The 288,358-nt window shown below is 43.3% G+C and overlaps 3 protein-coding genes and 1 long non-coding RNA gene across 25 annotated transcripts; 3 read left to right on the top strand and 1 right to left on the bottom strand.

Moving 5' to 3' along the window:
* The first annotated feature begins 18,006 nt into the window (after positions 1–18,006).
* On the top strand, positions 18,007–130,750 carry MARK3 (microtubule affinity regulating kinase 3). 16 transcript variants are annotated; one of them, XM_048855361.2, is made up of 20 exons: positions 18,008–18,720; positions 32,904–32,942; positions 42,059–42,250; positions 53,513–53,566; positions 59,775–59,823; positions 63,285–63,350; positions 71,637–71,707; positions 82,422–82,478; positions 83,370–83,606; positions 83,701–83,820; positions 85,187–85,286; positions 85,544–85,656; positions 90,958–91,111; positions 100,401–100,618; positions 108,230–108,333; positions 114,638–114,802; positions 115,562–115,819; positions 119,846–119,872; positions 126,590–126,634; positions 129,789–130,750. In XM_048855361.2, exons 1-20 carry the CDS (start codon positions 18,670–18,672, stop codon positions 130,132–130,134), a joined length of 2,466 nt encoding a protein of 821 aa, XP_048711318.1. In that variant the 5' UTR covers positions 18,008–18,669; the 3' UTR covers positions 130,135–130,750. The 16 variants fall into 16 exon arrangements, with proteins under 16 accessions (XP_048711317.1, XP_048711322.1, XP_048711319.1 ...); XM_048855360.2 differs by lacking the exons at positions 32,904–32,942; positions 42,059–42,250 and adding an exon at positions 46,595–46,828 and having other exon boundaries at positions 18,007–18,720; XM_048855363.2 differs by lacking the exon at positions 119,846–119,872.
* Positions 130,751–173,016: 42,266 nt separating this feature from the next.
* CKB (creatine kinase B) lies at positions 173,017–184,531 on the bottom strand. 3 transcript variants are annotated; one of them, XM_048855393.1, is made up of 8 exons: positions 184,382–184,531; positions 182,576–182,791; positions 181,280–181,434; positions 179,853–179,985; positions 178,792–178,963; positions 176,790–176,913; positions 175,675–175,864; positions 173,017–173,387 (listed from the first exon to the last, which is right to left on the bottom strand). In XM_048855393.1, the coding sequence occupies exons 2-8, from the start codon at positions 182,766–182,768 to the stop codon at positions 173,209–173,211; spliced, it is 1,146 nt and encodes a 381-aa protein (XP_048711350.1). In that variant the 5' UTR covers positions 182,769–182,791; positions 184,382–184,531; the 3' UTR covers positions 173,017–173,208. The 3 variants fall into 3 exon arrangements, with proteins under 3 accessions (XP_048711350.1, XP_048711351.1, XP_074985993.1); XM_048855394.2 differs by lacking the exon at positions 182,576–182,791 and adding an exon at positions 181,940–182,127 and having other exon boundaries at positions 184,382–184,516; XM_075129892.1 differs by lacking the exon at positions 182,576–182,791 and having other exon boundaries at positions 184,382–184,404.
* Positions 183,106–190,032, top strand: LOC125639010 (uncharacterized). 2 transcript variants are annotated; one of them, XR_007357349.2, is made up of 4 exons: positions 183,106–183,731; positions 186,212–186,312; positions 186,759–186,854; positions 189,471–190,032. It is a non-coding gene; the product is annotated as an uncharacterized LOC125639010 (long non-coding RNA). The 2 variants fall into 2 exon arrangements; XR_007357348.2 differs by lacking the exon at positions 186,212–186,312 and having other exon boundaries at positions 183,118–183,731.
* A 3,019-nt stretch (positions 190,033–193,051) lies between these two features.
* On the top strand, positions 193,052–228,989 carry TRMT61A (tRNA methyltransferase 61A). Of its 4 annotated transcripts, none has more exons than XM_075129894.1 (4): positions 193,052–193,072; positions 196,121–196,485; positions 217,563–217,829; positions 228,420–228,989. In XM_075129894.1, exons 2-4 carry the CDS (start codon positions 196,155–196,157, stop codon positions 228,746–228,748), a joined length of 927 nt encoding a protein of 308 aa, XP_074985995.1. In that variant the 5' UTR covers positions 193,052–193,072; positions 196,121–196,154; the 3' UTR covers positions 228,749–228,989. The 4 variants fall into 4 exon arrangements, with proteins under 4 accessions (XP_074985995.1, XP_048711361.1, XP_074985994.1 ...); XM_048855404.2 differs by lacking the exon at positions 193,052–193,072 and adding an exon at positions 193,638–193,788; XM_075129893.1 differs by lacking the exon at positions 193,052–193,072 and adding an exon at positions 193,682–193,784.
* The last annotated feature ends 59,369 nt before the right edge of the window (positions 228,990–288,358 follow it).

The raw sequence follows: 288,358 nt of genomic DNA on the forward strand, positions 1-288,358 counted from the left end.
TCAGTGTTCACCCACTGGATCTTGTTATGCCTTTTGTCCACTAGAAGAAAGTGCCTCCTCCTTTTCCCCATGTAGGTAGTCACCGAAGTCATCTCATACATAGACTGACAGCCCTAAGTATAAGGAGTTGTAAGATGTGTATTCTCTGAATGCTCTCCATATTTTGACTATCCTATCTGAGATCCCCATCCTACAGTGAGATGACAGAACTCATTAGGCAGGATTTGAATGAGGCCGGGGGAGTGGCTTGGCAAACAGGTTTGGTTCCAAGCATACGGAGCAGCATGGAAAGAGGCACAGAGGTGTTTATGGGAAAAGAAACTGACAGTGGATCTAGACTGGTCCCGCTGATGGAGTGAGGATGGCAGAGAGGAACATGGAAAGAGACCATCAGAGATGTAGGCCAGAGCTGTGTGACGTAGGGCTTTGAAGGAAATTCCATCTCCCAGTTTGCTGTGATGGTGTCAGACTCAATGTGTGAGCACCAAAAACTTGCATTAAAATCTATGTCCTGGGGGGAGATATCCCCAGATCCCGCAGGATTTCCGGGGATGTTCTTTCATCCTAGACGCTGACAAGATTTTACATGGATCGTATCTGCTTTATTTTGCCCTGCTTCTGCCAGGCTGTCTCTCTTGTCAGGATTCCTGTACTCTGACAGTCCTTTCAGCTGAACTGTACTATAAACAATTATATAAGAATCTTACCTTTTGTGACTCACACACCTTGTTATAACATGCTGTTCCCTGCACTCATTGTGTAACCTAATGCAGAAAGTATGCAGAATAATTGCAGTTATAGGGATTTACACTAGATTCTCAGCTAGTGGTTTGCACATGCACTCCTCCCCCAGGGAATGGGAACAGGTCAGGCACTCCCTTTCTTGATGGCTAAATGGGAAAGAGGAACCTGGAACTTTTTTCTATTAACCTTGGGTAAGGCTGTGGAAATTCCTGAGAATCACAGTGTTGCCAGCACCCCAGTGCCGAGAGGCTGAACAACAGCTTGAGTGGTTCGTTACCCGGTGTGCTACACCCAATAATCACAATGGGGTGGAGAAGCAGAAAAGTTTATTTGAAGCTTCAAATAGGTACAGGGAGATTTGAATCTCAAATCCTGTACCCAGAGCAAGAAGTTACACAGGCTTTTATACATCCTTTTTTCCAGCATACTTATCCAATAGCAAGCTGCCCCAAGTATCTATATAGCCAGCCAATCCAGTTCCTAGCTAGTTCCCTGGTTCTCTGTATCATTTGTTAAACTATACATAAAGCTGCTTTATTCAGCATTGTTCTTCCATATCTGCCCTGTGTGGCCTTGCTTAGTTTCAGGCAGTCTGACTCTGCAGCATATTGTTGCATATCCTCAGCATAACTGCTGTGTGTGCTTCCAGGCGGGGGGGCCAAGGACACTTGGGCCTAGTACGCAGAGCTGCTGCGAGTGCCTCCACGTGGGAGAGGGGGCCAAGGACACCTGGGCCTAGTGCGAGGGGGCTTCATCGACACTCGTGGTCTTCCATCCCCTCGAGTTACCTAGTGGCCGTGCCCCAGTGTCCCCAACAATAGCACTAGAAGAATTATAAACATCTTCCCTTGCGTTTTTTCACTCTTTTTCAGTTATTGAAATTGAAGGCCCTGTTGAGTGGGGGAAAAAGTCTGTCACTTTATCAGGTGATCTCCCGATGACATGTGAGTGTGGTTTTCCTCTCATTTACACCAACGTAAATCTGGAGTAACTCTAATGAGGTCAATGGAGTCACATCAGTGTATAACCAATGTGAAAGGAGACTCCAGCCCTCTATATTCTGTAAGAACATGAATGTGTCAAGCTGTGAAATCTTTATCTGAATTAAAACTTAACACTGCAGAACCAGAAGGTGGGCTAAGTTACTGTAGGTGTTGACTTTTGGATGAGAATCAAGTATTGGCAAGTCTTCCGGAAATGTCTGCTCTTCACCAACTTCATTCATTCATACAGGGTAGCTAAGACCCCAGTCCTGCAAAGTGCTGGTTGCTCTCGGTTCCCATGGAAGCTGAGGGCATACAGTACTTCTCAAGGAGGCAGTCAGCACCTTTCAGAGTCAAGGTCTATGTGAGTGAACATCCAGACCCAGATCCTTAACTAGAGCACATCAGTGCAGCTGCACTGAAGTCAGTGAAGATGGGCAGATTATTTCCTGATGCCTTGTAAATGCTTGATTCCTATCCAAAACTCCACACCTATCTCAGCCTATCTTCTGGTATTGAAATATTCCGTTATGACTTTCACAAAGAATTCCAGCCTGGCTCATTAATTTAACTAAAATATGAAGTCAATGGAGCTATCCCTATTTACATCAGCTAAGGATCTGGTTCCCAGTGTTTAGTTGCTTTCACAACAAAGCAATAACATGCTGGTCCTGATTCTCCACTCCACCAGTTTGAGACTGGCGTAATTCCAGAGGTACGCTAGTGGAACAGAATGAGGCCTAATATTTATAGGAAAAAATTAGTCACAAAACATAAAAAGAAAAGGAGTACTTGTGGCACCTTAGAGACTAACCAATTTATTTGAGCATGAGCTTTCGTGAGCTACAGCTCACTTCATCGGATGCATACCGTGGAAACTGCAGCAGACTTTATATACACACAGAGAATATGAAACAATACCTCCTCCCACCCCACTGTCCTGCTGGTAATAGCTTATCTAAAGTGATCATCAAGTTGGGCCATTTCCAGCACAAATCCAGATTTTCTCACCCTCCACCCCCCCACACACAAATTCACTCTCCTGCTGGTGATAGCCCGTCCAAAGTGACAACTCTCTACACAATGTGCATGATAATCAAGTTGGGCCATTTCCTGCACAAATCCAGGTTCTCTCACCCCCTCACCCCCCTCCCAAAAACCACACACACAAACTCACTATCCTGCTGGTAATAGCTCATCCAAAGTGACCACTCTCCCTACAATGTGCATGATAATCAAGGTGGGCCATTTCCAGCACAAATCCAGGTTTTCTCACCCCCCCACCCCCATACACACACAAACTCACTCTCATACTGTCTTGCTCCCTGAGTCCCAAGCCAGTGACCAATGCTTCTCACATGTACCATATCCAATATTTTAATTTAACAATAATTAAAATTTTTCAAATGAGAAAAAGCAGAAAAAAGATGCTTAATACAATTTGTTACAAAGTCACTAAACCACTTCAAACCTGAGCAGTATGTAAGTCTGATGTAATACATCGTTGTTTTTTTTAAAATGGGGGGGGGGGGGGGGGGATTTAATGGAATTTCAGAGCCAGAAGCTCAGCTGGTATAAATCAGCTGAAATTGATTTCAATGGCGCAATGGGCCAATTTACACCAGCGGCAGACCTGGCCCTCAGGAATGGTTTACATCAAAGACCAATGCTGGTGGCATGCAAATGAGGCAAAGAGGTTTATGGATTTTCCCAGAATAATAATACAAAATAAAAGCAGCATTTTAGTAAGTACAAAATCACTGCCATAATGATTCATTTTGAATGAACACACTCTAGTTTTAGCAACCACTATCTCAGAGCATATGGACACGATATGTCTTCCATAAAGAATGGATGAGTGTAGGCAGTGCAGATAGCGCTGCCTATCATTAAGATTGCCTGACCCTTCCCATTATAAGACCCTGTTTTCAGTTGTTTATAACTTTGCCAAATTTTAACCATTTGGGCTGAATGCCTCAGGCTGAAGGTTTTTGGAAAATTTTAGCCACAAGAGTTCTGCTGTTTTCAAGAAGGCTCAGAAATAATACATTCTTTTGCCCATTAAAATGAAATTCTGATTGGCTTTCTTTAAGAAGCTCTCAAACCCCCATGCATTGAAGCAGGGACTTGAAATCTGGCAAAGGGTGGCCTTTCTGTCAGGGCTGGGCTATTTGCCCTGTGAATATCCCCCCAAATATGGCCATGTCTTAAGCTTTGAATAATTGCAGTTTGCACATGCTCAGTAGACACTTGCTAAAGTCTAAGAGTTAAAATCTCTAAAGGTTCTCAGTGTGCTCCAGGGTCATCATTTGCTATGGGTCAAGGGGGAGAAGAGGGGCAGTTGTTCTCCCCCCAGGTCTTGATTTGACCCCTCCAGACTTTGGATGAAGCAATGGGAAAGCAATAATTGCCTAGTTTTTCTTATTTGTGATGCTATTTGGGACAGAGAATGTTCTACGTGCTCTTATAAACCTCCTCCCCAAAATTTTTCTGAAATGACCCCTCTGGTGTACTCCAGCCTCTCAGCGCCTAGTGCTGACCAGACTGAATACACACCATCCCCACAGAGCAACTGAGCATGCTCCAGCCCAGGGTCACAGAAGCTTAAAAGGACTTTCCCTAAATGACTGCTCCCAGGTGGGGTGGGTCTAGGGCTCCAGAACTGAGAGCAGGGAGCCTGTCTCTCCTCCTCTCAATGACACTCATGCAGAATGGAGGGGAAAGCTATCTGATTCAAATGCAAAGGGGACACAAGGTGGACCAGGGGAGAGAGAGAAGTAGATTGGGACAAGGAGTTCAGTGAGACTGGTGTAGAGAAACTGAATGGGACTGGCTAGGCAAGTAGAAAGAACTGGGAGCCATGGGGGAGACAGGAACGTGAGGCTGGAACTGGTTGAGCAAGTGTAACATTGACAGAGCCTGGTTGTCAGGGGGCAGGATTGAACCGGGGATCTCTGGAGCTTAGTGCATGAGCCTCTACTGCATGAGCTAAAAACCAATTGGCTGTTAGCTAAGGTTGTAGCGTTGACTCAATCTCTCTCTCTAAGAGGTCTCGGTGCCACTAGCTGGGACAGAACACCACCCCCAGGAGGTGTGTGGGCTACACAAGGAGACTGGGATTGAGAGCTGGGATGGGGGGATGATACATATTGTACGAGGAGCTGGGAAGTAGACCGAGTAGGAGCAAGTGGCCGGGGGAGAATAAGGGCAGGTTGGAGGGGAGACAGATCTGACAAAGAGCTGGAGGGAGTGGGGAGAACTTGGACTGACTGGGCAAAGAGACTAGGACAAGGAGCCAGGGAGGGGATGCAAGGGAGACTGAGATTGGATGAGGGGCCCAGCATGGGAGATCAGGCTCGACAAGAAGTTTGGAGGGGGAACTGAGACGGGTTGGGCAAGGAGACTGGTATTGGATATGGGAAGGGAAGAGACTGGGAATGAGAAGACTGGGAACTCCGTTAACTCAAGAGAAAAGGTCAGTTCAGTGGATTTAAAGGGTCCAATGCAGCTGATGACCAGTGGGGTGGGGTCAATCTGATGCGACATGATGGAATTTGCTTGTTCTGTAAAACCGAGCAAGTTACAAACACACAAACTTAAAACAACATGACTTAAGATTTTCAAGTCAAGCACTCAGAAGTTAGAAAATGCAAAAATTAAAGTTGTCTGTGCAACCATCCATTCGGGCTCCTTGTCCATCTGCTGTAATAGTCTTACATGATCCTGTATGATTTTTTTCACCCCTGCACAGAACATATGGTGCTCACTTAGTGACAGCAATTCAATATTTTGTTTTGTCCTTATTGTTCAGTGTGTGGCCCCAAGCCCCATTTATTGCGTACTATTCAAACCCCGCTCTGAAGATAGAATTATGAATTTCCTCATGGGATTTTCTATGGCATTCATCTATATCCGATTGCTTCCCAACCACCAATGAATCTATTTACTCAACTCCCCTATGAGATGAGGGGGTATTATCCTCATTTGAAATACGGGGAACTGATGCACAGAGAGATTAAGGTCAAAAGTGTCCACTAATTTTGAATGCCCACCAGTGAAAAGTTTGGTTTAAGTGACTTGACATGCAGCACATAGGAACTCTGTGACAGAGGCAGAGATAGAACCAGATTCTGTGGGGCAGCATTCAACTGTCTTAACCACGAGACCATCCTTTCTCCTGCTGCAGTCACCTGCTCCAGTACTACAAATAGTACACACCTTCAGGTTCTGCAGTGATTAAGGCAGGGGTCCTACAGACAAGTTTCCTTCCCTACACAGCCCTGAGTTGTCAGGTCCATCCTGTACATGGAATAAGGCAAGGATCCAGTGGAAAAAATATGTGACCATATAATTAAAGACTATCATAATGCATATACACAATGAAGCTGAATTAAGGTTGCACAGGCAATCTTAATTCTGACATTGCCTCACTTTTGAGTGCTTGAATTTGCAACCTTAATAATCTTCAAGTTCTGTTGTATTTAATATAAATTACTGTCTTATATGCATTTTGTTGTGCCTTGCAAACCCAGAGCTATTCTTCTATACGTCATTTTCCATTTTTCCTTGTATTGATAGATACATATCTTTTGCCAGTAAGCATAATTTTATTGCTGTACATTATTCACTTACATAAAACGTTAAAAAGAAATACACTAAACCACAGCAGACGAAGCACAATAAAATGCAATAGTTTAGAAAACATTAGTCTTTTTTCCAGATGTTAAAGACTGTGATGAATTCTGCTCTTGGTTTACACACATACAACTCCTGTGGATTTCATAGGAAGTGGAATGTATAATATTATCAGTTCCTGGGAGCTCGTTAGGAGAAAGGCACTTAGACTAGTTAAGGAGGCTATCTTATTTTCTATTTAGATTCTCAGGTATGCCGTCACAGTAGCTGAGCACCCATGATCTCTATTGATTCCACATGTGCTGTACAAACAGGGCTGGATTAATGCAGGGGCTTTAGGGACTGCAGCCCGGGGCCTCAGGCTAAGGAAGGCCCCACAGGCCCCTGCTTCTTTTCATCTGGCCCGTGGCAAGTCTCCGCACCGTGGGTCAGACACTGGTCCCCAAACCTCACCTCCCTGCCCCCACTGGGGCTGGAGCCACAAGCACCAGCTTGCCAGTGTGTCCCTGTGGCTCCTAGGCAAGGAGCATTCAGGGAATCTCTGTGTGCTGCCCCCAGCTCCCATTGGCCGGGTACCATGGCCAATGGGAGCTGCAGGGGCAGCATGCACTGCACAGAGCGGCCTGGCCCCTCTGCCTAAGGGTTGGACATGCCGGCTACCTCAGGGAGCAGAGCAGCACGGAGCCAGGGCAGGCAGGAATCCTGCTTTCGTCCTACTGAGCCGCTGACCAGGAGCCGCTCGAAGTAAGCACCTCCCGGCCGGAGCCTGCACCCCACACCTCCTCCTGTACCCTAATCCCCCTAACCCAGCCCGGAGCCCCCTCTGGCACCTAACCGCCCTGTCCCAGCCCTGAGCCCCCCTCCTGCACCCAAACTCCCACCCAGAGCCCACACCTCCTGCTGCACCCCAACCCCCTGTCCCATCCCTGGCCCCACCCCAGAGCCCACCCCCCCAGCTGGAGCTGCACCCCCTCCCACACCCCTGCTCCAAACCCCCAGGGGCCCCACAAAATCTAATCGCCCTGGGCCCACAGGAGAGTTAATCCGGCCCTGCGTACAAGTAGTCATATAGGAGAGACTAAAACTTCCAGAGACCTGTCCTAGCATGCATTGGGCTTTCAGTGTAAAACTCTTCAGTTATTCTGAAGCCCTGGTCAGGAAGAACTCAGTGCTATGAAAACAAAGTGTATCAAATATCAAAACCACCTGGATCTGAATTTTGTTCTTTCTGCTATCCTTAAAATTAGCATTTTAAAGTTTTAACTTAATATTAAGTTTTAACTTAAATTAAGTTTTAACTTAATATCACTATTTTCTTCTTAAAAAGCACTTTAAAGAAGTTCGTTTTGTAATATTTTAGGCTTAGAAATTGGGCATCTAACTCCCCTAGGCTTCTTTGGTCACTTCAGCCTTAAATTATTATATTGGAAAGTTTGGACTATGGTGCCTGCCACTTCCCTTCATAGATTCATAGATATTAAGGTCAGAAGGGACCGTTATGATCATCTAGTCCGACCTCCTGCACAATGCAGGCCACAGAATTTCACCCACCCACTCCTGCGAAAAACCTCTCAGCTATGTCTGAGCTATTGAAGTCCTCAAATCGTGGTTTAAAGACTTCAAGGAGCAGAGAATCCGCCAGCAAGTGACCCGTGCCCCATGCTCCAGAGGAGGGCGAAAAACTTCCAGGGCCTCTTCCAATCTGCCCTGGAGGAAAATTCCTTCCCCACCCCAAATATGGCGATCAGCTAAACCCTGAGCATATGAGCAAGATTCACCAGCCAGATACCCAGGAAAGAATTTTCTGAAGTAACTCAGATCCCACCCCATCTAATATCTAACATCTTCAGGCTTTCTTCATGCCCCAGGTAGCATCAGCCAGCCTATTAGCCTTTTGCGAATGAGTGCATTTCTGCCCCCTGCCAGAATACCTTGGAATCCTTTCTGCCTTACACTGAGATCAGAGTTCATTTTCCTTCTGTTTGAAGATGGCTTATAGGGGGTACGTCTGCACTGCAGCTGAGAGCAAGTCTCCCAACTCGGGGAGACAGACTCAGGATAGCAGGGCTCAAGCTGGTGCACTAAAAATAGCCATATGGAAATTCCAGCTCAGGCAGAAGCTCGAGCTCCTAGGCTTCAGAGCTTCACCTTCAGCCTGAGCTGGAAAGGCCACATGGCTATTTTTAGCGTGCTACTGCCATAGGCAGCAGGTATAATAAGCCAGAGGAGGCTATGGCTCCCCTGACGCAGCCGCTTCCAACCCGCCACTGGATGCCTGGGCCGTGGTGGCCCCACCTACGCTCTGCCTCTTCCCATCCCTGTTCTGCCCCTTCCCCAAGACCCCCACTGTCCGCCACTGCCTGGCTGAGTCACCTCCTCTCCTCCACTCCACCCCCCTCTCCATAGGTCCCTGCAACTCGCTGCATCCCTGTGGGCGGTGGGGGGCTTCACGGGGAAGAGGGTGGAGGGAGAAGGGATGCTGGGAGCAGCGGGCAGTGGGGGCCTCGAGGGGGAGGAGAAGGAGGAAAGTGACAAGTGGTGGCAGCGGGGAAGGGAGGCCTGGGGCAGAGCAGGGGTGCTGTGGGCAGAAGAGGCGGGACAGGGAGCTAGCCTCCCCCAGGGGAAGCTTTATCCGCTGCTCATGGCCAGTGCTAGTCTGTCTACCCAGGCTGGGAGGCTTGCTCCCAGCTTCAGTGTAGACATATCCTAGGTGTAAACCTAGTAAACTAAATTGCAAAATTATCTTAAGACAATTTTCATTAGAAAATTAAAACCTCCCAAAGTTTAGCAGTATAGAATCATATCTGGTTTAAGACCTAAGTAATGCTTCACTAGTTTGGGTAACATCTTGTAATTACTATGGTTTTAAGCAAGAGGAAAATTCTTACATTCTTAGTGTTTGTATGTTTTTCCAGCATCCACTTCTTTCCCTGTGTTTTATTCCTGAGGTTCATGTGTTTTTCCAAGCTGTCACATCTTCCTTTGTGTCTCGTGTCTTTTTCTTGCTCCCCTTTTCCACTCCAGTTAGCGTCTCAAAGTCTGTCTGACCCATGCTGTTTCACTGAAGTTGTCCTTTTTCCCTGTAACTTAGCATCACAAGGTCCATCTCTAATGGAAAAATGATCCATTGCTGATATTCCTATCCCTCTCCCTATGTGGTGTTGAAATCAGTCTAACTGCTAGTATTGATAGAATAAAACTGCTGTCACCTAGAGCTAGTCAAAAAACAGAAATAAATGTTTGCAAAAAAGTCATTTTCATTCTGCTGGTTTCAAAAAGGAACAATTTTTTGTTCAAAATTTTTCATGAAAATGTTTTATAAAAAAACACAAGCTTGATCCTCCCCATCTCCTTTCCTTCTTTTAATCTCTTTTTGCCTTTCTTCCCCTTTCCCTCCCCTTATTCCTTTTTTCATATTGGCACTAAAAAAGGTGGTGGGAGAGGAGGAAAAATGGGTGAGGGAAATGTATAAACATTTTCACAAAATGCAAAACTCAAAAATGAAAAAAACAGACTACATTTTCCACAAAATGTTGTTTAAATAATGGAAAATTTTGAAAAACCTCAAAGCCCCAAAACTATTTAATAAAAAATAAAGTGGTCTTTTTTTTTTTGACAAAAAAGATTTATGCTCAGAAAGTTTTCAGCCACTTCCATTTTCAATACCACAGTGGAAAATGGAGAGAGACCTGGTAGAACATGAAGTCTATCCCATTTTTTGTAATGGTGCTGAAAGGTTGTTTTTTTGTTTTTTGTTTGTTTGTTTGTTTGATTTGCACTGATACCATATTCAATTCCAGCCAAAGAAAACCCCATTGGTGGTAATCATGGTTCTAATAAATATTTCCATCTCTACCTATGTGATCCTATAGTCTAAAGGGCAAATCTTGCCAGAGAATCCTCATCCTTCACACTAAGGCTATCAAAAAGCAAAGAGGTCTGGAAAAAGCTAGTACTTTTCCAATGATGAAGTGGGACACTGCTCAGAGAGGGCAAGGGAAAAATAACAGAAAATGGGGAAAGAGCAATAGCCAAGGGAAGAAAAGTAATTTGTGTTAATTTCCTGTATTTATACTGATACATTTGCTATTATTTTTAAAACTTTACATAATTGTATGTAATATATAAAAAATAAATGAGAAACATACAAAGAGAAATTCCAAGATATATCAAAAATGAATAACTCCTGTGTGCACCAGATCTCAGGCCAAATTCTGCCCCAGGAGGATACATGTAATTCACATGGACTTCATCCTAGAAGGGAAGATTTTTATTAATTTAATTAATTAATTTATTAAACTGCATGAAGCACTTGATGATCCTGGCAGGTTGCACAAAGCTGGTCTGTCTAATAATAAAAATAACGAGGAGTCTGGTGGCACCTTAAGGACGAACAGATATATTTGGTCATAAGCTTTCGTGGATAAAAAACCCACTTCTTCAGATGCATGGACAAGATGCATCTGAAGAAGTAGGTTTTTTACCCATATGTTAGTCTTTAAGGTGCCACCGGACTCCTCATTGTTTTTGTAAATACAGACTAAAACGGCTACCTTTCTGATGTCTAATAATGGCTCATGCTGGTCGCAGACCCAATCCTGTGAGTTTTGCCATCACGTTCCATGAAAGCAAACTTGGGCTTCATGTCAAGTGGCAGCTAGTATCCTTATTCATTCTTTTTCACTCTTCATTGACTTGATTATTCTGGGACTAAGTTATAACCTTCTCTCAAAAATTATTAGTTTTAGGCATGTCACTCATTTTAAGGACCAGATCCTGCCCTGGTTTACATCTTGGGGAACCCCTGTCAGTTTCATTAGGGTTGCACAGGATGTAAGTTAGGGCAGGATCAGGTCCTATATCAGCAACTTCAGTTGACTATGCAGATAAATTCTATTATTAACCTAGTTTTGCATGTGTATAATTCATGTTTGCTTGAAATGATTGATGGTCCTTTCATTTGAAGATTTCTTTGATAATGTCAACAATTTCTTGTAATATAATTCACTTTTGTTTCTACATATCTTGAAAAGATTATTTTACTTGGATAATAAAACATGTCTTTCTATATAAAATGCGGCTTATGTGTGTATGTGTCATGGATCGAGAATTCTACCCAGGATTATTATGATGAATGTTAGAAACTATTCATATGATTTTGGTGGGATGAAACTGTTGTCCTTCCACCAAGTATTTTCATGTGAGTGTCTGATTTCTTTCCACCACCACTCCCATTTCCTATAATTAAAAACGTGTTACAACAACATACCTACAGTTTGAAATCTGTAGTGAAAACTGAAAAGAACCCAACTGTTTGTATATTCCCGGCTGCACCCAACATAGACTAAGTGGAATAGCAGACAGAAGGAGGCTTAGAACTGGAATAGCAGAGGTGTTGTAGGTCAAGATTTAAGTACTTTGGTAAAGCTATGTTGGGAAACTTGCACACCATCTGCCTGCACTCAAGTCAGTCCTGTAAGTTCCTTGCTTTTATCTGCACTATATTTATTCATATTTTTGAGAAGGAGAAATGTATTTGACGCAGCATATTACAGCAAAGGCACCCAGAATACACAAACAAATTAAATCCTTATTCCGACGTTTTTGCAGAAGGTTGTTTATATGTAGGACGTACCTTAAGCACAACATATAATTGTAAGGTTAATTCATTTACCTAAACAAATTTTACTTCACTAGAATTTGTAGTGTGCCTGTTTGTGTCAGTATGGAACTGAGGCCAGGCTGGGGACTTTGGAACAGAGTGTTTTTGGGAGCACATGGAACATCGTGGATGAGCCAGGGAGTAGGATGGGTTTGGTCAGTCGGATTGCCAGCTGCATGGATCCCCTGGCCACTAATCCTTCAGGGGGGAATGGGATGGCATATAGCTAATACTATAACCAGCTGCAGTAGCAGCCATTGACCAGACAGTCCGGTGTTCTACTTCAAGCCTCTAGGCCAGGGGAACAAGTCTATCTTCCAAACCTCTGTGTGGGTCCTTCACATAAAACCCATTTGCTGTTTACGAAGGTGTTGTGAATTTCCCCCTGCTGTGTGTCTAGCACCTGGAAGGACTATACATTTAAGTGTTCTTATTTAACCCACATCAGTGCTACCAACTGTAGGTAATATGCACCACAAAAGCCCAGATTTTATCTCATTGTTATAAAACAATTTCTTCCCTACTATGTTCAGGCACATCAATTATTAACTTGCACTTGAAAACATTACATGTACTAGAGTCATCTATTCTCTTCCCATCATTGTGAATGGAGCCTTTGATTCAATATTAACCACACAGGAAACACAGTGTAGGTGGAACAGTTACATGCGTGACTCAGAAGGCAAAGCATCTGAAAGGATTTATGTTTAAGATGTAACTCCATCGGGGACATATGATATGCATAGAATATGAAAGGAAGCTCGTTATAAAACAACTCTGTTTTAAACATATTTGACTTAATTCATTGCTAGTGTCCCTTCACTGACTTCAGTGTAGTTACACAAGAAAAATTTTGGCCAGTTGTTCTTTTGTATTTGTATGACCCATGAGAGTTCACTGATTTATAGAAGCTAAAATTAAGGCATTCTAAAACTTTATTTTTAGCTTTCTAAACCCTGACCTTGTACCTAACATGTAATCACACTGTTTTAACCATAGTTTCCTCAATTCAGTGATTCTGGCCCAAATCTTGCCCACCTAGCTGCTCCATGCATGCTCATGGCCCAAATGGCAGTGTAACTGGTGTGATTCTGCCATGTGTAGGAGATGGCAGAATACAGAGATACCATGTAGGAAGTTCACTCCCATTTTGGTCCATAAACATTGCTCCAAAGGCACTCGGTCTTCTGTAGCATAAGGAGTGGAGTTTGGAAGTTAGGCATAGACAGATCAGGAAAAGGTGCAGAAGTGTTGTCGATGGATCTGCAGTTATGCACCTCATAGCCAGTTCTCTTCTGTCCTTTCCCATTTGCAGGCAGGGGGGAAAGCAGTGGAGATGGAGCAGCTTTGCAACCATTCTGAGGAGATTCTATCTATTCTATGTTTCAAAAAAGAACTAGATAAATTCATGGAGGATAGGTCCATCAATGACTATGAGCCAGGATGGGCAGGGATGTTGTCCCTAGCCTCTGTTTGCCAGAGGTTAGGAATGAGCAATAGGGAATGGTTCACTTGATGATTACCTGTTCTGTTCGTTCCCTCTGGGGCACATGGCATTGGCCACTGTCGGCAGACGGGATCCTGGATTAGATGGACCTTTGGTCTGACCCAGTACGGCCGTTCTTATGTTCTTCCACCTCCAATGTCTCCCCTGTGGAAAGGTCATTTACATAGGCTTTGCACAGGGTCCAAGATTTGGGCAGTTCCTAATTATAAGTCGACATGATATATTGATTCAGCTTCTAGTTGTAGGCAGTGATCAGCTACTTGTCTATCAATAGCCTCATCGTGCACCATTTTTAAAAAAAATATATTTTCCCCTTTATATTATAGGACACCCCTAGGGTTTTGTATTCTTTAAAAGTTATTTGCTATTTTAAACACAAATACAAAGAGTGACAGAACAATCCAATAGATGTTCCATTGCACAACATTGCTAACAGGAAAAGTAGTATTAGGAAACTATTTCATATATTTTTTGTCTTTTAATGCTATTTAGTATCTGTGCACAGAACTGTCAATGACCTTGATGCTGCAAACACTTAGGCCTGTGAGTAACTACTTTCACCTGCTGATAGTTACTCACAGACCTAAGTGTTTTCAGGATCAGGGACACTGATGTTAGTGGGAGTCCCATGAGTGCAGTCTGAGACCATTAATCAGATTAATGAGCAAACCTGTCTATTTTGTTCCTTTTCTTGACTTCATCATAAGTCAATTACAGTTTTTAGAAACACCACGTAAGGAACATATTCTATTAGCAGCTGAGAAAGAAAAGGGTGAAGAATAGCTTTGGGGCTAACGCACAGGACTGAGTGTCAGAAGACCTGTATACTTTCTCTAGCTCTGCTTTAGACTTCCTTTGTAACCTTGGTAAGCCAGGCAGAGGCAAATCCCTCCTCCTTCTGCACAGGATCCTGCCTGCTACAAGAGAAAATTGTATGTGTGTGTCAGCATGTGGGGAAGCAACACATTTAGACAGCCTAAACTAGGTATGCATAGCCCTGTGTGGCACAGGTCCATGAGGACTTTCTGTGCAACTATACAGATCCACTGGCCATTGCCCCACAGATGTGGGCAGGAGGCAGGTGTTGTGGAGATTACTCTAGCTCTAAGGATAACAATGTGACACTCCTCTGCTTGGGCAGTGTTAGGACAGGATCTCTAAAAATAGGAACAATAATACCTATCCCCACAGGGGGTAGTGATTAAGTTCCCCAGATGCATTTTGGCATAGAATGGCAAGGTATTATTCTCATGGGATCAAATCCTCAGCAGTGCTGCGAAAGAAAAATGGACGGTACTGAACACTTGTAGTAGTGACTTTTCTTTATGTTCTTTAATTCAAAATTAATTCTGCATCCAAGATAAGGAATATGAATATTCTTAAAACTGGTTATGCAAAATAAGTACTGACTGTCTGCAGTGTGTTTTTGTAACCCACACACCTTCTGGGTGTGGTGTTCTGTCCCATTCAGTGGCACTGAGACCACTAAGACAGAGAGAATTAAATATGTCTGCTCTACACCCTTAGCTAACAGCCAGTTGGCTTTTAGCTCATGGGGTGGAGGCTTATGCACTAAGCGTCAGATACCCCAGGTTCGATCCCGCCCGCCAATGACCAGGGTCTGTTGGCATTAGATTTTGATAACACAAATTCTCACCCCTTCCTACACACAGGAGCCAGCCATAATGTTAACACTAAAGCTCACCCATAATATTGTAGATCTCAATCTTACACAAGGTCCACAAGTGCAGCCACTTACTCCCATATGAAGTCCCACTGGACCTGTCACAGAGTTCTCTACTCACCCCTGGGGTGCCTTCTTGTTGCTGCATCTAGGGAACAGCTCCACCGAGTCTGAAAGCCCCTTCTGTCTTTCACTTACTTTGCAGCCCCTCTTATGATCCAGGAATTGCAGTGCTCCCTCTTTGTGGCTTGGGCCTCAGACCAAGTCACTATCATTTTCCCCTTTCGGGGAATCAAAGTCACTGAACTGGTTGACCAGGTATCATTCCTGCCAGGCCTCCAGTTCGAAGCTATGCCACTTCCCCAGTGACTAATAGGGGAACTGAGGCCCACCCTGTACACTGGATTCCATCTTAGCAACCCTCAAATTAGTGTTCAAGGTCTGCACTATTTCAAACCTTACAGCTGTTTTCCTGATCCTTTTCCTACCACATCCTACCACATCCTATCAGGCTTTCACTCCACCACCCTTCTTGGTAAACCCTTCCTCGGGACCTGGACCTGAAGCTTCTACCTTCCCCCTGGGTTTCTTCCTTTCTCTGTCTAAACCCAGAGAAAGACTACAGGCATGCACAATGCCACCTTTTTCTTCTTCAGTTCTGTGGTGTAGCAGACTCACTTCCTGAGTCTATGACAACATGCACTGTACTGCATATCTTGTTCATGACTTACAGTCTCACACCTTTCCCAGTATTCTTAAAGAATTGCAAAAGAGTAGGTTTTTTTAAAATTGGGCCTAGGGTTTCCAACACTCCAGGATTGTCCTGGAGTCTTCAGGAATTAAAGATTAATCTTTAATTAAAGATTGTTATATGATAATACCTCCAGGAATATTGCCAACCAAAACTGGCAGTCCTAATTGGGCCCCATTTTCCACCTCTTGCTGCTGTAAACTTTCTGACTTTATACCAGCCCTGCCTACTCCTGTCCAGGTGGGCTCCATGTCAGTGCTTTCCTGTCAAACATAAACTCTCCCTCAGTACGGCCTATCTCGTAACTTAGCCTCTCCTGAGCCACACTGACTCTTCCCAGGCTAGTGTGAGGTGAACACCCCACCACAGGGCCATACTTACACAGCCCCTTTTTAGGGCTGGAGCCTTAAATATACCGTACCACAAAGGGAAATGAAAACTTCTGGATTGAGTATAAGGGCCCTATCTTGCAGTCTCTTGTGATTTTGCTTTCAGCAAATAAACTTCAGGATTGAAAACCCAGGGGCGTAACCCCTCACTTTGTTAATGCACAGCTGAATCAGTTCCAAAGTTTTCATTTCTAGACCAGAGATTTCCCAACATTTCATACTGTGGACCACATTTTTATAAAGAAATTGTCTCTGGCCTTCACCCCATCCATTCCCAATAGCATCATTCTGTTATTCTTGCTAACATAGACACCTCCCAATCGGAAGTGCATGGACCACCTCCTTGCTGCTTCACAATCACATGCATTACCTTCCCCTACATCCTTCATGATGCACCATCTCCCCTTCCATTCACAAGCATGCAGGCCCCCTTCCTTCCCAGTCACTCTCACATGAACTACTTCCCAGCATTTCCGCGATCCTGTAACATTCTAGTGGCAACTACAGCAATTGTTTACAAAAATTAATATTAGGAAAGTATTTAATGTGTTTTAGTTTCAAATGCGTTAGCAGCAGGAAACAGGAAGGTGGAGTGAGCACTCTGAGATCGGCAAGCTCGCAAAGGCCACACTGAGAAACCCTGCAACACCCAATTGTTTTCAAAGGGAGTCAGTGTTAGACTGACCCTTATAACAAAATGGTATTGTATGTACAGGTTTCAGAGTAGCAGCCGTGTTAGTCTGTATTCGCAAAAAGAAAAGGAGGACTTGTGGCACCTTAGAGACTAACCAAATATGCTCAAATCAATTGGTTAGTCTCTAAGGTGCCACAAGTACTCCTTTTCTTTTTATTGTATTTACAGTAACTGCCCCTACATGGCAGCATTGCTACTGGGCCACAGAGTGACTTGGGCCATTACCACGGAATACGCCACGCCGGCGGAAGTGGAGCAGGGCCATGGCAATGGCGCTATTGCCATGCAAGGCCAACCAGGGCAGTGCCCTGTGCGATGCAAGACGGAGCTGGGTAGTGCCACTCGGGCTGAGGCTGTGCGTGCCAGAGCAGAGTGTCACCACATGAGGTGGAGCAGATCCGTGCCGCTGGTGCCAACGCCACATGAGCTGCAACAGGGCGGTGCCACCGGTACCAATGCCACCCGAAGCAGAGCAGGGTGGCGTCAAGGCCACGCGAGGTGACTAGCGCGCTGCCACTAGGGCCAATGCCACAGAGGCCGAGCAGGGCAGTGCTGCCAAGGCCACGGAGGTGGCGCAGGGCGGTGCTGTTGGTGCCGCTGCCACGCGAGGTGGAGCAGGGTGGTGCGAATGCCCCGTGAGGCGAGGAGGGCGGTGCTGCTGGTGCACGCCAGGAGCCCAACACCTGGGCTGCGTGGCTGCTGGGGTGGGTGCGCCTGTGGCTGAGGGGCTAGGCTGGGTGGGTGAGCTCAGCAGCCCCAAGCCTGGACTGACACACAGGGAAGCTGACTGGGTGCCACCCGCCCCCCGGGGCGCTCAGTCCCTGCGGAGGCCTCTCCCCTCCTGCGCCCCGCCAGGGCCAAGCCGCCTAGCAACAAGCAGCCGGCGCCGGCCGCCCAGCCCAGCGCCAGGGCAGGGGGCGGGCTCTTCCGGTTCAAGTCGGAGCGGAGGAAGCCGGGCGGCCATCTTGGATCCTCCATCCCGGAGCGGGCGGCGCTGAGCCGTGGAGTGGGGGCGGGGGCTGCAGGCTGCCGGAGCCGGCCCGCGGGGCTCCTGACACCCGGCTCGGAAGGCGCAGGGGAGCCCGGGCGAGCCGGGCGGCGGAGCGGGTGGGGGAGGCCCGGCATGCTAGCGGAGGCCCGGTGAAGCGGGGCTGGGGGGAGAAGGGAGGGGGAAGCGCTTCGGAGCGGGCCTGCCTGGCTGCCAGTGCTCGGAGCTGGCTGCGGAGCGGCGGCTTGTTTTCCTGGCCGGGCTCTGCAGCGCCCCGCTGCCTTCTCCGGGCCGCTCCCTCGCCCCCCTCAGCCCGCTGCGCTCTGCAAGGATCCCCCCGCCCTCCCCCTCTCTGCGCGCTGGGCTCCTAAGCTGGCTGTAGGATGAGCCCGGAGGACTCCCCGGGGGAGACGCTGCTCCATCGCCAGGCTGGAATATAGCTCGGAAGTGGGGTGGCGGCGGTGGAAATAAGCAGCCCCCCCACCCCTTCCCTTTGATGGTGGCCCTTCGTAACCGCTGTCTCGCAGCAGAGTGACAAGCATTCTTGGGGGGGGGGTCGGCTTTTGTTGGGGGAGGGGGTGTTTTGTTTTGCTGTCGCAAGCAGCCAGTGGCTCCGGCACAAGCGAATTAAAATGTCCACTAGAACTCCCTTGCCTACGGTGAATGAACGCGACACCGAGAATGTAAGTAACCCGGGCCGCCGGCTGGGCTTTCTGGGGCGGGGGCGAGTGGGCGCTGGGGTGGCCGGACCTGCCCGTCACCCAGGGAACGGGTGGGCTGATGTGCCTTGGGGGCTGTGTCGCTTGTGTGGCTGAATGTGACTGCTCTACACAAAGGACGGCCTGCGTAGAGAGGGGTGGTTGTATTGTGTCCAGACACACAAATGTCTCAGAAGAAAAACTGCTAGAGAGAAATGTGCATTTGTTTCAGCAGTTGTTGGCCCTCTCTGTGCCAATATAAACCCATAGTTGTAATTTGAATGAAAGACCCTGTACAGAATCAAACTGTGTAATTTAAAATCCCCAAAGTGGAGCCTGGCATTGTGGGTATATATTATGTTCCTACTGTTGTGACACTGGTTCAAGGCACTGTCCTGGCAGCTGGATGCTGTTAAACAGCTGATGAAGTGAGCTGTAGCTCATGAAAGCTTATGCTCAAATGAATTTGTTAGTCTCTTTTTCTTTTTGCGGATACAGACTAACACGGCTGCTACTCTGAAACCTGTTAAACAGATGTTTCACAGGTGTGTGAAGAGTATTGTTAGTGTGAGTGCTGTCATTGAGGTCCAATGCCTGCTTATTAAATTACTTAAATTACGGTTTAACTTAGTGTTTTTCAAGAGCTTGGTTTACTAGTGGTGGTTAAAAAAAAAAAAAAAAAAAAGGACAAACCCTGTAATGTTTTAATGATGTATCTTATATGGTGCAAATTCAGTACTGTCTCGTATATTAGTGATGCAGAATTTGAGAAAAATAATCCATCTGATCTGATGTTTGTAAGCTGAAGTGTAAAATAATCGCTAAAACAAGCCAATAAAGCACTAGTAAACAGGGTGCAGAGAACAGTCCTGTACTGGCAGGGGAGGACTCAATGACCTAGATAATAAGTCTTTCCATCTCTAATTTGTATGATTATTAATGACTAGAATAATAGCTTTATTGTCACTTGTTCAGATGATATTGGAAGGTCCCCTTTTCTGAATTAGCAGCAAAGTCAGAAAGTCCTTCCTCTGTTAAAAGGTAGTATTTGGCAGTGAACGCTAAACATATTCTAAATAAAACTGCATGTTTTTAATGAGCTCAATCAAACAGTAATATAGTTAGCATTTTATCTGAAATATTTTTAATATGTAAATAAATTGTATGTAGAAACTTAATATAATCAAAAATCAAACTCAGTGAGACAAACCCTCTCTAAGTAGGAACCTTATTTGCTTAAAGTTGAGACCAAACTTATTTGACCTCAGAATAATCATTCTAAAAGGAAAAATTATTAGGAAAAAAACTGGTCTTTTTGTGTGAGAAGGTATGCAGATGAGTTGTAGTTTATACTGCTCTGAAGCACAAATTAGCAAAATCAGTGAGCATTATTCATATTTCTTAATTTATGAATATAACCCAGTGTCCTTTAGAAACTATATGCTGGGTCTAAGTGAAAGTGATTGGGGAGAGAGATACCTGTTTTGGACTGAAATAAGGAAAAAGAAGATTTAGGCTGAATATTAAGAAAAACTGCTAGATTTGTTAGAGAGCAAGTAGTCTTCTAAGGGAATTGGTGGAAGCCCTATTGCTTGAGACATTTTAAAACAAGACCAGACAAAGCATTAGAAAACATGCTGCATAAAAGAATCACTGCATTGGCAGGATTTGGATTTTATTGACATAATACTCATTTCTCACTTCTATGATCTTTATTTGTTTTAGCCTTTGGTACAACCTGCCGGCTAAGTGCTGTATTGAGCAAAAAGTCAACTAAGCATATTTTGTTGCAGAATCTCAGTGGGCTTCAGCCCAAGGGCCAAAGCTGCCGTGTGGAAGAAAAGCATTAAAAATGAAAATTGTAGTGGCCTCTTGTATTCAGCTGAACTTCCAAATGGCTAAAACAGATTCCCTTGTGATGTTTTGCCCAGTCATCGTACTCCTAGCTGCATTGGATCAAAGTTTTTAAATTCCATTTTGGCCTCATCTTGATCAACCAGTCAACAGTGGCATTTTGGGCTGTATAAGTAGGGGCATTGCCAGCAGATCGAGGGACGTGGTCCTTCCCCTCTATTCGACATTGGTGAGGCTTCATCTGGAGTACTGTGTCCAGTTTTGGGCCCCACACTACAAGAAGGATGTGGAAAAATTGGAAAGAGTCCAGTGGAGGGCAACAAAAATGATTAGGGGACTGGAACACATGAGTTATGAGGAGAGACTGAGGGAACTGGGATTGTTTAGTCTGCGGAAGAGAAGAATGACGGGGGGGGGGGGATCTGATAGCTGCTTTCAGCTACCTGAAAGAGGGTTCCAAAGAGGATGGATCTAGACTGTTCTCAGTGGTAGCAGATGACAGAACAAGGAGTAATGGTGTCAAGTTGCAGTGGGGGAGGTTTAGGTTGGATATTAGGAAAAACTTTTTCACTAGGAGGGTGGTGAAGCACTGGAATGGGTTACCTAGGGAGGTGGTGGAATCTTCTTCCTTTTGAAGTTTTTAAGGTCAGGCTTGACAAAGCCCTGGCTGGGATGATTTAGTTGGGGATTGGTCCTGCTTTGAGCAGGGGGTTGGACTAGATGACCTCGTGAGGTCCCTTCCAACCCTGATATTCTATGATTCTATGAAACCACTTTAGAAATTGTTTAAAACTGGTTCTATAATTTGGTTTAAATCCTAGTTTAATACGTTGGAAACATGTTATTTGACATTGGGGCTAGAGATGAAGTTTTTTTCCACACAGGGTATTTCATTCTGGTTTCAAAATACAGAACAAACTCCTCAGTAATTTTCTTAATTAATGTACAGTGCTTGTCACCTTTGCTTACAGATATGTCACTTTATACTCTGATCAAAGCAGATTTGCAAGTTAAGCAAAACTGAGCTGGGTGACCACTCAGGAATACCTGTAATTAGTAGTATTGTGATTCAGTAGGCTAATTCTTCCTTTTTAGTCACACTGAACCAAAACCCAAGTATATAGTACTGTACTGCTTGAGGTGCTGCCTTTCAGATGTCGTGACCATCAATGATAAAAACATTTGCTCTGTGATCTTTAATGTAAAGTGTTGTTCTGGCCAAATTTAAACTCTGATATTTACATTCTTTCTGCCTAAATTACCTCTAAATTCAGTGGGATACAAAATTAATTTTATTCCTATTTTAATTCTAAAATACAGTATCATTCACTCCTAGTCTAACTGTTCTTCCACCTCCAAGATGGTTGTATTTTATTAGAAGGTAAAATGAAGCCTTAACTACCTAGATGAGGCTTAATTAGTTAATGTTCCTAAAGAACTTTGATCTTTAGATGAAAGGTGCTTAGAAATGCAGAGTATCCAGGGAGCCTTTTGGCCATGGTCATGGGACTCCTTAATGTCTTCTGTATACTAGGAAAATTACCTAGTGCTGATAAAGGGTGCAGTTTAACCAGTGTTAAGTCTGGTTTAACTGGACATATAGGCAAGGCCTCCTCATCAGTGCTTAATTTTTTTTTATTTTTTAATAAAAGGCAATGTATAGCTCTCTTTGTTACTGAAAGATCCTTCAAAACGTAAACCATTAGAGTGGAAAGTTTGTGTCAGTCGTTTTCCCTTAAGGCCATTGGTTATTCATTGGTTATTCAAGAAGGGCTGGCCATTGAGGTTCAAGAATCTGTGACCAGGAGTCCCTTATATTTCTCAGGAAAAGGATCAGGGGTGACTCATATATAGGGGAGCTATCTGACTTCCACTGATAACACGAGGACTGCTGCAGGCTGGCTGACTGCCTGAAAATGAGCTCTGAGCTACCATTGTAGCTTCTGGCCACAAGGGTGGAGCAGCTCATCTTAGGAACCTGCTAAGCTGAAGGCTGTTGGCCAAACCTACTAAGTCTCCTGGTATTTCAGGGAGACTCCCATATACCACCAAAAATTCCCAACTCCTGATTTAATAACGTCGCCCACATAAAGATCCATTTATGTCAAATTAATAAATTCAGTTATATTACCCAGAATCGTATGCATCAGCTACATATGCGCATCAGCCTCTCTTTCTCCCTCAGTCAGTGAGAGACTGATGCACATGTGTGACTGACTCACAAGATTCTGGGTAATGTAGTTCAGGGTCTGTAAAGTGCTATTTAAAGTAAGAGTGTGAAACAAGGCATCTCGCGGTCCGCCAGGGGCTTACCCTGAGCAATCCGTGAACCAAGTTTGGGAACCCCTGCTCTAGAGAACAGAGAATGGGGAAAATAAATGGACAGAATGAGAGGAAGGTTTCTTCTTGAAGAGAGAAGATGAGGAAACTGTAGCTAGAAATGAGAGGAAATATAAATGGTATGGAAATCCTTAGAATCAATGAGATTTTAAAAAACATGAAGAAATGGAAGGGGTGAGATTTTATTTATACTTCTATTTTATTGTATTTCCATTACATAAACTGTATATCTGTAAAGGGGTGAGGTGACTATTTTGAGCATTTATTAATTTTGCTAACTACCCTGAATTCTAAAGTTTAAATAATTGGAGAAAAATAACTACAATTTGCCCTTTAGTAATCTTCATGACCACAGCGAATGTGGTGGATTACCCATTTAAAAAATGTTGAGATGTTGGCAGCTATTACTCCTGAGGGCATTCTGCATCAAAAAAATAAAAATTCTGCAAGTTTTATTTGTCAGTAAATAAATGCAGAGGCTCCACATGGCAGTGTGGCGCATAGGCCACTGGCTGCATGAAAGTGGGAGATCACCCTGCAGTTCCCCCACTCCCACACTGTGGACACGGACTCAGCAGTGAGGCTGCACCTGACTCTGACACAGTGCAAGGCCTGGGTCTGCCCCAGAAACACCTTGGGGCCCTGCCCCTCTGCGCCAGGCACACCAGATGTGGGCAGGCAGGCTCAACCAGCAGGATGCAGATGTGAAGGGGCTCAGTGTGGGGGGGTCCAGGTGTGGCGTGAGAGGGTTCTCTGTTGGACAGTCTGGGTGCAGGCAGCTCAGTGTGGGATCTGGATACACAGAGGCTCGTTGGGGGGTTCCAGGTGCAGGGGCAATGGGACTCTGCAGGGGCTTTCAGATGAAGGTGGTTGGGGCTCAGTATAGCGGTGTGGGGGTCTCAGCAGGGGAGTGTGGGTGTTGGGGGAGTGGGGTGGGAGTCTGCGTGCAGCTAGTTGGGGGTAAGTGATGTGGGGGCTCAGGGTGGTATGGTTCATCAAGGTGGGGGTTTGAGTGCAGGAAGCTCAGTGCGGGGGTGGTCTTAGGTTCAGGGATGGGAGTCTGGAGGCAGGGGGTCTGGGTGAGGGGGGCTCCAATGCAGGAGTTGAGGTTCAGTGGGGTGGGGTTCGGGTATGGAGTGCTAGGGGGTTCTGCGTGTACGGGGTGAGGCTTGGCAGGAGTGTCTGGGTATGGAAGGTCTGGATGCACGGGGGTTGGGAGGATGGGGGAGCAGCTCCCCATACAGTGACCCCTCCCCCCCTGCCCCTGCAGCTGAGGAGTGATGGGGGCAGGAAGCAGGGGAGGATGCTGAGCTTCCTGCAGTTGGGGGAGGTTTCTTGGGGTTGGCCTGACACAGCCGCACCCACTCCTTGCAGGGGAAGAGGAAGTCCCGTCTCTGACGGGTTCGGTTACAGAGACCCCCTTGGGAATGTCACCTGATGTGCTGGAATTACCTTTGAGCCCATTTTCCACTGTCAGCTTCAGACTCCAGAACCCTGCCTTGTTGAGCCAGACACGCTAGTCTGCTGCAACACAGACCCAGGTCTGGTCCACACACCCAAAGCTGCAGACTTCAACCAAAAACTGCTCAGCAAGTTATCTATTTCCAGCACCCAGACACCCAGTTCCCAATGGGATTCAAACCCCAAATAATTTCGTTTTACTCTGTATAAAGCTTATATAGGGTAAACACATAAACCATTCGCCCTTTATAACACTGATAAGAATGGCCCTTCTGGGTCAGACCAAAGGTCCATCTAGCCCAGTATCCTGTCCTCTGACAGTGGCCAGTGCCAGGTGCCCCAGAGGGAATGAACAGAACAGGTAATCATCAAGTGATCCATCCCTTGTTGCTCATTCCAGCTTCTGGCAAACAGAAGCTAGGGACACCATTCCTGCCCATCCTGGCTGATAGCCATTGATGGACCTATCCTCCATGAATTTATCTAGTTCTTTTTTTAACCCTGTTATGGTCTTGGCCTTCACAACATCCTCTGGCAAGGAGTTTCACAGGTTGACTGTGTGTTGTGTGAAGAAATACTTCCTTTTGTTTGTTTTAAACCTGCTGCCTATTAATTTCAGTTAGTGACCCCTAGTTCTTGTGTTATGAGAAGTAGTAAACAACACTTCCTTATGTACTTTCTCTACACCAGTCATGATTTTATAGACTTCAATCATATCTCCCCTAGCTGTCTCTTTCAAGCTGAAAAGTCCCAGTCTTATTGATCTCTCCTCATACGGAAGCCGGTCCATACCCCTAATAATTTTTGTTGCCCTTTTCTGAATCTTTTCCAATTCCAGTATATCTTTTTTGAGATGGGACGACCACATCTGCACACAGTATTCAAGATGTATTTCTTGAGTGGTAACAGCTAATTTAGATCCCATGATTTATATGTATAGTTGGGATTATGCTTTCCAATGTGCATTACTCTACATTTGTCAGCATTAAATTTCATCTACCATTTTGTTGCCCAGTCACCCAGTTTTGAGAGATGATCTATATATAGAGAGAGATGCACAGATGTTTGCTCCTCCAGGTATTAATCACTTACTTTGGGTTAAATAACAAAAGTGATTTTATTAAGTATAAAAAGTAGGATTTAAGTGGTTTCAAGTAATAACAGACAGACTAAAGTAAGTTACCAAGCAAAATAAAACAAAACAGGCATGTCTAAGCCTAATACATTAAGAAACTGAACACAGGTAAATCTCACCCTCAGAGATATTCCAATTTCACAAACTAGACTCCTTCCTAGTTTGGGCCCAATCCTTTCCCCGGTACAGTTCTTGTTAGTTCCAGCTCAGGTGGTAACAGGGTTTTTTCTCATGACTGCAGCCCCCTTTGTTCTGTTTCACCCCCTTTTATAGCTTTGGCACAAGGTGGGAATCTTTTATCTCTCTGGGCCCCCACCCCTCCTTCTAAATGGAAAAGCGCCAGATTTAAGATGGATTCCAGTACCAGGTGATATGGTCACATGTCCTGTGAGACCCCCCTCAAGCCTCCTTTCTTCCCGCCTGACTCTCAGGAACACTGGAAGGCTTACAAGTAAACAGAGCCATTTACAACCAATTGTCCTGGTCAATGGGAGCCATCAAGATTCTAAACCACCATTAATGGCCCCCACTTTGCATAATTACAATAGCACTTAAGAGTAATACTTCATATTTCTAGCTTCAGATACAAGAATGATACATTCGTACAAATAAGATGAGCACGTTCAGTAGATTATAAGCTTTTGCATAAAGCGTATTCCAGTTACATTATATTCACACTCATTAGCATATTTCCATAAAACATATGGAGTGCAACGTCACACCGTCCTCTCCTGCCGCCAGCCCAGCCAGGAGTAGCAGCTGATCCCGGCTCAGGGTAGGAGCCACTGGCTGGGGTGTCCCCAGCGCCATAGTGATTTACCTCTCCGCTGGCTGCTCCAGATGCCTGAAACAATGTACCTGCACTGCTAGGGAGTGGTGTTTGATTGCTCTTGCAGCTTCCCTGTCAGAAAGTCATTTTTCTGCGGGGAAGCAAAGAAATCTGTGGGGGACATGAATTCTGTGCATGCACAGTGACACAGAATTTCTCCAAGAGTAAACTATGCTTGCACAAACCAAACCACAAGTAGGTGGATTCCACTTCTGCAAAAGGAGGTTCCTGGTAGCTCTGAAGTCCAATCACTCCCTTTTTATTTCAAATGAGTGAGTGAAGTTTGGTGTGGGCCCAAAAATTAATCTTACTAACCCTCCCAAAATCCTAAATCTGGCTCTGAAAGTATTATATTATTATTTAAAGTACATTAATTTATGCAAATTAGGGTGTTTGCAGACAATCTGGAAGATTAGATTTGATTTATGCAATGTTTACCAGAAATGTCCTATTATAAATAGAAGTATGTAACCGGAAGGCTATCTCTGGCAACATGAAATTAGGGTCAGAAAAATTCTGTGCACCTATTACCAAAAGAGGTTTTTTTTAGACTCCTCCTCCCTCCCCCCCCCCGAGGGATAGCTCTCCTTGAACGTTTTCATAAGATATTTTAAACATTGAGATAACTGAGAAGAGAAGGTTCAGAGGTGACTTGATTACTGTCTGTAAGTACCTATATATGGAACAAATATTTGATAATGGGTTCTTCAGTCTAATGGAGAAAGGTATGACACCATGCGATGGCTGGAAGTTGAAGCTAGACAAATTCAGATTAGAAATAAAGCATAAATTTTTAACAGTGAGTTTAACCGTTGGAACAATTTACTGAGGATCGTGGTAGCTATTCCATACTAGCAATTTTTAAATGATGATTGGATGTTTTTCTAAAAGATATGCTCTGGGAACTATTTTTGTGGCAGTTCTATGGCCTGTGTTATATAGGAGGTCAGACTAAATTATCATAATGGTCTCTTCTGGTCTTGGAACCTGTGAATTGCTATAAATTAAATTGCCACCTTCACTTAGAAGAAATTAAATATTAATAATATTATATAGTTACATGGGAAACTAATAATATAGTTACATGGGAAACGCCACATGACATGTTTTGTGCTTATCACAAATTTAAATTAAGAGTGTGAAATATACTCCTTTGGATTTTTTAGTAATTGGGATACCTTTAAATACAGCATTGTACTTCTGGACTACATCTAATATATTTGACTATTCTTGTAGTGTACTAAGAGTTAATAGTTTGACATGTTAAAGTTAGGCATGTGACATGCCAATTTGAACTACCCTGAATCATCTAATCCAATGGTTCTCGAACTTTTTTTTTTGCGGACCACTTGAAAATTGCTGAGGGCCTTGGCGGACCACTTAATTATATTTCCAAATGTTGTTTGTACCGTTAGCTAACTATTGTAAAGCACTTTGGATAAAAGCGCTATATTAAAAAAACCCTTAATATTTTTTTGTTCTGCAAATAAAAGCACACAACTCATATTTTAATATCAGTAGTCTTACCTTTCTAATGTGATGGATGTGCCCTCTCTCCCCTGCCGTGACAGCCCCTGAGCTGGGGCTGGGAAGGAGGAGGGTCTCTCCCTCTCTCCCATGCTGTGGCAGCCCCTGAGTTGAGGCTGGGAAGGAGTCGGGGGGGTCTCTCCCTGGCAGCCGCAGCCCTGGAGCTGGGGAAAGTCACCTCTTTCTCTGGACACTGCGGCCCTACACGTCCCAAATTCCCCCCCCTTTTCATCCCACTGCCCCCTCCCACCTACCCCCTATTCCCCCAAAGGACACCACCTCACCTTACATGTGTGTCTTCTCCAGGGTCCAGGCACCTAATTAGTGAAGCCATGCCTGTGCAGCTCCACTAATTTGGTGGGTGGCCCTTCATTGTCTCTTGTGCGGCTGTCCAGGCGCGCACCTTAGAGGGATCTATCTGCGGACCACCTGAATGGAGCTTGTGGACCACTGGTGGTCCACAGACCACAGTTTGAGAATCTCTGATGTAATCTGTATCTCCCAAGTTAATTGAGTGTTGTGGCACGGCTAAAATACCTTTTTTGGGATGAGTTTCACAAAATACATTTTTGCATTTTGATTAAGTGGTTTCCATTCTTTCTGTTTTACACCACATTCACAAACAACTAAAAGAAAACTGTACCCCTCTAGCTTGACCCAGAAATCTTGCAAAGAAACCAAACAACTTCTCGTTGACTAAAAATCAAGAGTGGTGCAAGCATAGATAATTCTGGCTAAGATTGGAGGTAAATGTCCCTCTCCATCCCCTGTTTCTCACAATAGCATATGTTTTCGCTACTTCCTCTCATGCTTGGTCAAATACCACATCGTTCTGGGACTGTGCTGGCACAAAAATGGGAGGACTAAGGGCTTGTCTACACTTAAAGCACTGCAGCAGCCGTAGCTGCGCTGTTGTAGCACTTAGTGAAGACGCCACCTACGCCGATGGAAGGGTTTTTCCTGTGCGTATAGATACTCCATCGCCGAGAGTTGGTAGCTAAGTCGACAGGAGAAGCCCTCCTGTCAGTATAGCACTGTCTAGGCCAGGGGTTAGGTCAGTATAACTACATCGTTCAGGGGTGTGGATTTTCCACACCCCTGAGCAGCATACATGTACCGACATAAGTTGCTGGTGTAGACCAAGCCTAATCAAGCTTCTTTTGAGGATGGGAGAATGATACCTTGTTCTGTCTAGAGTGGAGAATGTCCTCCACTTAAATATATAGAAGTTGAACTGCAATGGAGATATACTTAATAGACTATATATGCATGTAGGGGTTGATTTTGAGGGGTGCTGAGCACCCTTAGTTTCATTTAAATCAATCTCTTGAGGTCCAATTTAATAAGTATATTTATGGGTCAAAGCATGTGTCTTCTAAAATGGCATCTTGTTGTGCCATTGTATATCTAAGCTTTTATATCAGATTTATTCCTGCAGGATTAAAAGTCTAAACAAGGTTTTTCTAACTGCAAGCTTGACCTGGTGTCTGGGTCCTTTTCGTTTCATACATATTTACTAACAATGATGATTCTGGAACCAACTTAGTTGGCAATTTTATTGATGATGCAGAGTAGAATGTGGCTTGCTCCTCTTCAGCTATTACTCTCCAGTGCTGATGTTAGTAAATATTCATTTTGGTCAGTAAATAAAGCAAATATTACTTGGAAAATGATAAATTTCAAATCCAGATATGTGAATATCAAGTGCCTTAAACTTTATTTTCTAAACGCTTCCACACTTGGGTATATTTTGTATTAAACAGGATTCCTATATTGGGTTTTGTAACCTGTGATTAGCACTAGACAACAAAATACACTTTTATTTTCATATAGTATATGGAGTATGGCTCTCACTGATCATTTGCTGTGTCTGTTGGAACTGAGAAAAACCAGCGATGTGACTACACCGGAAGGGGTCTCCGAGGCGGAGTAGCAGCAGTACCCTTAGTAGCCTATTGCCCTACAAGAGCAATTTGTCTTTTGTCTATGGTTATTGAGCCTTAACTAGCAAATTATTCCCAGTTCTGGATCTTTGGTGTTATGATCACCAGCTTTGTCACTGAGCTTCTGTCAACAGAACTCTTTTTGTCCAACACAGTTATTAGTATTTCTCATGCAGAGCTAACACAAAACATTTGAGGGATGGAAATTTCTTTGCCACATATGGCAGGGCATCACACATCCTGTTGTTGGCCAGTCAGTGTTGTTAGCCCTCGCATGTCTATTGAATGCAGTGTTTTGGGGCTCTGTCACATTTGCTGAGACTAAGTGGGTGTGTCCCCAATTCAATTATTTTCCTCCTAGGGGAATTAGGGGTATGTGTCATAATGTCTAGGTTATTTGTACTAAAGATTAATTTCTCGATCTTTTTTTTTTTTAAACTGATTGTTGTTTGGCAAGTGTGACCTTGTTTAACTGGCCAGTCAATTTCATTGAATGTCATACTAGTTGGACAAATGGCAGAAGGTTATCTGTCTGAGGCCGTAACACTGTATTTTCACAATAAATTGTTTCTTTTTGAGAGCAAGACTCTGACTTGGAACCATCCAAACCATCTCACTAAATGCTTATGGTTTAGTGATAGAAGGTTCCTTTATCCACTTCTTTAGTCAAATTCTGCCTTAACTTTTATATGCTCTATTTGATCACATTGACCATAATGGTGTGATGGCACATGTAGAAACTATTACTCCTGGGGGAATTCTGCGCCACTGCGCATGTGGAGAATTTATGTCCCCCACATATTTCTTTGCTTCCATGCAGAAAAATGACTTTCTGACGAGGAAGCAAAGGGAAATGACGAGCGGTCATGTGACCTTCCCCAGAAGTATGTTTCTGGTGCCCAGGGCAGCCAGTAGAGAGGTTAATCACTGTGGGGCAGGAGGCTGGACTGGGGAAGACCCTGCTGGTGGTTCCTCCCTGCGCCAGGCTCAACTGCTAGTCCTGGCTGGGCTGGGGCGCACAGGACTTCCTCTTCCCCTGCATGGCATCCAGGGTCAGGTCAGACACACCCCCACATTTCTCCTCCAGCTTCAGGAAGCTCTGCAAACTCCTCCCCTCCTTCCCCTCCCCCCCCCCCCCCCGCTTCCTGCACCCATTGCTCCTCAGCTGCAGGAGGAGGGATCCCTGTACAGGGAGCTGCTCCCCCGTCTGCCCAGCCCCTGAGCATCCAGACCCCCTCATACCTAGACCTTCCCACTGAGCCTCATCCCCCCCTTCACTCAGAACCTCCCCCCCAATGAGCCCCCCTCCCTCTGCACCATCCTGACGAGCCACCCACACCCGGATCTGCACCCCACCGAGCCCCAACCAGCTGCATCTGGATCCCAACTCCACTGAGCCCCATTCCCCCAGCAGCTGGACCCTACAGTGAGCTCCCCACGCCCAGACCCCACCATGCTGAGCCACAACCACCTTCACCTAGACCTTCCTTCAGAGTCCCATTACCATTGCATCCAGAACCCCCCAACAAGACCCTATGCATCCAGATCCCCCCCTGGATCCTCCACTGAGCTGCCCGTGCCTAGATTGCCCCACACAGAACCCTGTCAACCCACATCTCTATCCCCCCACACTAAGCCCCTCCACACTTGGATCCTGCCTTGCTGAGCCTGCCTACCCACATGGAGGGGCGGGGCCCTGGGGTGTTTCTGGGGCAGGCCCAGTCCTTGCGCTGTGTCAGGATTGGGTGCAGCCTCACCACTGACTCCATGTCCCAGGGAGGAACTGCACAGTGATATTCCACCTCTGTACAGTCAGTGGCATGTGCTCCCCAATGCCATGCTGGAGCCTCTACATTTGACAAATAAAATTTGCAGAATTTTAAAATGTGTGCAGAATTTTTATTTGGCACAGAATGCCCTCAGGAGTAAAACTATGTACTTCTGCTAATGCTCTAGGGGACAGATTCTGTCCCAAGTCCTTACTTGTGTTGAATAGTACGATGCATAGTCCCATAAATGTCAATTGGATTATGTGTGAAGTAAGGTACTACTACTCAGTGTGAATGAGGGGAGTGAACCTGGTGTTAAATACCTTATGGTGCTCTAATATTTCCAGTAACTTGATAATGTGACTTATTAAATGGTAATGGGAAATTAAATTAAATTCTACTTCACCTGTATTAGAAGTAACACTAGGTTACTATGAAACTGAATTTCAGACATCCAATATGTTATGTTTGCATTCTGTGTCCGGGCATGGACAATGAAAAAACTTGTCAGTTTCTTGGTTTTACTTAATTTCTCAAATATTTGCATGATGTTTGAATTATAAACACTGCAGGGAATGCGATTTTTAACGTTTTTCCATTGAAATTTTAAAAAGCACACATGGTGCAGCTAGTTAAATTGACAGGATTCTTATTGGCTCCATTACTTTCCAGAGGGTTCTATATAGCAGCCATAAACATTGATAAGTCAGGTCACTTTACTTCACTGTAGCACAAAGCTATGGGTGACTGCAGAGGCAATGGAGATGTCTACAGACGTTGGAAGACAGCACTATATATTGGCTTATGTTTGCTTGCTATGTGGAAGGCTGTCATCATAACCACATGAGCTAGAGACTTCAATTTTTTAAAAGACGGTTTTCGTTCTACAGAAATTGATATAATTGACCTCCCTCTCAACAAAGCTTCATAGAAAGCCTGAGTGAGCACGTACATGTTTTTTTCAAACCCTGTGTGTAGTCTGTTTAATACTTTATGCCCACTGGAAGAATTTATAATAAAATTCCATTTACCCCAGGTTTTCCCAGCTCTGTTAGCAATTTCCTAGAGTACTATATTTAACTCTGAAATCTTACTAATTAATGAATCTAATCATCCTCTCTGTCTTGAGTGTTCCTGATGCACCCATCGGGGTGTCTAAGCTCTGAATATTTAGATGTAATGTAGAGCTAACATTGTCCAAAGGAATGTCAACTGTGTGCTCCTCCATGCTTCATTTGCTTTTTCCTTTTTTCCTTCTTCTCTTTTATCTTTTTTCTCTTCATGCTTATCATTATCTGGCCTTGAGAAAGGATGTCGTCTCTTCACTGGGGGAAGGCTTTTGCGAAAAGGTGGGTTTTGCATTGTGTTCTGAAAGCTTAGGCTCAATCAGATCTCGTGCAGTAAGGTGTTTCACAACTGTGAGGTCCTGTGCACCTCCTCCTTAAATGTCTTCCTGAAGTCAGAATCCCTATGGAGTAAAGCTGTCTTTCTGGGTTGGAAATGGAGAGGTGGCTTCTAAGATAGCCACCTCTGTGCAAGAGCACCTTAAAGATTAAGACTTTGGATTAGGGTACGGCATGTATCAAGACATGGAAAAAGTGATAGTTTTGTGATAAGGGCGCTGAACTGGAATTCAGGAAATACATTTTAATACTGGCTGTGCTACAGACTTCCTGTGTGTTCTCTGGTTAGTCAGTCTCTCTCTGCCTCAGTTTGCTATCTGTAGGACAATGCAGTTGTTCCTTAACTGACCATGATGTGAGGATAAAGTCATTTTGTGACACTCTGCTGTGGTAAGTGTCGTAGAAGAGCCTTACATTTTTTTAAACTGTTTCCACATATTTAACCCACCAGTCACTTAAAAAAAGGTTAATTGCTAATAAAACCCTAGATGGGGTTAAAATATTAATGTTTTATTTGTGACTTTAAAAGTTATTAAATGGCCCCAGTCTGCCCTTTGCTTCCTGTTAGAAGGCTGGGGCTGTTACAGAAGCCCTTACTAGATGAAAACCAGTGGGCAGAACTGCATGTATTAGGTTGGGACTCTGCCTGTGAAAAAAACAAAAGCTTCTCTAAGGATAAGCTGTGTGGGAGGGAACTGAGAATCTGCTTGTGCTGATGGGTTAACAATGTGTTGAAGCAGTTGGTCAGGAAAGCAGCTTTTGAGCTATGCTGCTTGCCAGGGGAAGTGGGTAACTCCATTAGCAGGATAGGAGATACTATACTACTTCTCTTGCTTCTCAGCTTCCCCAAGCTTTCCTGAACAAGTATGACTTTCTGGATCAGTTACTCTCTGTACCACACCTCTGCTCCTTTGGGAATGTTTTGGATAGGTGGTAGGAGATTTCTTGTCTTTTTTTCGACATGTGGAGGAGACCCAGTGTAACAGAAGGAACTTTGCCTGTCACCTTGTGCTGCCCTGATGACTTCTGCTACATGCATTGACAGAAGAGTACATGAAAACCTCCTCTTCAACCAGGGTGTGGAGGCTTGGGCTATTAAAAAAAATAATAATCATACACTCAAATTTAATACAAAAAGTGTATTTTCATAGGAACTCATACTGAGTAGCCATAAACGTTGACTTTTTTTAAAAAGGTGATTTGATGATAGAAGTAGTAAGAATTATAACTTAAAGGGTGGCTTTTGTCACCATCACAATTAATGAGGCTTCATCTACTCTCAATATGCTGCTGCATCATCCCTCTTTAAAAAAAATTTGCATCCTAATTTAGCAAGTTCATCGAAGTTGCTGTGTGGAAAATTGCCCTAGTTGAGAAAATGAAAGCTAGTGTAAATCCGATACTTCAGGAAGATGGAATAGAGGAATAATTACCCTTTCATATGAGAGGGGGACTTATTTAATTGTTTAGCATTTTACAGCTCTGAAAGGATGCATAGGAACAGAATTCTTTGGTAATTGATATCCCTACCTTTTGCATTTTACCTGTACAGTGTCAGGCCCTCTGCTCTACCATCAGTTTCACAAGTAGAAGCGGATCTCATGCTGGAATTTATAGAAAAAGTTATAGTTGTAATTTTCTACTTGTGGGGGAATTCTGCACCATTATGTCTGTGCAGAATTCATGTTCCCCACAGATTTCTTTTCTTCCCTGCAGAAAAATGACTTTTTCACAGGGAAGTCGCAAGAGTGATCACCTGCCCCTCCCCACCAGCATGGGCATGTTGTTTCAGGTGCCCAGAGCAGCCGGCAGAGAGGTCAATCACTGAGGGGTGATGGAGCTGAGGACTCTCCAGCTAGTGGATCCTACCCTGCACCGGCTCAGCTGCTAGTTCTGTCTGGGCTAGAGGCAGGAGACGAAAGAAATTGCTCTTCCCCTGCAAGGAGTGGCTGGGTCTGGGTTAGACCCACCTCCAGAAACCTCCTCCAGCTGCAGGAAACTCTGTACCCTTCCCGCTTCTTGCCCCCATCGCTCTTCAGCCACGGGGGGGGGGGGGGGCGAGGAGGAGGAGCAGGGAAGCAGTCACTGTATGGGGAGCTGCTCCTCCATCTTCCCAACCCGTGTGCACCCGGATCCCCCACACACAGACTCCCTACACCAAGCCTCATCCCTTGCACCCAGAATCCTTCCACCAAGTCACCCGCACCGAACCTTTGCCCCACTGATCCTCACCCCCTGCACTCCGAGGGGCCCCCCCATACCACTCTCTCCCACTGAGCCCTAACCCCTCTGCATCCAGACCTTTGCGCCCAGACCATCCCCCACTGAGGCCCTTGCACTTGAACCCCCACGGTGATGAGCCCTACCCTCCCTGCACCTGGACCCGCAACCCACTGAGCCTCAACCAGCTGTACCCAGACCCCCACTCCATCAAGCCCCACTCCCCAATACCACTGAGCCCCCACATCCAGACACCCCTGCTGAGCCACATACCCCCCAGACACTTTTTCTGAGACATAGCCACCTTAATCTGGACCCTTCTGTCCCTTCACCTGGAACCCCACAATGAACCCCTGTGCATCCTGATCCCCCCTGCGTCTGGTACCCACTGAGCCACCTGCACTCAGATTGCCCCACACAGAACCTACTCACCCCACCCTGGATCCCCCTCCACACTTGGATCCTGCTGGGCTGAGCCTGCCTGCCCACACCTGGTGTGCCTGGCGCAGGGGGGCAGGGCACTCGGGTGTTTATGGAGCAAGCCTGGCCCTTGCGCTGTGTCAGGATCGGGTGCAGCCTAACTGCTGAGTCAGTGTCCTGGGAGCAGGGAGGCTACAGGGTGGTCTCCCACTTCTGTGCAGCCGGTGGCCTGTGTTCCCCGCTGCCATGCTGGAGCCTCCACATTTATTTACTGACCAATAAAAATTGTAGAATTTTAAAATATTGTGTGCAGAATTTTTATTTTTTTTGGTGCAGAATTCCCTCAGGAGTAAGTTTTCTAACTCAGGAATCCCTTGCATCTCACCCAGGGGAATTCCATATTAGGCCTGATCTTGGCGGCGAGAGAGAAGAATTAATCACTTGCACTTAAGCAACCACTAATTTTAGTTCTGTGATTGATTTGATTGCCTTTTTTATGTGCAAACAGAATAATTCCAAGCCACTAATGTGAATATACCTGGTGCTGCAAATGGGTCAGTTTCACAAAGCTGAAAACAGTTAAGCCAAATCAGTTGGGGGGAGAGAATATAAATAGAAAATTGAGAATGGTATATTGGGCACTGTATAAGAACATTTTACTAGATGTCCAGAAAGTACCATTGAGAGAGGATTCACAGGTTAAAAAAACACAGCTTGTCTTAGGAGGGGAAGTGAAAGCAGGTATAAAAAAGGGGAAATTGATACATCGAGAGAGATATCTAAACGGGGAGAGTGAAAGCAGTGAATATAAGCTAGGAATTGTAGAAAATTGATAAGGGAAGCAAAAGGACGTCTGTGACCTGCAGAATTAAGGACAAAAAAGAGTTTCTTAAATATATTAGGAGCAAAAGGAAGCCTAACAATCGTTTTGGTTCGTTACTAGATGGAAATGGTAGAATTCTCAGTAATAATGCAGAAAAGGTAGAAGTGTTCTATAAGTATTTCTGTTCTGTATTTGAGAAAAAACCAGATGATGTATTCATGTCATATGATGTTAAACACTTTTCTATGCCAACAATAACATCCTTCTTAATTATATAGCAGCCACTTTTAAAATCAGCCGCTCTAGACAACTTGCATCCAAGAGTTTTGAAAGTGTTGGCTGATGAGTTTAGTGGACCATTACTGTTGGTTTTCAGTAAGTCTTGGAACACTGGCTTTCTTTCTGTCCTCTGAAACAACCCAGCTAATTATAGGCCTGAATTGGTCCCAGATAAAATGATGGACTGTCTCAGATAGGACTCAATTAATGAAGAATTGAAGGACAGTAACATGTAATGCCTGTCAGCAGAGGGTTATGAAAAATAGAACTTGTCAAACTAGATTTTTTTAAAATGAGATTACAGGTTGGCTGATGTGATATAGTTAGATATCTGTATAAGGCATTTGACTTGGAACTTCATGACATGATTAGGAAACTGGAAGGATTCAAAATCAGCATTGCATACATTAAATAGATTAAAAACTTCTCTAATGACAGGTCTCAAAATGTAAATTTAAAGAGGGAATCAGTATTGAGCACATGTTTATAATGGCACCCCATAAGTATCAGTTTTTTGGCCCTACATTATTTAATGTTTTTATCAATGAGCTGAAAGAAGATGTAAAATCATTACCAATAAAGTTTGTAGATATTGCAAAGATTGGGAGACTGGTAAATAACGAAGAGAAAAGGTCACTGATACGGAGCAATCTAGGGTGCTTGGTAAACTAGGCTCAGGCTAACAATATGCGTTTTAATACGGCCAAAAGTAAGATCCGTCACCTTGGCCTGCATTTTTTGTCCTTTACTTACAGGATGGGCAATGCCGTTCTCCAGAAACAGTGACTCTATAAAAGATGCGGGGCGACTTTGTGGCTAATTAGCAGACCATAAACTGCTCCCAATGTGATGCGATGGCCGAAAGGGCTAATGCAGTTCTTGCATGTGTATATATAGGGTTATCGAATAGGAGTATTGAGGTTATATTACCTCTATATTTGGCACTGGTGGAATATTGTGTCCAGTTCTGGTGTTCACAATGAAGAAGGATGTTGATAAATTGGAGAGGATTCAGAGAAGAGCCACAAGAATGATTAAAAGATTGAAAAGCATATCTTATGGTGAAAGACTCAAGGAATTCAATCTGTTTAGCCTATAAAAAGAGAAAAGTAAGGGATGACTTGATCAGTACTTACAAGGGGACCAGAAATCTGGTAATAGAGAGCTCCTAAACCTAACAGACAAAGGTATAACAAGATCCAAGAGCTGGAAGTTGAGGTTAGACAAATTGAGACTAGAAATAAGACACAGATTTTTAATAGTGAACGCAATTAACCATTGGAACATCTTACCATGGGTTGTGATGGATTCTCCATCACTTGAGATTTTTAATCAAGATTGGATGTTTTTCTAAGATATGCTCTAGTTCAACCACTGGTTTTGGACTTGAAGTATGAGTTAATTCAGAGAAGGGTTATGGCATGTGTTATGTAGATCAGACTAGATGATCACAGTGATCCCTTCTGTCCTTAAAAATCAGTGAAGCATTTTTCGTTGCAACTGACACTTGAGCATTTGTAACCTTGTCATACCTGCAGTCCATTTGTGATCTTGTGCACATAGCTGAGCTTGGAGCGAAATAGAATTCTGCTGGCGTGATTCTTCCAGATCAGTGAGGATTGCTGGGGCACTGGTTTTAGGCTGTCCCCAGCTAGAAGAGTAGTAGAAGCTGCAAGCAGAGTGAGGAATTGAAGGAAGAGGTGACTGGGATCCACTTTGGAGGTTGAGATGGGCAGCACCAACAGTGAAATGACAGCGGAATGGACATGAGCTAGGTGGCAAGAAATACTTGCGGTTGGGGACAGTGTTTAGATACCCAAGTGTGAAAGGTGTGTATGGTGAACGTCCTGGGGGTTGGGGTGGACAGTATGGAGGATACAGAAAAATATTGGGTAAGTGGAGAGTAGGAAAAACAGGATGGATACAAATTGATTTTTTTTAAAGGATTTTTTAATTTAAATACATTTTAATTTAAAAAATAAACTTATTAAATCTGAAATTATGGCAACCCGTGTTAAAGCCTAAATTGTCTACAATCAATCATTAAAATAAAATGTAAAAAAAATATCCAAGCAGTATATATTTGCCAAAATTTTAAACACAGTCAGACCCCTGAACTGGTGGAAGTTAGTGGTTAAGCATCTGGATCCAGAGTGTGTTCAAGTGCTAAACCAGCTTTTGATAGCAGTAGCCTATTTTGTAGGTGCAAAGAGAATATTTTCTTCTTCTCAGTTTATTCTACTAGTTCAGTTCAAGGACTAGTCTATCAAAGTTGAGAAACCAATTGGGAGTCAAAAAAGCAGAAAAACTTTGTTTTCTTCTTTGAATCCGTAAATCAAAACGAGGCATAAGAAGATGAAATCTGTTAGTTCTAAAATTCTGAAGAACATTGTGACCCAGAAACAGTTCAATTGACTACAGATAATCAATCTTAAATGAGAAATGTTTTGATAAACTTTTTTCTTATGTATTCAACATATTAAAGGTAGTTTTATTTAACTGATAATTCTGAAATGCTGTTTTTGTGCATGTTTCTTTGAATTCCAATTTCCATTCAAATGCTGCTCAACACAAATAATGTGTAATATATATTACACATTTGTGTGTATATATATGTATATGCATCATTTATATTTTCTAACTATTCAAATATTAAGACTGAATGTATGTTAATTTATATCATTAAATTAAATAAATATATATAGATATAGTATACCCTTTTGGTTAGCCAAAAGTAGTACTGAATTTATTGTAAAGACTATGTTTAGTTACAAATCAACATGTTTTAATGGTAACCTGGCTTTAGGAAAATAACTAAAAAAAGTACAAATGCAAAATAATATTAAAATTGATGATTTAAGTCAAAGTTTCCTGCTTGCTGATTTAAATAATTATTAAACTCAGTGATTAAAATAAATCCATCCTCAGGAAAAGGAATGAAGGGAGAACAAAAACAAGGAAGCCATAATAAGGCTTTGTTTTATAGAGTTTCCTTTAAATCATATATGAAAAAGAGATGGGAGGAGAAGCATGGAAAGAGGTTTCACCTCCTCACAAAATACCTGTTATTGACTTGATATACCAAATTATTTCAGACAACACAAGGGGACCCATATTATTTTATGCATCCAAGTGAGACCATATGGTGGGAAAGAGGAGAGAATTGGCACCAAAACCCAGATTCTCTTCCACCCTACCCTGCTGTGGTAGATGCTCCCAGCAAAAGCTCACTGGTTTCAGTCTTGTCTGAGAAATGTAATTCAGGTGTTCGTCTAAAATTGGCAACTGTGCAAGAGGACGGAGGCAGTCAATTCCCATGGCACTAAATGGAACAGACTGATTACTCAAATGCATTGAATCCTCCTTTCCCATATAGACTTCTTGGATACATGTTAACACTAGTACTACTTCAGAATGAGCAGTTGATCCAAAGGCCTTGAAACAAATAACACCATGATAGGATTTGACAATTAAACTCTGGCTATTAGGGGTTATTTTCTAGGATACTTGAAGTTCTCTTTCTAAAGTTTGTGGCTATACAAAAATATATTTCTGTTGGCATTGCAGCATTTCTGTTATAGCAAAGTTTTTGTTAGCAGAAAATAGCTTGAAGGTTTTACATTCAGCTAACAGTTAACAAATGATATATACTGTTGGCTCCTTGCCATGAGAAAGTGCTACAGTACAAGTGAGTTCAGGATACAAATAATCAGAAAGTTGACAAAAGGGTTAAAAAAAAATTCAACAGAAATAGTTTTCCTTTTCCTTTTTTTTTTTTTTTTTTCAAACTAGGTCTTGTTTGGGAGCATTTTAAAAAACACTTTGAGGAGGCAGCAAACTCAGCCTGTGGAACAATTTCTTTAGAGCAACCCCATCCTTCCTTATGTGACCCAGGGTGTCTAGGGTAGCCCCCATTGAAAATGCAAGGTCAGAGCAGGCTGCAAAAAGGAGAGCAGATTCTTGCAAATTGGAGATGAGCACTGTTAGATTCACCAACCGGTCACAAACTATTCTCCTGGTCCCCCACACTAGTTATCAAGAAGCTGAAAAAAGAAATCACACAACCCCCTTTACTGCATTCCAGTTCTCTAGTTCCCGATCAACACCTAGGTCCAGTAAAGTGAGAAGTTATTTACAACTCTGCTCACCATTACAAAAGGTTCTTCTAAACACCAAAGGGCCAGCCACGTTACCAGGTCAATATTAGTTTGGATCTTACCCAAAATACCACACTGCCAGCCAATCCTTTAGTATCTAAAACTAAAGGTTTATTAGAATAGAAAAGAACAAGGAGAGATTTGTTAACTTGTCAAAGCAGTCAGATACATACATGAAACTTCAGGGTCCATATATCAGATTCTTAACAGTATTGGTGAGTTTGCTGGCTTGAAAATCCCTCTGGAACACATCCAAAGCTTGGATCATTCAGTCTTTGTTCAGAGCTTCAGTTTGTATGTAATGAAGTTACTCCAGAGGTGAGGCACAGGATTGAAGACAAAATTGAGAAGATGCAGCTGCCTTTTATATCCTTTGCCATGTGGCTTGTACTTCCTTTGTCCCAAACAAACTCTCAGCACATGGGCACTTGCAGTTCCCTGTACAGACTTGTCCTTACTGTCCGGGTGACTCATAGGTGTAATCTCTGCCTTCTCTCAATGAGTTAATTGTATGGCTGATTGCCTTTGATAGGCCATCAAGCAGGCTAGATAGTGCTGATGCCAATCTGTCTGGGGCGTGTCACCCAGAAACACAGCACACATTTGAAGTACAAATATACTATACATATTTATAGCTTACAATACAAAGATGATACATACATATAAATGTGATTATTATATTTAGCAAATTAAACTTTTACACTGATATCTTACATGGCATATCTGGTAAGGTTAATTACATTGGCAGGATATTATTGATACCAATATTATAAGTGTCTCATGTATTCCATACAGCATCAGACCATATGTCAAAATCCTAAAAAGTACTGAGCCTTTGTACCTAATACTTTATTCAGTGGATTTTGTGGGAATTCAGCACCTTTTAGAATTGAACCCTTAAACAGCGGTGTGGAATCAATACTGAAGTTGATCAGAGCTGCCTCTAACTGCTGCCATATAGGCCCATAAGGAAGGAGAGAGTGTGTGGATCAGATATACTAGTGACACCCAAAATGTGTAATTGTAGATTGCTGTAAAACAGAAATTTCTCCAGTTCAGGTTAATTACTCAGTGATATGTAATGCTTCAGAACTTCGTTTTTGTAATTGATGTACTTATTTTATTTAACACTTTATCTTACACATTTATTATCTTTATCACAGCACACCTCTCATGGAGAAGGACGTCAAGAAGTTTCCTCACGAACTGGGCGCTCTGGAGCTCGCTGTAGAAATTCTATAGCTTCCTGTGCAGATGAGCAACCTCATATTGGAAATTACAGACTTCTTAAAACTATTGGAAAGGGGAATTTTGCAAAAGTAAAGTTGGCTAGGCACATCCTTACTGGCAGAGAGGTAAAATGCTTTTGTTAACTCTGTAAAGCATGCTCTATTGCACTGGTTCTGAAAGTGCTCTTTAAATAGCGTTATGTGGAGTCCAAGAATAACATGGCATTTTTCTTTAGAGAGAAATGGATAAACCCCCAAAACTTCTATGCATTTGCTGGAAAGTAAAATGTTGAAAACAAAAATATAGAAAACTAAATTCTTGGCTTTTAGTGATGTATACAAAATGCTGTTTATTAAAAAGGGCCTGTTTTATACTGGATCTTTAAGAAATGTTTGTTAGCAAGTTGTTGTCTTTGGCAATTCTTCAAGGTTGAGGGTGATTTCTTTCACAACTTCTATTTTTATTGAGGAGTCTGATTGTTGCCACAGGCTCGTTGGCAGATGTTGCAGGTGGTGTTGGCCATGATTGCTGGGTGACGGTTGTCTGGCATTTTTCTGTGACCAGGGCAAGGCAATTCTCCTCAAGTGGACATTCCTTCTCTGACAGGTCTTCACCAGTTATCCCTCTCCCGGGCTACTGCCTCGCAGCGTGTGGCGTCAAAGCCACATCTCTTGATGTTTATCTTGAGGGTGTCTTTAAAGTGTTTCTTTTGACCTCCCCGTTTCCTTTCCCCTTTGGTGAGTTGGGTGTAGAGCAATTGTTTTGGTAAGTGTATTTCAGTCATGCACCCACAGTGCCCGCTCCGCCTCAGCTGGTGCTGGATGATCCGGGCCTCAGCACTGAAGATGTCGGCCTCTGTGAGGACACTGGTGTTAGTGCGGCGATCCTCCCACTTTATGTTGAGGATCTTCTGAAGAAAGTGCTGGTGCTGGCATTCCAGGTTTTTCAGGTGTTTTCTCTAGGATGTGGGGCGGCTCTACCAATGTTGCTGCCCCAAGCAGTCGCCGCTGAATTGCCGCCGCTCCCAGAAGAGCGGCAAAGCTGCCGCCGAATTGTCGCCGCAGGACGTGGACTGCCGCCTGATTCCAAATGCCGCCCCAAGCACCTGCTTGCGAAGCTGGTGCTTGGAGCCGGCCCTGTATAGGACACCCAAGTCTCACAGCAGTAGAGGAGAGTTGGGATTACCACTACTTTGCAACCTAAAAGTCGAGGGTGTGTTCTGAAGTATCTGTTAAGTAAATGAATAATATTGAAATTTGCTAGGAGAATTCCTTTGCATATGCAAACAGAGGCAGAATATATAGCACTTATAAGCTCTTTGAAGCAGGGAGCCTTTGTGTGTTTGCACAGTGTCTTGCACAATTGAGCCCTGACCCATAACTAGTTTCCTAGGTGCTACTGCAATACAGTTAATAAGTTGTAATTTACATCTGACAGTTCCTTTCTGTGGAAATAAATTATATTCCTACTAGTAAACAGTTAATTTGCTATAGAAGGTGTTTCTTGTTGCTGTACCTTCGTTATCAGTAGCTAGTTTCAATCTACTGCAAGGTAAAGACTTTTCCTTTTCAGCACTTCTTGTTGACTTAAATTGATGGGTTTGGAATGAACTTGGGCATTGTGAGGTTGAAGTGACCCTATTGGCCAAGATCTACAAGGAAAACTAAGTTGCTGAACGCAGTAGTATTGGGGATTTAGTAGGTGGCGTTTCCATACCTGAGTCAATACAGAACCAATGGTACTGGAGGCAGTGGAGGTGTGTCATCTCTAGAATGGGCCATGGTTGACCCATCCACCACCTATCTCCAGAATAATGCTGGTGTCCTGACTTCTAATTTGGGTAATTACATTCTGACTACTTAAATTCACTTTGCATTAATAATATTCATTATTTTGTGTCCTAAGCTGTTGTGTAATATTGCAATTTTCTGTTAAATATGGTTTAGAGAATGTGAATGCCATGGACTCCAGAGGTGGGATGTAGCATGTGACAAAGACCCAAAAAAGAGGATACCTTTTTCCCTTTGGTGTAAATCTTTTGTTTAACCTCAGTTTCATGATGTTACATTTCTGAAGAAAATAACTTTCAACAGTAAAAGTGACCATCATATTTGTGTGGAATTTACGTAATTTGGAGACTAAAATAAATGGCATCTCTCAAAATGAGGGACACTTAAGAGGTATGCTCTTGTAAGAGTAGCGTATAAAGTACTTTGAACTATTTCTGGAGGAAAGACAACATATAAATATGGCAGGTTTCAGAGTAGCAGCCGTGTTAGTCTGTATTCGCAAAAAGAAAAGGAGTACTAGTGGCACTGTAGAGACTAACCAGTTTATTTGAGCATAAGCTTTCGTGAGCTACAGCTCACTTCATCAGATGCATTCAGTGGAAAATACAGTGAGGAGATTTATATACACACAGAACATGAAAAAATGGGTGTTATCAAGGAGAGTACTGTTATCTACTGTAAGGAGAGTGATCACTTAAGATGAGCTATTACCAGCAGGAGAGCGGCAGGGGGTGGAGAAAACCTTTTGTAGTTATAATCAGGGTGGGCCATTTCCAGCAGTTAACGGGAACGTCTGAGGAGCAGTGGGGGGTGGGGGAAATAAACATGGGGAAATAGTTTTACTTTGTGTAATGACCCATCCACTCCCAGTCTCTATTCAAGCCTAAGTTAATTGTATCCAGTTTGCAAATTAATTCCAATTCAGCAGTCTCTCGTTGGAGTCTGGTTTTGAAGTCTTTTTGTTCTAATATTGCGACCTTTAGGTCTGAAATCGAGTGACCAGAGAGATTGAAGTTTATGAATGGTTTATGACTGTTGTAATTCTTGACATCTGATTTGTGTCCATTTATTCTTTTGTGTAGAGACTGTCCAGGTTGACCAATGTACATGGCAGAGGGGCATTGCTGGCATACGATGGCATATATCTCATTGGTAGATGTGCAGGTGAACAAGCCTCTGATAGTGTGGCTGATGTGATTAGGCCCTGTGATGGTGTCCCCTGAATAGATATGTGGACACAATTGGCAACGGGCTTTGTTGCAAGGATAGGTTCCTGGGTTAGTGGTTCTGGTGTGTGGTTGCTGGTGAGTATTTGCTTCAGGTTGGGGGGCTGTCTGTAGGGAAGGACTGGCCTGTCTCCCAAGATTTGTGAGAGTGATGGGTCGTCCTTCAGGGTAGGTTGTAGATTCTTGATGATGCGTTGGAGCGTTTTTAGTTGGGGGCTGAAGGTGATGGCTAGTGGCGGGGTTCTGTTATTGTGTGTGTATAAATCTCCTCATTATATTTTCCACTGAATGCATCCGATGAAGTGAGCTGTAGCTCATGAAAGCTCATGCTCAAATAAATTGGTTAGTCTCTAAGGTACCACCAGTACTCCTTTTCTTTTTGCATATAAATATGAGAATTCATCATCCTACTGCATGTATAATCATCGGTCTGAATGTCCTCCCCAAAGGTATTGCTCAGAGGTTTTTTTGAGAGATATTACAGCTATTTTTGTGGTCATGTACCACTGTTTTGGTCAGTGATGTTTCTGAACTTCAAGAATAATCAGCATTATGTGCTGTTGGTTGTGCTGTGCCCTCTTGCTGTCAGTGAGATATGCACTGAGAGAAATCCTGATTCCTAGTATGAGGGGTAAAAATTTTACTTTAAAAGCTAATTTACTTTTGAGTCAACTCTTCCATAGAGTTTTAACATTGTGTGTAAAGTTTTATTGCCACAGTGAAAATACCTCTGTATACTTGAGTTCTGTATTTTAAAAAGCCCCCAACTACCTCATAATGACTCAAGAACTAAAAGGGAAAAAACTACTCATTCATGAAACAAGTACATGCTGAAGTTAGTTACTAAAATGCTATAGAGACTTTTCAACTATTTCTATATTTTTTTCTAACTGTTCAAGTACAACAGACCATAATAAACCATATTCTAAAGAGCTCAAAGTAAAACTGAGGATAAACATATTTTCAAAAGCGTCTAAGGGACTTGGATGATGTCAGCTTCCAAGTACCATTTTTAGAAGTGACTTAGGCACTTGTCATTTAAATGACATATGTGCTTTTGAAAATGTTAACACCAGCAGGTCCCAGAGTGTGAATTCATCCCATCTTGATCAGCATCCAGTCAAGGAAAGAATCAGAATTATAATGGTATCTGTCATCTGCTGTGAAGTGGAACAAAAGATGCCCAGGCCTGTACTTCATTCTCTCCTAATTGCAAAGAAAACTGCTAGGATCAGAAGTTTCAAATTGGAATACCTCAATAGTTTAGCAGAAAAGTCAAAATTAAAATATACTTGAACCTGCTTGGGCACCAAACGTAGGCAGTATTCCTATTTAAAGCAAGCTCTCCTTACTCCCATCTGACAATTCAACAGGAGAAATTTGTTTTATTTTGGAATGACCATGTTCTCAGTGTAGGTATTTGCCCTTTGCTTTGTTTTGGTTCTGTTCCCAGAGTATTTATGAAGATGCTCCTTGTTGTAGCAGCCATCAGGGAGGAAAGGATCCATTTCTATCTCCTCCTAGACAACCATTTGATCAGGGTACAATCCAAAGACATAGCAGAAGAAAACTCTCCATGAGCATTCCAGACTCTGGAGAAGCATGGCTTTGTCTTCAGTCAGGAAAAGAGCCAATTGACTCCTCCATGGAAGATTCAACATTTGGGACTAAAATTGTGACGGTACAGGTAAGTATTTGTGTCTCAAGAGAGAGAGGGAAAACTAAGAACACTAGTTTGAGTGGTTAGCAGTTTCAGAGGAGCGTCACTATCCATTTGTTATGTTGTTTCTGGAAATGATGGGGTCATGTATGTGTTCCCTTCAGTGGACCCAGGCTCACATGAGACTTCTTCAGAACTTTTTTCTATACCAAGTTTTATCTTGTCCAGTATCAAATGTCCAACACCTAGGAGTAGCACTGAACTCACTCCACTAGTACCTGTGGGGCAGCAGATTTACAGAAAATAGTCGTCATGCCTGAGGGCCAGCCTAGAAGGTTGCAATACCCATTCAGGAAACTAGAACAATCCTATGATCGTGGGTTTCAAAAGAGAGAGGAGGCCCATTGTAGATGTCTGGAGCTTAAGGTGGTACAGTATAGCGCTGCTTCCCACCATGAATAATGGTTGTTTGTTAGTATAATGGAGAAATGTCTGCCACAACTTGCTTACTTGTAAGGCCTCTGTCTTCAGAGGGAGGCACAACAGCAGCCTCTCCTGAGTAGAAAGAACCTGGGAAGTTTAAATGTCACTGAAGACTGGAGCAGCAGGAGGAAGATAGACCAAACAAGGTGGAGGGTTTTTCTGCAGATTTCCACAAACCTGACAAGAACATTTGGCTCTCCAATGGCAGTCCTGGTTTGCCTCCCTTCAGTTTCAAGGTTCTCAAATTTTTGCCCATCAGAAGGACCCAAGGGTCATAGCAACGATGTCCTGTCTTAGTCCCGGCACCAGAGTTCTTATATGCTTTTTCCATTGCTTCCTTCTTTTATTGAGGATTAGTCATTAGATCAAGAGGGAGAAAACAATAGTAATCTTAGTGGCACCCCTTGGCCAAAGAGGCAATGTTGTCCCAACCGAGTCATTTCAGCAAAGAGGTCTCCCTCGTTTCGGGTACACTGGAGGGATCTTTTATCTCAAGGCTTAGTGTTTGCGTGGTGGTTCCTGAGAAAGAAAAAGAGGATATTTGGAAAAGTTCATCTCCACTCTGGAAACCTCACCGTGATTCCTTTCTGACATATGAGAGAGCATGACTGATATTCAAAAGTAATGGTATAAGATCTACAACACTCCTTCAACATTGACCACGATGTTTGGAATTCTTGCAAGTCGGCTTTGTATCATGGGTATCAAGAGTCTCCATTCTGAAGGGCTGGCTGATGTTTTGTCAACCATACTTAGTATAACAGGTAAGACGAGGGTTTTATCTCTTCCCCAGGATGTCAGCTGTATGTAGGAGTGGCAGAATTTGGTTTTTATCGTTTTTTGTAATTTTGATCGATCATATTGATTTTTATCTTTGTGTTTATTTTTAACTTTTTTAATTTTCACAGGTGCGGGAAATTAGGGGGTGTAGGATTAGGGTGGTGGTGGTGACAGTAGAGTTTCAAAGGGCTTTCAGCTCAGCCAAAGGACCCGAGATAACCCCTGGGTGCAAGGTCTGGGGGAGGTTGAAGTCCTGGCCCAGCAGAGCAGAGATCCCCAATCAGGGCCACAAGGAGGAGGAGGAGCCCCCAGCTGCAGGGACCGCCACCCCACTGCTGAATGGCTCCTGCCCAGGGATGGGCCCTCTGCTCTTGGTTGTGAGTGAGTGAGTGTCTGTGACAATGGAGCTACAGAGGGCGCTCTATGCAGCTACTGGGCTGGTTTCACTGGATCCCTGCATACACTAGGTGTATGGGAGGCTGCACTTGCTGACTTTTAGTGTTGGATTTTTTTGTTGATTTGTGTGTCCAGTGAAATTGATGTTTACTGATGACTGGCAAGCCAAATCCTGCCAGTTTACTGGTATCAGAGAGCTTTCTTTGGTGGCAGTAGTGCCATGTGTATAGAGGTGAGAGGTGGACTTAGTTTACAGGACCCAAATCCGTTGAGTCTTTATAGGTAGAATCAAGTATCTTTAAATGCCACCCAGAAACTAATTGGAACCTAGTTCATGTCAGAGAACAAATTTGATCTGCTTCCTGCAGGAAGCACCACTTAATCAGACATCTGCATTCTATGCCATTTCCAGGTGGTCTTGAGGGGCCAGCACCATGTACAACATGTTAAAGTAATCCAATCTACAGATGGATCACTGTGCCTCCAGTCTGTATCCAAAAGAGGTCTCAAGGTGTAAATAACCTTTTTATCTAGACAAGTGTAATTTGACTGATGTGATATGAAGATAAAAATATGTCTTGATCCCATGCAAGGTAATGAATCAAAGGAAAGAGACTTATTACTCAGTGTGTTTGTAGGTTTTTTTTTCTAAAAGGGATGTTTCAAGATTTCATAATAGAATTTAACCCCAGAAAATGGTAGTGAAACTGAACTTTGTTTTTTCACAGCATACTCTGTAGTGGAATGTACTACCCAATCCCCTCCAACGTTAAAATGCTTTTTTGTAGTCTACTGGTGACAGCTCACCACTGTCTTACATATAGAAAGAGGCTCAGAACAAACTTGAATCTGAACTCTCTTGAACTGTGGGAATATTGAGATGCTGATCTGGTTCTGAACTTCAGAGTTCAGGCCTATGTCTGTATATAATGGCTTCTCTGATAGTGAAGGTGGTTCTTTAAGTGCTGGTCTCTGTTTATTCCACTATGGATACTCATGTGCTTCGTGTACCTGAGGCATGAAAATTATTGCTAGCCGTGTCCTTTGGACCCTCGGCCTCATGCTCTGAACTTAGGATATAAGGGCCAGTGTGGACCGAGCACTTCTCCAGTTCCTTCCTGTGATCTAAGAGCGAACACTTCAGTGTCCACAGAATTTGCTGCGTCCTTCAGCATTTTGTAAATAGTTTTATTTTACAATAGATAGCTAGAATAGATTTGGGCTTGGAATGTCTGTGACAGGATGCTCTACCCACTGCAGATATAGCATCTCCTGCTGGCCCTTCTGGGAAATAGCCCACCAGGTTGACATCTCTCCCCACAGTTGCAAGCTGTCCCTCCTCCTCTGTCTTTGTCTGCAGCCCCTCTTTCACTCCAGGAGCTGCTGCGGCCTCTTCGTGACTCACCCCTCCGGCTAGGTCACTGTCGTGGTTCCCCTTCCAATTGGGGGCTGGAAAGGAAAGGAAATCTCGCAGACAGGCTCAGGCAGTTTTCCTATACACTACTCCACTGGTGCTACTTCCACAGTGACTGGTTGGGGAACCTGGGTTCACCCTCTACTCTGGGTTCCTGCTCTGGGACCCTCTAGTCAGCAGTCAAGGTATGTTCCACCCATACCTTGCTGCATTCCTCTGAGCCCTGTCCTAACCTTCTGACTCTTCCTCCCTTCTCTGGGTTTGTCAGTTTCACTGCTCTGTCCTCCCATGGAGCAACTGCAGCCTATGTGTGTCTGCAGTCTCCAAACACTCCTCCCTCTTCCAAGGGAGTGACTACAGCTATACCCTTTATACATGAATTTAAGGAGTACTGTTATTGCCTCTCTTCCTTATTCAGCCTTCCTGTTAAACTTTAATGGTTGTGAACTTAGACCAGTTTGATCTAGCCTTACCCACATAAACCCATGTTGTACATCTACCCTCTCATATTCACACCATTTACTTTCAGTTGGTTAATTTATTCATGGTAACCTGCATTTGTGCATTTCTCTCTTTGATAACTCAGATATTTAAACATGTAAAAGCATAAAGGTGGGCACTTCTGCTGTTGGACAATAATCTCCCTTTGAGAACTGTAAAAGGTGTAAAAATTGGCATGGTAGAAAAGGATGTGTTGTTGGAATCCAGAATCTTTTTCACAATGTTGAAGTCTTAAGTGTATTTAAATAAACAAGAAATTCTTTGCCAGAAGCAGGAAGCCTGTGAAGAAGTCAGTGGGTTAAGGGGAGCAATTAGGAAAATAAGGACATTGCTGGAAAGCTAAGTGACTCATTGATCTTTGCTGCAGAGGATATTGGCGAGATACCTGCCTTGGAACTGCTCTTTTCTGGCAGTAAAGATGAGGTACTATCCAAGACTAAGGTGTCAGAAGAAGAGATGTTGGAACAAATTGATGATTTTTAAATTAGTAAGTCTCCAGGCTCAGATGGTACACATTCAAGAGTTCTGAAGAAGCCTAAGTATGAAGTGGCTGAGCCGCGAACAGAAATATGCAGTGTTTTACTGAAATGGCTGCTTTTCCAGAGAGTTTGAGGGTAGCAAATGTTTTACCTATGATTACCTATGACCATGGGTCAGGACACCCATGGTCTTGAGAAGTGATCTGTGGAATTAGACCAGTGAGCTGTACATCTGTTCCTGGCAAACTGGTTAAAATAGTAATTAAAAATAGAATAGTGAACACTTGGAAGATCATCGTATCTAAATCTAACCATTACTGCTTCTGCAAAGGAAAACAGTCACACTAATCTATTACAGTTCTTCAAATGTGTCAGTAAAGTAGTGGATAAAGGAGATTAAGTTGACAATTTTAGACTGTCAAAAGGCATTTGAGAGGGTCCCTCACAAGAGATTAAGTAGTCATGTGGAGAGAGGCAAAGTATTGTTATGGATCAAAAATTGATGAGGTGACAGGAAACAGAATAGCATCCAATGGCCAGTTTTCATGGCAAAACAGTGGGGTACCTCATGGTTCTGTACTAGGATCAATGTTGTATATATTAAATTATTTGGAAAGGTAGTGAGCCTTGAAGTAGCAAAATTTGCAGCTTACACAATCTTATTTGGTTAGTAAAGACCAGAGAGGACTGGTGAAGAATGAGGAACATGATGGCAAATAAAGTTGTGTTGATAAGTAGAAAATAATGAAGACTGTAGGAAAAATGTACGCTATTCATACACAGGGCCGTACCAAATTCATGGTCCATTTTGGTCTATTTCATGGCCACAGGATTTTAAAAAGAATAAATTTAATTATTTCAGGTATTTTAAATCTGAAATTTCAGTGTTGTAATTGTAGCGATCCTGACCTAAAAATGGAGGGGGTGGGGGGCGGTGTGTGTTGTGGTACTGCATTCAGTGCTGGGCAGCTGGAGAGCAGCAGCTGCTGGCTGGGAGCTCAGCTCTGAAGGCGGAGATGCTGCCAGCAGTAGCGCAGTAAGGATGGCATGGTATGGTATTGCCACCCTTACTTCTGCGCTGCTCCCTGCAGAGCTGGGCCCTCAAGTCAGCAGCTGCCACTCTCTGGCTGCCTAGCTGTGAAGGCAGCAGCGCAGAAGTAAGGGTGGCATGGCATGGTATTGTAACCCTTACTTCTGCACCGCTGCTGCTGGGGCGCTGCCTTCAGAGCTGGGTGCCCGGCGCACAGCCATCCAGCTCTGAAGGCAGTGCAGAAGTAAGGGTGGCAATACTGCGACCCCCTAAAATAACGTTGTGACTCCCCCATAACTCCTTTTTGGGTCAGGACGCCCAATTTGAGAAATGCTGGTCTCGCCCGTGAAATCTGTATAATATAGGGTAAAAGCACACAAAGGACCAGATTTCACGGGGGAAGACTAGATTTCATGGTCCGTGATGCATTTTTCATGGCACTGAATTTGGTAAGACCTATTCATACACCTTACAAGGTCCTAAATTTAACTTGGAGAAGGGACCTGGTATCATTGTAGGCAGGTCAATGAAACATCTGCCTGTTGTGGGTTTCATACACCTTTCTCTGGAGCATCTAGTACTAGCCATCATTGGAGAACAGGATACGAGACTAGATGGACTTTGGGTCTGATCTGATAATTTCTATAAATGGGCTCTTTTTAGTCATAAGAAGTTGTCTAACTTATTTTGTAGCTCAGTTGAAACACAGTGTCTCCCCTTCCTTACTTCCCTGCATGCTCTTGATTTAGAGATCCTTTCATGACTTCCGATGAAGTGAGCAGTAGCTCACGAAAGCTTATGCTCAAATAGATTGGTTAGTCTCCAAGGTGCCACAAGTCCTCCTTTTCTTTTTGCGAATACAGACTAACACGGCTGCTACTCTGAAACCTGTCATGTCTTATAGTGCGTGGCAGCCTTGGCACTGAATTTTCGTTTGATCGGTTTCTTGAACTCTTACATTTCAGTTTTTAAGAATTAATTGGTTCAAAATTTTTGTGCAATGTTTACAGAGAAGATGGAAACCTGATAAAAGAATGAATGTTGGTGCGGTGTAGTTCATTTCTTTGTTATATATAAGATGCCATTTCTCTTCTTACCAAGAAGGGAATAACATTAATAGAATGCTAACGCTGAGCACATACTTCTTCAGTGAATGGCCAAAGGTCAATTTAACTGCTGTGAAATTTGTGTAGCAGTACCTGTAATTTGCTATGAAACTTTGCTTTTAAAACATTTTCACAGTTTGCCAGTCTATAGGTATCATTTTATAAGATTATAATCTAGAGGAAAATTATTTCCCTGCAATACAGTATTTAATATTTAAATTGCATTGCAATACATCTTACTTCCTACCATTTGAACTTTCCTCTGCTGTAATACCATTAAGTGCTGTTTTTTGTCTGATTTGTCCAATATGTCCAACAGAACTGAAGCCTACTTTTATTTTCTTCAGGAGTCATTTTGTTCCAAATACGTTTATTCAGAGTGTTTTATTAATAAAACTATATCTGTGAAATCTTCTTGATCTGATTTCATGCCTTGCATTTCTAAGACTAAACAACTGTAACCATGTTACAGACTAATCACATCTAAACTGGAAATACTGATCATAAACTTTTTTCTTCTAGGTTGCAATAAAAATAATTGACAAAACACAATTGAACCCAACTAGTCTTCAAAAGGTAGGCTTCTTTGTTTAACTGTTCTTATCTTTCAACTGTACTACAACTTGTTTCCCTTTACCTCTTCCTTCTCTGACTCCTGAATTCACATGTTGTGGTCCCTGAAGCAACACCTACCTCACATTTCATATAAATACACAACTGAGCTACTGCACCTTAATGCTAACTTTCCTTGTAAAAGGCCTGTTTTGGACAGTTTTGCAGTCTTGCAAGATGAGCACATCCTTCGAATAAAGAATACATACAAAGCTACAAACAGAGAAAATTACATGTCTTTTGCCAGTCTTACTTTGTTACACAAATGACCTGAACTCTTAAGTAAATTGAAAAAGAGTTCATCTGGCTTCCTTTTTTTTTTTCCTTCCACGTGTGTCCAATTCAGTAAAAATGGCATCCACGAGCATCTGTTTTATCTCAGTCACTTCAATAGTCACTTTGTTAAATTTACAACTACAAAGTTTCAGTCTCTGGGCTAAAAGTCAAACGGTGTCTATGCCTCATACATAATCACCAGCAAAAAAGATTCTGCTAATTGAAATGTAATTCTTTTGATGAGTGGGGGTGGAGGAGAGAAACCATCTCACTTTCTGCCATAGTCATATTGGCTCATCTATGCTAGCAAGAATAAGTGATAAATACTATTTTTGTCACTAAGTGCACAGATACGACCTAGAGTTGTACACCGGGGGAACACCTGTTAGGCACTTTCCTGACTAAAACACTGATAACCAAAGGCTTTTATGTATGTACTTTAATAAAAATATATGGATTTATCCTATTTTGGTAAGATATAATACCAGGAATTTGTTTTATTTGAAATCAAGCTAAATACACTAGATAACAGATATTTATTCAGATTTATACAAATGGTTAAAAGACCATATGCATAGGTGCTTTTATCTAAATTAATGGCACAAAAGCAAATGGGGAAAACACAAGCTTTTGGGGACTGGATGGCTCAGTTAATTAAGAGATGGAGTTTTTCATTTGGCTCAGGTAAACTATGACTGTAAGTTATCATCTGATGGCTCTTTAGCTTCTCTGAAAATAGTTTCATTCAATTTTAAGTAAAAGGTACACCCATCACAAAAGCAACCACCACAGTCCACTTTTTTGGGGGCTTCAGCAGAAGTGCAGAAAAATGCAAAAATGTATAAATATACATTAAAACATTTGTGATGCAATTTGTAATTATATGTTTGTTGGCTTTATTCATATTTTGTATTTAGTTTTGAGTTTTACACTGAAGTTTTAAAATATTGTTATGAAAGTGTATGTCACTTTAAATAAGAGAAGTTACTACATTGTTGGAAATCTACACATGAAAGTCAAATGATTTGTTAGTTACTCGGAGCACCTTGGAAGAAGAATTGGGGGAGAGATGGAAAGACAAACGGAGATAGTGGCAGGTAATCAGGAATGTTCAGAGCAGCTTTTTTGTGAGTGGTGAAGGGGCAGCCAGAAAAAAGGGAGAGGCATGGAGCAGCTGAGGAGAAACAATATCCATATCTTAGTGTATTTCAAAGATCTCTACTATCTGGAACTTGTACCACTACGCGGAAAGCAAACACCTTGCAGGTCACAGGATTTAACAAACCAGCAAAACCCAAGGTTAGAAATATGTACTCATTGATCCCTTTCCAGTTTTCAACCTGTTCCATCTCAATTTCAAACCATTGTTATGGCTTGATGGTTCTCATTTTCATTTTATTTTTTTATATTTACACTTCAGTTGTGTAGCTGGTTTTAGTAGTTTGGGTTAGGATTAGATTTTCGGAAATTATTGCCACCTATTTCCTTAGTATCCGAAGATCAAATGACTTGTTATTTCTTAAAAGAGAGTCTGGCAGAATAGTGTCAAAATATTGGGATGTAGATGAGATTAACATTAAAGAGATGAAGTTGCTAACCTGTTGGTTTTGGTGAAGATCTCATGTTTTAAGAGAGTGATGTGATTGAATGATTTACTCTTCCGTGATCAAGCAAAGACGATAATTTATTTCTTGCAATAACTTTTCAAAAACTTGGGGCACAAGTGTAATTGTGGAAAATACACATGCCCAACGTAAGTAGAATTTGTGCATACAGAGAACCAGTTAGACATGTACCTAATCATCCACACATGCATGCAGCTGCATGTTTAAAGGGTGATGTTTCAAAAGTTTGCTGCATGTTGTTTGAAGTTAATCTTTCAGCATCAGGGTTGTGTAGCAGAGTTTATAGCCGGCTGTGAATCAGCAACAAAGATGTGCAGTGCAGTTTGCAAAGGTGGAAGCTGTCTCAGCCTAGGAACCTTAGAAGCATAGATAAAATATTTGGTGGTGATAAGAATGGTACATAGTAGCTAAGCACTGACACTCCAGCTGTATATGAGTCATCTTTAGGTGGCAGAGCCAGTGATGGTGATGCTGGCGCCTTCCAGTCTACTAGTTTCCTCTCTCTATCCATCTCTCATCCCAAATGTTTGGGTTTTTTTGTATGGACACTTGAGATTGATTTGTGTAAAGACAACTTATTTTCTAGAACCTAATTACTATGATAATACCTCTGCATATTTTAAATTTATTTGAATACTGTACTTCCCTGTTCTTGTAGCGTTTTCCCTGCTAGTATTGTTAGATTAATCAAATTTTTCTAAAAGCCCTCTCTTGCCCCCCAAAATATAACATGTAATTTTTTGAAAATGAGTTTCTATATTACAGAAATTCACTTTATTTTAGCTAAGATACTGTGTATCTTGTGTACATTATTAATGCAATGATTTATGATTTATAACTAGGTACTGTACTGAAAATTCCTTCCTAGTGAGGAACTTGACATAAATAAAATTGCTAAGTCATTCTGGAAAAATACATTAATCAGTTTTCATTTTGTGTGTTTCAACTGTCTTAGAAGGAAAAATAATTACCATACTATGGTGCAAATCACTTGTTAATTTCTTTTTTTAAGTTAAGTATCCAAATATATGATGGCTGAAGAACAGTGTGTAGTTATTTGGCAGTTTACAGGCACTTTCCTTTAAGGACTTCAAAGCATTTTACAAACAGTTAATTTAAACATACGGTGTCCTTTCTGTGACACAGTTTTATCTAAGGTACCTACCTCAAGGATAAGTGTCCGGGTCTAGAAATGTCCTGCCTGTTTATTGTAACCACTTGTCTTATGCTTAGATTGTGAGTTCTTTGGGACAGTGATAGAATTTAAGTTTTTGTACAGTGCTTAGCACAGCATGGTTCTGGTCCCTGATCGGGGCTCCTAAGCACTGCCAGAATTCAAATAACAAGCGTCTCTCACAATGAATCAGTTCATGGTTACAGATAGAAACAAAACTCCAGCCCCCTTTTCTGATCACTAGCCAACACTTCAGTTTGCATGCATCACTTCCTATATCTGTCCGAATATAGGTTTAAAACTTAATTTAACTTTAGGAAAGTGCACAAAAGCTTTCTCCTCCTGAACTATTTCTCTTTGTGTCAAGGCTGTAAGGGTGTGCTTTTAGGCTAGCTGAATTACTGATTGTAATCTTAATTTTCTTTGTTGCCGCTTTTGTTACCTCTTGGTTTCTCAGTAAGGGTCACATGGGTTTTTAGTAATTTTTCACTGAAACTTAAAATACCTAATGCTAGCACCATTTTATTCTGCTATGTAAATAAGCTCTGAAAAATAGACAGGCTTAGTAAAAGTAGTGTGATTCTCAGTGTCTTGTTTTCCAGGTTATTGTGGGGGCCTAGGGGCACTCTGGGGCATGGTAGAGAGTCTGTATACACTTTTCTTGCCCGATGACTACTTCTGCTCAATCCCTCCAGTAACAATTTTGCTTAGTTCTTCCCCTATATCCAAGCCTGCACACTCCTTAAATTAGCAAAGGTGAACACGTGGATTTGTTTGTTAATCAAATGTGGTAACACACCTAGTTCTCTCATATTTTAGCATAGTTGCTGTTGTGCCTGCCGCTCTTATTTCTTTCTCCTCCTCTGTCTACTTCATCCGTGGTGAAACACCGCTGTTATGGACCATTAGGATTATTCATGGTCAAAGATGTTTGTGCCATTCAACAGGAATGGTGCAAAGGATTTTCTTTTCCTCCATTTTGTTGGCTCTTATTTTTGTTTCTAACACCCCAACCTTTTTTTAATGTAAATTATTTTAATGTCCATTGAGTCATAGCTGCAGCTGCTACTCCCTGCAGATTACAGGACACATTTAAATAGGGAAGATACTAATTTTTTAGAATGTGCGGATAGATCTTGTTGAAGGAAACTTTCAGTAGCACTATGATGTTCTTATTTTCATCAATTCTTGTTATCTCTGACTTAATCTGCAGGATCCTCTAGGCACGGAACGGTCACTCATTTTTGTCCATTTTGTAATGTAGTGTGTTTTCGACTTAGATCTTTCTTTATTAAGTATACCATAGCCTTTTAATTCACTAGTGAAGCTGTAAAGCTACTGTTGGATTTAAAAAAAAACCCACTTGATTGCTCCCTTTCTTGTCAAGCCAGAGCAGCTTTCACAAAATAATCAAGACTTGAGAATGCCAACCATCTGGAGTCTTGGGATGATGTGAGGGGATGTGAACGGTTTACAGTTGATTACAACTTACTGCGCTGCCTAAAAAGATGATTTCTTGTGTTCCCTTCTCTCAAGCCTCCTGAGAATGGACATTTGCAAAATAAAAGGGAATGTATATACAATAGCATTTGTATTTCAGTGTTCTCATGGTGATGTCTATCTTATATTTAGGTTGTCAGTTAGAAGAAATGAGTGTTTATGGCATTCATAATTCAAGTTTTTGAAGGCAGTACTACATATTAAAATAACATGACCTACATGTCAGTTTTTCAGTGTAACAGAAAATAAGTGCATAAAGTGCAGAAAGAGGAGAAGGGTTAACTTTGTCTTTTTTAATTTAAGAAAACTATACATCAATAATCCAAGACTTTGCCTTAGTGTAATTTGTCATCTTGGCTAATATCAGAAAATTGGGGACTGATTATCTTATTTTGATATTTAAAAAAAAAAACCCTAGCCTAACACTTGTGTGTGTATATATATAGTGTGTCAAATTTGACCATGATATAACTTCTAAAAATATTTTATAAGAAGGGCCACATGGCTTCCCATTTCCCATATAGGCAACAAAGTTCCCACTTGTGGAATTTCCGTTTAATAGTCCCATCATGGGGAGGCATGGTTTGTATGCCTCTCTCCTCTCCCCACAATGGAACTGGCAGGCAGTTGACCCCTCCTAACCCTGCATACCCCTCTGAAGTCTAATTAAGCAAGGTCCTCTCCACTCATGAAAGTATAAGAGACAATAAAGGACATTTTATGTAATCAGTAAGACTCTAGAGGTGAGGCATTGCCTGAGATTCATGACCAAATAATCCCCTACTTGTCATAGTGGAAAGGAAATGCGATGGATTTTGTTTGCTGTCATTCATTTTGGTAAGTAAATGTAGTGTTCATGAAAGATATTGGATTGACATCCCAGAGGCCAAAGTTGGCTCTCTAGCCACAGAACAAATACAGCATAGGCTGTGACAAAGCAAACATCATCATCATGAATCCCTGCAACTGTGCCTCAATTCTTACTTGGAGGGACCTTCCTCTGGGACCAAGAGGGAGATTCTCTCTCACCTACTACCTGATTAGTGCTTGCTTGTTGGCAGTATCTGTAAAAATTATTGTGCTTTTTGTGATGTAAATAGTTAATGTTGACCAGTAACTTATTTGTGACTATCAGATAGTGACTGCTAAGCCATTCGAGAGCTATCTTAAAATAAAATCCTTTAATACACCATGGTATTGCCAGTATTTGGAATATGAAATGCTGCAGTAAGTATGACCTTCATAAGTAATAAATGTAACCTTTTAATGAAACTTATTAAAGTGAACTGGATCAGAACCAATAATCTTGAGATTAAAGCCTCAGTTTATCTCTTGAAGTATCCAGTGTCCCTTTAGAAGAACTTTTTTTAAAGCTGGCATTTTACTCCTCTTGTCTGAAAAAAGATTATTCTGTCCATTTGAAAGTGAAATATGTAGTATTCCTGTGTTTCTCACATTTACTCTACCATTTATTAGGATTAGGTATGGAACTCTAAACATTAGATATAGAACAAAATAATCAGCTTCTTAGAAAGAAATGAATGGTAATTGTTTTGTCACTAGTTTATTTGATTTCCTATTATCTTTTTTATTTCAGCTTTTCAGAGAAGTAAGAATAATGAAGATTTTAAATCATCCAAATATAGGTATTTCATGTTTTCCTAACATGTTGGTTCTGTGTAACTAGCTTTTTAGAAGACTGCTTGTTTTCGGAGTGATTGCACATGTCCATTTTGCTTTTGGTGTGTGAGAGCTCCAGTGCACAGTTGTCAGAGTTTTTTCCCTTAGTGGTACCTGGTGGGGCAGCATGAGCACCCTCTGTTGCCTCTCATACCGCAGGCAGGTATAAAGAGCTGTACCTCCCCAGGGTACAGAACAAGCTGGCAGACGACCTCAGCAGGTCGTTTCACAGCCAGGAGTTGTCTGTTCACCCGGACATCACAATTTCAACCTTCCAGAGGTGGGGCTTTCCGCAGATAGACCTATTCACCACGCAACACAACAGGAAGTGCCAGCAGGTCTGCTCCTTCCAAAATCACAGCCCAGGCTCCAGCGTGGACTTGTTCCTCCTCCATTGGGGAGGTTCTCTCCTATACACCTTTCAGACCATACCATTCGTTCACAAGGTTCTGCTCAAGATCCGGAGAGAATAAGCTCAGGTCATATTGATAGCACCAGCCTGGCCCCATCAGCACTGGTACACATCTCTCCTAGACATGTCTGTGGAATCCTCAATCACCCTGGCGCTCATCCTGGACCTTCTGACACAAGATCACAGTCATCTTCAACATCCAAATCACAAGTCGCTTCACCTCACGGTGTGGAAACTCCATGGTTGAACCTAATGGAGCTTCCCTGTTCAGACCAGGTTAGAGAGGTCCTCCTTGGCAGCAGAAAACCCTCTGAGAGCCACATACTTGCTTTCCTCCCAAAGGTTGTGTCACAGTTTCAAATCAACCAGGACATCTTTCTCCTGGTATTCTACCCTAAGCCTCATTCCAGCAGCAGGGAGCAGAGGCTTCGCTCTCTGGATGTCTGCAGGGCACTAGCCTTTTACATCGAGAGAATGAAACCATTGAGAAAATCAGTCTAGTTATTCATGTCAGTGGCGGACAGAATGAAAGGTCAGCCTGTGTTGTCACAATGTATCTCGTCATGGATAGTGTCCTGTATTCATAAGTGCTACAACCTGGCAGGTGTTCCTGCACCTCCAATCACTGAGCTCTTCACCAGGCGCAGGCTTCTTCAACAGCATTCCTGGCTCAGGTTCCCACTCAGGAAATCTGCAGGGTGGTGACATGCTCCTCCATCCGTACTTTCGCCATGCACTGTGCGATTACCCAGCAGGCCAGAGACGATGCGGCGTTCGGACGAGTAGTGCTCCAATAAGTGGAAGACTCCAACCCTGCCACCTAAACTTGGGCTTATGAGTCACCTGATTGGAATGGACATGAACAAGCACTCGAAGAAGAAAAAACAGTTACCTTCTCGTAACTGTTGTTCTTCGAGATGTGGTGTTCATGTCCATTCCAATACCCACCCTCATTCCACTCTGTCGGAGTAGCCAACAAGAAGGAACTGAGGGGGTGGCGGGTCGTCAGGGCTCTATATTGAGCACCATGAAGGCGTGACTCCAGGGGGTGTCCCAACCAACCAGAGGGAGGCTGCTTTGGGAAAGAGTCTTCTGGCTACTGTGCATGTGTGCGTGTGCGCACACCTGATCGGAATGGACATGAACAACACATCTCGAAGAACAACAGTTACAAGAAGGTTTCAGAGTAACAGCCATGTTAGTCTGTATTCGCAAAAAGAAAAGGAGTACTTGTGGCACCTTAGAGACTAACCAATTTATTTGAGCATAAGCTTTCGTGAGCTACAGCTCGCTTCATCGGATGCATACTGGCACTCCCAGTATGCATCCGATGAAGCGAGCTGTAGCTCACGAAAGCTTATGCTCAAATAAATTGGTTAGTCTCTAAGGTGCCACAAGTACTCGTTTTCTAGTTACAAGAAGGTGAGTAACTGTTTGTTTGTTTTTTTTTCTTACAAATCTTTTCCCTAAAGCCTCATGATAACAAACATAAGGAGAGATTGCATCCTCGGGATGCTAGAAGAGCTTTAGCATTTTATTCGGATCAGACGAAATCTTTCAGATCTTGGTCTCAGTTGTTTGTTGCATTTGTGGACAGAATGAAGGGCAGTCCTGTGTCCACACAAAGGATTTCATCATGGGATACCCATTTGTGTTTGCTAACGTGAAGCCGCCAGAGAGATTGTTGAGTCATTTGACTTAGTCGCAAGCAATCTCAGCAGTATTTCTTGCTAACATGCCCATATTAGACATTTGGAAAGAGGCAACGTGGACATCATGTCACATGATTGCCTCTCACTACACTATCGGCAATCTAAAGACAATGCTAAATTTGGATGAATGGTCCTTTGATTCGTGTTGAAATAGTTTCCGAACACACCTCCAGTTGGGACTGCTTGTGAGTCATCTACAGTGGAATGGACGGGTGCAAAATCACTCCAGGAAAAAAGTTACTAATCTTTCTGTAACTGTTTTTCTTCAAGATGTGTTGCATGTGTCCATTTCCATGACCCATCCTCCTTCCCCTCTCTATCAGAGTCTTTCTAGAGTAAGGAACTGAGGAGGGGGGGTCGGGGCAGCTTGGCCTTTTATACCTGCATGCAAGGTACTTGAGGGCACTCATGCCACCTTGATGGGAACTGTTAAGGGAAAAACTCCCCAACTGTGCACTGGAGGATGCACATGGCTACAGTGGAACGGACGTGCAATATATCTCAAGGAACAACAGTTATGGAAAGATTAGTTACAGGTTTTTTTGTTGGTTTGTTTTAAGTTAAAGCAGTGGTATACAAGTCTAATGAAGGTTCTGCATCATGGAGCCCACTTAAAGTGGTGATAGGGAGATAAGTGTTTTAACATAAGGGCATTTCATTGGCTGCATAGACTTGCCTTGCCACGCTGATGCACCACTATATCTGAGAAGTGGTTTTTAAAGAGGAGAAAAAAGAATACTTATTGCCTGGGACCCCATGAATACTGTGATTATGCAGTCACACAAAGGACTGAAAATTGCTGCATAATTGTGCTCCAGAAGCCAAGCTTTCACTTAAATAAAATTTAAAAAAACCTACTCCCATGGGAGAGGAGAAAGCACTCAGAATGTAAAATTAATTTAAAGTGATACAGTATTGTCTTCAGATTCTGTAGACAATAGTTGAGGCAACAACGTACCCTGTATATAATGTATACAAATTACTGTTACCCAGTACTTTGTTTTTTGGGAGCTATGCTTAAATTAATTGATTTTTTTTTCACTTGACCCTAAACTGAGGGTGTTTCAAGCCAGAATTGTACATTCATAAAAGTTTGACCCAGACTGCAAACTACTAATAAAGCATTTCAGTTTTTCCATTTAGAAGCATGAAATGGAAATAATTGCTTTTGAGAAAAGTTGTTTTGATATTGTCAAGCAGCAGTAGTCTACTTTGAGAGAATCTTCCACAAAGACTAACAGAAAACTAGACTCCTATAATTGGTTGTAATCTTTTAGTAAATAACTGCTCTTTTTTCCTCTAGTGAAGTTATTTGAAGTAATTGAAACTGAAAAAACTCTCTACTTAATCATGGAGTATGCAAGTGGGGGTAAGTATTTTCCTTTTATGTGATACAAATGTAAAGAAATTGCCAAATGGTATTAAAGTTTTCTTTTGTAATACTCCTTAAAACAAGAAACATTGATTTCATGATAGTGCAACATTTCAGGTGAAATGTTAATTTTTTGGGAGGCATTTTCTTAAAGCTGTGCAATTTTTTAAGTAAGCCAAGCTTTATTGAAATCCAGAGGGAATTTTTTTCATAATTTTCATTGATCAGTCAGTCCATCATAGTGGTAATAGCAAAATAAGGATATTCACAATAGGCAGGAATTGGTATGACAGTTGGTTTCATTGATGTGGTATTTGGTAAAGTTAATTATATATTCAGATGTAGTATTGTATGAAGTAATAGCATATAACATTCAGGTGGAAAAGTGTAGCAAATCTATTTGCCCTTGCATTTTAAATAACCAGTACTTCAACATTGCACTTCTTGTTTTTGAATGTTGGTGACATATGGACTATCCTGATTAAAGTGGCCCTTTTAAATTAAAGTAAGATCCGCAGTTACCAAAATCTTCTGGACTCTTCATTCTGACAGCCACATGGGCCTCTTCACCTTGAATGGTCCCTTGAAAAATTTAACTACTTGTGCTAAACAATCTGTTCCACCTTGTATTTAGCTGTGACGCTGAATACGTTTCCCAAACCTGAAGAGCTGTGAAAGCTCAAAAAATTGTCTCTCACCAACAGAAGTTGGTCCAATAAGATATTATCTCACCCACCTTGTCTCTGTAACCCCCTCTTTAAGTTCCTCCACTGACTCCCCCTTTTGAATAATTAATTCTGAATTTTTGAGCAAATGTGAACATTTTCTCAGTGTTTTCCGCTGTTTGTAACTATAGCTAGAATCAAGGCATTTACTCTTCTGGATAGCTAAAAATGGTTAAACTTCAAAATCAGCTGGTGGGAATCGCACAAATATTTGAGGCATATCTTCAGTTTTGCTGGGGAGACATAGAGGTTTGTCCTCTGAAACAGAAGAGCAGAGTTTCACCATTGGGTCCCACTGCATATGTGCAGCATATCTGGGATATCGTGATGTGGTTGCTAATATAAACTGTTTCAGAGTAACAGCCGTGTTAGTCTGTATTCGCAAAAAGAAAAGGAGTACTTGTGGCACCTTAGAGACTAACCAATTTATTTGAGCATAAGCTTTCGTGAGCTACAGCTCACTTTATCGGATGCATACTGTGGAAACTGCAGAAGACATTATATACACAGAGACCATGAAACAATACCTCCTCCCACCCCACTCTCCTGCTGGTAATAGCTTATCCAAAGTGACCACTCTCCCTACAATGTGCATGATAATCAAGGTGGGCCATTTCCAGCACAAATCCAAGTTTAACCAGAATGTCTGAGGGGGAGGGGGCTTAGGAAAAAACAAGGAGAAATAGGCTACCTTGCATAATGACTTAGCCACTCCCAGTCTCTATTCAAGCCTAAATTAATAGTCTCCAATTTGCAAATGAATTCCAATTCAGCAGTTTCTTGCTGGAGTCTGGATTTGAAGTTTTTTTGTTGTAAGATAGCGACCTTCATGTCTGTAATTGCGTGACCAGAGAGATTGAAGTGTTCTCCGACTGGTTTATGAATGTTATAATTCTTGACATCTGATTTGAGTCCATTTATTCTTTTGTGTAGAGACTGTCAAGGTGGACCAATGTACATGGCAGAGGGGCATTGCTGGCACATGATGGCATATGTCACATTGGTGGATGTGCGGGTGAACGAGCCTCTGATAGTGTGGCTGATGTTATTAGGCCCTGTGATGGTGTCCCCTGAATAGATATGTGGGCACAGTTGGCAACGGGCTTTGTTGCAAGGATAGGTTCCTGGGTTAGTGGTTCTGTTGTGTGGTATGTGGTTGTTGGTGAGTATTTGCTTCCGGTTGGGGGGCTGTCTATAGGCAAGGACTGGCCTGTCTCCCAAGATTTGTGAGAGTGTTGGGTCATCCTTCAGGATAGGTTGTAGATCCTTAATAATGCGTTGGAGGGGTTTTAGTTGGGGGCTGAAGGTGACGGCTAGTGGCGTTCTGTTATTTTCTTTATTAGGCCTGTCCTGTAGTAGGTGACTTCTGGGAACTCTTCTGGCTCTATCAATCTGTTTCTTCACTTCCGCAGGTGGGTATTGTAGTTGTAAGAATGCTTGATAGAGATCTTGTAGGCGTTTGTCTCTGTCTGAGGGGTTGGAGCAAATGCGGTTGTATCGCAGAGCTTGGCTGTCGATGATGGATCGTGTGGTGTGGTCAGGGTGAAAGCTGGAGGCATGTAGGTAGGAATAGCGGTCAGTAGGTTTCCGGTATAGGGTGGTATTTATGTGACCATTGTTTATTAGCACTGTAGTGTCCAGGAAGTGGATCTCTTGAGTGGACTGGACCAGCTGAGGTTGATGGTGGGATGGAAATTGTTGAAATCATGGTGGAATTCCTCAAGGGCTTCTTTTCCATGGGTCCAGATGATGAAGATGTCATCAATGTAGCGCAAGTAGAGTAGGGGTGTTAGGGGACGAGCTGAGGAAGCGTTGTTCTAAATCAGCCATAAAAATGTTGGCATACTGTGGGGCCATGCGGGTACCCATAGCAGTGCCGCTGATCTGAAGGTATACATTGTCCCCAAATGTAAAATAGTTATGGGTAAGGACAAAGTCACAAAGTTCAACCACCAGGTTAGCCGTGACATTATCGGGGATAGTGTTCTTGACGGCTTGTAGTCCATCTTTGTGTGGAATGTTGGTGTAGAGGGCTTCTACATCCATAGTGGCCAGGATGGTGTTATCAGGAAGATCACCGATGGATTGTAGTTTCCTCAGGAAGTCAGTGGTGTCTCGAAGGTAGCTGGGAGTGCTGGTAGCATAGGGCCTGAGGAGGGAGTCTACATAGCCAGACAATCCTGCTGTCAGGGTGCCAATGCCTGAGATGATGGGGCGCCCAGGATTTCCAGGTTTATGGTTCTTGGGTAGTAGATAGAATATCCCAGGTCGGGGTTCCAGGGGTGTGTCTGTGCGGATTTGATCTTGTGCTTTTTCAGGAAGTTTCTTGAGCAAATGCTGTAGTTGCTTTTGGTAACTCTCAGTGGGATCATAGGGTAATAGCTTGTAGAAAGTGGTGCTGGAGAGCTGCCGAGCAGCCTCTTGTTCATATTCCGACCTATTCATGATGACAACAGCACCTCCTTTGTCAGCCTTTTTGACTATGATGTCAGAGTTGTTTCTGAGGCTGTGGATGGCATTGTGTTCTCCATGGCTGAGGTTATGATGCTGCTTTTCCACAATTTCAGCCCATGCACGTCGGCGGAAGCACTCTATGTAGAAGTCCAGTCTGCTGTTTCGACCTTCAGGAGGAGTCCACCTAGAATCCTTCTTTTTGTAATGTTGGTAGGGAGGCCTCTGTGGATTAGTATGTTGTTCAGAGGTATTTTGGAAATATTCCTTGAGTCGAAGACATCGGAAATGGTCACATAAACACCACCCTATACCGGAAACCTACTGACCGCTATTCCTACCTACATGCCTCCAGCTTTCACCCTGACCACACCACACGATCCATCGTCTACAGCCAAGCTCTGCAATACAACCGCATTTGCTCCAACCCCTCAGACAGAGACAAACACCTACAAGATCTCTATCAAGCATTCTTACAACTACAATACCCACCTGCGGAAGTGAAGAAACAGATTGATAGAGCCAGAAGAGTTCCCAGAAGTCACCTACTACAGGACAGGCCTAATAAAGAAAATAACAGAACGCCACTAGCCGTCACCTTCAGCCCCCAACTAAAACCCCTCCAACGCATTATTAAGGATCTACAACCTATCCTGAAGGATGACCCAACACTCTCACAAATCTTGGGAGACAGGCCAGTCCTTGCCTACAGACAGCCCCCCAACCGGAAGCAAATACTCACCAACAACCACATACCACACAACAGAACCACTAACCCAGGAACCTATCCTTGCAACAAAGCCCGTTGCCAACTGTGCCCACATATCTATTCAGGGGACACCATCACAGGGCCTAATAACATCAGCCATACTATCAGAGGCTCGTTCACCCGCACATCCACCAATGTGACATATGCCATCATGTGCCAGCAATGCCCCTCTGCCATGTACATTGGTCCACCTTGACAGTCTCTACACAAAAGAATAAATGGACTCAAATCAGATGTCAAGAATTATAACATTCATAAACCAGTCGGAGAACACTTCAATCTCTCTGGTCACGCAATTACAGACATGAAGGTCGCTATCTTACAACAAAAAAACTTCAAATCCAGACTCCAGCAAGAAACTGCTGAATTGGAATTCATTTGCAAATTGGAGACTATTAATTTAGGCTTGAATAGAGACTGGGAGTGGCTAAGTCATTATGCAAGGTAGCCTATTTCTCCTTGTTTTTTCCTAAGCCCCCTCCCCCTCAGACATTCTGGTTAAACTTGGATTTGTGCTGGAAATGGCCCACCTTGATTATCATGCACATTGTAGGGAGAGTGGTCACTTTGGATGAGCTATTACCAGCAGGAGAGTGAGTTTGTGTGTGGCGGGGGGTTGGGGGTGGGGGGTGAGAGAACCTGGATTTGTGCTGGAAATGGCCCACCTTGATTATCATACACATTGTAAGGAGAGGTTTCAGAGTAACAGCCGTGTTAGTCTGTATTCGCAAAAAGAAAAGGAGTACTTGTGGCACCTTAGAGACTAACCAATTTATTTGAGCATAAGCTTTCGTGAGCTACAGCTCACTTCATCGGATGCTCACAAAAGCTTATGCTCAAATAAATTGGTTAGTCTCTAAGGTGCCACAAGTACTCCTTTTCTTTTTGCGAATATAAACTGTGTTCTAGCTCTTATATTTGAATTCCTAGGCTCCATAGGTGCATAACTAGTTTTCTAGTTGTCTAACTGGGACTAATGGTAGGGAAGGGCATAAGAACGGCCAAACTGGGTCAGACCAATGGTCCATCTAACCCAGTATCCTGTCTTCTGATAGTAGACAGTGCCAGATACTTCATAGGGAGTGAACTTCTAAGTGACCTTCCTTAGAAGTTTTTAAGGTCAGGCTTGACAAAGCCCTGGCTGGGATGATTTAATTGGGGATTGGTCCTGCTTTTGAGCAGGGGGTTGGACTAGATGACCTCCTGAGGTCCCTTCCAACCCTGATATTCTATGATTCTATGAACAGAACAGGATAGTTTATCAAGTGACCTATTCTCAAGTCCCAGCTTCTATCAGTCAGAAGTTTAGAGATTCCCAGAGCATGGAGTTGCATCCCTGACTATCTTGGTTAATGGCCATTGATGGACCTATCCTCCATAAACTTATCTGCTTCTTTTTTTAACCCAGTTACATTTTTGGGTTTTGCAACATCCCTGGCCCTGAGTTCCACAGGTTGACTGCGCGTTGTGTGAGGAAGCACTTCCTTATGTTTGTTAAACCTGCTGTCTGTTAATTTAATTGGATGATCCCTAGTTCATGTGTTATCTGAAGGGGGTAAATAACCCCTTCCTTATTCACTTTCTCCACCTCATTCATGATTTTATGGACTTCTATCATATCTCCCCTCAGTCTAAGCTGAACAGTTCATCTTTTTAATCTTTCATCATATGGAAGCTGTTCCATACCACTAATCATTTTTGTTGCCCTATTTGGTACTTTTTCCAATACCAAAATATATATATTTTTTTGAGATGGGACACACTGTATGCAGTATCTATCCCTTTCGTAATGGTTCCTAACGTTGTTAGCTTTTTTGACCTCTGCACATTGAGCATGCTAGTGTGTGTGCACCTCTCCCTTCTTCGATAGTTTTTGACTTAAAAGTAAGGTCATACTGCCATCTAGTGACTGGCTTGCAGAGGATAGAAGGCCTAAAACTACTACAGATAACTGAGGGCATGTCTACGCTACAAACTTAAGTCGATCTATGTTAGCTCAACTTATACCTACCCTTGTAATTACTGCTGTGGTTCGTGTCTGCACTAACTTCCTTCTGTTGGTGGTGCGCATCCTCAAAAGGAGTACTTCCACTGACTTAAGAGGCGCAGTGTGGAGGACTGAGAGGATGGGCTCTCAGCTCCGCATGCAGCTTTCCCCTCTGTCCCCCCTAGGCTCTTGGCTACCTGCTCCCTGCCAGGATTCCAGCTGCGCCCTCAGGCTCTTGGCTACCCGACTACTGGGCTCCCAGTGGGGAGCCAGGAGCCCAGGCAGTAGTGCTACTGAGAGCAGAGAGCCGGGGGCAGCTGGGCTCTAGCTGGAGCCCTCCATCTGCCCTGGGGTGACAGCCCAAGCTGTAAGTCCGGCTTTCTTGTCAATTTCACAGTTCCAACAGGGAGCTGTGAAATTGACAAGAATGACAGCTAACAGCGGATGTAAGTAACCTGCAGTGTCTACACGGACACTGCGTTGCCCTAACTACACCAGTGTAAGTCCTACACCTCTCATGGAGGTGGAATTATTATGTCAGTGTATTAGGACACTTACATCCATAGGAGCAAGGCTGTAGCGTAGACACACTGACATAATTAGGTCAATGTAAGCTGCCTTACATCAGCCTAATTCTGTAGTGTAGACCAGGCCTGAGACGCTCCTTTTAGCTGAAATGAGAGACCTGTGTGTTTGGCACAGAAGCCATTAGTACTATTATATACTTATGGAATATGCTACATGAAAGTATAATAGCAGATGACTGTGCCCCAATATGGATTCCATTCCGAAAATTCCCCTTTATCTACATTTTAGTCATCTGTCTCAACTTAAGTTAAATATTCAGTAACTCCCTCGGTTATTTGAACTACTGTTTTTCTCTGCTTTTTATATTCCTGAAACACTTCCGATAAACAGGGTTGGAATTTTTCTTTGTCTGATCCCCTGCATTTCTATGAATTTTTATTTACTAATTCTTTAAAAAGAAATAGCTGTAAGATATATTTCAGGGAGTTGTTATCACTGACTGTTGTATTTTAACTGCTACTCTGGAAATCAAAAAAAATCTGTTCAGAAGATGCAAACTTATCAAACCATTCACGCAAACTCCTTTTGTCAGATGTTGTGTTCTTTATTGTAGTGTCTGTTGTGCATTCTGTACTTAAATCAGTTTGAGTTGATTCCAGGTTGTGACTTTTTCAAAATTAAAAGTACTTTTAATTATATATTTTTCCTTTTTTGAAGTCATAATGTGAAAAATGTTCTCTAACTTATCTGAGAGTATATAAATATTAAAATAGTGATTTGATCTTTGAACTCCTAAAATCTTAGATTATTTAAATGAAATGATTTATTTGTACTTAAAGACCTAATTATGTATGTGGAAGCATTACCTCTTCCATATCTAATGCTTACAGTTTTTCAGTAGAAAAACATTTAAGTCACACTGTGACAAACAAGGCGATATTTCACTGGATAGATGGCAACATTTAAAAACTAGTCAAGGAGGCTAGTTATAAAATGCCAGACATGAATTGACTGTTTAAAAATGCAGCCCTTTTCAATTTTTCTTCAGTACTATGTCCTTCAAATGTCCCTTGACATGTTGCATTGTTTCTTTCACATTTTGGAAGTCTTCCAAGGACCTGTTATGCCAGGATGCTTTTCTTCAATGTCTTATATATGATGATTAAATTCTGGCTTCCTTCATCACATCAGTCTGGATGGTTTTTATAATAAAGACCCCATTTTATTTCAACCACAGGTTGAAACAGGGATTTGCATCATTGTAATATAATTTTTGTACACTTAGATTAACTATATTATAACATTCTGAGGCTACAACCATATTTACAAGATCCTTTAAACATTTTTGTACTGTAGATGAGGCTTATGACAGTCTATCTCTGTGATACAGCAGATATTTTTCTAATGGAAATCTGAAAGGAATTCAGGACTTTTTTTTTTGTAAAGAAAAGCATGCTGCTCATTTTCTACCATAAATGATAGAAAACAAATATTTTGCCTACATTCGGTCACCCAGCTAGTTCTTTTTAAAGTTTTTCTTTTCTCAGTGAAATTATGACATCATAGTAAATCACTCTTCTGGGCTCTTGCTATGAACCTTTTGCAAAAATGAAAAGTTAGTCCCTGTTATGATTGTTTATTCATGTGAAAAATCATTCTAACTGAAATCTCAAATTTAGCTCAAATTTCTGACATTTATGTAGCTCATACAATATATGTTACTCTTACATTTACGAAACTAACCCTAGATTTTGAAATTAACTAGCTAGTATTTTAAAATATTCAACAGTTCTCATTTAATCTTTGATATGTTTCAATTGCAGGTGAAGTATTTGACTATCTTGTTGCACATGGAAGAATGAAGGAAAAGGAAGCAAGAGCTAAATTTAGACAGGTATGTATGATAGACTAACAGCTCTTAAATCCTCAACTTTAGCATTAAAAAACAGTTGACAGTGAGCTTTCCCATGGGTGCTTTCAAGCACGCTCTGTTGCTGACTTTTTGTTGCATTAAATAACAGCAAAACTAGTAGATTCCTGTAAAAAGTGAATCTAGAGTGCTAAATTATATATGACAATTAAGGACAGGGATGTCAGCAGTACAGCATGTGATGTTTAGTCCAGTTCATGTGCCAGAAAACATGACATAAATGACATCATAAACAATAATGAATATGGATAATAAACTGAAAACTTATTTGCAAATGTACTGTTATTCCCCAGTCTTTATTTTCCTTACCAGCTTTTGTTGATGATCTATTCCATGGCATACCATCTGTGGACAGTGATCTAAGAAGAAAGATCAGGAGTTAACTTCATTTTAAAAATCTGATAGCACAGAGGGAACAAGCACAGCTGTTGAAGAAAATCATATAATTTTACATACAATCTAATGTTTCAATTATGTTAAGGACATTTTGCATGAAGTAAATCTCGTAACATAAATGGACACCTTTATGCTTGTCTGTTCTGTCTTGAATAGAATAGTGTGTCCACCATTAGTTATTTGGGAAATAGTGGAAAAGTAGGAATAACTCGCTTATTCCCTGTATCTAATATTTGAATGTGTGTAATATGTTTCTGTGGAAATGTACTGTGCAGAGAAGTTTAACTGATACAAACAGTAACCTCACTAAAGTAAATGTGACAGTCGCAATAAACACTAATAGGAAAAAAGGGCAGTATTATTTAGGACAGCTTCCATTATAAGGAGGCAAAAATAAAATCAATAAAAGAAAGCACTATTTCTCTTTTCATTTGAATCCTCCCTAAGTCTTGCAGTATCCTCCTTAATCTTTTGCAAGTCCAGCTGGCAGACATCACATCCCAGAAGATATTCTTTGAGTAGTGTGCAGATTGACAGGCGTTAAGAGCCATTTCTGCCACTCATTCACAAAACCCTGGCGTGTATTGTTTTTGTTTAACAGGCTGTATTCCAGGTTCCTATGCTTAAATTCAGGAAGACAGAAAAATCTCCCCTTCAAATTCAGAGTTTTTGTGTGTGTTGCGTTTGCCCTCTGTCCCTTACAGTCTCAATGATATTAGCTTCTGGAGTTGTCATTCCCATCTCAGATATTGGGCTGTACCATTTTTTTAAATCCGAAAGGTTATCCTTCAAATGCAAACCCAGTAATTTAAATAAAGTTTTTCTAAGATTCAAAAGGATCAGGGAATTTTCTACCCACTGGCATGCCTAATACTAATTTTCAGCGGTCAAATCTGCTTCACCAGTATGTTCACTCTTCCCCATGGCTATTGTTCTTAATCAGGAGATTTTTTTTTTCAAATGTTCTGTCACAGTACTTACATGTTTTATTACTTCATCTACAATGTTGTGTACAGTTGATCCTTCAATCCCAGTTATTTTATTCAAGTCCACTGACTTCTCTGAAAGGGAATTTGAACCAAGCCACTCTTTCCCCAAAGAGTTTATAAAACAGAGGTCACTGAATTCCAGTTCTAGAAACCTGTCTCATAGTATTTAAAAAAAACCTGAAGGTATACAGCAACTTTTAGAATGTTCTACTAATCATATAGTCCTTTTGAGTGAGCATTTTCCATCATGGCACTGTCATTTGGGGGCACAGGATAATAAGAGCAATATTTTGGTACATGCTCAACTTCCTTGCTGTCATCCAGGTTTTTCTTCTACTTTGAAAAAGTGTGGCCATGGCTGATTATGCTGCAGTAAATAGCTTATGTATTATGCATAGAACGCATGTTTAACAGGTGAAGTATGAAAGTGTGCAAATGCCAAAAATATAACCATGCTCTGCTGCTCTCCATTTTAAGCTGCTTTTGTGCCTCAGAGAGCAAATATTTGCACTTTAAAGATGTTTTGGATTCTTCATACAATTTACTTCCCCTTGCCCTACCCTCAGGCCTCTGGGTTGATAGTCTGCTCTGATCATCCTTCCTCAGCAGAAAAATTCTCCAATGTGTGAGATGTATGAATAAAAATTAATGAAAAAACAAGGAACCCAAGTTTGTGCCTTTTGGGAAACGAGCAAATTAGGTAATTGATGCCCCCAGACTACTCCTCGCCTGCATTAGTTTGTTAGAAAGTAGCTTTCGTTAATCTTTCTGCCTCTTCTCTGAGAAACTCTAGAAGCAGGGCTGTTTGTTAATCTTCTTCTTTGAGTGCTTGTTCATGTCAATTCCAGTTAGGAGTGTGCGCGCCACGTACACAGTCGTCGGAAACTTTTCCCTTAGCTCCCATCGGGTCAGCTGTGAAGCCCCCTGGAGTAGCACCTTCATGGTGGTGGATATAGGACTCTGCCGACTCTGCACCTCCTCAGTTCCTTCTTACCACCAGTGACGGTCATTGGATCTGCGATCTCTTGCCTAGCAAGCGCTTCCCTTAGCATTCTTTACATAGCGAGGTTAGTTTAGTTTAGTTGTAGTTATTGTTAGTACATAGTGTGTATATATAGTAAGGTTTGGGAGCAGGGTTTCCCCAATCCCAACGCCCCCAACTCTTGGGCACCGGGGCATGCCGCAAGCCCAAAGCTTTAAACCCTGCAGAACCTGCAGTAAGCCTATGCCAATGTGTGGCCTCCATGACTCGTTTCTGAAGCATCTGGGGGAGGCACACAAGGCAGAAAGGTGCAAGATATGCAGGGCTTTGCGCCCCAGGACAAAAAAGGAGCGAGATTTCCAACTTAGGCAATTGCTCATGGAATCCGCTCTTCGTCCTCAGTCTGCTGTGGACCACCAGGACCCAGCACTGAGCGCGTCCGTACGGAGCATCAGTACGTGACAGAATGCCAAGGAAGGACTCTAGTCTGAGACCCTCGTAACTGGCACTCTTCGGCACCACATGCTGAGGAGACAACCCAGCATCCCTCGCATTCACCGGTGCCGTACAAGCGGCATAGAAAAGCCGACAGGGGGCGGTCCCCAGTGCTGAAAGCAGCTGGACCCGCAGGTGCTGCACCGGTGCATCCCTTGAAGGAGCATCCGGCACCCAAGCAGCAAGAGTTGGCACCGTTGACTTCAGTTCGCCTGAGGTAAATGTCTAGTCCGGAGTCCAGCAACTCCTCAGATGGGCAGCGCCAGGTGGAGGAGTTGGAGCTACCCTCCACCCTGGACATTTTTGCAGCTGCCAGAGATTTAATTGCCATGACGGCTCCTCAGCCCCCGGTGGTCAGAGATGAGCTCTGGTGCTGTCTAGAGACAAGCAGACCATGATGCAGCACTCACCCTCTCTTGTCAGGCACCGTTTGCCTCGGCCCCCACTCCAGATCATCATCTCCAAGGCACCGCTCTTCTGCTCTGGATTCTGTGCGGGGTTCCCCAGCATCAGCAGGATGTTGCTCCCCTTCCCTGGCACAGAGGATGGCGCAGCACCTATCCCCGGCTCCGAGAGAGGACGGCACCAGATTCCTGGCACGAGCGCCTTGACACCGGTCCCCTGCATCATCAGCTTGGCACTAGTCCATAGCACAGGACACTTCGGCTCCACCGTGGTCATCACAGTGGAGATCCATCTCATCAGACTCAGTGATTCCTTCTATTCCTGTTGAAGCCAACACAGATCTGACAAGCAACGGAGGTAGGCACCAATGGCATGGCACTCCCCCAGTGACAGCCTCCAGCACAATGGCCCTTTTGGACCCCCTGGCCTTACCCTCAGGCCCAAGGCTCTTTTTCTAGGGGCTCCCGCTCGGTGGCCTCTGAGCACCAACCACCCCAGCCAGCCAAGAACCGGGCTATGCCCTGGGGATCTGAGGCCACTTTGGCACAAGCCTCCCAGATCGCTGCAGAGGCAAGACCCATTGCAAAGTCAGGCTACCGCCACCATGGCTACAGTAGCTACAGAGGCCCCAGATACTGACCAAGAGGAGGTCAGGAAGCCGGAGGGCCAGGAGGACCCCGTTCCGCCTCTGGCCTCTTCATCTTTGTTCCCGGACGAGGCAATGGCAGGAGCTTCAACCTCAGGCCCTCCTCCAGTTGACCACAGGGCCCACAAGGACCTTCTCCAGAGGATTGCCCACAACATGGGATTACAGGCAGAGGAAGTGGTCGAACCCAAGGACCCCATGGTCGACATCCTCCCTCCAGAAGGACCATCCCAGGTAACTCTGCCATTAATAAAAGCGATCCAAGCAATATTAAGACTCTGTGGCAGACCCCGGCTTCAATCCCGCCTACTGCCAGAGGTGTGGAGCGCAAATACTTCATCCCCTGTAAGGGGTACAAGTATCTGTTCTCTCACCCACAACCATGTTCTCTGGTAGTGTCAGCGGTTAATCAGAAAGAGAGACAGGCAGCAGGGGCTGGCCCCTAAATCCAAAGAGTCGAAAAGGATGGACCTTTTCTGCAGGAAGGTATCCTCAGCTGCAGTTGCGTAAAACCAACCAGCAAACTGTCCTCCACAGTAGATATAACTTCAACTCATGGGACTCTGCGTTGAAGTTCAAGGAGCTGATTCCACCAGACTCCAGAGCCGAGTTCTCTGCTATTATTGATGAGGGGAAGGCAGTGGCGCGGACCTCTTTGCAGGCTTCGTTGGACTCTGCGAACTCGGCTGCCCGCACTCTTTCCTCAGGAATAGCCATGAGGAAGAGCTCATGGCTTCATGCATCCGGGTTGCCCCTGGAGGTGCAGCAAACCCTGCAGGACCTACTGTTTGAAAGCGCAGGGTTATTTTCGGAGCAGACAGACTTCTGCACAGCTTAAAGGACTCCCGGGCAACTATGAAATTGTTGGGCATGCACTCCAGAAACCCAGTGAAAACATCTCAAGCCCCAACGGCAATAGCAGCGCCCATATCCTCCTCGGCCGCGGCAGGATTTTTATAGTTATAGGGGCAGGAACGACAGGCACAAACCTTCCAGTCCCCCTTCTGGGCAGGGCCAAAGCCCAACCTTCGTCAGGCTGTAAGCAGGCCTTTTGAAGGCGAGCCCGAGGACGGCACACCTACCACGACACCAGATCCTTCCCATTGTTTCATGAATTGTCTGTCCCACTTCTGCCGTGCTTGGTCCCAAATAACATCGGACCACTGGGTTCTTCACATGGTAGAAGTGGAATGTTCTGTCCAATTCTGCTCTTCCTCTCACCCCCTTTCCCTGTCCCTCTTCAGAGACCCTGCTCACAAGCAACTCCTTATCTAGGAGGTGCAGGCGCTCCTCACCATAGGAACAGTGGAGGAGGCTTCTCAGGAGCTTTTGGGCAAGGGATTCTATTCCCACTATTTCCTAATCTTCAGGGCAAAAGGGGAGGGGGGCTTCAGACCCATTCTAGACCTGCGAGGACTCTACAAATTCAAGGTGAAGTTGAAGTTCTGCATGGTCTCCCTGAGCACAATTATCCCTTCCCAGGATTCGGGAGACTGGTACTTCGTCCTCCACATGAAAGACGCGTACTTTCACATAGCCATTCGGCCTGCACGCAAACGATTCCTACGATTTGTGGGCAACCACAAACGTTATCAGTTCACGGTCCTCCCATTCGGTCGAGCGTTCACCAAGTGCATGTTGGTCGTAGCAGCCTTCCTCTGGAGGAGGTGGGTGCACGTATACCCATACCTCGACGACTGGTGCTCAAAGGGTGCACCAGGGAGTAGGTGGAATCTCAGGTCCATTTAGTCAGATCCACTTTCAGAGGACTGGGCCGCCTCCTCAATGTGAACAAGTCAACCTTGTCTCTGACCCAGAGAATAGAGTTCATCGGAGCAGTGCTGGACTCGGTACAGGCAAGGACATTTTTACCAGAGACCCGATTCCAAGCCATGTCAGATATTATTTAAGGCCTCCAGCAGTACCCGACCACTACTGCACTTAGGTGGTCTGGCATGCCAGACTGAGTCTCAGACCCTTGCAAGCGTGGCTCACGTCTGCCTTCGCCCAGGACGCAACAGCCTGGACTCAGTGGTGAAGGTGCCAGAGCACATATTAGAGTCCCTCCAATGGTGGCTCAACCCTCGGACGGTGTGTGAAGGAGTCCCCTTCAACAGCCCCCAGCCCTCCTTGTCCCTGGTAATGGACGCGTCAGTTCTGAGTTGGGGTGCACATTTGGGAGATCTCCAAACACAGGGCCTGTGGTCACAGGATGAGCTCTCCCTTAATATCAATATAAAGTCGCTCAGGGTAGTACGACTAGCATGCCAAACTTTTCAGGCCCGGCTGCAAGGACAGTGCTTGGCAGTGATGACTGACAACCCCACTGCCATGTTTTACATCAGTAAGCAAAGTGGAGCCCATTCCTTCCCCCTGTGTCAAGAAGCCCTCCTTCTATGGGACTTCTGCATCGCCCACTCCATTCACCTGGAGGTGTCCTATCTCCCAGGAGTTCAGCACGAACTAGCAGATCACCTCAGCAGATCATTCCTTAATCACAAGTGGTCAATCTGTCCGGATGTCATACACTCCACCTTCCAAAGGTGGGGTTTCCTGAAGTCAATCTGTTTGTCACCCAGAGCAACAGAAAGTGCCCAATGTTCTGCTCCTTCCAGAGTCACAGCCCTGGCTCAATCACAGAAGCGTTTCTGCTACCCTTAGGAGGCAGACTGCTATATGCCTTTCCACTGATCCCTCTCATGCACAGGGTACTTCTCAAGGTCTGCAGGGACAGAGCGGAGGTAACTCTGGTGGCCGCAGCATGGCCTCGACAACACTGGTACACCATGTTTCTGGAGCTGTCAGTGGACGCCCTGATTGCATTACCACTCCACCCCGATCTGATCACTCAAGACCACGGTCACCTTCACCACCCAGACCTCCAGTCCCTCCATCTCACGGCGTGGAAGCTTCATGGTTAAACCCCATGGAACTTCTGTGCTTGGAACCTGTAAGAAAGGTCCTACTTGGCAACAGGAAACCATCCACCAGAGGCACTTAACTAGCTAAGTGGAAAAGGTTCACTTGCTAGTGTGCCCAACAGCACACACCTCCACTCCAGGTACCTGTATCACTTATTCTAGAGTACCTTCTGCACCTGAAACACCAAGGCCTGGCAGCGTCATCCATCAGGGTACATCTCACTGCTATCTTGGCCTTCCACCGTGCAGCGTCCAAATGCTCCATATTCACCAACCCCACCGGTAGGACGTTTTCTCAAGTGTCTGGAACGGCTACATCCTCAAATTAAACAGCCTGTTCCTGTGTGGGACCTTAACCTGGTCCTCGCCAGGCTCATGGGGGGGAGGGGGCGGCCTTTTGAACCTCTGGCTACTTGCTCACTCCTTTACTTGTCATGGAAGGTAGCCTTTACATCAGCTAGGAGGGTGTCAGAGTTAAAGATCCTTACCTCCAATCCACCCTGCAGAGTCTTCCACAAGGATAAGGTGCAACTCAGGTCTCACCCAGCCTTTTTTCCCAAGGTAGTGTCACGCTTCCATACTAGCCAAGACATTTTTCTACCTGTCTTCTATCCTCAGCCTCATCACAGTAGTCGAGAGCAGAGGCTGCACTCATTAGATGTTTGGCGGGCGCTAGCGTTCTACATCGAATGCACAAAGCTGTTTAGGCAGTTGAACCAGCTGTTCATGGCGGTAGCAGACCGGATGAAAGGGCTCCCGGTCTCATCTCGAAGAATATCTTCCTGGATCACTGAATGCATCTGCACACATTACAAACTGGCCACGGTCCCAGCCCCAGCACTTACAGCACATTCTAAGAGGGCACAGGCCTCGTCAGCGGCATTCCTGGCTCAGGTCCTGATACAAGAAATTGTCAGAGCAGCAACTTGGTCCTCAGTGCATACGTTCACCTATCACCCAGCACAGCAGAGATGTTGCAGCATTTGGCAGAGTGGTGCTCCAGTCAGTGATTTCTTAACTCCAATCCCACCTCCAGGGTGGAGCCTGGGAGTCACCTGATTGGAATTGACAAGAACAAGTATTCGAAGAAAAAACTGTTACTCACTTTCTCGTAACTGTTGTTCCGAGATGTGGTGGTCATGTCCATACCAATACCCACTTGCCTACCCCTTTGTCAGAGTAGCTGGCAAGAAGGAACTGAGGAGGCGCGGGGTCCTATATCTGGTGCCACTTCAGGGGGCTCCACAGCCCACCCAACGGGAGCTGCTAAGGGAAACTTTCCGATGACTCTGTGTGCACCACAACCTGATTGGACTGGATGTGAACAACACATCTCAGAAAACAACAGTTACGAGAAGGTGAGTAATTGTTTGTTATCCATAATGATATTTGGAATTGGGCAGATGTCAGGGCAGATTTGTAACTGTTTAGGCCTATAAAAAAACCTCCACAAATTAAATCAGCAGTGCAGTATGTATCAGACAAGTAAGAAATCAACTGCTAGTGACAGCTCCACAATTTAGGTAGATTTCTAAGACTGAGACACCAACTTCATAATGCGAACAGAAGGGAGAAGGAAACCAATGAGATAAACAAAGGGACCCAGCCCAGAGAAAATTATAAATAAAAACATTTTTGGTACAATTCTTCGTTGAATTTGGGTTCTTTTCCTTCATACTGTTGGTCTCCTTTCCTTTCCTTTCCTTTCCCATGCCTGCCCTTTTCCCCTTTCCTTTCCATTCTTAGCTGTTGCTTCACTGTTTCAGCCCCTAAATTTGTCTACAGGTGCATCAGCTAGTACAGAAATGTCAGCAATGAAAATCTCATGATCAACATGTTGTTTCTATGACCATTTGGGATCAGAAGTGACATTTGCTTCCAGTTGAGGATGGCGTAGCAATCGGACCATATTCTGTCTCTGCACGCTATTCAAGTGAGAGGCGCATGAGATACTAGTCATGTTGATGGCCCTGAAGACCTAGGGTTTCTGGGGATGGTTTGGGGAGGTGAGAAATATAGTAGAGCTCTGACTGGGGCTTGTGGTGCTAGAGTAATAGAGGAAGAGAAGAAGGTAGACAGGTGGATGGGGTGTGAGGAGAAAGCTGATCATAAATTAATAAGCATTATAAAAAAGTCTATACTTATAGAAAAAGGAACACAGAATGAGGGAGCCAGATACAGAAGGAAATAAAAGAAGTAAATGAAAAATAAACAAGTGACTGTGTAGTTAACCTTTTTATAGAACATCTGCTTCCAAGCTGTTGTCTGATATACATAAATATGAAGGCTAGGACTATAACAGGGTTTAAAAGAGAACTTGTTAAGTCCATTAATGGCTATTAGCCAGGATGGGTAAGGAATGGTGTTCCCTAGCCTCTATTTGTCAGAGAGTGGACATGGATGGCAGGAGAGAGATCACTTGATCATTACCTGTTAGATTCAGTCCCTCTGGGGCGCCTGGCATTGGCCACTGTCGGTAGACAGGATACTGGGCTGGTCAGACCTTTGGTCTGACCCAGTATGGCCATTCTTATGTTCTTGTAATCTATAATACAGACACGACATATTTTCATTTGAATACCAGAATGAAACACCTATCATTTAAGTGTAAAATGCAAACAGATCTAGTCTAGACATGAAGAATTTTTACTCTAACATGCTTGCAAATAACCTTGAGTTACCATTCTGAACACTGAAAAAATAAGAGAAAATTCTTTCTTGACTCTGTTTGCATGGTCATACGCAGAGCATTGGACTATTACCCAGCTATAGCGGAATTGTCCTGTTCTGATGTGAAAACTGGCAATGAATTACAAAGTTTAACATTACTTCACCTTTTTAAAATTGGTGATCTTCTCAAATGAAACCTACTAATAAACTTGCTCATAAAAAAATTAAAAGAATATAAAGATTGATGTTTCATGACCTTTGTGTTGCTATGCAAAGTTGATTGCACGTCCAACCTTAATTCTGACCCGATGTTCATGTGCATTACGATAGTGTTTCATTACATGATCATATACTGTGTGTCAAATAAGACAGTGTAATGTACAATTTTTTTCTACAGCTTTACATACATACGTCACAGCTTATATTAGAGTACTACTCTGTGAATGCCACTGTCCCCGAATGCCTTATTTAAGTCATTCACTGTGACCTTATATGATCCACCATGCAAAGTTGCAGAAAAAATATTCTGTATTTGAGAAATGTGGTCATGAAATTATTGTATGAAATGCACCTAAAAGTGCACTGAACAAGACCAGAGTTCTTTCACATTCCCTTTAGTTTGCTACTCATTGCATAAAGTGCAAAGTAAATGAGGTAAGGTGTGCTCAGATCCTTGCCTGGCTCATGATGCACAAACCTTCAGTAACTTATGACTCCCTGCTAACTTATCACACAAGTTGTTTCTCTCACTCAAATCGCTGAACCGTTTCCCCCCAAAGTATCTTTAAAAAAAAAAAAAAATCTTCAGGCAGAGACTGAAAAATTTCAATCCAATATTGAAAATTTCAGAAAGTTGTGAATGAGTAAAGACATGAAATGAAAACCTTTCCGTGACCTTAATAAAAGGTGAGCCTGCCCTGCTTCGATAATCAGCCATGCAGAAACAATGAAGTCCTTTCAAAGTGTAACAGAAGTCAGTATGTTGAATAATAAGTTTATTTTTAATTACACTTTTATTAACTTTACTCTGAATATGGTGACCATTGTGGTGGTTGGTTGTATGGCTTTGAATGCATAAAAACTTGTCAATTTTAACAACTCATATTGAAATTTCTGATTACACATCTGTTTCTTTGAGGTGTCACTTATATAATTGGGCCTGTTTTCTATCCAGATAGTATCTGCAGTGCAGTACTGCCATCAAAAACATATTGTTCATAGAGATCTCAAGGTGAGTAGAAAAAACCCCAACCAAAGTTTGTGTGCAATAGTTTCGTTCTTTGTGCCTATAAGATTTAGAGTTTTAAATCTTTTCTATGGCTTACAGGATCTTTTAAATGCTATTAAAATATATTAAATATGGAGCTATTTCTTTTTTTAAAAAAATTGGGGGTGGAGGAGATGAGATGCATCTTAATGTAAGGATTTGGATGGCATATGAGAAGTGGAGCCTCTGACCTCTTGGTCACTAATTGAAATCTTGCTCAGTTTGGTAATGATAAAAAACATTACAGTTGGATAGCAGATGTGAAAATCCTTGGTGATTCTTGTTGCCGATATTAGTAGACAACCCAAAAAACCCCACCATCATGGATGGGGTGGCTTCTCTTAGGTTTGGCACGAGTTGGTGTGGCATTATGAGAGAGCTTGCTCCATTCCTTATACTATAACTGTATAAGGTTGCTATTACTTGCAACCGAAATGTGGCACATTTCATAAATCTTATCTTCACTTTATAGTAGAGATTTTATGTACTACAAACTTTTGTAAGCATTTACCAGATAAAAGTGTAGGTTTTAAGAGAGATGCAGTTTCATTTTCATCTTTTTACATGGAAACATTAAAGTTACAGAAATACCAAATAGTTTTCCATGAAGTAACCAAAGGGATGATACATGTGACTAGTTTTATTTAGTGTAACAGGTGCCATAAATCTGGTGAGATTTTAAAATAAATATGAAAATTACTAATTTTGTTAAGATGTTTTATTATTTTCAATAAAAAAGCAATTTTAGTACACTTTTGGCTTTTTCCTTTAAGAATGAATAAAAAATTGAACAATAGCTTTTGTAGAAAAATCTGAAATTTACACAACATAGTATTTTTCTTTTCTTCCTCCCAGGCTGAAAATCTATTGCTAGATGCAGATATGAACATTAAAATAGCAGACTTTGGTTTTAGCAATGAGTTTACAGTTGGAAATAAACTGGACACATTTTGTGGCAGCCCACCATATGCTGCTCCAGAGCTCTTCCAAGGCAAGAAATATGATGGACCTGAAGTAGATGTTTGGAGTTTAGGTGTTATTCTTTACACTCTTGTTAGTGGATCTCTTCCTTTTGATGGACAGAACTTAAAGGTATATTACTTACTCTACTAGCTGTTGTAATAATTCAACAACAGTATTTTAAACTATGCCTCTGACTTTTTATAATTCTCTTCTTTCTCCCAAGGAACTGAGAGAAAGAGTACTAAGGGGAAAATACAGGATCCCTTTCTACATGTCAACAGACTGTGAAAACCTCCTCAAACGTTTTCTGGTGCTAAACCCAACTAAAAGAGGCACTCTAGAGGTAATAGCATGAGTAAAATACTTTCAGACAAAATAGTAATTAAAGGTGATTTACCAAGCTTCATTTGTACCACTAATACTTGCTATTCCCCTCCCCCATTAGCAGGTATTTAACTTCAATTGATATTTGCTGCCTTAAGAGTTCTAGTGTGAGTTTTGGGCACAAATATGACAAAGTTGCACCTGTTCCCTCAAGTCAGTTTCTCAGTGCAGTGAAGAAAGTTTTTTTTTCTGTGCGTATGCAATCCAACGCAAACTCTTAGATGGTTGCCTACTTACATGTGTACTCTGAGCATGCACCTGGGATTAAGTGGGCAAATCCATAATGCGTGAAGAAATTGGGGTTTCGTGCATGCAACCCTAATTTGAATACACATCAGTTGTTTTCATGCCTACGTTGGGAAGTCACTTAAGAGCGCACATCTTTGAAAACTTGATTTTTTTCTTTGTTTCCTTAAAAGCTAATAACCCAAAGCACAATAGTATCACTATTGTAAACTGTAGTTTTGGACTTTCAAAATGTACCGTAGTATTCTACAGTAAGGTATCTTGAAGATGTATAGAGTAATCACATGAGGAGGAGTTACTGATTACTACCTTCAAAAGTAGTGCACTATGGCTAGGCATGGCTTGCATTTTAGTACATTCCTATGAAAGACTGTTGGAGTACAGTAATATCTGTGACTTCCTAAATAGTGCAACATTAGAGAAGGGTTAAAATCTCAGTTTGGATTTTCTTAACCATAATACTTTTAAACAAGTGCTTTCTTTTGTCTGCTCCTCTTTTTCTTTTGTATTCTTGATCAATACTTTATGCTTTAATTTAACTCCTTGAGAACTGTCTAGTTCCCAAGTGAGTAATATTTAAAATGGTGAAGTCTGCAAGAGGTTTTGTGGCTGAAAGAGGGCATTAGTGTACAAAATCCAGTGAAGATTTCCTGGATTAGGATGGTTTCCTGCATACAGATTCTTGTCTGGAAGAAGTCTTTAACTACTCTCCTCCCTGTGCTCTCACAGCAACCAATCTCTCCATACTAGTACTTAACTTTGACCTTTATGCTGGAATACAGCTGATGGGAAGTAGTCTGTCTAGGAGCACAACTCCAGGGAGGAGAGGGAAGGGGACTGGCAATAAGGCTGGCTAGTTTCAAATATGAGTTAGGAATTATTTGGAGCTTTCTGGAAAAGAATGGTGGGTAGAATTAGAAGAGGAAGCAAGGGACATACCTCTTTAAACCCAAGTCTGGATTTGCTTGTTTTCAGTTCTTCAGTGCCATACATTTTTGATAGATGGGACTTTGACCTTTCAGTGTCTTGTTTCGTTTACAAGTAAATATCTTACACTACTAAGCAACCTATCTTTGTAGCAAATCATGAAGGACCGGTGGATCAATGCCGGGCATGAAGATGATGAGCTAAAACCTTTTGTTGAACCAGAGCTAGACATCTCAGACCAGAAGAGAATAGGTAATTCAGTGTTTTCCAGTATGTCTGCATTTAACTTGCAGTGTTATGAGTTCATGTACTGTATAGTCAGATCTGATCTGTGCTTAATATGTATATTTAGGTATTTGAAAAACAACTTTATTATTAGTATCTAATAGACATTGTTTCCACATTTAGATGTTTTGTTCCATTGTTAGAAATAGGTTTTTTGAATATGGAAACAATCAGTGTATCTGTTAAAGCATATTGTGACTTACAAACTCCTTCCTTCCTTTCAGATATTATGGTTGGAATGGGATACTCTCAAGAAGAAATTCAAGAATCCCTTAGTAAAATGAAGTATGATGAAATTACAGCTACATACTTATTGTTAGGGAGAAAATCATCAGAGGTGAGTATAGAACAGGAAAAAAGTTAAAAATATTCTGATGGTAAATGCAGAAAAACTATGCAGAGCAATTCAAGTGAAAGTTATGGTTCCTCTTTGAGAAATTGTTTACATGAATTCCACTATTGGGTGCATGGTCCACCATGTAGACAGGATCAAATTTTTTTGGCCAGTAATGTCTGTTGTGGCTTCACCTGTGTCCTAAATATCCTTGCATGTCCCCCTACCGAAGAGCATAAAGGACAGAGCAGGCCCCATTGTCCCTCAATTCTTCAAGTGCTTGTCTGTATATATTCCACTGTTGATGTGCACACACTCAATACAATCCTGTTTGCATTCTTTTACCCTGCAGTGTCCATTCAGGCCCTGTGTGCAGAGTGAGTTTCCTTGTACCTCTAGCCAAAGGCATAAAATGTGCGGTGATCCCAACTTCCCCTCAGTACACCACCCCGTGTCTTGCAGTGTGTGAGCCTCTTCCCTCACAGTGTGTCATTTACCCATTGTTTTGTAAATAGAGACTTAATAGCTGGTGATCAGTGTATAATTTTTGATGGCATTTCCTTTCTTCTTCATCAAGAAGGAATTTTATTTTGCCTGAGCATCTGTCCTGGTTATCTGATTGGTCATAATGACAGAACACAAGTCTCCAGGCTTTAGGAATTGCCCTTCATGTGAGATAGTAATACCTCTAAATGATGGGTATACCAGATGCTTACTGTGTCTGGGTGAGAGGCAGATAACAGAGAAATGTCATCTGTAAATTATTTTTTAAGAGAAACCAAAGATCTGGGGAGGCTTGCCTGAAAGTGGTCCTGCTGGAGAGGTTAAAACATCCTTCTTGAAACCCTGAGATGGCTGGGGCAGGAGAAATTTCTGAGCACTCATCTAAAAGGGCTCTTGTTGGCTCCTCTACTTATAGAGTTGAAATAGCTGCCTCTAAGGATCTGATGAAAATCTCAAGGGATAGGGAAGGAAAGAACAGAGTCCACACCGGGAAGAGATATAGGTCTCCATCACCAGGTCCTTTTTCAGGAGCCACAAATCCTCTTGAGCCTCAGTTGAAAAGGGTAGCAGCATGCCCGAAAAGGTATGCTCTGGAACGCAGTCAGGCATCGAACCCAGTGCTTCTATGCAGTCTTCCCTTGTATTGATGCCATCCTCTCATAAAACTTTAGTAAGAACATGCCAATACAAAAGTCAGACAAGTGGTCAAAAGGCTAACTGGTGTTTTCAGGACTGGACTCCTGACAACATCTCTTTAACTCCTTTGTCCCTGGTTGTGGTGTTACCCCCTCCCATCCTCCCCCCCCCCCGCTGGGGCTTCTTCTAGGACTCAGAAGACACACATACTGCACTCAGGAATGTGGGCTAACAGCAGGATTGGACTAGACAGACACTACTGGGAGCTGTCAATCAGAGGGGGACCAAGAGCTGCCAATTGGAAAAGAAGGAAATTGGGCAGTATGTTCACTGGAGTCAGGTTGAGAACAGGTGGTTATGGAGTATTCCAAGAGGGAAGGAAGCAGGGCAGAATGTGCATGGAGCAACAGAACCAAATCTGCAGGGAATCCATGTGGTAGAAGAGTAATAAAATGGAAGAAATTAAGAGAAAAAGATGATAGCTAAACCCAACTTAGCATATCAAATTCATTTCTCTTGATTTAGCAAGTAGATTTTGTGAACATTTGTGACTGGAGTCCAACAAAAAAGCATTACTACACTGCTTAGCTGTGTTAAGTCATTGTTAACTTTAATGTAGATGCATTTTTCTCAAAACATTATTTAATGTGGTGCCTCATGGCATCAGAAGTCCTGATTAAAATTATACCAAAAATAGATTCCCAGAGTGAAGGAATAGTTGCTGACCTAGGAATATACACACAATCCCAATTCTGCTGTTCCTTATGTTCAAGTTGCGTTCCGATTTGCAGAGTCATTTGTTTCTCACTAGTAGCCACGGGTGTGGCAGTTGGGCCAAATAATCCTTCATATGTGCCATCTCCTTCACGCAACCAATGTAGAGTAAGGGTAGTGATTGGTTGAATTACCTCTTATCACAGTGGTCTAGGACTCTTGGCATGGCATAGATAAATGCCTTGGTTTTGCACAGGTATAATTAGTAGGGCTGTCAAGCAATTAAAAATATTAATCTTTTTAATCGCGTGATTAATCATGCTGTTAAATAATAATAGAATAACATTTAAATATTTTTGGATGTTTTCTACACTTTCAAATATATTGATTTAAATTACAACCCGAATACAAAGTGTATGGTGCTCACTTTATATTTTTTATTACAAATATTTGCACTGTGAAAAACAAAAGAAATATTTTTCAATTCACCTAATACAAGTACTGTAGTGCGATCTCTTTATTATGGAAGTTGAACTTACAAATGTAGAATTATGTACCAAAAAAACTGCATTCAAAAATAAAAATATGTATAACTTTAGAGCCTACAAGTCCACTCGGTCCTACTTCAGCCAATCGCTTAGACAAACAAGTTTGGTTACAATTTGCAGGAGACAATGCTGCCCGCTTCTTGTTTATAATTTCACCTGAAAGTGAGAACAGGTGTTCACATGGCACTGTTGTAGCTGGCATTGCAAGACATAGATGTGTTAACGATTCATATGTCTCTTCATGCTTCAACCACCAGTCCAGAGGGCATGTGTCCATGTTGATGGATTCCGCTCGATAACTATCCAAAGCAGAACGGACCAACGCATGTTCATTTTCATCATCTGAGTCAGATGCCACCAGCAGAAGGTTGATTTTCTTTTTTGGTGGTTCAGTAGTTTCCACATCTGAGTGTTGCTCTTTTAAGACTTCTGAAAGCGTGCGCCACACCTCGTACCTCTCAGATTTTGGACGGCACTTCAGATTCTTAAACCTTGGGTCGAGTGCTGTAGCTGTTTCTAGAAATCTCACATTGGTACCTTCTTTGCGTTTTGTCAAACCTGCTGTGCAAGTGTTCTTAAAACAAACGTGCTGGGTCATCATCTGAGACTGCTATAACATGAAATATCTGGCAGAATGCGGGTAAAACAGAACAGGAGATGCAGTTCTCCCGCAAGGAATTCAGTCACAAATTTAATTAATGTATTATTTTTTTAACGAGCATCATCAGCATGGAAGCATGTCCTCTGGAATGGTGGCTGAAGCATGAAGGGGCATACGAATGTTTAGCATATCTGGCACGTAAATACCTTGCAACACTGGCTACAAAAGTGCCATGCGAACACCTGTTCTCACTTTCATGTGATGACGTAAGTAAGAAGCGGGGAGCAGTACCTCCTGTAAATGTAAACAAACTTGTTTGTCTTTAGCGATTGGCTGAACAAGAAGCAGGACTGGGTGGACTTGTAGGCTCTAAAGTTTTACGTTGTTTTGTTTTTTAGTGCAGTTATGTAACAACAAAATCTACATTTGTAAGTTACACTTTCATGATAAAGAGATTGCACTACAGTACTTGTATGAGGTGACTTGAAAAATACTATTTTATTTTTACAATGCAGATATTTGTAATAAAAAATAATATAAAGTGATCACTGTACACTTTGTATTCTATGCTGTAATAGAAATCAATATACTTGAAAATGTAGAAAAACATCAAAAATATTTAATAAATTTCAATTAGTATTCTATTGTATAAGTGTATTAATAGTGATTAATTTTTTTAATCATGATTAATTTTTTTGAGTTAATCACATGAGTTAACTGCAATTAATCAACAGCCCTAATAATTAGTAAAGTCCAAATGGGTGAGAACTTAAAATTGGACTATAGTAAAGCTCAGATCTCAGTGCTGATTGAATCTGTTGATATTCTGAACAGAAAGAGCTCTCAGCTATCCTTGTAGCTGTTTTCATTGCTTCACGCTTACTCAACGCACATTCTAGTTGTCAGTGAAAATCCTGAAATCTTATTATATAGATTAACAGGACACTGAGGATACAAATCTGCCTACACAGGCTATTGTCTTTAGAATGCCTACCAAAACATGGCAGACTCTACATCTGATCTTCTTCCCACTCTGTCTCACCCCACCTAGCCCCAGAAATTTAAAACAACATAATTACTCTCTTAATATAACGCTGTAATGGAAGGAGAGTGTGGGGTCTCCTTTTTCCAAAAAGGGTAAGGAGATATGAAGACTGGTTGGGGTAATGTGAGAATCATATATGAAGAGATGTCAGGGCAGTTGGCAGCTAGAGCGAGGGTGAGTGCATGGCAGTATAATAACTTGAGAGCTTCCTGGCTGAAAGATAATAACTAAGACTCTACCTAATTTGTGATAGTGCGGAACTTGCAGGTCTCAGCAGTATTAGGCTTCCACTGCAATTTTGTCAGCCGTCTGGGGCTGACAGCAGAAGCCCCAGCCGCCAGTTGGCTGAGTCTGACAGTGGGAGCCCTAGCCATCAGCCACTGATGGCCAAGGCTCCCACTGTCAGCCCCACACATAGTTGCACAAAATGTCTGGTTATCAAAAAAATATAGCAGGCATAACATAATACTGGAATGTTTATATTCTCGCAAATTTTTCTTAAACATATAGGTCTTCTCTGGCTTTTCCAAATTACCACAATTAATAAAGGTCCATTATTACTTTTCTGCAATTTTCCATGTCTAATCTGCAACTCTCAGCTGCAATTACTTGACAATCATCCCATGATTCAACTAGGGCCTTAACAATAACTTTATTGTGGGCTAAAACATCATATTTTGACTTCAGCACTATAGCCTATCATATTCTGGTTACCTTTTAAACAAAAAATACCTTCAAATATTGGTTAAGCATTTTAACGTATTTTTAAAGTTGTCTATTTTTGTATTGTAGCACCAAAAGTGTGGTAGGCACTCTATACTCACTTTGGGGCAGGGACTACATTCTAATGTCCGTATAAACGGAAGCAAACTGTTCAGAAGCAAACACCCTCATCTCTCCCCAACCTTATCCCATAAGGAAGGGGTTAGAAGATCTGTTTCTTAGCAAAATAACTTTTTCATAAAATGCTCCTAACATTTCAGAAGTAACTCAAACTATGCAATGTTTTGTATAGCTAACGTAGCTTTGTACAGATTTGGTTACTTATTTACCACCAGCTGAGTGAAAAATGAATAGAGCACTGTTCATATTTTTACTGGTCCTTTAGGCACAGAACTGGATCTGACTAGTGCACTTTTAAGGAACATTTTAGAGTGAGAAACTTTTGAAATTTTGCTTACTTAAGATTACAGTCAGAATTTCTGGACATTGTTAAATTCATTTTGATTAAACCTCATTTTTAAATTTTCTCTTAGTTGGATGCTAGTGATTCAAGCTCCAGCAGCAATCTTTCCCTTGCTAAAGTTAGGCCAAGTAGTGATCTCAACAACAGCACTGGACAATCGCCTCATCACAAAGTGCAGAGAAGCATATCTTCCAGCCAAAAACAGCGACGGTACAGTGATCATGGTGAGTGACCCTTTTTCAGTGTGATGACACACATCTACTATAAAATATTCAGTATTTCCTTACAGCCTCCACCTTTTAAAAGGGACCAACTTGCTTATGGTCTGGTCATTTACAACGTAGTGACTAATTCATTGTTTTACAATGATCAGGTATTCTTATGTATACTTTAGAAGATATCTCTGAAGAGGTCTTAATGTGTACTGAGTGAACCAGCTTATTCTATTATCATGGCAATATTTTCTCCTGCCTGTGGGACCATCCTAGGAAAGTCTTGCTACACAAGTTAAACAGCATCACCATCCCCCACTTCCATTATGGCCATACAGCTTTTGTTTCTTTTGGCACTAATAGGTCAGCCTTTATCTAAAAGAACTTGGAAAACTGTCTGTCCCCCACTATTTCTTCTTGTTTCCTGTGGGGGATGTCACTTGAATGCCCTGCAAAGGTCCAGTTTTTAAAGAGTACCAGTGACTACAGCCAAATTTAGAATTTTTCTGCCTCATGGGTATGCAGAACAGTCACACAGAGTTTACTAAATATCTTCTAAATCTTCCTGCCTATACACTGCCTTACAAAGGGAATCTCCTTTTGACGAGAACATACTACAGTGGTTATTTGCAGGCAGGAGAGGTTGCTTTCCTGTCCCTGTGTCTTCTCGGATTACGTTGTCTTTTTTGTTAAATTTTCTAATCTGTAGAATCAGTTTGGTTATTTTTGTTTGAAGAGAGAAACCAAAACACTTGAATGGTTTTGACTTGATTTTTATCCCCATTAAAGTGTGTCAGGAGAGAAAGGGAAGTCTGACTTTCAAAATATAACATCCACATCTCAACTTCTTACATTTTAATAGCTGGGAAAGGACTTGTACAAATAGTTGGGCCTTTGGACATTTTGCCTGATCTTCACGTGTACCAGAACAGCTTTCTGCCATTCTTCCCCAATTCCGCAGGCATGTGGGGGGCCTACAGCACAAATTAGGGTGGGTTGTGTGCCAGCAATAATTGCCCGCAGGTGCCATTCCACCATCTCAGAGTTGCTGGAATTTAGCTTGGTCTGGCTGGGTTCTGGAATGCCCATTGAACCTGCCATGACAACTTTATGCAATCAGAGATCCCTTGCTCAAAGGAAATCCCTAACTGGGTTTAGACTAGCTTTCCAACTTACTGTGCCAGTGGCGAGAAAGGGAATAAAGCACAGCCAAATATATGGCTCAACACTTAAAGTAAAAGAGGAATTACTAGAAAAGTACAATAGGCAGTGTTCAAATGTTGAACTTCTGGAGCCAAGCAAAACAAGGTAAGAGCCTTAAGGGGACCTTTCAGAGTGTCTAATGCCAGATGTTTCTTACATTAAAATCTGAGGAACATAGAATCCTAGAATATCAGGGTTGGAAGGGAGCTCAGGAGGTCATCTAGTCCAACCCCCTGCTCAAAGCAGGACCGATCCCCAATTAAATCATCCCAGCCAGGGCTTTGTCAAGCCTGACCTTAAAAACTTCTAAGGAAGGAGATTCCACCACCTCCCTAGGTAACGTATTCCAGTGTTTCACCACCTTCCTAGTGAAAAAGTTTTTCCTAATATCCAACCTAAATCTCCCCCACTGCAACTTGGCACCTTCCTTGTTCTGTCATCCACTACCACGGAGAACAGTCTATAGCCATCCTCTTTCAGGTAGTTGAAAGCAGCTATCAAATCCCCCCCCCCCCCATTCTTCTCTTCTGTAGACTAAACATCCCCAGTTCCCTCAGCCTCTCCTCATAAGTCATGTGTTCCAGTCCCCTAATCATTTTTGTTGCCCTCCGCTGGACTCTTTCCAATTTTTCCACATCCTTCTTGTAGTGTGGGGCCCAAAACTGGACACAGCTCTCCAGATGAGGCCTGGCCAATGTCGAATAGAGGGGAAGGATCACGTCCCTCGATCTGCTGGCAATGTCCCTACTTATACATCCCAAAATGCCATTGGCCTTCTTGGCAACAAGGGCACACTGTTGACTCATGTCCAGCTTCTCATCCACTGTAACCCCTAGGTCCTTTTCTGCAGAACTGCTGCCGAGCCATTCCGTCTCTAGTCTGTAGCGGTGCATGGGGTTCTTCCGTCCTAAGTGCAGGACTCTGCACTTGTCCTTGTTGAACCTCATCAGATTTCTTTTGGCCCAATCCTCCAGTTTGTCTAGGGCCCTCTGTATCCTATCCCTACCCTCCAGCGTATCTACCTCTCCTCCTAGTTTAGTGTCATCTGCAAATTTGCTGAGGGTGCAATCCACACCATCCTCCAGATCATTTATGAAGATATTGAACAAAACCAGCCCGAGGACCGACCCTTGGGGCACTCCACTTGATACCGGCTGCCAACTAGACATGGAGCCATTGATCACTACCCGTTGAGCCCGACAATATAGCCAGCCTTCTATCCAACATCTATCTTCTACCTGACATCTCCAAGTAAAGAATTTAAATAGTTTTATGTTCACCACCCATCTGTCCTTGTACCAGAGAAAATGTATACAAATTCTGTATCTTTGGTGGAAAATTGTGCTAAAGGGAGCTTTAAGAGTTAGCTTAAATCTCCAACTTATTAACATTTTAAAAATTGACTTTGTTTGTGAGCAACTCAAGGTTTTTACGCATTTTTTAAAAGGCAGAGGTTGTTCATATTCAGAAGTTTGGAAAAGTTCTTCGAGTGCTTGCTCATGTCCATTCCATTGTCTGTGTGTGTGCTCACCACATGTACTGGAGCCGGAAGTTTTTCCTTCAGTGGTATCCGAGGGGACTGGCTTTGGCACCCTCTGAAGTGGCACGCATATGCGCTGGTATAAGGGGCACCGCCCGCTTCCCCCTCTCTCGGTTCCTCCTTACCGTCAATGACAGTGCTAGAACATCTCCTTGCTTTGGCACACTTTCCTATCTCTACTGTGTCTAACAGTGAATTTGTTGTGTATAGTTGTTTAAAGTTGTGCAGCTAATAGTTCCCTTAGTGTTAAGTTAGAAATAGCTAGTTCCATATGGGACTTAGCCTAGGGACGGGGCATGCTCCAGGCTTCAAACCTTGTGACTGTTGCACAAACCTATGCCAGTCAGTGATCCCCATAGAAGGTGCCTGAAGTGTTTAGGGGAAACCCACACGAGCAACAAATCTTGCATTTGCAAGAGCTTCAGGCCGCGAACCAGGAAGGAGCAGGACATTTGTCTCTGAGCGATCCTTATGGAGTCGGCCCCCACACTAGCCTCAGAGTCGACGAGATCGGACTCTGCTCCAAGCACTGTAGCCTCAGTGCAGAGTGCGCTGCCGGCACCAAATTCTGACTGGCGCTGATCCCCCTCCCCGGTACTGGCTAAAAAGCAAAGAAAGGCCGGGAGGGGATGTTTTCCTATGGTCCTATAAAGGGAAAGAGAGAGCCGGAGAGCGAAGACCCATGCGGGGTAGCTCTTCCCCTCTGGATGGTGGCCAGGCTCTGACTCCTGTTGAGCTGTCAAGGCCGCTTCAAAACCCACCCACCACCCCAGGAAGCAGCAGAGGCACTCAACACCTGGCAGTGCCATCCATGCTGGAGGCCTTTCAGGCCGCTATGGACATACTGTCCCTTCCTGTGCAGCCCACCTGGCCACTGAGGTGCATCGTTCGAGGGGCAAACCTGCCCTGGGATCCTTCCAGCGGTCTCCATCAGTACGGCACTGCTCCCCACGTCAGGGAGTGCCCTGCTAGCGGTCACCTGAACAGGGCCACCAGCCTTTGGACACAGGTTGGCTTGCCTGCCAGAGTTCCCAGTGTCGGTCCCCAGACTCCAGGCAGTGTTCCTCAGGCTCTAGGTGTCAATTGCCAGCAGTCTGGCACAGACCTACAGAAGCGTGGCACCTGTCACTGGTTCCGGGAGCATCCAAGCCACTCTCCCAGCCCACGGCGCCAGTCCCTGGAGCCATGTCACTGGATTGCCGGCCTGGTATGGATCACCATGGGCCCATTGGCGGTCTCCGAGACATCAGTCTTTTCACTTCTGTTCCAGCTCACAGTATATGGAGCGGCACCGCTCTCTAAGCACGAGGCATCTATTGCTGCAATACCATAGCCAAATGCCGACGCTGGTCACTGGGGTCACAGCACCGAGACCCATCACCCCCGTACAGGTCCCCAGTGGAGGTCCATGGGCAGAGCCAACGAGATTGGGGTACACAGGCAGCCTCAGTACCGTTCTGGTCCCCCAGATAAGTCTCTCCCTCCTCAGGTTTGGACACTTTGGAGAACCTGCCTGCAGCCCAAGGCCACCCACTGGGGCCATCAGCATTCCCCTCTTGGCTGCCAGAGGCCAGCCCCCTGGGAACTATGGAATCCTTGGGGGTTTCCCCACTCATCGCAGGGGCATAGGTTGGTCTCGGGCATCTGATAGACAGTCAGTGACAGTCTCCCACCCACCCCCTGACTTGGACGCAGAGTCAGAGCAGCTCCCCACGGTCAGCCAGCCTCAGACGAGGCTCCCCTAGCAGAAGTGGTGGAGTTGGCAGATCCACCTGTACCTGCCTCATCATCATCTTCGCCCAATGAGGCGATAGCGGGGTCCTCTCACACGATCCCCCAGGATGATGCCAGGGCCCACCAGGAGCTTTTGAAGAGAGTCGTATCAAACCTGGGGCTGGAAGCCAAGGAACGGGCGGAGCCCTTGGGCTCCCTGTTCGATGTGCTAAGTTCAGCAGCCCCCTCCAAGGTGGCATTGCTGGTGCATGAGGGAGTGGTTAAAATTACTAAGGCCTTGTGGCAGACACCCTCCTCCCTGTCCTCCATCTCCAAGTGGGCAGAAAGAAAATACTACGTCCCCGCTAAGGGATATGAGTATCTTTATACCCACCCTGCCCCAAGCTCACTGGTTGTGTTGGCAGCCAATGGGCGTGATAGACAGAGCCAACCCAGATCAACTTCTAAGAAAAAGGAGGCAAAGAGGCTTGATCTCTTTGGGAGAAAGATTTATTCTGTGTCCGTCCTCTAGCTGAGAGTGGCCAACTATCAGGCCTTACTTGTCTGTTATGATTTTAATATTTGGCAGTCGATGGCAGAGTTTGTGGATTTGCTGCCAGAGGAGCCCAAGAAGGAATTCCTGGCTATCATAGATGCAGCGCTTTGATCTGGGCAGCCCTCCAAGCGGCCTCATATGCGGCAGATTCTACGGCCTGGGCAATGGCTTCGGCCATTTCTCTGCGGTGTGCATCCTGGTTGCAGTCGTGGGGCCTGTCAATGGAGGTTCAGCAATCCATCGAGGACTTCCCATTCAATGGCCTGGCACTCTTTTGGAAGAGACAGTAAATTAAATGGCCTGAAAGATTCTAGGGCTATCTTGTGCTCCCTGAGCCTTTACATGCCGGAGCTGTGAAGGAAGCAGTTTAAGCTGCAACAGCCCCACAGGTTCAGGAGCCAACCTCAATCAGAGCCCTTCTTGGGGCTATAAGCGCTGGCAAGGTCATAGGCCGGCCACCTTAGCTCACTCGAGCTCTACCCATAACTAACCGGGTAACAAGCAGGCATTTTGAGGGTGCGCTCGAGCCTGTGTCCTGCGCCTTCCAGCCTGTGTCCTGGATCTAGCACCCCAGTCATTTCCCAACCATTTGTCCCCCTTCCTCCCTACCTGGACCTCTCTAACATCGGACCAGTGGGTCCTCAGCACGGTAGCAGGGAGATATAACCTCTAGTTTATTTCTATCCCCCCTTTCCCACCCTCCCTCCTCGTCCCTCTTCAGGAATCCTTCTCATGAGTATCTGCTCACTCAGGAGGTGCAAGGCTTTCTGTGGTTGGGAGCCGTGGAGGAACTCCCTCTGCATTTGCGGGGGAATGGGTTTTACTCCCACTATTTCTTTACACCAAAAGCCGAGGGGGGGTTGTGTCTGTGCCCCATCCTCGACCTGCGGAGCCTCAACAAGCATCTCAAGAATTTGAAGTTCCTCATGGTCTCCTTGGCCTCCATCATTCCTTCCCTGGATCCGGGAGACTGGTACGCCACCCTTGACCTGAGAGACGCTTACTTTCCCATATCGATATTTCACGGACACAGACGGATCCTACGTTTCATAGTTGAGACTGCCCACTAGCAATTCGCAGTGCTCCCTTTTGGCCTATCAATGGCACCAAGGGTGTTTATGAAGTGCATGTCGGTGGTGGAGGCCTACCTCGGAGGTCAGGGTATCCAGATTTGCCCATACCTCGATGACTGGCTCATCAAGGGCCAGTTCAGGTCCAGCACAACGTTGAGACATTGCGAGCCACGTGTCAAGCTCTGAGCCTGTTGATAAACTATCTGTTGGACCGGGATCAGCATTGATTTTTGTTCGTTTATCAGAGAAGTATTCTACTCTGCCCAAGCGAGAGCATTCCTGCCAGAGGCCAGGTTCAGGAAAATGTCAGATCTGATTGTCAGCGTCACTGCCCATCTGCTCACCACTGCCTGGGTCTGGCTCAGACTATTGGGGCACATGGCAGCATGCGCGTACGTTGTCCGAAATGTGAGACTCGAGCTGCGTCCCCTCCAGATGTGGCTGGCGTCCGTCTACTCCCTGACTAGGCATCACCTGGACACGGTCATGACGATCCTGCCATGGGTACTTACCTCCCTGCAGTGGTGGTCCAACCCAATTCTGGTGTTGGAAGGGATGCCGTTCGCGAGCCTGCAACCGACCCATAGTCTCCCTGATTTCAGATGTGTCCGACCTAGATTGGGGTGCACATCTCAGTACACTACAGACTCAGGGGTTATGGTCTCGAGAGGAGCTCGTATTACATACAAACGTCAAGGAGCTCGGACCCATCCATGTGGTTTGTGGTGTCTCTCACCACCTCACAACTTGGATACTGGGTGACTGAATCCAGAGGAACAGGCAAGTTTTCTTGGAGAGCAGAAAGCCCTCCACCAGAGCAGCTTACCTGGCAAAGTGGAAGCGTTTCTCCTGCTGTGCATCAGAGCAAAATATCTCCCCGACCCAGTCATCTCTGCAGTCCATCCTGAATTATCTGCTTCACTTAAAGCACCAAGGCCTCGCCTTCTCTTTGATCAAGGTGAACCTGGCAGCCATATTGGCCTTCCACCTCGCATCCCGGGTAGTTTGGTGTTCTTGCATGAGACTTTGATCAGGTTCCTGAAAGGACTTGAAAGACTCTTTCCGCCAATCCGGGACCCGGTATCCCAATGGGACCTCAACCTGGTCCTCTCCAGGCTCACGGGTCTGCCCTTTGAGCCTATGACTTCTTGTTCCCTTTCCCACTTATCTTGGAAGGTTGCACTCCTTGTAGCTATTACCTTGTTGAGATGTGTCTCCGAGATTAAAGCCCTCACTTTGGAGCGCCCGTACATCTTATTCTACAAGGACAAGATTCAGCTGGGGCCCCATCCTGCATTCCTGCCAAAGGTGGTGTCACACTTTCTTGTCAACCAGGATATCTTCCTCACGACGTTCTGTCCAAAGCCTCACACAACCAATGAGGAGAGGCAGCTGCACACTCTAGCTGTCAGGCGTGCCTTGGCTTTCTACCTGGAATGCCGCAAGCCCTTCCTCAGATCGACCCAGCTCTTCATCGTGAGAGCTGACAGGATGAAGGGTCTTCCGGTGTCCTCTAAGAGGATTTCCAATTGGATCACCGCCTGCATTCGTACTTGTTACAAGTTGGCACAGGCTGTGCCTCCACCGATAGTGATGGCCCACTCAACTGGGGCTCAGGTGTCTTCAGCTGCCTCCCTGGCACATGTCCCTACCCAGGACGTCTGCAGGGCCGCGACATGGTCTTCAGTACACACGTTCACGATGCATTACGCCATCACCCAGCAAGCCAGAGATGATTCATACTGGATTTGGCAGTGCTGTGTTGCAATCAACACATCCATGAACTTCTACCCGCCTCCAGTGGTACTGCTTGGGAATCATCTACAATGGAATGGACATGAGCAAGCACTTGAAGATAAGACGGTTACCTTTCATAACTGTTGTTCTTTGAGATATGTTGCTTATGTCCATTCCATGACGCACCCTCTTTCCCCTCTGCCAGATTTCTGTCAAGAAGGAACTAAGGGAGTGGGGGAAGCCAGCAGTACCCCCTATACCGGTGCATATGTGCACCGCTCCAGAGGGCTTCAGAGCCGGTCCCCTATGGATACCACTGAGGGAAAGACTTCCTGCACCGGTGCATGTGGCGAGCGCGCACACCTACAATGGAATGGACATGAGTAAGGCTAAGATTGTCGCAGAAGTCACTGAATCCATGACTTTCAGTGACCTCTGTGACATTGGGGGGCCCTGCAACTGACTGGCCAGTGGTGGCAGGGCAATCCCAAACTGCCCAGCCACTGCTGCTGGCAGCCAGGGGCCCCCTGCTGCTGGCAGCGGCAGAGGGACCCCAGAGCTGCTCAACAGCTATGGGCCACCCCCCAACTCCTCCCCCTTCCCACAGCTGCCCAGCTACTTCCGCTGGCAAGGGAACATTGGGAATCATTAAGAAAGGGACAAATAATAAGACCGAAAATATCATATTGCCTTTATATAAATCCATGGTATTCCCACATCTTGAATACTGCGTGCAGATGTGGTCACCCCATCTCAAAAAGGATATATTGGAATTGGAAAAGATTCAGAAAAGGGCAACAAAAAATAATTAGGTATGGAATGGCTTCCGTATGAAGGGAGATTAATAAGAGTGGGACTTTTCAGCTTGGAAAAGAGACTAAGGGGGGATATGATCGAGGTCTATAAAATCCTGACTGGTGTGGAGAAAGTAAATAAATGTTGTTTACTCCTTCTCAGAACACAAGAACTAGAGGTCACCAAATAAAATTAATAGGCAGCAGGTTTAAAACCGACAAAAGGAAGTATTTCTTCACACAACACACAGTCAACCTGTGAAACTCTTTGCCAGAGGATGTTGTGGAGGCCAAGACTATAACAGGGTTCAAAAAGAACTAGATAAATTCATGGAGGATAGGTGCATCAGTGGCTGTTAGCCAGGATGGGCAGGGATGGTGTCCCTATCTTCTGTTTGTTGGAGGCTGAGAATGGGCAAGAGGGAAATGGATCACTTGATGATTACCTGTTCTGTTCATTCCCTCTGGGCACCAGGCATTGACCACTGTCAGAAGACATGATATCAGGCTAGATGGACCTTTAGTCTGACCCAGTATGGCCCTTCTTATGTTCTTATGATCCTCTGACCGTTGTTTCATTTATTTTGACTTTTAAGATATGTGCATATAAATGTATTTGCATAATGAATAACAAACTTGATAACCTCCACATTTGGGAAAAAAAAAGTTTTGTTTTGTTTTTTAGCTGGACCATCTATCCCTCCAGTAGTGGCGTATCCTAAAAGAAGCCAGACTAGCACTACAGACAGTGACCTGAAAGAAGATGGAATTCAGACACGGAAATCTAGCAGTAGTGCTGCTGGGGGAAGAGGAATTGCTCCAGCTAGCCCTATGCTTGGAAATGCTAACAATCCAAATAAGGCTGATATTCCTGAACGTAAGAAAAGTTCTGCTGTCCCCAGTGTAAGTGGAAGCATTTATTCTTTAAAGCATATGAACATGAAACACTTTAAAAGTAGGAGGATGTCACTCAACCCAATGGCCTGTCGTTGGTTTTTGCTTTATTTGATTTTTTTAATGCTTTTATCTTCATCTCACTTCATTCCCCAGGAGCAAATGTAAGTATCGCATGTACTTATTTGTATACTGTTTGCTTCAGTCACCTGCCCAGGAACTTAGTTCTTTTGCCTATTGCCATTTTTGAAATAGTTCATTAGGGTAGGAACCAGAGGTACATTTTAAATAAATCCAAGGCAAGAAAAGGAACTAAGAGGCTATCCTATGGAGCAGATAGTATGGGTCATGGATGGTCTCTGAAATCCCACCCACTCTTTTGGATTTCCTCCTCCCAAAAAAGGGATCCCGGCCACAGCTTTTATATGCCATATCCTTTTGGATACATTGATAAAAAGGGTCACCTGTACTTTGCACTAGGCATTCCTTAACACATTTTAAAAATGCAATAATACAGATTACTCCATGGACTCCTGCCCTCTGACCAGTAATTAACATATTACCAAACAGCTGTAGCTTTAAAAATTTCCCCTGCCCCCAATAAATAAATAAATACTTATTTGAACTGAGTTTTTGCTTAAATACAGTGCTCAGCTTTGGGACTTGAGTTCTCTTAAAATGATCCTCTGATCTTTCTGCTGCAGTGCTTTGAGCGGATTAGTTTCAGTGAAACTCTCCCACAGTAACTTCCAGATCCTTCAGCTGGTAAGTTACTAGGGAGCTGAGGTTATTCCTCCCTTCAGCACCTATTATCTACCTTAGCTCAGTTCCCAGTCCAGCTTGTCTCCATTCAACTGAACATTTTGCTTGATTGCCAACTTTATAACTAAGGTTGGAAAACAGTTTTCATAATAAATCTGTTTCCACAAACTCAGAATTTCTGGAACATTCAGCTTCTGCACAGAAATCTTCCTTGCATTGTGAATTTTTTAAAGTATCAACAAAATCTCTTCAGCCATTATCCAGCTTGGGATGGTATATGTTTCTTTAAAGATGCCATCCTGGGCATTGCAGGATCATTGCATGGCAATCCTATTGCACTTGGATTCCATGGTGGCAATATAAAAAGTGGCAGAATTTCCCTAGTGCAAACGTTTTTAGTCCTCTGAGGCCAAAGAGAAGCTCTGCAGGAGGCCTTCAGCCTCACTTATTAGTTGTGTACCAGCAGCAGCACTGCTTCGGTTCCTGGAACCTTCCAGCCAAGTCATTCTCAGCTACAGTCTGGCAATGAACTCCTCCTGCAAGAGGGATCCCCTCCCCTCTCCTTCTGTTCAGCTGTGGTTCATACATCTGCTCTGACAGTGCTATGTGTAGTCTTTTCTGACCTTCTCTCCACCCCCACCCCTCCTTCTTCTGATCAGTGTTAAACTTCCTGGTAATTGTTTGTCTCTCTTGGTGTTCTGGGTTACCTGGTCCCAGAGTGCTAGAGCCTTTAAATTGGTTTTGTCCTACCACTGGCCTTCACTCCAGTAATCTTTTTTTGTTTGGCAGCAGTATGTTTTTGCTCCACACTCAGTATTATTGGTCTTTTTTTCAGCCCTGTTGCGTTATAGCCTCAGTGTTTCATTCTTTGGTATTTTGGCTTGCTCTGTTACACCAGCTAGATCCTGACATCAGTGGCTTTATTCCAGTGGTTTCTGGTTTTACATTGTTGTAACTGAAATCAAAATTTGGGCTATAGTGACAGATCCATGGAATACTTGCTTTGTTCATGGTAAAAGGGTCTGACTTGCGCGCTGAATCAAACAATGGCACTAATATGATCAGAAACCGGATTATAACACACAAAAGAATGGAGTCATAGTTTGATTCTTTTAATATTTAACCATATAAACTTAACAGGTTTTCCAGTGTGAGTTCTTGTCATTTTTAGAGTTCGCTGTTATAACTGGTGTGTATGGGAAGCTGTTACTTCCCACACAGTTCAGGAATTGGCTAGAGAATTTAAGGGCGGTGGTAGTTGGCATGCAGCCAGAAGAAAGTGGGTTGTCTTGTGCTGACCTACCATTCTCAGTGCAAAAAATCCTTCAGGTACAGACGTTCCATCCTGCCTCACTGATTGCATAAAGCCTAAAATTGATAATCCCTTGAGATAACTTCCAAGAAGCAGAATTACTAGTAACTTCTCCTTTCCTTTTTTAAAAAATTTAAAAAGTAACCACTTTTTTTAAAACAAAGCTACTGCAAAATGGCAGAACTTTGAAACTTGGTATGGGAATAGTCCTTGTTGAAGACTAATGTATGATTTTGAAAAAGTCAAACTCTTTTTTAACTGCTAGAACCATTAAACAATTGCATATTAAGCTTGTACAGCAGAATATTTTCTAAGTCTGCAAGTATATACTTCAAGGCAAGTGTTGTGCATGTGTGTGCAGCTGATTAGTGTGTGTGGGTTTAGGAAATGTAGAACTTTTGCTTCTAAAGCTGATAGAGCATGCAGGCTCTTGCAAGTCAGATAGCTCTGCAAACCGAACAGCAGTACAGTAAGAATCAGATTAGGTCCATTAGCAAAATACTTCTCAAATTTATTTTGCTTTATAAAGTTGCTGGAAACTCATAAGTAGTCTGCTCAATTAAAATCTCAAAAAAAAATAAGGCTCTAGCAGCAACATAATTCTGCCATATTACTCATGCATACTATTCATGGATTGTTTGATATTTCCAAATGTATACCTTATTGCTGTCTCCCAACCTAAAGGGCCTTCAGAATAGTTCAGGATGGCAGTTCAGAGGAAGGCAATTATCGTGGGTGAAAGAGGCTTCGGAACCCTAGCAACAAGAAGAAAGTCAAGGAAAGTGTGGGCCCCATACTGAATGATGGAGGCAGCCTAGTGACAGAGGATATGGAAAAAGCTAATGTACTCAATGCTTTTTTTGCCTCTGTCTTCACGAACAAGGTCAGCTCCCAGACTACTGCACTGGATAGCACAGCATGGGGAGGAGGTGACCAGCCCTCTGTGGAGAAAGAAGTGGTTCAGGACTATTTAGAAAAACTGGATGAGCACAAGTCCATGGGGCCAGATGCGCTGCATCCGAGAGTGCTAAAGGAGTTGGCGGATGTGATTGCAGAGCCATTGGCCATTATCTTTGAAAACTCATGGCGATCTGTGGAAGTCCCGGACGACTGGAAAAAGGCTAATGTAGTGCCCATCTCTAAAAAAGGGAAGAAGGAGGATTCTGAGAACTACAGGCCAGTCAGCCTCACCTCAGTCCCTGGAAAAATCATGGAGCAGGTCCTCGAGGAATCAATTCTGAAGCACTTAGAGGAAAGGAAAATGATCAGGAACAGTCAGCATGGATTCACCAAGGGCAAGTCATGTCTGACTAATCTGATTGCCTTCTATAACTGGCTCTGTGGATGAGGGGAAAGCCGTGGACGTGTTGTTCCTTGACTTTAGCAAAGCATGACAGTAGTCTCCCACAGTATTCTTGCCAGCAAGTTATAGTAGTATGGGCTGGATGAATGGACTATAAGGTGGATAGAAAGTTGGCTAGATTGTCGGGCTCAACGGGTAGTGATCAATGGCTCCATGTCTAGTTGGCAGCCGGTATCAAGTGGAGTGCCCCAAGGGTCGGTCCTCAGGCCGGTTTTGTTCAATATCTTCATAAATGATCTGGAGGATGGTGTGGATTGCACCCTCAGCAAATTTACAGATGACACTAAACTGGGAAGAGAGGTAGATACGCTGGAGGGTAGGGATAGGATACAGAGGGCCCTAGACAAATTAGAGGATTGGGCCAAAAGAAATCTGATGAGGTTCAACAAGGACAAGTGCAGAGTCCTGCACTTAGGACGGAAGAACCCCATGCACCGCTACAGACTAGGGACGGAATAGCTCGGCAGCAGTTCTACAGAAAAGGACCTAGGGGTTACAGTGGACGAGAAGCTGGATATGAGTCAACGGTGTGCCCTTGTTGCCAAGAAGGCCAATGGCATTTTGGGATGTATAAGTAGGGGCATTGCCAGCAGGTCGAGGGACATGATCCTTCCCCTCTATTCGACATTGGTGAGGCCTCATTTGGAGAACTGTGTCCAGTTTTGGGCCCCACACTACAAGAAGGATGTGGAAAAATTGGAAAGAGTCCAGCGGAGGGCAACAAAAATGATTAGGGGACTGGGACACATGAGTTATGAGGAGAGGCTGAGGGAACTGGGGATGTTTAGTCTACGGAAGAGAAGAATGAGGGGGGATTTGATAGCTGCTTTCAACTACCTGAAAGGGGTTCCAAAGAGGATGGCTCTAGACTATTCTCAGTGGTAGCTGATGACAGAACAAGAAGTAATGGTGTCAAGTTGCAGTGGGGGAGGTTTAGGTTGGATATTAGGAAAAACTTTTTCACTAGGAAGGTGGTGAAACACTGGAATGCGTTACCTTGGGAGGTGTTGGAATCTCCTTCCTTAGATATTTTTAAGGTCAGGCTTGACAAAGCCCTGGCTGGGATGATTTAGTTGGGGATCGGTCCTACTTTGAGCAGGGGGTTGGACTAGATGACCTCCTGAGGTCCCTTCCAACTCTGATATTCTATGATTCTCTTGCAGACTTTCTGCAAATGTGCTATGACATCTTTAGAAGAATCAGCAAGTGACTCCTTGAAAGCCACTCACCTTCTCTCCTTCCTCTGGTTGTGTCTCTGACTGTAGCTGATTGTACATGCAGCTAACTCCTCCAACGCAGCTGCAGCAGCTGCCAGCCCAAGCTTCTCTTCAGTATGCTCATGGTGCTCAGCTCAGCCTTTGATGGCATCAGAGGATGCTCCTTATTCCCAGAAATATATAGCCACCACCTTCAAGTGTACTCTGCAAAGTCCCACTCATGGGATTCATTCTTGTAGCAGTGCCTGTTAGAGAGCTCACTCACCCCTCCTGCTCCCCCCTGCATTCCTCTGTGTTCTCCAGGTATGCCTATAAAAGGGAATGTGCCCTTTGCCACTGCAACTCCATCCAGCTGCGACAGCAGACAGATGTGAACTTCTGTGGATCCACTGAACCTGAATTTTCTCTCTTGAAGAATAGAGTGTCTTAGCTTAGTGTGTGTTTGTTTAGTTTTAAGTTCAGCTTAGGATATGTCTGACTTAACATGCTGCAGCTTCAGTGTAGACACTATGTGCTCCAACAGAGAAAAGCTAGAAAAAGGGGGTGGAGAGGCTCAGCTGTCAATCTATCATATAGTGGCTCAAAGAAAATTTTTGGGAACAAATGAGTTCATGAATTATTGTGCCAAAAGATGTACATCATACAGCACGCAGGGCAGTGTTGCCAAGTTAACCGTGCTGTTACAACCTTTTGTATTGACTGGCAAGTTTAATGCATCGTTAAGGTTGCAAAGTTAAGTTTTCATTTTCATATGCATGTATGTGTAAAATGCATTGGCAGATTCCTGTGGTCTTTATACGGACAAACTCCCACTAAAGTCATTATATGTTATAAGTGAAAGCTCTGTAGAAAGCTTGACGCAAATTCTGTAGCAAGGCCTCTGGTTTCTTAGCAATCCAGGGCAGCAGACTAGAGGTTTTCCGGCAGCTTCAGATAAATTAAAAATTGTTTCATACTGAATTTAATATGAAAGTGAATAATACAATTAGTTCACAATTTGCTGTTGCTTAATTTGGTGTTAAATTCAACTTTTTACACTTCCTCTCAATTTTTATCTTTCACCACCATGTCATGTATTTTTCTATCTTCAGCTGGCTGTTTTGCCTACAATGTTCAGTAAGTTAATGCAGTGTTAACTTTTAAGCCTAATAATAATAAACATTAACACCCCATTCAAATGAATGGTGACTGTTCATATTTAGAGCTGTTATTTCAGCTATTGGCAGGCTTGAGCACATGACTCTGCATCAGCTTATAACCAGTTCAACTTTTTAAAGTCTGCAGCAAGTGCTAGAAATTTCTTTTAAATGAGACCTTGGATTCAAGTGTACAGTTCTGAAGAAAGATGGATTTTTCGTATATTCTGCAGCTGTGGAACTGTGGGGAATTTGGAACCTGATTATAAACAGATATGTACCAGAACTTTGCCTGAGAAAGGACTGCAGGGAGCTGTCTGATGTATTGAACAACAGGTTTTTTTACTGACCCCCTCTTGGAACCTTTTTCAACTTGAAAAGTTTCAGTGGCTACTGTCTTTTTTTTCTTAGGCCCATTTTTCCTCAGTATCTTTTTACCTTTTATTCCATGAGAAACTACTGTAGTCATTCGTTTTTATGCGGAACCTTATCTCAAATTCTTTTTTAAAATGCACTGAGTTTCCCTTGTCTATCACAGCAGTAATTCTCTAAAGAACTAGAGCGGATTAGTTAAGCACTATGTCCTCTTCCTAAATTCTTACTGGCAATCTGTAATTGACACCGGCTTGTCCATGTGTTCACTGATAACACCCCTTAAACTGGTTTCCAAGATTTTTCCCAGCAATGGATGTTTAAACTCAGTAACCTCTCTTGTGTCATGCTTTGTCCCTCAGTCCTTTTTAAAAACAAAGCACAGTAATGGATTTATTTTCCAATCCTATGGAATGTATCCAAAATCCAGTGAACTAGAATGAGAAGGGGGGAGTCAGAGATTCACCAGTTTTCTTGCTTGCTTCCGCTAAAACCCATGGGTGCATGTTTATCTGGATCTCATGCTTTTTCTACATTAAGTGCATCTAACTCTTTTTTTTTATATGTATATAATTCTGTTATCTGTGCACTACCTAGCTCCTCAGTCGTTCCTGGAAAATTGACTGCCAAGTTGGGCATATCTCCACCCTCTTCCTCTGCAAAGACAGAGGCAAAGTAATTAATTCTATTTCTTTATCCCCCTCTAAGGTCTCCATTTTCATTTTAAGTGGCTCCGTGGTTCTCTTGTCTTCTGTCTAATGTTTTTGTGTATTTTTATATTTGAAAAATGTCTTAACTGAGATTTTCTGGAATTTGCTTTTTTTATTTTAATTGTTCATTATTGGTTTCAGAACTTTAGACTCCTTTATGGCATTAGTATTTTTAAGAGCTGTTATTTATTTACTTCCCCACTGTACTTAGCCACATCTGTTTGTTTCTGATAGATCTTCACTTTTCCTGTCAGTTAACTTGTTTGGGGTTTGATTCAGTTTCAGAAAGGTGTTTTAAGAAAAGAAAATAATTTCCACATTCTAAAAGTCATAAAATATCTTTCAAGAATATCTGGTAAAGGAACTACAGATCTAGATTAACTTCCATAAAATTCTCATTTTTATTTACATCAATAGTTGAGGGCATTTGTGATTAAAGTTAAGCTTACTCTATTAACTCTTGTTGAGTAGTCAAAATAAAATGAAATTGTGTTTCAAACAGTTCATTCATCTTAGCACTTTCTTATAAAGACCAGCAGTGTCACCATAACTAAAGGGTATTTCTGTTTATCTTACCTAATTTGGAAACAAATCAATGTGTAATGCTTTTACTATAAGCTGTAGAACAAATTATAGCATAAATTTAAGGAAAATAAGCTCTTCAACCACATATTGTTGATATTGATTTTCCGTGAGTCTTGCACAAACTTTTTGGGTGGATTAACACACATTGTATCTTTAATTGTAGAATAATACTGCACCTGGGGCAATGACACGCCGCAATACATACGTTTGTAGCGAGAGAACCACTGCAGATAGACATTCAGTAATCCAAAATGGCAAGGAGAACAGGTATGAAATTTCTCAAAGAAAAATCTGCTGTAATTGTTTTCTCATGCTTCGAAAAAGTTGTTGTATATGATTCAAAGTGAAGCAATACCATTAAGTGTTACGTTTTTCTCTTAAAGGTAAGTACGAATCCACAGCTCATGGATACTTACAAGTATTTTAAATTTTTGCAGTATGTAGACCTGCAGTATTCTACTAAGGTTCCCAAAATTTGTAGATACTAGTTTATGGACCGTGATCATATGTTCTGTGGTTGGATAGCCTATGTGCACAGGTTATAACTTGAATCATTCAGTCATTCTTCTGGATATTTGGACAAGGAATGCTATGTTTCAGTAAAAGATTTTTGGTTTTAGAAAATTAAAGAAAGGCATCTATTTGTATTAGAGGCCAAATAAAAACCCGCCTGAAAATGGTAGTGTGTGTGTGTCTGTCTGTACGTATTCCACTCTATGCCGTGCTCATTATCTTGCCAATGGAGTGTCATATTTTAGAAAATCGCTGATTTACTCTAGAAAAACTGCCTTCAGACCAGATAACAGTGTGGGGCCTGTTACTTATATTGTAGAATTTGCAGGCTCAATTTGCCTCCATCATATCATGAAACATTAAAATTTAACATAATCCTACCCTGTCAGGGGTAGGAGGGAAAGGAAGAGGAACATATCAGTGTGAGCATCCCCTTCACCCACAGAGGCAGCTTGTCAAGTAGGATATTTGGAGCACATGTGATTTCTTTATTAGCTGGAGTGCAAGTCAAGAACCCAGCCCAGTCCCCCATTACTGTGCTGCCTGGAGCTTTACTGGCTCTAGAAACTGCCAAGTGGGGGGTTAATTTTGTTTTTCTGTCAGGAATTGGGGTGAATTTTAACTACAACCAGTTGAATTTGAAGCCTGCACCAGTTAGTTACAGTTGTATGATTCTGCCCTCCAGGTGGCTACAATCTGTGGCAAGTTATTGAACAAATGGGACTGTAAAGAAGCAAAGCTCCTCTCTGAGGACATGTCTACACTACAAACTTAAGTCGTTCTTTGTTAGTATCCACAGTAATTACTGCAGTTTTTCATGCTCACACTACCCTTCTATCGATGGCGCGCATCTTCACCACGCGCACTTCATTACATTGACTTAAGAGCAGCAGTGTGGGGGCTGAGAGCCTGGGCTCTCAACTCGGCACACAGCTCCCCACTGGGAGCTCGGCTGCCCCTCTGGGCACCGCCAGGCTCCCAGCTGCCTAGAGCCCGGGAGGCTGCAGGGCTCCTAGCCGAAAGCAAGGAATCTACCAGCCTTTCTTGTCAATTTTACAGCTCCAGCATGGATCTGTGAAATGGACAAGAATGACAGCCAACAGCCAATGTAAGTAACGCAGTGTCTGCATGGATGCTGTCTCCCTAACTACATAGGCCTACACTTCTCGTGGAGGTGGTGTTATGTCAGTATAGTAAGGCACTGACATCGGCGGGAGCAGAGCTGTAGCGTAGACACTGACATAATTAGGTCAATGTAAGCTGCCTTATGTTAACCTAACTCTGGCTTGTAGACCAGGCCTGAGTGAGGGTTCATATACTGTTCATACGCAAATACGGGCTGTCTCCCTAAACTAGGTTTCAGAGTAGCAGCTGTGTTAGTCTGTATCCGTAAAAAGGAAAGGAGTACTTGTGGAAATTTGTTAGTCTCTAAGGTGCCACAAGTAGTCCTTTCCCTAAACTAGGTGACTGTTAAGTTTGAGGGGAGTTACATTATGCAGGAGATTTGAGGTTGCCAGTCAAATCAATGGTGGTAATTTTTTTGCTGGATATCTGGGGAAAAAACAAATAGCTCCCTTCTCATCAGTTTCTTTCCATTGATCCCTATTTTGGGATCTTTCTGGCAGAGGAAGGGAACAGGCACTTGCTGCAGTCACTGTGTGGCGTTGCCGTCATTTCACAAAGGGTATGGCTTTGCCTCCTGCTTTCTTCTCCAGCAGCATGTAAAAGAAGAGGGACTGAGTTGGATGTGCTGAATGAAGGTTCGGCATCATCTCCACTGGTGTCTGGGATAAGGGACATGACTCTGACCTTTGTCTCCTCCCACTGGCCTTCAGCAAGCCTGGCAGGAATTAGGGAGAGTTAAAACCTAAGTCTAAATTGACTCTGCATACCTCTCTTTTCCCCCTGCCAACCTGGCCAATTGGGCCTGTAATTGACTAGTATGCAAATTACAGCCCTATTAAATAGTGGTGTCTGTCTATCTCTTCCTCCATTGACTAGTCCTTGTTAATATTACTAAGTCTTTGCTTGAGTTAAGGAAAGGGATGGAAAACCTTTTTAATTTAAGATATGTTAATGTGTTTTTCTGGACAAGTTCTTTTTAAACATGATGCTGCATGCAACCAAAATGATGTCCAAAATGTACAGTTCTGAACAGTTGCTGTACCACTTTAGAGATACGCCACCTGGTATCAATCCAAACACATCTTTTCACTCACCTTGCACGCAAACTGCTTGATTATATTCTGCATTTATTAATCTTGATCTTAAAACTGCTTTCCTGATATTTCAGTAGCTTCAGCATTTTAATAGCTCTGAGGTAAACAATAGTCATTAGAAATATTCATACAATGCATGTGAAAATGTGTCCCTTCATACCATTGTTTGTTAGAGCTCATTACTTGCTTAGTTAGGTAGTCTGCTCAGTTTCTTTTATAATCCATCTTTAAATTAGCACTCTGTTTTGCAGCATCTTCTGGTCTATGAGGTCTTAACTTGAAATAAACTTTCAGGTTTAAGAGATTCCAGGGTTATCCTCTTGGTCTTCTGCTAGAAGCAGCTTCATTCTGTATTGCTGAGAAATTGCTCCTTTGTCTTTTCTGGCTTTGACTTTCTCAGTATTAAAACCATGCTTCAGTAGACTTCATTTTGTCCAAAGTCAGTGCTATGTGCTACATAGCAATAAATAAACCTGTGTGTTGGCCCCACGGACCTTCATAGACACATACTTTGTATTCTGTAACTTATCTTCACTTTCAAAAATGCTAAACAGTCCTGCCTTCTGCAGCTGTCAGCAGGGAGGGAAGTTTCTATTCTTGATCAGAGTGTAATGCAAGTAGAAAACCTATTCCAAACTTCAAATTTGTTAGGACATACTTTGTGTCCTCGTTAAGGCATTTATACTGTTGATGTCAGAAATTTCACATTAGCTTTTACCACTTTTTACTTTTGGTTAAAACATGTTGGACTTGCTGTTATGGAGTCTATCCTTTGATATAACAACTTCTTTATTGGGTTCCATAAATAGAGGTACCACGGTAACTAGCAAGATCAATAAGTGTTCATTAAAAATACTAAAGTTTGACAGAATAAAACACAACATTGTTAAGTTTGTCTTTATAACTGGAAATTCCTGGTTGTGATTCAGTGGATTTCACTATTTGTGCATGTAATAGTACATCTTAGATTGGCACAGACTGAGAATTGCTGTAGAGGGTAATAGAATCATATCTCAATATACGTGGTAGCTGTTGTTGGACATAAGCTTGACTGATTTAGCATCTTTTAACACAGATTGCCGTAAATGCAGTATTGATTGGATCTAGAATAAATGCTGCTTTTTCAGTTCTTTTAATCTCTCCAATACTCTTATCTCTGAACTCTGTGAAAGATAAAACTCTAGAATGATCTGTGATGTTTTTCTTAGATGGGATTCTGAAGTAGAAACTTTGTTTGAATTCAGGGTTTCTTTAGAAATGGGTTTTGTGGCTTTCAAATTGCACTTCTCTGTGATAGGAATTATTGTAAGGGAGAACGGCTTTAAAGAACATTTCAGCTAAGATTTTAGGTTTACTATAATTGAGGATATTGAGAATAGTGACCCGCTGAAGACCTGACGAGCTCTTCTAATGTCAGGAGAGAACATGTGTATATATAAAAGCTTAAATGTGTTTCATGCCTTTCTTTACAAAACATGTTATCCCACCATATGCTGCATACTCGTGTTTTTTTACACATTGAGTTTTGACACAGGCAGCATATTTTAAGAAAAAATAATCAATTAGTGTAGGGACCAAATATAATGCCTTCCAAAGAGCTACTCTCTTTTTCCCACTCAAAACATCCCAGCTTGCACCACAGTTTGTCACAACTGTGGAAAACTGTTGGAGGTGGCTTATGGGGTTCGTGTGAGTACATTGTTTGCAACACCTCGCCTTTTTTTATAAAGATTTTTATTGTAACAAAGTAGTAGTATATCACAAAAGAAACAGTTGCAAAACCATGTTAGGCGCAAAGTACTTAATCATTGCCATCACCGATGTGCAGCAAGCTTACAAACCAAAAAAGCAGTCCTAGCAGCAGGATATGACAGCACCAGGAAAATGACTTCTGGCAAAGGTGGGATACAGAAGATTCTGAGGGAGAAAGCTCAAATGTTAAGCATCTGTTTGGAGGTAGGGGACCCAGTTTCTATAAATCTAATAATGCCCTTAAAGATAAATAAAATTTAGAACAAATAATCCCCAAAAGGGGAAACAGTCAGTGTATCTTTATAATAAATTATACAAATTAAGTTTTGAACCTCTAGTGATCAGGTGTTTCAGGATTATTTATCCGTTAAAAAGTGTTTATCTACTTGAGATGCTTGCTATTGAGATTAAGAGCTCTCATGCAGCTCTGTGTTCATCCTCCCACAATTTCCTAACTCCCTGGTGTTGAAAATTTTAATGAAAGGCAAAATGGGTTGGGCTTCTTATTAAAATAAAACCATTAATAAAAAAGAAGTGATTATAGACAGGTATGCTGATGTATTCATCTGGGAAAAAACAGGAATGATAAAATAACATATCAGATCCATTCAGTGAAAGGCTTTTTAAAAAAAATTACCCAATTTACGTAAGAAAAAGCTCTATTAAAAATGACTGGCATGTTGACTCTGAAACATTTTTCAAAGCATGCTAAATAATCTCTAAATCTATAGTAGGCAGCTGATAGTCTAACTCAGGAGTTCTCAAACTGGGGGGTCAGGACCCCTCAGGGGGATGCGAGGTTATTGCATGGGGGGGTCACAAGCTGTCATCTTCCACCCTAAACCCCGCTTTGCCTCCAGCATTTAAAATGGTGTTAAATATTTTAAAAAGTGTTTTTAATTTTTAAGGGAGGTTGCACTCAGAGGCTTTCTATGTGAAAGGGATCATCAGTACAAAAGTTTGAGAACCACTGATGTAACTGAACCAGCATCCTTACAGATCTTCTGGAGTTCTGACTTAACTGAATGACACAGACTCCAGAGCTTGTGCCCCCAATATCTGTAGCCACAAGGGCGTTTCTTAAATGTAAACGTATGTAACTTTTTCTTTTGATCACATGGAACAGCAGGTTTGGATCTCCTGTTGCCAGATACTGAGTTTCTTCCCTGAGCCTGAACAATGCTTATATTTTACCACCTAGTTTAAACTATGAGGCACCACATGACAGCCATCCATCCTTTTTGCTGAAGAAGATTCAATAGACCTTCCTTCAAAGCATGAATGTTAATCAATGTACTGCTTAATAATCCCCAAGTACAAAGTACTCTCGAACAATCTTGTCCCTTGCTCTTCACAGAGATATTGAACTGCCATTCCAGCACTTCAACACCCCTAGTCCTTGTAGCAGAGTAGACTCATGAGTAGGATAAACTCATTTTTAATTTTAATTAATTAATTTTTTATTTTTTTGCTATTCAGCATAGATATCCTAAGCCTTCAAGTCTGGGTTATGTCCATTAAGTCCTCAAACGATTACAGTGGTTGAGGTTTATTAAAATGAGTGTCCCACTGGAAGAGCAAATTTTAAAAAAACCTGGACACTTTCAAGCAGCAGCAGAGTACTTGACTGGAATTACTGTTCACCCAGGAGATCATTCCCAATCATTAGACCTGGGGTGTTAAGAATGTTTTTAAAAAAGCATTTTTCATAGGAAAAATAACTGATACAACCTGCACCTTTATTTCAAATAATACTTTGGTGCAGATCACTAAGAATTTCAAGGCCCAAGCTTCTATACATCTAACTAGTCAAGACAGGTGTCCACAAGCTAATGCTGTCAATGCATTTGAATTGTCACATTGCAGAAAAGGACAGTTTAAAAAAACAAATAAGTTTTAGTCAGTGTAGAATAGTTAATTGCTCTAGCTCCTATGCAAGTGATGGTAATGCTTATATTCTCTTTGACACAAGACAGATGTTTGTGAGAAGAAGTGTTTTCTTTTCACTATACACAGTAGTTTGCACTTTGTCATTGGTCCATCATGCTGTTCTTTCTGCCTCTGCCTGAACCCAAACCCCCTCGCAGCCTGACAGAAATGTTCGCTTATGCAGCTAGCCCTGCTTCAGTTTGTACCACCTCCTCCTCCAGCATTCGGCTGCGACATCAGAAGTCAATGTCCGTGTCAGCCTCTGTGCACACGAAGATGATGTTACCTCCAATAAACAATGACGCAGATAACTTCAAGCTTATGTAAGAAAAACTGAAATAATTGTGAAACTAAGTTTTACCTGCTTTTTAACTTTGTGCTGTGGAATTTTAGTCTTAGATTTGTTCTAGACTGTATTTTCTGCAAGATGTTTCCTAATTTTTAGTTTTGTTTACATTTATTGTTTTGTGGTGTTTGTGATATCCTACCATAGTGAACATTTAATACTTTTTTCTTACTACTAAAATGATAAAAAATCCCCCTGTTCTTGAACACTTTGTGGGGGGATTATATTCTAATCTTTTTGTACTGTTAGGAATTTTAATATTTTCAAGTAGATTGCTGGTATATAGAGTTCTGTTACAAGATGTTCACAAATTAGCAAGGTTCTCCACAGGCATAGAAAGGAGAAAGCAAGGTTATACATTATCCATTTCCCTCACACACACCTGGAAGGAAGATTGTCCTTCCTTCTTTCATCAGTCTTGTCAGTGAAAATCTGTATGCACAGTTTCCTCTAATTCCCAACTGGCTTGCTCAGTATTACATTTTTCTAAATGCACAGATTTGTGTTTAGACTTTCTTTATTCCTAACTTTTTGTAAAATATTACTTGATTCTGTAATGTGATGTAGTAACTTTTTGGTTTTTCTGCCATGGCCTATATAAGGATGTCTTTAAGCGTACTGTATTGTAGAATTTACGGTTGCACATTTGTAGGTATGCATTTGTTCCTGCAAAACTTTGGTGTTTCTGTAAAAGATAATATGAAACTGTATAATATGTTTTTGTTTCCTTCTGTAGCACTGTTTCTGATCAAAGAACTCCTGTTGCTTCAACTCATAGCATTAGCAGTGCAACTACACCTGATCGCATTCGTTTCCCAAGAGGAACTGCCAGTCGCAGCACTTTCCATGGTCAACTCCGAGAGCGACGTACTGCTACATACAATGGACCACCTGCCTCACCCAGTCTATCCCATGAAGCAACACCCCTTTCACAGACTCGGAGCAGGGGCTCCACTAATCTTTTTAGTAAATTAACTTCAAAACTAACAAGAAGGTAAGGCTTGTTTTAAAATAACAGCTGTAATAGTGAGAATTTTTCTTCGCTTAAGTACTTCCCATTCTCCAAATACTTTTTTGCTGCAGTTCAGTTCTATTCGTATTCATTGAACAACGTGTTTGAGCTATTTCTGCAATTTGAAATGCTAGATGTATTAGTTTTTGAATTTTTTTGAGTTCTTTAGATCTTTGAAAGCCATTGTTCTTATAGTTTATAATTATAGTCAAATTAATTTCTATAGGGTTACATGGGTTATAAGTTGGCAGAATTTGGCCTATCATACTTCCTGCTAGGAAACATAATCAACATGTCTCACCTTGATCTGTAACATACTTGGGCTTTTATCCTGCAGAGATTTACTCACATGGGTTAACTTGACTGTTCATTGCAATGGTGTGGTCTGTCACTAGGACTGATTTCTGTCTGGAGTTTAATGACAGATGGGGCTAAGGAGCTATAAAGCTAGACGTGTCAACTTTCTAGTCACACAAAACCAAACACCCTAGACCTGCACCTTCTCCGAGGTCCTGGCCCTGGCCACTACATTCCCCCTCCCTCAGTGGCTTGCTCTCCCCCACCTCACTCACTTTTACTGGGATGGGGCAGGGGGTTGGGGTGCGGGAGGGCTGGAGGACTCTGGGAAGGGGACAGAAATAAGAGGTTCAGGGTGTAGGAGGGGGCTTCAGGCTTGGCAGGGAGTTGGGGTGTGGGAGAGGGTGAGGGCTGGGGGTGTGGGCTGGGGTCGGGCCTGGGATGAGGGGCTCAGGGTGGGGGAGGGGGCTCTGGGTTGGAGCAGGGGGTTGGAGTGCAGGGGGGTGAGGGTTCTAGGCTGGGGGTGCAAGCTCTGGGGTGGGGCCGGGAATGAGTAGTTTGGGGCTCGGGGTGGGGCGTGGCTTTACCTCGAGCAGCTCCCGGTCAGTGGTGCAGCGAGGGGGCTAAGGCAGGCTCCAGAAGCAGCCAGCAGGCCTGGCTCCTAGGCAGGGCGCTAGGAGGCTCCATGCGCCAGTCTCACCTGCAGGCACTGTCCCGCCCTCTCCCCAAGCTCCCATTGGCTAGTTGATAGCCAATGGGACTGCGTAGCCGGTGCTCAGGGCGCGGGCAGCGCACGGAGTCCCGTGGCTCCCTCCCCTAGGAGCTGGACCTGCTGGCTGCTTCCGGGGCGCAGCACAGTGCCAGCCAGGACAGGTAGGAACTAGCCTGTCTTAGCACCGCCGACCGGACTTTTAACGGCCCGGTCGGTGGGGCTGACCGAAGTCATCAGGGTCCCTTTTTGACCGGGTGTGCCAGTCGAAAACCGGAAACCTGGTCACTCTATATAAAGCTGCCCTAATTTTTGAAAGAGTCAGCCTAGCCTAAAAGCTCAGTTTAAACAGAAGCCGGCTCAACTCTTGAAAGATTTATTTGTGTGGCTCTTAGTTTAGGCATAGACCTGACTTAGTCTTAAACGTTATAGCCTACCCAAGGAGCTTAGCCTAAGCAGAGGCTTGCTCCTGTTTTGAGGGTTTTTACTTCAGCAGGAAATTACAACGTTCTGAATTTGCCATTGGTAACTTAAGTTTCTTCTGCTCTCACAGGAACTAAAATTTAAAAATCATATTTTTCATATACATCTTAAACATTCCAGAATTCTTTATTTTCCTCTTTTTGGTATCTGAGCTGAAGACCTATAGTTCATGCATGTTAGAGCACTGCATGACATTTGTGTGTTCATCTTCGAGCTTATGTGTACTTTTTTTGCAGGAGTGAGGCTTTGGGTCCTACACACACACCTTCTGATTCTCTCCTACCTCTGTTGTGCCTTTAGTAGCCTAATCTTGCTAAATGATTTATAGACTATTCCACTTGAATCTTTGACTACTTGTTTTGTACTAGGCGTATACCCCACAAACATTGACCCATTCACTTACTTTCCTTTTTATAACCTTGTATACACTATCTCTCACAGTCTTCTATCCTTTCTTCAGAACTATGTGGGCTAAGTCAACCTAATGTTTCCTTATATCTAACTAGCGATTCCAGTATGGGGAATTTTTGCTTTAAAATGTAGAAGTTTTCTTTGACAAATCCAAGGCGCCTCAGTCTTGTATTTGGTAAGCTTTTGCCCTGCTCCAAGTTCTCCCCTCTCTGCTGTACATTATTTTGAAAAATTACCAGGTTAAAGAGGGGAGATGTGTGGAGATTTTTTTTATCATTAAGATGTCTATTTTTATCTCAGTAACTTTTACCTATAAATGTTGGCTTAGAAAAAAGCTTTACTTATTCAAACATTAGATCCTTTTGGAGCATCTTCTTCTGTCTGTACTATTGCTAGTTTTATAATGCCCTTTCTTAATGTTTCCATCTACCATTAAAAATGTGGATGTATTCATGTACTATGAATTTGTAAGCTTTGAGCCCTGCTCCTGGAACCTATTAGCGAGCATTGTCAATTATGTAGAATATAATTAAGCTTGTAAAAGCTTGAACTCTGGTTTTTAATTCACAGCAAAATAGCTTTTGGCCAGACCCCTTTTGACAGTAAATAATTCCACTATCTGGGGATTATTTAATAAACTGCACAAATGAAATACAAAATCTCAATTTCTTGTTGCATACTATGTATTAAGTATGCATTCAGAAGCCCTGTTCAGAATCAGGCCCCCATCTTGCTTGGTGCTGTACAAACTCATAGGAAGGCACCCCATCCCTAAGGACTCAGCACTTCGTTTCTTCTTTTTCACCTTTGCAGAAAAACATCCTTTTAATCTTAGTCTTTTCATATCCTGCTTCATTTTTCCTATGGGTAAACTCTTGTGACAATAAATTACTTATATTAAGAAGTGGGCAATTTCACACTTTTGCCGCTAAATATAAATGCATTGTTGAGGCAGTTTGTGACAGGTTGGGTCAAAGAGACCCCCTTGGGACTGCCACCTGATGTGCTGACACTACCTCTGAGCCCATTTTCCCTGGCAGCTTGGGACTTCAGAACCCTGCCTTGTTGAGCCAGACACGCTAGTTTGCTCCAACACAGACCCAGGGTCTGAACTACGTCCCCCAAAAGCTGCGGATTTAACTGAAGACTGCTTAGAAAGTGCTCCTGTCTCTAGCACCCAGATACCCAGTTCCCAATGGGATCCAAACCCCAAATAAATCCGTTTTATTCTGTATAAAGCGTATACAGGGTAAACTCATAAATTGTCTTCCCTCTAGAAGTGGTTCCAAGTAATGACAGACCAAACAAAATAAATTACCAAGCAAAATTTAAAAAAACCACGCAAGTTTAAGCCTAATACAGTGAAATACAGTCTGCTCTGTGAAAGAAGCTTATTGGAACATCTCTGAGGGTGAGATTTACCTGCATTTAGTTTCCTACTGCATTAGGCTTAGACTTGCATGTTTTTGTTTTATTTTGCTTGGTAATTTATTTTGTTCTGTCTGTCATTACTTGGAACCACTTAAATCCTACTTTATATACTTAATAAAATCGCTTTTTGCTTATTAATTGACCCAGAGTAAGTAAGTAATTCTTGGAGGAGCAAACAGCTGTGCATATCTCTCTGTCAGTGTTCTAGAGGGAAGACAATTTGAGTTTACCCTGTATACGCTTTGAGTTAATGAGAAATGAGTTAATTTTGGAGCTATTCAACTACAAAAGTTGAGATTTTTTTTTCCTGTCTGAAATACATAGGGCAATAGACAAAAAATCAATCCCTTTGTAAGTGCATACAGTGCTACAGTTTACGAATATTTTTAAACTGGTATACATTTGAATTCATAATATTTAGTGATGACTCTCTTCAGAAGAAATGTTGGAATGCTCTCAGAAGGAAAACAAAGTTGAAAACAATAAAATTAAGAGGAAGTTTCCTCAGCCCTGAAATCATTCTTCTAATCTCAGAATAAATTTGAAACTTTTTATTTCCAGGTGCATTTAAATATGAAATCTCGTTGTTATTGCATGTTTCACTTTTTGAATGAATTTTCAATTTAATTGGTACAAACTTTTTTTGTTAATTATTGTTTTGGCTTAATTTCTTTTAGAAACATGTCATTCAGGTTTATCAAAAGGTAGGATTTATTTATATTTAAAGAAGTGGCTCCTGCAATTAACATAAAATTTGGCTTTCTAGCCTTGGTTTTCTAAAAACTAAACTTTCTGCTGAGAACTAAATACTTTCTTCCTTGAAAGGAAAATATAGAAGGAAATCCATTGACTAATGATGATACTTAAGCATCTGTGGCACCTGTATAACAAGATGCAAAGCATGCCTTGTGCACTCTTCTTTCCTTGATAGAGTTGATAGTACCAAAAATAATTCTGTTCTTTGTACTAATACACTTAGCATGCTTATGTTTGAAGAATGACGTGTTTGATAACACTGAAAAATGTAGACAAAACATAAGGGCACAAATGTGTAAAGGTAAGTGATGCTCTACATACTTTATCCTCTAATTTTCTTTATTAGGAAAATTCTTATCAAAATAGTGTATTAGTAATTTGCTTCTGGTCATAACAAATTTAGACATTCACCAAATTTGACTTAAAATTACAAATCACTTGAGAGATTGGAAGTTTGCATGAGGGATGAAGGATGTACATTGAAAATCTTCAAATAAGAAGCATTTTGTAGAGTACCCAAAGCCAAATTACTTCCTCTTATACTGTCCAGCAATGACATAAATTGAAGCACTTAATTACAATTTATAGATAAACAAAAGCACAAAAGTTATGCAAGTGCATTGACAAAAGGAACCAATCTTGGAAAAACTATCCTACATAGAAAGGTTTTAAGAAAACAGGCAGAACTGATTCTTCTTGCTTTAATACTGGCATAAATTACAAGTAATTCTGTTGAAGTAGGTGAAAAAAGAGCCAGGCACCCTATTCTCAAAGCTGTATTGCTTCAGCACTCTTCTCCTAGTTCTTTGGAAAGCCCAACCATCCATAAGCTAAAACATGGGGAAAAAAGACCAACAGGAAAAAAGCTACCAAAATATTCTAAAAATGAAGCATGATGGAAATAAAAATTTTGACTTAAAAACTGCTTACATCCGTATTTTCTTCAGAGAATAGAATAAAAAATAAGGAAGCTTGAAAAGACTGTGTTCCAATAACTTCATTTCTTTCAGTATAAAACTCTAAATTCAATTTCACAATGAGAAACTAAAAGTTGTAGGAAGTCCCTCTGAAAGAAATATTGCTAGAGCTACTCGCAACTCTTTGGTCAGTGAAGACTTCTAAAACTTTGAAACAGCTTTTTGATTTAGCTAAATTTTCTAGTAATATCCTACAGTAGCCTTTTAAGTGTTGCAGAGCTTCTCTGGAACGATACCATGCTCAACTGTTGAGAGAAGAAGTTTTGATTCAGAAGTGCCCGCCCCCCCAAAATTCATTTCAGCCCAACATACTTTACTTTAAAAATGGGCATCAATTTGTACTTTCATTCTAACGGTAAAATCATCACTGATATTTGCAATTTGAAGTTTGTCATACTTTCTTTAGGCAAGCTGTGATATTGTTAGGATATAAATTTAGTTAATTCCATTAGGAACTGTATATGCAAAAAGAAAAGGAGTACTTGTGGCACCTTAGAGACTAACCAATTTATTTGAGCATGAGCTTTCGTGAGCTACAGCTCACTTCATCACATCTGATGAAGTGAGCTGTAGCTCACGAAAGCTCATGCTCAAATAAATTGGTTAGTCTCTAAGGTGCCACAAGTACTCCTTTTCTTTTTGCGAATATAGACTAACACGGCTGTTCCTCTGAAACCTGTCATTATGCTAGGAACTGTATGTAATTCAACTCCAAACTAGCTGCGGAAGTTCACATTCATTCAAGAAAGTCAGGCTGTGAAAAATACCCTGCATACTAGACTTGGAATGGTTTCTTTGTTTCAAAACAAATCCTAGTATTACGTTACACGCCCTCTTAGTGCTATGTCTGGGGCATTCCCAAATGTGAACATAGTTTAGAATTCTTTTATTGGATTAGTTGCCATCGGCATTAATTGTCGGTTTACAGGAGTGTAAATTGGAAGGAGGAATATACATGGACTCTTGTAGTTTTATTTGTTGATCCGGTAGATCAGAGAAGAAATTGAGTGCCAGCAATCTTGTACATTTGACAATAAATAAAGGCAAATTTCTTAACTCAGCGTGTAGCCTGAGCCACCGAATTCTGAACAGTTGCAGAGGTCAGTGTGAGTTCTGTGAATTGCACAGGGATCTGAGATTGAAAGAGGCTTTGCCTCTTCCAAAGCTACGGCTATGGCTACTGTAAAACATTAGAATGTTAGTTGAGCAAATAAGCTGCTATTTCCACAACTGGACTCTCATTATAATTTAATTGTAAGCCTTTACTGCATTTTGAGGCAAAAAGTGAGATGCATCTGTTAGTCGGGAAGTTCAATTACATTTTATAACTCGCGTTCTAGTGAGTTACCTTTGAATAGAAATATGGTACTGTAATATAAATTGCAGCAGTGGTTCATGTTCTGATAGTAACTTTTTCAGGGTATTCTTGTTTAAAAAGAGACTTGCGCAACAATGCACCTCTGAATTTTTCTTTCTATTAGTAGATGTGTATGTGCATGTGACTTCCACCAGTGTGCCTATCTCTCTCCTTCTTGTAAGCAGGCAGTGAGTGAAGTGAAATACATTGTTGCCTATAGCAATGCTACTGATTTTTATTTATTTTGCCAAATTCTTTACCTGCTGTGAATCTAGTCTACTGAAATTCATTTTATTTTAACATTGGAATTTATTATAGTTGCCACAAGGACAATATTACAACTTCACTTCAGAGAGCTCGGCAAATTCTGAGTGCTACACATTTCATTTGTTTTTTAAAAATTAAGTGTTAATAGTAGTGCACTGCATTCTGATAGGGGTTTTATATCTCTCATATCTCATGTAACATTAACAAGATACTATACAGTGTCCTTGCATATCTGTAGGGATGCCTGTATGTTGTGGAAGGCTAATTTGATACTTGGATAGCAAAGGTGTGTTGATATTTTGATAGCTTTTTTGTTGTAGAATCTTTTCTTTAAATAAAGGTAATTTTCCTTGAAAAACCAGGTTGTTTTCTTTTATGTATAAATTAATTAAATCTTATTTTAGTAGACTCCTTCCATTTCCACTCCCCTATAATCATTTATGGCTTTTAATCAAGCTGTGAAATATTCTTTAGACAGTTTTTATTTTTTAATGTTTCACTGGGTTTTTAACTATACATATATACATAGAGAACACTTGAAATGCACAAAACATAATTTATGATAGATATACCAGAAGAACAGTACTACGTCAACATATCACTTATGCTATTGACTACTTTTCACATACCATTTAACAAAAGTAAATGAAGTGCTGTAGGCATTGTAATACAGCTGTGGGCTTAAAACAGAAAAATAAAATATAAAATTACTCTATCACAAAACTAATTAGCTTATTAGTCAGCTCCTTTCTTTAACACATTATCTGCTCAATAGTCTTCGGTTATAAACCAGGAGTTTGTGTTCCTTTCAGTACTGCAGACCACATTGGCAACTTGGAAACCTAAAAACTGTATCTGACTTGGAAGCATATACAGTATTATAAATGGCATATACAGTACGATTTTAATCAGAAGTGCACTGGTGTGTGTTTTACTTACAGAATTCTGTAAGTTTGCATGGTGCTTTATAGAGCATAACCATGCTTCGAGGTCCAAGGGGGAAGGAGTATGAATGGGAAGACTGACACTGCTTCTCTGAAACTTCATGCCAGTTTTTATGTTGGAGGTCACACATCATGGAATGTAGTTTTGAGTGTTAAATGACCTGGTATATTTATTGGTTCAGATTTTAATTTTTAAGCCCATTCACAATTATAAGTACTTCCAAAAGAGGCTTACAAATAAGAGTACTTAACTCAAGTTGTATCTTGGTGCAGGTGTTTAGTGAATACCTTTGATTTCTCTAAATGTAGATTGAGTATTTAGAAGTTGGTCAATTTTAACTGAACTTCAGCCTCATCTGCTAGGATCAGCTGAAAATAGGTCTGAAACCAGAACAAACTATTTTTGTCCCTTTGAAAGTCTGAACTTTTGAGTAAGCTAATCTTGAGGTTTCTTGTATCATTCACTACAGGGATGACAGGTCATACTCGTATTTCTTGAGCCTTTGTTGTCAACTGAGAAAGCGAGTCTGATGTGATCTATAAATGCTTGCAACTATAAGCAAAAATGTTCTCCCCTACTTCCGAGGAACAGATGCCTCTAGTGCCCTTCAGAGAGTATTTTTGAGTACAGCACTTGACATTTTGTCATCTGAGTCAGGAAGTGACTTCAGACTTACAGAGAGAGGAGTTTGCTGTGCCTTCCAGAATGAGCCTTCCACAAGATCCAGAGGTTTCAACAGTAGACCTGCAAAGGATCTGTTCAGCTTTTATAGCTTTCTCCCTTCCCATAATTCTCCATGCTTTCACTAGTGTTCCATCCCCCGGAGAAAGTGATGTAAAGAGCAGCCCAGAGGTCTTGACTTGTACACTACAGACCTAGTAGGCTTTTTCCATTTCTGAGTTCTCTAATATCCATTCATTCTAGAGAAGCACATCAGCTTGACATATCTACTAAAGTGATTATAAATGTTATTGGCATTTTAATCTGTCTTTGACAGGCTTCACAATTCAGTAACTAAGAGAACTAAATTATTTTACTGACCAATATGGACAAATATGTTGCATAGCTTAAAATGATTGTCTCCATCCTATATTGCTAGAGGTGATGATAGAACCATCTCTTCTTATAGGGCCTGAACCTGCTTCCACTGATACAATGAAGAAATACACATTATTTTTAATAGAAGAAGCATCAGGCCCTTAGTTAAGAAACCCCTTAGAATAGTCGTTGAGAGAGGCCTACTCCGGACGGCCGTTGTGGTACTATACACTCTGTGTTGACATAGTATTCTGGCAATAATCTGAACAGGACTCTTGCTTCAGTGTGAGCTTCATTTAGCCCAGATTTTTTCCCTTCAAGATTTTAAAATAAGACTGCAGTGTTGAGACATTTTGAAATGTGATTCTGACCCCAAAAAAGTAGCTGAGAGCAGTGTTCCTGTATGCCTGCAACAGCATTTTGTTTGTATTAGTTAGGAAAAAGTTTGATTTATTGTTTCTTTGGATTCTCTTCTATATACTTGTGTGTACTTGTTTTATGTAAAATCTTGCTATAAAGAAGAAAAAAATACGTAAAACACACCTTGAAACTCTCCTTCTAGTTTAAGGATCTTCTTCTTTTAATCATGTTCCCTACCCCCTTCCTACTATTGTTTGTTACATCCTGTCTTTAATCAGATGGTAAACTCTTCAGGGCAGGGACCATATATCTATGTCGTACAGTGCCTGGAAGCACAGTAGGCTTCTGATTGGGGCTTTTGGGCACTGTGGCAATATAGAATACTGGTTTACCTGTAATTCCTTATCTTCACTTTAACTTTTATGTTCCTTAAACCTGTCTCACTGCTTTCTTGCTGGTTTCAGAGTATTACAGTAGCACCTAGGGACCCTGGTCGTTGTTCACAGTCCCTGTTCTATTCAGGTTCTTATACCATTCCCTGCAGAATAGCATAGGCGCACCGTATCCATTTTGACAGGGATGTACACGTAAATATAGAATTCCTGCCACATAATTTATAAACCTATGTTAATAGATTTAAACGTCACTGTGAAATAGTTAGGATTGGTATACAACATACGTGACTTGAACCCACAAAAGCAAAGAAACTAAAAGCTACATGACAGTACCTATGTTCCCAAACCGGCATACACTTCATCACCACAGCTACCATACACCACAGATGATGCACGACAGTTTTAACTCTCCCTTCTCATCCTCACACCATTTACCAAGCTGCCCTAATCTACTATGATTAGTTTGGTGTGTTAATGTTGTGTATACGCCTGGGGTGAGAGAGGCATGGGAGAAAGTAGCCAGGTGCTTGGGGGAGATTTTTCCACCTTGAGTCTGTTTTGCCTTGAGGGTTGCTTAAATGTAACATTAATATATAACAGTGTTAAGTAACTTTTCTGCCTGTAATCTTTATATTGCTTAATTTCTTTTACTCTTCTGCATATGTCTTCTGGAAGATGAGTCCGTGGTACAGGAATTCAGAAGAATTCATATTCAGAGGAATTTTACATATTGAGAAATCTTGAATTTACCTTGAAATTTTTCTTATGCTAACTTTAATTTATATCCTGGTTTAAGGGAGGGTGGGAGAAATTAATAAGATGATCATTTTGATCTACAAGTTTCACTGTATTTGATCCACAGGTATGGGTGTGCATATTAAAGCGGTTTTTAATACCATTGTTCTCTCTTTTATAGCTTAGCACTTTAATTTGAACAATAATTAGTATATCTTTGTTTACGCTGAATTAATAAATTTTACATATTTCTAATTCAACATTCTTCCCCACTGGAATCTTAACTTTTAACTTCATGTGTACGTGTGTCAATATAGTATTAAAATTAATACTAAAAGTATCTACTTTTTAGAAACTGAGGCTTATAAATACATATTGTTTTGGTGGGCAAGACATTTGTGGTATTCTAAGTTTGCTGTGATCTTGAAAATCCATTGAATCGTTGTTGCCTAAAGTGTCATAACACAATATATTATAATTACGGTATCATTAAAATATTGCATTTAGCAGCTATTCAGCTATTATGTATGCTAGTGTAAGATTTGTCTTCTCTTTCCCACTTCCTTTTGTTTCTGCATTCTTTTCAATGAGGCTCCCAACTGAATATGAGAGGAACGGGAGATATGAGGGCTCAAGGTGAGGGTAATGATTTTTGTTTAAAATGTTACTTAGGCAAGCTTGAACCTTTTTCCCCCTGTTTATGTGGCTCAGGGGTTCTAAGCAGCAGGTTTTGTTTCCTTTAACTCCACGAAACTAAACCAAGAAGTCCTCCTGTCTGCAAAACAGTGATTAAAGCATTGAGTGACTTGGTTCTAAACTCTTCCATCTTTCATGTTGCCTTTTCCCTATATGTATTTCTGCATTTTAGCAGCTGGGCAGGCAGGCAGACAGCCCCCAGTGAGACTGCAGAATGGTTCTATAATCCAATATTGGAGGGTGCTAAAGTGTGTGGATGTTTATTTATTTATTTTTACCCTTTTCAAGGTTATGAGCATAATCTCTGACTCTACCAATCAGCTTGAGGCTGATCCTGTGAAAGAAAGTCTCCGCTATGATAACTCACAGAATTATCAAATAGGTCATCTTCATGCTGAATTTGTTTAACTTTCTAATCAAGTTTTTAATTTTATTCAATACTTTTTTCACAAAGTTCTGCCAATACGATGGTACAGAAGTCTGTTTCATGTAACTAGAAACTGTTCAAAAAATGTCCATAAAAGGGACTTAATTTAGTAATTGTTAAAATTCTTTGCAACGGAGGATGTGAGGGAGATTCGCAAACCTAAGCCACTCTTTTTAGGTGACCAATCTAAGGAACTGTCCTTATGAGGTGTCATTAGAGGAGGTTTTGGAACAAATTGATAAATTAAACAGTAATAAGTCACCAGGACGAGATGATATTCACCCAAGAGTTCCGAAGGAACTTAAATGTGAAAATTGCAGAACTACTAACAGTGGTTTGTAACCTATCATTTAAATCAACTTCTGTACCAAATGATTGGAGGATAGCTAATGTGACACCAATTTTTAAAAAGGGCTCCAGAGGTGATCCCAGCAATTACAGCCCTCACTTCAGTACCAGGCAAACTGGCTGAAACTATAGTGAAGAACAGAAGTGTCAGACATATAGATGAACAGAATTTGTTGGGGGAAGATTCAACATGGTTTCTGGAAAGGGAAATTATGCCTCACCAATCTACTAGAATTCTTTGAGGGAGTCCATAAGCATGTGGACAAGGGGATCCAAAGGATATAGAGTACTTAAATTTTCAGAGAGCCTTTCACAAGGTCCCTCACCAAAGACTCTTAAGCAAAGTAAGCTGTTATGGGATAAGACGGAAGGTCCTCTCATGGATCGATAACTGGTCAAAAGATAAGAAAAGATAGGAATAAATGGTCAATTTTCAGAATGGAGAGAGGTAAATAGTGGTGTCCCTCAGGGGTCTGTATTGGAACCAGTACTATTCAACTTATTCATAAATGATCTGGAAAAAGGGGTAAACAGATGATACAAAACTGCTCAAGATAGTTAAGACCCTGGCAAACTGCAAAGAGCTACAAAGGGATCTCACAAAACTGGGTGACTGGGCAATAAAATGGCAGGTGAAATTCATTGTTGATAAATGCAAAGTAATGCACATTGGAAAACATAATCCCAACTATACATATAAAATGATGAGGTCTAAATTAGCTGTTATCACTCAGGAAAGAGATCTTTTCCAATTCCAATATATCTTTTTTGAGATGGGGTGACCATATCTGCATGCAAAAAAGATATTTTGGAATTGGATAAAATTGAGAAAAGGGCAACAAAAATGATTAGGGGTATGGAATGGCTTCCATATGAGGGTTGATTAATAAGATTGGGACTTTTCATCTTGGAAAAGAGACAAATAAGAGGGGATATGATAGAGGTCTATAAAATCATGACTGGTGTGGAGAAAGTAAATAAGGAAGTGTTATTTACTCCTTATCATAACACAAGAACTAGGGGTCACCAAATGAAATTAATAGGCAGCAGGTTTAAAACAAACAAAAGGAATTATTTCTTCACACAATGCACAGTCAACCTGTGGAATTCTTTGCCAGAGGATGTTGTGAAGGCCAAGACTATAACAGGGTTCAAAAAAGAACTAGATAAATTCATGGAGGATAGGTCCATCAATGGTTATTAGCCAGGATGGGCAGGGATGGTGTCCCTAGTCTGTTTGCCAGAAGCTAGGAATGGGTGATGGGATGGATCACTTGATGATTACCTGGTATGTTCATTCCCTCTGGGGCACCTGGCATTGGCCACTGTTGGAAGACAGGATACTAGGCTAGGTGGACCTGTGGTCTGACCCAGTATGGCTGTTATGTTCTAAACTGAATTATGAATCTTAACATACCGCTGATTTTAAACTGTATGGTATACCATGAGAGCAAAAATAATCTTTGAAGAGGTTTCTGATGCAGAAAACACTTTTATGCACCTATCTGCATGTTACCAACTACTTTTCTGTGAAGGTTTCAGTACACAGATTTCAGCTCTCTTTTTAGCCATGTGACCACTAATTCATAGCTGAAATACAAGAGTGAGCTGATATTCTACAAATTTCTGGAACTCGTCTTCTGATCCATCTGTTTCCACCACCACCAAAACAAGAGAAGAACGTTGTTATTACTATGTGCTTTAATTCTTACATTTGATAGTCATCAGATTTTCCCAATGTACCTTCTGTTGTAGTGACAAGGAGATTATTTTTGTTAACATTAGTTTGGTATGTTAACTTTCTGTATTTTATTCTGAAAAAGGCTCTCCAGTAACTTCAGAAGTTAGACTGTTCATCATTGCACGTTATATGTCAGCTGTGGCCTAAGTCTTTAAGTTGTGACTTAGAGCTGCTATCTTAATGAGGGTTCCAGATTTCTAGAGCTTTCTGGTGCTATATGGCCCAGAATATTGGTCCATGTAGGCTGTAACCTTAATTGAATTACAGGTGAGTGAAAACTTACCTTCACCATGGTAGTAATCAAGTTTTTCATCGTCATGTCCCCATTTGTTCCAATTGTTGTTCACACTAGTTGTGTCTTGGCTTAATTAGATTGTATGCTTTTGGGGTGGGAACAGTCTTACTGTGTGTATATAATATGCAATACCTAGTACAACAGGGTCCTGTTCCAAGTGGGGGGCCCCTCTAGGCACTTCTGTAATACAAAAAATGCACACTGAACATGGCAGTTACTTCACCAACACAAGATTTAAGAGGCTATTGGTTGTTCTATTAAATAATAAAATGTTTTCTTTCAGTCGCAATGTAGCTGTGGATCAGAAGGATGAAAACAAGGAAGCCAAGCCCCGCTCACTGAGGTTTACTTGGAGCATGAAAACTACCAGTTCCATGGATCCTAACGATATGATGAGGGAAATTCGTAAAGTCCTGGATGCCAATAATTGTGACTATGAACAAAGAGAGCGTTTCTTGCTTTTCTGTGTCCATGGCGAGGGACATGCGGAAAATCTTGTACAGTGGGAGATGGAGGTGTGTAAACTGCCAAGACTGTCACTGAATGGAGTCCGCTTTAAGCGGATATCGGGAACATCCATAGCTTTTAAAAACATTGCTTCCAAAATTGCCAATGAATTAAAGCTGTAAGAAAAAGTAATTAAGTTGTAAATTAAGTAGCAATTTCAAGTGTTTTTGAGAACACCGATGGAAATGTATAGAATAATATTTAGGCAATAATTTCTGCAACTTTTGAATCATGATATTAAAAAAAAAATTGAAACAAGCTGCTGAGCTGGGAGGGAGAGTTGGACTTTTTTTTTATAAGTGCACTACAGCATTAAAGTTGCCTACTATGTAAAATATTACCCCTTCTGCTTTATTTCCATTGCTCTAAGTCTTTGACAACAAACTGAAACACACAATATATACATTTAAATATGCCTCCTGTTTGTGTGGATGTGAGAATGTACAGTATGTGTGTATAATATATTAAGTATTATCTGTAAACTATTCATTGAAAACATCAGAGCTGTACCCGTACCTCTTTTGGAGCTAATTTTGGTGCTAAAAATTGAAATGGCCAAGGAGGAAACACTTGGGTTAATATTTAAAATAATTGAATGGTTACCCAGTAAATGCAGTTTTACAGTTCACTGCTGTGTTAAGAAAAAAGTGTGAAGGGTTTGGATTTATGGTTGTGAACATTACTCCTGTTTTTAAGTAGATCTCATGAGATAATTAAACATTCACTTTTACTCAGTAAGTCTTGCATTATACTTCTCCCACTATTTATTATTTAAGTCTGAATCAGATTAAAAATTAGTTGATTTATGCATTAAAATTTGGGTAAATGCTTCAATTTCTCTGTTCATGTTAAACACAAGTGTAAAAATATATCCCTTTTATCTCTTTTGTCTTTCATGACTTAGTAGAATGGGTTACCGTTCAGTAAGCTCTACCATTTACTGCTACAGAATGTAAACAGTGTTCAATGAGAACATCACATTTAGTGTCTTATCTTGAGGTAGAAATGTGTTTTAAAAATCTGACTTGCTGGAGCTTGACTTAGTGACAATTTCAGACAAAGTTCCTACTGTAAAGGCTTGGCCAGTTTCTTCAGAAGAACAAAAGGACTCTCAGTGAATGAGAAAAGTTCTGGTGAGAATTACCACATGCCTGAGATGCTGTCTTTCTACGTTACTGCTGGACATACGTTATCCTTTCCCCTTGAGCTGTGAGCGTGCCCTCTTGTTAAAATCCAGAAGTGGAAAGTCAATGTCTGCTGATCACTTTTCATACTTTAAATGAATTTAATAGTGATGCAAGATACCAGATTGACAGACCGCCTTAGAGACTGAGCTATCATTTGACAAACACAACAGCGCAGGTGGCAGTGGTTCCGCCCTCCCTGTACCCCCTGCTAACGCCCTTGCAGTGCCCTCAGCCCCGTTCTGTGAGGGACTACTTACATAGGTGGAAAGAGAGTTCGATCTCCGTGTCAATTCTAACTTCTGGTCTCTGCTGAGACTGCTAAGGAGTCACTTGCGGTGGGCTTTTTTTAGTGTGTGGAGAGGAAACCTGCCCTCTCTGAATTCTGTCTTGACCAACTCATTTCCTACAGACCACCAAGCAGCCATCAAATGGTACCAATTCTTAGTCGCTACTGACCCGGGATGGATTTGAATCAGAAACCTGGATTCCCCGATCCATTCAATCTACCTACTAATTTTCCCTTTCCTGTATTCAGTTTGCTATTTCACTAAGGATTTGTGTAGATAATACCCCGTATTATCTACTTGACTTTATTTTATATAAATTTAATGCTTATGGTCCTGTTCCCATGCAGCAGTTAGGCATGTACTTAACGTGCTTTAATTCAGACCCTTAGCTTGCTTTTTAAAATTACAGTGAGCTAATATAGTTCTTCATTGTGTGCGCAACTTAGGTTTGACCCAAGGTGCAAATGCAGAATCCCGAATATTTTGCACATTAAGTTTTGTGATCCATGCTCTGTAAACAAGAATTTCTTCCTTTATACCTCTTCCTCAGTCTCTAGTGACCTTGCCCTAAGCATTGATAATTATGCTAACTAAAGGATAATTATAGTTGTTAAATGCATTAAATATTCCTGAATTTACATTTTTTAATCTATATATATTTTGTATCATGAACTGGCTTTAGAACTCTTGGTGCAGATGGAGTTTGATGGGCTGTCAGTACTCGTGCTTACTTTGCTCAGGATGGTCTTGCCATGAAAACTCCATTCTGTAATAGCAATAAGAGATTTCAGGACAGATGTACTTCTCAGGTGAGGATTCACATAGCCTTTAGCTTTCTACATTAAACACTGCTCAAGGTGTATTCTTTTCATCCAGTAGTGTACTTCCTGTTGTCTTATAATTTAAACTCCATGTTCTGATTAATCATAGCACTTACTGATTGTAAATCTGTATTCAGTGGAAATTCCAAAAAAAATTCATATTAAATGACTCTTGCAATACTCTGGGTTTTTTTATCCGTTCAGTATATAATTGTTTCTGCAAAGTGCAACAGTAAATATCATAAGTTTAAATATTTTTAAGTTTGTACTTAAGTATTTATGTCTTAAAATGTATTCAAAAGGTACTTTTAGAAATAATCTGTATTTAAGATATTAAAATACACCACATGACGTATTTATTATCACTAGAAACAGGTTCTTAACAGCTTCCTTCTCAAATATAATACAAAACTGTCAATTGCAAAAATGTTACAAATGTTCTTGATCATAACACATACAATGTCCTTCATTCTAAAGTGCAGAAGCTTGTAATTATTTGTCTGGTTCACTGGTAGGACAATCACTGAAGGAACTATATTTTGCTTTATTAAGAAGATGCTTAATATAAAGATATAGGCCTCAATCCTGCATGGTCACTGGAGATCTTTTAGCTCAGGGGACTGCCTGCTGGTATGAGCTCGCAGGGTTGGGTCTATAGTTACTTTATATATCAAACCTCCTTGTAATCAGAGTCCAAGATGTGTGTTGTGGTGATAATAGCAGTCCTGGGCATCTTATGAGATGTTGATCCAGGGCTGAGAAATGCTTTTGTAACAGCATTAATTCTGCCCTAGAGATCGGAGTCTCATTTTCTAAAAATGTTTGTTGGCTCTTGACTAACACACTGTGCGCTCTCCCACCCAAGTCACTGCCAGGTCTGATTTTGAAATCAAGCTTTTCTTCCCTTGGCTAGCAGGTAAAAAAATGTTCTGAGTTTTTCATGGCATATTTTAATTACTATATTTTGCGAAGCTTTCTTTAAGTAATTCAATTCAAAATATTTCTTGTCATACATGGAAACTCAAGAGTAAGTGAGAATTAATAAGCTCAACCAAGCTTTTCTCTCGAAGGTTACAATTCATTGAAGCAATCTAGAAACCAAAAAGGCATAGCTCTGAGAGAAATAGCTGCATTTGCCTGACCAGATATGTTTTAAGACCTTGGACCTTGCTGTGAAGGAGATGGTATATAATTCAGCGTAAAGGGCAGTACTAGCTGTTCCTCCAAACTTTAGTTTTCAAGTATGTTACCACAAACCTTCGTCATTGATATCCCTGAAGGAAGTGACCCCTATAGAAATTGGCCTGGTCAGTGTGGGTTCAAGGAACCTCAGCCTTAGTACAAGTAGCACAAACTCTGGGGTACTAATTCTCTTATTAATCATTTGCATTATGGTAAAAGCCATAACCAAGATAGGGGTCCTATTATGCTGGGTGCTATTGAAAACAAAAACAGTAAGATGCAGTCCCAAAGATCTTACAATCTAAAATAGGCCACGGTCTGAAAAAAGAGGTATTGCTTTCCATATTTTACAGATGGGAATAGAAGCACGGAGATTAAGTACCTTGCCCATGGTCACATAGGAAATCTACGTTCAATTCCCAGGTCTGCTACAGACCTGAGTTCTAGTCCAGTCTCTTAACCATAAAACCATGTCTAAGGCCCTGATCCAGCAAGGTACAGAAGTACATTGCTTAATTTGAATCATGTGAGTAGTCCCATTAGTGTGAATGCTAGGCACATCCTAAAGCACCTTGCTGGATCAGGGCCAAAGCCACTCCCTTTGAATCAATGTAACAACATTTGTGTATTTCAGAGGCTCTAGACTGATGGTTTATATTGTGGTCTTTGTGCTTCCCATGCCCTAGAGCCTTTTGGTGGCAGTCTGTGTACAATGAAATATTTGGGAACCATATAGTGGAGAAGGAGGAGGAGATGTGTGATGTACTCCACTAGAGCGTGTTTCTTTAACCAAATGTTTTGTTTCAAATTTATATCTTTAAGGGCGTAAGACACTGCTGTGTTAGGACATTGGTCTAAACATTGGTTGGAAGAACAACCTCTTTAGGAATGTGAATACACATTTCAAATTTATATTAATGTATAATTTTTCAAATAAATTTGTGCAGATGGTGACTGTTTTGATCTGCATTTTACTCTCCTGGCTATGTGTATAGTTCTCATTTCCTTCACTCTTGCTAGAGAAGCCTTGGAGCTTTGCAGTGGAGAATGGCTTCATTTTATTAAAAATCACTAGTACTGCCAATTTCATCACCATTTCAGACATTGTGGTAAGTCAGGGACTGTTCTGGCATTCAGTTTGAGTAGCAGTAAGTTATCTCTTAACAGTTTCAATATTATGTTTCTTGAAAGACTCCCTACTTCAATAATCGCATTATTGAATTCTTATCCAATTAGAAAACTCTTAGGATCAACACTTTGCTTCAGTATGTAGTGAATTTTCAGGTAGAAACTAATGGAAGAAATAAAGTCCATCCAATTTGTTGATCAGCTTTCCAAGGTTCCTATCCTGTTGGTGTTTTCTTTCCAGGCATTGACACTATACTGTGTTCTCTGGATGCGTTCTTGCTGGATGTACACCTTTCCAGCAGAGGCACTAAGAAAAGCAATGGCACTAAAACTGCTGCTCAGAATTTGAATTATTCTTAAATTGTCTTTCTCAGACTTTCAGATTTGTCCTAGCGCTAAGAATAAAGTTTAAACTCGGCTGAATATGGTAGGCTTTTTGCCCCGGCAATGGTTGAGAGCAGAAGAGCTGTAGATGTTAATACAAATCCCCATTGCAATCTGTGTGGAGACAACTTAGTGTCAGCAACTGCTACCTCTGGTTTACATTTACTTATCTAGAACTGTTAAATGCAAATAGTAGTAGTTGCAATTCATCAGGTAAGTTGTTTAATTCAAAAAATGTTAAACATTCCTGATGGAAATTTAAAATGATGGTTATTTCTTCAGCAATTGCTGCTCTGCGTCTGTGGAGTGTTTCTATCAAAATCTGTTAAAATGCAAATATAATACATGCATACAAAGTGGTAGAGTTATGGTTGCTGTGGGAAACCATAGCACTGAATTCCCTGGCTTTGGGGTTTTTCAGTTCTCAATCACAACAGTCTATTCTTCTTACACATTAAATTTAATAAAATAAACATTGAAATCATACATTTCGTGTTTCAGTGTAGTTCTTAATCACACTGAATGCATTAGGTGCATTTAATTAGATATTCTCACAAGTAATCAGAGATTTAAATGATCTAATCAAAATAATCTTACCTGTGCTTTTCAATCTGTGGCAATGCAAATTGAATATAGTCATGAAGGAAAATGCTATTGTGTGTATGTACAAAATGTTATTTTCAATCATTCGACTATTTCTCAACCAATATTTTTCTAAGTTAGAGGCATTTCTCATTAAGAACTGGTTACCTTGAGCACTGGAAAAAAATCCTTTTTAATTGAGTGCAAAAAAATCTGAAATTTTTTTGTAAGTGTAACAAGATTTGGGTTTTTTTCTGATTCAAAATGGGCGAATGACATTTAACTAATCTCTGCACAAATATTTCCCTGTGATGCAGAGAATAAACATGAAAACTGCCAGCCAAATAGGTAATTCATTTGGAAAGTAGTAGATCTTGAAGGTAGGGATGTAGAATGAAAGTGCCTTGAATATAATTACTCTGCTCCTGTGGCACAATAATGAAGATTAATAACAACTTGATACTTATAGAGAAAACAGTAAATGAAAGGCACGGCAGTTCCATTTTGTGCTTCAGAGGATGAGGACTGTTTGCTGGAATGGTCTTTCTTATGGTATCTATCTGTTCAATCTTGTATTTAGCTGAGATGCTAAATACAAGGTTTTCCAAGACCTGAGGAGGAGCTCTGTGTAGCTCGAAACCTGGTCTCTCTCACCAGCAGAAGTTGGTCCAATTAAAGTTATTACCTCACTCACCTTGTGTCTCATATCTTGGGACTAACACAGCTACAGCAACACGACTTTCTTACAGTAGATTCTCATGAAACAGAGGTGGAGTTGTAGTGATCGCAATGGTTACAGGATGTCTCTCGAATTCAGAAACAAAAAGGAGCCACCATGGCTTGGTATTACTCATGATGTTGAGCAGTGACTCCAGAAAATACTCCATATGTTATAACTTTCATATGAACAGTAGAAGTATTGTAATTAACTTCGGCTTATTGCAAATCTATTCTAGAAAAATCTAGTGGAAGATATTTACTTGTATATATTTGATTGACAAATACCCTGGTGTTACATAATGCTATCTTTATCTCTTCATTACATCTCAGGGTCGTTCATAGGATTAATTTTTTTGTAAATTATGATTTTGCCTTTTACATGGGAAAACAGCAGAGGTGCAGAAACCCTTTGAACTCCTCTCACCCTGTTTCTTCTCCCACTTCCCTATGAATTCATCATGATGCCCAATATAAGGGCTTGTGTACACTTACCAGGGGATCAATGCGCAGTGATCGATGCATCAGCAGTTGCTTTAGTGGGTCTAGTGAAGACCCGCTAAATTGACCACAGATTGCTCTCCTGTTGACTCCTGTACTCCACCTGAATGAGAAGCCCAAGGGGAGTTGATGGGAGAGCATCTCTCGTCGACACAGTGTAGTGCGGACCCTGTGGTAAGTAGATCGAAGTACGTCAACTTCAGCTACATTATTTTGTAGCTGAAGTTGCATATCTTAGACTGATCTCCCATAGTGTAGACAAGGCTAAGATTTGTCTGCTGGGAAGGGCAACAGCAATGTTTTTAAGATGAAATTCCTTTCCTGTTTTGTAAAGAGTAATAATCTCCAATTTCCTCTTTCTGAGATTTAATTAAATGGAATTATTTGCTTTGGTGTTTGTTTAAATATTATAATGGACACTTATCTGTGACTGTTCTAGTTAAGATTGTGAGCCAAGGTATTCCATGGTAAAAAGGCAACGTCAATGCCGAGTTATGGTTGCTTGGTTGGTATGTCATCCCCCTCAGGAGGGTGCAGAATGGGGTTAATGGTTCAAATTTAGATCCAAATTTCTATCTCCCTTCTGTTGATGTACCAAATTTCAAAGGAATCTGACTAAGCATGTTAATTTTAGAGGACTTAAAAATTTCAATCTTTTAAACATGTCACAAGCTCCCATGCCGCTGTAATAATATGATCTCTGATCAGTTTCCATTTCTGTTCCACTACATAACTTTCTGAAGCTTTGTGCCTATAGTTATCCATGTTTGCTCTTACAGAATGTTTTTATTTTTTAAATCTTCAGCTAAATCTTGCTAGCTGTATTTGGAGTTATGAGAGGGTTATGGGGAAAAAACACTTCCCACATTCTTCCGTTTTTAAAAAAAAATCCTCACTTTACCGTAGCCTTAATTATTTTAATAAAGTTTGAAACTTTAGAGGGAGCTAATTTTCAAAGGTCTATTTGTTTACATGATGATAGATGTGTCTGGATTCAGCAGGCATGGAAATTTGCAAACTGCATAACGCAGCCATTGTCAAGCATTTTCATTGGATGGCCATCTTATAGGAGAGGTTTGTGCTCATCTTGTCACCCAATTGTAATTGCATAATTGTGCCAACTGTAGCAATTGTTTACATGGAAGAATAATAGGGAAGTATTATATATTTTTAGCTTTAGATGCTTTTTGCAGTCAGAAACATGGATGAGTCAGCAGAATGTGACTGACTGTGGCCCCCAGTTTGGGCCCTTTGAGTGTATTGAATGTGTGCACTAAACTGAGTGTTCTAACTGCTGTTCTGCTCTTTACGTACATTCTGTAAATGTTGCAGTACAAACGGTCCAAAGCAAAATTGTGCAGTCTGAACTTTAAAAACTGTCTTTATCTAACTGTTCTCTCTACAGACTTCCTCTGGGATTTGAAACCTATGGGCAGGTGCTTTCCTTCTCTCATCATCTCCACTATCCATTCTGTTGACCAAACCCTCCCCTAGTTACACTTGTGCTACCCTACATCTCTTTGAACTGTTCCAGTGGTGTAAAAGCGCTATAAAGTTCCTTTAACTAGCCACATAGAGATTCCCCTAGCCAAGGGGAAAACGTGTTTAAGAGCCTGCTTTATACCACTGTGCAATGCCTCTTCACAGCCCTTAGGGTCAAGTGTGTGACCGGGAGAGAGAGGATGTGGCCAAAATGTTGCTGTGGTTAAATCCCTAGCTACTGGAATGGTGATTCTTTGAGTACTTGCACATGTCCATTCCACGCTAGGTGTGTGCGCACCTCATGCACAGTCACTGGAAATTTTTCCCTCTGTGGAACCTGCTGGGTTGACTCGAGCGCCCTTTGGTGCCTTGTGCTTATCGCACTGTAAAAGGGGTCGCCCGACCTTGTACCCTCTCAGTTCCTTCTTGCCAGTTGCTGGAACTGCTCCTCTTGCTTCGTTAGTGGTTCTCGTTTGTCACTCCATCCCTTCCTTTTTTTTTTCCTTCCCAATAGTTTTCTCAGTTTGAACTTTAGTTAGTAGTTGTAAATAGTTGGACTCTCACCACTTTAGCTGAGATTCCTCTGCTTCCTGAGCCGTGCATGCCCCGTTCTTCAGGCTTCAAGCCCTGCGCCTCCTGCCGCAAGACCATGCCTTTGAGGAATCCGCATTCCAGTTGTCTAAAGTGCTTGGGTGAGAAGAACTCCAGATCCACCTTCAAATCCCTGGGTCTCTATGTCCTGGCATCTTCAAGGAAACATTTCAGGCCCCAACAGCCCACGCATTTCTCTGCTCTGCTGCCCTGTCAGGACCTGCAGAAAGCAAAGTAGAGGCTTTAGGTGCAGGTAACTGCCCCCATCCACATCAGCATTGCTACCTGACCCTCCCAGATACTCGGGGGGCTCCAAACAGAACTTTTGATGGGGCGCCTGAGGACATTATACCAGTTCCCACATCAGATCCAGTCCCCTATTATTTCCAAACCATTTGTCCCACTTCAGCTCAGCATTGTCACGCATCACCACAAACTATTGGGTGCTGAGCATGGTGGAAGAGGGATATACCCTCCCAATTTTTTTACACCTTGTCCCCCCCACCCCAGTCCCTCTTCATGGACCCTTCTCACAAGCAGCTGTTAGTCCAGGAGATGCAAGCCCTCATCCGGGTAGGAGTTGTGGAGGCGGTTCCTCAGGACTTAAGAGGGAAGAGGTTTTATTCACATTATTTCCTAATCCCAAAGTGGTCTCCGACCCATTTTATAGCTGCACTGCTCAAGCTGAGGTTCCACAGGGTCTCCTTAGTCTCCATCATTCCCTCCCTGGATTCCAGAGGCTGGAGGAATGCCTCCCTCAATTTAAGAGATGTCTTTTTCCATATCCCAGTTTTCCGAGGCCACAGAACGTTTCTCAGGTTTGTTGTGAATCAGACCCTGTTTTCCCATTTGGCCTGTCAGCAGCCCCATGGGTCTTTATGAAATGCATGGCAGTATTGGCGGCCTTCCTGAGAAGGTGAGGAGTACAAGTTTACCCATACCTTGATGACTGGCTGATTGAAGGCTAGCCCCAAAGCATCCGAGACTAGGGATATTGAGTGCTGGTGCCTGATGAAGGGAACGCCTGAGCCCACCAGTCGAGGGTCCCTCCTCCAGTCAAGGACCAGAGTGGGCACTGTTAGCACTGTGTCCAAATGATGGTGATTTGGCAAGTACACAGAGGCCATATAATATTGAAGGGATGTGAGGTGCAGTCTCACATGTATGCGCCATCGTCTGAAAGAGGTCTTCTGGGAAGAAGGCCCTGGCCTGGATAGAATCGAGCACCTCTCCTATAAAACTCTATCCCCTCTACAGGGATGAAGGTTGACTTCTGACTGTTTATCAGCAAGCCCAGTGCTTGAAAGGTTGCCTGAATGAGGAGGATACTGGCCGTCACCTTGAAAATATCCATTGAAAAGCATTGTGGAAGAGAACTATAATGAGGTGTATCCTTGGGCTGGGATTTGGCAGCTGTAACACAACCTCAGCATAGGTTTCGTGGAATTAGTTAGGTTTCATCCTGTTTGTATCAGCCTTTTTTTCCTCCACTGACACTCAAGTTTCTGGCCTTCTATCTTCATCCAGCACAGAGTGTTCAAAAGCCAAGATCTGTGGGGGCAGTGGGGAGAGAGGGCCACTTGTTGGTGTAATGGGATGTATAAACCCCACATGGGCAGTGACAAGGTTAAAGGGAGCTGGAGAGCCCAATTAGCCCATTCTATGGCACCTGGAGGGAAACAAGTAATTGAGGATTAGATCCTGCTGGGGAGAACAAGACTGGGCGGTTCCTATAACAAGACTGCAGGACAAGTACAGAAAGATGGAGAGAGGAGACCTGTAGTAGGGAGCTTATACCCTGGGATTGAGCATGAAGGGAGACGGTAGCAAGGCTCAAGAGATTCCAGGCAGCTGCTCAAGAGGCTAGGAGCCACCCTGAGAAAGCAACTCAGTGACAAACTGGGGAAAGCTTCACACAGAGAGACAACTCCAGGGAGAGAGGGCTGGAGAGTGCTGCTCCATGACAGATGCCTGCAAACATGCAAAGGCAGGGAGTAGTGAGGGGTCATAAGGAACAGACCCTAGCTGCTTTTCACAAAGGCCCTGGGTTGGAACCCAGAGAAGAGGGTGGGCCTGGGTTCCCTACTATCACCCCTCTCTCGCCCTGGCAGGAGGGTGATGTATGCCTTAGGAGTAAAGGGGCAAGGACTACTAAGCCCAGCCAGGGCCAAAGGCCGGGTACATGGTCACTAAGACTTTGGGTTTTCGTTTGGCCTCTTTGTTACCCCACAAGGGATGAGGCTGTCAGCGTCCTGGTCGGAGGCTTGTATCACAAGAAGGAATGGTCTATGAGGGGCACACATAGCTGCTGACGGGGGGTCAGAGACACTTGAACTTGCCTTACCTGAGGCACCTCTCTTGGATTCGATGTTTGCAGAGATGATTAATGCAGTGCTGCCTGCCATCTTTTGTCCATGTCTGGGGTGTACCAAGTATCCCAGGGAGGTGAGGGGGCTAGCACAGGGCTTGCAGCGTCATCCATCCAAGTCTCAGTGATGCAGCCTATATCAAGTGCTTCATCACTGCTAAGGTCGCTCATTGTTTGGTGGCAGAGCTTGTTTTGATCAGCATCAGCTTTAGTTCATGTTCCTTTGTGCTGTCTGCTTCTGGCCCATGCCTCGGTAGTGCTCCGGTGTAGTGTACAGACATTAGGCATCTGGAATCTGGCTTCTTATGTCTGCTTTTCTGTTTCCATGAACAGTTCCTCCCTGTGGCAGGTGACGCAGTGGATTGTGCCCTGGGAAGGTCTGAGTGGAGGAGTCTGGGTTGCCACATGCCATGGGAAGGGTGGGTATCTTTTGGAACTGTAACCTGGCTGAGCCCAGGGAATGGGTGCAGCTGGAGCAGGGTATTCCTGGAGTAGTGGTGGGTGGCCTGGTAGCATGGAACAGCAGTGAAAATAGTAATAAGAGGAAGAGCAAATGGCATCACACACCCATTTCCTCAAAATACACTGGCTGTGTTATGGCGCCCCTGGGGCTCTTACCTGCCTTGGGCGAGAGGAAGGGAGATAGCTGAGTCCCAGCTGTCAAGTGGGCTCCTGAGCAGCCTGTAGGGGCCAAGGATGGGGCTCCAGGCTCCTCCCCCATAAGACAGCAGCATTCTGTGGCAGCCTCCTTCCAGGTGATGGTTTCTGGGTTGGGGAAAGAGTCACAGCATCATTTTCACCTTTTTAGAAAATTTCTCTCATTTCCGTTTCCAAACTTTCAAAAGTGAATGGCGGTCCCTGCTCAGCAATGTCTGGTGGTTTGGCAGCCAACTGCAGCTAGTCCCTATTGATAATGAATATTCAATAATTTGCCACTAATCAATAACCAATTAATTGTTAGTTAAAGCTTGCATCAATTATTGGTTGTGATTATATGCTTAGTGAGAGGGGTACTTTAGAGTCCGGATTAATTTAATAAAAAACCTCAGCTACATTAGCTTTGATTAGATTTATTGATTTAACACATGACACATACACAGAGGAATACGGTTAAAACAGCTGCAGAAGACCTTTCTCTGTAGCCTACTGAGAGCCAGCGTCCAGTCTGCGAATTATAGGGACAATTATACCCCTATCATTTATTTTTTTTATCATTCCAGTCCTTATGTAGGTTGTTTTCTAAGTTCCCCTTCCCTTATAAGTTATAACTTTCTAGCTGCCTGAACAGCTTACAGTTAGTGTGACAAAGTGGGAATTTTTTGTAATTTTTTTATGACCCTTATGTGTGCCTCCATTTCCCCTATATTGTGTGCTGCTAGCAGGTGTGGGGGGAAGGCTTATGTTTGCTCTCAGGTCTGGCAAAGAGATATAGGTGGCTGTATGGGTGTATGTCACTTAGCTGCCTGAACAGACAGGATAGGTCATTAAAAGGACAGGCTGAAGCTGACACACATCAGTGGAAAGACCACGCACCAGAACACTGACATGCTCCGCCAAAGACCCAGAGGAAGGAGGATTTCCCTGCCCCTCAGCAGGGAAGGTGAGCAGAGGCCTCAGCTCCAGAACAAAGGACAGTGAGCTGGGGAAATAAAGAGCTGGCTTCTGAACTGATTTAAGGAAGCAAGTCGGAGAGAACCTGAAAATGGAGTTCACCACAGTTTGGCTGGTGAATTGCTCTGGGCTGACCAGAATGGACTATGCTTTAACCTTTATTTTTTCTATACTAACCTAAGGGGCTTCCACTGGCTACGTTCCAGTTGACTAATAAACCCCTACTGTTTTCAAATCACTGCTTGAGTGTCACTGCAAATACTGGGTGAGCCGCAATCGTTCCTAAAGCGCGTACCAGTCTCTAACCGGAGTCTCTCAGTTGGACTCACTGAGCAGAACACACAGCATGAAGCAGGAGTGCTGACACCCCAGAGGGTCAGTTTGAGTGCCAGTGAGGCTGGGTGGCCTACCCTGAAGTAAGAGTGAGACCCCCTTGGGGGCCTGCCATATCGAAGGGGCTCCTCTAAGAGACTGTTCTGAAGCTGGGAGCATAGCATCGATCTTGTGGATTTGAGACAATCATAACTTAGTCTTTCTTTGAGGGGTAATGTTATTCATTGTACCTCTTGGACACATTTTGCAGTTATTAAAATACCTGTAGCAACAAGTTCAAAACAAGTTAAAATTTAGCTGCTTGATAGACTCCCACTCCTTAAAGTTAGCTTAACTGCAAGGCATTATGGGAGTCTTGCTCCCAGGCAAACTTTCTTGTTCTGTCTTAAGTTGGCTGGAGCAGGTCTCCACTGCTGCTGTCCAACTCCATGATTTCCACGACTTGAGCATTGCTAGGAATTGGGCTTGAGCTCATCTCTGTTAGCAGTACAAAATGAAACCGCGACACCCAAAGGGAACTAAACCGGACGTGCAATAGCAAGTCTGTATTGCTCCAGCACAGCACCTTTCATGTGAGCATCTCAAAAGAGGTCCCAACCTCCAGCTTCACCACACCACTGAGAGCCAGGTAGAAAGTCACAGGAAAGTGCTAAATTAGTTGTTTCATTTGTATGAATAAGAACATAGCTGGGAGATTTAGCTACATCCCTCAATAGTCACAAATCTGCAACCGGAGACAGTAGGGGGAGAAAAGCACATTCCCCATTCAAAGCCTAAAGCCTGCATTCAGCAAATGCAGCAAGGAGCTAAGAGCTCTGATATGAAAGTCATCCTCTCCAGCCTGCTGGTGGAAACGCAGCATTTTTGAATGGCAGTGCCATTCAGGGGAAAGTGATTACAGTTTTGACTGCAGAACGGAAAGTTGAAAGCCGCCTGTTTACTATTCTGGCTTCAGCAAACGTGACTTTGAACTAGAGCAGACGGGAGTTACAACTGACTTGTCAGAGCCTGTTTTACACGCTGGGCCAGGGCTTGACTTTGCTTCCATTTAAGGAACTCAAGTCGGCTCCCCGATTAGATAGCTTTGGCAGATCTACAATATGCTGTTCTCCATTTTGTGGCTTTGACTATCCTGTTGTGCCTTGAAATCTAGTCCCAGATCCTACAGCAGGGAAGGTATTGGTACCCTGGACACGTCAGAAGAGCCTTGATTAAACACATCAGCAATGGGTCATTACTTGTAGGTGAATCTAAGCATGAGTTATATTTAAAAATGAGCAGCAAAACCAGCAGAGCTAGAGGGCATTGCTTCTGTTTCCATGGGAATGAGGAAAATAAACCTGGCAGGGGCGTGCCCTTCTGTGCTGCACATTTCCTACAGCAACCTCTCCCCATGCTGAGATTTCTCTCTGACTATTCTCTACCACTGTACACCATTATTTAGCTCCTCACTACTCCTATGGTGGAGGTGCCGGGGAACAATTCATTTTACATTGGTTCCTTCTATCAATAATCACTTCAGCGATACAGCACTGCTCCGTCATGCATTATTCTTGTCTATTAGTTATATTGCAACTAGCAAACAGCTATGCTGGTCAGGATCAGTGCCCATTGTGCTGGATGTTGAACAGACAAGGCCCTGATCCTGCAAAGATTTAAACACATGCTTAACTTTATGCACTGTGAGAGGTTCCATCAGCCTCCCTTTGCAGGATTGGGCTCACAGAAGTAGATACAGGCCCTGCACCAAAAACCTGACTGACTAAGATCTACAGGCAGTGAGAGAGTGAGATAATAAAGTAGGTACAGTTCTAAAATACAATTTGTTTTAAAATGTTGTAGTTAATAAATTATCACCCAAATATCAGCTTTCCTCAATACCCCCTCAGCCCAGCCACTAAACGCTGGCTCCTTTCTGGTAGGCGTCAAAGCAGGAGTGGGTATTGAGAAGGGATTGAAGGAGGACAGGGTCATGGCCACTCTTAACTCTGTAAGGAGTAGCATGGGAGGAAGCAAAAAGCCATCTGAGAGAGGCAGAGCAGAGGGAACCAAAGGACATGGGATAAAAATGAGTGTGGATATAAAGGTTGGAAAGATGGGTGGTCCAGTGGTTAACCTAGGATGTGGGAGACTGGGATCTGCCATAGACTCCCCGTATGACTATGGCCAAGTCATTTAATTGCTATATGCCTCTATTTCCCATCTGTAAAATGGGGATAATGCCTACCTCACAAGGCTGTTGTGTAGTTAAGTACATAAAAGAGTATGAAGTGCTCAGATACTAAGGTGATAGGAGTGAGATAAGTATGATAGATAACGAGGCAGAGTCATGAAGGATCTTTATAGGTTAAGCTCTCTAAGTTCTTCATGAACATTTAGTTAAGCACCCTCAAACTCAGTGAAATAGGCATTTGTCACCCCGGTTTACATATGGGGAAACTGAGTCACACTGACGGGACTTACCAAAGTCACATGAGTAAATGGCTGAGTAAAGTAGACAGCCTAGTAGTCCTGACTCCTTGTTCTAACCACTGGACCACATTGCCACCTTTCACAATTTTCTTTTCTTTTTATACCAAATTTTATAAATGGTTTCAGAAACATCAGAACTTATCCTAGAACACAACAATGAGCTTGCCTGCCACACTGTTATAAACGATATGGGTATTTGCCTTTTTTCCCCTCTGACACAAAGTGGAGGACAATTTGTTGCCTCATGCTGTATGACAATTTTTTTCCCCCTTGATGTTGCAACTTGCCACTCCTACAATAAGATGCCACAGGCTGTTATGATATAAGATGTGATAACATTGCATAAGACCTGGAGTAAATCTACAGAGCTCTGTATTTGAACGTCCTGGGCATGGACCAGCCACACAGACACGTGGAAAGGCCCAGGAATGTCACAATCATTGACAACACTCTGAGGTTGGTGCTGAAGGGATGGAAAGTTACTTCCCAATATTCAGAGCTGTTCTCCACTTATTGGATTGGAGGCCTCCTGAGGTATTTTTTGTCTCTGGAGAGAGAGACTCCTGAAATACTTCCTGTTTCTGAAGGGAAGTGGGGAACCGGAGCTCTCTTGAGGCTTGTATTTTTATTTTAATCATGAGAGAAGAAAACTAAAGCAGGGTGGGGGGGACGACTCCAAATCATCTGTGACAAAAATACTGAATGACTGGCCCAGTGCAGACTGTGTGAGACAGGCTAGGGTGAAGGATTTTGCATGTCTGACAACAGAATTAGAAATGTTAGAGCATCTCAGCAATTTTTTATGTAGTGTTTCTCTGGGGCTGAGGTTGTAGAGTGGAAAATAGGTGACCCCCATCACTCCACACCAAGTTCTGGGAGTATATCACCACCAGCGAGGGTGGGCTGGAGGAATGAGTGCAGGCTTAGAACTCAGCAGGCACTTAGCTCTTATCCTGGCTTGGGCCTGACTTGTTATATGGCTTTGGACAAGTCACTTTGTATTAGTCTCTGCTTCCCTATCTGTAGAATAGGGGTAGTGATACTTGCTTTGTGAGGATTAATTTAGTTAATGTCCATATGGCACAGCTAAATGCTGTTATTACTAAACTCGACAGAGTTTAAGGAAAGAATATTTCTTTCCAGGATCTGCTGGAGTTTGAGGATTAGAGTGACTATCTTCTCCATGCTCTGCAAATTTACATAAGAACAGCCAGACTGGGTCATACCAACAGTCAATCTAGCCCAGTATCCTGTCTTCCGACAGTGGCATATGCCAAATGCCAAATGCTTCAGAGGTTTAGCGACACCCAGAGTGTGGGGTTACATCCCTGACCATTTTGACTAATAGCTAATCCCTGACCATTTTGACTATCTAATGGATAGACCTATCCTCTGTAAACTTAGCTAATTCTTATCATTTTATTTTTAACCCAGTTATACTTTTGGCCTTCACAACATCCCCTGGAAATGAATTGAATCATAGAATCATAGAATATCAGGGTTGGAAGGGACCCCAGAAGGTCATCTAGTCCAACCCCCTGCTCGAAGCAGGACCAATTCCCAGTTAAATCATCCCAGCCAGGGCTTTGTCAAGCCTGACCTTAAAAACCTCTAAGGAAGGAGATTCTACCACCTCCCTAGGTAACGCATTCCAGTGTTTCACCACCCTCTTAGTGAAAAAGTTTTTCCTAATATCCAATCTAAACCTCCCCCACTGCAACTTGAGACCATTACTCCTCGTTCTGTCATCTGCTACAATTGAGAACAGTCTAGAGCCATCCTCTTTGGAACCCCCTTTTAGGTAGTTGAAAGCAGCTATCAAATCCCCCCTCATTCTTCTCTTCTGCAGGCTAAACAATCCCAGCTCCCTCAGCCTCTCCTCATAACTCATGTGTTCCAGTCCCCTAATCATTTTTGTTGCCCTTCGCTGGACTCTCTCCAATTTATCCACATCCTTCTTGAAGTGTGGGGCCCAAAACTGGACACAGTACTCCAGATGAGGCCTCACCAATGTCGAATAGAGGGGAACGATCACGTCCCTCGATCTGCTCGCTATGCCCCTACTTATACATCCCAAAATGCCATTGGCCTTCTTGGCAACAAGGGCACACTGCTGACTCATATCCAGCTTCTCGTCCACTGTCACCCCTAGGTCCTTTTCCACAGAACTGCTGCCTAGCCATTTGGTCCCTAGTCTGTAGCTGTGCATTGGGTTCTTCCGTCCTAAGTGCAGGACCCTGCACTTATCCTTATTGAACCTCATCAGATTTCTTTTGGCCCAATCCTCCAATTTGTCTAGGTCTTTCTGTATCCTATCCCTCCCCTCCAGCGTATCTACCACTCCTCCCAGTTTAGTATCATCCGCAAATTTGCTGAGAGTGCAATCCACACCATCCTCCAGATCATTTATGAAGATATTGAACAAAACCGGCCCCAGGACCGACCCTTGGGGTACTCCACTTGATACCGGCTGCCAACTAGATATGGAGCCATTGATCACTACCCGTTGAGCCCGACAATCTAGCCAGCTTTCTACCCACCTTGTAGTGCATTCATCCAGCCCATACTTCCTTAACTTGCTGACAAGAATACTGTGCAATACAATTGCACAGGTTGACTGTGTGTTATTGTGAAGAATTACTTCCTTATATTTGTTTTAAACATGCTTCCTATTAATTTAGACTCATAGACTTTAAGATCAGAAGGGACCATCATGATGATCTAGTCTGCTCACCTGCAGATTGCAGGCCACAGAACTTCATCCACTGACTCCTGTAATAGACACACAACCTCTGGCTGAGTTACTGAAGACCTCAAATCATGATTTAAAAACTTCAAGTTACAGAGAATCCACCATTTACACTGGTTTAAACCTGCAAGTGACCTGTGCTCCACACTACAGAGAAAGGTGAAAAACCCCAGGGTCTCAGCCAATCTGACCCAGGGCAAAATTCCTTCCTGACCTCAAATGTGGCGATCAGTTAGGCCCTGAGCATGTGGGCAAGACCCACCAGCTACATACCTGGGAAAGAATTTGCTATAATAACTCAGAGCCCTCCCATCTCTGGCCATTGGATATATTGTTGCAGATCAGCTACATGCCATTATATGCAGTCTTGTCTTACCCACCCCTCCATAAACTTATCAAGCTCAGTCTTGAAGCCAGTTAGGTTTTTTGCCCTCATCACTCCCCTTGGAAGACTGTTCCAGAACTTCACTCCTCTGAAGGTTATAAACCATCATCTAATTTCAAGCCTAAACTTGTTGATGGCCAGTTTATATCCATTTGTTCTTGTGTCTACATTGGCGCTAACTTAAATAACTCCTCCCTGGTATTTATCTCTGAGGTATTTATAGAAAGCAATCCTATCCCCTCTCACCCTTCTTTTGGTTAGGCTAAACAAGCCATGCTCTTTGAGTCTCCTCTCATAAAGTCGTTTTTTCCATTCCTCGGATCATCCTAGTAACCCTTCTCTGCACCTGTTCCAGTTTGAATTCAGCTTTCTTAAATATGGGAGATCAGAACAGCGCACAGTATTTCAGATGAGGTCTAACCAGTGCCTTGAATAATGGCACTAACACTTCCCTATCTCTACTGGAAATACCTCGCCTGATGCATCGTTGGTCTGCATTAACCTTTTTCGTGGCTGTATCACATTGGCGGCTCATAATCATCATGTGATTAACCAGTACAACCAGTTCTTTCTCTTCCACAGTCACTTCCAACTGATAAGTTTATAGCAAAAATGCTTTTTGTTAGTCCCTAAGCCCTGGTCTACACTGCGGGGGGAGTCGATGTAAGGTACACAACTTCAGCTACGAGAATAGAGTAGCTGAAGTCGACGTACCTAGATCGACTTACCACGGCATCTTCACGCCGGTGAGTCGACTGCTGCCGCTCCCCTGTCAACTCTGCTTGCACCTCTCGCGGCGCTGGAGTTCCAGAGTTGATGGGAGAGCTCTCGGGGATCGATTTATCACATCTAGACTAGACCCGATAAATCAACCCCCGATATATCGATCGCTACCCTCCAACCCAGTGAGTAGTGTAGACCTACCCTTAGTGCATGACCTGCCACTTTGAACTATTAAATTTCATCCCATTTCTATTACTCCAGTTTTCAAGGTGACCCCTGGTTCTTGTGTTATTGTGAAGGGGTAAGTAACACTTCCTTATTCACTTTCTCCACACCAGTCATGGTTTTATAGACCTCTCTCTATCTCCCCTCAGTCGTCTCTTTTCCAATCTGAATAGTCCCAGTCTCTTTTCTCTCTCCTCATGGGAGCTGTTCAATATCTTTAGGGTGACCAGATGTCCCAATTTTATAGGGACAGTCCTGATATTTGGGGCTTTTTCTTATATAGATGCCTATTACCTCCCACCCCCATCCTGATTTTTCACACTTGCTATCTGGTCATCCTAGATACCTCTAATCATTTTTGTTGCCCTTCTCTGTACTTTTTTCTGATTTTATATATAATATATATAAAAGCGGGGGCAACCAGACCTGCACACAATATTCAAGGTATGGATGGATATACCATGGCTTTATATAGTAGCATTATGATATTTTCTGTGTTATTATCTATCCCTTCCCTAATGATTCCTAACTTTCTGTTCACTTTTTTGACCTCGAGTGCACATTGAGCAGATGTTTTCAGAGAACTATCCATGATGACGCCAAGATCTCTTCCTTGAGTGCTAACAGCTAATTTAGACCCCATCATTTTGTATGTATTTGCAATCTGTCTGGCAGACTGACTCAACCTCGGACCCCTTTTTCTGCCTTGACAAGGAAGAAGGAATTCAGTCAAGTTTGGGCCACGTTTAAAGTACAATTTAATTAAATGTTTTACCTGAAGTGTGAATGCCCTAGTAGAAAAGGAATCTGTGGAAAACACATCATTTCACTGAAGTACCCTGGTGTGTCTGCCTGGCTTTATTACAGCATTTCACCTAAGGTTACTATTATTAAAGCAACCCATTTTGGAATATATACTAAAAGGCTGTTTTGAAAGTGCTGTGACTCTAATAAAGACAATATCCCCTATTCCCTTGACAGAAATTGAAACTTTGCATTTAGCAGTGATGCTCTGAGTTAGTTTCCCAGACCTGAAGAGCTCTGTGTAAGCTCAAAAGCTTGTCTCTCTTACCAACAGAAGTTGGGCCAATAAAAGATATTACCTCACCTACCTTGTCTTTCTAAAGTCTGGTCAGCTAGGGCCATCTGAGTTCAATTAAGGGCTGCCTGTGACCTTTATGATCATCTAGTCTGAAAAACCCCTCTTCTTGTGTGAGAGAGGGGAGGAGAGATGAGCTACAGCAGGGTGAAAAGGCTGCTCCTAAGTAGAAGGCTGCTCTCCTCCCTGTAAAGGAAGCAACTGAGCTAAGGGACTGTTTAGGGAAGGACTGGCACCCAGAAGCCAGCATAACAAGGCAACACCCCAGAGAGGGAGCAGGAGAGGAAGTTGGAATTTGCGTTAGGAACTTGGTCCTTAGTGTTTGGCTGAAGAGTGCTCCATGGGCCTACTCTGAGGCCCACCTTGTAAATACTGAAAAATAAAACCCAAGTGAGGCATTAAAGCTCTGCGGAGTGGGACTGATTTACTCCAGGCACCCCACCCCCTTCCTGAGGGGGGGACCCTGAGCCCAGAGAGGTGAGGAAGGTGTCTTGCATAACCACATACCTCCATGGCAAGCTGGCTGCTGCCACCCATGACTACCTCTACAGATGGAGTAAAGGGTCTTTTATCTCAGCGGGGTAGAAAGACAAGAAAGAACATGTTATGAATTAGCACACTGAGAAGTCTATGCTAAGATCAAAGATTAGTGGTTTACTTATTACTGCCCCCTCCCCCAAGCTTAGCATTAACTCGTGCTAAATGACCCACATGGGGAAATCAGAAGCAACAATTAATAAAGGTTTAATGGTGGAGGTTTTGTGTTTGAGAGTGGCAGACTCTAACAGCGCTAGGAAACTATAAAGCCCTCCCTCCAGTTAACCAGTGGGAGCTGTGTGCGTGCACATTTTACCACATGGAATGAGCTGCTGTATCTTGCCTAGTAGAATTACATTCCTTTCTAGGCTATAATTATCTCCACACTAATCCAGTCTTGAGTACTTTTTCTAACGTATTCCATTGTTTGCATCTTCTTGACATCTGTCTTATAAAACCACTTAAAGATCATTTTCCTAGTCAGGGTTGGCTTTTAACTAAAAGGTGAATATAATTGTGCTGAAAAGGTTGGATTTTAAACAAGCCACATAATACACTGTGAGTCTGTACTGGTGGTTGTTTTTGGTGTAAATTTCGCTCTGGTACTAGGTTGTCTAGTAGCTAAACACAAGCACAACAACAAAAAGTGAAATTGAAATGATCACGGTACAGCAGGAAAACACACACACAAGTATGCACTGAGAATAACAACTGAAAAAAGAGAGAATCAGTAGCTTGAAATAAGTTTTTGTTCTTTTAATGTTGACTTATAAAAAAATCTTTGGTAACTTTCTATATAAAATCCATTAAAACTTTTCCTGGGAAGGAATAGAAACCACCCCTTGTGTTACCTGTTTGTGGGGAAATAACATCCTGATGTCAATCAATCCAAGCCATTCCAGAGGGACATGACTACAGCACAACCAACTTATCTTCCAAACTCCTGTAACACGGATGGCTTAAAAGGGATCTAGAGTCTTTCCTCCCCATGTCACTGGTCCAAATTCAGCCCGGACTTGTAGTGACTGAGAGCTATTGCTGGCTGAAGGCTGTTCAGGGGCTTCTGTGAAATGAGTTGGTGAATGCAGTGCAGTTCCTAGAGGTAGGAGTCTATGTCACTAACCTGTCACCAGAATGACCTCCATAACTGGCACCCTGAGAGAGACTAAGACCCAGGACCCCAACTTACCTTCTTGGCCTCTCGAGGTTTTTTGGTGATCGTTGCAATGCTGATGTGACATACAGTTAGTCCAGATGAGTCCTGGCAGATTGATGGGGCAAGGTGCAAAAAGCGGTGCTACTGCTCCAAGCTGCTGTGCCCACTCTTGGCTAAACAAGGACTTCTGCCTCAACAAATGTAAATCCAGCACTAACCCTATTCAGGGCCACAAGGCCTGGCTCAGTTGGGCGCTGTACGTTCTAGGAGGGCTGCTCCATTTGAGCGTTCTCTCTTCCATGCACTTGAGTTGAGTAGCCTTTTCCCCTAGTCACCAGTATGTCCAGACAACAGTATCTTTCTGTCCCATCCCCCATCACACTATTCCTCTGGCATGTGTTAAATATGTTTGTTTTAAGGAGGCATCACAGAGATCCCCTCTCTAATTGTTAATGTCTCGAGGAGGCACAGAGGGGTTTGGACTGGATGGATCTTGGAGGTACTTGTAGCCTTCTGTAGGAATTGTTTTTTCTTTTTATAAAGCAGTGGCGTGATCCTCTTCTGCGGAGCGGAAGCAGTTTGAAAAGGCCATGTCTCATCCTGAGGGCAGGTGCAGAGAATAAAGATTTCTGATACAGGAAAGAACGCTTTGTTTTTGAATAACCGTGTTAGTCTGTATTCGCAAAAAGAAAAGGAGTACTTGTGGCACCTTAGAGACTGTGCCACAAGTACTCCTTTTCTTTTTGTTTTTGAATGGTTGATATAGTGGGTGGTTGATGAGAAATGCACTTGACCAAAGGGAAGGTCACAAGCAGAAACCATTTATCCCTTACATTTTTTATTCTGAATAACATAAGTAGGTGGTGGTTGATTTAACACACACAAAGTACAAAGCATTGCTTACAAACCAGCGGTGGCAGAGCCATGTATACAAGACGAGAGGAGTGTCATACTGCACTCTGTTATACCTGGATGTAATTCTCCATAGGATCACGATGCTGGGACTGGGCAACAGTGGATGGATCACTTGATCATTGCCCTGTTCTGTTTGTTCCCTTTGACGCAGCTGGTACTGGCCACAGTAGGCTAGATGGACCATTGGTCTGACCAAGTATGGCCATTCTTGTGTTCTTATCATCCACTCCAGGCATTTGTATCTACAACTCATGGATGATATTGGGTGGTAGCTTTACCACACCCAGCTGAAGACCACTTTTTAGCAGCCAGCTATCACCTTAGCTTTCCACCGTATCTTGGGTATCATGTTCTTCTGTATGACATGGGACCCGAAGATAGACAGCCCGTATTGGCTTTTCTTCCCAAATCAAACCAGTATCTTAGATGTCTGTATACTAATGTGAGAAGTATGGGGAATAAGCAAGAAGAACTTGACATGCTAGTTAATAAGCACAACTACGGTATAGTTGGCATCACAGCCTGGGATAATACGCATGACTGGAATATTCCTATAGAAGGGTACAGCACATTGGAAAGTTGGTGCCTGTCCAAGAAGCTGCATGTTAACTTCTGAAGAGCCATATGTGGCTCTGGAGCCACAGGTTGGCCACTCCTGATTTAGATAATGGCATAGAGAGTTTGCTTATAAAGTTTTCAGATGATTCCAAGATGGGAGGGGTTGCAAGTGCTTTCGAGGATAGGATTAAAATTCAAAATGATCTGGACTGGAGAAATGGTCTGAAGTACATTGGATGAAATTCAATAAGGACAAATGCAAAGTACTCCACATAGGAAGGAACAATCAGTTGCACACGTACAAAATAGGAAATGACTGCCTAGGAAGGAGTACTGCGGAAAGGGATCGGGGAGTCATAGTAAATCACAAGCTAAATATGAGTCAACAGTGTAACCCTGTTGCAAAAAAAGCAAACAACATTCTGGGATGTAATAGCAGGAGTGTTGTAAGCAAGACATGAGAAGTAATTCTTCTGCTGTACTCTGCGCTGATACAGCCTCAGGTGAAATATTATGTTCAGTTCTGGACACCACATTTCAGGAAAGATGTGGACAAATTGGAGAAAGTCCAGAGAAGAGCAACAAAAATGATTAAAAGTCTAGAAAACATGACCTATGAGGGAAGATTATAAAAATTGGGTTTGTTTAGTCTGGACAAGAGAAGACTGAAAGGGGACATAACAGTTCTCAAGTACATAGAAGGTTGTTACAAAGGAGGAGGGATGTAACTTGTTGTTGTTAACCTCTGAAGATAGGACAAGAAGCAATGGGCTTAAATTGCAGCAAGGGTGGTTTAGGTTAGACATGAGGAAAAACTTCCTGTCAGGGTGGTTAAGCACTGGAATAAATTGCTTTGGGGGTTGCGTGGCACCTCTGTCACTGGAGATTTTTAAGAGCAGGTTAGACAAGCACCTGTCAGAGATGGTCTATATCAGGGTTGGGCAAACTACAGCCAGATTCAGCCCTTCAGATGTTTTAATTTGGTCCTCAAGCTCCCGCCAGGGAGTGGGGTCTGGGACTTGCCCCGCTCCAGTGCTCCAGCTGGGGACTTGCCCCGCTTCATGCGTGTCATGGCTCCACACAGCTCCCAGAAGCAGCAGCGTGTCTCCCCACCAGCTCCTACGCATTGGGGCAGCCAGGGGGCTCCGCACTCTGCCCCGACCCCAAGCGTCACCCCTGCATCTCCTATGGAAACCATGGCCAATGGGAGATGCAGGGACAGCGCCTGCAGACAGGGCAGCATGCCGAGCTACCTCACTGCGCCTCTGCATAGGATTTGAAGGGGGGACATGCCGCTACTTATGGGAGCTGCTTAAGGTAAATGCCACCTGGAGTCTGCACCCCTGACTCCTCCTGTGCCCCAACCTCTGCCCCAGCCCTGATCCCCCTCCCATCTTCCGAGCCAATTGGTCTCAGCCTGGAGCACCCTCCTGCACCCCCAACCCTTCATCTCTAGCCCTACCCCAGAGTCCGCACCACCAGCCGGAGCCCTCACCCCCCCCCGACACCCCGACTCCCAATTTTGTGAGCATTCATGGCCCGCCATACAATTTCCATACCCAGATGTGGCCCTTAGGCCAAAAAGTTTGCACACCCCTGGTCTAGATAATACTTAGGCCTGCCATGAGCACAGGGGACTAGACTAGAAAACCTCTCAAGGTTCCTTCCTGTCCCATGATTCTATGATGATGTAGTAGTTCTGGGGATACGTTGTTGAAGCCACAAGTTTTCCCCGTTTTAATTTATTTCAGTGCCTTTTCTATTTCTTCACTAAAGTGTGGTTGGAAGTTTTCATCTTGGTCAAAAGTGGAGATTTCTTTTATTGACTCCAGTCTTTTTTGATTGACACCTCAAAAATTGTATCTTTTTCTGCTTTAGCAATGTTGATCAGGTATGTGGTGACACTGTTTGGAGAGACCTTCTGTTGACGTGTATCTGGTGGGTTCTGTGGTGCCCCAAACTTCCTGACTATCCATGCTTTCCTGATAGAACTTGATATGTCCGTTTCTGAGATTGCTTTTTCCCAGCATGCTCTGTGGGCTAAATTCAGGCTCTCTAGAAGATGACTGGCTATTTCTGGGTTAATGAATATTTTGAACAGCTAAAGGAAGTTTTCACATTCTTTGCCCAGACATGGTATACAGATCTTTGGCAGCCACATTGGATGAACTTGGAGATGATCTTAAAGATTGCTTTGGTAAACCTTGAACATGCTTAAACTACTGAGATTTTATGCAGAATGTGTACTAGTCAATGAGCTTAGTGTAATTGTCCCAGTCTTCTTTCTGTAGTTCCAACTTAGTATCTAGGAGTAAAGTGGTTTAGTCTGTACCCTGATTGCTGACCAAAGCCTTCAATTATTTCTTGTAACACTAACCGCATTTTATTTATATCTTGTATAAAAAGCATAAGGCCATCAGCATATAATGAAAGTTTTTCTATTCCCAATATTCTTATTCCCTGAACTTCTTCACCTCAATCTTTTGTTCTAATAGTTCCATAATTAAATCAAATAATAAGGGTGATAAGGGACACCGTTGGCTTGTTCCTCTGCATAATGGTATTGGCTCAGTCTTTGTGACATCATTTCCCCAAATACCTAATGTGACCCTGGCAGGACAGGTGCCAGCTCATGCCAAGGCCCCTTGGCCACAACTGAACACTGACAAATGCACCGCTGGAAAGCAGCCTGGCTCCCCTGTGTGTTAGTACTGTTAAAATAGGTATTAGATTTATGAAAAAGTGTTTCGACTTTATGAAATGCTTGTAAACTGCTGCATGCGTTAATCTCACATATCAGATCTATATCCCATGTTATAAGGTAGCACTTTAGTGTTTGCTCTATAACTGTAAAACCACTTGTCAGGAAAGAAGTGTTGCCAAGTGTGAAATACTAGTTTATCACAAGAGGTGTTATCTCCTGCCCAACAAAAGAAGGCCCTGAGGCACCAGACAAGCCATTGTGGAACATCAGAAGACAGAAGACTTTGTTGATTGCTCCTCTCACATCCATGAAGAGGAGATGTGCATGGGGCCTCATCCCGACAGCTTGAACTCTGGTGGAAGGGAATAAAAATCCCAGACAGGAAGACATTGTATGTTTATGCTGCTTGGACTCTGCGGGGCAAGGATTACTAAGCATAAGCAAAAGATCCCAAGTGCTTGGCCTGGATTACCCCTGAAAGACAAATAGATCTTGATTATTATAGAAGTTGCTATTACCTTTTGAAACCTAAGACTGTAACTCATTTGTGTGTATTTTTATCTGCTTTAACCTTGTAAATAACTTTAATTTCTTTTTCTAGTTTATATATCTTTAGTTCATTTATTATAGGATTCACTTCAAGCATTATCTTTGGTGTGGGATCTAAGGTGCAATTGACCTGGGGTAAGTGACTGGTCCTTTGGGAATGGGAGTAACCTGAATATTATAGTGATTTGTTGGGGGGGAAGGGACCATCTATCACAAAGGCAGGCTAACCTGTTTGGCAAGATAGACTGGAGTGCCCAAAGGGACTGTCTGTGACTCCATGTCAAGGCTGTTATAGTGCTTGAGGAGTTCACATTTGATCCTTGGTTGGTGAAATCAAAGTATAGAACTCATAATCAATTTGGGGTGTGTGCCCTGCTACTTAACAGTCTGCCCTGAGGTTGGTACTCTTGCTCCTGAACCACTCCAGACAGTTTGTCACCCTAGGATTTCTATAGGTTATTTTAATCCACTTCTGAAAGTGTTCCCAAAAACTGTATTTCTCCATCTTTCTAAACAAAAATGGTCATTCTACCAAACCTCTTCTGCATCCATAGTTAGAATGCAGATGTCTTCATTAGTGCTCTTAGAATGCTTTACCACATGCAGGAGTTTTCTTGTGTTATTTAAGTGGTTTCTTCCTTTTTATAAAAATCAATCTGTTTTTGATGCACTACTTTAGGCATTCTTGTGTCTAATCTGGATGTTAGTATTTTTGTTAAAATCTTGCTATCTGTATTAAACAAATGGGCCGATAAGATGCTGGATCTGATAAATCCTTATTTGGTTTAGTTATCAAAACTACATCTGCCTGATGGAAGGTATTTAGTAAGCACTTTGTTGTCAAAGAAGACTGAAATATCTCAGCTCACAATGGAGTTACCTATATTTTAAACATGGAAGCTGCGGAGCCAGTGCTCGGGGCTCGGTATGGGCAGTGCGCAGAGCCACCTAGCCGCGCTTCTGACTAGGAGCAGCCAGGGATGGGTCACCACTTATGGGGAGCCACCCAAGGTGAGTGCCCTCCAGATTGGGCACCCTGAAATCCCTTCTGCACCCCAACCCCCTGCCCCGAGCCTTCTCCTGCACCCAAACTCCCTCCCAGAGCCCACGCCCCGCACACCCTCCCACACTCAAACTTCCTCCCTCTTAGTTAACTGGAATTTTTCACTTTTTCACCCCCCCATTCCTGCAACATGCTGGATAAAAAGCTTTTACTGTACTACCCTTTCATTCTGTGTCAGTCTGGGCATTTTAAGAACTTGCAAAATACTAGCTCCTAATTCTTCCATGTTAACACATTTGCTAGTATATATCTCTTGGAAATATTCTTCTAGTATTTTGTTAATCCCTTTGTTTTTGGAGTATTCCATTTTTTGTCCTTAAGGTATGGTATGGCTGTTCTGGGTCTTCTGTTGGAAATCAGTCTGGTTAGTAATCCATGTTCCATTTCAGAGTAACAGCCGTGTTAGTCTGTATTCGCAAAAAGAAAAGGAGTACTTGTGGTACCTTAGAGACTAACCAATTTATATGAGCATGAGCTTATGAAGTGAGCTGTAGCTCACGAAAGCTCATGCTCAAATAAATTGGTTAGTCTCTAAGGTGCCACAAGTACTCCTTTTCTTTTTATGTTCCATTTGATGCCATAAAATAGTTTCTGCGTGACTGACCAACGAGGCAATCATGAGTTCCTTTCCTTGTCATGGTACCTTTTTAGGTATCATTTTTGCTTTAGCTTCTTAGCAGTCCTCAGTAATTTTTCTTGACCTGCCTGGGCTTTTCAAACTGTCAGCCACAGTTTCTTCTCACTTGTTTTAACACTTTCCCTGATTTGACACCTTGTTCTACTGTTATCACCCTACAAAGAGACTTTGAAACTCTATATTATCAGTTCAAGAGACTCATTATACAGAAAGTGCTCTCTAATTCCCTTCCTCTTATCCCAAATCATTTGCATATAGGCAGCCTTTTAATTCCTGCTATCATATTTTGGAAACCTTCTTTTAGTAAAGTGAGAACTGGTTGGCTTCACTGTTTGCAAAGGGATTTTAAATTCTCAGATGGAAGGCCCAATGTACAGCAAGTGCACTATAAATGTGTTTCGCACACAGTGGTTGTGGAGCACTGGCTGGTGATCTGCGGAGTGCTGACTGGTCACCTGGTGCTAGCACTCCTCCTTGTTTCCAAATGTTAAATTGCATTAAAAGAAGCTGAAAATATAACACTTTCCTACGTAAGCTAAGGCTGTATCTGCCAAGGTGATGTTATGTGACCACAAATGCAATGAAAGATGGGCTGCACATTCGAAAATGGGCCAAGAGGCAATCCCTCTGTTAAGCTATGACCCATTCTAGGGAAATGTTTGAGATCCCCTCCCCTGCCATATGTAATTTTTCACGATTAGTCAGAGTGGAGCATTAAGCATTTTGTGTGAGTCCTAGTACAAAATGGGGCCACAGCCTGGAACTCCATGAAATCTTGGAGTCACCCCACTGCAACAACAGTGACGAAGTCTTCAGAGAAGAATAGCACTCTGGGAAAACAGGACCTTGCGCAGAGAGTTCAGTAACATGAGGTAGGCCCTGAAGCCAAGGCCAGCAGCATTCCACACACAGTATTAATCTACACACGCAAGCCTGACTTTCACTTCTCTCTCTTGCTTCATACCAGACCTTCAGAACAGCCGTAGGAAATATTCAAGTCTCCCCAGAAGGATTTCTTAGGCCTTCTGCAGATCAGTCACAGTATTTCTGTAAAACTGCAAAGCGATTGATTTGTGATTTCAGGTCCCCCACTTCCTGAGTCAGCAGAGCAGTGCAGCAGGGGCCCTAGCCTGCTGCCATATACAACAGCAACATCCTCGGCCAGTTAGGAAGCGGTATTGACAGGTTCTGTGAGGATCTCCATCCTGTGCCACTGGCTGGCTCCTAGGGGTAGGCTGCAGAGTGGAGGCAGGCAAACACCAGGCTCCTCACAGCTCCACCAGAAAAGCATCTCATGGCATTGAGAGGCGATTTCCCTTCTTAAAACCTCTTTAGAGAGATCTCTAACAAAGAAGAATGTAAAACTGTTTTCTTCCATTGGAAGAAGCCTGTTCTAAGCCCAGAGGTAACAAAGAGACCTTGAGTCCATATGGAATATCTTGTTCCTGCTTATTCCAGTTTGTGCATTTCTACTCAACTACTTCGGTACAAGCTTAAATATGGATGTTGCCCAGAGATTGCTATACTTCTGCACCTGGATATTATCATCTGCTGGTGCTCTTACCCTCTGCCAAAAATTCTGATCCTGCAGTAATGCAGGCACATTGAAACCTAAGCTCTTTGGAAAATACTGGAAAGCCTTTCCTCAGAATTAGCCTCATCGTGATACATGTGAACCGGAGTGTTGTGGAAATGTTCAATTACTCATTTTTAAAATGTATCTCAGGAGTTCAGTCTCCTGTGCAAGAAATTCCTGCAAATTCTCTGTCAGTCTCCACATGGTGCTGGGAAACAGACTGAAAAAATTCAGTCAGCTCAGACAGAGATTATTAGGGATTCGTGTGACTTCATAATGGCTGTTAAGCATGACTTGATAATGCCCATTGCAGTTCGTGGACCCCCCAGGGCACAGTCTGGCCCATTTGTCTGAAAGGCCAATTTTCTTGCTCTAGATTATTAAATTACAAAGAGCTTTGGGAAACAATCTCATTTACTTTTCACAGTAAAGGATGCTGCCTTTACTTTTGCATTTCACACAGTTGAGACAATGAAAATAGTGATGCTATGGCCCTGCTGAAGTTGATGGCAAAACTCCCATTGACTTCAGTGCAGTCAGGATTTTTTTACCCACAACTCAGCTTTGCTTTCTGTTCTCATGCACTTGGCACACATCTGTAATGTTTGCGTTGCAGAGGGCTGCTTAAATCCAAACAAAACTTCCATCTCTCCCCTTCATTTTCCATGAGAACATTTCTTGCAGTGTTAGATTTTTGCATAATCTTTTCCCCCCTTGCAAAGTCTTAAATTTCGGGCCCTGACAACATCCCCTTCCATCAATGAAAAGGAGGACTTGTGGCACCTTAGAGACTAACAAATTTATATGAGCATAAGCTTTTGTGAGCTATAGCTCACTTCATTGGATGCATCCGACGAAGTGAGCTGTAGCTCACAAAAGCTTATGCTCAAATAAATTGGTTAGTCTCTAAGGTGCCACAATTATTCCTTTTCTTTTTGCGAATACAGACTAACATGGCTGCTACTCTGAAACCTTCCATCAATGAAGTGACATAGATTCAAGTGCTTTTGAGGGCAAGGATCGGCCTTCTGGTGTCATCATGATATTTGTAAATGATGGAAAACACCAAGCATATGCTCAGTAAATTGTGAGGAATTAAAAATGAGATTCCTTGTATAAAGCAGCCTTATGTGAGTGAGACACTCTTGCAATAGAGAATCTCACTCATTGAGTAACGCAGAAAACTGTTGCAGTATGTAGAGGAGGTTTTGGAACAAATTGATCAATTGAACAGTAATGCGTCCCCAGGGCCAGGTAGTATTCACCCAAGAGTTCTGAAGAAACTCACGTATGAAATTGCAGGACTACTAACTATGGTATGTAACTTATCATTTAAATCAGCTTCTGTATCAGATGACTGGTGGATAGCTAATGTGATGCCAATTTTTGAGAAAGGCCAAAGGTGATCCTGGCAACTACAGGCCAGTAATTGTAACTTCAGTACCAGGCAACTTGTTTGAAACTACAGTAAAGAACAGAATTTATTAGACACATAGATGAACACAATTTGTTGGGGAAGAGTCACCGTGGCTTTTGTAAAGAGAAATCATACCTTACCACTCTATTAGAATTCTCTGAGGCCAGAGCGGATTACAGTTTTATAGGGCCCTGGGCCAGAGTAAGTGGGGGCCCCTCCCCACTGCTTCTATCTGCAGTCTTCCTCCAGCTTCCCCCTGGTGCTCCCGCTGGGGAGCGGGCTCAGGGCGCTTTCCCCGCCTACCCAGCGCTCCTGCCAGGGGGCAGAGGGATTGGGTGTAGGGGCCTGGCTCTCCACTCGGCGGGGGGCCCCGGGGCATGGGCCCTATTGGCCCAGTGGCTAATCCGCCACTGTCTGAGGCGGTCAACAAACATATGCACAAGGGTGATCCAGGGGATATAGTGTACTTGGACTTTCAGAAAGCCTTTGACAAGGTGTGACGCTGGTAGACCAGGTCAGATCAGGGCCACAGGCCAATTCACTTGTGTATTAGTATAGATGAAAATGAGTGTAAATGTAAGAGTGTATTCAGGTCTTTAAACTCAGTGGTAGCGGATGACAGGACAAGGAGTAATGGTCTCAAGTTGCAGCGGGGGAGGTTTAGGTTGGATATTAGGAAAAACTTTTTCACTAGGAGGGTGGTGAAGCACTGGAATGGGTTACCTAGGGAGGTGGTGGAATCTGCTTCCTTAGAAGTTTTTAAGGTCAGGCTTGACAAAGCCCTGGCTGGGATGATTTAATTGAGGATCGGTCCTGCTTTGAGCAGGGGGTTGGACTAGATGCCCTCCTGAGGTCCCTTCCAACCCTGATATTCTCTGATTCTATGAAACTTCATGAAAACAAGTGGAATGTTACTTGTATTGTTTTCACTTATCCCGTGGGGGGAGGGGAGCTGTGCTCCCACCAGCAATGCCCCAGGCCTGGTAGGGGCCCGAGTGCACAGGGAGGAGGCAGGGACTGTGCCACGGGGGAGCCCAGCAGTGCGGCAACCAGAAACCCCCGGGCCTGCTGCTAAGCCTCTCCCCTGCTTGTACTACCAAGTAGTACGAGCCTCTGTGGGGAGGAGGTGGGCTGGGGCTGGAGCGGAGCCGCAGTGGCTGAGGGCTCCTCTCCACCCCCACCACTGGCAGGAGCCCTCAGCTGGCGGCCAGCTGGCCAAGGGGAGCAAGTGGGCAAGGGCGAGGGAGAAGACAACCCTGGGCCCACCAGCTGAGAGCACCGAGGGGGAGGGGCTGGGCCGGAGAGGAACTAGTGCCCCAGCCAACATTGGGCCAGGCCAGCACATGGCACCCTCTTTGGCGGGCGCCCACCCCAAAATTTGCTGGTGCCCTACGCAGCCTCGTATGCTGTTTACGCTTAAGGACTGCTCTGTCCCCCTCACCACATGACCCCACTGTCACCTCCTGTAACACCACCCTCAGCTGTGACCCCTCCAGCCCCCTCATCTGGAGCAGGGGGCAGCCAGTCAGATCCTTGGCAAAGGGGGGGGGGGGACGCGTGCGATGGGGCTCCAGGAGGGAGGATATGCCTTGCTCCAGAGCAGATGATGCCTCTTGCATACTCCTGACTGAATCCCCACACCTTCACACCCCTTTGGGCCCCCACATAACTCCTCCTGCCTGTAGTACTCAGTCTGCCCCAAACTTTGTGCTTTCCCACTGCAGCCTCGGGCTCCACAGTGCCCAGGAGACCAAGGCACGTGAACATGGAGGTGCCCACGCTGCACTGCCAAGGAGTCCAACTCCTTTTTCTCCTGTGCTGATGCTGGAGCAACTCACTGGGATGCCAGAATAGTGCAGCGGGGGGGTCATGGCCCCATCACTTTTAGAAGTGGGAGGTCTATGCCCTCCCACTTGTTTCCTGCCTTAAGGGTGCGCAATGGGGGGAGGGGGTGGAGAGGAGCGAGCAGTGGGCGGGGTCTTGGGGGAAAAGGTGGAGCAAGGGCCGGGCCTTGAGGGAAGAGGCAGACCAGTCAGCACTCCGCAGATCACCAGCCAGTGCTCCACAACCACAATAGCTGTTAGTCTAGATAGTCAGGGATGCAACCTCATGCACTGGGTGTCCCTAAGCCTTGGGGAGGAGCATGGGCAGCTGTACCCCCCCTCACCCGCATTTCTAGAGAGCTTCCGGCGCTCCTGCTGGGTCAATGCACCTCCAAAAACAGGTGACCCACGCTTGAATACTGTGTGAGTTGTAGTCACCCCATCTCAAAAAAAAAAAAAAAAAGATATTAGAAATGGAAAAGGTACAAAAAAGAGCAACAAAAATGCTTAGGGGTATGGAACAGCTTCCATATGAGGAGAGATTAAAAAGACTCTGAGTTCTCATCTTGGAAAAGAGAGAATGAAGAGGGGATATGACAGAGGTCTATATATTCATGAATGGTGCAGAGAAAGTGACTTAAGGAAGTGTTATTTACCCCTTTACATAACACAAGAACCAGGGGTCACCCAATGAAAGTAATAGGCAAGTTTAAAACAAACAAAAGAAAGTACTACTTCTCCCATTACATCATCAACCTGTGGAACTCATTGCGAGGGTATGTTGTGAAGGCCAAAAGTATAATTAGGCTCAAAAAAGAATTATATAAGTTCATGGAGGATAGATCCATCAATAGCTGTTAGTCTAGATAGTCAGGGATGCAACCTCATGCACTGGGTGTCCCTAAGCCTTTGAGTGATAGATGCTGGGACTGGATGACAGGGGATGGATCACTTCATAATTACGCTGTTTGTTTCATTCCCTTTGACACTGGCCACAGCCAGAAGACAGGATAGTGCGCTAGATGAACCATTGTTCTGAGCCAGCAGTTCTCAAACTATGAGGCAGGCCTCCCCTGGGACAGAGGGGCAAGAATGTGTCAAGGGAGGTGTCATAAATATAAAGGGAAGGGTAACCACCTTTCTGTATACAGTGCTATAAAATCCCTCCTGGCCATAGGCAACATCCTGTTACCTGTAAAGGGATAAGAAGCTCAGCTAACCTGGCTGGCACCTGACCCAAAGGACCAATAAGGGAACAAGATACTTTCAAAACCCTTTCAAAAAGGGATTTTATCGCACTGTATACAGAAAGGTGGTTACCCTTCCCTTTATATTTATGACAGGAGGCCTGAGCTGTGTTTTTTGTTTTGTTTTTTTTAAAGAGGTCTGGCTGTCAGCCCCAGATGGCTGGGGCTCATGCAGAAGGGCCATGCACAGCCGGGAGGTGGGGATACAGAGGGCAGCCAGAGACCCACCTCCCGGGCTCGGGTTCTCCTCCCCACACCGCTCAATCCCTCACCAGGGCGCAGCCTGGGCTCGGCCTCTCCTTCCCTCACCAGTCCCTCACCAGGAGGCAGCGGAACGCCAGCTGCCAGCCCCGCCGCACAGAAGTAAGGGTGGCAATGAAGTGCTAAGTCTGCTGTAAAAAGTGATCTCGCTTTTCACATTGGCACCCTTACTTCTGTGCTGCTGCTGGCCCGGCGCTGCCTTCAGAGCGGAGTGACGGTATAGGTACTTGTGGGGAGGGACAACTACAAGACAAAGTAGTGGGGGCCAATCAAATAAGTCTGAGAACCACTCGTCTGACCTAGTAAGGCCATTCTTGTGTTATTTGGATACCATTATTAAACACCCAACGCAATGAGGGCTAGAGCCCCAATGTGCACTTCAGTGTTACAGTGCTGAGTCTAACCTTAGACACCCTGCTGCCTGGTGGAATCCACACCCCAAGTTAGGTGCCCAAGCTCTCTAGAAAATGAAGGGGGAGAGTTAGATGCCTACACGAGCCAGCGAAGTAAGTGGAGAGCTGCCTAACGCAGGGTATGTCTACACTACAAACCCAAGTCAACCTATATTAGGGTGACTTACAGCCACCACTGCGATGCTGCATGTCTACACTACCCTCCGTGGGTCAGTGGTGTGCGCCCTCATCGGGAGCACTTCCACCGACCTAAGAGGGGCAGTGTGGGGAGCTGAGAGCCCCATCTCTCAGCTCTGCTAGCAGCTCCCTGCCAGAAGCCAGACTGCCCCACAGGCCCCCTCTGCTCCCCATTCCCTGCAAGGAACAGGGGAAGCTGTCCGGGGCTTCTCCCCCCCATGCACTATTCCCCGCCAGGAGCGTGGGGGAAGCCGCTTGGGGCTTCTCTGTCCCCCTACCCGCTTCCCACTGGGAGCCTGGCAGCCTTGTCAATTTCACAGCTCACCAATGACAAGGCTGCCAGGCTCCTGACAGGGAGTGGGCGGGGGGCCCCTTGGGCTTTTTACTCCAATTCCCAGCTGGTATTGGCTCTGAATCAGCCCCAGTTTCTAGCTCCAGTTCCCAGCTGGGATCAGGGTCCAAAGCGCCATGAGCTTCTCACCCCGGCTTCCAGCTAGGATAAGGGTCCACAGTCACCCAAGCGTCTCGCCAGGGATCCCAAATGGGATAGGGGTCTGAAGCCACCCCAGGCTTTTCGCCCCAACACCCATCCAGGAGGTTTGTCCAGCCACCCAGCTCTCAGAGGAGATCAGGGGCTTTCTTGTCAATTTCATGGCTCCAGCCATGAAATTGACAAGACAGCCAATGTAAAGGATGCAGTGTCTACACAGACACCTAACTCCACATGAGACTCTCAGCCATAAACCTTCTCCTGGAATTAGGTACCTAAACCAGTGCAGAGAGGTTTTTAAGGCCTGGCTTGACAAAGCCCTGGCTGGGATGATTTAGTTGGGGTTGGTCCTGCTTTGAGCAGGGGGTTGGACTTGATGACCTCCTGAGGTCTCTTTCAACCCTATAGGGTATTCTGGCATCAGGCACTCTTGCTGAATTTGTTTCAATTTGAATAAAATACTTAAATATTCATTGGCACAGGAGTGCTTTAACCACTGTGCTATAGACTTGCACACTCTCTCTCATACCTTTGGTTAGCTGATCACAGGTGGCCTGATAGGAAAAAAATGTACTTGATAGTTTTTGCTGTTTTTCTCTGTTTATTTTTAACTTGTCAGTTAAATGCAGCCACTCCATGTAAAGTATTAATATAGGTCTGTGGGCACTCAACCAATTTAACCATTGACATCAAACTGTAGAATGAAAATACCACTTCTTACCTGTCTCTCACATCTTGGGCCAGTGCATCATAGCAGGGGACCCTTATTTAATTCATGCAGGAAATGCATTGCTTACCTGGAAAGAAGACTCGCACCACCTGAAAGTTTTGTTGTCTACTGTGAAGGGAACCATTTCTCCAAATGTACTGTTGTAACCCAAGAAGTTAGACACCACAATAGCAGCATGCCATGCTTCTAAGTGGCCTGCAATTGCTAAAAAATGAAAGATTAGCGATCAGTGTAAGGTCAAATAGCTGTGGGGGAGGTCTTCAATTGAAGACTTAAAAGGTAATTGGGATCTGGAAAAAAACAGGAAAAGCAGAAGTATGTCTTGTTAATTCTGTTGTAGCACCTAGAGGCACCAGTCCCATTATGCTAGGCACTGTACAAACAACTGTAAGACAAATACTTGTTGTTATTTTTGCATTACAGTAGTATGTGGAGTCCCCAACAAAGATCAAGGCCCCATTCGGCACTGAACAAAGACATAGTAAGAAACAGTCCCCAACTCAGAGTTTCTGATCTAAATAGGCAAGACAAACAACAAGTGGGAGAGTGAAGAACAGCGCCTGCATCTCCTGAATCCCAGACCAGGGCTCTGCCTGCTGGACCAGGACCACACTGCCTCTCTATTAAATAGGTGAAGGTGAGGGAGGTGGTAATAATGGTAGAGACAACTGAAAATAACAGTATCAGAAAAATCATCCTGGAATTGAAATGGAATCCAAAGGAAAATGGTGGAAGCCCCGTCTCTTGAGACATTTAAAAGTAGACTGGACAAAGTACTAGAAAATGTACTGTAAAGAGCAATCCTATACTGGCAGGGGAATAGCTTAGATGATTACATAGGTCTTTTCCAATTCTAATAGCACTGCTTCCAAGCTGTAGAGAATGAGTAGAAGACAAAGGTGATCATGGGTGGTGGGTACCATAGGCTGGGGGAGGCTGTGCCACCCCAAACAGCCAGGCGTGTCCCCATCCACACTCTGCCCTAGCCCCCACTCCTGCTTCTACTCCATGTGGCTGCTCCAGTCTCCCTATGGGGTGGCCCTGGCTTGGAGCTGTGTGTGTGTAGGGGGGGGGGGAGGTTGGCCACACCGCCCACTCCAAGGCTGGGGAGGGAGGCTGGGGGTGCTCTGGGGCTGGGAGGGGAGCTAGCTGCAGCGGTGGCTAGCAGCTGCAGTCGGGGGGGGGGGGGCTCTGGGATTGGGCAGGGGGGTGCCAAAGGGGTGGGGCTGGGCGCTAGCCTCCCCCAGCCCACGGTTCACACGCTGCCCATGAAGGTAATACATAAGAAGCAAGAGCATGCCACAGGAGCCTACAGACCTATTTAACAGGGCAAGAGCAAACACGATGCCGAACAACCGATGCCAATTAATCTTTGTGAGTCAAGATGGGTGAGATAATACCTTTCATTGGACCAACTTCTGTTGGTGAGAAAAAACAAGCTTTCCAAGCTACACAAGAACTTTTCTTCAGGGCTGGGAAAGGTATGAAGCATGTTCCAGCTAAATACAAGCTCAAACATATAGTTTAGCGTAAGTAGTTAGCACATATTTCAAGGGACCATTAAAGGTGAAGCAGCACACCCCTGTAGTCATGGGACAAAAAGTACTAGCAAACCTTTGACAGTTGTTTCTGATGTTTGAGGGGGTAGGACAGATGAAATGCCAGAGAAGTGGGAAAAGGCAAACAAGCAAAACGCTTATGAGTGGAAAGAGGATCCAGAGCATTACAGACCAGGGCATTTATCTGTGATACTAGGTAAAGGATTATAACAATTAATAAAGCCATAAATCATGGCAACCCAATTTAATATAATTATTTCTTAAACCAGGTATACTCTTCATGGATAATGGCAATGCAGACAACATACATCGTCAGTTTAGTAGGTCATTTTATACATATTGCCTCGTGACAGGCTCACAGGGCTACAAGAGAAATGTGGACTAGCTGGCACTGCTATAAAATGGATACACAAATGGTTAAAAATCATGAGCAATCTTCAGTCACATGGCAGGAACACAAATTGCGTGGGGAGCTCACTGTGTGCGCATTTGGGATCCAATAAATACAAAGCGAGGGCTAAATCCCTTGTCAGATAAGGATCCTGGGATTATAGCGAATGCTGCATTGAATGTGAATCAACAACGCAACTTGCACAAAGGGCAACTATCATACTGGCGTGGGCTGTATTTAACAGAAGTGGTATGTAATTGTTCCACTTTACTATGCATGTGTTAGCCCTGAAGAAGAGTCTAGCCCTGAAGAAGAGTCCTACACTGACAGGTGCTGCAGAATCCAAAAGAGAAAAACCAGAGAAAGTTCAGAAGAGAAGAATATATATATATATAAAAACCTGACTGGGAAGCTTTTGAGAAGTGCGCACATTCAGTCTGGAGAACAGATGCCTGAGAGACAACAGGATAACAGTCTATAGGTACAGAAGGGACTGTCATAACCAGAGCAGGGAATCAATTATTCTTCCTAGTGGAGAGAACGCAACAAGCATCACTGTTAATCTGTAGAAAAGAATAATTTGTTTAAATATTAGGGGAAACGACAGGCCATGCATCCAGCAATCAAGGAAGCTTGTGACCTCACCAATTGGAGCTACTTGGGGCTAGAAATAGCACCTAGCCATTAGAAATGGCTAAGAATAATTAACGTTCGCAGTATTGTTGTAGCGGTGTTGGTCCCAGGACAGTACCGCGACAAGGGGGGTGCGGTAACATCTTTTACTGGACCAACTTCTACACAGAACTGAAGAAGTAACTCAAAAGCTTTTTGCTTTCATCAACAGAAGCTGGTCCAATAAAAGACATTACTCACCTGGTCTCTAAGAATAATTGTCACTTTGATCATGATGCAGGGAATTAAATGAACAACCTATTGGAGGTCCTCTCCAACTACACAGAGACTTTGATTACCATTAATCTAAGGAAACTGAGTGATACTAATGAATCCATTAGAAACACTTTTTGCATTGATACATTATAAAACCTCTAGCTGTTTATGATCTTCTGCTTGAATAGTGCAAGGTCCCAACAACTCACCTGAGAAACCACTGTTGCCTAGGGTGGGAAGGGAGAGTGTGTTTACATTTGTGAACTTCACTATCTGACCCACAGCATAAGAGTAAAATATTTGCAGACCTAACCAATGATTAGTAGTCCTACAATTTACCCATGAAAATAAAACTAGGTAGAACAGTGCTTCAGAGTATTGCTAAGAATAAAACTATATGTTACAACTTTTAAGATAATTTGATAGGTTTTATTTCTTTCCTGAATCATAAGCATTAGGTGGGTACCAGTTCTGTTAGGTCATTGTGCCCAGCCTTCTGCCACAACAGGATTACTCTCTAGGATATTCACAATTGCTTTATACAAGTTCAAACCAAAACCATGCTCTTATTATTCCTCATGGCAGAGAGATGAGAATTCAGCTAATGATCCAGTGGTGGAAACAAAGACTAAAGAGAATTATTTTCCTTAACTAGATCTAAGAAATAAGGACTGTCCTGCAATTTTGGCTACAGATTTATTTGCTTCACCTACAGATTCTGTCTACCTTCTTGGAGACAGCAGAAGAAAAATAAGGCCTGGCTGGTACAACTAGATTTACATTAGCAACGATTGCAGCAGTGCTGTTGTGTGTAGTGTGGACAGGCACTCTTAAATTAAAACTCCATGCCTGTTAGATGAGACTCCAGCCACCTGCCAAGCATGTGTGGAATCATGAAGTGGACAGAAGTCAGAAGTCTCCCAGGAATGTACAGAAATAGCAGGTGGGTTTTACCCTCTCTCCCCCTCCTCCTCCTCAGCCTTGTAAAGAAAACATTCTTTTTCTGAATGCCTCCAACATGTAAATGTCACACTTCGTACATAGCATCAAGCCTCTTGTGAAGAAGCTCCGCCCCATCTTCAGCACTGCATTTTAACCATGCTGACAGAATAAAGAAATACCACCTCTAAAGCCTGGTCTACACTACAGCATTAGGTCAATGCAAGCCCCTTGCAGCAGGCTAGCTGTGGAAGTGTCATCACTTAAATTTGGCTCCCATTGACTTAAGTGCCTCTCTGTGCCTATTTAGCAATACCACCTCCCCAAGCAGTGGAGAGTCACATCTGATGTAATTAGATTGATGCAGTGTCCATGTACACCAGGGATAGTTGATTATTTTCTGTCAAGGTCCAAATTTCTTGGCCAAGGTATAGTCAAGGTCCAGACTCCAGAGAAAATTAAAAAGATTTTATGGTCCATTCAAAAGCATCTGACAGTCCAGATTTTCCCCTATTGTAAGCACAGTTTTGCCTGTTATTGGCTTTTAGGAACCATCCCACAATGCCCCCCCGACAATACAATTGATACAAATGCTCCTAGTGAGGATGCACATTGCTGACAAAGAGCCAAGTGTCCATACACACAAACAATTTAATAACTACAATGGCTGCATACCGACATAAGTTAGGTCAACAATTTTGTAGTGTAGACATGGTCTAAATGGGAAAGCCACCAGCCTTCCTTCACTGAGATTTACATTTACACTGACTAGCATCTTAGCTTATTCCAATGTGAGACTGAAGTTCTGTTTATGACATTTAAGGATACAGCAAGGTAAAGATTAAATCAGCAACATGAGTGTTCTAAAAACCACACATTATGAAGCACAACTTTGCATGCCCAAACTATCAGCTTGCCTCCTCTATATAACTGTTGGTTTAGAAGAGACTACAGCTATGAGCTCATACTCTGGGGGGGTTGTATCTGAGCTCTGGCCCAGTACCAACCCTGCTACCACCATCTCTGGGATAATTGCTTGTATGAGTAATTATAAGTGCAGGTTAATTATAGTAATTCTATAGCAGGAGAGACTGAGTTGCTACCACATACAATGTTTTCACCCACAGCTTGAGAATGGTTATGGAACCAACAAGCTGCATCAAGATCCAGCTTGACTAGAGATAGTTTGTTTTAGGCTGGTGTATTGCTCGGTTTCAGGTTGAGGAAGCTGACTGAAGCCCAAGCTCTTTGTTAGCTCTCAGCTGAGAGCTATTTGTAAGAATAGGGAAAGACTCTATAGCAGGCAGTGTATTAACAAGCAACTGACACTCTCCCAGCTTCCCCAACAGTTGGTGTACAAGTCTCTGATACATGTTGAAACTAGGAGAAAGTATTTAGTATGCATGCTTTTGCAAAAGTAATGTAGTTAAGGCAGGTTTTTGACTACTCCTTTAGCATTCCTTCAACATGTGATGGATTACCCCTTCAAACCAAGAACTGGGGTGGGGGTGGGGGGTAATACTGGTGACTCAATTTGGAGCCCTTTATTACACCCCGCTCTCCTACTATCTATTGTCTAGACTTAGAGAATGTTAATTCCTTAGTTTCAATTCCTACTGACCTAGGCATCAGTAGAGCTATTAGAACAAGCTTTAGGCCATGAGAAGCAACATGTATTGGCTGCCCCTCTGTGTGACTGCAAACAGCCCCTTTAACAGTAAGGTGGCCCTGGTATGACAAGCCACAAATCAGTTTACCATTGTCAAGATACTGAAAGAATTTACAAACAATACAGCAAGTGAGTTCAAGGGCTGACGGCACATGCTCAGGTCTTAGAGATGTGGCAGTTTTACAGGAGAATATTTTAACTGAAGTCTGAACATTTGTTCTTTATGCCACTTACCAGGATTTAAAAAAAAAGTTACAGCAACAACTAACATCACAGGTGGTGGAAAGACTGTTCCCCTAGAACTGCAAGTGGGTGTATCAAGTTCAGAATTCACTTTGAGGGAAGCAGCCCAGCTAGGAAGATACAACACTAAGTCCTGCCACTCCAAAAAGCTGGAAGAAACAGCCAAATGTCACTCTGCCTTGTGCTGCCATGCTAGATTTTAGTATTCAGACAGATTTGGTTTAATTAAGACACATTTATCAGGCCAAAACAATAGTTTATTTCAGTTTTTTCAGCAACATCTCAGCCATCAAAAAAATAAACTCTAACACAGATGGATGGAAGACTGTTCTACAGTGTTACTAGTGGGTTTGACACCCCAGGACTTTGATTGGAGTGATGTTTATTATTCATCCAATAAGTTAGGAAGCATGGAATTAAAGTGCTTTCATTTCTGAGCTGGTATGAGGTCATCAATGGACTGGCCTTTTTCAAGGCGTTTTTCCATTTCAATCAGTAGCTTCACACCATCAACCACCATCTGCACCAGCTCTACCTCAGAGAAGCCTAGCCGGTCAGCATTGGAGACATCAAACACTCCTCCAACAGCAGCAGTATCCACACCCCCTGAAGAAAGAGGAGATTCAGTTTAGATTTGTGAAGTCCTTCACATCTTGTGTACTGCTGGAGAGACCATAGCAAGAGTCCACTTGGAGCAAAAGTTTCCCTTGCTGGCCTGGCAACTGGGACTACTGCATTCATACCTGGTTATGGACAGAAAGATGGATGGGCATGGCTTGAACAGAGGGATGCTTCCAGTTTGCTGCTGAGTTAGTAGTACAGTACAAGTTCTAGGACACAGGACTCTCCCCCTCCCAGCTTTGCCACTATGAGTGACCCTTTGCAAGTAACTCAGCCTCTGTGCCTAGGATTATCTGCATCATTGGCATAGCATTCTACTGGACAGAAGCCAGGTAGCTTGATGCTTTTAGAGTGTTTTGATATAAGTGATGAACTGTTCTTGTGGGACCAAAAACACACACTTTCCTTAGCCATGACTGTAGCTGTGGGCACTCCCAGTGGGTAAGCTGTCTATTCCATAGGCACAAGGGGAGGATTTGGACAAGGACTGTAAATGGTGCTAATAGCATGCTGCAGTGCAGTTCTGTAGACCTCTATGCCATTTGCCTCCACATAGTAGACTTTTTTTTTTTATAAGTCATCCTGGAGTGCTGTCCCTCTACTGAATGCAGAGCCATCCCTTGGGTAGGGCAAATTGGGGCAACTGCCTTGGGCCCCTGTGCTTTGATAAAAATGAGGACTGTCCTGATATTTAGCCCTTTGTCCTGCATCCAGAGGTGAAAGTAAGCTGGTACAGTCTGGCATACTGTACAGTATGCTGTGCTGGACTGGACTGGCTTCCCTGGTGGTGATTTAAAGGGCTGGGTCTCTAGCCCTGAGGGGAGCCCTGGCCCTTTAAATCACGACCGGAGCCCCAGGGTAGTAGCAACAGGGCTGCCAGTGATTTAGAGGACCCAGAGCTCTGCCATGGGTGGAGCCCCGTGCCCTTTAATTTGCCCCTGAGCTCCCAGCTGCCTCTGAACCTGGTAGCTCCAGGGTGATTTAAAGGCCCTGGGGCTCCCAGTCACAGCTGGAGCCCCAGGGCCTTTAAATCAAGATTTAAAGGCCCCACCTCTTCCGTTTGAGACCATGCCCCTGCTCAGGACTCTGGTGTACCGGTAAGTCCTTTAAGTTACTTTCACCCCTGCCTGCATCCCAACCGATGCATGATCAGGGCACCATTTGTCCTGATATTCAGGTGAAGAGGTGGGCAGGGAGGTGAGGCTGGAGGGTGAGCGAGGTGAGGAGGTGAATGGGGAGGTGAGCAGCAGACAGGAGAGGAGGCAGGCAGAAAGGAGGAGAGTGGTGGTCAGGTGGATGTGGGGGGAAGGCATGCCAGATGGACAGGTGAGTGGGGGGGGGAGGCAGGCAGGAGGTGGGGGTGGTGTTGTGAGGAAGAGGTGGTGGTGAGCAGTGGCCGGGTGGGGCAGATTGTGAGGAGACTAGTGGGGAGGCTGATTTGTCCTGGGCCCTGCACCCTTACTAGGGATGGCCCTGACTGTATGAACTGGGAACTAGTCTTCTAGACACTGCTTCTGAGTAATTCAGGCTCCAAACCTACTTGCCAATAGAATATTTAAAGGAAGTGATTAATGCAGTTCTGTGGAAAAGAACCTGGGGATTACAGTGAATGAGAAGCTGGATATGAGTCAGTGTGCCCTTGTTGCCAAGAAGGCAAACAGCATTTTGGGCTATATAAGTAGGAGCATTGCCAGCAGATCAAGGGACGTGATCATTCCCCTCTATTTGGCATTGGTGAGGCCTCATCTGGAGTACTGTGTCCAGTTTTGGGCCCCACACTACAAGAAGGATGTGGAAAAATTGGAAAGAGTCCAGCGGAGGGCAACAAAAATTAGGGGTCTGGAGCACATGACTTATGAGAAGAAGCTGAAGGAACTGGGATTGTCTAGTCTGCAGAAGAGAAGAACTGGGAGGAAAGGGGGATTTGATAGCTGCTTTCAGCTACCTGAAAGAGGGTTCCAAAGAGGATGGATCTAGACTGTTCTCAGTAGTAGCCCATGACAGAACAAGGAGTAATGGTCTCAAGTTGCAGTGGGGGAGGTTTAGGTTGGATATTAGGAAAAACTCTCACTAGGAGAGTGGTGAAGCACTGGAATGGGTTACCTAGGGAGGTGATAGAATCTCCTTCCTTTGAGGTTTTTAAGGTCAGGCTTGACAAAGCCCTGGCTGGGATGATTTAGTTGGGGATTGGTCCTGCTTTGAGCAGTGGGTTGGACTAGATGACCTCCTGAGGTCCCTTCCAACCTGGATATTCTATGATTCCATTTCTCACCAGTGCCTCGCTTCTGCAGCCTCAGCCTCTTGAGGATTTCTCCAAACTTCTCATGCTTGCCAAGGTTAGGTAGTTTGATGTGTACACCACCCCGGAGACCTGTCCCAAGGTTGGATGGGCAGGTCAGGATGTAGCCAAGGTGTGGATTCCACATGAACTCATAGTTTTTGGTCTTGAAGAGAGTTTCAATCTAGAGAGAGAAGACAACAACTTTAGCGGAGAAACAGACCAGGCAGTCTCTCAAAGGTTTAAGAATTTGAGGACCATTTACAGTCTCATTAATGTATCTAGCTCCATGATTCACCGTCCCTCCCCAGATAGCAGTATGACCTGAGTTGAACAGCTGCTATCAGTGGAACCTCTGAAGCTAAAGACCCCTGGATTTAGAAGTGGGGGCAACCAGCAGGGCATCCCCCCCAAACAGATCTTTGAACTTACTTTGTTCCCCAGTGTCTGAATGAGTCTATATTTAGTGGCTTTCAGGGTAGCATCTAAGCCCATCTGTTGACATGGGCTTGTGGGAAGAGTGGATATTTAGTGATGTTGCCAAGCTTGATTTAGTGGAGTTTGTTCCTCTTTGCATGGGTGGACGTGGGGAGGAAGTGCTGGCTTTACTTCCCCCTCACACTAGTGAGTTAGCTAAGGTACCTAGGGCTCCAAGTAGGTGCTTGATGTAGTGGAGCACCACTACACATTTACTGAGCCTCAAGACATGTTCCATTATTTGTCTGTAGGCAGTGGTAGTTCATATGTTTTAATGAAAACCCATGTAAGAGGAGGAAGCCAATCAGGACGTTAGAGGACCTTCCTCTAGGCTTCATAATAATAACCTACTTTGTCAGAGTAGGTGTTTGAGCCTGTACACCCCTGGAATTTATTTGTGGAAAGATACACTAAGATGCTACCAGATGCCTAAGCTACATTGTCAGATGTTTACACAAGCACAATACAGGACTTCTACTTGCACTGAGACTCCATGCCACACAGTAGCAGTACATGGCAGTATATTTTTAGAGCCTGTTTTAAGTCAGCACTCTGAGCACTGCATCAAGTCCTGCACCATTTAAGGCAAGAGCAATTCTCTTTAGGCTTCTTGTTACAAAGGTTAACTTCACCTGTGTTAGCCCAGTACAGAAGCGGGTGAACACTTCCTTCATGTTGCCACCTTTCTGCATGGAAATAACTCTAAGGTGATCTTCCTCATTGATCCAGACAAGGAAGGTCTTGTTGTCATTGTGCCTGGAAGACAGAAGCCAAACAACCCCTTTCTCCATTTGCAGTAGAGTTTTACTCACTTGGATTGCCACCTGGAAATCTAAATCAGTCCATCTCTTATTTGGACTAACCCATTGTAAAGAGTTCATGTTGTACTGAAGATATGCTTTGACTTTAGCATCATTTACTCTTACATGACAGTTACATTAGATTTAGTTTTAACTCTGAATCTGCCCTTGTAGGTTAAAGGGTCAAATCAACTCCATATAGAGACCTTCCCAAAACATCAAAGGAAGATGCAATTCAGCTTTTTCTGCCCTTAACATCTGAAGAATGGTTATTTGACTCCTCCTCCACCCTGCTTAGACATGACCTAAGTCTTAGACTATAGCCATCAAGATGTGCACATCCTGTACACCCTTTCCTATGATTTTATTGCTCAACCTTGATGCCATGCCAGGTCTTAAATTAATTTGCAAGTCCCCTGGGACAGAAAGATTCAGTCCCTTTGTTCCATAAGGAGTCACTGTCAGGCAGCGTAAGGGGTGAAATACATTAGCAAATATTCCTGCTAGGGCAGCAGTCTGCACCTTCTCTCTCACACCATCTATGGTATGCAAGGAAACATGAGGTGCAACCTAACGGACCTTGACAAGACAGTTAAGTTACCTTACATGCAGCAAGGACTCAGCATGTGGAGTAGATTTAAGAAGCAAAATTTTGGATACTAATTTTAAGCTGCAGTTTCGAAGGAAGAATGCTGCAAGCCTGGTGACCCATTGGTCCATCTGCCCTTGCCTTTGGATTTTAGTTGCTGCTGCCAGATAAAAAAAATTCATACTGCAGTACTGATAAGCTAGTCCTCGACAGCAATCAAGTTGGGTACTGAATTGGTTAGCTGTCAAGATGAAGGTTACATAGCGTGTTAAAAGCTTCCATTTAATCAGAGACTAAGGTTTTAGAGTCATGGCTCAGTCGACAAAGCTATCTAGTGTTATCTCTTGCAGGCAGGTGATGAGTGTTCTCTTGGAAAGGTGACCTACAAATGCGTTCAAGATCCCACTGTTGCATAAGACTGGAGGAATTCTACTGAGTGTAGCAAGAAGCTTTTAGTGACTCTTGTTGACCTGGGAACATTTGCAGGAGTTCAACCTTCAGTGTAGAGGAGAACAAGATACTTAAAATGTTCTTGTGAAAGCTTTTCTTCCACTAGTTGGTTGGGTGTTAGAGGTCTGACAAGTTAACTCCTTCCCTTTACTTGTTCCTGTGTCAAGGCATACTGCTAGCTTTCTAGACAGAAAAGTGAAGGCCTGATGTTTCCAATGCAAAAAAGCCACGTAAGAGGCCAAGTCTTCTCTTCACCATAAGCAGAAAGACTGACACTAGTCCCCTTTTAGGTTTGCTTTGATTATATTGCTGCAGAAGGCATTGCTTTTCCTGCCTTGTGTTTTCAGTGAAGCCATTTTTACTGCAGTTATTTTTTTCAATTCCAAAAGGCTAGATTGCGTTAATCATAGTGACAATGCCACTAGTTCACCATTAATGGATTTTAAGCTGCCTCCCTGCTCCCTTAAATGAATTATTTCTGCAGTGGAGCAATTCTTATATCCCCAGTAAAGAGGCTGAGAGCAACAGCCATACCAATGGGGGTGAACTTAAAGTTTGAGGGCTTTTTAAATTTTAGCTTTATGGGCTTGATCTTGTGGCCCACTGAAGCAGATATTAAAGCTCACATTTAAGTCAGAGCAGATTCAAATACCCCTTTAAAAGCAAAGACAATATGCAAGTTTCTGCCAAGTGAACACTGTTTCATTCAGCTAGATTATTCAGGACCACAGATTTCTGCCTGGTACCCACTGCAGACATTTTTAAAGGATTCTGGTTTCCATTGCATATACTCACCAAATGCCTCTGCCATCAGGCCAGTCTCGTGCCATTCCAGAAGCCAACAGGAGAGGAGAAACTGGTTTATCAAATAGGAAGTGATCATCGATCAGCTGCTGCTGCTCTGCATCAGTCATGTTTTTCAAAGCATAGTACTTTCCATTAAGGTCACCTTCCAGGCTAGCCAGGGCTGAAAGCAAGATTCATGTTTAGGACACAGACAGGATGCTAGGTGGTATTTTGATACAGTCCCAGCAATTGAGAGGCTAGACACACAAGCCTGGTGGCATTTCTGAAATGGATCTGTTTTGTTTCCTTCCTCCCCTTACTGTCAGGGACCATGCAGTGTTTGGCTCTTTCACCTTTGAAGGAACTATCAGGCTGCTGCACATTGTTGGGAGTTACTGTAGCCTTTATATCTTTAAAAGGGCATTTGTTTTCTTATGAGCTATGCAACTAGGGTTATTTAATAGGACCTATATTGCTAGCAGGAAGTGGTATTAGCTATGAATAAGCAAGGCCACTCCAGTCATTTAGAGGTTAGAGTAATATTACTCTCTGTATTGAAGAGTCCTGAGCAGAGTGGTCTCAGTACGAGGACAGCATTGCCACTGTACAAGACAATCTCCTAAAATACATCCCATTGAAACCTACAGCCCACTCCCACAGTGTCATTCTAGTGGAAAGCTAGGTGGCAAGAGCTGTAGTTAAGACCATGAGTGTTGCAATACATCACTGGATTTGAAAAGTCCAACACCTGCTCTAGTTGAATGCATGCTCATTTGTTATCCCACACAGCCAGGAAGGCCATCAAGGTCAGAAACTCATTACTTAATACAATTCAATTGCCCTCTACTGGCTTCCAATTCACTTCCAGTTGAGAAATAAGCTCTAGTTATTAGGTTAGACATCCAGCTACATGTGATAATTTGTCGGATTCCTAATTCTGCATTTGGTGCCCTAATATTTGAGAGTTTTGAAGTTGAGGAGGTAGGCAAAAATATTCTACCTCCTCAATTGTTAGCCTCAGTTTGACACACATCAAAAGCCAGTCCATAATAACTGAACTTTCATTTTACCTTCAACAGAAAGCTTCTCGATAGCCCGTCTCTCTCCTCTGCTACAATGAGGGGGAAGACAGAATCCACGGATGCTCCTACCAGTTCTGACACGGGAACTTAGCACATAGCTGGGGTCCAAGTCATCACCACCCTATAAGAGATTGAGAAGTGCAACATGCCATCAAGTTCTACCCTGAATTATGCACAGCCCCTATTGGTTTCAGAGCATGATTTGACCCCAAAGCCTTCAATATTTGCGTAGGCTTTAACATTAACTCAAACACAAGACATGTTACTACTTCATATTTTTAAGTGGATAAGCTAGTGTACTGCATGCATACAATCCTCTTGTGTCAGTGCTCTCAATACATTAGAGCTGCTTTCTTTTACTAATAGTTGGAAAAGATCAACTCATTAACAGAAGTTTAGATCCGTATTTGTCTCTACCCAAGTTTAGAATTTTATTTCCCCTCCAGAAGTGGGCTGTAAATAAGGCAGCTCCTTGTTGTGTTTAGGTGCTAGTCAACTCTTGTAGGTAGCAAACAGAGTTATGAACTCGGGTTGCTACAGTTAAGAGTCTTCCCATTCAACTTTAAAAATCTACTTTGGCTACAGATCGTTCACACATGTTGTTAGGGATTCCCAGTAGTTTAATATTTCTGGAACAATTGGAAAGATCCTGAACTCAAACTACATAGTAGTGACTTCAACAGGTCAAGTCGTTTGTAAGATCCACTTGTGTACCAGAACCCAGCCTAGAGTCATCCTTAAGGATCCTGCAGGGTGAGACAGGGCTGCCCCAGAAGTCAAGTACAAATGTGGATGTTGAAGCTCACACAGCTGAGAAAGCTGTGACTGTTCCACTAGACAGAGGGGACTAAGGGCTTGTCTACACTACCCGCCGGATTGGCAGGCAGCAATCAATCCAGCAGGGAGGGGGAAATGGGGGGGGAAGGTGTCGATTTATCACATCTAGTATAAATGTGATAATCGACCGCTGAGAGGTCTTCCATCGACTCTGGTACTCCACCAGGGCGAGAGGCGCAGGCAGAGTCAACAGGAGAGCGTCAGCTGTCAACTTACCACAGTAAGTAAATCTAAGTATGTCAACTTCAGCTACGCAATTCACATAGCTGAAATTGCATATCTTAGATCGACCCCACGCAGCAGTGTAGGCAAGCCCCAAGTCACAGCAGTATCTCAGGTCAGATAGGACAGGAGTAGTCATTCAAAAGTGGTTCCACCCAGCCTGTGCAGAAGAGTCCTTACTGAGAGACAGGCTCCAGAGAGCAATAGGATAGGAATACAACAGATTCTAACAGGTGGTCACGCAAGTCACAGGAACAGATTCTGAATGACAGGGACAAGCAACTACACTTAGTTTTGCCCAGGCTTTTCTATACTTTTGTCAGATGTCTGACCACTGCTGATGAAAGACTCTATACCTGTAGGTGATCAGGATTCAAATCAGTCTTGTGCTGGTCACTTGGTTTGTAGCCTCCATGTCGGTCCTTGATAATTGGGTCAAGGAGATCCTTAAACACTTCATAAGATTCTTCATCACCAGCTACACAGCCTACTGTCATAATGAAGGGATGGCCTGGAGTGGTAACAGAATTGTAAGAACCAGATTTGGGTGACGTTTGACTGTATCCCGGAACAGCATTAACCAGATAAGTTTGTCCTTATAATGGTAGGTCTAGTCACTTAGGAATACATTCCTACACACACACAAGACAAGAACCAGTTGAAGACAAATCTTAGACACTTTACATTTCATTAGCTGGATGAAATGTAAAGTTACTGAAAACCTATAACTGTTGCCAATAAGCTACGTTTGGACAAGTGAATCTAGTTCAGCACAAGATTTTTGTCCATGGTCAATTTTACTAGCTATAGTTTAATCAGATATTTTATGCTCAGGCAGCTCAGATATTGCATCCATTATAGTACACTGGGCTTGGACTTCATGGACAACTTGATTTTTGGTTCAGACTGCTACTGATGGAGTTGCATTGCTCACAAGAGTCAACTCCACAAACTTAGTCAGCATATGCATGACTGATTTCAGCTGGTTCACATATAATATTCTCAATGCATTTTACCAGGATTATCAACCCCAGTCTGAATGACATCATCCAGGGTGAAGCCACTGGGTGTAACTCTGTCTCTCAGTTTCTTGTACAAGTCCAGGGTTAACACCTTGGCCATGTGGTTGTTGTGGGCGCTCAGGTCCGGGTACTCCTCATCAGAAGGCAGTCTCTGATTATTTAGTTGGGCCATTTTGATATTGCTAGAGTAAAAATAAATACTGGAATGTTAACACATTAATCAATCTGCTCCCCCTTTTTTTAAAAGAAGTGCCACAGAACTTCACAGCCAGTTTGGAATAGGAGAGATCAGAGCAGCCAGGTAGGCCCTCAGAATGTCAAATTTTTAGTCGTGGTGTTCGTAGCTAAGTTACACTTTTAGTCAGATTTTGTTTCAGATCAAAGCATTTAGCAGAGCAGTTACATAATTTGAGTGTTTGGTCTGTCAGAACACTGCATGCATTTATAGTGTTCTCTGCATTGCTCAATGGGAGAAGGCCACCTTTAAGCCTTAGTGGGCAGTGCTTTTGGGCCAGGACTCGCTGCTTGAGAGATTTTCACAGCTCAAGGAACCTGGGTGCTGTTATCAAGACACACTTCCTGTAATGAGGGAGAACAGATGTTTGTGGATCAAGAGGCTCGGTCCTTTACCTGGGTTGTCAACCCCAGTTTGAATGACATCATCCAGGGTAAATCCACTGGAAGTCTGTTTGTCCCTCAACTTCTTGTACAGGTCCAGGGTCAGCACCTTGGCCATGTGATTGTTGTGAACACTCAGGTCTGGGAACTCATCCGTAGCAGAGTACTTCATCTTCAGGAGGTTGTGGCTGTTTGAGAATGGCATGACTGACGCCTGACTGCAAGGTGCTAGGGGAGAAGAAAGGGGAAACCTCACCTTCAGTGCTTGGCACGCCCTTCCAGGCAGCCGCTGGAAGGACGCCATGGCCTGCACCAAGGTCACCTTGGCATGTACTCCACCTGCTTGCAGCCCAGTTAACTGCCTGGCCTCTAAGGCGCCTTCCACGGCCTCCTAACAAGGGCACCCTGTGGGCAGGGCTACCCCCTTCTCCCCACAGGGAGGAGCCAGGGGTGGGGGACTTGCCCTAGTCTGGGGAAGAAAGGCCAGGTCTCCCCCACAGGGGCTGTATAGGCAGTGCCCAGCCCCCCTGCGGAGAGCTCTCTCCCCGGCCCTACCCCAGCGGGGCCCTTTCAGGGGAGGGGGAACCCACGTTAGCCCCAGAGCCGCGTGGCCGAGCTGCCCCCAGCAGAGGTGCTGGGCTCAGCAGCGGCCACCCAGCGGCCGCTCCCCGAGCTCAAGGCACCGGGCCACCTCCAGGCAGGGGGCGCAGCCGCGAGCTCGGGGCTGCAGCTTTTCTAGGCAGGAGAGCTGCGGCGCACCCGACCCGGCCGCGTTACCTCCCTCCGGCACCGGGCGGGGGGCGCTCGGGAGGGTGATGCTGCACCTGCCATGCAACCTGCCTGCGCCGAGAGGCAGTGGGAAGCGCACAGCAGCCGTTCCCCAGGACCCAGCACCGGCGGGGAGGGTGCAGCGCAGTACAATGCAAGCGCCCCCCCCCCCCGGGCTAGAAGAGGGAACGCAATGCAGCCCCTCTCCCCAGGCTCAGCAGCCGGGGCCAGAAGGACGATGCAATCTCGCCCCACCTGCAGGGGGGAGAGAGGGGAACGCAACACCCCGGCAACCCCCCACCGCGGGGAGCCGGGACCCAGCTGCAACCGCAATCAAATCCCGCAGGGAGCGTCCAGCTGCAGCAGATTGCCTGGGCCAGCCAGCGCCGGAGGGGAGAAGGTGAGGACCGGGGAAAAAGAAATTCCTCCGGCTTCCCCAAGCCTGGGGGGCAAAGATCCCCAACACCCAGCGCAAGCGAGCCCGACCCTCTCCAATCCCTGCGGGAGCCCCGGCTGGGGAGAGCTCGCCCATCCCAAAAGCACTGTCTACCCACTTTGGGGAGCGGGTTAAACAATCCCCTACCCCAAGCCATTATGTAACAAAGGCCTCCCTTCGGGTCACCCGAGTGGGGGTGAATCTATGTAAATACCCTGCTAAATAGCGGCTTAGCCTGGCTTTAAAGTTAGAGCCGATCCAGTTTAACAAACCCTCCAGTGCCTGCATCGGGTTAGGTTTGGTTTTTCCCTTGGTTATATTCTGGGCGTCCATATTATAATCTGTTTCCATCTCTCCCTTTATCTATAAGCCCCCCCCCCCGCCTCCCCTCCTTTTTTCAGGGTCCGGAGACACATTCCGGACACTTTGGTAGCTAGCACTAACAATACATTCAGCTGCAATACAATATTGACCCATTGGATTACAATTTCAGGGGGTTTTTTTGGGGGGGGGGGGTTGCCTCGAAATAGTTGTATTAAATCAAACTGTCTAAAACAGGCCAAATAGATCATCCTCCCATTTTAGTATTGCCAGTCAGCTCCCCCAGCACTTACCGGGTACCACAGAAAAGGAAACCGCCCTTGTTCTTGCTCTTACACCCCCAAAGCTGTCACAGGGAGACCTATATGAAGTGGAGTCTCACCCCCACAGCCTCACCAGTTTTATATACAGCAGGAACTGGCCTCCCATTGGCTGGTATTTATATTCCATTCATTCCACTGGAAGATTGTAAAAGGGAGGGGGGAGGTCCCTTAGTCTATTATAACCTATTGTTGCTTCCATTTTGCCAGGCCTCTTAGTCGCAGGGAGATGCTGGCTGTCTCCAGTTTCTCTGTGTTAGCCTGAGCCTACAACTTTCCTTCCAGGCGATCTGAAAATGTGAGGTTTTTTGGCTCAATGGCATCTAGTTGCTCTGGTAAAATGCAAATACTGTATTAATGCACACCCACTTTCCATTATTACAGTGTTTCCCAGCACTATTAGACCCACACAGCTTTTTTGCCATTCAGACTTGCTGCCTTTAGTAAATATTTAACAATGACTATAATAATCTGATGTAATAAAAGTACGGTCTTTGTGATGTTAGGACCAGCCTGACCTAAGAATCATGTGAGTGATTAACTGCCTCTGAGTTCACTGGTTAGAAACTATGATAAGAATAATGGCTGACGATCTAGTACCTATTCTCAGCCTCCTTGAAATATTAAAATAGTGAGTTTGTCTCACAGTTTAATTTGAAGGAAAGCATACTTGATTAATCAAGTACACCAAGCCTCTTATTTTACTGTGTGCAAAAAAAAGAGGGGGGTAGGTAGGGGGGAAGCTGCATTAGAGAGTTGAAAACAGAAATTAAAAGACTAAATCCTGCTCACTTTACTCATGAAAGTAGTGCTGTTAACTTTAATGGGATTACTCGGGTGAGTACAACAAGCAGGATTTGGCCTAAAGTTAGATGCTACTGAGGCTAAGGAAAAAGCAAAGTTAATGACTTTACTTTCAACCTGATACTGTTACACTTTATATTTCTTTCTGAAACATAGTTATTACAGTAGGCCTTACATTTGTCTGAATGGAACAGGGGATTATACATTTATATAGGCTCAAATAAGAGGGCTTTTATTTTAATGTAAGTTATAACTGTCATGGGATATAAACCCAAGTTCCTCTCCCAATTCCTACTCCTACCATCATTATCCAAATTCAGGTAAAGGAAGAGTCAAAGTATTGTAAATAAAAAGTATTTGGGATAAGGAATGAACGTAGAACATGACTATAAAATAAAAACTCAGACCACTACAAACAAAATTGCATTATGTTTGGCACGGACGATATCTGAATTAATCAGGATCTATCTGATATTCAGAGGTGCTGAGCACACAGAACTCCTGCTGAAGTCATTGGGGGCTGCCCTTTGTCTTCGGGCAGGCCCTTTGTCTCCGGGAACAAAGAAAAATCCTCTCAATATCCTTTCTATCTTTCAAACCATATTAAATCTCCTCCAAACTTTCTAAAGCCCCCATCTGTATGTACCAGTCAGGTGTGTTCACAGTTTGCACAGACTTCTAGTGCACAAGTCTTATCTCAATTATACTAGCATCAATTGGCAGTGATGACAGTAAGTTACACTATGGTAAAATGAATGTAAGTGCAAAATCAGAGCCATAGTCCTTGAAATAATACATTTGGCTATGGATGCTCTTAGTAACAACTTCTGTAATTTTGTCAAAGTTATTATATCCCAATGTCATGTATAATTCGGATTCTGGATCATTTGGTGCAAAGTGCCAAGAACATGTTTGGTGCTATATTAATAATAATAAATATAAAGAATAATACACCAGTAATTTAATATTGTATTTCTGTGGTCTCTGATTTCTTCCCAGAATTGTTATGCACTCTTCTCCTCTGGTAACAGCTCCAGCTGTGATAATTCTCTTTAATTCCAGCCTTATGCATCCCACTGGGCATCCATTATGTTACAAAGGTCAGTTTTAGGTTATTCACGGATAAGGTCACATGATCTTCATTGCATCATTGCTAACCCTATTTTTCATTTTCAGCAAGAATTTTATAACTCTTTCATTCAATCTGCTGTTGCTTGGCTTCACTCCCTGTTTCCACACCAACAATGGAAAAACATCAACATATACAGGTCCCATTGGTGGGCTCTGTATATGTTGATGTTTTTCCATCAAATGAACACTTAGGCAAGAAATCATCCTTTATTATACCCATTTTTAGATAAGCAAATTGTGGCATAGAGAGGTTAACTTGCTCAATGTCATGCAGCTTCTCAGTGCAGAGCTAGAAGACCTGTTTCCAAGGCCCCTGCTCTAATCACTAGACACACTCTTTCCCTTCCAATATTCTAGAAGAAGGAATATCACTATTATTATAATTATTATTTATTATTATTTTATATTCCATCAGAGCCCTTGATCTGCTAAGCATCATCAACACACAGGGAGAGAGACGATCCCTGCCCTACAAAGCTTTCATCTGAAGAAGACAAGCAACATGCAAAAGGTGGGGGAGAAGGAGTCAAACTATGTACAATTCATATGTATAATAAATACATATGAACTGTACCCAATAGTCCCTCATTCTGTCCTTCATTATTTGGCAAATTTCTTGTAGTCAATATGACAGAAGTGGTCCCATCTGACTTAGCTATCTTTGGATCACCTAGAATTTTGAGATTTGCTGAGAATTTTGCCTACATTGGATCCATAGTCTTTCTGTTACGTCAACCCCCCCGCCCTCCCCAGACGTCCCCAGTGGCTTAATTGTAAGTGTTGTTCAGTAGACTAAAGCTAATGCGTCAACAGACAGTGACTGACCATTATATCTAGTTCATCTGCTGAAAAACAATATTTTCTTCAGGTAAGCCCGTATTTGCTTATCCAGCTGCAATAATGGCAGCATTATATTGCCTTATATAATGGAGTAATTAACGTCCTGATGCTTGCTGATTTATACAGTAGGTTGCAGTAATGCAGCCCAAGATGGAGATGTGGGGTAATGATCCCAGATATTTCAATGTTGAGCTTTAGATGGTTGAGAATTTAAGGGAAGTCAGACACAGGCCGCACAGTGAACTTCCTAAGTGGCTTAATTAGAAAAGTTGTCTGTATATGAGTTCAAAAGGAGATGCATGTTACCCATCTTCTGAAATGACCCAGGTAAACCTAAGATGAGTCTGGAGAATTACAGGGTAAACATTTCCTTGAGCATTCAGAAGAACATCCAGAACAGAGGAGACAGCCATAGATGGTGAACTACCATCCCCAACAGTTTTGTGTCCAATTCCTGAGCTGGCAAGCTGGGTTATAAATTGCCATAAAACAGTACTTTGAAAACAAGCCAGAATGTATGTGGATCAATATACTGGAAGGATTTGGCTGTTGCTGCATTTGTTTAACTTAACTTCTCTTCCCACACAAATGGAGGATAAATTTATCTTAACCATTAAATATACCTGCCTGACTATCACATTTGGCATGTTTATTGGCAATTTGTTTCAAATGTTTTGTCATCTTCGGCCCATTCATGCGAAGAGCTGAGCACCTCCTGTGAGTTGCTGAGCATTAACAGCTCTCATTGAAGTTAAAGGTAGCTGGGGGCTGGCAATTCCCTTGCTGGATCAATTCTTCGAACAACCACCTTTTCCCAGAATGCCATTACTCCAAAATAGTTACGCAATGTGGTAGGTGCAGACATACAGCCATATGGTTGTAAGGCAGAAAGGCTGCAGGATATCTGGGGTAACACAATCTAAGAAACTGCATTTGTTATGTCCTGGTCAGAGGAGGGTGTAACAAACTGGTTAAAAAACAGTTGTATTTGAACAGGCATAGTTGGCTCAAGAGGTAAACCAGACAACTGCTCCTGCTCCTGCTGACGGCAACGGTAAAGCTCCCATTGATTTAAAGGGGAAAAGGGTGGAGGTTCATCAGTTCTTTCCCATAGACAGAGCTTCCATCCGAGTTTGCACTGATCATGATTTCATTAGGTTTCAGGTCCACCCGCAGTCCTTGATCCTTTTACTTAATGCCCAATTCTCTGCTCATTGCTTCAAAATGTTATTGCATTAGATACCTACAAGATTTTTTGCCTTAACTATTGTGTATTATAAATTATTAGTTAATGAAGAAAAATGTATAGGATTATCTGCCTTGCCAGCATAGACAAGAATCTACAACTCCAAGCCCTGGTCTACACTATGGGGTGAGGTCGAATTTAGCCGCGTTAGGTCGATTTAAAAATGAATGCATCTACACAACCAACCCCGTTCCATTGACCTAAAGGGCTCTTAAAATCAACTTCTGTACTCCTCCCTGGCGAGGGGAGTAGCACTAAAATCACCCTTGTTGGGTCAAATTTGGGGTAGTGCAGATGCAATTCGACGGTATTGGCCTCCGCAAGCTATCCCAGAGTGCTCTAATGTGACCACTCTGGACAGCACTTTGAACTCCGATGCACTAGCCAGGTACACAGAAAAAGCCCCGGGAAATTTTGAATTTCATTTCCTGTTTGGTCAGCCTGGTGAGCTCAGCAGCACCGGTGACCATGCAGTCCCCCCCAGAATCGCAAACGAGCTCCAGCATGGAGTAAAAGGGGGACACTAGATCTGATTGCTGTATGGGGAGAAGAATCTGTGCAGGCCGAAATCCGATTAAAAAGAAGAAATGCTAATATATATGCCAAAATCGCACAGGGCATGGTGGAGAGAGACTACAACAGGGACACACAGGAGTGCCGCGTGAAAGTCAAGGAGTTCAGGCAAGCCTACCAAAAGACAAAGGAGGCAAACGGTTGCTCCGGGTCACAGCCCCATACATGCCACTTCTATGATCAGCTGCATGACATTCTAGGCAGGGACCCTACTACTACCGCACCACTGTCCGTGAACACCTGCAAAAGGCTTACCATGGCTGCCTGAAAACCAAATTCTGTTGCCCAGCCATTTGTGATGTGTCACCATACTGGGAGGTGCTCAATATAAAAGGCAAAATGTGACCTTGTACATAAAGCACATGTGCTGTCGGCTGTGAATTGCTTGATTCACTGTGGAAGAGCCTCCCTTTTGTTCTCAGAAATGTATCATCTTAAATTTTACTCTCCCTTTTTATCTCCCCCCAGGTGCAAATGTTTCTATACTCCCCCTATCATCTCCATCCGTGAGGTTATCACAGATTAGAAGGCAAAAAAAAAAGCACTTATGATAACATGTTTTCTGAGATCATGCAGTCCTCCCTCACTGATCGGGCTTAATGCATGGAGGCATTCAGTGGCAGAGGCCAGGAAACACTAAGTGAGCATGAAGAGCAGAGGCAGGAGGTGATGCTGAGGCTAATGTGGGAGCAAACGGACATGATGAAGTGTCTGTTGGAGCTGCAGGAAAGCCAACAAGAGCACAGACCCCCCCGCTGCATCCATTGTATAACTGCCTGCCCTCCTCCCCAAGTTCCATATCCTCCTCACCCAGATGCCCAAGAACGCAGGGAGGGGGGAAGGCTCTGGGCACTCAGCCACTCCACTCCAGAGGATGGCCCAAGCAACAGAAGGCTGTCATTCAAACAGTTTTGATTTGTAGTGTGGCTGCAATAAGGAATGTGGCCTTGTCCTTCCCTCCTCCCGCACCCCACCGCACCCAGGCTATCTTGTCAGTTATCTCACTTTTTTTTTAATTAATAAAGAAAGAATGCATGGTTTCAAAACAATAGTTACTTTATTTCCTTTGCCAGCTGTGATCGAAGTGGGGAGGGTGGTTGGCTAACAGGGAATTAAAATCAACAAAGGGGGAGGATTTGAAGCAAGAAGAAACACACACAGCTGTCACACCGTAGCCTGGCCGGTCATGAAACTGGTTTTCAAAGCCTCCCTGATGCGCAGCACACCAAGCTGTGCTCTTCTAATCGCCCTGGTGTCTGGCTGCTCAAAATCGGCCACCAGGCGATTTGCCACAACTTCCCACCCGCCATAAACGTCTCCCCCTTACTCTCACAGATATTATGGAGCACACAGCAAGCAGCAATATCAATGGGAATGTTGGTTGCACTGAGGTCTAATCTAGTCAACAAACAGCGCCAGCGGCCTTTAAACATCCAAAGGCACATTCTACCACCATTCTGCACTTGCTCAGCCTGCAGTTGAACTGCTCCTTACTACTGTCCAGGCTGCCTGTGTACGACTTCATGAACCATGGGAGCAAGGGGTAGGCTGGGTCCCCAAGAATTACTATTGGCATTTCAACATCCCCAATTTTAATTTTCTGGTCTGGGAAGTAAGTCCCTTTTTGCAACTGCTCAAACAGCCAGGAGTTCCTAAAGATGTGAGCGTCATGCACCTTTCCCGGACATCCCACGCTGATGTCAGTGAAACATCCCTTGTGATCCACCAGTGCTTCCAGCACCATTGAGAAGTACCCCTTGCGGTTTATATACTGGTTGGCAAGGTGGTCCAGTGCCAAGACAGGGATATGTGTTCCATCTGTCTCCCCATCACAGTTAGGGAACCCCATTGCAGCAAAGCCATCCAGTATGACCTGCACATTTCCCAGAGTCACTACCCTTGATAGCACAACGTCAGTGATTGCATTTGCTACTTGGATCACAGCAGTCCCCACAGTAGACTTGCTCACTCCAAATTGATTCCGAACTGACAGGTAACAGTCAGGCTTTGCAAGCTTCCACAGGGCTATAGCCGCTTGCTTCTCAACTGTCAGGGCAGCTCTCATCTTGGTATTCCTGCGCTTGAGGGTGGGGGAAAGCAAGTCACAAAGTTCAAGGAAAGTGGTCTTACACATGCGAAAGTTTTGCAGCCACTGTGAATCATCCCATACCTGCAACACTATGTGGTCCCACCAGTCTGTGCTTGTTTGCTGGGCCCAGAATCGACGTTCCACTGTATCAACCAGCCCCACTGCCACCATGATGTCCCAATTGCCACAGCCCATGCTTTCAGGAACATCTGTGTCCATGTCCTCATCACAATCATCCTTGTGCTAGCTCTCTTAGCCCAGTTCTGCACATACTCCAGGATAATGCACGAGGTGTTTACAATGCTCACAACAGCAGCGGTGAGCTGAGCGGGCTCCATGCTTGCCATGGTATGGCATCTGCATGGGTAACTCAGGGAAAAAGGCGCAAAGTGATTGTCTGCCATTGCTTTCACGGAGGGAAGTGCGACTGATGACATGTACCCTAAACCACCCTCAACAATGTTTTTGCCCCATCAGGCATTGGGAGCTTAACCCAGAATTCCAATGGGCAGTGGAGATTGCGGGAACTGTGGGATAGCTACTCACAGTGCACCGCTCCAGAAGTCGATGCTAGCCACAGTATTGTGGACACACTCCGCCGACTTAATGCGCTTAGTGGGGACATACACAATCGATTGTATAAAATCGATTTCTAAAAATCGACATGTATAAAATCGACCTAATTTTGTAGTGTAGACATACCCCAAGATGGCTCAAGTGCTTTCTATTTGTGTGTACCCTTCCCATTCAAGGTCTCTGGGGCTCCTTTGCAAACAGAAAATGAAGTATTCTTCTACTCTTTCCTCTCTACAGAGAAATTTCCCATTGCCACAGGCCCATGTATAGGTCTACACCAGTGATCTTCAAACTTTTTCCATCACCCCCCCCCCCTTTATCCATAATGAAACCTGTCCATGCCCCCAGAAGAAGCACAGTCAGGAGGCATGGCTGGAAGCAGGGCCAGAGCCATGGGCCGGGTCCAGAATGTGGCTGGGGTCAGGAGCCAGGGCTGGGAGTGGGGTCATGGCTGGGGCCTGTGTGCTGTGATTGGGGCTGGGAGACAAGGCTGTGGCCAGAGCTGCAGCTGAAGGCAGGGCGGGAGCGGAATGGGGACGGAGTGAGGCTAGGTGGCACTCCCTCCCTGCCCCAATGGGGACCGGCCTGGGTCCCGCTGTGCCCTCCCCAAATATTCCTCCATGCTCCCCTGTGGGGCGTGCCCCACAGTTTGGAGACCACTGGTCTACACACTATTTAAACCTTTAACATGCAATTTAGGTGATGGTGAGAGTTTATCACTCTTGGTCTTTAGAACATTGATTCTATTTCTCCTGAATTAATGTCTTTTTTCCCTATAGCCTATGTAATGGCTAGTTGTCATCAGCTCTTTCCCAGAATTAGATCCTTTGTATAATAGCAATGTATTCTAGAGAACTTATTTCTGAATTCTGCCTATTTTCCTGAATAGTTAGCATGAAATCTTGATCCCATTGAAGTGGGCTCCATAGAAAAGCATTTTACAAAGGAGGTAAGTATCATTATTAATATTGAAAGAATAAGTCACTGAGGCTCTGTGTGGGTGCAGGAAGCTGCCTGCACAGAGCTCAGTGTGGGATCAGAATCCTGTTGCATTTCATGGGCCAACCAGAATGAAAACAAACTAGGCAAATTCACTTTCATGCACTAGCAAAATGTTGCAAAAGCCTGTTGATTTTTTTTTTATTTCAGGAAAAAATGATATTACTAATAAGTTTAGTAAAATCTGTTCTTTTAATACAGCCACTACATTTTGGACCCAGACTACTTCAGTGTTCTTTCATTCAATGTCCTCTAAAGTCTCATTGAAACACAATGCAAAGTCCTTCATCAGCACAGGGAGATACTATTAAATACGCCCTTTCAAGGGATCCAGAATGAGCCCGTTCCCTCTTCCTCCAGTTGAGCAAGAGTGGGCAGATTAGATCTGAACACACAGCCAACTCCGGTGAGTTCATCCCTGTGGCTCTTGGTTTAGGGGGCGGGTGCATAAGGGAGAGACCCCTGCAATGACAGCTCAGGCTCTGATGTGAGTGAGACTCCCAGGACCAGGGCTTAACTGGTAATGAAAGAGGAACCAGGGCTCAAGCAATTTTCTTTTACTTTAAGAACTTACATGGCAAACCCAGCCGTGCGGGGGGGGGGGGGGGGGGGAGGCTATGAACTGCTAAGCCTAGAAGTGCCGGGCTCAGCCCGCCCACAATTTAAGCCCTGCTGAGGACTGATCCTCCCCGAGACAAGCCCACCGCAGAAACCTCCTGCTGATAGGAGCGCTTTAAAAATGCGCCTTACAGGGAACCCAGAATGGGGGAGTCTCCCCCGTCCCGGCCAGGAGCTGGGGGGGGGGCACTCGGGCTGCTCCCTGGGGCGGGGCTGTCCCCGGGTCCCCACGTGCCGGGAGCGGGGTCCGGAATTGCAGCGCTGCCGGGGAGGTGGCAGGGGGCCGGGCTCCCCGCACTGACTCTGCTCCCGGCGGGGTTGCTGGGCCGGCAGGTGCCAGCTCGCTCCGGCGCAGAGGGCTCATGGGGAGGGAGGGAAGCGGAGCGTCAGCAGCCTGCGACCAGGGCGGAAGGAGGAAGCGGGGGGTGGAGCACCACGTGTGTGAGCCGAGCCGGGGCCGGTGGCTCCTTTAATGTCCCCGCCCGGAGGGGGAAGCCCAGGCAGGTAAAGGCACCGGGTGGGGCGGCTGCGGCTGGGGGAGGTGGGTGTTGTGTTACCCACACGCACCCACTGGCCTAGGCTGGGGGACTCTGGCACCTGGAGAGGGGCGGGCACCCTGCGGCAAGGAAGGAGCCTGGGCCATGGGGGGAAGGAAGGGGCTGGGAGACCGTGAGGCCAGCTCTGGGTCATCTGTCCCCCTGCTCGCCCCACCCTCGAGTCTCCCCCCTTGAGTGGCCAATGTTAGCTTGACCCGAGCTGCCTTGAAGCATGTCACTGCGGTGTCGTCGCGAGCTGGACCCTTCGCAGCTTAATGCTGCTGCTTTCTAATCCCTGCAGCATCTTCCTGCCTCCCCTCCCCGCCTCCTTTATTTGAGCATCTAATTCTAAGGCAAGTAAATAGAGAATCAAGTTAACTAACTCTAAAGTGGCCTTAAAGCAGCCATTAGGTTTTCAAAACTGCTCTTAGCTAATTTGCCTCTAGATTCTAGCAGCTGAGTTTTTGTGTTTATAAAAGGTAAGTAGATAAAGCAGTTCTTCCTCTAGGGCTCTGTTCAGGAGTCAAAGATTTCCTTTGCTTACAGGCCAAGGAGGATGATTATAATAAACGCTATAGCTGATAGCCAAATATTGGATCTCGTGGCCCACATATTTTATAGGAGTGTTTGTAAAAGAATGCTGTGTTTCAAACCCAGATGAGGGACTATGCAAGGCACCATAAATGTTATGCCTTACTTCTCTTTTCTTCTCTTCCATTTGTTGCTCCTGGTTTGTGCACCAGATTTCTGTTTTTATAAGGGGGAGTCTCTATTTTATATTGCACAATTTAACCCTTCAGTAACATGTAAACAGCTACTTTTCCCCAGTCTGCAGCTGGAGATACAAAGTCCGTTTGGGAAAGAACTTCTTGAAGGCTGGAACTATTTTTGGTTTACAGGAATATAAAATATTTTTTTCCATTTCATAGCTCAGATTATTCTAGCTTTATAAAGTTAAGTAGCTAGTCACTCAATAAATACAATGGAAGAAAAACTGCAACTACGGTATATGCACAGCAACTTGAGAGTTAACTACTTCTATCGTTGCAGGTAGAAACCAAAACCCAACAGTAAATAACCCGATATCTTGGGTAAAAAGTATATCCAAGTTACCACATCAGCTAAAATCCACAATTAATTGATATTTGATAGCTGAAAGTTAACAGCCCCACAAAGCTTTACTCTTCTGCTCTGGCTTTTAAGTTCATGGAAGACTGTTTAAAGATACATATTTGTAAGTGGTTAATTGTTTAAAGGGATCACATTAAGGCTCTTGGATGACCTGACCTGAAACCTTCATGCCAGGGGAATCCCTCACTCCATTTAGTCTCTATTTTTAAAATCGAACATGGGCCATCCTTTGGTTATGTTGAAGCTTTCGTGAACCAGAATTTGAAACCAATTGAGTAGAAATTTTCCCATTAACTTCTATCCATGGTGTCAAAAGCTAAGCTTGCCCAGTTCTAGGGGTGGCTCTTGCTCTGGATAAAATGTTTGTTGTCTTAAGTCATAAATCACCAAAGAGAGAGAACAAAAGTCACTGCCTAGCAGGCATGCTTGAGAACTTGTGCAGTGGGGTTTAATAGACAGCTACAGTTCATATTTCCTTGTAGCTCGCTCTGTAACAATGTGGAACAAGCTGAAGAAAGAATTTGTTTGCTTAAACTTGTTTAAAATTATAAATGCGTTCAGTGTACAATGGGACAAATGTTGGTCACGTTGAAGTCAATGAGAGCTTTTTGTGGGCAAGGATTTGGTCCAGTGTCTTTTGTTACATTTCTAAATGTTTCCAGAACTACGTTAAATTTAGTAGCCATTTTGTGTATAGTTTCTTCAAGCTTTAGATATAGAACATGACTCATAGAATATCAGGGTGGGAAGGACCTCAGGAGGTCATCTAGTCCAACCCCCTGCTCAAAGCAGGGCTAAGCCCCAATTTTTGCCCCAGATCCCTAAATGGTCCCGTCAAGGATTGAACTCACAGCCCTGGGTTTAGCAGGCCGGTGCTCCAACCACTGAGCTATCCCATAATAAGCTATCCCATAGCTCAGTGGTTGGAGCATCGGCCTGCTAAACCCAGGGTTGTGAGTTCAATCCTTGAGGGGGCCATTTAGGGATCTGGGGCAAAAATTGGGGCTTGGCCCTGCTTTGAGCAGGGGGTTGGACTAGATGACCTCCTGAGGTCCCTTCCCACCCTGATATTCTATGACATATTCTTGCTTTTATCATTCATAATTCCATATAAAACTCCATCATGGTCTAAAGGTATAAAACTCTCTTGTATGTTTCTTTTCCTTTAGGTGAAAATATCCAGCCGACTAGAAGATTATCACAATGAGTTTTGTTGACTACGGAGATACGATAAAAGATGGAGACACAGCTATTGTGTTCTTGGGCCATGAATCAATGTTTCCTGTGAAAGTCCAACATGGCAGTAAAACTCAGACTAAGTATGGGGTCATTAGACATTCCAGTGATCTCATAGGCAAAAGGTACGGCTCAAAGGTGACCTGCAGTAAAGGAGGCTGGGTGTTTATTCTTCATCCAACCCCAGAGTTGTGGACTATGAATCTTCCCCACAGAACACAAATTCTTTATTCAACTGACATCTCTTTAATCACCATGATGCTGGAATTGAAGCCAGGATCCATAGTGTGTGAATCAGGTAATAGTTTTTAATAAGGGATTTTAGTATATTAACTCGGGGGTTCTCAACCTTTTTCTTTCTGAGGCCCCTCTAACATGCTATAAAAACTCCACAGCCCACCTGTGCCACAACAGCTGTTTTTCTGCATACAAAAGGCAGGGCCGGCATTAGGGGGTAGCAAGCAGGGCAATTGCCCAGAGCCCCACATGACAGGGTGCCCCGCAAAGCTAAGCTGCTCAGACTTCACCTTCAGGCCCGGATGGCAGGGCTTGGGGCCGCTGGACTTTGGCTTTTTGCCCTGAGCCCCAGTGAATCTAATGCCGGCCCTGTCTGGTGGACCCTCTGAAACCTGCTCGTGGTCCCCCAGGGGGCCTTGGATCCCTTAGTTAACCCAGCAGTTCTCAACAACACTTTAACTAGCAACAGACTTTGTTTTAAACTTTATATAGATAGATATAGAATTGTTCTGTTGCTGCTAGAGCCTTCCTGGCCTACAGCTTGAATAATTCTACTTCGTTTATAAATGTTAGCAAATGTTCTGTTTTTCTGTACTGAAAAGACACTTATGTGACACTTATGTGGCGGGGACCATGTGCAGAAGCGTGTGTAACAAGGTTATTGAGTTAAAATAAATAATTTTATACTTTTTTCCCTTTGGGGGGTGAATTAGTTTTTTTTTTTGGGGGGGGGGGGGAGGGTTCCTTGGGAATGTGCCAGTTTCAGACGAAATAGTTCAGTTTGTTTACATAGTATTAGGTGTGGGGGGAGTTGTCTACAGAACAGCTTATCTGACAAACCTCAGATATAAATCCTACATTCTTCTTCTAAAATAACTTGAGCATTGGTAGAACTTATACAGGTTGAAAAAGAAAACAAAACGGTATGGGTTAAACGGGTAATACGTGGGATAAAATGGGAGCGTTCACCAGGCCACATAATCCACATATTTGGCCTTTCTTACACTATGTATGTGCTATATGCAGTACTGAAACAGCACACAAAGGTCAGCTGCAATGGAATGTACAATGGGTGGTTTGATACCAGTGGTGATCTGTGCACTATGTTCCACTGCTTTTCATACAGATGATTTTAACCCTCTGAATGGATTAGTGGTGTGTTGTGTTTAGCTTGTAAAGTGTGCTTTAAACATGATAAATGCTAGGCTGTTGCTTGCGATGCAAAAGGGGAGTTGTTGTATTTTATACTAAATGTTCATTATCATATTGATTAAATATATTATATGATGCTTTAATATTTTTTTTTTACTGCAGGCAGCATTATTAGGGCTACATAATAATTTCCTGCCATTTGATTACTTTCCAGTACTGTAGGGGAAATATATAATTTTTATTAATGTATATAGCTGCCTTTCTTTTTGAGGGATTTATTCTGTTTGCCTCCATTGAATCATTTTGTAAACCTGCTTGTCCCTTGACTCTCAAGAGTAGATGCATAAAAGGAGTGCACAATGTTGTTATGCTGTATTTTTGGTTAAGGTTTCCCATTCCCAGTCTTGCATAATAATTGGCAGCCTTTTAGGCACGGCTTTTTTTTCACACGCAACTAAAATTTCATCTGTCATTCTGTTTCAGATTTGTGGGTCAGGAAATATGATGTGTATATATTTAACCCCTGAATACTGGAAACTAGTATTTCCAGATGCTTAAGGCAGTATTGCACAAGCCCTTGATTCTGCAGAAACTCTGAACCCCACAAGTCCAGATTCTAGTTTGTACAATGGTAGTCTTAGGGCTGGAATTGCAGAGTTGTTGTAGATGTGTTGGTCCCAGGATATTAGAGAGACAAGGTGGGTGAGGCATCCACATGGCCAGGAGGGCACAGAGGCAATGTGCCATAGCATGGTTTGACCTGGCTAATGCTTTTGGATCGATGCCCCATCAGCACATTTTTGCCACGCTGCGAGAGTTCAAACGTATGCCTGAAAACTCTCTCCAACTGGTCCGGGAACTGTGTGAAGGCTGCACCACCACCATGTGCTGCACGGAAGGAGAGACACCCAAAATTCCTATCCGTAGTGGCGTGAAGCAAGGCTGCCCCCTGAGCTCCATCGTTTTCAACTTAGCCATAGAGCCGCTCATTCGAGCGATCTCCAGCGGTCTAGGTGGTTTCAATCTATGTGACAACAGAGTGAATATCCTGGCCTACGCAGACAATCTGGTCCTGATTGCAAACAACCCCGAGAGTCTCCAACAAATGCTAGACATCACCAGCAAGGCTGCCAACTGGATGGGATTCCACTTCAATGGCAGGAAGTTTGCATCCCTGCATATCAATGGCAGTAGAAGGGATTCAGTCCAGGTGACATCTTTTCAGGTCCAGAGTGAACCCATGATCTTCCTCGAGGACAGGCAAGCATACCAACAACAAGTTTCTACGTCCAGCAGACATCTGAGGATACTATCGCAGAGATCCTACGAGATGTGGCCAGGATCGACTCCTCCCTACTGGCGCCATGGCAGAAGATCAACGCCTTGAACACCTTCCTGATCCCCCGTATTTCATTCGTCCTGAAGGGATCTGCCATGGCGAAGGTACCTCTGAACAAGGCAGACAGCACCGTCCGGCAGCTGGTGAAGAAGTGGATGTTTCTCCCCCAGAGGGCCAGCAATTAACTGGTGTATATCTTGCACAGGCAGGGCGGCACCAACGTCTCTCGAATGGGTGATCTGTGCGATGTTGCCGTGATCACTTCCGCCTTTTGATGTGCCCGGACACCATGGTGAGGAACATCGCAGAGAGTGCTCTGCAGGTGCTGTCAAGAAGCAAATTGCCAGAACCCCCTCCAGCCAAGATGTCACCACTACCCAAGTGGCTCGCTGTAAGGTGAATTTGGAAGAGACAGGGGAGACTTTGCTTCGCTCTGGACTCGTGCCTGCAATGCTACGATGACTGGAGAAGCGTATCTGCTGCCACTGGATGTGGTGCAAGGAACACCAGGAGCTAGGAGTACTGGTACCACAGGTGAAGAATACAGATCACGCTATCATCACTCCAAGAGCTAGAACCATGCTGGAGAGGACCTTGAAGGATGCCATCCACTGCCAATACGTGGAAAACCTGAAACAAAAGCCGGACCAGGGCAAGGCGTTTGAGGTGACGTGCAAGTGGGACGCCAGCAACGACTTTCTCCCTGGGGGCAGCTTCACCTGATTTGTCGACAGGAGGTTCATCCTTAGGGACTGGCTCAACTGCATCCCACTGAACGGAGCCGTCTGCCATGGGAATCGGGACAAGCGATGCAGAAAGTGTTGCTACGCCAACGAGACACTACCCCACGTCCTATGTAGCTGCAAGCCCCATTCCAGAGCTTGGCACCTGTGACACAACGCCATCCAAGATCGCCTGGCCAGAGCCATCCCGCCACCCATGGGGAAGGTTGCTGTAAACTCCGCCATCCCCGGAACCGACAGCCAACTGTGACCGAACATCGTCATCACCAACAAGGACCGGAAGAAGATCATCATGGTGGACATCACAGTGCCCTTCGAGAACAGGACCCCGGCCTTCCACGATGCCTGAGCTCGAAAGGTAGAGAAATATGCCCCTCTGGCCGAAACCTTGAGAGCTAAGAGTTACCAGGTCCAGACACACGTACTGATTGTCGGAGCCTTGGGAGCATGGGACCTCAGTAATGAGTGAGTGCTGAGAGAATGCGGAATCAGTCAACGCTATGCTCGACTGATGCGGCAACTCATGGTGTCTGATGCCATTGGGTGGCCAAGGGACATCTACATAGAACACATCACTGGCCATCGACAAGGAGGAGTGAGCTAGAGTGCCGATGAGAAGCGCAGTCAGGAAAATAACAAATACTTTCCTCATGGACTGTATTTTCTAAATGGACAACCAACCTAATTCTCAATTAGTGAGGGACAGTCTCCACTCGCTGATATATTTTGCTTTCCACAACCAAATCTCGGTTCAACTTTTCACGAATGATGTACCCAGGTATTCAGATTCTAATACCAAAACTGTATTGTTAAATCTATTCACTTAAATTTTAGTTATTGCTGATTATGTATCATATAACTTTAAAAAACTAACTTTGTATTTGTGGATAATCTAAGCACTAAGTACAGACACTCTTTTTCCAAACTATGTATTATATAATTTTTTTAACATTAGCTGTAATAAAATTTTTAAATCTCTTACTGAACCAACTTCTGTTTGTGAATGTATAGCTGGAAAGTTTGTCTCTGAGCTCTTCCTCAGGTCAGGGAAAGGTACTCTCAATGTCACAGCTAAATACAAGGTGGAATAGATTGTTTAGTAAGTAGTTAACACACATTCTAAAAGACTGTTCAAGATGTTGTGGGCCGTTAACAATAAACTGGGGGTTAGTGGGTCACAGATCAAATCAGCAGACAAAGAGGGTCATTGTAGTTCTCAGCCATGATGACTATATCAATGAGGTCAGCCAACAGCTCTGACTCCACTTATTATGAAGAATTCGAAGATTCCACAAGACAGTTCACCCAGGAATTTAAGGATATCCTCAAATCCTTCCCCAGACCACTCCAGGAGAAACTCTACAACCTCATCACCCATGATCCCACACCAAGAACCTTCTACATGCTTTCTCAGATACACAAACAAGGGACCCAGACAGACCCATCGTGTCTGGCCATGGCACTCTTACTGAATGAATATCAGGACTCTCAGAAACCATCCTCATGCCACTCATCACACAAGGGACCAGCTTCCTCCAGGACACAACCGACTTCCTCCACAAACTCCTCAACATTAACCAACCATCCTCAGAACACCATCCTTGCCACCATGGATGTCACCTCCCTATACATCAACATCCCTCACAATAACTGTGTCACTGCATCTATTTCATCCTCACCCGTAACAATTTTACACTTTATCCAAACCATGGGAACAGCTATGAGTACTAAGATGGCTTCCCAATATGCCAGCCTATTCCTGGGCCACCTTGAGGAAGAATTTCTGGACAAATGCACTATGAAATCAATTATATACCTGAAGTACATCAATGATATTTTCATCCTCTGGACAGACGACCTACATTCCTCATCAGTTTCCACTACATCTTCAACAACCCCACCTTTTCTCCACAAATTTTTTCCATTTTGACCATTCTAATAGCTAACTACTATACCTGTGGCCTGCAGTGCCTGAAGGGTTGGTTGACTGTTGATAAAAGAAAAAGCATTGCTCCGGATTCATTTGGTTACTCCTTGAAATAAGTGAATTTATTTAAAAAAGGAGTACTGGTGGCACCTTAGACACTAACAAATTTATTTGAGCATAAGCTTTCGTGAAGTGAGCTGTAGCTCACGAAAGCTTATGCTCAAATAAATTTGTTAGTCTCTAAGGTGCCACTAGTACTCCTTTTCTTTTTGCGGATACAGACTAACAGGGCTGCTACTCTGAAACCTGAAATTATTTAGAAGCACAGTGCAAGTGACCAGAAATGACAATTTGAATAAAAATGTTACAAGTATTGACAAGTAGGGGCGAGGCTGGTATGATGTAACATACTTTGGTGCGATCCTAAATCAGACTATATTCCAGCAATCCTAAATAATTAGTTCTAGATTAACCTTTTGTGGCCTAACAGGAAACAAGCCTGCAGTGATTAACAGAAACAAGCCAGGAAATCTAGTCTAGTAATTACATTCTGAGTCTGCTTCCTACTGATGCTGGTATTATATGCAACTAGAGCATTAACGACCATTTGGCTTTTATTTTACTTTATTTTATATTGCTGATGTAATAGCAATGAATGGGTCAAATTTTGCTTTGTTACACTGCTGTAAACAGAGAGTAACTTGACAGACTGCAGCAAATTGCTCTGCATTTACATCAGTGAAACAGAGTAGAATTTAGCTTAATGTTTATATTAACAGCTGGTGTTGAATTTCCTCATGTCTTGTGTCATACCCATAAGACTGAAATAAGGAGGGAAAGATAAAATGCTTTCAGTCTGAAATGAAATGGAATAAATTCTGCATAATACTATATCTCAAGCAATTTAAGTAAAAGGATTTTATTTTTCTTTTAGGGGGGGAAAAATAAGATGACTAGAATCTTTAATTTTGTACCATTGAGTCTTGGAAATGGGTTTAGATTAAAAAACACAGTCGTGATATAAAAGTATTACTACAGCTTATTTTTCTACTGACTTTATTTTTAAAGAGTAGCTTGCTGCCAGTATCTCCAGATATTTGCCCTACTATTAAAATGATACAAATGCACTATTCCCAGGTTTTGAAGGATCTAGGAATCTGGCTGATGTCTCATCTGTGATACTTAGTGGGTGAACCTTTCTCTTCCCCATCTCCTGCTGCTATCTAAATTTAAAAAATTTATGTTTTAACTATAGCCAGAGCTACCTTTTAGAGTTAAGGTTACAGTAGAACCTCTGAGTTACAGACACCTCAGGAATGGAGGTTGTCCGTAACTCTGAAAGGTTTGTAACTCTGAACAAAACATGGTTGTTCTTTCAAAAGTTTACAACTGAACATTGACTTAATACAGCTTTGAAACTTTACTATGCGGAAGAAAAATGCTGCTTTCCCGTTATTTTTAGTAGTTTATATTTAACACAGCACTGTATTGTATTTGCTTTTCTTTTTTTTCTTGTTTTTGTCGTCTGCTGCTTGATTGCATACTTGCGGTTCCAATGAGGTGTGTGTTTGACTGGTCAGTCTGTAACTCTGAGGTTGAACTGTACTTTTTAGAGTACTGCTCTCAGAATTGGGTAACTTCACAATGAGAGAACCTTCAAAAAGTCAGATACAGGATACACAGTCTGAGCTTTGCAGAGAAGAAAGAGACTCAAGATAGCCCTGAGAGGGTTAAAATACCTGTCTGTTGAAAGTGGCCTTTTCTCTCAGACTTCCATCTCTGTCAGGTAGCTTTAATCTCAGTCAATCTCTATACTTGGTAATTGCTGCATGTTGCAAACTATGTCTACGCTACAAAATTAGGTCGATTTTATAGAAATCGATTTTTAGAAATCGATTTTATACAATCGATTGTGTATGTCCCCACTAAGCGCATTAAGTCGGCGGAGTGTGTCCACAATACTGTGGCTAGCATCGACTTCTGGAGCGGTGCACTGTAAGTAGCTATCCCACAGTTCCCGCAGTCTCCGCTGCCCATTGGAATTCTGGGTTAAGCTCCCAATCCCTGATGGGACAGAAACATTGTCGAGTGTGGTTTTGGGTACATGTCATCAGTCGCCCCTCCCTCCGTGAAAGCAATGGCAGACAATCGTTTCGAGCCTTTTTCCCTGGGTTACCCATGCAGACGCCATACCACAGCAAGCATGGAGCCTGCTCAGCTCACCGCTGCTGTTTGTGAGCATTGTAAACACCTCGTGCATTATCCTGGAGTATGTGCAGAACTGAGCTAAGAGAGCTAGTACAAGGATGATTGTGATGAGGACATGGACACAGATGTTCCTGAAAGCATGGGCTGTGGCAATTGGGACATCATAGTGGCAGTGGGGCTGGTTGATACAGTGGAACGTCGATTCTGGGCCCAGCAAACAAGCACAGACTGGTGGGACCACATAGTGTTGCAGGTATGGGATGATTCACAGTGGCCGCAAAACTTTCGCATGCGTAAGGCCACTTTCCTTGAACTTCATGAGTTGCTTTCCCCCACCCTCAAGCGCAGGAATACCAAGATGAGAGCTGCCCTGATGGTTGAGAAGCGAGTGGCAGTAGCCCTGTGGAAGCTTGCAATGCCTGACTGCTACTGGTCAGTTCAGAATCCATTTGGAGTGGGCAAATCTATTATGGGGACTGCTGTGAACCAAGTAGCCAATGCAATCACTGGCGTTGTGCTATCAAGGGTAGTGACTCTGGGAAATGTGCAGGTCATACTGGATGGCTTTGCTGCAGTGGGGTTCCCTAACTGTGGTGGGGAGACAGAGAGAACCCATATCCCTATCTTGGCACCGGACCACCTTGCCAACCAGTACATAAACCACAAGGGGTACTTCTCAATGTTGCTGGAAGCACTGGTGGATCACAAGGGATGTTTCACCGACATCAACGTGGGATGTCCGGTAAAGGTGCATGACTCTCGCATCTTTAGGAACTCCGGGCTGTTCGAGCAGTTGCAAGAAGGGATTACTTCCCAGACCAGAAAATTACCTTTGGGGATGTTGAAATGCCAATAGTTATCCTTGGGGACCCAGCCTACCCCTTGCTTCCATGGCTCATGAAGCCGTACACAGGCAGCCTGGACAGTAGTAAGGAGCAGTTCAGCTGCAGGCTGAGCAAGTGCAGAATGGTGGTAGAATGTGCCTTTGGATGCTTAAAAGCTTGCTGGGGTGTTTGCTGACTAGGTTAGACCTCAGCACTACCAACATTTTCATTAAAAAGAAAAGGAGTACTTGTGGCATCTTAGAGACTAAGAAATTTATTTGACCATAAGCTTTCGTGAGCTACAGCTCACTTCATCGGATGCATTCAGTGGAAAATACAGTGGGGAGATTTATATACACAGAGAATATGAAACAATGGGTGTTACCATACACACTGTAACAAGAGTGATCTGGTAAGGTGAGCTATTACCAGCAGTATCGGGGGGGAGGGGGGGAACCTTTTGTAGTGATAATCAAGGTGGGCCATTTCCAGCAGTTGACAAGAACGTCTGAGGAACAGGGGAGGGGGGAATAAACACGGGGAAATAGTTTTACTTTGTGTAATGACCCATCCACTCCCAGTCTCTATTCAAGCCTAAGTTAATTGTATCCAGTTTGCAAATTAATTCCAATTCAGCAGTCTCTCATTGGAGTCTGTTTTTTGAAGTTTTTTTTGTTGAAGAATTCCACTTTTAGGTCTGTTATTGAGTGACCAAAGAGATTGAAGTGTTCTCTGACTGGTTTTTGAATGTTATAATTCTTGACGTCTGATTTGTGTCCATTTATTCTTTTATGTAGAGACTGTCCAGTTTGGCCAATGTACATGGCAGAGGGGCACTGCTGGCACATGATGGCATATATCACATTGGTAGACGTGCAGGTGAATGAGCCTCTGATAGTGTGGCTGATGGGATTAGGCCCTATGATGGTGTCCCCTGAATAGATATGTGGACACAATTGGCAACGGGCTTTGTTGCAAGGATAGGTTCCTGGGTTAGTGGTTCTGGTGTGTGTTTGCTGGTGAGTATTTGCTTCAGGTTGGGGGGCTGTCTGTAAGCAAGGACTGGCCTGTCTCCCAAGATCTGTGAGAGTGATGGGTCATCCTTCAGAATAGGCTGTAGATCCTTGATGATGCGTTGGAGAGGTTTTAGTTGAGGGCTGAAGGTGATGGCTAGTGGCGTTCTGTTATTTTCTTTGTTAGGCCTGTCCTGTAGTAGGTAACTTCTGGCTCTGTCAATCTGTTTCTTCACTTCAGCAGGTGGGTATTGTTCCCATTGTTATTGCTGCTTGCTGTGTGCTCCATAATATCTGTGAGAATAAGGGGGAGATGTTTATGGCGGGGTGAGAGGTTAAGGCAAAATTGCTCAGCGGCTGATTTTGAGCAGCCAGACACCAGGGCGATTGGAAGAGCACAGCTAGGTGTGCTGCGCATCAGAGAGGCTTTGAAAACCAGTTTCATGACCGGCCAGGCTACGGTGTGACAGCTGTGTGTGTGTTTCTACTTGCTGCAAACCCTCCCACTTTGTTGATTTTAATTCCCTGTAAGCCAACCACCCTCCCCCCTTCAATCACAGCTGGCAAAGGAAATAAAGTAACTATTGTTTTGAAATCATGCATTCTTTCTTTATTAATTAAAAAAAAAAAGTGAGATAACTGACAAGGTAGCCTGGGTGTGGTGGGGTGCGGGAGGGTGGAAGGACAAGGCCACATTGCTTATTGTAGCCACACTACAAATCAAAACTGTTTGAATGACAGCCTTCTGTTGCTTGGGCCATCCTCTGGAGTGGAGTGGCTGGGTGCCCGGAGCCTCCCTTCCACCACCAACCCCCTCCTCTCCACGTTCTTGGGCGTTTGGGTGAGGAGGATATGGAGCTTGGGGAGGAGGGCAGGCGGTTATACAATAGATGCAGCAGGGGGTCCGCGCTCTTGTTGGCTTTCCTGCAGCTCCAACAGATGCTTCATCATGTCTGTTTGCTCCCCCATTAGCCTCAGCATCGCCTCCTGCCTCTGCTCTTTGCGCTCACTTAATGCTTTTCTGGCCTCTGCCACTGAATGCCTCCATGCATTAAGCTGTGCCCTATCAGTGCAGGAGGACTGCATGAGCTCGGAAAACATGTCATCACGAGTGCGGTTTTTTTGCCTTCTAATCTGCGATAACCTCAGGGACGGAGATGATGGGGGGAGTATAGAAACATTTGCACCTGGGGGGGGATAAAAAGGGAGAGTAAAATTTAAGATACATTTCTGAGAACAAAAGGGAGACTCTTCCACAATGTCTCAAGCAATTCACAGCAGACCACACATGTGTTTTATGTATAAGGTCACTTTTTGCCTTTTATATTGAGCGCCTGCCGGTATGGTGACACATCACAAACGGCTGGGCAACAGATTTGGGTTTCCAGGCAGCCATGGTAAGCCTTTTGGTACGCGGGGTTAGAATCATGGAATATCAGGGTTGGAAGGGATCTCAGGAGGTCATCTAGTCCAACCCCCTGCCCAGAGCAGGACCAATCCCCAACTAAATCATCCCAGCCAGGGCTTTGTCAAGCCTGACCTTGAAAACCTCTAAGGAAGGAGATTCCACCACCTCCCTAGGTAACGCATTCCAGTGTTTCACCACCCTCCTAGTGAAAAAGTTTTTCCTAATATCCAACCTAAACCTCCCCCACTGCAACTTGAGACCATTACTCCGTGTTCTGTCATCTGGTACCACTGAGAACAGTCTAGATCCATCCTCTTTGGGACCCCTTTCAGGTAGTTGAAAGCAGCTATCAAATCCCCCCTCATTCTTCTCTTCTGCAGACTAGATAATCCCAGTTCCCTCAGCCTCTCCTCATAAGTCATGTGTTCCAGTCCCCTAATCATTTTTTGTTGCTGGATACTTTCCAATTTTTCCACATCCTTCTTGTAGTGTGGGGCCCACAACTGGACACAGTGGTGAGGCCTCATCTGGAGTAATGTCGAATAGAGGGGAACGATCACATTGGTTGGCTTCTTACGCCTTCATAACATGTGGGAATGGTTTCAAACTGCAGCGCCATCCTTTCCCATAGCAAACAATGCCGGTTGGGTTTCACATTTAAAAGGAGGGGCTGCGGTTTTTGAGTGGATGTGCAGCACACACCTCTCCCCACCCCACCGCGTGGCTATTCTCTGGGATTATCCCTTTTAGCTAAGCGCAAACAACCCAGCATGAATGGAGTCCTTTTACTGTTCCCTTACAAAAATTCCCCTATTTCAACCAGGTGACCATGAATGATAGCACTCTCCTGAGGCTAGCACAGAAAGATAAAGACCGAATGTTGCTTGAATGCAACCAAACCCAGGACCATTCACTGCCATGCTTTGTGCTGCAGTGATTCCAGACTACTTGCTACTGACCTGGCGTGGTAAAGTGTTCTACCGTGAAGGATGAAATAAGGCAGCCCTCCCCAGAAACCTTCTGCAAAGGCTTTGGGAGTACCTCCAGGAGAGCTTCATGGGGATGTCCCTGGAGGATTCCCGCTCCATCCCCAGACACGTTAACAGACTTTTCCAATAGCTGTACTGGCTGCGAATGCATCCCAATTCTTCAGGGCAAATCAAACATTAAACACTATTGCTTTTAAACCCTATACTGTAGTTACAAATGTGCACTCACCAGAGCTGCCTTCTCCAGCTTCAGGGCCGGAGAGCCCACCACGGGAGGGTTTTGGTTCCAGGGTGATGAAAAGGTCCTGGCTGCCGGGGAGAATGGATTCACCGTTTCCCTGCTGCGCATTTTCCTCCTCCTCATCATCATCTTCTTCCTCATCCACAAAATCCTCCTCCCTGTTGTGTGAGACTCCCCCCTTGCAGGTGTCCACGGACAGTGGTGGGGTAGTGGTAGGGTCACCCCCTAGAGTGCTATGCAGCTGATCACAGAAGCGGCACGAATGGGGTTCTTACCCGGAGCAACCGTTTGCCTCCTTTGTCTTTTAGTAGGCTTGCCTGAGCTCCTTGACTTTCACGTGGCAATGCTGTGTGTCCCTCTTGTAGCCTCTCATCATCATGCCCTGTGCGATTTTTGGCATATATATTAGCATTTCTTCTTTTTGATCGGAGTTCGGCCTGCACAGATTCTTCTCCGCATACAGCAATCAGATCCAGTGTCTCCCTTTTGCTCCTTTAAGTCGATGGAACGGGGTTGGTTGTGTAGACGCATTCATTTTAAAATCGACCTAACGCAGCTAAATTGGACCTAACCCCGTAGTGGAGACCAGAGCTCTGTCTAGATTAAGGGACAGAACTGAATCTTCTTTCATGTCACTACTTTCTCCAAAACTACTCTTGACATCAACATCCCAGACAGGGCTATTTTCTATTCAGTGATCAGAGCTGCCCCAAGACAAATTCTGTTTTGCAGCAGCCTTTGAAGATTCAACATTTTATTTTTGTTCCCCATTGGAATTAAACGAAAACATTTTGAATGTTTTTGCAAAATGGAATTGTGTCAAAACAGCTGTTTTCTGATGGAAAACCTGAGCTTTTCAATAAAGGTCTCTCTCTGGTCAGAATTCAGTCTTGGACTTCAGAAAACTTCCTCGAAACAGATGCATCTCTGAAACATCTTAGCTTTGATGAAATGACATTTAGTTGAAAATGTTCCAGCCAGCTCTACCAATGATAATGTAACAATCAGCAGTCCTAGGACAAACTCAAACCGACTTGAGCCAAACACCCATTGGAGTATCTCTTTCTCTCTGGCTAAATCTTGTATTCAAAATTGCTAAATCTTCCTTTAGTGCCATATGAAAATAGATTTTGGATTCCTCAATATTGAGAGTAGTACAGCTTCTTGATTGGCTGACTGTGGAGATCTTAAGCATTACACCAAGCTAATCCCAAGCCTGTTCTAGAGATGCTGTAAATCAGTTATGGAAATGTTTAAATTCATTCTGGTCACCGTTTATATTAAGGATACATTTATATATAGTTTAATAAAGGGTTAATACAAGATTAATTTGTGGTTTCAAAGTCCAGCAGGTCAATTGGCTGCTTAAAACTTTTGATAACACCTTCTACTAATGTGCTTATGACACTTCTTACACATGCTAGCATGTCTATAACATGATTATAGCATCTGTTAATCATTTATAAACTGTTTATAAATGCACTCCTAAGGTAAAGCATGACCCAAAGCCCTGTAACGATTCATTCAACTTGGGAACATATTAACGCTAAGCCTAAGCTTACAACTTCTGCCATATCTATCCTTCGGCTACTGCATGAGCAAAAGGAATCTGAAAAGAAAGTGAGAAGCTGATCTCTGTTTAAAAACGTCTGTGGTGTAAGCCTGGCCTCATCTGTCAACACATGGGAGAATGTGGCACTCTGCTGATGTACAAGTAGGTCTAAACCAAAGCCCACTGACGTCAAGGGAGTCTTTGCATTGACAGTGGTGGGTTTTAGGAAAGGCCCTTGACCGCCAGAGTGTTTGACAACTGTAGTTAATGAAACTAGCCCTGCTGACAGTACTGTAGCCCAAGAGGGATATTACTGTATAGCTTAAGAACTGGCCAAACATCTCCATTTTGGCAGAAGATTACTTCCTGTGGGAATCTGACTTTGTCGTCTCTAAAAAGGAAACCTCAGTCTTCCCATTCCCCATCCCTTTTGCTCATGACGCCAGCCTGGATACCTTCTTCACCACTTTCTCCCACTTCCTTCCTGTATGACTAGAGCCCTACCAAATTCACGGCCATGAAAAACTGGTCACAAACCATGAAATCTGGTTTCCCTCTATGAAATCTGGTCTTTTTTGTGCTGTTACCCTATACTATACAGATTTCACGGGGGAGACCAGTGTTTCTCAAACTGGGGATTCTGACCCAAAAGGGAGTTGCAGGGGGGTCGCCCTTCTGCTCTGCCTTCAGAGCTGGGTGGCTGGAGAGTGGTGGCCGCTGACCAAAGGTCCAGCGCTGAAGGCAGCAGAGCAGAAGTAAGGGTGGCAAGACCACACCATGACATCCTTACTTCTTTGTTGCTGCTGGCGGTGGCTCTGCCTTCAGAGCTGGGCTCCCGGCCAGCAGCCTCTGCTCTCTAGCTGCCCAGCTCTCAAGGCAGTGCCACCCCAGCAGCCGTGCAGAAGTAAGGGTAGCAGTACCGCACCCCCACCCCATTACCTTGTGACATCCCCCACCCTGCACAACGCCTTTTTGGTCAGGACCCCTGCAATTACAACAGGGTGAAATTTCAGATTTCAATAGCTGAAATCGTGAAATTTACTATTTTAAAAATCCCATGACTGTGAAATTGACCAAAATGGACCGTGAATTTGGTAGGGCCCTACGTCTGACCCTATGCATGGGATTGCACTTTCTAAACCTGTTCAGGCAATAACCCTCTCCTCATTCATCTCCCTTCCTAAAAACCCACGTCAGTTGTGTCCTCCATGAGAGAAGAGAGAGTGGAGGGGAGAGCTGTTCTTCTCTAAAGGAACTCTCTGAGATGCGTGTTTACCTTACTGAAGTAACCCTGAGACGGTATTATTGTAACCGCTCTCTCTTTCCTTCCCTTTTCGTTTCTGTATTATCCCCACTGCATGTGTCATGCCTGACTTTGGACAGTAAGCTTTTTAGGACAGGAACTGTGGCTTGAATTATTTCTGTGAAGTCCATAGCATGCCTTTGGGTGTTCAAAATAATGAATAATAATTCTCCTGTTCCCAGCATTTATTGTGCGTATTCTTGTAGTCCCTGCCTCTTGGCAAACATTAATCTGTAGTGGCACTAGGACTGCCTTGAGACTAATTCTTTCCTGCCCTGTGAGGCTCCATCCGTTCCCAGTGCTGACTGATGGCCTGCCACTACTTATTATTATATGCTAGCTTTGAGAGTTGTAGCTAGGAGACAGACGAATGGGACTGCGCTGTCGTTATTTTATTGTATTTACTGCGCCCAAATGTAGGATACGTGTGACCAAATCTTGCCGGCAACACCACCGTTCTACTGATAGCTTGTATGATATGATACTGACATGGTATTTGATAATGCTCTTTATATTTTAAACTTTTCTTACCTTGGAGCAATCTGAGATTGCCTGTGGGTTTGTGAGCTTCTCTAACTTTAACCCCTGAATTACTGGGATGGCAGTGTAGACAATCCATCAAACACACTCACAGCTGTACACATGTATAGTTTTAAAAATTTAAATGCTTTGTTTATTTTAAAAAAGCAGAACCCTAGGATTAGAGACTCTGGGGAAGATCCTGTGCACATAGGTGCTGCTGGAACTAGAATTGCAGGGGGTGTTGCCGTACCCCCTGGCTTGAAGTGGTTTCCATTATATGCAGGGTTTACAGTTTGGTTCAATGGCTCTCAGCACCCCCACTACCCAAATTGTTCCTGCACCCCTGCCTGTGCACATAGCCTGTGGCAACGAAAGCTAATGCAACTCAAAATCTGGCTTCCTACATACAAGAGTTGGTGGGTTTCCAGGTCGTCACATTTAAATATCCTTTTCAAGGTGAAAACCAAGCTAACGTGATTTAGAAATGGTTAGCAATCACTTGTTTTCTATCAGTTGTCAGGTAACATAATGTTGGGGTGTCTGGTGGTGGTGCAGTCATGTGAGCCTGTCTTCGGACTGCAGTGTGATGTGCGTCTACGTAGATTTGAAATATCATAAACTATTTTTGTAAGGGACCAAATACGCCATTCTGCCACAGGTGGGGAACAAAATAAAACATGCAGACCAAGAGGGCTGGGGTCTGTGCAGAGGTTTTGCTCTGAATATCTTCTTATTGCAATAAGGAGAAAGTGAAAAGAACCGTTTTGCCTGAGCAGCAAATAAGATCTGTGTGGTTATTTAATCACTAATTTGCTGCGTTTCCTACACAGGAATGGGAACAGTTGAAAGATGCAGAAATACTGCATGGTATTTTTTGGCACAAATCCTTCTAGCCATGGAAGGCTGAACCATTGCAGTGCCCTGCAGCAGGGGAGGCTGGGAGGAGCACAAACCGAGCTCCCCAGAGCTTGAGGCTCATCAGGGGAGAAGACGGGATTGTGAGTGAGCTGGTGGAGCATGACCCATTGGTCTGCAGAGTTACTAACCAGAAAGTCCGTGAAGTTTGGGCACAGGAGCTTAATCCCTGCCTCTGGTTCCTTGATCCTTAGGTTGGTCCCCCCCATACAATGTCTGTAGCTGGGGTTATGAATTTCACCCACAGTGAGAGAGATCTGTAACAGGAATCTGCCTGATGCCATTATGTGCACACTGCAGTAATGTAACTCTGTGGCTGAACTTTTAAATCATAAAATATTTAGTCAATAGAGAGAAACATCAGGCTTGCAAAGCTCATTAACAATGACCATAGGTTTAGCCTGGACCTGCAGCAGCTTGAGTGGGATTCACAGATGGTATTTGTATGCATACCTGATTTCTAAAGCAGTAGCTACAATTAAGAACAGCTTTTTAATACAGTGTAAAGTAACCTAGATTTTGCTGTCTTTGTACTCCTGATACATACATGGTAATGTGCTCTAGTCACACGGGCATTGTTCTCTGCTAGAGACCAAACTTAATTTTTAAGACCATTTGTAATACAACCTATCAAAAACTCAAACAACTTGGTGTAAAACTTACAAACTGTATTTGTCCCAGAAATGATCCTGCTTTCAGCACATACCCAGCGTACACCCTTCTGGGACAAATTGACTGCTAGTGTTTGGGAATGAAATCCTATTGAAGTCAAGTGCTGAATTTAGCTCTTCTGGTTTTAAATATTCTTGGTGTTGAGGGGGTATTTTGTAGGGGAGGAAATATTATTTTGGAGACATTATTGCCTTGTCATAGTATCATAGCACAATTTGTGCAATAGATTGCAGAAATCCAGTGCCCCCCTGCGTTTTGCTGCTTGCATAAATGGTCCTGTATCCCAGGGACAGCAGCCTGAACTGATTCGATCCAGTTTCCTGCTCCTGGCAAAAGCCCACTTTGGAGTGCTGCTGTTTGAAACCATTGTAGGCAGAATTTTGCTGAGTTCTACTCTTCAGTTGTTGATTAGAGGACTCAGGAAGAAATTGAAGAACAAATCAAGGAGACGAGAGAGGAGGAAACTATCAAGGAATGTAACTGTTACAGATCAGTAGCTGAGGAGGAAATAACCTTTTGAAGTAAAATCTTTTCTTCCCCGGCTCTACACCAGAGAAACGTACAATTAATGCCCTGCATTCTGAAGATACTGCAGATTGGGTAGTGGTGGCTGTGTTTGAGTACCCTGTGGACAGATTCTGAATGCAGTGAACCGCTGTGAATGCGGGGAGGGGGAATGCTAACCTGTGAAGGGCCCTATTCTGTGTGGTGTTGAGTGCCCTGAACTCTGACTGAAGTCAGAGCAGGGCAGGCACTCAACACTTCACAGAATTGGGTCCATAATGTTCAGTCCCTTTTGGAAATTTCTGCAAGGTTTTGTGACTCATAAACACTTTGTTCACATAACAATGGGAAACCGAGAACGTTGGCAGACAGGTCTGCCTGTGAGCATCTTTAGAAAGGAGAGCGTTGATGACATTAGTATAATGGAATTTGATATGGTTACATGTATTCTTCTTATGTTCATAGTACTCAACTGATGACAAAGTGATTCCTGGTAACTTCACTTAAGGAATTGCCCCGTTCAGAATATCCACCTGCAAATGCCTCCCTTTAAATTCAACATCTAACATCCTGTTTTTTGTTCTGGTCTTGGCTTGGAGCATTTGTGGGGGATCCTAGAGGGGAGAAAAACAACATCTTCTGTGGTGGTTTAAGAGCAGATTTAAAAGGAAGATCATTAAAAATGTAAAAGAATATGACGAAGGAAATGAGATACACACAAGCTGCCTCCTTTTCTGCTTATGTCACAGCTGTGCTGACAGTCCTTCTGTTTGCTTCTTTAGCTAAATCGGGGATAGATCCAAAGAAGGTGCAACATTAGCCAGGTGGAAGGTAAAATAATTACATTCCCAGGGGCTGCAAAAGTTCTGTCACACAATCATGCCTTCTGGCAGGAGACATTAGGACTGGATTTCAGTCACTTTAGCATCTCGTGATCAATAGCTCACTGCTATTGTCCTAAAAATCAATCAGAAGATAGTATTACACTGCTGTGCACATATGTTAGTGAGTTCTAATAGTATCCTGTTTACCATATCAGAATCCATTTTAAGAGGTGGGAATGCTTGTGTGTGCTGGTACAACTCCTAGATAAAATACCGTATACTGTTCTTGGGTGCATATGTTAATTGGCTCTTGCTTGGTGTGTTTTTTAATGTCGACGTAGATGGGCTAATTTTTCCTTTGAATAAATGTCTGCAGGGAAGAACTTTAGGCACCAGACACTTTCCCTTGGGGTGCAGTGTGACTTAACGGATAGCGTACTGAATTGGGACTCAGGAGACCTGGGTTCTGTTCCTGGCTCTGCCACTGACCTACAGGGTAACCTCGAGCAAATCACTTCCTCTTTGCCTCAGTTTTGCCATCTGTAAAATGAGTATAATGATACCACCTTTTTGTAAAGTGCTTTGAGATCTACTGACAAAAAGTGCTATATAAGAGCTAGATATTATTATTCCCTTGGCAGTGGCCTGGGTCTGTATCAGAATGCCAAGGATCACCCTTTCCTTGTCTCTCCTTGCCTCACCCCCTTATCACAGCCACCAGGATTGGGATAGGGGTTGCGCAGTGATGCTCCTTAAGCCTGTTGGTAGAGCTCTGTGTCACATTGCAGATATCTGGGGCTAGATTCCTTGCTGGCATAAACAGGGATGCAGCTTTGAACCTGCAATGGAGTTGCTTACTCTAGTGATGAATTTTGGCCCCTGGGCTCTACATTTAAAGTCCTAATGTCTCACTTGCTCCACCGGTCAAGAGAGTGCAATACCACCACAGTATTCCCACCCCTCTCTGGCCAGGGAGCAAGAGCCCTGGACCAACCATTCAACTCTGGTTTGCTGCATGGCAGTCAAAAAGTACTCCCATTAGGCGGCTGGGCTGAGTATGAATTTTCATTAATTTCTGCGGGATAAATGTGTTCTGATTACAGGACTACAAACCAAAGTACAACTTAGAATACTGTGTTTCTGTCAAATAAAAATGAAAAAACAAATTTGAGGTGGTAGGGGTTTTTTCTTGTTGTTGTTTTTTCGGTGTGTTTGGTTTTTTGTTTTGTTTTTTAAATTAAAATTTAGGTGGGTAGCCTGTAGTGTGAAGAGGTTTAGTAGCTTTGGGTTGTTTTTATTAAAGCGTTGCTGCTTAGTCATCCATCTGTTTATTCAAGAGGGCAGAGGGTCATTTTTTAAAACTTTCCCTAAATCAGTATGGCACAAAATCCTATGGTTTATTGATGTAGGCCCCAGTTCAGCATGGTACTCAAGCCCGTACCTGACTCCAAGCATGTGGGTAGTTCTATTTGACTTCATTGAGATTATTCACATGCTTAAAGTTAGGTATGTACTTACATACCTAGCTGAACCAGGGTCTTGTAGATCACGCTACTGCAAGGTGCTGAGTACCCTTAACTCTCATTGACTTCAGTGGGAATTGAGGGCGCTCAGCACCTCACAGGGATTTGGCCTATACCACCTTGAATATATGTAGCACTGAAGACTAAGAAGCAATAACAGTAAGGGATAGGGTTTTTGTCCTGAAGGGCTTTATCTGTATGGACACAAATAGGGCTTTCAAATGTTGTGACTTGTCAGCAAAATTTCACCTTTTGTTTTAATAAAGTCTTAAGTGAGATTTAAAGATTTGTTCTTGACTTTTTTCCCCCAAAAAAGAAGTCTTGGATAATGGTTGGAGAACCTGTGATTCACATGCCTGTAGTGTTTGTTTTATTTGCCCATTTATTCCTAGATCTCCTGTCACCATTATAGGTAGGTGCTTTCCATACCATCTAGTTTTCATTCTCAACTCACTTGTTGGCTCAACAAGTGATTTGGGGTCCCATGGGGAAATTGCCTTCAGTAACCACTGAACCAGAAAGAAAGGGGGGAAATTCATAAAGAAAAGATTAAAGGGAAATATTCAAGTCCCACGTGGATTTTGATCCGTGTTCATAGAATCTAAACATCTAGTCCATCTTCCTGCTAACATAGGGCTGTGTGCTGTTATAAATTTTACTAATGGTTTTATTCTAGTTTTTAAAATATTCCAAGCATCTGGGCTTATGCTTAGGGCCTGCCAAATTTATGGTCCACTTTGGTCAATTTAATGGTTATAGGATTTTAAAAATCATAAATTTTCTTATTTCAGTTATATAAATCTGAAATTTAACGGTGTTGTAATTGTAGGGACCCTGCTCCCAAAAGGAGTTGGGGCGGGGGGGGGGGGGTCGCAAGGTTACTGTAGAGCTGGGCAGCTGGAGAGCTGTGGCTACTGGCCAGGAGCAGCGCAGAAGTAAGGACAGCAAGATATGGTATTGCCACCCTTACTTCTGCGCTGTTGCCTGCAGAGCTGGGTCCTCAGTCAGCAGCCGCCACTCTCTAACCACCCAGCTCTGAAGGCAGCAGTGCAGAAGTAAGGGTGGTAATACCATATCATGCCGTCCTTACTTCTGCGCTGCTGCTGGCTGTGGCTCTGCCTTCAGAGCTGGGTGTCCAGCCAGCAACCTCTGCTCTCTAGCCATCCAGCTCTGAAGGCAACACAGAAGTAAGGGTAGCAATACCACAATGCCCCTAAAATAGCCTTGTGACCCCCTTACAACTCCCTTTTGGGTCAAGACCCCCAGTTTGGGAGATGCTGGTCTCCTCCTGTGAAATCTGTATCGTATAGGGTAAAAGCACACACAAGACCAGACTTCACGGTCCGTGACATGTTTTTCATGGCCATGAATTTGGACAGCCCTACTCATGCTGATTCCCTGGGAAGACAATTCTACAGTCACTTAGAGCTTCACGTCAAGAAGTGTTTCAAAACTGTTGGGTTTTTTTGTTTTGTTTAGGTACCGGAAGTGGTTCCCTTTCTCATGCTATCATCAGGACAGTGGCTCCAACAGGGCATCTGTACACAGTCGAGTTCCACCAACAGAGGGCAGAGAAGGCGAAGGAGGAGTTCCAGGAGCATAAAGTAGAACACCTGGTTACAGTGAAGAATCAGGATGTCTGTAAAAACGGGTTTGGGGTCTCGAATGTTGCAGATGCAGTGTTCCTAGACATTCCGTCACCGTGGGAAGCTATAGGACATGCAAAATCAGCATTAAAAATTGAAGGTATCTTTTCTCTTGTGTACATCGATCTGTATTTGTGTGGGCATGGGGTGCATGGTTTCTGCCTTTGAGCCTACATGTTAGGGGTATCCCCATTCTGTTGTGTGATCTCCATTCTGATGTCAAGTGTGGTTTTCTTTTTCTCAGACTACAAAAAAGTCTTCACATTTACAGAGAAAGATTTAGCAGAAGAAAAACAACGTTCTCCCACAGGTTTCTGTGACAGCTGCTGCAGCTGTCATGTGCCACATATAAAAAGCTTTTGAACCTCTGTCAAGCATATTCTAACAGTTCCAAGAGTGTGTGGGAAGAACTAGTAACATAACTGACGAAAGCAAATCTCTGACATTTCACTGAAAAGGTGCGTGTGGTTTTGGGTCGGAGAGATTCAATAAACAGCACGTATATAATCCCTGGAGAGAAGTGGTTTTACTTAAGCATGCTCACTTACTTTCCTTCTCTATCCTACCCCTTTAGAGTTGGTGGGAATTTTGTCATGACGTCAATGAGAGTGGGACCCTAGGGCTTTTCTTCATGGGAAAATTTTACCTGTTACACTGGTACAGTTATACTGATATAAGCCCCTGCATGAACACTCTTATTCTGGTATAAGCAATATAACGTAAACTGAATAAAGCCACTGTTATACTGGAATAAGTGTATTAGACCAGTCTTTGTTGGTTTACAGCAGCAGTTCTCAACCCGTGGGCTGCTTGTAGCCAAATCAGCACACAGCTGCGGCCCATGTGACATCCTCAGGGCTATACAAGTGGTGTAAATATATTGTGTGGATGCGGCCCACATAACAGATAGAGAGCTGCATGTGCGGCCCACAATGGTAAATAGGTTGAGAACCACTGGTTTACAGTCACACCTTAGCTTATAACAAAAAAAACCATTCCTGTGTAGACAAGGCCTTGGATGAGTTGTGATGTCCTTACCAAATGCTCTAGTTTAGCCACAGAGAGAGTTCTTCTAATCAAGAGTCTGTTTCTGCACAATGCAGAGCACCCTTTGCTTGAGCCCTGATTCAGCAAGGGACTTGTTGATCACATGCTGAAGTCCATTTCTGTTCATTAAGGCACAGAAAAGTGTGCCTAATTTGAGGTACATTCTTAGGTCACATTTAAGGCAAGGGTACTTTAGCATGTACTTAAAATTCAGCACATGTTAAGAACCTGGCTGATTCAGGGCCTATGTGTGGAGTTTCCTCAGCTGCCACTGAAAAATTTCTAACAGTTTGCCAAAAGCAACATAGACTTTACAATTACAAACAAACAAAAAAAAAAAATCCCATAGTGTCCTGTGCTTGCAAGGGTTACAGCTGTATTCATAGCTGCTTCCAGTATCTGCTGAGAGAGAAACTAATTCACACTGCGCTGTGTAATGCCCTTCCCATGCTCAAATTATCTAATCCAGTGAGCATAATACTCAGCTGACCCCTCGGTTCAGATGAAGGAGCTGCATTGCGCAGTACAACTTGAATTATTTAGCCAGTATATGTTGAGACTGCTAAGTAGCCATGCTTGAGCCTTTCTAGGCTTAGAATCCTTGGAACATTCCAGTGTTTGAGATCCTGGAAAGCTGATTTATTTATGTAGATCTGGAGCTATGCCTTATTGCGTGCTGTAATGTAGCATCCACTTACCCCGTGCAAAGTAGAAAAAATGTCATGTGGTTGCTTATAGGTTTCTGTGTATTACATATCAGTAGAAAGGCAAAATTGTCAATCCCCATTTGTAGTTAGGATCATTGTAAACAAACCACAGTACCTGAGAACTGACAGTGCTCTAAAGGTATGTCTATACAGCACACTAAGCCTGGATCAGTGGCGTCTGGGCTTGTGGACTCGGTGTTTCTAAGCCCGCACTTGAGTGTCCAAACTGCTTTGTAAACTTGGGTTTACAGTTGTGGGACCTGGGTTTCTCATCCATGCTAATGTGTGCATACTGCACTATGCAGACCTTCTGACTTGGGTCTGTAGCTTGTGCTACGTCCACACTGGCAGGGCTTGGACTTGAGGCACAGCAATACTTAGGCTCTGACACCATTTCCCCACCCCCCACAATGTTCTAGGAGCCAGGTCCTGAGCGTTTGCTGACCTGAGGCAGACTGATTTGTGTGTGGATGGAACAGGGGCTGGGACTCAAACCTGAATCCGAGCCCAGACTTAGTGTGCAGTGTAAACATACCTTAAGACTCATCATTTGGGTGTTGTGCCAGCTTGTTGTGCTGAAGATTGATTTATGCTGCAATATGAAGTAGCTTTTCCATTACCAGTGATGAAAATCTATTACTTTTGTGGGTATAGTACAACTAGAAACAATGGTGATTATTTATATATTTTGGAAATCTAAAAAGTGCTAGCAAGGTGACTGACAACCCCCAACAGAATATTTGAAGGTGCCTTTTGTTTGGCTGATTTCACATAATCAAAAGCTATTCTGCAGTGGGAATATTGGGTACACTTTAGAGTCTTTACTCACCTAAACTCTCAGTGATGAGCTGAGTGGTAATTATCATTAGAGAAAATGCATTCCCACACATCCCTCCCTATGTGCGGTCACATATAAGCTATTCATAAAGGAGATTTTATTCTAAGTAAGATTGTCACAATGCATAATATAAAAATTACAACAATGCTGTTGGATAGTAGTCATTTTATTTCTTAAAGTCTTAAGAACATATGCTTAAAATGAAGACTGGAATAAGCAGACAACTCTTGGACAACACCATTTTCTGGTCTCCTCCTTAAAAAACAAAACACAACAAAAACAGGTTTCAGAGTAACAGCCGTGTTAGTCTGTATTCGCAAAAAGAAAAGGAGTACTTGTGGCACCTTAGAGACTAACCAATTTATTTGAGCATCAGCTTTCGTGAGCTACAGCTCACTTCATTGGATGCATAGATCTTCTGTATTTTCCACAGTATGCATCCGATGAAGTGAGCTGTAGCTCACGAAAGCTGATGCTCAAATAAATTGGTTAGTCTCTAAGGTGCCACAAGTACTCCTTTTCTTACAACAAAAACAGTATTTGTAATAAAAATAATACTCTCCTTGATGATAAGAGATAACTTTTAGAGTACATGGTCAACAAAGCCTTAAGTATTTATTTTTCCTCCTCTACTCAGTCCCAAGCTCTAAATATCTGTAGTTCATTATTTTCATAGGCTGAAGGTTAATAGTCTTGTTTAAAGGATACATTTATCACTCATGATTGTCCTGGCCTCCCATTTAAAGCACTGCTATATTGTAGAGAGCTCAGAGGATAAAATGGCCAGTGGGTTTGTGGCTCAAAGGCCCTTATTTGTTGCTATTGGTGGGCTCTGTGCCCATTCAGACTCCTCTGCACCTTAGCTACATCCTTCTCACTTTTCATACTTTCAGCAAAAAACATTGCCTTCTAATATCTCAGTGACTCAGCAGTGCGTCACTGCCGTCTTGCTTCCATTCCCAGATCTATGCTCTTTCCTTGGCAGCATCTGCTGATTGATGGTTTTTCACAGTAATGGCGGCTGTTCAGTGTCTGACCTTGATTTTTGGCAAAGATCTTATTAACTCCTTCAGGCTGAATCAAAAAAACAAAGCTAGAAATCTGTCACTATAGCGCCATAATTTAACAAAAATATCCTGATTGTATATAGTTCCTAGATATTCTGGAACTCGTTACTTACAGAAAACTAACAGCTGAATAGTGTTGAACCAAAGCTTTCTAATATTAATTTCCCAACCTCCTTTCCCTCCATCGTAAATGTTATCCAGTGCTTTCAAGGCTGCAGAAGACTAGTCAGAAGCTTGCTTCTATAATTGTGTTCATGCAGACTTTTAAATTTTCTTGTAATGATGCATGCAAAGTACAGCTGTATGTTCAGTGGGTTTTACTCAAGATCCTTGTCTTATAAACCAATTGTTGATGCTGCTTAGATCAATAGTCTCAGTACTGAACTTATAGAAACAATCCCTTTTTGTGTGTGTGTGTGTGCGCGTGCAGTGTTAACCCTTTTATCCAGACTTTCTGCTTCAACTTAAATGTCGTACACCCATTAATTAAAAGAGAGAAAATTGCACAGTTACTCTTAAGATATCAACTGAGGCAGATGACACAGTGTTAGCAGGTTAGCCTATTGTGGTGCTTGGCCAGGGCAGGTAATTGGTCCACTGAGGTTATGCCTTATCAGTGAAAGGTTCCTCTGAAAGTCTTCCTCTGAGGGCTTATGTCTGTTCCTCTACCTAAAATACAGTACAACTCCGATGCTCTGCACTTCATCAGAGTATTCTTTCTTTTTCTTCCCAAGAACTTTGTTTTCTTTGTTCAAAATAGGTTTAAAACAGGGCGTTTGCTCCTATTTTTCCCCAGCATGACAATATAGAATGTTGTGTTGTAATCATTATCTGTGAGGCCACATTATTCTCTCAGACAGCATCTATAAAAATATTACATAATCCCTCCCAACAGGCCTGTGAGGAGGGTAAGGAATTATCTGCACTGGGCTTACCTCAGCTTTTAGTTTTAAAGAACCTTCAGTGTACATTGTTTCCACCATGCGAAAGGTTTCACTGACTTTCTTTCCTAAGCCTCATAGATTATTCATGGTCCCCTGCCTACAGCCATCTAGGGTTGGCCAAGGGAGAAGTGAAAACCATGCCATGGGTTTTTCCCAATTTGGGAGTTGGTGAGGAAGACTCCTGACCAGACTGTGGTGGGGAGAAGAACTCATTTACGTAAGGACTGATGCTAATAGTAGTAGGGTTTGCTGCAAGCTCCCTCCCAGCTGGTCACCTGCAATTGAGCTGATTCCTCTACTGGGCAGTCACTGTGAACTTGAGTCACAGAGGGCTTGTCTACACTGGTTAACCTCAAGTGGATTACTTGCCAATTAACTAGAGGTTGCTAACATGTTTTTACAGTCTAGTACAGACACTCTTGGCCATTATAAATACTGAAGACCTTGTCATTGTGGTATCTGAGCACCTTGCAGTCTTTTATGGGTTTATAATCATAGCACCCCTGTGAAGTAGGGAAATGCTGTTATCCCCATTCTACAGATGGGGAACTGAGGCACAGAGCGACTAAAAGACTTGCACAGGGTCACACAGAGTCTGTGGCAGGGCAGGGAATTAAATCTAGCAGACAAGCACCCTAACTGGAAGACCATCCTCCCCCAGGGCACACAATACTTAAACTTGTGGTGATGCTTTCGTCGCCACATAAGTTTGTTCCAGGATCAACTACAAACATTTGCCCCCTGGAATAAACCTTTGTAGAGGGTCAGAGCTAGCCTTTGCAAATGTGTTAGCTGCCTTGAATTAAACAGCAATCTATTAACTTGAGGTTAAAAAACCCTATAAACAAAGCCACAGAGGGGAGGCTGTAGTGTGAGAGGCCATATGGTCTAGTGGGTCAGGCACAGGATGGAGAACAAGAGTCTCCTGCATTCTACTCCTAGCTGTGACATAGCCTTCCTCTTTGGCCCTGGTCAAGTCCTATAGCCTTCCGGCCTTAGTTACCCCATTTGTAAAACAGGTATTCTACACACTTCACAGGGATGTTGTGACACTTAGTGATTACAAAGCCCTACATAAGTGCTCAGATTCAGCAGACTCCACATAAAGCCCCACAGTAGGTGGGAGCCTCACAGCAGCACCAGTCCCACAGCTGTGGACGTTTCTTAAAATACAAGTAACTATGTATGAACCACAGGCCCAAGCAGTTGAGCTATGCTGCTCCTACAGCAGGAAACAGGGATGGAACAAACCTGAAATACCCCCCACGCAACCCCTCAGGCCAGCCTTGCACACAGTGGTGCAATAACAGCTGATTCTTATCCAGTGCCTTTTGGGAATGCACCCACCCCCAAAAAATATTAAAGCCAGGTCTGCGGAAAATTGTACATAAAACTCTGGTTAACAGGCTGGCAAATGATTCAGTGAATATTTTCTGAATCAAGAGATCTTTCATTTTCTCTGACAGCCGGACCCTCTAATTTCATTGCATCACCCACGTGCACACTTGCTTAAAGGACATCCTGTCCCACATTGGAAATGCAATATTTTTAGTGTCCTACTAGCACAGAGTAAATGCCATAGTGATGCTTTTCTGTGACACTGCTGCCTTGCCCCCACAAGCTATTAGTGCCTGTTTTTTTTTTCTGGGATCCTTGTAATTTAACGTTCTTATTGTGACACTACACTGAAATCCCAAAACACTGTGAATTTTGTTCTTTTTTCCTAAGAAAAATAAAATGACATATTGCGTCTCCTACGTCACAGAATCACTTTCAAAGTTCAGAATAATTGGCCCCTTCATGTGGAACTTAATGGTGCTTTGCTAACTCCAGATGCTCTGCTCATAATCTTGCAGAACACATCAGTGACAAACCAACCTAGTAGAGCTCCTATATCTAGAAGAGAGAACCTGCAAAAGACAAGAGTGCATACTTTGTGTTTATATTATGTATCCTTTTGAATATTAAATGTGCATTAGAATTCTTGTGAAAGGGAGGGAGGGCATTGCCAGTTTTTCTTTTTTAACTGGGGCAATATCTAGAAATACCAGCTCAGAATTTTAGCAAAATTCCTCTTGACTGCAAGGAGATGTTCATCATTGCTCAGGCAAATAACCAAGAGCCAAATTCTGCTCTGCTCTATTTCAGTGTAAATTTGGAATTACTCTTGAAGTCAGCAGAGTTACTCTAAGTTTTCACTTAAGTGACCGAGAACAGACATTGGCCCTTCCAAAGGATGTCAGGATGTGTCCCTTCATTATTAATTAGATGTCTGTCCAGTGCTTTGAACATACAAAGCACTATGCAGGTGTCAAGTATTATCTCTTACCCCCACCCCCTTTTTGTATCTCTCTCTCTCTAATCTTTCCAACCTGAGCTGTGCTTTGACTTCTGTAAACTCTCAATCCCCTACTTATTTATAGTGGCAGCCAGCCACCCTATGGGCTCATCCCCAGCCTACAGCCTGGTGAGATTTAACCTTTGCGTTAAACATTTCCAACAAATTCACTACCTGTAACATGAAGGGGGGGGCGCTTTCATACAGATTCATTATTCTCTTCCCCTCAGCTGTAGTACTTGTCAGATGCATTATACATGAATAAACATACATTTTTAGACAGCGCCTCAGATCAAAAAGCTCACACAGATTCCCAATGTGAGCAGGATTAATCTCAGATAATTATTCTATCAATTTATGATGACACACAGATCTCATTAAACAAATTTAGTAGCAGTAGATTTTCTCAAAGGAAAGCACTCAAATGAGCCAAACGCAGTTACGAAGTTTCAGCTTTTGGGTCCAGTCCACCCCGGTTGTTCAGAATCAGAGCAGTGTGCATGCAAGCGAATGGGGAGCCTGTGTCTTTACTCCATTTATGAAGGACTCCTCAACGTGGCAGAACAAAGTAAAGCAAAGTCCAGTCTCTTAAACTCTAAATGCCTCCCTGTTTAAAGGACAACAGGGCTCATAAGAACTGTGAATGCTGGAAATTAGATTTACATCTTTTATGACAACTGTAATGTACCCAGTGTTGCATAGCTGATAATCCAAAGGGTATGACGCACAATGCAACCCACTGTCGGGGGAGTTCAAAACTATCCATCCCCAGCACTTCCATAACTTGATGTGGCGGGGGAAGCCTTTCGACCTCTGTCCTATCAGCAAGCCTCACTTCCTTTCTTAAGCTGAGCCAGTTTTCAGATGAGCAGTTATGTGTCTCAAGCGCCAGTGTTTTCCCTACTGCAGAAATACCACGTCAATCAGACCTTCTCAGTCTTTCATATTGTTTCCCCCCACCCCTCAAATCTCTTATTTGCTTGCAGAATGGTAGCCTAAATCCCTTCCAGCCTTTCACTAAGCTCCACTGAACTCCCCCTAAGCAAGTCCAACATCATAAAAGTCAAATCCGTCCTGCTGGCTGGTCTGTACAGGAAAAAGTATGTGGGACCCTTCTCCCAACTGGTAGAAGACTTAAAGCAAGATGCTTTGTGGTTACTGCACCTAGGCTTCTTTTTAGGTGTGTTATCGGGTACACCTTCTATTTAATAACAAGAGGACACAGGTAATCCAAAATAGGTAGAAAAACTGAAAACAACACACAGGTTCTTATACCACCTTCATGACTGTAATATCTGCACGCCTTCCCATAGTGCACTAAGCAATGTGACCCTTGTTCTGCACTTCCCTTCTGCATGTTATCTTAGTTACTTCAAACACGTTCTTCCTTTACCACCAGGTGGTTTGAACACACGATTTGTGTAATCCCCCTGCTCTCTAAACAGTCTAGTGTGTGGGCGGTCAGTGTTTGTTTTGGTAATCATGACCAAATTTGGTATAGACATTCTGTGGTCAGCTAACCACCCCAGGAAACAAAAATGCATGTTGTTGTGGTTTTAAGGATTGATAAGAATTGCCAGTGACCATGGTTGCAACAGCTGCTTGCAGGCTTCATCTTTTTGGCAAGTAATGTGGATTTGTGTATCTAAAGCCATCGTGAAATCTTCGGAGTCCAAATAAATCAGCAGAATCTTTACTATAAATGTAAAGCACTTTTGCTTTGTTGCTTAAACCACCAAAAAAGAAAAGACTGAATGAAGCACTAGTAGAACACGGATTTCTCTGCAACTTCTTTCTCTGAAGACAAAGAGTTGATTGTGAAATGACATTTAACTAAGTTAGACACTTGTTTGGTTTCCTACACAATGAGAATGTAATGTCTTTCTTTACAACATGCATATGTCATACTAGCTTTCTAATTATATAACAGAAATTCCCCTCCCAGCTTCTCCTCTTTGCAGTAATGTCTACAAAGACTAGTTGTCTTCCCCCCCAACCTCAAAAAAATTCTGTCCGCTTCAGAGTAATTTTGATTGCCACGTAGGTTAATCCATATAACATCTTGTTTCATTGGTATTAGCTGTATGGATGTGCAACTAAATTGCAATCATCAGGCTTTGTGGATTACACAGCATCCCAAAGTCACTTTTGCAGGTGATTATTTGATTTGTTTTTTTAATTGTGACTTCGGGGAATTGCTTGACAAAAGGTTGCTTTGTTTTGAAGATGTGTGATAAGTACCATTGACAAGGAAGACTCTATTAGAAGGCTAAAATAAAATCCAATCTGAAACCTATTTACTGCAGAATGGATTAATGGTCACGGAAAGAATTCTCCCCCAATTACCATCCGGCACATCATTGCTGCACAGTGACCAGGGCATTACAGCAGCTCTTGCATTCAAACCTGACACGGTCTTTTTTTAGATCTGTAGCTTTAAAAAAAAAAAAAAGTCATAAACCAGTCCTTGTGTGGGACCAGTTTAGCCTCTATTTTTAGCAGGATGCTTTGCTGTCAAATACTTGGGTTCTTTAACTGCTTACATAACTGTGCTTAGGAGGTTTGCCTGGATTAGTAGATGTGGCACATGAGAGAGAGAGAGAGATGGGAAGGAATGCAAAGCAGATCGATATACATCTGAAAATATTATAGCTTTAGCTTTTGTGTTCTTCCGTCATTCCCCTCCCCCGATATAAATTTTCAGTAAGGTCAGTTGCATCATGGGACATTACATTATGGGTGAGACCACATGACCTGGATTTATGGTAGACAGTGTCTCTATAATTCTTTGATCTTATTTGGCTGTGGCTTTTTTAGAGTAAATCTGAATCGTTCTATTCCCAGCTGTAAAGGTGACATTGGGGCTAATGAAAAGGTGGGGAGAGGGGCTAAAAATACTCAGTATTTAAAAGCAAAGGCTGGGGGGTGCTTCAATGGGAAGGAAAGTAACAGTATATAATTTGAAGTCTTGTCTTGTAGTGCAAAGGTTTTGATGCATATGCCATGAAGCTGCCTGATCTAACAATCAGTAAGCCCACACAGGGTTGCCTTTTACAATGTGTTTTGAATTTAATACTCAGGAGACACGAGAAGAGCTTGCTTGACTAGAAGGGTGAAGCTTTAATAACACTCCATCTATGGACTAGAGATTACTTTATTCTGTCTACACATACCATCTCTGTCTCAAATAAACACAGCCAGTTTTGTGTGTGTGTGTGCTTGTATTATAAAGGCAATGCTGTAATGTGGAGCAGAGTTAGAAACTAACTTTCATCTCTGTGCATGAGTTAACTTCAGTTTAGTGCATCAGTCCAGGAGTCATATGTGTTGATTCCAAGAAAATTCAGCAGTCTGAAGTGATCAGCTCTACAGCCGAACCATGAATTAAAATCATGGACAAGTGTGTATTCCAAAAATGGATTAATCTGTCATCATATTTGTACTTATAAAGTGGGCTGAAGCATCTTGTAAAATCATCTTGTTAGTCTCTAAGGTGCCACAAGTCCTCCTTTTCTTTTTTGCGAATACAGATTAACACGGCTGCTACTCTGAAACCTGTCATTTTTATGTTGACTTTTTAAATGGCATAGTTATCTCCTTGGAGATCTTTATCTCTTAGGCATATTCGGTCTTTTAATTATGTATTTGCGCTGTACTAAGAGTTATGCTTTGCATAACTGAGAGAATTTGGCTAAGATTAATTAAGTTGTTGTTTTCCTCTCTCCCACGCTGCCTGTCTTATTTTGTAGGTGGACGCATCTGCTCCTTCTCCCCTTGCATTGAACAAGTTCAAAGAACCTGCCTGGCTATGGAAGAACATGGTTTTACTGAGATTAACACTTTGGAAATTCTGCTTCGAGTATACAATGTTAGGACAATTAGCTTGCAAATCCCTGACCTTGGAAAAGCAGCCGAGGATAATTCTAGCACTGGGTTTGACAGCAGCAACCAATCAAATCAAGGTAGCTTATATGGTATTCTGCAGCAGGGAACTGCTCAGTTTAAAAGTGGTGTGCCACTCAAGGAAATGGTGGGTCATACTGGATATCTGACCTTTGCTACTAAAAGTCTATTTTAGCATACTTTGGGTTTGTTTGTTTTTTAAGGTCATCCAAACTTTTACTCGTCAGGGAATTCCATATATAGTCAGATCCATTTGGAATATGCTTTGTTTAAATAACACATGAGCACTAACCAGCCCAGCATAGACAGAACGTTGAAGGTCTGGAACAGCACTCTGTTTCTGTCAGAGAGGAAAGATAAATTAATAGCTAATGGCAATTCATTGGAATTTGCAAAATAAAGCCACTTGCTGATAAGTTTTGTTTAAAATTGTCTGTTTTCTTTTTACTTTTTGCAATCCTTTCTTGATTTCCCCACCCTCATCAGACACTGTTTGGGGGGTTTTGTTTGGTTGGTTGGTTTTTGCTTAAGTTATTTAGTATTTATGTCATTCTTTGGATCTTTGGAAAGATCCTCATTGACTCATTTTAGATGCTGAAGTTGTGAGCTCAGACAGCAGTCACATTGAGCAGTCACAGAACGGGTGTTTCCCTGGAACAGTATTTGGCTGCACAGAAGATTATTTGCAGTGTGTTCAAGAACATGGTTTCTTTCTCCCATCCCAAACTGGCATCTAGTAATCAGATAGATTATACTGAAGTCTCACAAGCATGGTAACTGTTGGATCTGGTTTATAAGAATATATTGGGAACATCATTATAGAGGCTTCAGCCACGGTGGCTCATTCATACTAAAATCTTATGATTGAGCAGCTGCTTTCACTTTTCGTAAGTCAATTGTGACAATTTACCACAATGTGTTTTAATGTTACTTAAACACCACTTTGTAAGCAATGTGTCTGAGTTCTGTTGTTTTTTGTTTTTTACTTGACCCTGCTACAACTGAATGATGGAAAAATCACGATTGGCAGGATTTATCTCTTAATAAATTGTAACAGTGATGTAAATGTAGTAAAATCATAAATCTTCATTAGCAGTAATTTACTAGACCACTTATTATTTGGTCTCTTATATAAAGCTGGTTGGTGTGGTTGATCTATTTTGAACCTCAGATTAAATTTTGTATTTACGGATTTAAAATTATTGTACATATTTCTGAGGCTCTATATGCCTCTTTCCTTTTTTTTTAATAAAGTATCTATTATGTTCTTCTCAGCCATGGTAATATCTCTCTGCTCATTGCTTCCCTGTATCTTGTATTTTCTGCAAAACAAAATACATTGGTCCATGCTGGGCACGTTCTTTTTATATTGCAAACTGCTGCATGAACATTTGAACCCGGTTTCTCTGTGTTCTTGACAAAAATAAACAAAGCTAAGCTTTTAACGTGTCACAGCAGAACACTAATCTGTAATGGTTAAAGAAAGCTCAACCAACCAGGACAGCACAGATAAACGGTTGAGCAGATTAAAGGCAGAAAGCAATTCTGTTTAATTCAATCTGTTGTAAGAAGTTCTACAGATGTAGCTTTCCTCCTGAAATGATATGATTCTATTCTCTATGAATGTTAATGGCCTTGGAGGAAGCAGTAGGTGGGTTGCTATACCATTCGCTTAGATATGTAGTTATAGAGTGAGTGAGTCTGTGTGCGTTTTTAAACGCAGAGCTATTGAAGTAATGCTCAGGACCTAACTTAAACCAGAAAAGACCAGAGAAATGCCAAGTTAAGACTGCCAGCCTGTCCTTACCCTACCTTGTTGAGCAGAGGTAGTGCTGGGTCTCTGAACAGTGACAAGGTTTACATTCCACGTGTGCTGAAATACCTGGGACCGACAGGGTGAGTTAAGAATGGGATTCTAGGATCCAAATTATTTCTTTGATACAGATATTTTTAATGACTTAACATTTAAATTAGAACAAAAAAGGAAAAAGCCAAGTTTCAGTCCCACAAGCAGACTTGAAATGGAAATACTGAAGGCCCTTATAGAGTGACAACCAAGCTTGGCTCTGTTATATCCTGATCCAAAGTCCCTTGAAGTCAACCATAGTCTTGACATAGACTTTACAGATCATTGATTTGGTCCCATATTGAAGAAGAGCAAATATTCCAGCAGAGGAGAATGATCTTCTCTACCTTTAAGGTGCTCTAATGGTAAAAGGCCTTTGTGTTTCAGATACCAACCACATTAATTCTTGGAAAGCCAGGTCCAGCCCCATACCCCTTCCTGCTGTCCTTTATGCTGAAGGAAGTAGAGAGAATTCAGCATAGCTTCCACTGATAAGGGGCTGTGTAACTGGATATCCGCTGTGCAGCGAGGAACATCCCTAATTTAAACACCTTTATGATCTCCCTTATTATAAACTTCTTTTAACACTCAATGCTGCCAAAGCTATGTCCAGCCTCCTGTTCTGGGTAAGTCTGACTGGTGTCACCTTATTTATGTCCCACACATTGCGGCTCTGATGTCCATTTTGAATCCATTTTTAGTCTTCTGTCTAAAATGAAAGGTGTGTTCATTCCTCGTCTCCCGCTCCACAATTCTGACCAGTTCAGGTGGGCGCGAGCAGCACCTGCACTTCGTGCGCTGATTGTCAGAGGCGCTACTTCAGTTCGCATTGTTGAACTTTTATATTGCAGTAGCATCTAATAGCCACAACCAGCTTGGTATCCATTAGGCTGGGTGCTGTGCAAATATATGATGACAGTCCTGTCCCAAAAAGCTCCCAGTCTAGGAGATGGGAAGTACCAAGTTGAGGAGATGAACAGGTGGGATGCGGTAGCTCGGGGTATATGGGGTAACAAATATAACAGCATGGGCACTATATTATTATTATTTTGGTATAATAATGGTAATGTCAGTCATGGAGCAGGACCCCACTGTGCAATTCTTTGCCAGCGATCACAGCTCATCGCCTGCCTAGCTGTTATCATGTAAGTGCAAGTTAGCTTTTAATGTCTTTGCTGTAGACAATATGATCGTAAAAGCCCTTTAACTGTCTTGAAGGGGGACAGGGCAGCACAAAGTTAGTCAATATTCTTCCCCTGCCCGCAGCAAGCAGTGTATATCTTCAAGGAGCATTCTTCTCCTCTGGGTCATGCAAGGCTGGTTTTCGGAGGGGCTGTGCACGAGAGGCTCCCCATTGAAGTCAGTAAGAGCCGCAGGGCCTCTGAAAAATCAGGCCATGTGTTCATTTGTTTTAAAAAAAAAAAAAAAAAAAAGACTGATTCTGCTGTTGCTGCACTTGGAGCACCAGTCGTGGAAGACTGTAGGCCAGGGATGGTGACAGCAAGTTGTGCGGATGTTTCACAAATCCAGTGTATTGCATTTCTGATTATACCGAAGTGCTGACAAACCAGGCCTGGGATACTGCTTGTGTTCTCCTGCAGCCACTGGATTGTAGCAGCTGCTCCCGATCACTTGCTGTTGTGACAAAAGATGACGTTAGGCTTCCTTCTTCTTTAATAATGGGCAGCGCTTAAAAGGCAGATAGATAAAGGGTAGGATTTTCATAAGCATTCACCAGTGGCCTAACTCGGCTCCCGTTGAAGCCAACAGTAGTGTTAGTTGTGGCGGGCATTTAAAAAATGTATCCACTTTTCAGGAACTAGATAAAGAGAAAAGAAAATAGAGGAGAATGGGAGAGACATTGCAGTAGAACTATAAGACTGCAACACTGTACACACAAATGTGGCAAGTCAAATAAGGGGGGTAGGAGGGACACCACAACAGAAAGGTCTATGTATGCATCAGAGGGAAATGGTTCTTCTGTCTCAATAAGGAGAGCATTTAAATGGATCTGGTCACTTGTTTGCATTTAAATAATTGTTTTGTTCAAGTTTCAGAAAAAAGAAGCCAGATTGTGTTATTTCCTTTCTCTGTATGTAATTTCTTCTGATTGGAATTAGTCTGTGTTAGTATGAATGTAGAGAACAAATGAATCGTCCATGAAGCTGGTTTAAAAATAACATTGATGAATACCCAGTGGGCGTCATAGGCAGCCCTTACCTTCACCTATGATGCAGTATCCTTTTGTTGACAATATCAGCATGTAACGCTGTTCTTCTGATTTCCATTGGAAAATGGTTTCGAATTTTTAGATTAACTCTATGAGAAACCTGTAAAAATAATTACAGGGGCAAGCTGAAAACACTGAAGTGTGATGGTTCCCTAAATAGTTAAGTAACTTCATATGCAGAATGAACACATGCTGGCTGGTTGCTTGGACGGAATGCCTGTTGCGGATGTCATAACTGCACCTCCTTGCAACTGCGCTCTCCCTTCCCAACATTGCCTGCCATGAGCTTGTCTTCAAGCAGAGGTTGGCAGGAATGTGCTTCTAGCACATGTGAGGTCCAAGGTGCTGCTCCTAGGTTTCACAGGTGATTGATACAGTGCAATCTGTTTCTTTGGCAGCCACAAGTGCTCTCCTCTTCCTTTCATCTGCTGTCCAGGTGGGGGTTGGGATGTCGTTTGACATGCAAGCATCAATGTGTCTACTTGTAAAGACTCAGATGGCACTGCTGTTGGAGAGTAGAGCACCTGCAGAGAAGATGGCACTTGCAGCGTTAGCAAGGTTCCCTGTCTGAATCCATCTGCAGTGGGCTAGCTTTTATACACCCTTGTGAAAATGGCATGCCACCTTGGCAACAAGCATAGTGTTATCCAAAGGGATAGTCATCTATGCACATCCCAAAATACATGTTTGGTCTTGGCTTGACCAGAATTTAAAGGTGCATTGCTAGATCATGTAAACTAAACACATTTTAAAAGCCTAGTGTAGCCAGGCAGTGTTGATTTTAATACATGCTAAGTTGATCAAGTTGTAACTTAGGTTCTCTTTTGGTTTTATCTAGCGTAGGACATGCTAAAGGGCAATGAGCTTTGCCTTGACTAGAGTTTAGAAGATGTTAGATCAAGCTAGCAAACTAGAGAAAAATGTAGCCTAGACAAACCTACTGTAAGGTGAGTTTCAGAGTAGCAGCCGTGTTAATCTGTATCTGCAAAAAGAACAGGAGTACTTGTGGCACCTTAGAGACTAGGCTGGAAAACCATACTCATGGAGTAGTTATCAATGGTTTATAATTGAGCTGGAAGGACATATTGAGAGGGGTCCCACAAGGATCTGCCCTGGGTCCAGTTCTATTCAATATCTTCATAAATGATTCAGATAATGGCATAGATAATGCACTTAAAGTCTGTGGATAATACCAGGTTGGGAGGGGTTGCAAGCATTTTGAAGGATAGGATTAGAATTGAAAATGATCTTGACAAACTGGAGAAATGGTCTGAAAGACATAGGACGAAATTCAATAAGGACAAATGCAAAGTACTACACATAAGGAAGAATAATCAGTTGCACAAATACTAAATGAGAAATTAATGCCCAGGAAGGAGTAGTGCAGAAAAGGATCTGGGGATTATAGTGGATCACAAACTAAATATAAGCCAATAATATAATACTGTCACCGAAAAAAAAGGGGAACATAATTCTTCCATTCTACTCAGTTCTGGCCACCACATTTCAGGAAAGATGTTGACAAACGAGAAAGTCCATAGGAGAGCATTAAAAATGATTAAAGATCTAGAAAACATGATCTACAAGGAAAGATTGAAAAAATGGGTTTGTTTAGGCAGAAGAAGAGAAGACTAAGTGGGGACAGGATAACAGTCTTCAAGTATGTAAAAGGTTGTTATAGAGAAAGCTGATAAATTGTTCTCCTTAAACCCCGAGGACAGGACAAGAAGCAATGGGCTTAAATTGCAACAAAGGAGATTTCAGTTAGACATTAGGAAAAACTTCCTAACTATAAGGGTGGTTAAGCACTGAAACAAATTACCTAGGGAGGTTGTGGAATCTCCGTCATTGGAGGTTTGTAAAAACAAGTTAGATAAACACCTGTCAAGGATGGTCTAAATAATTCTTAGCCCTGCCTCAGTGCTGGGGACTGGACTAGGTGACCTATTAAGGTCTATTCCAGTCCTACATTTCTGTGATCAACACACCTTTAAACCCTAGGCTAGACCATGTCTGCACTAGCAAACTAGCCATGATTCTCTACCAGTGGTAGAAATGCTGGAAGTATGTAGTGTGTCATGACTTACGGGTCTCAAACCTGGGTCTGTAGGAGCAGCCATGCTCTAACCCCCCATTTGCTCTAACCCCCCCTCCATGCTGATGCTCACTTATCTCAGATCCATGAAGCCTAGTTGCAGTTTGAGGCTCCACCCCTGCAATCGTATTGGCCGAGCCCGAGAGTAGCTGATTAGCCTGCTGGCCCTACTTAAGCCAGCAGCAGGAACAGGAAGCTGCCTGAACAACTGGGCTCCATACTGTTCTGGATTTTGTTCTTTCCTGGCTTGATTTCCGGACCCTGAATGACTCCTGGCATGTGATTCATGGTTCTGACCTCCAATTTGTCTTCTGCTTCTGACCTGTTGGTATCCTGACCCAGCTGACTCCTGTCCTGTGATTGTGGATTCTGACTATTAGGTCTAGCTGCCCATGACCCAGATGTGACATAGTGTAGTCAGGCATTAAGTGTTTATGCCACCATGTTGTCTAACCCTAGCTGCACTGATGGTGGTTTATGGTTACGGTAAAACATGCATCAAGAACCACCTGCAATAGGCATGTCTCTTTCTCAAATGACTACTGTAAATTGTCCCCAAGATTTCCTCTACAACTTTGACTTTCAAGCTGTGTCTGCACTAGGGCTGAACCAGTGGGAGAGCGTTATTGGTGCACTGTCTACCCTTGCGATGTTCTTTTGGTTCCAGGTTTTCCCAGCAGCCACCCTAACTCTGTGCTACATTAGAGCAGTTGTGCTGCCCTATACTACCTATCCCATAGTTCTTGTTACAAATTCCTGACACAGTGACCTATGGGAGATTTCAAAAGCTCCATATAGCCTAGGAAATTTGCACGAGCACCTTGGTGGTCATGCTGTTTCCTACTCATTTTCTCAAAAGAGAGACCTGGATGAATGTTCTTGTTCAGCAATAAAAGTTTGTGTTGAGAATTTCAAAAAGTTGTGAGCCATCTAGGTGGCTGCAGCAAGGTGATGGAGGATGTTGTGGCAGCAATCAATACCAGCAGACCTTAGTTATTGCTGCATTGATCAGGTACCCTTCTTCCCCACTCCCATCATCAGACAAGGCGTGTTGATCAAGGATTATATTCACCGGACGGAGCATCGCCTCTGGGTCTAAATCACAAGCATCAGCTGATGGGCCTGAGTTGTCATGGAGGTGTCAGCTGAGTGGTAGCTGCTGCATAACTTCAGTACAGGTACGAGACTTTTTTTCTGTCCTCCTCCAGTGAATGAGCCTTGTCATTGTAGCATCAGGCTTACAAGGAGGGAAGTTCCCCTCCACATGGAAAATAGTGGTGATTGCTCTGTGGAAACTGCCTGCCTCAGATAGCTATTGGTGAGTAAAGCATCAGTTGAGGGTGGGGAAAGCCACAATGCGGCTTCCATGGAGGCGTTCATGGAAACACCCAGTGTGCTGTATAGAGGTGTGTTATCAAAGGGGCAAACTTGCCAGAGACCAGTGAGGGTTTGTATTCTTGAGCTGTGCAGGAGCTACTGATGTGCTTGTTGTGTGTTCCCCCAAGAAGTTTAGGACTATATTAACAGGACTCACTGGTGATGCAGGTCTTAGTGGATCATCATGGCAGGTTCCTGAACATGTACAAAGGATGGCTGAGCAAAGTATAATATTCCAGGATGTTCAGAGTCTAGACTTTTTGGAGAAGGGCTCATTGACAATTATAGGGTTTGTTCCCTCAGTGCTTCTGGGTGAACCCTTGTATCCATGTTTACTGTGGCTAATGAAGCTATTCCTTAAGCAATCAGCATTTGCTGGTTAATTGTCTGGTTGCTTAAGACTTATTGCACTGTTTCAGATATTCCCTCTCAGCAATGAGTAATGCACACTGTATCTTCCACTGTCTCCTCCTTGTAACTCAGCAGCAAAAGTAAATATTCATGTCCATCCCACTTGTTGGCTCTTTTCTTTTCCTCTGTAGTCAAAGTTGGCTGCCACACTACATTCCCCCCCCCACACCTTTCTATTAGCTTTTTTATCAGATGCACTGTTCTATAAATGAGTAGACACCAAAGTGAAAGTGAGTCCAGATCCCTGAAGCACTCTCTGCTATTTTAGAGCTGGGGGATCTTGAAGAATGCATGAAGAGCAGAATGCCTCAGAGTACATCAGCTGTGGAGACGTGAGCGGAGCAATGGCTGGAGCTGGAGGGTGAGAAGGATGAAAAAATGAGCCAGATAAGCTGGAAGGAAGATTTTAATCAGAAAAATGTGAATTATAATTGGGAATCATTAAAGAACACTTTACTAGATGTCCAGAAAGCCACAATTGAGGAAGAAGGCTGTACAGTTTAAAAAACAGACCAGGTTTAGAGAGAAAGTGAAGGTATAAAAAAATAATATATAACAAATAGAAGAAAGGGATATTAATGAATATACATCAGAAGTTAGGAATTGTAGAAAATTGATAAGGAAAGCAAAGGCACATAAGGAGAAATGTATGGCCACAGAGTTATGGACAAAAAGGGCATTTTTAAATATATTAGGAGGGAAATGAATCCTGACAATGTTATTGGTTCATTACTAGATGGAAATGGTAGAATTCTCAATAATAATACAGAAAAGGCACAAGTATTCACCAGATATTTCTATTATATATTTTGGGAAAAACATGACACAGTCTCATCATATGGTAACACTCTTTCCATTCCACTGGTATCTCTGAAGGATGTTAAACAGCAGCTACTAAAGTTAAACATTTTGTAAATCAGTAGGTCCAGATAACTTGCATCTAAGTATTTTAAAAGAACTGGCTGAGAAGCTTGCTGAACGAATGTTGATTTTTCGATAAGTCTTGGAGCACTGGGGAAGTTGCAGAAGACTGAAAGAAAGCTAATGTACAATTTTTAAAAGGGCAAGTGGGATGACCTGGGCAATTATAGGCCTGTCAGTCTGACATTGATCCTGGGCAAAATAATGGACCAGCTGATATGGGACTCTTTTTTAATAAAGAATTAAAGGATGGTAATGTAATTAATGCAAATAAACATGGGTTTATGGAAAATTAACTATATCTTTTTCTAATGAGATTGCAAGTTTGTTTGATAAAGGTAATAGTATTGACATACTATACTTAGACTTCTGTAAGGTATTTGACTTGGTATCACGCAACATTTTCATTTTTAAAAAAACTAGAAGGATATAAAATTAACCTGGCACATATTAAATGGATTAAAAACTGGCCAACTGTTAGGTCTCAATGTAACTGTAAACGGGGAACTATCAAGCAGTGTTTCTGGTCGGGTCCCACAGTAATCGGTTCTTGGTCCTATGCTTGTTAATATTTTTATCAATGTCTGTAAGAAAATAAATTCATCACTGACAATTTTTTTCAGATGAGACAAAAATTGGGGAAGTGGTAAATAATTAAGATGACAGGTCACTGATTCAGCCTGATCTGGATCGCTTGGTAAACTGTGTGCAAGCAAACAGTATGTGTTTTTAATATAGCAAAATGTATATATCTAGGAACAAATAACATAGATCATACTTACACTGCTTCCCAGGACAGAGTCCTCCATCCTGTATTGGAAAAAGATTTGGGGATCATGATGAATAGTCAGCTGAGCATGAGCTCCCAGTGTGATGCTGTGGCCAAAAGAGCTAATGTGATCATCAAATACATAAACAGAGGAATCACGAATAGCAGTAAAGAGGTTAGTTTATCTCAGTATTTGGCACAGGTGTGACTGCTGCTGGAATACTGTGTCCAGTTTTGGTAAGAATGTTGATTAATTGGAAAGGGTTCAGAGAAGAATTGTGAGAGTGATTACAGGATTAGAAAATAAGGCTTATAGTGAGATTCAAAACCTCAATTTGTTTAGCTTAACAAAAAGAATGTTAAGGAGTGATTCGATCACAGGCTATAAGTATGTACATGGGGAACAAATATTTCATCATGGACTCTTCAGTCTAGCAGAGAAAGACATAACACAATCCAATGGCTGGAAGTTGAAGATAAACAGATTCAGAATGGAAATAAGAGGTACATTAACCATTGGAATAATTTACCAAGGGTTATGGTGGATTCTCCATCACTGACAATTTTTAAATCAAGACTGTATGTTTTTCTAAAAGATCTGCTCTAGGAATGTTTTGGGGAAAGTTCTCTGGCCTGTGTTATACCGGAGGTCAGACTCGATCAGAGGTCGGCAACCTTTCAGAAGTGGTGTGCCGAGTCTTCATTTATTCACTCTAATTTAAGGTTTTGCATGCCGGTAATATATTTTAACATTTTTAGAAGATCACTTTCTATAAGTCTAGAATACACAACTAAACTATTGTTGTATGTAAAGTAAATAAGGTTTTTAAAATGTTTAAGAAGCTTCATTTAAAATTAAATTAAAATGCAGAGTCCCCCAGACTGGTGGCCAGGACCTGGGCAGTGTGAGTGCCACTGAAAATCAGCTTGCCTGCCACCTTTGGCACGCATGCCATAGGTTGCCTACCCCTGGACTAGAAGATCAGAGTGATCCCTTTTGGCTTTGATGTCTATGACTCAGTGAAACCAGCTGAACCAGCAAAGGGGCTGAGCAGCAGGAATGGGAAAAAGAGAGAATGAGAATGTGGGGAAGGGGCACAGAACATAAAGGAAGAGAATGAGAGGAGGGCTGTTTGAAGGATTCTCTGCTTCTTCTTGCATTCATCAACCCTTGACTCTATCCAGGCATGGAGGGGATCTTCAGTGCACAGATCTCTCCCCCCCGCCCCCCACAAGGAAGCGGGCAGTCAGTAATCGCCACACCTCCATTGCTGGGACCCTGCGGAGGGCTCTCCATGGGGTCTGGGATTCTGCATGTAAAAGGGGAGGGGAAGAATAGGGGACACACGGGATTGTGGTATATATATTATTCCTCTGCCCCCAACTTCACAGGGATTCTGCACTGCATATAGGGCCCTGGCTGTATGCCACCCTTTACATGGGAACCTCTCTGCACTGGAAACTGGCCCCCTCCCCATTAAAGTGCTGCCCCAAAGATCCACTCATTAAGGGGAATGAGCAGAATTTGAACCCCCAGATCTGCATATGGGGGAGGGAGAAGGGCAAGGGTTGTTGTGAAAAGAGTAACTTCACACATAGGTACTTGGAGAAAGCTCCTTCCTGCCTGCCTAGGGCTTCCCAGGGGGTTTGCCAATAAAGGACATGTTCTCAGAAGATTCCTATTTATCCCCTTGTCTAAGCACCAGAGATCAGAAACCTGGTCAATGAGTCAGGAAATCTAAATCTTGCATTCCCACTGTTTTGTTTATTTAGACCACTAAATATGTGTTTTAACTCTCTGAATAAGCAGTGACACTGCTGTGATCTAGAACTGATGGGGAGAGAAACAAAGCTTCTTAGTCACTCCATTCAAGTTAGCATGTTCAATATGCTAATATGCAGGCCATGACTCTGTGATCCTGCCACTATGCCATTACAAGACAGCCACAAAGCAGCCTCAATAAGCTTTGGACTACATGCCCTAGGAGGGTTGCCGTCTCCTTTGATGTGCATGATCAACAAGACGAGGACTACCAAGACTCAGACATGGGCATTGGGTGAGATCATTGGACAAAAGGTAAATTTCAGTTATCTACCTCAATGGGTCTATTTCTACTGAACTGACTCTAACTCCATTCTGGTGGGCAGTTGGGTGGGTTGGTTTTAATTGTTTTGTACTTGTACCCAGAGACAAATGTGGTGGATGCATTTAGAAAATAACATTATTGCATATATAACCCCCACAAAGGCATACAGTTATTTGCATATTAGGAAGGCTGCTTGTTCTTATGGACCAGCACTTCCAAATTATTGTTAATCTTCAGCCAGCAACAGTAAAAGAATGCAAAGTTACACAGTATCTGCTTATATACAACTAGCGTACAAACCCGGCTTTTGCAATGGTGACAAACATCCTCAAGTGTTCACTGTAGCCTGGGGGTAGGGGCTACAGGATTCTCCCTGTTAGACATTCATATTTAGAACATGGAAGGGAAAATAAAATAGTTGTATTATGGTAGCACCTAGAAGCCCCAAGCAAAATAGAGGCCCTGTTGTGTTAGGCATGGCACAACCTCTAGGGTACGTCTCCATTGCAACTCGGAGATGTAATTCCCAGCTTGGGTAGACACAGCCATGCTAGCTGTGATTGAGGGAGCACACTGAAAATAGCAGTATGGCCACAGCAGCATGGGCAGAGTTTGGGCTAGCTGCCCAAGTACGTACCTAGGAACTTGGACAGGACTGTATTAGGGCAGCTAGTCCAAAGCCCGTGCAACTGCAGCCACCCTGCTATTTTTAGTGGGCTAGCTCAGTCAAAGCTAGCATGTGTACATCTACCCAAGCTGGGAAATCGCGGGGGCCGGGGAGGGACTTGTGGGGGCTATAGCCAGCCCAAAATTTGCCTGTTATCTTTTTCCCCCTCCCCCACCCCGCCCCAGCAGCTGCTGCTCCCCAACCACTCGGCTCTGAGGGCAGAGTGGAGAGAGTGGCAGCTGCTGGCCGAGTGCCCAGCTCTGAAGGCAGCAGTGTCACTGCCAGCAGCAGCCCAGGAGTAAGCCCAGGCAGCGGGGCCGGCATGCTGCCCAGGGCAGATGGAGGGTCTGGTGCTGCCCAGACCCACCCGCCCCAGCCTGGGCTTCTGGGCCCCACCCCCCACAGTCGCTGCTCACCGAGGGCTCAGCCGGCTCCAGAGCCAGGTCTCTCTGCTCTGGCGGCTGTTACTGTCTGCGAGCAGTCAAAGGCGGCAGGGAGCTGAGGAACAGCCACAGCCAGGGGCAGGGTCTTGGGGCAAGGAGAGGAGGAGGAAGTACTGGAACTTAGGAGGAGCAGGGGGTGGGGCCATGGAGAGGGGGACAGGGACCTCTTCCATTTTCTGTCTAGTCCACCTCAGTCCCTCCCACCGGGAAGAGGCTGGAGCCACCCCTGTGGGAAATACACCTCCCAGCTACAAGGGAGATGTACCCATAGTGAGAGACAGTCCTTACCCCCACTAGCTTACTATCTAAACAGGTCGACAGACAAGAACTGTAGCGGAAACTGAGGCATGGAGCAGTGAGGTGAGTTGCCTAAGGTCACACAAAAAGTCAGTGAGAGAGCCACGAATAGGACTCAATTTTCCTACTCCCAGCTCTGTGTTTTATCCACCAGACCACGTTGCCTCTGAAAAAACATGAAGGATTCTACTTTCTCTTCAAATCTGATGGACTCCTTTACATCTTCCTACTCCTTGCTTTATGTCACTTCTGGTTATGGAAACAGAGGTATCAAAGTCAATGTGAATGCAACATTCCTCCTGAATAGAACCAAATGTGGTATTTCAATAAGACAAAGATCTCTCTGGCACACAGGTTATTTCTGATCCATAATGAAACATCTACTGTAATTTCTAGTACAGTTTGGGCTTGATCCTGCAAACATTTAATCCTCTAGATAAGGATTTGCCTGATCAGGGCCTTAGATGGAAATGTTTGTAGCTGTAATAAGACCTTGATATTTTGGGTGGTGCTCAAGTAAAAGGATGAAGCTAAATGAAATCCTAAAACAGATAGTTACAGATGTCTAATATTGTGTCCTTCATATCATGTGTGTTTTACTGAAGGATCTCAAACCATTTCACAAATACTAATTTAGGTGGAGATGTTCAGAGGAGCTGAAGAAAGTCAAGAGCACAAGTCCTATTAACTTTCACTGGCAGTTGGGCACCTAATTCTCATAGGCTCCTTTGGAAACGGTAACCTCAGTCTCACCGCAACCCTGTGCAGCAGACACTTATAACATTATATCCTCATTTGAAGGGTAGGGAAAACTGAAGCACGGGCGTGCTAGTTGTGCAAGACCACGAGTCAATTGCAAGGTCAGAAACAGAACCCAGGAGTTCTGGGTCCCAGTGCTGTGACTAACAATTATGCTCCTTCCTAAATAATTACAACTTTCTAACATCCATCAAGTATTCTCATCCTCTAAAGCAAAGTTATTCCCACTCTCCCATGATAGGGATGGCTTTGCCCACAAGCTCCTACAGTACCTGAATGATGACTATGTAATTAGACAATTTTCACGGTGTCATGACTCACTACCAAAGCAGCATGCGCAACCATATCAATGCACAATGATTTTCTAAAACTCTAATTCATTTTACTCAATAGTCACTTTCATTAATTAGCTGAATTAATTTAACACAAGATTAAAATATTTATGGCAATCTCTTCTTTGAAGCAGAAAATGTTTTTATTTTATGTTCTTTCCTAAGCCCATAAATACATATCCCCCCCCCCCCCAAATCAGCTGTTCATGGCTGGTCTTGTAGCAAAAGAGATGAGTTAAAGAAGCTTATGTGATGTGGTGTTTTACTGGAGCTACAAAAATAATATTCCCCAGGAATTAGAAGGATCAGTGACTATATATAGCTCCCACTCTTTTTCCATGTAAAGCGAAATTCACAGCATCTGCCAGATGAGACATGGTCCTGGTTTCAGCTCTACTCTGTGACCAATATAATAAAGCCAACAGCGGATGGTCATATTTTGTTTTACTTTTATAGACTGCAAGACAGCACTTAATTTCCTCAGGTAAAATTAACGAAGCAGAAATACCAAATAAACTTTTTGTGATTTGAAACCTCACGCAATCAGCAGCTTCCTTCTCCCACTCCCATTCCACCGCCCCCACCATTTATTTTATGGCACGTAACAAAAGCTCTATTAAATTAAACACTAAAAATTATGTTAAAAGAACATTATTCAGATTGCAGAATCAAGCACTCAAAGGTGAGGAAATGCCAGAATGAAGGTTGCTGGGGCAACCTTAATTCGGTCCCTTTGCGTGTACATATTATGAGACAGGCTTTAATTACATGATCACATACCATTATTTCCACTGGACCCCTGCCACATTCAATGCACAGAATGGATGGCGCTCATTTCATGAGCAGCTATTCAATATTTTGCTTGCTCCTCATTGTTCAGTGTGTGACCCCTGCCTTATTTACTGCGCACTATTCAAACCCAAAAGCAAACTGAAAAAAACAGAAAATCCATTGTGTAGCACCATATTGTCAGCCAGAGGGGTCATCTGCAGGGTTGGAACCTTTCGATCCTGTGCACAGACCTCTGCCACTTGAGCTAGCAGGGTAACGGATAGCAGCAGTAAATTGTCCTCGGTGTGGAGCAAGTTTGGGGGCAGGGGACGCTTTGCCAGGGGGTTTCACAGGGTATTTGCAGACAGCGGAGGAATGGTGAGGCTCAGGAATCTCTGATTCCATTCCAGGCTCTGGAGTGGAGTGTGCTCTCAAGGGAACAGATTCTTCTGCCCCCCCCCCCACACTTCTGCCCCCATCCCTGCCAAGCTGTCCCTCTCCTGTCACCTCCCCAGGCGTGTCTCCTCGTCCCAGTCCTGTTATCCTTGCCTACCCAGTTCCAGTCTCCGCTCCTCAGGCTTCTCTTCCCAGTCTCTTTGCCCAGCCATTCTCAGCTCTTACCCACGCCCTCAGTTCCTTTCTCCTTGTCTTCTTGCCCAACAAGTCCCAGTTTCCCCACTCCTGGTGCCTCATCTGATTTGGGTCTCTCCCTCCATTTGGCCTCTGCTCACTGTTCCTTCCCCACATCCCTGCTGGCTCCCCATCCCAGTTACTGTTTCCCAGGTTCTTCATCCAATCTATCTCCTCCCAACTACTGCTCCCAGTCCCCGTCCCTCCCATCTTTGCCCCAGGCTTCCTGTCCCAGTCTACCCTACACCCACCCCACACATAGAATCATAGAAGATTAGGGTTGGAAGGGACCTCAGGAGGTCATCTAGTCCAACCCCCTGCTCAAAGTAGGACCAATCCCCAACTAAATCGTCCCAGCCAGGGCTTTGTCAAGCTGGGCCTTAAAAACCTCTAAGGATGGAGATTCTACCACCTCCCTAGGTAACCCATTCCAGTGCTTCACCACCCTCCTAGTGAAGTAGTTTTTCCTAATATACAACCTAGACCTCACCCACTGCAACTTGAGACCATTACTCCTTGTTCTGTCATCTGCCACCACTCAGAAGAACCAAGCTTCATCCTCTTTGGAACCCCCCTTCAGGTAGTTGAAGGCTGTTATCAATCCCCCCTCACTCTTCTCTTCTGCAGACTAAATAAGCCCCGTTCCCTCAGCCTCTCCTTGTAAGTCATGTGTCCCAGCCCCCTAATCATTTTCGTTGCCCTCCGCTAGACTCTCTCCAATTTGTGCACATCCTTTCTGTAGTTGGGGCCCAAAACTGGATGCAATATTCCAGATGTGGCCTCACCGGTCCCAAATAGAGGGAAATAATCACTTCACTCGATCTGCTGGCAGTGCTCCTATTAATGCAGCCCAATTTGCCATTAGCCTTCTTGGCAACAAGGGCACACTCTTGACTCATATCCAGCTTCTTAGCCACTGAAATCCGCAGGTCCTTTTCTGCAGAACTGCTGCCTAGCCAGTCAGCTCCCAGCTTGTAGTAGTGCATGGGATTCTTCCATCCTAAGTGCAGGACTCTGCACTTGTCCTTGTTGAACCTCATCAGATTTCTTTTGGCCCAATCCTCCAATTTGTCAAGGTCACTCTGGACCCTATCCCTACCCTCCAGCGTATCTACCTCTCCCCGCAGCTTAGTATCATCTGTGAACTTGCTGAGGGTGCAATCCATCCCATCATCCAGATCATTAATGAAGATGTTGAACAAAACCAGACCCAGGACCGACCCCTGGGGCACTCCACTTGATACCGGATGCCAACTAGATATCGAGCCGTTGATCACTACCCGTTGAGCCCGATGATCTAGCGAGCTTTCTATCCACCTTATAGTCAATTCATCCAATCCATACTTCTTTAACACCCCAACTCCCTGTCCCAGTTTCCCCCTCCTCCCACTGCTAGCCTCCAGTGCCAGTTCCTGGCTCTCCCTCCCACCCCAGGCTCCTTGTCCCAATCTGATATGCTGTGAAGAAAGAATTTCAAGCCTTCTAATCCATAGACTGTCCAAGAAAACAGGAAGATGAGTTTCAAAGTTCCCGGGGCTTTAGAGGGGGAGGGGTGGATGTCTGTTTACCTGGCAGCAGAGCTCCTGGCCAGAGTGGTCCTAGGCACTGTGGGATATCCTGTGGAGGCGAAAAGCTCTGTAAACAGGAAGATCGTGTCTTCACTTGCACATCACCACAAAAGCATCACCGGTAAAAGCTGTACACTGCTCGTGGAGGTGATTTTCTTTTTGCGATGAAACTTCTACGTTTCACCGCAAAAAGTCATTGGCAAGTGTAGACGCTCCCATGGTTTTTGCACAAAAAAGGGACTTTTTCTGCTTTAAATGGCAAGTGTAGACATGCCCTAAGTTATGTACTCCTCTACGTATCCCCACCCTTCAGGCATATCTTTACTCACCTTACTGTCTGCCCTGCTATTTATATCCTTGCTGGTGTGGGGGCTATGTGCATATGTCCTCTGCACACCACCAAAAGAAGCGTGCAGTTTTGACATACCTATACAGCCAGATTGCTATATCCTCTGGATCCAAAACTGGGTTGCCAGAATGTTTCAAAGGGTCAAGCAGCAGCTCCTGTGGCTCTTGTCCCATGGGCCTGGCTGGGACCTCTGGGGTCCCAGCGCCACGCAGGGTTAACCCAGCAGTCATGAGGACAGGATTCCAGGTAGACCAAATTTGAGTGAGCGGTACTACAACCCCATGAGCCAGTTCACAACTCCACTCACATGAATTTGGTCCAGTCAAGGGGATGGGGCCAAACCTGAGCGGCGCTCCAACCCTGGAGGTTGCAATGCCTAGAGCAGAAAGCCAAGGCCAGCCAGTCCCAGAGCAAAGTTGCTGTCATTGTGGGTGAGTGCTCGGCAGGCCCCGATTGAAACCACCCCAGGACCTCCACCCCCAGACTATTTACTTGGTTGTGACAGACCACAAACATTTACAAATGGGTCCTGAGGCCAAATGGGTTGAGAACCACTGCTGTAGACCCTTATTCCCTGAGTAGCCATAGTCAATGGGACTGTTCAAGGTACTATAACCATTCTGGCTCTTAGTAGCAAGATAAAACTTCTCAGGTCCCCATCCCACTTGCCATTTTAAACTTCCTAATGAAGCACAGAAGAATGAATGTAACTAATCTGTGGGCCCAGCTGCCATTTACACTAAGGCTCTGGTAGTGCCATTTTAAAGCCCACTGACACAGCCAGAATAGGGTAATAGGCCCTTGGTGTCTGTGAGAATCAAGTCCCAAGGCTGTTGGCTGGCATGCTGCTCTAACAGAGCATATGTTGTTGTGAACCAAAATTGTAGTGCTTCTTAGCAGCATATTTGCCCACTTGTACGATGGGAGGTTTTTCATTATTATTTGATTTCCTGAGCATTTAAAACCCTTTGAAAAGTGCTGAGCTCACTCAGCTGCATCCATAAACATTCAAATTATGCTTGGCTTATTTTCTACCCTGTATTTATCTTCTAAATGAGCTTGTCCTGGTAGAAAAGGAGATCAGCCCTGTGAGATGACTGGTGTTACGGAGGAAGTGGCTATAGCACAGTCAAGGCAGTTACTCGCCTGGGTTCTATTCCTGACTCTGCCATTGACAACGTGGGCAAGTTGTTTAGCCTCTAGGTGCTTCAGTTTCCCCTCTTATAAAATCAGATGATTTGAGGCTCTATGCATTAGGACCTAATTATTACCTTCCTGCACATTCAAGCACAGAAGATTCCCTTCTGTGTGGATCTTCTCTAGCTGGCACAGAAAGAAGAGGACATAGGCCTTTGTATCAACGTCCTTCGTTGCAGGATCTTACAGAGAAGCTCAATGTGGGAAGGTGGGGCAGAACCTGTGTGTGGGGTGAGGAGATACTTTATTAGCTTTTCCAAACCTTCAGGGAACCCTAAGGAAAATACAGTATATGAATGTTAAAATGTTACATTCAACCCTACACAAGCCAGTTCCCACAGGAATCCTGTTCACTGATCTTTCTGTCTCCTGCGATTTTTTTTTCTGTGAACATCAGCAGGTGAGGAAGCTTCCCCTAGGACACCCTGAAGAGATTAACCATCCGGTGAATGCACCTTTGGGATGAACTCCAGTATACCAGGGTTACTACGGGAACCATGTATTCATAACATCAGGGAGCTGCCATGTTTGTCTATCTCCCCACACTCCGACAGCTGGAGTGACCTTGTAAAATGGCACAGTGCAAAAGATGCATTTTTATTCACACCCTCTGGAATACTTAACAGTTCTGGGGTTTTTTAACACCCCTCTGCATAAGGAGCAAGCAACACAGCAGTGGCTGATAATCATGCTCTGTGTTGTGAAACACCCCACTTCAAATCTTCCAATGGAGCCACACTACCGAGAAACTGGACAAGGCCAGGGGTCCTAGAATCCAGCAAGTCCTTTAGATCTGTGTGTATCCAGGGGCACAGCTAGAGTTTGGTACTAATCGCCCCTACTTCTCCCATGGGACGAGCAACTTCATCTTTTGTGGAAGAATTTGAAGGAAATTCCATAAGAGGAACTCTTTCCCCAATCCCTCCTGGGAGTTTTCCCATAGGAAATGGTGATCTGGGATTATCAGCTGAAAGGTACGGGATGGTAAAGTATTCCTATTCTTATCATTCATGATTAGCATTGCCTAAGGCAAGTCGGCATCGGCTGATGACCTTCCTTTCAGATTAGAAAAAAATAATAACAAGGAACCTGCACTGCACCTTGGCTGAGCGTTTTAGCAACAAAAAGCTAAAATAAGTTTTTTACATTTTTGTGATTTATTAACGATCATTATTGTAACGCACACAAGGCCTGAAGGGGTAAATTAGGCCAATTAATCTATTGGCCACACCTAGAGGAAAGTGAGGGAGTGCTAAAGCCTAATTTGCTGATGAAGTCCAGCTGGGGGAGGAGCTGGGTCAGATTTATAAAGACAGGAAGTTGACAGCAGAAAGGGACTGCAGGAAAATGGTGTGTAGCCACTCCCTTGGAGTAGAAAGTTGTGTTTGAGGGTACAGGATTCAGTAGTCTACAGCTACTCCCTGAGAGGAGGGAGTTGGAGCTGATACACCTGGGGTGGGGAACTAGAAGCTGTAGGAAGGGGTCCAGGAAAGGACCAACAGGCCTGCGGGAAAGCAGACCACAGTTGGACTGGAACCTCGAGTAGAGGGCAGGCCCAGGTTTCCCCACCAGCCACTGGGGAAGTGGCACCATCAGGGCAGTGCATGAGAGGAGTGCCTGAGACTGGGTATGGCAGGACTTTGATACCCCAGATGAGGAAGACTATAGTGACCTGGCCAGAGGCCCAAGCCACGACGACAGAGAACCCTGAGTCACAAGGAGAAAAAGAGAGATGGGTGGAGAGACTGCCAGAGGAGGGCATAGTGTCTGGAAGTATCTAATCCCCAGAGCACCCAGGAGGACGTGTCTCTTGCGGTGAGTAGAGTTCCCCATGACATGATCACCTATGCACTTTTTTTTGGCCTTTTACTAATGTAACCATTTGTGGTATTTCAATTTGAGCTGTAGCAATTCTACAAGACTTCCAGATCTGCCCTGCAGATCATGCAGAATAAATAAGAACACCAAAAGAGTTTTGGATTTCTAACTCAGAGCTTTGGAAAAGGTTAGCAATGGAAGGGAGGGAGGGGAATCATTGCAACCACATAAAGAAATCCTGCCCCCCCTCCCGCCCCCCACAAAAAACCCAAACCCTTCTGCAATGTAGATAAATGCTGGAGAGGTGGCTGGGAATTTAGCTATATGGCAAGTTTCTGCTTAAGGAAAGCAGAGAAATTAGGAGATCTGTACAATAGCAACCACATTTTTTTAAAAATCCTGTAGGAATAGGAGCCTTATTCTGATTTTTACTTACACCTGTGCACTTCAAGAGTTACTCTGTTGGAGTGAATGGGGTTACACCAATGTAATATCAGAACCAGGCCCAATAAGGACAAAGAAGTGGCCAGGAATATCCATACTGATTTTACAAAGAAACCCATTCAAAGAAAATGGAAGGTTGTAAAAGTAATAAGAAAATGACTACAGTAGTGGACAAAACTGAGAATAAAGCCAAGATCATTCTGCAGAGCTATGAGAGAAGACTCCTTCATCCAGATGCATCCCTGTAGTCATAGGAGAAGCAGCTGAGTGGATCACCAAGTCACGAAGATGGTGTTATAACAGATGTTATATTCAATGATGGAGAATCAGAAATCATTCACTACAGGTCTGGGCCAAAGACCACTGCAGTCAATGGAAAGTCCCCCAAAGATTTAATAGGCTTTGGATCAGACCCTAAATTCACTAAATATTTGAGGAAGGGGTAAGAGACTGTCTGTCTGTCTGAATGAATGACTGAAGCCATGACATTAATTAATAAAAAAGGGAAATCTGAATGCCTCAAGAATGAATGTTCCATCCAAACAACTGTTGATATCAAACAAGAATTTGACAAATGCACTGACAAATTAGGAATTATAACATTCAAAAACCAGTAGGAGAACACTTCCATTTCCCTGGTCACTCAATAACAGACCTAAAAGTGGCAATTCTTCAACAACAAAACTTGAAAAACAGACTCCAATGTGAAACTGAAGAACTGGAATTAATTTGCAAACTGGACACCATCAAATTAGGACTGAATAAAGACTGGGAGTGGTTGGGTCATTACAAAACCTAAACCTAATTTCCCCCATACTAATTTCCCTCTACTGATACTCAGACCTTCTTGTCAACTGTTTGAAATGGGCCACTCTCATTACATCATTACTCATCATTACAAAAGTTGTTTTTTCCTCCCTTGATATCCTACTGTTAATTGAATTGTCTCATTAGGCTGACCTCACACTTGGTAAGGCAACTCCCATCTTTTCATGTATTTATACCTGCTTCTGTATTTTCCACTCCGTGCATCTGATGAAGTGGGTTCTAGCCCACGAAAGCTTATGCGCAAATAAATTTGTTAGACTTTAAGGTGCCACAAGGACACCTCGTTGTTTTTGCTGATACAGACTAACACAGCTACCACTTTGAAACCTGACACCTCGTTGTTTTTGCTGATACAGACTAACACAGCTACGGCTTTGAAACCTGACACCTCGTTGTTTTTGCTGATACAGACTAACACAGCTACCACTTTGAAACCTGACAAATTAAAGTGTAGTTAGTGCTGGTTCTGGAGAAAACTGCTGGACAAATACTTCTGAACAGGTCTTTGGGCACATCTTTTACAGGCTATGGAATTGGTGGAACTTCACTTGATGGAAATTGAATAGTAATGGAAGAACAATGTGTGTGTGTTTTGAAAGCTATCTTTAGAACTCGCACAATACTAGTCTTGTCATTTGCGCTGTGACATTTAGTCACATCTGAGCTAAATTTAAGAGGTTTGGTTTTGATTTTTTTAACGCATCTTTTTGGCCTGTAGTAAGTTGTAAGTTCCTGATTCTGATCCCACTTATGCTGGTTTTAGTCTAGTGACATAATTGGAGTCCTGATTTACACTAGTGTAAGTAAAATCTGAATAAAGCTTCTGTTAGGCTTGTAAAATTCTGTTAGTTTATCTGATTTGATTAATCTCTGACCATTTCACCTGGAGGACTTATTCCAGTAGATGTACCTATATTATATAATTATTTTCCTCAGTAGTTTGGATTTTCCCTTCATGTTTACATAAGGACTCTTCTGTTCTTAATGACACTTAACAGTTATTGAGCAAACTTCATCCCTAAACTTGGCCCATGATCTTTGAAATAAAAAATAAAATAGGGAGTGGGGGGAAAAAAGAAAATGTCTAAAGAGATTCGAGGGACCATTTTCTGATCTCTGTGGTACTGGATTAAATCCCATGCAACTCCATGGGGCTACTCTAGATGTACACCAGTGTAAATAAAATCAGAATCTGGCACTCGGCGTATAGAATTCTCTGAACTGAGTAGACATGCAGGGGAACAATCAGTAGGTACCAGAACAGCATTGCAATGAATTTCTGCTCAGTTTAATCACAGCTTCTCAGCGACTGATTTTATGTAAACAAGAGTGTAACCAGTTGATATTGCAAGGAGTTAAATATAAGGGAAAAATATTTTCCTACCTCTTCAGGATCAGTAATGTGTGGCAGTTGTCTTCTGCAGAATGAGTGGTAACCCAGTGAACTTCAGTGTCTTCCCAACAGTTAACATACCGTCTAACCACAAATGCTTTTAATTGGGATTTAGTAACTTGGGGGAGCTGGCAGGACCTAACTAATCTCTAATGAAATCTACATATTTTAATACCTGTTTCCTTCCTTCTGCTAAAAAAAAAGTTTTGAAAAGAAAACTAACAAGTTAAATGCCACCCTATCCTGGAGAGCCTTCCTATAATCTTAAATATCAGTAGAGACCTTTTAGTTAAACAGGAAAAACAATATGAAATTAGGATTCAAAATTAGTCTATCCTCTGGGCTTTTCAGTGTGTCCTGTCCTGTCTTCTCTGTTTTGTAAGTTTTCTGAAACAGGGACAGTCTTGTTTTGTCTTGTGCTGTATAGTACATTTTTGTTGCATAGCAAATCAATAATACTAATAAATCCTGTGTAAACATGTACATTACAAACATGCTGCTTTTCCAAATTCTGATAATTGCTACATGTAAAGGCATTCAGTGAAATAAAGCTTTTTTCAGTGACGGAACAAATATATATTCAGTGGCCTTGAGCCCCTATTGCATTTTGAACTCCATCAGGAATTCACTTTTCCAAATAGTTATGTAGAAATATAGGTGGTAGGGTGTACATAAGCACCCAGGTGATTTCAGAGCACAAGTCCCATGGACTTCTAAGCACACTTCAAAACCAGATCTATAGCTTTTAGGTTTGGTCTGTAAGTTTTAATAAACCATTTAAAAACCTTTTCCAGGTCGTTTTAACACTGCATGTTGACTTTAAAGGTCATTCTTGAAAGGAGCAATTCAAAGTATTCTGTTTGCTGTGCCTTCTCATTGGCTCTCGGTGATGTCATGGTTTTGCACACTCATAAGTACAGAGTAGGTCAGTCCTATGTCCTGAAAGCAGATTGACACTTCAGCATATGTGAATGTAACACAGTCAGCAGTCTTTGCTTTATCTCCTTGATCACCTTTATTGCTTTAACTGACTGTACCGTGTACAGAAAACTCAGAAACCAGTTTGTTCTTTTCTGCTTTAAAGATTTAGCTTTGGGAAACCAAAGTCATACCTCAAATACACAAAACTATACTCCTTAATGGATATGAACTACAAATCAAATGATGTCCAGTAGCCCAGTTATCACTGGAGATAGAAATCCCTCTCAGTGCCATAGATTTCAGTGTGGCAATGAGCAGATTCCATGCTTTCACCTTAAACTATGAGGTTATATTTATTGGAAAAAGCCTGATGGAAGGAGTAGGTAAAGTACTGTGTGTATGTGTGTACGTAAATCAGTCCTTAGCATTATTCTCAACATTCCTGAATTTTCACACTTGAAGTAATGTCACTCCTCCTCTGTCACATTGAAGGAGCTGTATGTGGCACTGGCAATAAGCTAGGGACTACGAGAATCTGCGGCATCTTGAAAAACTGCAAATCTCAGAGCCTGAAATTGGGAGGTTTGGTTTTTCTTTTCCTTGCTGAAATTAGTCCCATTGCTTCGCTGCTCCACCCTTTTCCTTCCAACCAAAACTCCTATTTTAAAGAATAGAAAACCAGAAGTGCTAGTTGTAAAATAGGTCTGGGCCAAACTGATTCCTTTTTGTGTGTGTCTGGTTTAAACAATGACTCCATTTGGGTTTGGGTAGTACTGACCTGGTCCTGCTTGTTCAGTTTCTTGAGTAATTCAAAGAAAAGAAATCCAGAAAAATATTAATACACATCCATGAGACTGTCACTTGGTAGCTAGACCAGGAGCCAGGTGTCACTGCTTGGCTTTGTCCACGGATTAATAATGTGACCTTGGACTAGTCACTTAGGACACAGTCCTGTACCAGGATCCTGGGACTCTGCACAGGTGCAGCCTGGCATCTACGCTAACAGATTTTGCTGCAGGATCAGGGCCTGAACAGTTTTATGATTCAGTTAACTGTTCCCACTAAACCCTCTAAATGTTTTGTTTTGTTTTTGTTTTAATGCTTGCCTACCTTGCATAAGTCTTATGAGGGTTGCTCAATTAATGCATGCTGATAAATAATATATTTATAAAAAAGATGATGAGAGAGGTGCTTTATAAGTGCAAAGTATTTATTGTATTATTCATTTATTTCATTATTTCTTATATGTAATGAAATTAGCGGCAGGTGTGAGCCACATATTTCACACCTGGGATTTAGATTCAAATTTCCCCAAAGTCCAGAAGTGATCAGATGCAGTTGATAATTCAGTCTCTCCTCGATTATGAGACAGGCAATCAATATTGTTTGTCCTCTTAGAAATTTGAAAGCAAACCATTTAGAGGTCTCTAAAGCATTGTTGCTGTAGCCAGGATCACTTAAAAATGTGCACTAGGTAGGAAATACATTAACCTAGCATCAGACAGGATTAAAGAAGAGGGATGTGTGCGTGTGCCATGTATACCTGCTTTGTTTGTTTGTTCCTTTCTCTTTTATTCCCATCAGTCAGCTCAACAGTGACAATGAGCCCGAATGAAGTCTTTCCACCACTTTCTATCTTTTATCAGCTTCACAGCTTCATTTATCTTCGCTGTATCTATCCAATGCATCCTCAGTCTTCCTCTGTTTCTAGTTCCTTGCTCTCTGGTATGTATCACCAGGCATGGTATCCTTTCCAGGTCTATTCTTGACACATGTCCAAACCATCACAGTCAACTTTCTTAAATCTTCTGTAACAGATTTATTTCTTTCCCAAACTGTTCTCTTATCTTTTCCTTTCTTTTATTGTCTGCAGTCATGAAATTCTCATTATTCCACTCAGTCAATCCTTTTCTGCAATCAAAATCTTTAATTCACCAGCTTTCCTCAAACTCCAGCATTCCAACCCATACAGCAATATCGGCATGACAGTTTTCTCATATACGCTGATTTTTATTTTTATTGTGATGTCTTTACCCTTCTGGATCTTGCAGAGTTTTCTGATGCAGAAGCTGCTAGTTCAATTCTTCTTTTTCATTTTCACTATTCCCATTCTTCGATACTAGTCCTCCAAGGTACGTAATTTTTTCCATGCCTTCTATTTCTTTATCAGAGTTTGAGCTGTACCTTTTTGTCTTGTCTTCCAATTGCCATAATTTTTGTCTTTCCCATGCTGATCTTCAATCTGAATCTTAGGCTATCCCAGTCTGCCTTGTCAGTTATTCTCTGTAAATCTTCCTTGTTCAATGCTGTGAGTCAATCTAAAGTTATGTGCTGTCCTACCACATAACATGACTCCTCCTGTTTCATCTCTCAGTGCTACAGCCATTACTAATTCCAGTACCAAGTTGAACAAATCTGGTGATAACGTGCATCCTTGTCTCACTCCTACAGTCATCCTCAACCATTCCATCAGCTTGTTTGCCTTATGTTAATTGCTCCCAACTAACCTTTAGAACATCGGTGCTATTGCCCAAAATGAGGGTGTAATGACATCCTTCTCTGAAGAGCTCTCACCAGCTGAATCAGTTCTTAAAATAATGTGAAGAACCTTTCATGAGTTTCTAATTATTTTTAAGTGCATAAATTATATATCTTAAATCCTTTCACAAATAGCACCTGATTGTGAAACACTGCAGTCAATAAGGGCCTTATCCAAAGCTTATTGAGTCCCATGACCTCAGTGATATTTGGATCAGGCCCTGGAAGCTTTGCCATTGTCTTCAATGGGCTCAGGATCAGACCCATGATGGAAAAGTCCATCAAGCATTTACGCGGTTCAAGCTGGCATCTCAGCTCCCAAAGGAGGGGTTAGAATATTCAGCCAGTGGAGCCATGTTATTACCCAGAATATACTAAGATGCTTGTCTTATCAAACTCCTGGCGATTCTCTTAAGCAATATGTTATCTAATAAAAGATGTCAGTGAACAAGATGTTCATTCATTTTAATTTTTAAAAAACAGCATGAAAATGTTCTCCAAATACAGCCTGTTCTCACTATAAATACCCAGCAGCAGAGTTGGATGAAAAAGCCATTTCTTTGTAACACGGATGTTCTAGGTGGTTTTAATGAACATCGCCTCTTCAGGAGAACCTTTTATTTTTTAATAGAATATCATTTAAAACTGAAATAAAGTTTTTATGTGTGTTGGCATATTTCCAAAGTAAGAGCTTCTTTTTTCACCCCACCTCCAAATCATGCTTCGTCTGGAAAAGAGCATCAATTATATATAGCACTGCATCTAACTCTACCAAGGCAGCTCAGCAGGGCTGTCAAAATGCTGAGTGGAGCCAGTTAGGAAATATCACAAGGGAACATCCATTTTAATTAGAAGACACCCAAAGACAAAGGTCCTGATCCTCCTACCACTGAAATCACTGGGTGTTTTGCCACTTGCTTCCATGGAAATAAGGTCATACTCTGAGAATTAATCTATTTTATCAGCGTGACAGTGCTAGGAGCCTGGAGCTGACCCAGCACTCTGATCACTAAGGCCTTGTCTACACTACGGAGTTTGTTGATGCAAGTTAGGGCGACAATCAAAAACCTGTATAATTACATCACTTGTGCATGTTCACACAACACTCCTTCTGTCAACTGGTGTATCCACAGTTGGTGCTCTAGCATCGACAGTGAGAGCAGTTCACTGTGGATGCTATCTCATTTTGCTACTTGCCACTTGCTGCAGCTAGGAGTTGTGGGAAGGCAGAGTGGATCGCAGTGTATCATGGGTGCAGGCTCAATGTCACATGATGCGGTTCTTTTTGTCCCAATATTCCATGGGCTTCCAACTGTCTTTCCCTGCATTTTTCAACAGCCCCTGTTTACTGTGTGCCCGCCATCTCTGTCTGAGAGGATGAATCTCATATTGCTCTCTACTGTTGTGGTCACTGTTATAAACACATCACGGATGGTCATGCAGTATATCCTGAGCTCCCAATGTGAACAGAAGTCAGAGTTGCCTGACCTGGAATGCGTTACCTAGGGAGGTGGTAGAATCTCCTTCCTTAGAGGTTTTTTTAAGGTCAGGCTTGACAAAGCCCTGGCTGGGATGATTTAACTGGGAATTGGTCCTGCTTTGAGCAGGGGGTTGGACTAGATGACCTTCTGGGGTCCCTTCCAACCCTGATATTCTATGATTCTACCTGCTGTGCGCCATGGAAAGAGAGAACACCAGTTTGGTTTTGGCATTTACGGTGCAGCTGAACACAGTTGACTGTCACTTTGGGGCTCAGGAAACAAGCACTGAGTGGTGGGATCACATCGTTGTGCAGGTCTGGGATGACGAGCGGTGGCTGCAGAACTTTGGGATATGGAAAACCACCTTCCTGGAACTGTGTGTGTAGCTCACCCCAGCACTGCAGTGCAAAGACACCGACATGAGAGCTGTCCTCTTGGCGGAGAAGCGCACGGCAATTGCTGTGTGGAATCTGACATCTCCAGGCTGCCACTGATCAGTCACAAATCAGTTTGGAGTTGGGAAGTTGATCATAGGGGCTGCAGTAATGAAAGTGTAATGAAATCATTAATCGCATCCTGCTATGAAGGGCTGTTACTCTTGGCAAAAGTGCGTGAAATAATTACTGGCTTTGTGGCAATGGGATTCCAGAACTGTGGTGGGGCAATAGATTGGCACAGATATTCCAATTTTGGCCCCAGACCATCTTGCAACGGAGTACATCAATACAAAGGGGTACTTCTCTATGATATTGCAGGCACTTGTGGATCACCATGGGCATTTCACTAACATCCGTGTGGGGTGGTCCAGGAAGGTGCATGACACATGTATCTTCAGGAACACTGGCCTGCACAGAAAGCGCCAATCAGGGACTTTCTTTCCAGACCAGAAGATTCCAGCAGGGGATGTTGAAATGCCCACAGTGATCCTGGGAGACCCAGCCTACCCCTTACTCATATGGTTCATGAAGCCTAACACAGGAAACCTGGACAGCACAAGAAGCATTTCAACAATAGGCTGAGCAGGTGCATGATTGTTAGCTCACACTCAGCATTGAATCATTATAGTAAAATACATATCTTTTAATATATGAATCACTTTCTCACTGTCCCTTCGCAAGCACACAGCTCAGCGAATGGCCTAAACATTCTGAATTCAGCCTTGGGGGCGGGGTAGGCATTGGGCGTTCGAGATTGGGCATAGGAGTCTAGGTGGTTTTTAAGGGGGTCACTGCTAGTGACAAGGGACAATATTTAAACTCTGCCACCATTTGCCACAGGCGCAGGTCACTGAAGCTGCTATCTCACTCCTGAGGGTAAGCAAGGATGCCAGGGCGCAGCTCCTGCATGCCTGCGGCTTCAGACCCAGTCCCTAAGCTGCTCACCTGTGTGCCTCTTTGGTCCCTGCACAAGTGATTGCCAAGTGGCATGGGAAAGTTTCCTACAAGAGGGGAAGGAACAAAGCAGCTCTGCCAAGCAGAGGATTGGCGAGTACCTCTAGGAAACTTTCCTAGAGAGCTCTGTGGAGGATTCCCATGAAATCCTGGTGTGTATTAAAACACTGTTCTGGCACACTGCTCAGCTGCACAAGGGAATGTGGAGCACACTCAAACAGAGCTAGTCCTGTGCATTTCTATCCTTCACCCACTTCTAGAATATACAGAGCAAATGACAGCTCCACCTCATAATCGAGGAGCATCAATTCAAAAAGATCAGTTACCAGAGCTCTCTTCTCCTGCATCATGTGCACCAGAGACAGACTGCTGGGACTGGCCAGACCTCTCTGCAGCAGAAAGGGGTCCTGACTCACTGTGCCACTGGACGACCCTGTTGTGTGCTCCACATCGTCCCCCAACTCGACCTCCTCATCCATGACTTTGTCCTCATAGTTGAGTCCACTGTCTGCTGTCTCCAGCCCTGCCAAAGTATCCAGGATGCTCTTGGTGGTGGAGGTGGAGTCGCTACCAAGGATGGTGTCCAGCTCCTTACAGAAGCAGCAGGTCCTCAGCAAAGCACCCTTCTGGCATGCCTTTAACTTCGCATGGCACTGATGCATATCCCATTTATAGCCCTTATCCAATAAGCCGTGAGAAATCTGACTGTAGCTATCTAAATTTCTATGGCTGAAGCGGAGCTGGGACTGCACAGCCTCCTCTCTCTACAGTATCAGCAGATCCAACAACTCAGGTGTGCTCCAAGTAGGAGAGCATTTGCTGCGTGGAGCCGTCGTTGTCAGCTGGGAAGATGCAATATGAGATGTTCATGCCTAGCAAACAGGAAGTGGAATTTCAAAAATCCCCAGGCCTTTAAGGGGGGAGATACTTGGGTGTGGGGCAGCAGAGTTCGAAGTGCTGACCAGAGCAGTTGGGATGGGCATTATGGGACACCACATGGAGGCCAATTATAGTGACATAACCAAGCAGTGTCTACACTGACACTTTGTCACTATAACTTTGCCACAAAAAGCTCTACGCCTCTCGTCGAAGTAGCTTTATTTTGTCGGCAAAGCAGGAGAGTTTTGTCAGTGGAAGGAGCATTGTAGTGTGTACACCTCCACTGTTATATCGACAAAAACCTGTAGTGTAGACAAGGCCTAAGGTACTAGCTGTTTTCCCCTCTGGAGTGGATGTAATTGCGAGGGATAGATGCTCAATGGCTTAACTAGACAAGAGGCTGACAAGGTAATGAGAGCAATCAACCTGTGGGGTGGGAACAGTTAAAAGGACAGGAAGGCTGTGCAGGGGAGAGGCTGGGGGATACAAGATTGTGTGAGCTCTCCCTTTCCAGAGAGTGGACTAAGGGGGAAGTTTACTTCCAATTGGATGTTGCTATGTACAGTTTACTGTTGTAAGGGACCCAATAAATAACACATTGGGGCCTATAAACTTGGAAGCCTCCAGCCTGGTTTCTGGTGATTCAAAGGGTTGAAAAGGAAGCCAATTACAAGAAGCACTTGTGTCGAGTTTCTCCCAACCTTCATCTCTAAGGCCCCGATCTTGCATCTTGTTGTATGTGGATAGTCTGCTGTGCCTGAGCAGAAAGCTCACTGAACAAGGCTTGTATGCAAAGAGTTGCAGGACCAGGGCCGTAAGTAGAATTTTCTAGCCGCTACGATATGTCTTTAGCTATAGCTTTTAGTGTAATAACTCCTGTAAGTGTGAAATAACTCCCCATTCCTCTCTTCTCAGGCTGCGTGGCCATATATTGCTGGAGAACAATGCCCGCGTCACAGCAGAGATAAAGATCTTCACAGAGCTTTTGCCCTTGTTAAGCAAAGTGAACTTTTCTTCTATGGTAACACACTCCAGATGGAAACTTTTTATTTGCATACATTTTTCTTGCTTTAGGCTGATAGAAAATGTAACCATTGACCTTCAAACTCCTTTTAATTCATGTGTTGCCAAGAAATTGCAAGGTGAGTGCCTGTCTTTAAATTCACTCCTTAGCCCTGCCTTGGTCTGCTCCACCCTTGAATTTATAACCTTCAATTGTTGACTCCTGTCTCGCTGCTGATATTTTCACCACCTGCTGTCTAACTCTTTGAAATGCCTTTCAGCCACATTGAAAATAATGGTACCAGTGACTGAGCGGCTGCTATTATTATTTTTTGATAAAATAATCTAGGATGTCAGGAGTGTCAAGGGATCTCTCCAGTTCTGTCACTATTTTATTCGAGCATATTTCACCACAAATCATGTAAAAATCCATCCTTTTTGTGCATATAGTTCTATCAACAGATAAATCTGCATGTGCTCCCAGTCCCAGCCATATTAGATTAGGGTATCATGATCCAACGGTAATGCATGGTACCAGGCTGAGTGGTGAACTATATACACGTCACTCAATGATATATGGATACTTCTTTGACTGGAAAGCCATGTGTTAACCTCAAGATCACCTTGTCATACAGGTTTTCCAAACGGTTTACCGCAGCATTCCGTTCTTCATAGAGAACCATGGGACTGGCTCCTCCAGCCTAGCCAAGCTGTGCTCAGCACAGAAGAACAGCAAGGGGAGGAAAGCTTTAAGATTTTAATCCTTGGGATGGCTAGGAGCCAGGCCAGTCCAGTCTCAAGCATAAATTAGATCAGTGACAGGGCTGAGGTAATTTACCATCAGCTTCCCACAACCCCAAGGTGCTGTTTGGTAGCCACACTGCTGAGGTGCTGGGACATCCCAGTTATGCTTCCTTTCTTGCAGACAGGCTCCCTACACTGAGGGCTGGGAATGGAACAGGTAATATAGTAGCCTGCAGAGTAGTTTCCAAGGCTGCCATATACGTATGATGTGTGTGTTTGTTTTTCAACTAACTAAATTGAAAGGATCCTAGTGGTAATAGTCAGGCTTTACATGCCTGATCCAAAATCTTTCCATTGACTTTAGTAGTCTTTGGCATAGGTTCCATCCAAATCTTCCTGTATGATTTCCCAGTCCTTCTCTAAATTGGCAATACCTCTCAGCTTTGTATCATCCGCAAACTTTATTAGCACACTCCCACGTTTTGTGCCGAGGTCAGTAATAAAAAGATTAAATAAGATCGGTCCCAAAACTGATCCCTGAGGAACTCCACTAGTAACCTCCCTCCAGCCTGACAGTTCACCTTTCAGTAGGACCCGCTGTAGTCTCCCTGTTAACCAATTCCTTATCCACCTTTCAATTTTCATATTGATCCCCATCTTTTCCAATTTAACTAATAATTCCCCATCTGGCACGGTATCAAACGCCTTACTGAAATCTAGGTAAATTAGATCCACTGCGTTTCCTTTGTCTAAAAAATCTGTTACATTCTCAAAGAAGGAGATCAGGTTGGTTTGGCAGATCTACCTTTTGTAAAACACATTGACCTCAATGTCCTTAACTACTTTCTCCTTCAAAATTTTTTCCAAGACCTTGCATACTACAGATGTCAAACTACCAGGCCTGTCTATGAGTAATAGGATGAAATTTAATAGTGAGAAGTGTAAGGTTATGCATTTAGGGATTAATAACAAGAATTTTAGTTATAAGCTGGGGACACATCAATTAGAAGTAACGGAGGAGGAGAAGGACCTTGGAGTATTGGTTGATCATAGGATGACTACAAGCTGCCAATGTGATATGGCCGTGAAAAAAGCTAATGCGGTCTTGGAATGCATCAGGCGAGGTATTTCCAGTAGGATAAGGAGGTTTTAGTACCGTTATACAAGGCACTGGTGAGACCTCACCTGGAATACTGTGTGCAGTTCTGGTCTCCCATGTTTAAGAAGGATGAATTCAAACTGGAACAGGTACAGAGAAGGGCTACTAGGGTGATCCGAGGAATGGAAAACCTGTCTTATGAAAGGAGACTCAAGGAGCTTGGCTTGTTTAGCCTAACTAAAAGAAGGTTGAAGGGAGATATGTTTGCTCTCTATTAATATATCAGAGGGATAAATACCGGAGAGGGAGAGGAATTATTTAAGCTCAGTACCAATGTGTACACAAGAACAAATGGATATAAACTGGTCATTGGGAAGTTTAGACTTGAAATTAGACGAAGGTTTCTAACCATCAGAGGAGTGAAGTTCTGGAATAGCCTTCCAAGGGAAACAGTAGGGGCAAAAGGCCTATCTGGCTTTAAGATTAAACTCGATAAGTTTATGGAAGAGATGGTATGATGGGATAACATGATTTTGGTAATTAATTGATCTTTAAATATTCATGGTAAATAGGCCCAATGGTTTATGATGGGATGTTAGATGGGGTGGGATCTGAGTTACTACAGAAAATTCTTTCCTGGGTATCTGGCTGGTGAATCTTGCCCATATACTCAGGGTTTAGCTGATCACCATATTTGGGGTCGGGAAGGAATTTTCCTCCAGGGCAGATTGGAAGAGGCCCTGGAGGTTTTTCGCCTTCCTCTGTAGCATGGGGAACGGGTCACTTGCTGGAGGATTCTCTGCTCCTTGAAGTCTTTAAACCACGATTTGAGGACTTCAATAGCTCAGACATAGGTGAGAGGTTTTCGCAGGAGTGGGTGGGTGAGATTCTGAGGCCTGCGTTGTGCAGGGGGTCGGACTAGATGATCATAATGGTCCCTTCTGACCTTAGTATCTATGAGTCTATAGGTTCCAACTTGTGGCGGGGGGTACTCCGCCCCAGGCCTGCCCCCACTCCACCCCTTCCCCTAAGGCCCCCACCTCTTACTGCCCTGTTCCACTCCCTCCCCTGAAGGCACCCCATCCTTGCTTCTCCCCTCGCCCCCAGTGCCTCCTGCACATCGTAGAACAGCTGATCCACAGTGGGCGGGAGCTGCTGGGAGCGAGGGGGAAGTGCTGATAGGGGGGCTGCCAGTGGGCGCTCCAGCGCTGAAGCACCCACGAAGTCAGCGCCTATGGTCTTTGGATCAAACCCTAACTTCTGTGGGTCATGTTGGCTTTCCAGTTGGAGAGGAAATTTGTATTGCTTTCCAGAGTGTATTTATAGAGTTTACCCTCCCGTAGAAATCGTTCTCAGTTTATTAGTGAGATGGGATTTGGAGTAGCTGGAACATCCTTCATCCCCCTGCAATGAGTAAACTTTCCTCTCTATTATTAGTACATTTATATGTGACAGTTAATTGCTTTTAATTGTTCAGGTCCTAAAGGTTTTTAATCACTGCTTGTCGTATCCTGCCTATCAATATATCAGCTTGCTAAATTAAAACATTATTTGCTCCTCGGGCAGCCAATAACAGGCCGAAAAAGCAATCAATAAATGTTCTTATACAGAACTCGGTCTACAAGCAGAAGTATTGTTTAAAAAATGTGGGGCCAGGAGAATGAGTCCTTTTTTTTACCCCCCTCCCCCGGGCCATTGTTGGCCTTTTTAAAATTATTCACTTGGTCTGCTTGTCACTTCCTTCTTAGAATGTCCCTCTCCCAAAGTACAGCAGATGGCAGGAGGAATGGTGCATCTGGGGAGTAGATTCTAACGGGTATCAGAAGGGAAAAGTCAGAGAGATGAGCTCATCTTATATGGGTGACCCATAGCACTTAGGCCTCCTCCACTAAATCCCCAAACTCTCTTTCAGTAAGACTGTTAAATGCATGTGAATCAAAACAGCACACCCCTCATGAGTCAGTATGGACCTGAAAGTCCTGATTCTGCTCTTGCTACAACCAGGGCCTTTGGGATTAACTCACTTTAGTCAGAGGAGTTACACTGGTGCAAGTGAGGAAAAATTGGTCCCAAATCAATTAGTCATCATGCTTCCTCCAAATGCCGCTACCCACCACTTCCCCTGGTCTGCCTCCATCTTAGCTTCAGTTTCCTCCTCTTTGTCTCCTTACAGCTTCTGAACCTGCCTCCAGCCCTGACAACCCCAGAAGTGCTTACTCCACTGTAACTGAGAAGCAAAGTCTTCTGGGGCACACTGGTACTGACAGCTGGAGAGGCAGAGAAGGGAAAACAGACAAGGTCAGGCAATCTGGAGCCTTTAGTGATGCTGCAGGCAAGGAAAATAAATGTCTAAAAAACAGGAACAAAAAGCACTTAATTTTGCTCCTTGAAACTTCGCATTGATGGGAGGGGTGGTAAGATACCTGGAGAGACCCAAATCTGGGGGAGTAATTGCTACCAATGACATTTGTGTCTACAGCTTAGGATCATAGTTACTGCCCTGTTAGGTGCATCTAGATTAATTTCCACTTTCCAGCAGCTGCTAATGCCAGATGCTTGAGAGGAAACTTAAAACACCCATGATGCATGTAATTGTGCTGTACCACACCACTGGGAGCTGGGGACTTCTTCCTGACTCCAGCTGGTGAGAGGTTTGTGCCCTGAAGCATGAGGATCAATAACCATTGTCACTTTCACCCTGACTAACGTAACTACAAATGCTATCTGTAGTCTCATAAATAGCTATTCCTCCTAATCCTACTTTAGTTCTTGTTGGCTGGTATTCTCTGAAAGCATATAAAAGTCATTCTCTCTCCAGCTGTCATCCTGGAAGCTTTTTAAGAATATTCTTTCTACTAATGCTTGAACAAAGTGCCTATAATATAGCAAAGTGCCTATAATAAAACAAAAATTCATCCCCTCCTGCAATTAAATCTATCACTCTAGACTAGAGTTTTTACTCCTGTTGTAACTTGTGTTAATTGACAGTTCACTCATGTTAACCAACGTCTTTGTAAATGCTAATCTAGAAACTCCACAAACATTTCTGGCCTGCCCTAGGCTGAGCCTGATGTACAGGTTTGATATAGACTTGTAAACAATTTTGTACAAGACCGCGGTGAGGTAGGAGAGTATTATCTCCATTTTACACACACGGAAACTGAGATTTGGCCACCCACAGAAAGTCACATAACAAGTCTGTGGCAGGGCCAGAACTGGAACCCAGATCTCTCGATGCCCAGTCTGCTGCTTTAACTACAGGGCCAGACTTCTTTTCCTGTTCTGCAGCTCTGGAGAATAAACCTTATGCTCTGTTTCGTGCATGTCTCCAGGTTTGTTATTAGGGAAAAGCAGTTCATCTCAGTTTGTTTTGCTAAAACTGCACATTCTTGTCAAGCTAGGGGACATGAGTCAGCAGTCAACTTCCATTTTAATTCAGCCAGAGAAATGGAATTTCCCACAAGTAATTCATTTGAAAAAAGTGATCACAGATTGAAATGACTAAAGGCCTGACTCCCAAACACTTACCAGCTGGGATACTGTTTGCTATGGTGAATAGGCCTCTTGTACTCAGCAGGACTGCTCACAATAATAAGATCTATGGGCCAGATGCAGATACCCTTTTTCATGCTGAGTAGCACTTTACTCCACAGGTAGCCCCATTGATGTCAATGGACCACTCATGGAGTAAAATACTGTATACTAGGGATTAAAGGGATCAAAATCTGGCCCTATATCAGTAGCAAGTGTTTGCAGGATTGGGCTCTGTGCTTGAGCGGATTCAAATGTCCACTGTTGATATCTCATTAGACACACAGAAGATGCATCAACCATATGGAATGGGAGTGTGTGCCCGCTGTTTTACCCAAGATGCATTATGATAATCACCATATAAATTGCATCATAGTTTGTACATTTCAGCGCAGTGAAAACTAACAGTGTCTCCTTTTTACACACATACATAGGTTCCTGTCATTTTAGGACAGAAGACCGAAAGTTGGTTGCATCTTCTTGCTTTCTGGATTATGCACTTGTATGCTTGGCTCTAAGGGTTTCTTGATGTTGTAAAATCCTCGAGCCTCATGTGGTGTAGACTTATGGCTTGTTCTATTGCTCTGCATGCAGGTGGCATATTATTTTGCATTTCAAGCCTTTCCCTTTGTCTGCAACCCCTACTAAGCATTATTCAAAAGCTGACTCCAGAGTTGACCTACTATACAAAGCTAGGCAAATTAGGTTATGTCTACACTGCGTACCTTACAGCCAGGGCTGTCCTTACCCATAAGCAAAGCACGTGCTGCTCCAGCCCCTGCTCCAGCTCTTCCCCAGGGCCCCGCTCCTGCCCCAGCTCTCCCCATGGCACCCACTGGCGGCGTGGCTGAGGCCGGGTCGCTGCTCTCCCGCTGCCGGTGAGTGCAGGCCCAGCCCTGCTCCCCTGAGCTCTGCAGCCAGGCTGGGCCTGCACTCACCGGCAGCGGGAGAGCAGTGACCCGGCCTCAGCCACGCCGCCAGTGAGTGCTGGGGGGTGGTTCCCCCCCTGCCCCCCAAAGTCAGCCCTGCCTGCCCCCCGTGGAGGCCTGGGACCCGCCCCCCTGCTTCCCCCCAACGGAGGCCTGCACCCCCGCCCCGGGGGGAGGCTGCGTAGGGCCGCAGAATTGCTAAGGCCGGTCCTGCTTACAGGAGCACAGCTGTGCCGCTACAGCCCTCCCGCTGTAAGGTGCGCGGTGTAGCCGCTGTTTGCCAGCAGGAGAGAGCTCTCCTGCCAGCAACATAAAACCACCCCCAAGGAGGGCTGGTATCTTTGTCAGCGGGAGAACATCTCCTGCCGACGTAGCGCTGTCCACATGGGCACTTTTTGATGTTAAAACTTTTGTAGGTCGGGGTGTGTGTGTGTGTGTGTGTTGTTTTTTTCACACCCCTGACCAACAAAAGTTTTAACAACAAAAGTGCCATGTAGACATAGCCTCAGGGTTGTTTCATAGCCAAATACAATGAAACAACCCTAAGGCTATGTCTACTCTACCACTTATGTTGGCAAAACTTACATCACTCCGGGGTGTGACTATTCCACCCCCCTGAGCGGCATAAGTTACACCACCATAAGCACTAGTGTGCCCAGTGTCTACCACCGCTCATTGGGGGTGGATTAATGATGTCGATGGGAGCTCTCTCTCCCATTGGCATACAGCAGCGACACAAAAGATCTTAAAGCAGCGCCACTGTATGCTCTCTAGTGTAGACATAGCCTTACTTGTGGGAAAACGTGCTTCTCATGAATGTTCCTTTTAAAAGAACACTCACATTAGAAGTCATACATGTATAAACAACCAATAGTTTTTCCTCATAACACTTTAGATTATAAACTGTAAATTCTATCATGGAAAAGCTAACTTATTTTTCACTCTTTGTGCTGTTCAGAAGCTGAAGATACCATTCCGTTATTTATTTGTTCATAATTCCTGTTCTGGTAGCTCCCAACAGCCCTATTATGGGTGCTGTACAAACATACACAGAGAAAGTACCTGCTCAGATAATTATAGATGAGGGATCTGACCCAAAGCCCACTGAAATCCATTGAAGGATTCCCATTAACTTCAATAGGCCTTGCATCAAATCCTAAATTAAGACAAGATGCAATAGTTGGGTGATCCAGGCAGCTGAGCAGCGTGGGAGGGAAGACAAGGGGAAGAGTAAAGGGAAAAATAAGATTACATAGATCAGCCTTGTGCAGATGATTACTTCCAGGCTTCATAGATTCCAAGGCCAGAAGGGACCAATGTGATCATCTAGTCTGACCTGTACAACACAAGCCATAGAATTTCCCCAGAATAATTCCTAGAGCAGATTTTTAAGAAAAACGTCCAATCTAAGTTTAAAAATTCCCAATGAAGAAGAATCCACCACAACCCTTGGTAAATTGTTCCAATGACTAATTACCCTCACTGTTAACAATCTACCCCTTTTTCCAGTCCAAATTTGTCTAGCTTCAGCTTCCAGCCGTTGGAGCACGTTATACCTTTCTCTGCTAAACTGAAGAGCCCATTATCAAATATTTGTTCCCCATGTACATACTTCTACACTGTAATCAGTCACCCCTTAACTACCTTCTTGTTAAACTAAATAGATTGAGTTCCTTAAGTCTCTCACTATAAGGCAGGTTTTCTAATCCTTTAATCATTCTTGTGACTCTTCTCTGAATCCTCCAATTTATCAACATCCTTCTTGAATTGTGGGCACAGAACTGGACACAGCATTGCAGCAGTGGTTGTAGCAGTCCTACTTACAGAGGTAAAACAGAGATTCCTCTGTTTATGCATCCCAAGATCGCCCTAGGCCTTTTGGCCACAGCATCAAACTGGGAACTCAAGTTCAGTTAACTATCCACCACAATCCCCAAATCTTGCTCAAAGTCACTGCTTCCCAGGACAGTCCCGCATCCTGTAAGTATGGCCTTTGTTATTTGTTCCTAGTTGTATACATTTATATTTAGTTGTATTACGCCACATAGTGTTTGCTTGCAACCAGCTTGCCAATTTATCCAGATCTCTCTATTCATGATCTGTCCTGTCCATTATTTACCACTCACTCCCCCAATTTCTGTGTCATCTGCAAACCTTTTCTTCCAGGTACTTGATAAAAATGTTTAATAGCATAGGCCCCCAGTCAACCCTCTCTCAAACCATAATACATCTTCTACTCAAGTAATCTTACGAGATTCCGTTCTGCCTCCTTTCCCCTCTGAGGTCTTTTGCCGTTCTCACAACTGAGTCAGACACAAGAAGATGAGGCATATTGTTCACTGTTGTGTTTGCAGGTAGGGAGAACCACATCAAAGTAAACAAAAAAAAAAAAAGTCAGGCAATCCTGGCTGATGTGCTTATATATAACAAACTTCAGCTGTTAGCAGCAAGACAGGGGGGTACCTTCTCCTCTCATGCACTAAAATCACAGAGCTATGCACAGGTATCTGAGGGCAGAGTATGACTCACACTTTTTAATTAACTACGTTTTTCCTTTCTCCATTTCCCCCCCCCACCTAGCCCACAGTTTATAAAATCAGTTAAAATCCTTATAATACAATTCAAAAAGTTCCAGGAACTTCCATATTCCTGGCTGGTTCTCGCAATAGTAATATTGCACTGTGGCACCTTTCAGACACATACAGGAGCCTGAGAGGATGATTCCACCCTCGCCTGCTGGAAGAAAATATGTCTTGTCAGCTAAGTTCTCAGATAACAATAAGTGTTGCATGAATCTTAAGGATGTCACCCAGAGAACACCATTAATGTCAGAGAGAATAATAAATAAAGTAAGGAGTGTGGATGAGGGCATACAGGAATGCCGTCGCCCTGCAATTATTCCAGTCACTAGTATGTTGATGGATTTAAGAAAGACAGAGGAGTGAGCCACAGTTGCCAACTTTCATGCGGTGAATAAGCACCCCGACTTTCACAATAAGCCAAAAATCAAGCTAATCCCATTTCAAAGCAAGCAAATCCCTAAGAACCCCAACACTCTATGTGACTAGATTCCCCCCGGTATGCAGTCTGTGACTGTGGTGGGCCTGCTGTGCACCCCAGACTTTCTCCCCCACCCTTGCCCCTACTTGCCCCCCCTTGCCCTGTTTGCCAGGAGCCAATCAAAAAAAAAAGAAGAAGAAGCAACAAGCTGCAAGGCAAACAAGCAACAAGCTACAAGCCAAAAACTAGCCAACAAGCAACTCACAAGCCAATTAAGCCAAAAATAAGCCCAATTTCTGCTTTTTTTTGGAGCGGGGAGGGGGGGTTGGCAGGTCTGGAGTGAGCACAAAAAGACTGGCAGACTGAAAAACATCCTCCCCATTTCCAAAGGATGTATCTAGAGAAGGAGAGAGCCCATGATCACCATGCTATTGGGAGTGTATTTGCAGGGAAAACAGGGCTATGAATATATATTGAGAAGGGATGAGCAAGTGGGTTAAGGCATGAGGGACACGGGTTCAGTTCTGAGCTCTGCGACAGACTCCCTGTGTGACCTTAGAACAGTCGCTTGATCTCTCTGTGCCTCAGTTCCCCATCTGTAAAATGGGGGTGATAATACTCCCTTTCATTGACCTTTTGCCTACTTGGATTTTAAGCTCTTTGAGGCAGGGCCTCTCTTACTGCATGTATGTACAACATCTGGCACAATGGAGCTCTGATATCCCCTGGAGCCTAGAGAAACCACCATAATGTAAACCATAACAGCAGAAACGACATCTCACTGGATCAGCTGTATGAGCAGTGAAGTATAAAACTTCATAGAAAACCAGAGGTTAGAAGAGCACTAGTTGTACTAGTTGGAATGGGAAGATATCACCAGAAAGCCAAGGGGGCTCTTCTATTTAAATAGACATGTGATTCCCTCTTCCAAGGAGTGTCCTTGAAGCACCAAAGATTCCCTCCCTTCTTTCCCACCATTCTCTCCACACTGAATGTCCATATCACAGTAACTGTCCTTTTAGCCAAGGTCTGGACCTGGCTCCCTCTGGAGCCTGTCAGTGCTGTTTTTAAGCCATGTGGAAGGATCACTGTTGAGCAATGTGAGGCTCTCCGTCTTCTCATCTCCCCTACCTGGAGACTGAATGTGTTGCCTTCCTATTATGTTAGTTCCATCTGATCTGGAATTGGACGCCTGATTCAGATCCTGACTCAAATCCTCCTGATCTGAGAGGGAAGGCCAATTTCAGAGTCTGATTCAGATCCTCCTGGTGTGAGGGGGGAGGGCTATCTTGATCTGGGAGCGAAGGACTAATTTTACTTATGATTCAGATGCTCCTGACCGGGGACGGACTGATTCAGTAGCAGATGGTGTTATAGCTGGAAGGCTGGGCTGGCTGGCCACTGCTAAGAAAACACTTTACAAGTGAATGTCCTGCTAGTGAAAAGGGCTGACAGCCCTAGACCCTGAATTCCTGTATTGACAGAAGGGCTGCAGAATAGTTACCACCAATGCAAAATTCCTTATGCTGCCCTAGCAATGTGCCCCACCCCAAACCTGGATTGGTCACCTCTGTGGCTGAGCAGATTTTAAAGTCCCATGCCCATTCAGTCTTCAACCTCTCTTCTAAGACTGCCCACTAGGTGCCAGTTAGTGGCACTTGCAGTGATGTGTTTTGGGATGTGATATGGCCATCTGTCCATTAAGAACTGGACTGAGACCCCCAATTCCTTCCAGAGAAGCTACACAATAGTGTTCCCTAAAGATATAAAACTGTTCAGACTGACAAACCAGGCATTGCAGTTGTCCAGCCAGACAGTGATCCTCATGACCCTTGAAACCAGCAGAAGGGACCTGCCTAGCAGAACCCCTTGTACTTTTGCAGTGCCAGGTCTTACTATGCAGGTTCTCATGGACAGGATTCCCTCTGTGCCCAAGCAATTCTTTCTGAGGGAGTCCAGATCTTTTCCAGCAAGGTTATAGGCCTGTTGCAGGAGTGGGTGGATATGGTTCAGTGACCTGCAATGTGCAGGAGGTCAGACTAGATGATCCTGATGGTTCCTTCTGGCCTTAAAGTCTGAGTCTATCCCCAATTCAGGGGGGTTATACCTTGTGCTTTCGTTTACAGGACCTGACCGTGGCCCTTTAACTATTAACCCCTGTGAGGAGCAGACTGGAGCTTCCTTCCAACTCAAAGAATTCTGGCCTGGAATGTTTCTGGCCCTTGAGTGTATGTGGAGCCAGGCACAATTGCAAGCCCCTTGCAACAGTGTTATTACTGCAAGGCCCCATGTCTTTTGCAACAAGCTGGACCTAAATTTGGTGGCAAAACTCCTTGTATTCTCAGACAGCCAATGCTGAAGAACTGAAATTCCTTCCAGGTTCCTTTTAAATAGAAAATGGAGATTTGTATTGAATTTGATATGAAAATGGGCAATACAATCAATGCAGCAGCCCCTGTGTTCAGTTTGATGTTTTTTTCTGTCCACTTTTTCAGTGTCAAAGATTTGTGTCTGGACAACACATAATTGTGATCAGTGGAGACTGGGGCTTTGGTAGCTGAGTATGAGTCAGCTGGGACATGTAGCACCCATAAATGTGAGAAAAGTGCACTAGCTGGATGGTTCTGCTAAAATGATCACCAGTAGAAAATGTTGACAACATTGATATTTACAGTCACAGAGAGGTTTTGGGGTCAACAAACAAACTGAGAAGGGTAGGACAATTCACAGCTTTGAGAGCTATTCTCTCAGACTCTTTGCAGACTCAGGAAGACAAGATTGAATTTGCTTACACTCAGTTCATATTTTTGAAGACTTTGCAACAATGACAACTAAAAACAGCTTTATGCAAGAAAGCTTGGATTCTGAAGCACAATTCTACATAAAGGGCTAGATTTCACACAAATTGCAGCATACAGGGGGCCGTGACTACCATGTTGGGGCTATTACCATAGAAAAGCTGCAGTAATTAGGAACTTTATAGCAAGAATTGCACAGCTCACATCTGCTCTTTAAGTTTTGCTTATGTACAGTAGATTCTATTTCAGAAGGGGGATAAAATGTCTGGCATGCATGAACACACTGTTCTGAGTAAAAAGTACAATCATCATGGAAAGAGGCAGTGTTTTTCTTGGGTACTGTCGCCCTGCCACTGTTTACCTTATTACAAAAGTGCTGGTGGCTTATCTTAACCCTATAAGCACTAGCATTTTCCATATGGCAAGCCCATGGAATGCTTAGGAGTATGAGTGTGATATTATTTATTATGTGACAGGTTTCAGAGTAGCAGCCGTGTTAGTCTGTGTCAGCAAAAAGAACGAGGAGTACTTGTGTCACCTTAGAGACTAACAAATTTATTTGAGCATAAGCTTTCGTGGGCTAAAACCCACTTCATCAGACGCATGCAGTGGAAAATACAGTAGGAAGATATATATGTATATACACAGAGAACATGAAAAAATGGGTGTTGCCATACACACTATTACGAGAGTGATCAATTAAGGTGAGTTATTATCAGCAGGAGAAAAAAAAAACCTTTTGTAGTGATAATCAAGGTGGCCCATTATACCTTCTTGTCAACTGTTGGAAATGGGCCATCCTAATTATCACTACAAAAGGTTTTTTTTTTCTCCTGCTGATAAGAACTCACCTTAATTGATCACTCTCTTTATAGGGTGTATGGCAACACCCATTTTTTCATGTTCTGTCTGTGTGTGTGTGTATATATATAGCTATATCTATATATATCTTCCTACTGTATTTTCCACTGCATGTGTCCGATGAAGTGGGGTTTAGCCCACAAAAGCTTATGCTGAAATAAATTTGTTAGTCTCCAAGGTGCCACAAGTACTCCTTGTTCTTTTTATTTATTATGTGTGAGCACTGACAGGGAGTTTAGCACTGTACAATACCTGTCTCTCCTGGGTCAGTACAGGCACATAATACATCAGTCTGCCAAAGGAGAATCCAAGCTGGTGTGATTTATTTATATAGGGTAGAATTTTCAACAGCACCCAGGTGACTAAGAGCATGAGTCCCATTGAAAATCTAAGCTCCTAAATCACTGAGGCATTACTGAAAATTCCACCCTTATTAAGATTTGTTTCCCTGGCAGATTATTCATCCTGTTTATTACTATAGTGCCGAGGGACCAACCAAGATTAGGCCCCACTGTGCTAGGCACTGTACAAACACAAAGTAGCAGACAGTCTCCTGCTCTGAAGAGCTTACAAAATAGAAAAGACAGACAAAGGATATGGGAAAGAACATACAAACCACGCAATCAATGCAATGGTGGCAAATGGCATGTTAGTGCCCTAAATATTTTTGAGGAGGAGCTAGTTAGAAGCGGAGCAAAGGGAAGGGAGATTGGTCAGAGAAGGGAGGGAAGGAAGGTAGGAGAGGCAGCTGTGGAGTGAAGCACAGGTGAAGAGATTATCATTGACAGTCTCCAAGGGAAACGTGTGTATTAAGGGGAGATTGAAAATATATACTCCACACATGAAGAGAGCACTCCATTTCCCCCTGTGCTAAATATGCAGTTACGTAGCTCATAGTATTTTAAAAATGCAGCAGGGCCTTAGATTGACTTTATCTGGTGATACTTATATAGCTGCACTCTCCAAGAGTTTTCATGCAAAACAAATCTTCATATCCTCAAATAACTCCTGTTCTAAAAGAGGCAGCTGCATATTTGTCCTCTGAGTTCATTATAACTAAGCTGCTTGGAAGTAAAATTGTTGGAATCAGATCACGATGGATTGATCGATCCCACTACTGCTGCTGCCTCCAATTTCCTTCCCCCGCCCCAACCTGAGAGTCAGGGTTAGTTGTTTGCCTTCAAGTTACCTGTCTCTCAGATGGCGACATGATCAATGGAGTTTCACTTCCCTGATTTTGGAGATAGGTTACCAGACAAGTAATATGTATCAATTATACTACCACTTTTTCATTGATTCAGTTACTGTCGCAAATCAATATCAGCTAGAGTACAGAAATTCACACAAATGGCAGAAGTAATAGCAGGGCTGTTGTAACATTTGCAATACTTCCTATTATATCCAGTAACCTTGGGCAACCTTGTTAATTAAGCAATGCACTTAGTTTATCTGAGCAGCGTGCAAGCCAGAGGTAAGTCTGTGTACTGTAAGCCGTGTCTGGATAGTCTTTAGTGAGTGACATAGTTCTGTGTACCTTTTGTATTAAAATGCTTCTTGATCTTTTTAGGTGGCTTCAAACCTGTCTGATCAGGTAGAACCAAGATATGTACAGTCAGCCTGAACAACGTCAAACAAAGGACTAGCCATGGGTGTAACTACGATGAATTAGGAGCCACATCCTCAACTGATTATAATGGGCACAGCTCCATTGACTTCACTGGGGCTATGACAATTTATACCTGCAGTGAATCTGGCATCAAGCCCATTTTCATTAATTTACATTTGATCCGGCACTCCGCTCCACTGAAGCTAATGTCCCCCTGAATGGGTGCAGGGGTCTGTCTGCCTATAGTTCATTGCAGGGGCCTTATTTATTTAACAAAACAATGAAAGAAAAAATGGTGACCAGGGAGATGAAGATAATATATTATCTGACGTCCCCTTCCCTCAGAATATGATCATGTAGGAAAAGTTCTGAAACGATGGAAATGAATGTCCGTTTCAACAACAGCAGCAGTATTGGATTCTAATTCTTGAATTAGAGTCAAATCCAGTGTGTTTGTTCTAGGTCAGTATCACTCTCCTCTGGACAAGTCTGTTGTCCAACTTCTTTGGTTTGGATTAACTTTTGCTGAAAGAACCTGTCTATTCTGAAACGTTCCATCAGTGCTCTCCTTCCTTACCAGCTGCACATGGTTGATTTATTTGCCCTTTAAGAAAACCTTCTGTAGATGTCTTCCTCTAATTACCAAAATCTTTGTTTCCTCTCCTCTCTCTGACAAATGTTATTTATACCCACAGCTGTTAAAGTATCTTCTTTCCAAAGGCAGGTGGAGCAAATTCCTATCATGCCACATTCCATGAAAATTCCAGCCAATAATATCTTTTCTAAAGCCATCCATGCTACCTGCATTTTGCCTTGCAGGAAATGCCACTCCATATCATTGAAGAGGGTATTTCCTGGGTGTGCAGGAAATGGTGTGAACTTCTTTAGAGAAGGAGTAGTGCAAATTAAGGGAAAACACTACATTAGATCTTCGTTCTGGTGTAGCAACCCCACTGTAGCTGCACCTGAGCACACTCCCAGCATAGATGTATTGCATCAGTGTAAAATTGTTTCAAACTGAATAAGCCTCATTCTGCATTATTGCAGTGGATCTATACTGGAGGCTTTCATGAGTATATCTACTCCAGCACAAACATCCCCCTGTCATTGCAGAATTCATATTTCCAACTACCACCAGCAACAACACACACCATCCTCCCTAAAGTTCAGGGATTTCAAGATCTAGAGTTCTGGTTTGGCCCATTATAGAACTGAAATTCAGCTCTGGGTCTGGATTGCAAGTATTCAGCTCCTTTTTATGGTTCATGCCATCTTCAAAGTAAATGTGGTTAAAATTGACCCGTTTGTTAGCCTTTATACTGATGCTTTTTACTTCATTTTGAACGTCACTGAAGTAAAAGTACTTTACTTACCTTTGGCTGATTAGGGCATGGAAAAGAGACTATGCCTTTTTTTATTTTTTAAAAGTAAAATAAAACCAAAACAGTGGAACTAAGAGTGTTTGCTGCCATCGTGGTGTTCGGTCTTCTCTCCTGTTTTCCCCCTTACCCTTTCTCTGTTGTGTCTATTTAAATTGTAAGCTGTTTGGGGCAGGGCGTGTTTCGTATTCTAACCAATTTATTTGAACATAAGCTTTCTTGAGCTACAGCTCACTTCATCGGATGCATATTGTGGAAAGTGTAGAAGATCTTTTTATACACACAAAGCATGAAAAAATACCTCCCCCCACCTCACTCTCCTGCTGGTAATAGCTTATCTAAAGTGATCACTCTCCTTACAATGTGTATGATAATCAAGTTGGGCCATTTCCAGCACAAATCTTGGGAGACAGACCAGTCATTGCCTACAGACAGCCCCCCAACCTGAAGCAAATACTCACCAGCAACCACATACCACACAACAGAACCACTAACCCAGGAACCTATCCTTGCAACAAAGCCCGTTGCCAACTGTGCCCACATATCTATTCAGGGGACACCATCACAGGGCCTAATAACATCAGCCACACTATCAGAGGCTCGTTCACCTGCACATCCACCAGTGTGATATATGCCATCATGTGCCAGCAATGCCCCCCTTCCATGTACATTGGTCAAACTGGACAGTCTCTACGTAAAAGAATAAATGGACACAAATCAGATGTCAAGAATTATAACGTTCATAAACCAGTCGGAGAACACTTCAATCTCTCTGGTCACGCGATTACAGACATGAAAGTTGCAATTCTTCAACAAAAAAACTTCACATCCAGACTCCAGCAAGAGACTGTTGAATTGTAATTCATTTGCAAATTGGATACAATTAACTTAGGCTTGAATAGAGACTCGGAGTGGCTAAGTCATTATGCAAGGTAACCTATTTCCCCTTGTTTTTTCCTACCCCCCCCCCCCAACGTTCTTGTTAAACCCTGGATTTGTGCTGGAAATGGCCCACCTTGATTATCATACACATTGTAAGGAGAGTGGTCACTTTAGATAAGCTATTACCAGCAGGAGAGTGGGGTGGGGGGAGGTATTTTTTCATGCTTTGTGTGTATAAAAAGATCTTCTACACTTTCCACAGTATGCATCCGATGAAGTGAGCTGTAGCTCACGAAAGCTTATGCTCAAATAAATTGGTTAGTCTCTAAGGTGCCACAAGTACTCCTTTTCTTTTTGCGAATATAGACTAACACGGCTGTTACTCTGAAACCTTTCTTATTCTGTTTGTAAAGTGTCTAGAACAACAGGGTCCCGTTCTCATTAAGCCCCTAAGCACTACCCTATTAAACATGAGTAACATAAAAAAGATCATTCCAGACAATTAAGGAGCTGTGTTAATTAAGAGGCTCAGAAAGGAATCCTAACCCAGGTTGCCTTGACTAGAAGGATGGTGGCTGCAATGTGGGAACTTGAGGCTGAATCATGAGACCGGTGGGGTCCACGAAGAACAGTAACAAAAAACTATTATAGCCAACCTCAGCCCTTCCACTCCAGAAATAATCAATGCAATATGATCCATGGTGGGCACAGTCCTGCAAGCCCACCTAGAGAGGATTTTCACAGAGGTCGTACACAGAGCCATTCCAGAACTCAGCCTTTAAAATACATATTAATACCATATGCAGTTATCCATTTCAATGCCTTAAAAGTTTGAGGGTTGCCTGGAGTGCTGAGAAGAGAATGAAGAAGCTGAAATTCTGCTAAGAGAGGTTGATAAATTACACCCAAACCCATTTGCCAATCTGATTACTTCATAGGCTGGCTTATCAGTTTCATTCCAGGCCCTAATGTGCTGCAGCAATCAGTTTCAGTTCAAGTGCCAGCAGCTCCTGCTCTGTGGGCTGGCAGTGCATGTGAAACTGACAAGACACGTCATGGCTCCGGGAGTTATCTGCTTGACACTTTCTTCCAAATACTTTATAAAGGGATGTTGATGCAGAAACAATTGCTGTGAGGTGTCTGTGCTAGCTGCAGTTTTTAGCAGAGCCTGAACCTACTCCATTAGAGGCTCCATAACACATTGGCACATTGGCAACCTGGGCAGAGCCCCAGAAGTGAAGAAAAATAAAAAGAGTAAGATGTGGATGAAGGACGTGTCCTGCAAGGACAACTTGAATTGATTTAATGTGTTCCTCTTAGAGAACAGAGTATAAAGAGGGGACATAACTATATACAAAAATACTGACAAAAGCAAGGAATTATCCATATGAAAATAAGTCAAGATACAACAGTTAGAAGCTGGAAAATGTAAGATTGTTCATACACAATATTAGGAAAAAATCCCTCACAGAGAGGTGAACCATGGGCAATAGAATAATCTCCAGAGGGAAGCTGAAACAATACTGCAAGATATATTTGACAGACAATTGAGTAACCTTGTATATAAGGTTTCAGAGTAACAGCCGTGTTAGTCTGTATTCGCAGAAAGAAAAGGAGTACTTGTGGCACCTTAGAGACTAACCAATTTATTTGAGCATAAGCTTTTGTGAGCTACAGCGCTCAGATAAATTGGTTAGTCTCTAAGGTGCCACAAGTACTCCTTTTCTTCTTGTATATAAGGAGACTCTCAAACTGTATTAGCAATGTCAGGGCTCTGAAAATACCCCGGGAAGGGAAACACTTATCATACTTTGTTACATCTGCAGTGCCAAGCGAGCTTGCCAATCCACATGCAGTCACAGAATTATACCAGTTAGCTAATGTTCATAAAGCACTTTGAGATCCCTGAATGAAAAGTGATTATAGATATAAGTACAATTAGGGGTTGAGGGGGTGTGTGAATTATCTTATTTCATTTATTATTTATTTAGCATGTGCATAGTCGTCTAGCCAAGTGATGGCATCTTCAGTGGCGTGATGCAGTTCTTCTAGGCCACCGCTGACCCTAGTCGTCAGGCATTCCTCAGCAATGTGCGTCATCTTCTGGCTTGCGCCACAGCTGCCCAAAGGGCTGTCCCAAAGGCCCCAGTGATACTGGTTGGCTGCACAGAGACCTTGTACAGTCCAGAACCTATTCGACAGGGACCATTGGCGACAGGGCAGGTCAAAACTAGGCGGGCAAATTGTGGGGTCAGCGACAAGGGACTGGATGGGGATTAAAAGAGAGATCCATTCCTCTTGCTCTAACATCCTGGCATGGCGGATGAGACCATCATGGGCGACGTAATGGTGAACATGCAGCTGGTGGTTTTAAAAGCTCATTGTGCAGTGGCAGGCTTGAGCTGGCGTGTACTTTTTCCAGTAACTTGCCAGTGGCAACCTCTTGTCTGATATGAGGAGGAGCAATATTGCTCAGAACTGGGAGCCATGGGAGTGAAGTCGGACGCAGGGTACTGGAGATGATACGCATGGCGTCATGTAACTGTGTATCCACCAATTTGGTGTCTGACGATCCACTCCATACTGGGGTGCAGTACTCTGCCACTGAATAGGAGGTGGCAAGAGCTGACGTCCGCAAAGTTGGAGCACGAGCACCCCATGACGAACCTGCTAGTTTGCTAAGAAGATTGTTGCGTCTCTTAACTTTAGCTCCTGTCTTCTTCAGGTGGGCATGGTAACTCAGTGTGCGGTCTAAGATCACACCTAGAAAGACCGGTTCTACTTCATGCTTCACCTTCTAATCATTCAGATAAACATCCAGGTCTCGGGTTGTGCTGGCGTGATGAAGATGGAACAAACTGGAGGCTGTTTCTATGATGCTTGGCTGGAGGCGCCAAGTCTTACAGTAGTCAGCTAACTGTATCATGTCCTGGTTTAAGGTGGCATCAAGCTTGTGAAACATCTGGGCCTGGGTACCACAACAGGTATCGTCTGCGTAAATGAACTGTCGTAACTCCATTGTTGGCAGGTCATTGATGTAAAGGTTGAACAGGGTTGGAGATGGTTACAGAATCAACAGCTTCGACCTGTTGTGCCATGTGGCACACTCGAAGCATGCCCGAGACACATACATTGAGTCTGATATTGCAGATGCCATTCAGCTGATGTCTACTGAATTCTGTGACACCATCCAGGTTGGCAGTTTCTGGCTGGCAAAGCCTACCAAGCGTCAGCTGGAACCAACAGGTTCTACCAAGGCTGCCACACCCAGCTGTCTACGTCGGAGACTTCAACAGCCATCACACAGACTGGAGCCTTAAGGAGGTTGACACTGACGGCAAACAACTTGCAGACTGGGCATCTCGAAATGACCTCACTCTTATCCATGATTTCATTTATTATTTGAACCTAAAAGCCTAAATGTTCAAGTGACTAGTGATTTGGGGTTGTCTCTGTTTTGGGGTGTCCAGCTTGAGACACTTTAAATGCACCTCCCTGGCAGAAAGTGCTGAGCACCAACCCTCTGAAAATTAGGCCCCTTCGAGGTGTCTCAAGTTGGGCACCCAAAATCACTAGTCACTTTTGCAAACTTAAGCCACAGGTGTTCGACATTAGACACTGACATCATTTGTACTACCCAGCAACATACGCCTGCTCAGGTGGAACTCACTGGCAACAGTCCCACCGACTTCAATGCAAGCAGGAGCAGGTCTTGCATGGGCTGGTTACATTGGTGAGTGAGTGCCCTTTGTATTTGTTGTTGCTTGTTACCTACTTTAGTGCAATGTTGGTGACCGATAATTATTCTTTTTATTTTTTTTTGTAAACAAAGGGGGGGGGGTGTTTATCGCAGGCAAAGCCTGACTTTCCTGGTAGGAGCTGCGCTAGCAGGGTGAGCAAATGCAGCACAGACCTCCCCGTGGTTAGAAGAGCTATGCTGCTGCCACAGAGCTGGAGGCAGCTGCACCAGGTGATCAACTGCACATTTCTGCTCCTTTGAAAAGATGCAGCATGCCCTGCCCCACCCCACCTCCCCCATGCACCACACCCACCACATGTGTTGCAGATGGTAACTTACATGCCAACCAGCTATGTGGGGCACCTCCTCCAGCCAGAAGAGTACCCCCTCCTGGAGGCAGTGGGTTACCATTCAGCGCGGTAGCCAATTCCCTCTCTTGAGCTCTTGGTGTGAGCCCTGGCCTGCTGCTGCAGCAAGGGTTGGCTCCGTCCAGTACTCTCTTCCAGTGAATCCACCCATGCAGCATAGATCGGGGTAAGCCCTATACTTGTAACCACACTAAAAGCCAGATTATAGCTGGCCATTGTATGGGACAGCAAGGGAGAAAGGGTTCAAGAGGTCTTCCTGCCCCCCCCCCCCACATATACATGGAGGCTGCTCACATTTGGTGTCCCTCTGGCCTACTGAGTGCCCCACATTGGCTAACCTGTGGGGGAGAGCCACTCCAGAGGGAGGGGGATGGGGGGGTGCTTCCTAGGAGGTCTGTCCTGCTTCAAATACAGGCCTGTGCCAAATAGACAGAACAATGGCCCTCTATGTTCCAGTCAGCCCCTAATATCACAAACGTTCCCATTGGCCCCAGCCTGTTTGTCAGGGTTAATTTTGTATCGCTCAGACATGGCAGAAGACTTTGTATTGCTATAGCCCAACAGCTGGCAAGGCCTTTGGCCCCTGAGCACCTATGGTACCAGAGCTGTCCCTCCTTAAATGAAATGGCTGGTCCCCTCCTCTCCCTGAGGGCTTTGTTTGATTGTGCTGATACCGACTGACCTAATTTTTAGCAGTTTCCCGAAAGGTGACACACAACCCTCCAGATTGTTGTGAACTGTGACAAACAGACCCCATAATAGTGTTCAATAAACAAGACTCACCTCCCCTTTAATGGCAGCCCAATAACTATGTACATGAAATCCCAAAAGTCCTGTCCCTTCCTCGTGCTGATTTGAATATTGGGTCATGCAAGTGTATGCAGCAGCTCTGGCTACAGGCAGCTCACTGCAATATTATTATTTGGGACTGAATCCCCAAATTACTTCAATATAAGCGTACCTCTTCCTTTGCTGCCTTTTGCCTCCCTTTGACTTTAAAGAGCACTGAAATCCAGAGTTGCTGAAAGAGCGTTTCACTTAAATTGTGCTAGGACTAGGACATTTCAAAGTCAGGACTGAGAACAGTACTAAATGAGAATAGATGCCTGGCTCCTTTTCTGCTCCATATATAATGGCTACTAGAATAACACCAAATGCAATGAAATAGGTCATCATTGCACTTTAATTCAGCAGCAAAAGCCCCATTTTAAACAAACCTAATAAGCCTTGTTCTATGCAAGCCTTTTGCATCTATTAATTTAAATATAGAGAGATTATTTGGGGCCACATTCTGATAGGCTCTTACATGGTTGCATAGTTGAGGGGGGTACACAAGGATCATCCTCCCACCCACAAACCTCATGCAAGGACTTGTCAGTGCTATATAGTCTACAACCTAGGAAGTACAGGGTTACTCACTCTGTGCAGCCCTTGAGGACACACGTTGGCCAAAGGAGGCAGGGACTGTGGGCAAGGGGCAGGGCCACAGCACCCTGTGAAGAAGAATAGTAGCAAGGGCACTCCCATAACACACCAGGGGCCTCTGGGGCACTACAGTGATGGGCTGTTTGGAAATGCAGGCAGATGAGCTTGCTTCCTGGAGCTTCCTTTGGAATAGTGGCATATGCCCCACCCCATAACACAGGGCTATATCTAACAGGCACAATAGAGCTCTTACATATACAGCTGGCAAACCAAAACTGCTAGCACCAAGGTGGTGCACTGGGTATCTCCAGGCAGGAGGTTCAGGCTGCTTGTTGCCTGAGGCCTCCAGCCTCCTGATTTACAGTTACATTGGCATCAGACTTGTAAGAGAATACTGATCACCTGCTCTCTGGGATGGAGGATGAGCACCATGATTTTCAACACCTAGAATCAAGCAAGTGGAGATATGGGCTCAAGGGCAGACATTACTTAAGCCCCAGCAGGAAAGAGTCTGTAGAGGAGGAGACTATATGGTCTAGTGCAGTAGTTCTCAGATTCTGCACTGCACTTGCCGTTGGTCCACAGAGAGGTAATTGGTTACGTGGTCCCGGCTCTCCTGCTTGTTTCGAGTTGCCTCTACGGGTGTTAAGGTCTTTCATTGCAAAGAAGAAACTGGAGATCTGTAAAAGCAGCTGGCAACAAGGAGATGGAGCCAGCCTTCCTGCTTTAGGAGACAAAGGAGGAAACTGGAGCTGGCCTCAGAGATCACAGGCACGGTAGCAGTGGGATAAGAGTAGTGGATGGCTAGGGCAGGGGACCCAACCAATCCCATGTAGTGAAGAGGTGGAGAAGGGGACCAGGCAGCAGAGAAATATGATCAGAAGAGGCATGAAAGGGAGACAAAATGAAGAACCAAATGATTACCTTTTTTCAAAAAGCACAAAATGCCTGTTTTGTTTAGCAAAGTATTTAATATACTTATCGCTGCCCTGAAGATACTCTTCTAGATACGCAACTGTCGTAGTTGCCACAGCAATATTATGCAGTCATGAATGGGAGAGGAGGTGATTTGGTGACCTTGAACTGGGAAGGGAGGTGGCCTGTTAGACAATCTCTCTCTATTTTTTGTATATTATAAATCAAAATAAATAAATGACTCTCAAAATATGGTTCCTGCTAAGAAAAACTTGATGAATGCCTGACCTAACAGCACTGGGAACCAGTAGGATTCCTGGCCATAGACTCACTTCACTGTCTGGGGCAAGCTATTTGGACCTCATTGTGAGAAACTCAGAAGGCTAGGTAAAAATGCCAGGACCTTGCTGAAAGTTAGATACTGCATCTCAGCTGAGTTTCCCTGTACCAATTAATAATAATTATCAACACTACAGCAATCCGCTGACTTTTTATCCTAAACAACAACCGGGAACCTGCAGCAAGAACAACCAAACTTTGCCCAACTGTGGGCTGCATGTATTTTGCATAAAATGAAACGGACTACTGAATGGCAGCCCACAAAAATTGCAGTAATGCTCCATCTTGGGCTAAGTGCCCTACCACTCAGGTCAAAATGGAGTATTGCATTGTGGGACCCATAGTCTGTGCAGGCCACATTGCTCTATTAACGGTGGTGGCAGCCATGGCCTATGTAACAATATCTTTATTTGCACAATATTATTCTATGTGCATAGAGCTCCAGGCAGGGTGTGGTCCCTGGTAAACAGAGAAGACAAAGATGAAACTTAAGCTGGGTAGAAGCCTATTGGTCAATAATTTTGAGGTAGGCTTTTTGGTTTTGTTTTCTTAAAATAAATGCCTCCTGTTTAGGATGAACTGCAAATCCACATATCCATGACAGACTACAGTGCAGCAGTATATAGGTCACTTAGCTCTATCTAAATAATCTATGATATTTCCTTGCGGTACTTGGTCTCTCTCTTTCCAAAGTGCATTGGTATATTTTGATACCAGCAAGAATAGCAGCGTATATTTAAGCACTAAAATATCTCTTGGATCTTGAATTATTTTTTGACCTAAAAATGGAACATTTATTTTATCTGGAAGCAATACTGTGTTTTGCAGTGTCAATTTTAAACAAGCACTCAGAATCCCAAGTGCTTCTTCTAGGCTAGTGAAAAAAGTGACTATTAAATGAACCCTCGATTGCTATGTCTGGTTCTATAATTTCAAGACTCCTTGTGATCAAGTGTCTGAAATACTCTAAATGCATTTATCATATAGCACTGCCCCCTGCTGTGGATTCAGGATTCTCACATTCTTTATTCTCAGTAAACTCTGCAAAGGAATCTGTGACATCATGAAACACCACAATATTGATTGTATCTTTAAATGCTGGATGCAGCCCTGGGACTCTAGCAAGCATGGAGGTTTCCCAAGATATGAATAAGAAGAAATAAAATTTACCCCGCAACACTACAAGAGAGAGAAATATGGGACAAGGAATTAAATAAACATATGCCTTTTTGTAAAAAAAAAATCCCTGACTGATACCTGATAGCTGCAGGCACTCAGTAGCAGCTGCAAACCAGCCTTTGACGCCATGGCTTAAACAAACTCTTAAAGTATGTTGCATGACTAATGTGACAGGCAGGAGTGTGCAGGACAAATTTACAGCAGGGGCAAAAGATTTTTGTTGTAATTTTGCAATCTGATACCCAGATGAAGCAGTCAAGTAATTTTGTTTTTCTGTGATGATGCGGGATATACAGCAGATAGGGAGATGCCAAAAGGCATCACACTTCTGCGTGCTAATAATGTGCCCATGGCAGGTATTTGGCCAGACTTCTCATCCATTGCTAAGCAAGTTGTATTCTTCCTAGACAGCAGTAGAAAAGCATTGCCATTAAGTCAGTAACCCTGTCTGCACTGGGAGCAGAGCATTACTGGTTGCAACCAACTTGAATGATAGTTGTTGCTTTCAGGGCTCTAGTAAAGTTTTCCCTATCAGTACAGATAGGAATTATTTTGTCTAAGAACTTTATTAGAATTCCAATGATATTAATACAATATAATGTAGTTTAATATCCTGTAGGTAGCTGCCCAATCCCAGAAGAAACATTTCTGTCCACCCAGATCTGGGAAACTGTGCTAGAACGCTGCTGGTACCAGCCATGTTTTAAAATGGCCGTAGTTCCTTTAACATTGTTCTGCTCTCCGTGTTGACATGACGGATTTATAGAACCTTACCTATAAATTAGCAAACAAAGCTAAGTTTAAGTCTAATTTCTCGTAACTAGCTCTTGCTGAGTAGCTCTGTGTGACTGATCTGTCTATAGCTATGCTGTTCTGAATGGCTTGGGTAATTTTCATGAAGGCTAACAGAGGTGATTCTTTTTCTCTCATTTCTGAAGCAAGAAAATAGTTTTGCGCTTGACTTCAATGGGAGCTGGTTTGGGCCTTTTTATTTTATTTTATGTGTAAGGGTTGGTCTATTTGTAATAACGAAAGAAACCAACGTAGCACAGTTACTAAATGTGGAGCCTCAGTCATGAGTCCGAGCCTGTTGCAGATAGGGGAGCTGCAATTCTGTATAAACAGAAGTTACCGAGAGGACAGGAAGTTTACAAGACAGTATGCATTATAGATTTTAAAAAGATTAACATTTATTTACCCTGAGTAAACAATTGAAACATCTTGACAAAAATCTGTCCTACAGGTTTTTCAAATACAAATTGCAAAATGACAAATGTGGAGAAATTCACCCTTGATTGGCTGATGAGAACCTGTGACTGTTATTCGCACTATTAAACCCCTGGAAAACACGCATTGCAGAACAATCTGAAGCAATAGCTTGAAGGAAAGGAAGGATTGATAAGGGATCCCTATGCTGCAGTGACAGACGCTTTGGAAATGCAGATGGGCTCGATTTAGAAAGAGCTTTTTACCAGGAGGATCACTGATGTGTGGAACACAGAATATCAGGATCAAAGAGTTTCTAGATAGGCTGTCTCTATAACTGGAAGTTTCATATCTCTGCTTATAGCTGAGGAGAAGTAGGTTAGCCCTGCTGGGAGAAAACTTTCAAACCAGAGGCTTTATAGTCAATGCTGTATGCTGCCATGTGAGAAATTAAGCTTTGCTCCATGAACATGGCATCTTATTCTGTAGGTTGGCAATGGTAGCCCCTGGCAGAAGAGAATGCCATGTGTCACACCATAGTGACTCCTGTGGCTGAGTTACTAGCGGTGACAAGAGGCTCTGAAGAAAGTCTGTCTCTCAGCCAAGGAAGGTCACTGAAGTGATGGGGAAAGGAGTACATTTCTACCACCATTTCTACCAGGGCCGTCCCTACCCATACGCAAAGTATGCAGCTGCGTAGGGCACCAGGAAATTTGGTGGTGCCCTACACAGCTGCGTGGTCCTCCAGCCCCTGCTCCGCCTCTTCCCCATAGCCCCCGCCTCTGCTCCACCCCTGCTCTGCCCCAGCCCTGCCCTCATTCCACCCCTTCCCCTGAGGACTGCAGCAGGGGTCGGGCCTGCCCTGCACTCACTGGGCAGCAGGAAGTGGAGTGACCTGCCTCCCAACGCACTCCACTCTGCTGGCTTGTGCTGGGGGGCAGTTTCCGCCCGTCCCCCAAGCCTGCTCCTCCCCCGCTCCCCCCCCAGAGAGGCCAGGGGCCGGCTCCCTCCCCTCCACAGAGGCCTGGGGACGCCCTCCTTCCCCCCCACCCCACGGAGGCCTGGGGCTGCGTAGGGAACCAAAATGGCTAGGGACGGCCCTGATTTCTATGCTCGTTTTTTCAAAACCTTCTCTTCCATGAGAGTAGAGCAGAAATAGTTCTTTTCCCCCGCTGTTTATTTTGTCGGTGTGACTCATTGTTGACATTAAATTAAATGTATCCAGTTCAGAGGAGAGCAAATGGGCCTTTGATGCTATATTTATCCAAGGGTTAAAAATATAGAAATGTTACACAATTGAACAAATTATTTAGCATTCTACAAACAGTTGTGGAACAATGCATTTTGCTGAACGGCACAAGTCGTTGTGTCTATGGGACAAAATCTGTCCTAAGTCACAACCAAGAAAATAGTTGACAAGGAGGAGGAGTACTGGGATGAAATTAGGAGAGGGAAATTATCAGGAGATCTAATAGCCTGTGAAATAACCCTCTAAGGGGTGTGATGGAAGCCCCATTGCTTGGCACATTTGAAGCTAGACTGGACACAACACTAGTAAAGGCCTGATCCTGCACACAGTGTATAAATTCATGGCAAAAGTGAGACGCAGGACAGGAAACCTGACCATGCATTAATGAGAGTATGGCTTTCAACTTAAGTCTGCTACTAGTCAGGAGTGAGTCTTGTCAGGGGAAATGCATAGCCAAGCACTTGAGCTCATCCCCTGCCAATGTCCCTCTGCTTTTTTTTTTTTCACACTTCCCATTTGTGAGGAAGGGGGTGAGTATACAGGGGGCCTAAGACTTGCTACCCTCAGTGCAGCGGGCTATCCCTAGCACTTCTCCTGTGCCCCTGTGTACCGTTCTCCTACAAACATGCTAGACAGCACCACAAAAAGACCAGCGGCATCAAGTCCTGATGAACAACAAGCAACCACCCCGAATTGTCAGGTGAATGACCTGGGTGATCTAACTAGTGTGTTCCCCTCTAACAGCTAGGATTCTATGGCTGAGATTTACAGAAGATGCTTTCCAGAAGCCAGATCTTCAGCTGGTGTTCGTGGATTTTACACAAGCTGAGGAGCTGGTCAAAAATAGTCTTTTATGTGTGAAGTCCAAAAATGGGAAAGATCTTCTTGTTCAAATAATTTGTATTAAAAACTTGAGGACAGCAAGGTCATTGGGCTGGATTCAGCCACTTTGCCTCGCAGCGAGTAGTACCTTACTCTGCCACTAGCCCCACACATTTTAAAGTGGTCGGCTTACCAACAGGTTTAGTAGCAGTATAACCATGTCAGATAGGGGGTGTGAATTTTTACCAATAGAGTTATACTGGTAAAGCT

The sequence above is a fragment of the Caretta caretta genome, chromosome 6, assembly GCF_965140235.1.
Source record: "Caretta caretta isolate rCarCar2 chromosome 6, rCarCar1.hap1, whole genome shotgun sequence".
NCBI lineage: Eukaryota > Metazoa > Chordata > Testudines > Cheloniidae > Caretta > Caretta caretta.

Bases quoted from the DNA above. Each gene is read 5' to 3' on its own strand.
- MARK3 (XM_048855360.2), top strand. From the start codon at position 18,670: ATGTCCACTAGAACTCCCTTGCCTACGGTGAATGAACGCGACACCGAG. The intron at 85,657-90,957 runs GTGAGTATAGAA...ATTTTCTCTTAG, and splicing joins TAGGGAGAAAATCATCAGAG to TTGGATGCTAGTGATTCAAG. The intron at 91,112-100,400 runs GTGAGTGACCCT...TTTGTTTTTTAG, and splicing joins GCGACGGTACAGTGATCATG to CTGGACCATCTATCCCTCCA.
- CKB (XM_048855393.1), bottom strand. From the start codon at position 182,768: ATGCCATTCTCAAACAGCCACAACCTCCTGAAGATGAAGTACTCTGCT. The intron at 181,435-182,575 runs GTAAAGGACCGA...TTACCACTCCAG, and splicing joins AACTGGGGTTGACAACCCAG to GCCATCCCTTCATTATGACA. The intron at 176,914-178,791 runs GTGAGTATATGC...TCTGTCTTCCAG, and splicing joins CCTGATGGCAGAGGCATTTG to GCACAATGACAACAAGACCT.
- TRMT61A (XM_075129894.1), top strand. From the start codon at position 196,155: ATGAGTTTTGTTGACTACGGAGATACGATAAAAGATGGAGACACAGCT. The intron at 196,486-217,562 runs GTAATAGTTTTT...TGTTTTGTTTAG, and splicing joins ATCCATAGTGTGTGAATCAG to GTACCGGAAGTGGTTCCCTT. The intron at 217,830-228,419 runs GTATCTTTTCTC...CTTATTTTGTAG, and splicing joins ATCAGCATTAAAAATTGAAG to GTGGACGCATCTGCTCCTTC.